The 287,408-nt window shown below is 45.9% G+C and overlaps 6 protein-coding genes across 9 annotated transcripts; 3 read left to right on the plus strand and 3 right to left on the minus strand.

Annotated features, from left to right (window-relative positions):
* Positions 1–6,026: 6,026 nt before the first annotated feature.
* Positions 6,027–141,571, plus strand: TMEFF2 (transmembrane protein with EGF like and two follistatin like domains 2). Its single transcript, XM_080399897.1, has 11 exons — positions 6,027–11,110; positions 12,449–12,558; positions 18,593–18,722; positions 21,755–21,781; positions 87,495–87,591; positions 107,871–108,019; positions 109,226–109,285; positions 132,308–132,431; positions 133,965–134,123; positions 139,832–139,918; positions 140,327–141,571. The coding sequence occupies exons 1-11, from the start codon at positions 10,930–10,932 to the stop codon at positions 140,421–140,423; spliced, it is 1,221 nt and encodes a 406-aa protein (XP_080256023.1). The 5' UTR covers positions 6,027–10,929; the 3' UTR covers positions 140,424–141,571.
* Positions 132,441–140,320, minus strand: LOC308068754 (uncharacterized protein). Its single transcript, XM_080399901.1, has 4 exons — positions 137,238–140,320; positions 136,318–136,521; positions 134,970–135,061; positions 132,441–133,840 (listed from the first exon to the last, which is right to left on the minus strand). Exons 1-4 carry the CDS (start codon positions 137,258–137,260, stop codon positions 133,548–133,550), a joined length of 612 nt encoding a protein of 203 aa, XP_080256027.1. The 5' UTR covers positions 137,261–140,320; the 3' UTR covers positions 132,441–133,547.
* Positions 141,572–141,763: 192 nt separating the features above from the next.
* Positions 141,764–221,884, minus strand: LOC308068755 (uncharacterized protein). 3 transcript variants are annotated; one of them, XR_013930118.1, is made up of 6 exons: positions 214,125–221,884; positions 174,654–174,710; positions 172,532–173,128; positions 167,753–167,799; positions 152,210–154,068; positions 141,764–149,260 (listed from the first exon to the last, which is right to left on the minus strand). XR_013930118.1 is itself a non-coding variant. In XM_080399902.1 (5 exons), exons 2-5 carry the CDS (start codon positions 199,957–199,959, stop codon positions 172,596–172,598), a joined length of 549 nt encoding a protein of 182 aa, XP_080256028.1. In that variant the 5' UTR covers positions 199,960–200,030; positions 214,125–221,884; the 3' UTR covers positions 170,417–172,595. The 3 variants fall into 3 exon arrangements, 1 of the variants encoding a protein (XP_080256028.1); XR_013930119.1 differs by having other exon boundaries at positions 172,532–174,710; XM_080399902.1 differs by lacking the exons at positions 141,764–149,260; positions 152,210–154,068; positions 167,753–167,799; positions 174,654–174,710 and adding exons at positions 192,445–192,613; positions 199,816–200,030 and having other exon boundaries at positions 170,417–172,673; positions 172,971–173,128.
* CAVIN2 (caveolae associated protein 2) lies at positions 169,958–180,402 on the plus strand. The gene is made up of 2 exons (XM_080399898.1): positions 169,958–170,408; positions 177,787–180,402. The coding sequence occupies exons 1-2, from the start codon at positions 170,016–170,018 to the stop codon at positions 178,579–178,581; spliced, it is 1,188 nt and encodes a 395-aa protein (XP_080256024.1). The 5' UTR covers positions 169,958–170,015; the 3' UTR covers positions 178,582–180,402.
* A 3,551-nt stretch (positions 221,885–225,435) lies between the features above and the next one.
* NABP1 (nucleic acid binding protein 1) lies at positions 225,436–234,687 on the minus strand. 2 transcript variants are annotated; one of them, XM_080399900.1, is made up of 6 exons: positions 234,397–234,687; positions 234,163–234,301; positions 231,147–231,218; positions 229,666–229,738; positions 229,332–229,392; positions 225,436–227,837 (listed from the first exon to the last, which is right to left on the minus strand). In XM_080399900.1, exons 1-6 carry the CDS (start codon positions 234,485–234,487, stop codon positions 227,650–227,652), a joined length of 624 nt encoding a protein of 207 aa, XP_080256026.1. In that variant the 5' UTR covers positions 234,488–234,687; the 3' UTR covers positions 225,436–227,649. The 2 variants fall into 2 exon arrangements, with proteins under 2 accessions (XP_080256026.1, XP_080256025.1); XM_080399899.1 differs by having other exon boundaries at positions 229,332–229,398; positions 234,397–234,684.
* Positions 234,688–280,015: 45,328 nt separating this feature from the next.
* TSSK6 (testis specific serine kinase 6) lies at positions 280,016–283,432 on the plus strand. Its single transcript, XM_080399903.1, has one exon. The coding sequence runs from the start codon at positions 280,528–280,530 to the stop codon at positions 281,359–281,361; it is 834 nt and encodes a 277-aa protein (XP_080256029.1). The 5' UTR covers positions 280,016–280,527; the 3' UTR covers positions 281,362–283,432.
* The last annotated feature ends 3,976 nt before the right edge of the window (positions 283,433–287,408 follow it).

Below are 287,408 nucleotides of genomic sequence, written 5' to 3' on the forward strand. Positions count from 1 at the left end.
GGTATCGTTCATCTAATAATGAGCGTGTGAGCTTTTAGCAATTACATTTTCTCCCTACTTTGCTCCCAGAAAGTGCCAGGTACCTATACAGAAAGAGATTATGAAAGTAAGTTACATTTTCTCACCAGCCTAATGAGTACAGATACATACAGAGAAAGTGTTCCCTTGGCTAATTATTTAGGCGGCAATCACTCTGCTTGTCCCTGCCATGAAACCAAGAAACAGGAGGAGTAAAATAAATATAGACTGAGGTTGCTGACCAGGAAAATATATCACAGTTGGGTGGCGTAGGCCTCAGGACATGTTATGTGGAAAAAAATGCATTTAGAGCATTGACAGAATCAAATTTAATTAAATTTTGAATAAATTTTCATGCAGAATTTCTAGTTCACACACTATGTGGCTGGCTGGCTGAATAAAGTTATGTTGTACAATTCTTCCCCCTTGCTTTTAGGAGTGATTAAATAGCTGGAAGAATTTGATTGCTTTTGCTTTTGTTATCTGTCTTTACTCAATTCACAAAATTTAGGCTTGGAATATAAATCACTGCCCAGACTGAGAATGAAATCTCCCTTCTCAGAAAGCAAAAATGGCAATTAAATGTTATCTACTGCATTCATACAGTACTAAAAATTTGTTTCAGTCCTCTGTAGAACTGCTAACTGTAAGCCTCCCTCCTGGACCCCTCCCCTTAGGGGTGTTAGTTCATATATGCTTGAGAAAATCAAATCTAAATAGACATAGCTCAACTGCTAGTTAAGGAAATCTAACTTGCTAACTACATAACTGGGACTGGCAATACTTCCTCTTGCACAGAAACAGAGGTACTGCAGAAGAATTGTCTCAGCTTTTTCCAGTCTGCTTAAACAGCCCTGAAATTTCACTTAAGATTTTAAGGGGAATTTCAAGCATGCTTTACTGAAAGAGGGATATGTTTTTTCCTTGAATTATCAAAAATAACTAAGCTAAGAACTTCGATACTTTTGGGCAGGTCTGGAGAGAAGATGCCCCAGTTTCATGCTCTCTGCCCTGTCGCCTTCTAAAAAATACGGTTTGAGTGCTTATTTTCTTCCTGGCATGTAGCAAAAGCAGCTATTACTCAATAACCAAGATGTTGTCTCAGTCCTATGAAAGCCATAGGCCTCATATCTTGAGAGCCATCTACTGGCACTTTATCTATTATCCACATATTATAGATCCACACACCCTTCTCAGTTACAGAGCTGACACATAGCAGATTTTAAATCTTCCTGCTATGATATAAAGAACTATTTAAAGCAGTCTAAGCTCATAAATCATCTGCAGGGGATCTCTTGGAGACCTTATACCGCCGGACCCCTCTGTGCCCTGCCCACAGGCACACAGCAAGGCAGTGGCTAATGCAGGACATGGGACTGCAAAGAACTTTTCATACCTGCCATGTATTTCTCCTGCACAGCGATTAATAGTTATTGCCTTGCTCCAAAGTTGTGGCACATTTTATGAAGCAAAGGAAAAACAAGCAGCGAGGCTGTATTCTGGGCAGAGCGTGCTGTTTCCATAGGAAGCAAATGCCTTTGCTGGTCATATCCTGCTGCTTCCCAGCACCCCCAGCTGGGCTTGAGACCCTCGACTAGGACTGCAGCAGGAGGAGGGTGGACACCCCACGGAGCCAGCTTGTTGTGCCAGAAGGTCACACTTCTTCCAGAAGCATGGGACCACCGGATAGCAGGGTGCGTGCTACGTCTCGAGACATGACAGGAGAGAAGGGCTGAGTGGAGCAGGATCAGCGAAGACACTGATCATTGGCAGAGGAAAAAAACAGTTGAGAGGTTGTGGAGAGGGACAGGCAATGTTGCGGGCATCACAAGTGCAAAGACATCTCGCTCACCTTCACTTTGGGCCCTCCAGTATTAGCAGATGCAGAAGCCAGTCTTATTTTCACATGTTGGGCAGTGAATACCCAGGACGCTTTCTGTTTATGCATGTCACAGACCTATGAAAAATGACTCTGTGCCACCATTTTCAGAGTAGATAGGAGTGGTATTTAGGACTGCGCTCTGCCTTTAATTCCTCTTTCCTTAAATGGAAGCTATTAAACTTTCCATCTAAGGCAGCAAGGGTCTCTTTATTATTACAGAGCTTTACTTGATGTACTTGACAAGTGTTTTTTTTTTTAAGTTACCATTTATATGTATCACTTGACATCAATGTTTTAGCTAGTGAAGCATCTTCATTTACATTTTTTACTGTTTTGAGTTGGTATGCCGTCAAATAATTTCTAAATAATAGTTACTTTTGCCTGACTGATCATAAAAAAAAATATGTTTCTATCACACACAAGCAATGACATTTTGAATAAAAAATTAATTACATGATAGGGAGTGAAATGTTTTTAGGTTTCAACAATGTTTTTCTGTATTGCTGTTTTGTTTCGTTTCAGGTAAAGTTAAATATATGCATGATAGCTTGCAAATCAGGTGGGAGAGTAGTGTGGCCTGTTAAAAATACTGTACCTGGATAATTATTGGTGCTATACATTAAATGGGAAACAATATTAGTTTTCCTTAGATCACCTCTGTGCCAGCTGTTGGTAGTCTGTTGTATACAACATCAGTATCAACAAAACATCCCTTTCAGATCCTTAGATAGAAAATGCCAAATTATCTGTTATTCAGGACCATATCTCTTCTGCACTTCTCCCTTCTCAGGTACAGAATCCGATTTCATAATACCTAAATCATGAATGTTTATGCACATGTGTGTGGGTATGTATGTGTCTGAAAAATGTGTAAAAGATTTCTTCTGATCCTTGTGAGAATCCTAGTTCTTACACAAATCCTTCAAGAGTCTTAGCATGTTTTCTGTTATACTTAATTTTCCTTGATGCCCCATTCCCAAGAACAGTCAGAAATACTCCCACAACCCTTCACTCTCTGACCTGAGACAGGCCAGATAAAGGCTGCCCATCATCAGCCTTTCACTGCTTAGTGCACGGGACCACACCACTGCTCTGGCATAGTCGCTTTGGTACGATGCCATGACAGAGTAGCTGAACTGAAGTCCACATGCATGGTGTTCGCCTGGGGCATACAAGTGTCCTTTGTCCCCAAAACCCTTGTGTGTGACAGGGAATGGTATCTTTGGGTGCATGATCTGGCACCCTCACCATGTGCTCAGTTACTGTGGCAGGGACGCTCCATCTAGATGCTCCAAGCTAGATCTCCATCCATATGCAAAAGGAAAGCATGGACAGGCTGTTATCTGTTAGAATGATTTAGCAATATATCAGGAGACATGGAGCAGGGCTTACAGATATAGGCTGGCACAAGGTGCTGAATACGAAATGATTGTTTATTGTTTCATAATGCATGAAGTAGGAGTATCAAATGATGGTAGCAGGTGCCAAGTTTAAGAAAGTTATCTTCTCACACAGTGTGTGAAGCTCATGGCCACAGGTCCTCCTGGCTGCCATATGTTTGTGTGGTTCATGGGAAATTCATGGAAAGAAAATCTACCAGGAGCTATTAACCACAGAGATGCTAGCTCTTGCTCCTGAGCAGCCCCAGCCTCCAGCTGCCTGGAAGAAGGAAACACCACTGTAACCTTCCTTTGATGTCCCACTCTTAGCTACACATCAGAGGACCCATACAAGGTATTTCAGCACAGTGTGTAGTGTCTTCCACGGGCTTTCAGCAATGCTGCCTCTCTAGTGTGAAACGGCACTCTTCCTTCGCCACATCTGTTAAACAGCTGGGCAGTACTACCTACCTATCCTTAAGGGGCTACCGAAAGCAAGCAGAAAAGGCTCACACATCTGCACATTGAGCACTACTACATCTGTCTGTGGCTGGGCCCTCTCTCCTCTGCAGACAGACGCAGTTCAGGTGTTTCTGTTGACAGCACTGCCACATGGAGACAGGAGCGGTTAAGTCAGACTGCTTGGGATTTATTCAGTTAAACTGTTCATTCCCTTTGGTGATCTGCAGGAATCATATCTAGGTAGAAGGATACCATACGGTTGGTTGGGGTGAGCTGAATGTAACTTCCGCAAGACCCACCTTCATAGAAGGTGAGCCTAAAAGTTGACTGAGAAACACCATTTGAAAATGCTGGTTTATGTCTCCAGGTTGTTTTTCATTGAAACAATTTTATTGTCTGCTATGGAAAAAAAGCAACCCCTACAATTCCAATGAGGTAGTTAGAAACACCAGTGGTGTGTTAAGGCTGCGCTCACTCTTTCACATTATAACACTTTCATGCTCTTTGTCTTGAAAACAATTCTGGGCAAAAGAGCCCAAAGATAGAGAAGGAAAATAAGAGATGGATGTTGCACTGCATTGGACAGAAGAAATAGTTTGCATCGCCAAGAAACTGATGTTACGCAGAAGTGACATCAGTGAATCGCTGCTGTGGGGTTTCTCCTCACAGGCCCCAGTTCTGCATCTCTATTCAGTGCTGCACTGGGAAGACAGCTGCAAAAACAAAGCTCGAGCATCCCCACAACAGTAAAGGTCCCTACCACCACCACCTTTTTCTGTATCCGACTCTTTGAAGAGCTGTCAAGCCACTCAATCCATTGTAGTGCAGTCTGTCCTGGGAGATGGAGGTGATTCCTACTGCTGGTAGCAAAATGTCCAGTGCTACAAAGGTGCTTGTAAAAGCAAAGCTCTTTGTAAATCAGTCATGAAATAAGACTGTTAAGTTGGCTAACCCTGGTAGTAAACCAGAGTTATGAATTTCTTCTCCCTTGAAGATGTTTTGTTGCTCTTCAGGAATAAACACTGCTGAATAACCATGACTTTATATAAATAATACGCTCCCTCCTACAAGCTGCATGAAATGTTAAAACTCCAGAATGGACTATAAACGGATGCATAAATCTTTAGGATCCATGCATTTCAATACATCTATTTAAAACTGAAGGTAAAAGTATCACAGTATTTATTCGCATTTTCCATGCCCTTTGTGCAATTTTTTCTGACATCAATTTCATGTGTGGAGCAGCACAAAATAGTGTTCCAGTATATATTGCAATACTTTGTTCTGTTTCTTGGCATGTGCCGGCACATTCAGTTGAAAGTAAAGCGTAATACAAGACAGCTTTTTTGGCATAACAGGTCACCAAAGTAGTGGAATGTTTCAGTCAAAACTCAAAGTGTGAGACACATTGCTGAAAGGCAAGTTGTCTTTCAGGAAAAGCTGAGACCTTTCTTCATCTTTATACATGAGAAGTCTTGCTCTGAAGCAGTTAATTACAATGAAAAATACAGCACGCTTTTCTCCTAACTGGCCATGAATTGTACTTGGATTACACACTAGTTCAAGTGAAGAGCGAGAGCCATATTTCTCTCACAAGTAAGGGAAAAAAAAGTCTGACAGTATGTAGATGAATATAATCTGCTTGTTGTTTATAGACCCAAAGGATCCCTCAGAGCATTAAAAATCCATGTGATATCCAAGAGTGGTATACTTTGCATTGAGATACGGGATTTAGCTGAAAGCTGTATAAAATCTGTAAAATTGCATGTAGGCAAAGAGTACCTACTGCCTGTGTGTTCAAGTGAAGCCATGTGTACTTTTCCTGAGCACATAAAAAATAGATGATCATAAAATCTGCTGGAGATTCACAAACTTCTGACAGGAACATGTGTGTAGGCTAAGGCTGCCAACTTTTGGTCAAGCCAGGCCTGAAAACACACAAATCTGAAACAGGCATTGTTCTTCTGTGGGGGGAGAGACTCCAGCTTCATACTCAGCAAGTCCATACAGGTTGTGTGTGCTTTGCTGGTTTCTGCTGGAGCAAGAAGCATCCTTTCCTTCTGGGCTGGGTCTTCTAAGTGGCAACTGGCCTCCCAAGCCTTTTCTGGTGTGCTCTTTGGAGTCAGACCTGCTCTTTTGGCAAGAACTGCCATCAGAAAGAGGTGACGCCTCCACTCTCCACTCCCTTCTTTTTAGTACTGGGTAGGACTTTATTTGGTCATTTAATCTCTTTTAAATATATTTTTTCCCCTACTTCTCCCCTCCCCCCCCCCCCCCCCCCCCCCCCCCCCCCCGAAACTAACATTGATGGTGGCATCTTGCTCATGAATGTGGTGTGGCTCTCAATAATTGTGCAGAGTGGATTTTATTTTTTTTAAATCTGTACATGTGTTTTTCATAAACCTGTTGCAATATGGTGTCAGTGGTGAGGAGGCTAACTTAAATGTCCCTTGGACATTTGTTAAGATTTGTCCTTAGCAGCTGTGGAACCTTATCCTGTACTTCTAGTGCTGACTTGAGGAAAACATTGTTCATAAATATTAGCTGGGCCATAAGAAGCCTTTTTTCATCAGTATTCCTGACCCCAGTCACCTTCCTAGGGCCTTTAGAGAGTGTCTTAGAGATAAGGATCCATGAACTCAGCTTTGTGGTCTTTGGGTAGACAGAGCAGAAAGAGAGCGGGTGTTGTGCACCTATAACTTGCATTGCTGAGGAGGTTTTGCTATACTTGTCTGTACCATTTGGCTTCTCCCAAGTTCTGGGAAACTTTTTGGAAACTGCAGGCTTCCAAGAGCAGCACAGCCAAGATATAATACAAGTGTGAATAACTAAGGTTGCATAATTTGCCGCTAGTACACCAGCTCCTAGCCAAGCACAGCAACAGAAGGCATTACTCACAGACGTGGCTACGTGGGACTGGGATCAGGTGCAGTCTGGCCCCAGGGCTCAGCTGCTGGCTACTGCTGCCCACCGCAGAACACAGCCAGGGCACCCCTGCCCTTGCTTTGAGGCTTTCAGAGCACCTGAAGCATCTCAACCAGCTGTTTTTCATCTGGGAGCTGATCTCCTCTGAGCACCGGTACATGTGACATGACCATGTGTATTGGATAAAACTATCAGCCTCAGTGATATTGAAATATCATGACCATGTGTATTGGATAGATATTCGTATCAGCTGCCTTTGAGGCCTCTCATCTGCCTATTTCTTGTAATGTAAGCGTCTTAAAACTGGCACAAGCCTCAGAAAAGCTCTACAAGTAATGGGTTTAATACTCGAGATGTAGCCTCCCCCCATCACATCCTAGAAGAGCCCTTCCAAGAATGGTTCAGATAGCTTTTCTGCTTCTCTGGTGCTGGAGCCAAACACGTAACCACAAGGAGCTATACCAATGGCTGTTGGTCTTTGGTACTTGGTTTGGACACGGAGAATGGGAAGCCAGGGCACACATGCTGTGACCTCAGTATCTCACTGAGAAGATACTGGTTGCAATTTGTATGTGACATTGGCATAATGCTGCCTGCGTGGTGGTGAACCCACCACATGGTTTACAAGGAGTAGGTTTTATGTAGCGGTGAGATGGGATGGGAACATCAGGGAGTACAAGAATGCAGGTGTCAACTAGCCTAAGTGTTGAAGTATAGCTGGGAATAATGCGTTACCAAGAGATTGTGTGTGCCGTGTTGCATTAACAGGGCAGAAGAATGTATGCTCTGGAGCCAGGAACTACATAAAAAAATGATTGTATCTCAGTCTCTACAATTCAAAAGAGATTGCTAGAGAGAGTAATGGAGAAATTGGGCTCGTGGGTCTAGCTTGGAACACTGTCAGATGTATTTTTATCATAAAAATGTTTTTATAAGTAAAGTTTTCATATCAACAAGGAAAATCTTTTTAAAGAAAATGCCAGTGGTAGTCACAGCAAAAAACGTAATACTGTGCCTTAAGCAGATTGCCCTTCAGACAGTTTCAGGTTCATAGTTCAAGCATCATGTTGTGACAATTACAGGACCTCTGATGGAGCTTCCATATTCCAAAGTCAGAAAACAAGCATAAAAATAGAGGGACTCCTTTCTCTCCCCAGGCAGTGCCTGTTGTCTGAGTGGCTGAAAATAAAGCAGGGTAAATATAAGTCAGAACCATGTGCCTGAGATTCAGTCGCTGCGGTGTTATATGGCACTCTGGGGAGAACACGGGCCGTAGCTGGGCTTCTGCTGCTGTATTTAATGATACTCTGTGAATGCCAGATACACTGGCGGTATCATCTTGGGTGTGAGTTATAGTGACAGGAAAGATAGATCAGAGAGGGTCTCGCTGCAAGACTGGGAAAAACTGTTTCATTCCCTGTATCATCTGGTTAAAATGGTGCAAAAATAAGGAGGCCAGTGGTACCTTTCTGAACTGCAGCTATGTGGAAAGAAGGGGGTTTGGTGTGGAGGAAGGGAGGAGGAGGGTGCAGGAAAAGAAAAAAAGAGAGAATGAGAATAGAAACCGTAGGCTGTGGTAATTGCAACCAGGGGAAAATGGAGCAGTGAGACCACATAGAGGAACCAGGGGAGTGGGAAGAAGAAACAAGGGGGGAGCAAGAAGAAAGGAAAAGAGCAAGCAGGACATTCCCCTGGTGAGGCTGTGCGACTGTGCTACCTAGACAGCCAGGACATTTTTCATTTTTAAGCACCTCAATGATCAGCCAAGCAGAGAGCTGAGCTTCAGCAAGCAGCAAATAATGAATATGAGAAAGAAGAAAAGAAGTTGAAAACAAAGAGGAAGAGGTGAGAGGGGAAATAGAAATAATATGATAGTAAATGGAATAACAGAATGGCACACACAAAAAAAATAAAGAGCTAAAGGGAAAGAAAAAAAAACCTTAATCTGGCACCAGGTGCTCAGCTGGCAGATGCTCTGTAAGCCCACAGAAGATGAAGGATAAGATTCTGTGCAACCACTAGCAGGCAGTAAAAATTAATATTTCCTTTCTGCTAGGTGCTGCTTAGGGCTTGATTAGTCAATAGGAAACAGTAGGCACAGGGATTTGTGTGGATCTTCATCAGAGCCTTAGCACATATTGGAATGTGCAAATTGATACCCTTTTAATTGTAGCAAAGGCTTCTGGACTGCAGGTGGGTAGATAAGGTCAATACAGATCGTGGCAGGCGGGCAGGGCCAGGGCAGGGACCAGCCGTGTAAGTATGGGGCAGAAAGGAGGCAGAAGAAAACCTGTCATGGAGTGTATGGAGAAGCCAGAAAGGAATTACAAAAGCATAAAATATTCCTCAGCTCTGGCGGACCAGGCCCTCTTTATGAAGGGATCCCAAGCAGTAGTACTGTTGTCTGGATTTGCATAGAGCCCTCAAAGTGCGGTTCCATCAAATAACGTCAGCCAGTATTTTTAAAAAGCGAGTCCTAAATCTTTACCTTAGGGGTCGCAAAGGAGGTCACGCGTTCGGGAAAAGCAAACTTCCAGCAGGGCCCCTCCTCCCACTCATTCGGGGGTCTCCAGACCCGCCCGCAGCGGCCCCCCTCAGGGCTCGCTCCTGCCCCCCCGGGGGCTGCTGCTGTCCCGCGGCGAGGGGACGGGGCAGAGGAGGGGCAGGGCGACCCCGGCCGCCTCCCCCCGCGGTCCTGCCCGCTGGGATGGGCCCGGCGGCTCCCGCCTCCCCCCGCGCTCCGGCCCGAATCACGGCGGCCGTGCCCGGGGAGCGCTTCCCTGCTGCCGTCTGCACCACCTGAGCGATGGTTCCGTTTCGGTTGGCGTCTAACGCGCCCTCGCCCCGCCAGCGCCCCGTCCCGCGGCGCACGTGCAGTGCCGGGCGGGGGGCAAGGGGTCCCGTTTACCTGGCAGCAGGTGTGTGTCGGCTCCGCTACGCCCGTGCGGCGAGCGGCTGCGGGCTCGGAGACGAGAGGAGGAGGGGGGTGAGGCCGAACAGCCCCCAGCCCTGCGGCGGGGCCAGGGCAGGGGCTGGGGCGAGCGGCTCCCAGCACCGCCTGGGGAGGCTGCGGGGGCACGCTGCTGCTGCGCTCCCGCCGCCCCGGGAGCCGGGGGGCAGCCCTCACCGTCCGTCCCGACCGCCGCCTCCGAAAACTAGAGCCCCGGAGGGGCGGAGGATCCGCGGCGAAGGGCGCAGCAGTGAGTGGCGGCTCCGCAGCCCCGTGGCAAGGCGCCGGCTGGAGGCGGAGGGAGGCTGCGGCGGGGCTTCCGCGCCCTCCGAGCGTGCGTTCGGCGTTGGGGGGCAGCGCACCCTCCCTGCCGCGGTGATGGTGCATTTTTCCTCCGGCTCCGTCGCGGGGATGGTGCTGCAGCCAGGCAAGGTGCTGTCAGCCGGCCCTAGGCAGGCTCTCCCCGCTTTCCCCACTGCGCTTGTTCCTTCCCCTGGTCACCTCGCCCGCTCCAGACCCCGCAGCTGTGCCAGTGTTTTATTTTCCTAAACGTCGCAGACGCGCGTGATTAAATACCGGTGCGAGGCCAGCAACTTCAGCAGCGCCCGGGCGTGTGTGCGCGATGGGGGGGACGGGGTCGCGTACGGGCATGCCTGCGCGCCCAGGTGAGCTAGCCCACCCGCGGCTACGCGCCGGCCGGGGGGCGAGGCGCCCACATGGGTGGGCGCGCAGGAGGGGAGCAGCCCGGCCCTCGCCCCGTCGAGGGTACCCGCAGCCGGCGGTGCAGGGCTGACGGCGGGGGTGCGGGGGTCACCGCGGGCGTGCTGCCCCCCGGCCCCCCCTCTCCTGCCCGGCCCGGCCCCGGGCGCTGCCGCGGGGCGCAGCAGCATCGCCGGCCCCGCCCGCCGGGCCCCGCATCCCGCTCGGCCAATGGGGGCGGCGCGGCGGCGGCACGTGACGCGGCGGGCCGGGACCTGCTGCTTCCCCCGCGCAGAGGGATGCGGGCGGCAGAGCGGGGCAGGCGGCGGCGGCGGCGGCTGCGCGGCGGCGGCCCCTCCGCGCCCTCCCCCCGCTCCCCGCCGCCCGGCCCCTATGGCAGCCGCTCCCCGAACCGCCGCCGCCCGCACCCCCGCACCGCCCCGCCGGGCTCCGCCGCTAGCCCCAGCAGCGTCGCGCCCGCCTTCGGCCGCCGCTCGCTGACCCGCTGCCGCCGCCGGCCGGGGCCCCGGGATGCCCAGCGGCCCCGCCGGCCGTCCCTGCCGCCCGCCGCGCCGCCCGGGGGGCACGCCGCCGGAGAGTTGAGTTAGGAAGTCATGGTGCCCTGGGAGCCCTCCCCGCCCCGGCAGTGCGGCGGCGGCGGCTGGACGCTCTGCGACTGCTGCTGCTGGCTGCTGCTGCCCGCCGTGCTGCTCGTCCTCGCCCGCCCCGACAAGCTGGCGGCCTTCCCTACCTCCTTAAGTGACTGCCAGACGCCCACCGGCTGGAACTGCTCCGGTAAGCACCGGAGCTTCCCGCGCCTGGCCCTGCCGTGCCCCGCCGGGCGCTCAAAGTTGCGCGGGCGAGCCCGGGGCAAGACAACTTGAGCGGGCGATGCCGCGTCCCGCTCGGTACGCGGGAACGGAGACGGCGAAAAGTGCCGGCCGTCGCTCCCGGCGCGGCGCCCAGCCCCCGGGCGACCCGCTGCCCCCCGCTGCCCCCCGCTCCGCGGGGCCGGGCGTGCCGGCCGCGCCCTCCGCCGGTGCGCAGCGCTGCGGGCGGCTCCGCGCTGCCGCGGGGCACCTCGGTGCGGGAGCGGGCAGCCGGGCCGCCTGCGCGCATCCTGCCGGCGGCTCCTCCCGTGCGCGCCGGGGCGAGGGCGCGGCGGGGTACGGGCACCGGGAGCCCCGCGCCCGCTCCTTGAAGTCGGGTGACCTTTAGAACGAGTTTCTCACGTAGGGCAGCAGCCGGCCCTTCCCGAAACCTAAAGTAAGCCTGGATCCGGCTGCGATAGCCGCCGAAGGGAGAGAGCCTTTTGGGGTAACGTGTGCCCCGCACGTAACGTGTTAGACCTGGGGGGGGGGGGGGGGGGCACTGGCACTGTAAGCTCTTCGTTTCAAACATGTAGCGATACGGTTAAGAGCGCTCGGATGTGTTTTTTAAAAAAATCGATGGATTTAGATCTTAATGGGTTTGGAGTCTGATAGAGCTGTTTTGTTTAATACCTTGCCGCACGTTGTTGGAGTGGGAAGTCAGCTAGCGAAATCTGAAATTCACGCTTGTATTCGTGAACTGAATCTTCAGTCAGATCTGTTGGTTTTTCCCAGAGAAAATGAAGGCAAAGAGCTAGGTTCGCTCAAGCGGCTTGTGGGGAACCTAGCACTTCTGTTAACTTAGAGGTGATCAATCTTCATTGGGATCAGGCAGACCATCACGGAAAACATACAGCCTGTTTGTCTTTATTATTGGGGGCTTTATTGCATCATGGGCTGAAGAAATCCCAATCTGGACTTTTGTCCAACAGATTTGTGATCAGATGGGGATAAGTTGATGACATTTCCACCCTAACATAAAGAAACAGCATAATTACCAGGTGACTTTTGAGGAAACGGAGTCTGTGAAATAGAAAAAAAAGTGCATGAGGCATTTGGGAATAGAAACTAAGAGAAAGACCAAGGGAGAAACAAGAGAAAAAGTGGGAAACTGAGGACAGGGAAGGACAAAAGAAAATCTGGACTGTGTCATTTCGTCAACAAGGTTATTGTGCTGCGTGCATTAAAATGCAATCATTCTGTATTGTTCCTTTTGCTAGACCAAAGCTGATATCTTTTTCCCCCCCCCCTCTTTACATTTGAGGTTATGATGACAGAGAAAATGATCTCTTTCTCTGCGACACCAATACCTGTAAATTTGATGGGGAGTGTTTAAGGATTGGAGACAGTGTGACTTGTGTCTGTCAGTTCAAGGTAAGAAGATTGATATTTCATTCTCTAATTCACTAATGAGAATACAAATCAAGGATCTCCCTTTATAACCTATCACTTGGCAATTTATTTCCCTGCGTGCAGAGAAGTTAGAGGGAAAACCTGGCAGCATGTATAAAAGCTGACAGGAGAACCAACTGGTGTCAAGAAGACACAAGTTTCTCTGGGAAAATGCAGATGCTGTGGCTTTAAATGTCCCTTTGGGTTTGCAGTTTCAGGTTGTGCATTTCTGATTTTTTGTCTCTGCCCTTTTAACAAAGATTTAGAGCCCTTTCTAAATTCATTTTTGATACAGATCATGGCTTATTGTATTCGGAGTTCTGATCTAGTTAAAGAAATGGATCTGTAATGTGCTTATGCAATATTTTCAGGAAGGGCTGCATAGTGACAATGCTCTTGCCTGTTTATCTGCCCAGCTGATCAGATTAAGGAGCAATCCCTCTGTTCCCAAATCATGAACTTCCTTTAGCTTTTATATAGTTTTAGGGGGGGTGTTACTGAGTAGTAGGGGGGTTTCCTGCTATTTCTTCTCTCTCCCTCTTCCAGCTGCATCTAAACCTCAGGCGTTCTCAAAGTCAGATGATTTCATTATGAAGGATTCCATTTAATATGTTTTAGCCAACTCACAAAACAGCTGTGCTTTACATAATGACCTGAATAAAAACGGAACAAATTAAAAGAGTTTTAAGCATGTATCAGCACGTGTTGTATGTACATTTATGCCCCTGTGGTTTCTTGCATTTTAATGTGGATTTGTGAAGTTGTGGAACTTGTAACACTGATTTGTATGTTTACAGTAGAGCAGGCCAAATAGTGCACAGTTCAAGATTGTGCACATCTGTAATGATTAAGTAGTTATTGAGCTTTGATAGACTATTTGCTTTGAAGCATGACAAGTATCGTTTATATTTCTAGAGCCAAATGTGTCTTCAGAGAAAAAAAACCCAAATGATAAATTCCTTCATTTAAAACAAAGAAGGAATTTTCTGTAATAAGAGCAAGACAGTTGTTTGCTGAAATGCTTGTGTTTCCGGTGTTGGGAGAGAATTCATATTGGCCATGGGGTTTTGTTTTTTTTATTTTGTTTCTAGTTTGCGTGCAATCAAAAATTCAATGTGAGAATGCTGTTTTGAGCATTTGCCTTGGCTCAGGATGTGCAGTGATTTAAGGGTGGGTCTGTTTTCCCTTTCTAAGAAAAATCCGTAATGCAGTGAGACATCTGTGACTTGTCCCATTGCCTGGCGGTGAGCTAGGGCAGATGTTGTGCCATGAGCACTGAACTTGGAGCAGCCACAGGACATGCTTGGGTCTTGTCTTTGGTCCTGGATTGGTGTTGCCACATGGTATAAAGCAGTGGACTCGTGGCCTAGAAGGAGCAAATTCAGACGTTGCCATCGGCAGGGAAGAAGGCATTGGGAGCACTGTTTCCCCAAGGCAGGATGCTGGTCCCTGGTGATTCACAGTAAATGAAGCCAAATGAACCTCTTTGTGCTGTGTTGTCTCCTCTTCAAGAGGTGAATACTATATATTTGCTGCGTCGAGCAGTGCTGTAGGGGGCAGTTGAAACAAATCTAAGATAATCTGAGAACTTATATATGAATATGTAAATGAAATTAAAAGTATAAGTTGGGCAGTTGTGGGCCTGATCCCACTAATAAATGGGTTGAAATCAACAGTAATCTTCGGTTTCAGCGCCCTTTGGATCAGGCCCTGTAAACGCTCAGAGCTTTTTGTCTTGATTTGAGCCCTCTGTGGAGCCGCAGGGCTGGCTGTGACCTTGGAGGGCAAATTACCTGTGGCTGATCCTGTGCCGGTGCTGCAAAGGGCGGTGCGGTGCCGGGGGCTTCTGTAGTCAAACGTGTCCACTTTGATACAGGCAGAGCTTGGGGGGATGTTAACTTCTCTTGTAACATCAGTGGATAATGTGACAAGCCAAAAAGATACGCCACCAGAGTAGAAAATTAATTTTGAGTGTGGTGTCTGAGACTGGCCAAGTAAGGCAGAGCTGGCCAAGTAATTTGTGTCATGAGTAAGGGGGGTCCTCCATCAGAATTCAGGTCCCCTGTTTCGGTGATAGCTCTCTGGGGTGATGGTTAGCGAATCAATAGCAGAGTCCTCATCACTATAACCATATTTTATGTTTTCTCCAGAATTTGCCAGGGGCTTTAACTGCAGCTTAAAAGAATAGACAAGGATGGAAAGCTAATTTTGCCTCCATACTGTTGAAAAGCCCTGGGCTGGCCAGCCTGTGTCTTGAGGGGCTGAAGTGGGGAGCAGGGCGTTTGCAGTCTTGGTTTGGGTTTTTCAAACGGGAATCACAGATGCACAGTGTCTGTCCAAGTGGAGTCAAAATTAATTTGTTTTTGCTTGAAAGGGTGGATATGATCAGAGATTCTGGAACACCTGAGTTAGGCTTCCATCCCTGGAGAGCCAGCAGGCGTGTGCTGAGAAAGGGATTCATAGTGGTTGGCTCTCTTGCCGTACTCTACTGCAAAATGATCGCCCCTTCACTACTTCCTCACAATGAGATGTGTATTGCATTGGAAAACACTCTCCTGCTCTGATCAGTCACTGCAGATCTGTCCACCGCTCAGGGCAAGCCCATACCTTGGTGTCAGCAGGGCAGGAATGCACTGGGCCAGTGCTGGCTCCAGCAGTGGGGCCGAGTGTGGGAGAAAGCACCACCGCCGCTGCCCCCCCTGCACAGAGCAAATTCGACGGGGCCACCAGAACAGCAGGCATGTGGTTGGAGACATGGCTCACTGGGGTCTGCACCCTAGTCTGCCCAAAGCCACAGGTCTGGCAGCCTGGGGTTTTTTTCCATCTTAGATTTCATGTACATATCTAAAAATACTTCAGGGTATTTCCATCAATGTTGCACACCTCTTCTCTTTGGTCACCACGAGACCTTGCATGCATGTTGAATCCTGTACGTGCCTCAGTGTTTGTGGAGCTGGAACATCACCTGGCCAGCTTGAAGCTTTGTATCATATTTCTGGAATCTATTTTCATGCTGCTTGGTTCCAGATGTAGGTGACATTTTTGGACTAGTTAAGTAGGAGGCAGTCAAACTTTTAACAGTGTTACCAAGAGAGGGAGTTACGCAAGTTATCATTTTCTTTAGAAAACAAACCTTACGCTTTCAGTGCCTAGCACTGACCCCCAGCGCTTGCAAAGCTGGTTTGTCCTTGGCTGTGATAGTGGGCACTCCGGGCTGCTAGAGGTGAGGAAGGCAGCCTTTGTATGATACTTGGCTGAATTGCATACGTATGTTTCTTGCTCTACAGCTGAATTTTATAAATGTGCATATGTAAGAGAGAAGGGGACAGTATGGCACTATGCTGCTGCTTTAGTGGGAGTTTTGACATGAGTTTCCCTGGGTGCTTGATCAACCTTTACTTGAGGGGTGGAGAATCATTCCCTCATCTACAGCTTGTTTTATTGAGCCCAAAATTGATGCCAAAAACGTGTCACTGTACTGGGGAAACTGATAGTCAACATCTAATATTGTCCAATGCCAGCAAGTATTTTGTGATGTGAAGAGCTGCGAGTACTGGATTTAGCATGGTCAAGTACAAGAGTCTGGCTCTAGTGGGTTAGGAGTAACCTGGTGACTAACATCACAACCTTCTCATCGGTGGTCGCCTTTCCTGGCTACCTTCCAGTACGGTGTCCTGGTGGCTCGTAGAGCCATCCCAGCTCAAAGCCAAGGGAGAATCCATCTGGAAGATCTCACTTCTTTTGTTCCTTGTGGCTCCTGCCTTTTCCATCTTAATACTAGTTGTCCAAAGGCAGTGGTAGGAAAAGTGGGCAGCAGGTGAAGAAACACATCCTTGACCAGCATGATTTGCAAAAGAAAAGGCTGCATCACCTGTGCTCATCACAGAGTACCCCCCACCTCTGCTGCCCAAAGCCAAGCTTGAATGTGGCAGGAGCCACGGGAGAGATGGTGAAGCTTCTGCCAGGAGAGTTAATCCTTCCTGGAGCCCTGGTGTCTCTCAAAAGTGTTTTGAAATTGCCAAGCTTTGGAATAAGCTCCAGCGTAGCTCAGAGCAGCTCTGTCACTCATTTCTGTGGATCAGGATTTCACTCTTGATGCTGCGTGCTGCTAATGTAGGGCCGTCTGGCCTTTGAGATTTGCAGCTGAGTCAGTGTAAAAGATCGTCTCTTGCTCTGGGCAAAACCAGCAGAGAGTTTGCTGCTGTGTTTCTGGGGAGCAGGATCCAGCATTGTTTCTACGTGTAACAGAGCCTGTTGAGAAACTTTGGGCCAAATTCTGCACAGATTAGATTGCTCTGGGAAAAGGTCCCATGGGTGGCAAGCAGATAATATGTCTAAAGCAAGCGTGATTTGCTCCTTCGTGCTTTAAAAAAATTGCACCATTGTGTTAATTGTCCTGGTTAAGTATTCCAGATCAGCCTCCAGCAATCGTTGAGCTTCTGGATGAAGTTGGCATTTTCTGCTTGCAACATTACTCAGATTTGGAACATAATGGTGAAAATAGCATAGAAACACTTTTTAATGAACTGTTTAAAATCTTTGCATGGAGGAGTCCTTTGTTAGAAGCGGAACGAGAGGATTTCTACTGTTGTGGCTGCTGGTTTCCTTTCTTGTTCCAAGGGAAGAGAGTGCTGGGGGTGGGCAGCAGCTTGGGAAGACAAGAAAATACAATGCACGAGGAAAATGTCATTTGATTTGGCCCAATCAAAATGTCACTCTGACCAACTATGAATAATTTCTTGGCAGCTGCTTTGTGTGGAGGCCTGCAATTAATGCAATCTATGCAATCATTTGTGTTAATCACTTCTGTAGTCATTCACGTTGAAGCATATTTGATTTTTATATCCCTGGAATTTCAGTTCTGTGTTTTACATTGTGCCTGACGAACGCACCTCAGATGCTTTGTGGCGTAGTACAGCTAAATAGGAAGTACGATTTCTTTTTAATTTTTACTTTGATTTAAACAGAGGTGAGCATTTGTAAATAATAGTTGTGATCATTCCATTTGTTATAATTAAACAATGAGGCATACCAGGAGTACAGTAATCATGAGATAATCATATCCCCAGTATAATTACCATGTACAGGGTATATCCAAGAATTTCTAAGCCTCAGAGGGTGATTATCTTATGATAACTGCACCCGGTGGGTGCCCAATTTTCAATATAAAATGGAATTATTTTTATTAAAATGAACAACAGAGGGCAAAGCTGTCTTTCAGTGGTAGAGGGAACAAAACAGGTAGTTTGCAGAGCTGAGCAGGAGTTTTGAGCCAAAAGAGGGATGCGTAGCATGAGTAACTTCAGCGCCCTTTGGTGTGCGGGCTGAGCGTGCTGCAGTGCTGCTGCTCCTGCCCGCTGGCCACCATGGGGAGAGCTTGGACCTTTGTGGAGCATCCCGGCCGGAGCTTGCCAGGAAGGGAAACAGCTCTGCAGAAAGAGGGATGGGGTTTGATCATAGGTGTCTCAGAAATAATTTCCCTCTGTCCAATCAGTTCTAATTATAGCCAAGTACTTAAACAGAGTGTTATATACGTGCACAGGCAGACACTTTGGTGTATGCAGACTGTCTGTGTAGCAGCGAGGGTGTCTATGCGGGAGGAGGGGAAAAGTGAGCCTGTTCGTTGCAATTTGTCTGTAGCCATCCAATGGAAACACATGAGCTGCTATTGCAGATGCGAGGAGCTGTTTGCCTTGCCCATCTTAGTTCCCTGGGGATGCCCCCACATCCTCCTCGCAGGGAGAGGCCTCTCTGGGCGCACTTACTGACCACTTTGCCCATTCACATTACCTTTTCCCTAACCTGATCAAGTCTGGTTTACACTTCTCTGCCTTTTGCCTTTTTTAAGAATCCCCCCTCCCTCTCCCCTAGTAGCTGTAAAGGTGAAGAGTGTCTCCCTTCCTGTGGTTTTCCCAGGGGTTTAATACTGGAAGGGGGCTGGGGGGGTTACGCAAATGGGTCCTGTGCCACCCCACTTGTGTGACTAATGCTTCTGCTCTCTGTCCCTTCCCATCAGTGTAACAATGACTACGTGCCCGTCTGCGGCTCCAACGGCGACACCTACCAGAATGAATGCTACTTGAAACAGGCTGCCTGCAAGCAGCAGAGCGAAATACTCCTGGTGTCCGAAGGATCATGTGCGACCGGTATGTATAATGCACTCCAGGCTGCCTGCAGACCTTGCCGTGCCCCTGAATAAAAGAACCTGTGGATGGCGAAAGCTATTTGAATGCCTGCTTTGAATTCATTACAGAAGAATTCTTTGCCGTCTTAGGCATGAGAAGTTGCTGCCATCCTTCCCTGTGAAGTCACTAACTTAGCACAGGCTCACCGTCTATGATACAGTATACCCTTGACACTGTTTCGAAGAGCCAGCACAGAAGTTGATTTCTTTTTTTTAATACGTATCTTGTGCTCCTGATCATCCTGTGCGCTGCGTACACTTCTGAGCTGCTACGCCTAGTAACTGGAAGCAGATTAAATGAGCAGATGTCTGATAAATGGGCATCTGGATTACCACAGACCCCTCCGTAATCTGGAGAGAGAGAACTGGAGCATTATTGCCTGCAATCCAGTTTCTTAGCTTTTTCTTTGTGCATGTAGGGCTAGATTCCCAGCTAGTATAGTTCAGCAGACCCCTGGTTGTAATGCACCCTGCCAATTTATACCAGCTAAAGATTTGGCCTGAAAGATGCTTAACAAACAAGTCTAGGCAACAGGTTTTTCTTCTGGACCTGCTGGAAGAATTCATTAAAGAGCTTATGTGAAAACTGACTGGCATTTGAGACATCTTTGCTTAACTCTGAGCATCGTGAGCTGTTTGTACCTCCGCTTTTATGAAACAGCTAGAAAGGTGAATGAGCAAAATCAGTCAAGAAAACTGAGTTGCTTATGTGCAGGAGTTCTTGATGTTTTTCTTTTGTGCTCAGTATCTGTTAGAGGTGGGCAGTGAAGTTAACTTGAAAAGAGCAGGAGGAGTAACTCTTTGTTCTTGAGAGAGTTCTTTAAACTTAAAGCAGAATTTTTTTCCTGGCTGAGGATGGAGGAGTCAATAAAAAGTGCATTAGACAAACTTTTTGCAGTGCCGCAATTTTGTGTTTTGTACACCTGAGAGAAAATAAACTCCTTTCCCTGGAAATGTTGTTCTTCTCTGAAGCTGTTACCTGACAATTTTCAAGAGGGAAAAAAACATACGCTGCAATTTTTTTGTCTATAAATTGGTATTAAGCAGAGCTCAGGCTGACAAAGCCTATTGTGGCATAGGATTTGTTCAACTTGGTGAATTCTCTCAGCGCAGCAACCGGTCTTTTTTCATTCAAACTTTTTGATTAAAGGGATAATTGTGAAGCTTTGCTACATCTTTTCTTAAACTTCATGCCTACTGGCAATGGCTGTGTTGGAAGCATTCTCTCTGAAACACATTTTGGATTTCAGAAACAGAGAAGGAAAAAAAAAAAAAAAAAGGCTTTCCTGAAGTCTTGATCGTTTGGCCTTTTTTTCTTTCTCCCAGGAGGAGGCTCCTGAGGAGGCTCCAGCAGAGAAGGGAGCAGCCATGCACCTCAGGTTTTCCCCATGGGATAGGGCTCTCTGGAGGGTGCCCAGGACCCCCCAGCAGCGACCTGGGGTGCTGAGAGGTCTGGCAGTGGGCAGCCCTCCTGGCCAGGACCAGCAGGCATCTGGCTGTTGAAGGGTAGGGGCAGGAGAGACACAAGGTTTTTTTCATGGAATCATAGAATCATTTAGGTTGGAAAAGAGCTTTGAGATCGTCAATTCCAACCGTTACCCCAGCACTACCAAGTCCATCACTAAACCATGCCACCAAGCACTGCATCTATTCAAAGTGCCAGAGAATGTGGTAGTTCATTGGGGGAGGCCGGTGGTAGCAGGCATTCGTTCCTTTCTCTGTGCTGGGGAGACCTGGCCCACCTGGAAAAGCAGTACTTCCCAGAGCCATGAGGGCATTCTAATGAAGACACCCTCCTTTCCCCAGTAGCTCATTTGGGAAAGAGCATCAGGACAGAAGATCAGATCAGGAAAATGCAGGAGATGGTCACTGGGAAACCCCCACCATTTTCTGTTCTCTTTTCCAGCCCCTTTTTGCATCTGTCCAGTCTTGCTTTGTAAATCTTTGCATCTATGCAGTCTTGCTGTGTAAATCTTCCATTTTAAGTCATTTTTGTGCCACGTTTATTGAAATAAAGGTTTTCCTTTTTTTTTTAACTTTGAGCAAGGATGGCGTGTGCAAGCCAGTTCAGGTCCACCAGACCTTGCTGTCAGTAAATTAGGTCTAACGGTTCATAGGGTAATTGGATCCCAAAGCAGCCTTTCCAAACTGTCTATTAATCTTGATGCTGATAACTGGATGACCCCTCCACTAAGGGGGAGGTTGGGATGATAACCTCCCTCCCTTCCCTGAAAAAGAAATTCCTCTTATGGATTATTTTTGGTAACCCTACATGTGTGTGCATTTCTGTGCTTTGCCTCACTTGGAAAGTTTTGTAATGAAGCTCCGGGCTTGGCAATGTCGTGATGTTGCACTTTCTAAATTTGTGACTCTCGTCATTCCAGCCAACAAAACATTGAGCAGAGGAAAAATAAATATGAAATACTCGATTTTGAAACTCAGCAACAACCTTGAGAAAAATGACATTTTAATAATTTATCTAAAGGCTTTGATTGTTATTTCCAATTTCCATTTTTTTTCCCAGTTTTTCCAATATTTTCCAATAATTCCAATGGTTTATTCCAACTAGTTAAGATCTGATGAGCTGACATTGTTTTGTAACGATAATGACATGAATTTCCAGTTGGCCTGGCCTTAAAAAAATGGGTTTAAAAAATTGTCTTTGATGGTGAGTAGTGGGCAAGTGAAGTAACTTTGCACAGCTGTTAGGAACAAAGCTTTATCAGTCTTGGTACAACAAAACAAAGTAGAGGCTGATGAGGACATTACAGCACTCCAGGGCTTAGGTTATTTTAGTCTAATATAGAGACTTTAAAGAAAAGACATGAGAAAAAGATGGTTCGAGTGAGCTACGTTCAGATTAGAACTCGATGATTTACCCAGGGATGATACCAAATGTGAGGTACACTGTAATACACTTAACAGTCTTGCTTTGCATGCTTACAGCACATACTGTAGAACATGAATATAAATTTCTTTCTGTTCTTTCTTCAGATGCTGGCTCGGGATCTGGGGACGGAGGTAAGAGTCATCTTTTAGTATCTCTGTGGTTATGTGTACACACATTGTCTTTCACAGTTTCAGATTGTAAGTGGATAGGCTTTGCAGTTTACTTGTGACATTGCATATTGTCTTTTGTTTAGCTTTTTCTCTGAAAAAAAGTGGTATTTTGCATTTTAGTCAAGCTGGAACCTAATAATGACATGCTGTTTTCTAGGGAAATTCAGAAAGCTGTGATATTTTTAATAGGACTTGGAATTATTCATAGCTTGTGCTAGGAGCTCTATCTCCATCTACTGTTACAGTTGCACTCATTTGTTTTATGTTTAGAGTAATATTTCTTTTGTTTTAAAACATGAGCCAAACCCTTGGCTCCTCCTCACTGGAGGATTCAAGCCAAATATTTTGTGGTAACGGAGAGCATTCTTTCAAAGATATGAAGAAATGTCAGAGGGAAAGAACAATGTGCTCTTATAAGAACAGCAGCAGCAAAAATGAACGTGGAAACAGTCCAAACCCTTCACTGCATACAGGGGGATACTGTAAAATGCAGGAAAACTTGCATTTCAGTTCAGGGTTGGGGATTATTTTTTTTATTATTATTTCTTAGGTGCAGTCATTTATGGGTTTGCTTGTTTAACGCTGGTTCTAGGGTTTGTGACCGGTCGGTCCTTCCTGGAAGTGTAAGTGTTGGGTCTGGGCAGTGCCCTCCCCCAGGGCAGGGAACGAACGTGACTGCTGGGAGCTACTTGCATGGTGGGGCCAGTGGGTCAGGTGGCACTGGGGGCTGGGAGGGCCAGGGCTAGCTGGGGTGGCTGTGGAAGGTTGTCTTTAACCGTTACCCTCATTTCTGCCCAAGCCCCCTCAGTGAGCTCTGGGAGCAGGGGAAGGGCAAGGTCAGCATCAGGCAGTGTTGCTGCTGGGCTCCGCAGCCTGGGGCAGCCACCGGAGCTGAGCCAGCTTTCTGCATAAGACACAGCAGGTCTGGGCTCTTACCTGGTTTTGTGGCTGGCCCTGGCTGGATTCAGGTTTTTCAAATGCAACCCTGTTGTTTGGCAAAATATCACTTAGTCCTCATGTAGTTTTGGTAACCAGTATATCAGAGAACACAATGTATAGGTAAAGTATTAGTTTTACCCATGAAGTGGCCAACAACATGAGCATATAAGGAGCTTGCAAGGGACCTAATTTTCCAATATTGAACGCAGGCTGCTTCCTGGAAATCGGGACTCTTTAATATGCTTCAAATCTGGCTTCCCAGAAACTTAAATACTGCGATTTGTTGTCAAAAGTTTTGTCCAGCTATTTCTATTTAACTCTAATGTCCTCTTAAATTGTCTTTTTAACTACTACACCAAAGAAATTCCTTATTCAGTGCTTAACTGAAATCTACAATTCAATTTATGTTTATGATAAGATTTTCACACATATGGTCAACATGTCAGTTTTCAATGAAGTTGTGCGAAATTAATCACGTACGTACCAAGGAAAACAGATAAGATCTCCCATTCGGTTTATAACTGGGGAGGTGAGGAAACAAACTTGGCTGCTTTCTACAAGTAATGAATTCCATACTCAAAAACATGGGAATTTAAAAACAGAATTTCCAAATAGTTTCATTTTTAAAAGCTAAGGCTGACGAGATATGAGCAGAACAGGACCTTGGGGACTGACTGGGCAGGTAGTAAGAAAGCAGATTTGTGAAGGAGACGGAACCAAGTTGGTGCATGTGTTTAAAGGTCTACAAAGCTGCCTTGTATTATTCAAGATTTAGTAGGCAGCTACGGCTGTTCTTAAAGTACAAAAGTATATTTATGTGCCCTAAGAAGCTAAATCCAGCCAAGTAAATGTTGTCACTACATCACTCTTTACTAGACACGGTCTTGTTGTAAAAGCTGTAATAAATTTTCGATGTCATCACAGTAAGTCTTGTAAAACCCACTCCAACAATCTTGAGTGGGATGTTTTTTTTCTGTGAGAAGCCTGAAATTTTAGACAATCTTCTGTGTTTTCTGGTTTTTATGAAAGTTTTTGTTTCTTATGCTTCTTATGTATCAGTCTTGACTAACAAACTGCTAACCAATGCAGCATCATATTTTGCAAAACTAAGCCATAGGGACCCTCCCAGCTGGCCATGCCTCTGCCTCAACCAGCAGAATGGGGCTGTCCTGGATGCCACGGCTGGTGCTGGGTCCATCTGCAGCAAGGTACCCGCTGGCAGCCCGCAGGAGCCACCGTTCTCTTGCTGATTTGCCCCTTTTCTTGTTGCTGTTGGAGTGCCAGCAGGGCACAGGCTAGCGCTACACTTCAGCACTGCTGTTTGCTCTGTGTTGCGTTTCCACACATTGTGTTTTTCACAGCTAGCAGACTTTCTGGCAAGGTTCAGTCTTGTGCAACTGTTGTGGTCGGTCTTTGGGAGGTTCCTTGCAGCCAGGGAGACCCAGATAGGGAGCCCTGTGGGACTGCTGTGGGCACAGGCAGGGTGAGTAGTGCCTCCAGGGCACGGAGTAGGAGGCTCTGGTTAAAAAGACAAAAAGTAGATGGGCTTCTACTTGAAGGCACCTATAATGGCTGATCCTTCAGTCTGAATTGCTGAGGACCGTTAGCAGTGGGAATCTCTGCCTCTCAGCACTTGTAGGTGGAAAAGGGTGTTGCTTCTTACCGGAGCCCCTCCATATTATTCCCATGGGTTCCCTTAGTGCTCTTGTGTATCGCTCTGCAAGCTGTGAGATGAGGGAACCAGCTTTTCAACAGAGTTGTATCTCGTGGTTGGATGTCTTTGGTATGATAAGATACACGTCTAATAGGAAATTAACTGAGCTTGTGAACTAGTAAAGGGCATCGTGTTTCTCCAGTCCTTGAAACACGGCAAGTTTTTTGCTTTGAGGTGGTTTCTCCGCTGACTGACACCAGTTCAGCTCTCAGTGCTGCTTCTCTCTCAAGGATGCTCCTGTCACATGAAGTTACAATTGGTTAAGTGTTCAGAAATTGCTGAAAAGAGGTTGACGCGATGGGCAGACACACACAAACACATTGTGTGTTTGTACGAACCTTGTTTTCTCAGAAAACTGGACAGAGTAGGAGCAAGGAACAACATAGCCAGAGGCCGTGTTTTGCCGGCCACGATTCCCCTCCACACATTCCTACCTGGGTTTGCAGAGAAGTCTTCTCAATTCATTATTTAGGAAGTGGGGTTTTCTGCTTTCCTGTCAGGGATGCTGGGATCAGAGAGGTCTCAGCTTCTTAGCACTTTGATGATCTTGAGGGCTTTCCAGAGGTGATTTAATCCTTCTTTATGCAGCAATAGCATGCAAAAGTCCCCTTATTTGTAAAGTGGTGGAGGAATCTTAATCTCATTTGATTACTGAGCCTTCAGTATGCACTTTGGGGATATCCAGAAAATGGGTAAGAGCAGTAGGTGTTCAAGCTTCTTACTGCAGAAGACATTTTTCCCTGTAAATGAAGACTGAAAATGCAGATCAAAAGCCGTTTCTGTGTTTTGATTGCAGAAGCTGGGAGTGTGGTGTGGAATTATTTAAAACCTCGTATCCCAGAAAGATACTAATCAATGGCAGAAAGAATGAATGTGAAAGAGTTTATACAGAGAGTAATTTAAAGAGATTCCATTCATTTTCATCTACGCCGTTCTCTAGACAACTGGGTTTTTTTAGAACCCAGTGATTCATGTTTTGGTCTTGAGCAGCTTTATAATGAATTCTTGCTCATTTCCTAGCTTTCTGCAGACAGCGACAAACTCAAGATGCAGTATTTCATTACGGCTCTTAATGTGCTAAGAGCATGTCTCCTTGGTTTCTTTTTTACACTGAACACTCCTTTCCCCTCCCTGCATTATCTGTATTTTTAGCTCTGTTGATTGGCTTGCTTTCGTAGTCCGATGGGCTGACTGTGGGTGACTGTCGCGCCAGGAGATCCCCCAGCACAGCAGTGCATAAGCACCTACGTTGAGTTACTTTCAGAGTGTCCTTCAATTTCCATTCGAGTCCTGCTGACTCCAGTGGGAATTATATGGGGCCCTTGGGTACACAGATCTTATCCTAGTTTGATTTTTACATTAATTCTTTATGACCTAGACTAAAGCAGACTGAAAAAACAAGTCATGATTCATCAATATCATCGTCACCATTTATTATTATGGTGGCATCTAGAGGTGCTAATTATAAGATTAGGACTCCAGTGTGGTCCACCCTGATACTGCGAGGCACTTCTTCACAGCGAGGGAGACAATAAAAGCTGTGAAGCAGAGGCTGCAATACCCAAGTTGGGCAAAGGCATCACACTTCAACGGCTGAATTGGGAATAACACATGCTGCTTCAGAGCCAAACCAGTGCTGCATCTTTTGAACCACGCTGTTTGTCAGCATACCCCTATGAAGTCCAGAAAGAATCAGAGATTATACTGCTCCCTAAGTTATTCCTAATTTTTTAGATAAACCTGGAAATCAACAACCTTAGAAGCCACCTTCTTCTCCCCCTCTGTCTGTGTCTCTCACTTTGTGTGTGTATTTTAAGGACGAGACTGGTTTGTTTGTTTGTTCATTCTTTCAATTTATCCCTTCAGTCTTATCCAGAAAAACTGAAGTCCTACAGCTCCTTGTAGGTGCCAGCATGTAGATTTAATGATAGATTTTGAATTCTGGTCTGCCTTTCCTGTTGGCTTAAAGATGTGTGAGTAAACACATACATATTATAAATCTGTACGAAGCAGCAGTCATCTTGAAACACCAACCCAGGGAAAATAGGGAGGGAAAAATTAACGCTTTGAAGCCTATATTATTTTTTAAGGTAAACTGTAATGCAGCACGTATATCTTTTTTTCTTTAATCAACAGGCAAATGGCACTTTGACCTAATTGCATTTGTTCTTCTCTCTGTGCTGGTTTTGTATGACTAACTTTGAATTCGGCAGCTCTGCAGCTTTTCCACTGATTTCCCTTTCTGCTTTATTACAAGGTTGATTGATGGGCAGGGCTATGCAGAACACAATGAATATTGCTGTAAACACTGTCCTAGCAATAACACTTGAGCCAAAATACACCATAAAACCTGGAGTGTGTATTGGTTTGAATGAAAGAGTGTATAAAATGCAATACTGATAAACACACACATACACACATGTTCTCAGTATATGGGAAAATACTGGGAGTGTGTTAGTTTAACCTGTGAAAGAAAGAGAATTCATATTTTGAGCTACAGATCCCGTCCTTTCTTTGCTCGGGTGTAATGGGTGATACATCCTTCTCTCATGTGAATTCCGAGTATCTGCTGACCCCACGTGCTATCATCAGCTGCAATAAGGTAATAGGAAAGCTTTTTCTGCTGTAATTTAATTTGGGAGGTGTAATTTAAAGCAGCATCAGAAGGTACAGAATCAACTATAAGCAACGTGCACTGACTGGGTAAATACCTCTGGAGGGAATGTTTAAATCTTAAATGATTGACCTGACTCTGGATGGTCAAATATACGTCTCCTTTGTTAAACAGTTTTTTACCTTGTTAACCTCAGCATGGCACTGAGCCCAAACCAATAAGCTCTTTGAAAGGCCGGGTTTATTAGCTCAGGCTCTTTGCTGTCCTAACGTGATTACACGACTTCTAGTTCAGGGCTGGCGCGCATCTGACCTATGTAAGAGTTAGATCAGGAAAAGGCAGTTAATGTCTCTTTGTGGCCTTTAAATATTAGGAGAGGATGAAGTTCCTAGGGTTTTGTTGACTAGATGAGAAGCACTTGACCATTCACAAGTACTGAAATTTTAGGCCGCTGCCGCATGCACCTTGTGTTGGGTAAGATGCATTAACGGTTTCAGAAATCCTAGGAAGGTATGGAAATGTCAGGAATACCAGCTTTCGGACTCCTCTCAGCCTCTCATTTGAGCTAAGTACTCAGCTAATCGACCCTGCCTGCCTGAGATGTTTCAGCAAATCCCCACAGCCCCTAAGAAGTTGAAGCTCTCCAGGGTTGTATGTAAAGTACCGGTACGGGAGGTAGTGGTTTTGGATTTAGTCACCTGGGTTCTGCCTCTGTTTCGCTTGCTGCTTCTGAAGTTAGAATGCAAAAATCCAATGTGAAGTAATGCATTTTATCCCTGTGCTTGCTTTGCTATGAATGGGCCAAAGTCCTGGCTGTGTCCTTAGTGTGAGGTGTGAATGCACAGGTCCCGTCAAGCAGACTATCAACACAGAGAAATACTGTGGGAAAGAGTTGACCCACAGTGAATGATCTGTGGTCCGTTTTCAGCCATTCCTGCAAAACTTAAGAAAATGAATAGAAGGTGCCGTGAAGATCCACAGACTTTTTTAGGTGGGAAGTAGGAATGTTGTCCATTTGTAGCCTCTTGCCTAAATTATACAGACTTTCATGTTTTTTAACACTTCTTGTAAGTAGTTCAGAGCTACGCAAGGAGATGGAAAGGGAGGGTGCTCACCTACATCAAAAAATACTGAGGTTGCTCTGGTTTTGCTTTAAAAGTCAAAACTGCCTGTCCACATCAAAACAGAGCAATAAAATCAAAAATATGCTGTCTAATCATGTGCAATCTGTAAATCCACAAATAACTAAGTCATCAAACCAGCAAACAAATCCTATGATACTCCAGCAAACAGATTAAAAAGGGGGGATCTAATCACAAATACTCATTTATTGGTCCATTATTGTAAACACAGCAAGAGAGAGATGTAGTGGATTACAGCTGTCTGCTACATCTCTGTAAACCTGGATTAATTTTGCTTGTGACAACTGTGGAGTCACTGGAGATTAGCTGTGATGACAGTGAGAGGCGAATCTAGCCCACCGTTTGCTTTCCTATGCAGGGAAGTCTTCCACAGGGAAGAAAAATGGTTCACAAGCTTTCAAATGGTTTTGTCATGCTTGCTGCAAACACCTTACTTCATGGGGTAAGAGCATGCGTTCAAGCACATGCTTAGTTTTTATCACGTGCTTAATTTTTATCACATGCTTAAATGCCATTGCTTTCACAGTTTTCTTTTGAATATGGGTGTCTTGCACAAGTGGGGCCTGAGGCAGTCTCGGAGTGACCAGAACTTCTTCAGATCCTTGTGCATCTCTTGGTTATATATTCTGTAGTTTAGCGATTGAAGAAGCTGATTCACTATGCGCTTGCTTTGAACGTTTTTTGGCATGACATAGGATTTTGTGAGATGCTCTCATGAGATCTTAAAAAGAACAAATGGGATGAAAACTGCCAAGTCTCTCTCAAGGTTCGTGTACTTGCTTTTCTTTAACTCTTACTACATTTCAGACCTCAGCTGCCCCTGGCAAATCTAATATATTCTGCATTGGGTGTTTTAATTCCCTTTTGTCTAAGAGGCTTTCTTTCCTTTCAGAGATTGGGAAATAAAACCAGAAAGTTTGCCTGCTGTCTTTGAAGTCAGTGGGAATTTATCTTAAGGAAGGGCATGACTGATTCCCAAACACTTAGCAAACTGGAGATTGCCACCTACTTTATGTAAATGCATATACAGGACAAGTTTGGGTGCAAGCCCAAGAATCCAGACCAATTCATAATCAAATCCAGATAAGTACAAATTTTATAGTACAGTGCTACCAGTTCTTAAGAAGTTGCCACAAGTCTTTCAGCCCAGGTTTTTGAATAGTTTTATAGAAGGTGCTTAATTTGTCAATTAAAACAAACACATAAAATGCTTTTAGTCCTCATCGCTCAGGAAAATACTTGAACAGAAGCCCAGAATGCTCAACAATAGGGAGAACTCCAAACTGCATTTTGAAAATACCATGATTCAGGAAAGAAGAGGTCAGAATTCTTCCATGATGTTTCACATGATTTTTTAATATTTTTTTTTTAATGCCTTGGACTTCTTGATCTCATTTGTTCTAGCTGCATGGGAATTAGATAATGATGGTGCCTATTTAAACCCATTAAAAAAGCAGCTACTGAAGCAGGACCCTTTTTACCTCGGCAGCCCCAAATATCTCGCAGGTAGGAGTTTAAAGAGAACTAGTTAAGGAACTTTAATGTTGGGTTTTGATAAGTCTGATAACATGGGAAAGTTCTAAAGGTCTGAAAGAATGTAGATGCATGGGTATTAAAAAGGGTAGGGGAAAAATCCAGATTATTTATAGGCCAGTCAGTCTGACTCTGAGGTAAAGCAGGATATGCAGACCCGGACCTGTTTAATAAATAAATGAGAACTAATGCTGAGCAGTATGGGCTGATGTAAATAGATTTTGTCAACTAAATGAAATGTTATTTATGAAGCTACAGGTTTTCTTGATAAAGACAACAATGTTGATGTAGCGTACGTGGATGTCAGTGAAGTATTTGGCATGCCACTACATGACACTATGATTAAGGAACAAGAATCATGCAAAATTAACATGGTACACAATTAGTGGAGTAAAAGCTGCCCTTCACAAGTTAATTGTAAGTGGATTTATTGTTGTTAGACAGCACAAGGATCAGCCTCATGCTGTTTATTTATTTGTTTGTTTTACCAGTGACTTAGGTGGGCGCATACTTTCCTCATTGATCAAGTTCTCGGCAGATGTCACTGGGGAAGTAAGAAACCCAACAGTTCACCGATGCAAAGCAACCTGATTTACTAGGTACAGTGGTGCAAGAGCAGGCCGCCTGACGTGGCCGAACGTAAAGCCATGACCCTAGAACAAAGACAGCAAACCAGAGGAGTGAGGTGGGAAGAGGGTCTTGGAAACAGTGATGCTAGGAAGAAAGCTGGAGTCTTGGCAGTTAGTGGGCATGTTGCGAGAGTCCCCTGTGAACACAAATGGGCCAAAGGGCCACCGTTATCCCGGTATATGTAAGAAGCAGGCTCCTGAGCAGGAGTAAGGATGTCAAATTGCCTTCACTTTTACTGGCCGTGGTGCCTGCAGCTCCAGTGGCACTGAGCAGCAGAGCAGAAGGCTGTGCACAGCCGAGGGCAGTGGCTGGCCAGCAAGCTTGGCCGTGAAAGCTTTGATGCCCTGAGCTTTTTCAAGGCAAAGGCAAGGGGTACGTAGGTCACCATCAGTAAATACCGGTGTGGGGAACGCAAATGAGCAGCAGGGCTCTTTATGCTGACAGGCAAAGGTCTAATGAGATGCCAGGCTAGCAATTAAAGCTAGACAAACTCAGAGTAAAGTTTAGATGCATGTTTATAAATGAAGGCAACAGCACATAGAAGTGATTAAAAGTTGTGTAGGTTTCTACGTCACTTGAGGTTTTGACACTTGGATGTCTAGATTGCTCTGCTCAGTCAAGCATCAATTTGGAAGTCAGGGGCCTCTGTCACGTGGGAGGTCAGAAAGTGCTTGGTGGACCATTAATTCCAGGTGCCATAAATTAGTTTACACATGAAATAGGCTGAGTTTAGCCTATTTTGTTAAGCAGTCTGGGAAGGGATTGATTATGTGGGTATGTTTGTTCATTTCAAAATGCACACAAGTGTTTTTCTCTCTGCCCTCTCACTTCTCATTGTGTACATTTACATATGCAGGTAATGGAAGAGATGTGGGCTTTAGCAGAAGAGGAAAACCTTATGCAAAATGCTGGGCTAATTGCTCTGTGTTTAAAAATAGGCCATCCTACACTGCATTTCCTCCTAAGACTTCTTTACGTTGTCTGGCACTGGATAACTTTGGTGGCTCCTCATCTCATCTCACTCATGAGACGCCCCTTTGGGCTTCTGTCTGCCCTGGGGTGCTGCTCTGATTCCCAGTGTAATTACTGGCCTACCCCAGCTGTTGCTTGGAGGGAGCCTTGGGGAGGAGGAGGATGGCCAGCTCTCCCTGGAGGATCTGTCCAGGAACCTTTTTCTTCCCATTTCTCCTGGTGTAAGGGGGTGAGAGCAGAGGGGGGGAACCACACCCAGAGAGCTCTGAAATTGGAACCTGTACTGATCATGATTAAATATAATTTGATTTGTATCTCTTATTACAAAGAATCCTCCCTGGCTTTGATGTATTAGTGTATGTGATGGGCTTGGGAGGTGAGCGAGAAGGTACCAGAGCAGGCGGTAATTGCTTTGGCTCATACATGTCGTCCACTAGATTCAGACAGAGAGGCATCTTCATCTTTGTTACAATAGAGCCTTGATAAACGAATAACGTATTCTTTTGTACAATGCCTGAGATTTCCATCAGAAGAGGAGGGAGCCAGTTACGTGCATCACAAGGCCAGTGCAGGATAAGTCTATGCTGTAATTCATTTAGGCAAATGTTGAAGTAAATTGATGGACTCAGGTGTGTTTAGATTAGTGGCCTTTTGAAAAATGAGTTGTCCTGTGTGTACAATTTTTCAATCTGTTTACATCTAATTAGCTGTTCAGATTGGCTAAAATTAAGCGATGTCACTTGTAACGCATTCAGAGGTGAGGATATGGTAAAATAGGCTCTTTTATAATCTCTTCAGCAAGTGGCTTGGAGCACTGGCATAATGTGAACCGAGGGTGTGTGGATGATCAGTCTGTGATGTGGAATCAAATATAATCAAGCTGCAGTCTCACAAATGTAGTGAATGTCTGTAGCGTCTCTCTTACACTGATTCACAGAGGGAGCAAGGTTTTCCATCGTCCTCTCCCACGACTCCTTTTCAGTAGATTTGCCTGGCTGTCTGGGGTATGGTGTTGGGGTGGCTGCCCCTGCACGCTGGCATCTTTACCTGTTTCGCTATTGATTCCTGTGTGCTAGATATTCCTCCCTGGAGGCAAGTCATTTGAACAGCTTGAAATCTAAAAACTGACTGCTGCAATGTCAGGTTTCTAATTCTGCAGCTCAGCTGACAGCTCTGGAAAGTCCCTATCAAAGGCAGAAAATACAACACTCTTCAGCAGACTTTGTTCTGCCACCATACGGCCCCAATTCTATTTTATTGCTCCAAAGCCTACAGGCTTTCACATGTTTCTGAACAAAAATTCTGCTATTAATATGTAAGCCTCTCAGCAATTAAGCTGTCCTTATTGCTGCATCAGTGCTTTTAGACTGTGACCGGGAAGCAGCAGCGATTTAGTTCTCATGCTTAGTTGTGGATACACATCTAAGGAGATTTTGGCGCAGGTTCTCTCAAATATTTTGAAAAGTTTTGTTAGTCTTTTCTTTCTTCCTTGGCTCTCCGAAGGCTTTTGCTAGCAATGTGCAGAGGGCTCCCCTGCCCTTGCGTAGCCCTCCCTAAGATTACGGGACTGGAGTATGTGCCATACTGTGAGCTTTCCCCCTGGCTCCTGCCTCCAGCTCCCCTCCTGCATGGCACGGCGGTGCTGTCCCCTCTCAGCTGGCCACTCGGCCCCAAAGCACGGGGTGTCACGGAGTATGGGCAGGTTCGCCTGCCCCATTTGTGTGAGGAACTTGAGTGGGGTTGTGGCCCCCCTCCTTGGTGTCCTGTCTCTCTTCCTGTGACCTGATGCGCCAGGATCGGTGGTGATGCCCCTGTGTATCTGTGCTGGATAGGGAAGCTCAGCTCAGGGCTTCAGGGGGCAGGGTCCTGCCGTTCTCTTGGGTGCCACAGAAGCAGCAGAAGGGGACCTTTAAAAGCCGGCGGGAGGGTTGTCCTGTGAAGTCTTTGCAGGCAGCATTGGAGAGGCTCAGCAGGCGACTGTAAAGTTTTGTTAGTCTTTGCTCTTGGCAAATACAGCCTGGCCAAGCTGCGCATGTGTGGGAGTCAGGCTGCGAGCTTCTACCTACACAACAGGACTGAAAAGGGCAGATGACACCTGCCCAGGCACCTTTGTCATCACACCCCCTTCTGGCCCAGCTCCCTCAGCTGCTGCCTACAGCTGCGTTCTGACCCCTTACATTTCCCGAAAGGAGCTGAAGGGTGCTCAGCAAGTTACGAGATCAAACCACGCGATCTCAGGTGCTGGGGCCACGCCAGGCTTGGCTTCATCCTTGCTGTTAGAACTCTTTCTGGTTTCCTCCTGGGGTTTCTCCCCTCCTGCCCTGCTGGTGATGACTGTCCCCTTGCTGTGGCAGTAGCAGCTTGGCCCGGCAGGGATCCCTTGTGTCAGAGGGGTCTACGCCATGGGTCCTGGAAAAATGTGCTTGGGTATTCTCCTTTGATTTTTCATTTACCATTCACATGGTAGACTCTTATCAGCTGGTATCCTGTGGGGTGCATCAGATCTGAGACCCTCGATTTCAACACTTGAGCATTCTCCTAGAGGTGAGGGTGGCAAATGCCTAAGCAGTATCTATAGGCAGCAGCAGTAATTTCTGCCGCCCCTCATCCCCGCTCCCCACCCCCCCAAAAAAAAAGCCAGCCACGAAGACTTTACATGGAGAGAAACTCTTCTCACCTCTCACCTGTAGAGTAAATCTGTATCTGAACCTCTTAGTGTTACTTATGGATTCGGGTTGGAAAGCCGCAATGTGCCCTAGATCCTCTGCTCTAAGGTACTCTTTCTGGATATCTTTAGCTGGATGACAGGTGCTTCTGGACTAAAATTTCCCTTATATTGTTCAGAAGGATTTTCTTGGATTCTTTTTTTATTTGAAAACAGTACCATGAGCCAGTTTTTGAATTGACAATAGTACATATGAAGTGAAAGATTTTGGTTTGAAGACATTCGTTCTTACTACTTGGAAACAGCAGTTTTAGCAGGCATGTGGTAGTGCTGGGCAGCCTTCAACAGGATTTTTCTATGGATTTTTTTGTGCCTGTCCATCTACCCTCTACCTGAGGGTTAAGTACCTTCTTTCCATCTCAGCTCCTGTGTGTTTGTTGGTTAAAAGAGATTCTCTCAATTTCACTGGGCAGTCGGGCAGTTGTGTTAAAGCTAAACCTGCTTTACAGAGGTCAGCTAGGTAGAGAATAATCTGCAGTTTGTCACAGTCTCAAGCCAGTGCCAGGGCAGACAAAAAAAGCACCCTACTTTGGAAGTAACGCTGAGAAAATCTATCTGTAATTTATGTATTGGAAAGAATATCTGAAGTCTTTCTAGAGCATTATAGTTATTTGAAAACAATTATAAACATAGAACACAAGAAGGTTCAAAGTTGATAAACAAATGGAAGAAACCTCTACACATAGCAGCCTGGACATTCACTGTGCTGCTTCGTATTTCCCTGTCTTCATCTTGAGGTCTTCCTGCTTCATTGCTTTTCACCTTAATTCATAGGAAGGAGAGATTTTTGCTTTGTTTAAACTAAGGAATTGGGCAGCTGCTAGGGGCAGGAAAAAGGGCAGCACAAACAGTCTTTCATCCTATTTCATAAGACATTTCAGAATTCTCTTCTTTCTTGAAGAGATTACTTGTGCAAGCTATGTAATTAGGAATATGCACCCCCACTTGTCTTAAATGATACCTGGTGGGGAGGCATATAATCTTAATTTTCTCCCCTCCCTTAAAAGCGCTGTGACTTCAGGATCGGGGCCTTGAAAAGTCATCTCTGCTGTTTCTGTGTTTAATGGCATTGTAGAGCTAACTGATGAAATGCTATTAATTTGAAGAGAGGTAGAGGGAATGGCAGATCCTGAGCAGACTCTGATCTGACAGCAGGTGAACAGCATGGGGAGCTGTCAGATTGCGCAAGTTGCTAAGGTCAGGTTAAATTAGGGCCCAGCTACTTGTACAGTGGTACTAGGTGCTAGCATATACGAGACAAGTGTCACTGTGTAAATCTCTGCAAATTCCAGCCTTAAATTAATGGCCCTGAGAAGTAATTTAACCATGTCACTTGTCAAATGGCAGTGTCTCAGAGTGGGGCAGGCGATGAAAATTCTTTGTGTTTTTTAGGACTTTGTGTCACTTTTAGTGTCATTTGGTAAGGGGTTAGACTGGTTCAGCTGGATGTCAGCTGGGCTTGTAAACAAGCTGGAAGTTCCAGCAACCCTTTGTTACCTCCAATGAAGGGGAAAAAGTGGTTATGCAGGTGCCATCATCCTGCGGAGAGAAAAGTAAGCACACTGTCATGATCACGTATGAATGTAAAGAGGAGAGGGAGAAGATGCTGCAGAGCACCCTGGCCTGGTGATCAGCCTTTGGGAAAACCGCTCAGGGATGTGTGCTGGCAAGAAATACAGCGAAGCACAGCAGGAAAAAAGAGTAGTGAGGGAGGGAAAGCTCTTCCCTCAACTCATCCCCCTTGCTACGGTTGCATTGTTATTGTCTGGAAAGACTTGGTGCCAGAGGGCTTCATAAAAGACAGTAATCCTGAAAATGGTGGAGAAGGCTATGTTCCGGAACTTCTCTTCCTTTAAGGTAAGCTGTTGCGGAAGGCTGCTGTAGCACGGCTCTCAGCAGTAGCAGCCAGTTATGCCATAAACACCATCGAGACAAATGTATTTTACCAGAGGCAACCAGCAGATGCTTTGTGTAAACCTTAGTCTGCTGCTGGCCAGATTAATTTTTTGGTATATTTTACATTGCATTGTCTTTAAACAAATACATTTAGAATACTAATCCTTTGCTAGCTTGAGTTTCTTCAAAGTGCTCAACAAAGATTCCTCTCAGTTTGAAGGAAGGGTGAAATTTTGTGCTTTTTAAGAGCTCCTGTTGTAACCACCAATTCACTATATAGTTTACAGGCATTGTAGAGGATTAAGCTACAGAGTACTCCAGAGGTGCTCTTCACTTGTCATCCTACAGCTGACAATGTCAATTGAGGGAGAAGAGTGTAGGTAAGAAATGCAAATAAGCCAAAGAGAGTGAAAACATTGCTTTCTCCCTTGGCTTGTCTTTCAAAAACAGAAGAGATAATTTCTGATCCTTTAAACCTGCCCGTAAATGAAAGCATGTCAATGGGTGTTGCAAAACATTTGGCTACTAGTGTCTCCTATGTAGAAGTCATTCTGGGTAGGAAAACCTGCGCCTCTGCTTTTATGCTCAGAATAGTAATATTGTAAAAAATTCAAGCTTTCAAGCCAACCACAGTATCCTTGTGATGAAAAGAAGAGAAAGGTCGCTGAAGCTTGTCCTTGATGAGAAACAATCCCAAGTGACGTTCGGAAAACTGAAACGGTAAACTAAGCCGTGCTCACGTGTGGCAAACACGAACAAGCTTTTCACTCATTTCAACTGCTTCTGGACAATTCTTTTCGACTAGAGCTAGTCTTCAGCTAGACTTAATTGAGAAGCTGGTCTTGCTAATGAATTTGTATGAGTTTACTGGCCCTGGCAGTTTTCACTGTAATGCACTCAGTATATTATATTAAAAATGTATATCACAACTGAAGCAGTTTTGTAAAACAAGCTTTAATGCAGCATCTGCTTATTTGTGCCTTGGGGATCTGAGACAACAGCAAACTGCTTACTGCTTGAGAAATCAGCACACCACCACGGGCGTTGCTCTGGTGTTAGAAGTCAGGGCAGCGCCTTAATCTGGATGCGGATCAAATTGTTGTGTTGATAATTAGAAGACAATAAGCCTGCATGAAATTGAACCAAGATATATTAAAATCAGGTAGTAATTTTCCTTAATGCTGACTGGAAGAAAGCCATGTCAGAAGGTAACCAGGATGCATTATTGTTTGCCATTATAAAAAGGTCCATTTAAATAGCTCTCTGTCACCTAGGGCTATTTAACCTTTTGTAGGTATGAGCATTACAAGGCAGCCTAATGCATATTTTGTTTGCGTTATTGTGCATAAATGCATGCCCACAATTTTTATGTTCTTATGTGCATATTCATCATGAATCAGACTGGGGTCAGTGTATTTCCAAATCATGTCACTGGTGATAGCCAGGAGCAGCTGTTCCCCAAGAAGGTGAAAGAAGCTTCATCCTTGAGCTACCCTAGTGGGAAATCGCTTGCTAAAACCTACCAACAAATGCTTGGTGTGTGTGCCGAGATGGGAGTGTGAATGTGAACTTGAACGGTCTTGTATAAAAAAATGTGTTTGGATGTGAGAATCAGCTGTGAATATGCCTAAATGGTGGGGTCTGGCAATGTGATAATGAGCTTAATAGTGATCCCTTTGCTGGAACGAAACCTGTCTCCCTGGATGTCCTCTTTTCCTGGGATTCTGAAAGCTAACATGAGCTCCTTGGGGATGTGAAGGACCCTTCCCACTGCTGGCCCTTATTTTGTTTGCCTCTGTCTGCTTCTTTCAGCTTCAACTCCCTCGTAAAAGGGATTGTCACTTTAGGGAAGCACTTCTGTGCTCCAGAACATTTTCTTTCCTAGCATTTCAACTTGTCTATTTCCTCCCTGTGCTTTTTGTACACTATTTTTATGCCAATAGGAGTACTGTTGCTACTTGTTAGGTGATTGACTGCAGTGCATTCCCATAACCTGGTATAACTGGCTGCGGTTTGCTGCATTTTTTAGTAACGCTTCCTTCAAAACAGATGAACTCGTATGCTTGGGTTGATCAGTAACTAAAAGGAAGAAACTAAGGCAGCATTTGAAAGCTGACGCTTGGTCTGATCATCAACCTTATGGTGAGTTTCATTAGGAAATAATCATTTGGACAAAATGGGGCAGAGCTGAATCTCAGCTGGTCCTGGGTAACTTCACAAACGTCAGCTTTTTGGTGTCTGTGCAGCTCTGACAACAGATGCGCTGCTTATTTACAGACAGATGTAACTGGAATCTCAGACCTACACCTAATTTTGCACTGCCACAATGAACAGTTTGGAAAAAAAAAAAAAAACAAACACCCGTGTGGGCACCTTAGCATTGCTCAGGCAGCAGGACAGGAGACATGTGTGGCAGAGCCTGGTGTCCCTCAGCCAAAGTAATGGAAAGAAAAGAAACTTCCCACTGACCTCTCTCCTGTTCTCAGCTCCCGAGCACCACTTCAAGTGGTGGTAGCAATACAGGGCAGAGTATTAAGAGAACGTGTCAATTCTCTTTGCATTTATGGTGTTTATTCAGCTATGAAAAACATCAGCAGAAGCCCTTGCTGAGGCTGAAGGTGGTACTGTGCTGTTCACCTAAGCAGAATAGGGAAGATTTTTTAATCCCCATCCGTGCAGAGCAGTCTGGGTGCAGGCTAATAGACAGGACCAGTGACATTGATTGGAGACTTGCAACTCGAAAGAGTGCAGCTCTAGGAGTGAATCTGGTGGTGTAGCTCTGCCTGAAACCTCAGAGCTCAAATAATCCATCTACCCAGCCACAGAGGTGCGTGGGCATTCCGTGCTCTCCCTGATCACCTCGCAGTGCAAAAGGCGGTACAAGTGATCTGGAACTTGGATCCTTGAAGCCTGATGCCCCAGGAAATGCCTCTGTTTCAGAATTGTGGGCCTCAAAATAGTTACTCAAGTGCTTACACATCATTTATCAGGTGCTTATACAACAGTTGAATTCCTGAAAATATGTTAAATGTCTTTCATCCATAATCTCTTGAAAAGAAGCTTGAGGTAGCCTCCTCGGATACAATGGCTTCTGCCATTCCTAAGGGGGTTCTGGATGCAAATAAAAACAGCGCCTTGTACCTTCTGTGTAAAGGCATTTAAGTGGCTGATCCTTTCCCTGCTTTGCTCTTTTGGAAGCTGGCTTTCTTTAGTGTAAGGGGAAAGACTGGGGCGTTTTATGGTTATTGCTCAGACCAGTAACAGAAGGAGAGAAGAGCTGTGTCAGTGTTTGTGTATGTAGCACATCATATATGGACATACACTACATAAGACTGAGTTACTTATATTAAAAAAAAAACAAAACAACAAAATAATTGGTTACTTTAATTTTAAAGCAATGGAAAGCAGGATGGTTTCTTTTTTTCTTTTTCTTTTTTTTTTTCCTTAAAGGCCTGCAGTAGGCACAGACTGTGAAAACCCACATTATTAAAATTGACAATCACAATAATGCTCTGAAATCCACAGGAAGAGGCTCTGATGATTGAAAAGCCAAGGAAATCATTAGCAGTCAAGGGCAGACAGGGATCCTAAAGGGATTCCAGCTTGTAGAGAAGAAATAATACACCAGGAAGTAACAAATGGAATTAATTGGTTCTTCAAGTAGAACAGTTACAGGAGGAAGGAGGATTATACATATGTATTATTATTTAAATAATGCGAATGAATAGAGGACTCCAGACCTACGGGTACCACACAAACACTACCGAGAGACCCTGGGCTGCTGAAATAATCTGCATTACAACTGGACAGGGAAGGAGGAGAATAAGGTACAGCAGCTCCACTTGAACTTATTTCAGCTACTGATGAATTTGTTAAAATGTTAAACCTTCGGGTTTTAAAATCCCATTTTTGAACACTGAAAAATTACATTTGTTTTTCATTTGTTTATTCACGGGTCCTTGGTTGCTCTGAAATAAGCAGCTTCAGAGTTGGAATTCTGCACGCCTGATATTTAAGTGGCAGCTTCGGTTGTATGTAATTTTCTTCTTCAGTTCTTTGTGGAGTGCTTTAGTGTCCTGTTACGCAGTGACTGTACTACAAACTAAAGTTGTCTGCATACCTGCATTTCATCCCTGGCTCTAGGCAGGAGTTCTGCCTGGGAAGTTCATAAGATTTGAGAGATGTTTGTAGTTTGGCTGTGTGCCCTTTAAGCACAGAGGTATTGGGTAAATGTAAAATGCTGTTCTAATTGTGAAGTGGAAAATCTTCAGCAAATTTTAAGTCAGAAACTTGTCATAACAGCTATGCTATTTCCATTAGAGGAAATCCCTATAGCATCTTCCAAACAGACTCCATGTGTTTCTCCTAAAAGGCATAAACCAACTTTTTGCTTTTCCCATCTCTTATAATTATCAGGGATAAAAATGTCCAGGATTTCGACAAGCCTTTCTGCTGGAGTGCAGATGTGATTCTTGGTGACTCAAACGTTTCCCGAGTGCAGATGTGATTCTTGGTGACTCAAACGTTTCCCAGAACTTAGTTACCCTCTATGTAATTATTCCAAAGAATTATCTTCCCAAAACTGGAAGAAAAAAAACATGTAATTACAACTGCAATATTAACATACTTAATGTCTGCCTAGTGTCTGAGCATCAAGTCAGAGGCTGTATTTTCAAGCAATACACACACTGTAAGCAAAATGAATTGGGCCATGCAATTTCTTGAACAAAGATGCTAAATATATAAGCTCCGCATCATTTGTGCCGTGATTGGCCATGGAACTTGAAGAGAAACTGAGGAAAGTAATGCTTCTTTCCGATTACTCTTTCTCTACCCTCGTTCTCCTTTACATATTGATCCGGCTGTTTTGTCAAGCGCAGCAATCTCGGCTCATCTCACCGTGGGCTGCCGAGGTCCTGCCCTGCGTTTCGCTGGCCTTGCTGTTTTCCCAGCCCCTTGCTGTGCGCTTGCCGTACAGCACCCCGCAGAAAGCCGCCGCTGCGGCCGCAGCTCCATCCTCTGCTGACTGTTGCGGTCAAGTGGCTCAGCACAGGGCTGGGCACGGGCCAGAAGCGCCTTGGGGGAGGGGCTGGGGGGGCAGCAGCCCGCTCTCCCCGGCAGGAGGGCGCAGGGGAGCTGGAGAGGATGGGTGAGCCTGTGTCTGCTGCTGTGCTGCATAGAGCGCTCTGCAGGCATCATGCTTGTCTGTCCCGCTGATCTCTCTTCCCTACGGAATAGCTGGCTTTATAACCGGAGCGAGTGTTGCACCCACCAGCCCCGAACTGTTGTGGAAAATGGGGAGCAGGAGGTGGCTCAAGCCAGAGGTATATGTATTAGCAACAGCGGTGGAAGAAGAGGTGGCTGTTAAAAGCCTTAGAGACACATTTTGTTTAAGGGGTTAGTTCAATAGAAACACTAGAGCCTTAGATAAAGTCGGGTTGCATAAAATGTGCATCATTTATGAGTTCTGGGTTGTTTTTTTAAAATATAGCACCTGGCTGAACTCTCTCTTTTTTTTCCGGAGAACTTTGTTTTGTGCTTTATACTTCTTAGTAGCTAATTTGACTCCATCAATTTAAAGAATGAATTTTCAGTTCGCTATGCCTGATTAAATCTTGCTGTACTTTTGTTCGCAAGGAGCTGTGAGAGCTGGAGGGAGTGGAAAGGAAGGCAGCATGTTCATATATGTGATAGAAAACGTAACGAAGCATGGTGTTACATTTATGTGACAGGACATGCTCATGTGAATCAAATGTGCTGTTTTTATGGCATGTATTAAATGTGAAATTGTAACTGGTGCTACAGCAGTGCCAGAACTCCTGCCAATGTGCCATGTAATTTTATTTTAAGAATGAAAGGTCTTGAATGAGAACCCTGTATTTCCAGTAAATTTATTCCATTTGTCTAGGGTCAGCTATGCCCATAGGTTGTTGCCCTCTTTTTGTTTGATTTTTTCCTTACACGACATTTGATTTCATCTCAGAATATGCGTAGAGAAACCTAGATGGCTTCTGCAGCTGTACAAGCACGTACAGTGCAAGGGAATGTCCCTTTTGTGTATAGTGTGCTCCACACCTTCAGCCAGTGTTGACTGAGGTCACTGGAGATGCGTTGGTGACTTTGTACACTCGTAGGTGGTGGACAGTACCCTTGGCTATGGAATAACCCCTCCCAAAAGCAGAGTGTGACTTGGGTTAGAATTCATGCCCAAAGTCATGGCACTATCTACACTGGAGACCTGAGCCAGGGTGCACTATTAACACAGTGATTAGTCCCAGAGCGTGGTAAGCAGTTTGTGGATGCCCAACTGGAGGCGTCATGAGGGGACATGTTTTGCTAGAAAAACTTGAGATTTCAGAGGAGTCAGCTCCTTCAAGTCATCTCATGCTATGCCCAGGAAAACACCTGTCTGGTTTTAAAACGTAGGCATGTCTTTGATCCTCCTTCATCAGAATGAGGTGATTAACGCCAGGGACGGACTGACACTTGAGGAAAGGAGAGTCGTGATGGCCATCAGACTCCTGCAGGTCCCCGCCAGCTGCCACCATGCGCTGCAGCGTGGGCAGGTCAGGCAGCAGAGGAGCAGCAGTGAATCACTCTTGTGGCTAATTGGGGTCTGTCGAGTCCAGGTACAGGACAGGATTGCTGGGGAAAAAAGGAGGGAATACATAGATGAGCTCAGTCAAAATAAGAGTGAAGGGGGTTTTAATATTTACCTCTTTAATGTTTCCCATCTCTCGTATGTTCACCTAGAGTTCATATTTCTAAAAATCCAATACCAAAACCCCCCACAAATATAACTCATGATTTCAGAGAAATCATACATAAGTACAATAAAAATTGTAATTGTAACTAATCCAATTAAAGGTGATTTTTAGTGACTGCAAATTAATTACAGAAATACTGGATTTAAAGAGTGGATTACTATTTGTTTTGATAAGACAAAATGCAAATACCAAGTTAGAATGTTTAGTTCACTTAGATCACACTAAGCTCAATTCTGCTGGATTTACAGAGCCATTTGTTTCTAAAACGAGGGAGAGCATAGTCCCAGCTGAACACATTGAGACAAATATCAAGCTCTTTTCCTTTCAAAGAGTGTATCTGTACGACAGGGTCAGACTTTCTTGATTTTCCTATAATGGAAATCAGATGTGATGTCTGAGGTCAGAACTTGCTGTGATACATTGGGAAGAAGTATCTCTCTGGTGGTTGTTTTTTTCTTTTTTTTTTTTTTTTTTTTTTTTAGTAGGTTTTAATCTAATTTGCAGTATAAGCTTGCTAGCTTATATGCAGGGTGCTGCTAGACAAGAGGCTTCTCTGCGCACTGTGTTCCTTTTCTCCCATTCAGTAACAGGCTGAATCATTGCTGGCTTGGGTGGTCCTGTTGTGGCCTGACCCTGCAGCTGCTAGGATGGATACATGGAGAAGTGAAGAAGCGTGTGGATGTGATCAGGCTGGGCAGCTGACAGCCCAGCAGAACCAAGGTGCGAGGCAGTGGTCGCTGGCTGTGCAGCAGCTGTGGTGGTGAGCAGCTGGGGGAAAAGGTCTTCTACTGATGCTGCAAGATGGCAAAATACGTAGGTGCATTGCATCCCTCAGCCCTAAAGCAAAGGTGGGTGCAGGATTAAGCTCTCCAGGGCTTTGCTGGGTAGTGTCTTGTGTAAAGGTGTTGGCTGGGGGGCACAAAGCAGGTACTGCAGCTCTGTTTCTGCGCCTTCCCGGTCAGAAGGAGCAAGAGGTTATCCTGCTTCCTGCAGGACCGCAGCACAGGAGAATTAAAAGGCTAGTGCTGAGGGCTGCGTGGGTGTGTGTTGAAGATGGAAGAAACACTTGTTGATAAGGTTCAGGTCTTGGGAAGTCAACAGCTCTATAAAGCCAAGAGGAGCTGAGCTCCCCCATTAGAAAACACAGGTGTCTTGAAGCTCTGATGGTGGAGTCTCCCAGTTACCAAGTACTGCACACGTAGAAATGGAGTCTTGTTCCAGAGATGTGCATAGGCATCAACCAGGTGTTTTCTTAGTGGGCATGCCATCTTCTCGCTCCACATAACTCTTCCCCTGCCTTTTTCTCCCCTCATCAAACCTGTCACTTCATTTTGACTGTCCATCTGCTTCTTACCATCCACGGGCTCCCCTGCACGTGGCTTGGACTCGCTTCATCCTCAAAGCCTTTGCAGCTCTTAGGTCAGTCTCTAATTCTGGGCTGTGCAATTGTATTAGCAGATTTTTGCAAGCAGCTAACTGTTTTGGTTGTGTTGTCGAAGGTGATTGACTAAGTAAATGGAAATGAGCTTCCTTCCCAGCAGCTCTTGCAGCAAATTAGGTATGGAACAAACCCCGGTTCCCAAGGAAGTCAGAAACTACTGAGCAACCTGTAATCAAGGTTCTCCTAATGTTGTGTTTTAAGTAGACCCATTATCATAGCAATGTCTTCCTGAAAGCATTTAGACTTCATTACCCCATTAGAGAAATTAACATATTTTAGCTGATAAGCTTCTGGCACATTCAAAAACTTGCAATAATGCTGGGTGTTGAAGCTACTCTAAAACATGCTTTCATTAAAGGGGTCTTGTGCCACGTAGGAAATATATAAATGGAAAAACCATAATTAAAATGCCACATTATCTTGTTCTAAACTTAGTGTGTCTTGAAATTTAAATATACAATGCTATCTTTAGAATTTTCCAGCAGAATTTTCCTAATTTTATTAGCATAGCAAAAAGAAACTGGGGGTTGTGTTGATTTTTTTGTGTTGGGTGCTTTTTTTTTTGGTTTTCAAATGTAACTGTAGTAACTGTCTTTTTTATTAAAGTTGGAATAAATCTTTTTAAACCAGTCACTGATTCTAAGAGGCAACTGATCATCATTGTGGTATTCAGAGCAGAGATTGCACAGGAGCAAGTCCGGAAGAAATGACAGGGAGGATCAGCAGGGTCTGTGTGGAGCCAGTGTAAGCATTGTGTCTAATTGCAAAGTCAACAGAGAAGAGCCAGTTTATGCCCATAAATACAGATGTAAGGAGGCTTTTTTTTTTTTTTTTTTTGCTTTCTGCAAAAATAGCCAAAATTCAGATTTCCAAATGCTTTCATGGTCAGTAGAGGATATAAAGCCAATTCCTGTGGTGTGGATTCACAGCAGCTCTCTCCTGCAAAGCTCCTTAATGTTGCAAGTACCTCACAGTTTCTAGCGCAGCCTTTCCATCAGTGGGAGCTCCAGTTGGGGTATCTCGCCTGAATGAAGCTGCTTATTCTCATGAGGCTTGCAGGGAATTAGTATTCTTTTAAAATCTGATCCAAAAGTTGTGGGAGCCGTGCAGAGAGTGTGGGAAAGAGAAAATAAAAAAGTTATCGTGCTTAACAGTGATGGAAATGCCGTGTGATCTCTGGAGGGCAAATGCAACTATAGGAGAGCAGAAAGATTTTTGTATTTGTGGGTACCTGTGGTATTTGTGGTGTAGGGCTGCCCCGCTCGGTTCCAAATCGAATTCAGTGCCTTGATATTATGGAGTTTTGAAAGCTCAAGCTGCAGCCCATCCAGAGAACACTGCGTGGGCCCCCGGGGTAAAAGGGAAGGCATCCAAGGAGAGGTGATCAATACAGTGACTTGATTAGCAAAAGGGTGATGCAGAGCGTAAGGCTGCATCATTGGACAACTTCTGATTGTAATTACTGTCACCTCTTCCAGGTCATTTCATGCAAAGGGAGAGACTTCACAAATTTTGCCTTTTGAAATATTCTGGGAGTGTTTAAAATAAATAAAAAAAAGGCAAAACAATCAAAAAACCACCACCCCACCCTCATTCCTGCTTCATGCGCAGAAATCTTTGACTCATTATCTTTTGCACATTTCCATAAGTTAGCTATCATTCTGCTTTTTAAGGGGGACTGCAACAGACACCGGGAAGCATGCAAAGACGGTCCTGTCCGCATGGCGCACTGAGAAATCTTACAGATGTGGGTGGAGGTTTGAGTGCTCACACTACTTCATGGATCCTGGATAATTGGCTGCCTTATTAGTCAATACATGACCTTCTGTATGCTTTGAAAAAATTATACTTTGATCGATTGTAGCCATGTTGTATATTTTTGTTTGTTTGTTTCTGCTGGTAGGGAACCCCCCAGAAGCATGGTCAGAGACGATCTAGATGCCGTTACCTGGGCGCAGCTTTCTGATATATTGGCTGAGCTAAATGCAAAAGGAGCAAGTTCCCATTCATCAGACTGAGCTTCAAAAGCATAGCAGGGAGAGAGGGTTGTCTCTGTACTAACGATCTAATACACACTGTTTGTATCAAAACTGTCACAGCAAGGACACTGGTGGGAGTAAGAATGCAGTCAACTCAAAGCTGTGCTTCTGGCATTATCTGGCACGTTTGCAAAATACATCCTCAAAAATGTAATTATGCTGAATTCACAGAGGTCTTGCGAAAAATGTGTCAAGTTGGATGTTTATTCTGATGGTAAATGAACTCTGACATGCCTCTCTGTGTTGAAATATGATCGTGCGTGGGTGTGTAATGATATGTGTGCATACACACATAGGTATCTCTGCACGTTGGATACAGACAGAATGTGTATGTCAGTGTCTGGGTGCATATTTATGTATCTGCTCTCTCACAGATGCAGCAAAGTGGTGATTAGATGCCAAGGATGGTAAATTTTCACAATAACTTTGTCAGGCCAATCTGTAATTATCTGATCCCATATCTTACATAAGAGTTACCATGTGGCTTAGGCCTAAATCCTGCCTTCCTCCTGTGCTCCGAGAAGTCGGTAAATTCTGTAGTTCAAGGAGTTCAAGTGAGGTTTTGAGGTCATGGGACCCGCCACTGGGTTATCTGCAGCGGGCGGGCAGGTGGGTGGCAAGGTGTCTTCTGCCAGTGCTGCGCTGGGCAGGGGACAGCCTGGGGACCTGCTCCCGGGCTGGAGCACAGACCCAGGTACAGGTAGCATGGGCACCAGGGAGTGCTTCCAAATGCTGCCTTTAGCCTTGCCGTGCTTGACTTTTTAGCACAGCGTTTGACTTACTTGGTCTCTGCTAAATTTATAGACGTGGTTATGCCAGGGAACTCTGCTCCAAAAACGCTTACGGGCTGCGCAGAGAAGACAAGCAAGCGGGCAAGGAAAAAGTAGTAGCTCTCCTTCCGTTTTACTGCTAAAGAACTGAGATGCAAGAGATTAATGGATGTGCCCAAGGTCATATTGGAAATCTGCAGCAGAGCCAGGCACTGAATCCAGATACTCTGCATCCCAGCTCAGTGCTGTAGCCATATTTTTTTTTCCGCTAGTATTTAAAAGAAATACTGTTCCTGGAGAGTGAAACAAATCAGAAAAATAAGCTGCTAGTGTGCGAATGAGAAAAGGTCATTTGTCCTGTTCCATCACTTTGGTGTCCAAAAATCTAATTACTTCTGGAATTACCTCAATGGCTTTCAGTCAGTGCCTGTCTGTCTTAGGTCATTCTGCACACCTCACCTTGTCAGTTTAAGATGCTTTCTAAAGATTTTTTTTTCCCCCTCTTAATTAAAAAATAATGCTCCTGGCCAAATCTTCTGCACGTGTTTTTCAAACCTATGCATGAGGCTGAATACTGGTAGAACCAAGCACTTGTACTGACATCTGATGATTGCTGTGTAAGAAGCGAGGCGCTTTTACCCATAATATACCACAGCTTTCCAGAGATTGGAGATGACTTATAAATTACACCATGGAACTTCTTCACCTGCAATTGAAGAGTAATTGCCGTGGTGCTGGGAGGTGCGGGCCATTTAATAACACAGGATTTCTACACTGTGCACTCCCTCACAGCACATTTGAAAATCGGGAACGACTCTACATCAGCTTGTTTTAAAAGAATGTGTTTTGGTTCTGTTATTCCCTTGCAGCTTCAGAATCTTTAAGGGTGCATTCATATTTTCAGGGGGTTTTCTCTGCAGTTAGAGTTGGGCAGGACTCCGCGGCCGCCCCCAGTCCTTCCCCCACCACTCCACGAAATCACTTGTGTGTTTTCTTGGTTCCTGCACCATAGGCCTCCACAAGACCCGCAGGTATCATACATCTTACAACAGAACCATGACAATAAGCGGTTCTCCGTGTATGGCAGGTTATGCTAGCAGCTGACCTGGAAGAAATAGAAAATCAAAAAGAATGTGCTCATTCTCAGTGAATAGCACTTTCAGCCTGAAAGATAGTTGGGATCATTCCCCAGGAGGTCTTCCCCCCTCATCTTTGTAACTCTTCCAATTTGTTTGTATGCTGACCCAGATTCTGGATGACTGATTTTGGGTAGGACCATGAGTTATCAGGAGAGGCTTTTCCTGGCTTGGCTCCTTGGCTCCTGACTCACGCTGATCTCTGCATGAACGCTTACCTAGGATGGTTAGCTGTTCTAACGCCAGAGACACTGGGATTTCATGGAAGGACTGATTATTAAACTGAACAGCGTAATTCTTCCCGCTATAGCTCATAAATCTCAAACCACTTTCTGCCTTGCCAGTTGTTAATGCCAAGCAAGAGCTTCAGAGGTCCTCCAGCAGCGGGCACACCGCTGGCCCGTGGCTAGCCGAGGTGGGCTCGCCTTCCTGCTCTCGGAGGGTCAGTGCGCTGGGGCCCAGCAACTCCGGTCGGGGGCACAGACCACATTCCGCAAGACACCCAGGTACAGAGAAGAATAAGTCTTTGCCCCCAGAATTTTACAATCTAAGTAGGCCAAATCTCAGTTAATGGCTTGAAAATAATTTTTGCAAAGCTATAATTAGGTTAGATTGTACCTTACCCTCCTTTCTTTCCCCCTTTGATGAATGGAGTCAGTGACCTCAAAGCTCTGCTAGACTCCATCCCTTTGTTTCTATTATTAACAATGTTTACTTTGTATTTTCCTTAGTGTTGAAAAGGACAAAAGATTATTTTTTTTTGTTCCCCTTAGATGCAATTTGTACGATACTCTATTTATTTAGCATTAAATGACAATAACCATGCCCATTCTAGGCCCTTTTGAAACTAATGAATCTTCCTCAAATTCTACATGCAATAATGAACTCACTTGGGCAGCAGAGAAAACAGAAGAGTAAAACTGCCTCGTTTCACAGTTTTCCCAAAAATGTACCCTGTTTTTCTCCTGTCCGCTTCCTCTTCTCTCTGCCTTCTCTGGTTTGCAGAGCCGCTTCCCTCACTCTTTGCGCAGTCTGCTGAACCTGGTTAGTGTATTGCAAACTGATCTTTACCTAAGAGCATAATGGCAAATTTAACCCAGAATAAGCTTAAAGCGGCTTCTGAAAGAAGAGAGCAAGACACTTTTTCAGCTACACCTTACAGCATTTGTTCAGTCGGGGACATAGAGCAATAAATTCATCAAAGGAAAAGGTTTGGCTGTTTTCTCAGACTTTTTGCTTGTTTGGTGTTAGGAAATCAGCTTTCATCAAAGATCTTAAAAGCAGTGGACAAGCCAGTTCAGTGGAGGTTAAGCAGAAAGGAGTGGCAGGTAAAGTCCAGCAATTCTGTACCAGCTTCTGTTGGTGTGAGAGGTCAGAGATCTTTATTGCTCTTATTGTAGAGGAGAGCACCATGGGCTGGGTTTTATAAAACAGTGCCCAGCTCACCTGAGCAAAGTAAACACAAAAAAACCCGTCAGCCAGTGAAAAAAGAGATCCACTCTTCACAGAACTCTGCAAAGAGTGCCAGACACCAGTTGGCAACCCAATGGGAGCAACGGTGAAATGCTAAAAATGTTGAGGATGGAAGATGTAAGTCAAGGAATATGGCAGTGCTCTGTTGAGGTGCTCTTATTTGTTGGCAGTTCTGTACCAGATCTACATCAAGTCCCAAACTAGCAAGTCCCAAATTGAATAAAGCTGTGTTACTCTTCATTTGTTTTTTCATGTCAGCAGCTAATTCAAGTTACTGTTGACCAGAGGTCCTTTCATAGTCACCTGGCAACTTCTACTGCATCACATAAATAATCCTCACAAAGATGTGCAGAGGTGAAGGACCTTTTACTGGTTTCAGACTCAAAGTGTATTTTGAAAGAATAAATGGAATGATTTTGCGGCATTTGGAATACCACAGTACCACACTTCAGTCTGCGCATCCTTGGGTGAGTTTAAAATTGTCCTTGCATTAAGCATAGTTAATGGGTCTCTTTAACGTGCCTGTAACAGTCTGCTGCCGTACATACAAAGGATCACGCTTTTCCCCCAACAGGACAAGAGCAACAATACCAGTTTTGAAACTTCTGGACTGATCCGTCAGCTTAGTCCTTTACTCAGCATGACCTTTATTATCCCATATCTCATTAGAGCCAGAGATTAGCGATTTGTCTTCTGAAAGATCAAAATCATCATTTTTAGATGCTGTTTCATATCTGTATATTTATATCATACTCTTTTCCTTGGCATTTTGGTATATGGTATGAAACATTGGGTTTTAGCTCTAACAATTCTGAGAGGGGAAGAGCGAAACACTAGTAAAATGTCAGCATTATTACGGCTTAAAGAAGAACATTACAGTGTTAGCAGTCGGAGTGTATGTCTTCTTGTGATGAAGTTAAGTTCCTCTATGAGAAGAGTACAGTTATTTTCATTTTACAGATAAGCAATTGAGATACAGATAAGTATAATAGTATTCCTGAGATTGCAGAAGGAGCTTTGAGAGAGCCAGTTCACCCCTCATAAATCTGACCCTGACTAAATGAGCTAATGGAGGATAAAGATTTATGCAAGAATAGAAAAAGTGGAAATGAGTGGATGTGTGTAGGAAAACATCCATAACAGCCCCAGACTGGTGCTTTCAGAAGCATCGCTCTTTATACCTAGTACTTGGTTTCTAAGGATTTCCTGCAGGGGAGTAGAAAATGTTTTTGTGCATTAATCCTCTTCCTGGATCAAAATCATGTAGTAATAATTACTACTGGATTTTGATCATCATAAACACAGGTGTGTATGTACATTTTCACATAGGCATAGTGGCAGAATTATATTTTGCCTGTTGAAGGGATGGTGTGTCGTTAACTAAAAATCACGCAGAATCACAGCTCCTTACCTGCTTCTCCCTTGATAACGTGTCATTTTCGATACAATACTCGTGCAAAGGAGATGAGGTGTTAAGATCCCCACCTCCTTTGCTCTTCGCAGGGCAAAGGGAAGCAGTTGCATTTTCCAGTTGCCTCTAAATGTAGGTGCCTGCAGGGGCAGCTTAGCCTCTGCGGTTACCCCTGCGCTCACTGGTGAGCAGGTCCCTTTGCCATGCTGGACCCTCCTGGCCAGAGCAAGCGTTGCCCTCCCCTTCCCTGTGCAGAAAGACGTAATTCAGGGTGGGCAGAAGGGGTAGTTTGTCCTACATTGGTCTCCCGTATGGATGGTGTGGGGCAAGTTTTGACCTTCTTGGCGCTGTTGTGAGGAGGTCCATGTGGAGAAGATGCTCAGGGACTTGGTGATATGATGGGATGATACCCATGGGATATGATGGGCAGGGCAATATGCATCGACATGGGTTAAAGTCAATTTACTGTATCTGTCGGTGGTACCCAGGGAAATTAAATATAAGTGCAATAGCTGGAACATACCTATTTGTATGGTGCCTGGCACAACAGAGCCACGGACTGTCCTCAAAACACAGCAAGAACCTCCCACATCACCACTGGCCCTCATGCCTGGGGAGGGCATGTTCCAGCCTTTTTAGTAGTGAAGTATCAGCCTGTAAATCAGGTTAACCAATATTGGATTGTGTATGCAGCGGTTCTCTTTTTCTTGCAACTGATCATAACCAAAGCTGGACAGAAAATAATGTGGTTCATATATTAAGTACGGCATTTTATGAGTGTTCAACACAGTAATTGTTGTAGAGGGGTAATATTTAGGCCAAGTGGTAAACCTAAAGGCTGACAGGAAAGACCTTTTTTTCTTTTTAGAAGTTGTATTTTTTTAACAAGAACCAAACTTTGTGTTATTTGTTGAGCAAAATGCATGAAAGTTTATTAAGCAAAATAAATAAAGGAAAATCAGAATAATTAATCACACAACTACAAAAGGAGGAATGAAACATCTTGGCAAATTGCATTTGCAGCACAGTAAAATGTGTACTGTGTCTACATAAATACTAAATCAGCATTTTTGTAGCAATACTGTGTGAAGCCACAAACTAGATATGTGTAAATATTGCGAAGTATGGATATATTTGAATATAAGATGGTAAATACACTAAACCAAAGTCCAAAATTAGGCAATCACTTCCTAATAATTATTTGTAAACATCCTGTTAATCTTAGAACTCTATTTGATGTTTTTATACTCTGTTCAGTGATGATACATTGCATGTAAGGCAGCATTGAAATAATCATTAGTTTGGAAGTTTCTCTTGTTAGCAGGATACCGAGAAGATAAATGATGAATTGTGGTTTCCTGATTCCATCTTTTCATTGCTCCCCATAGGCCTCGTTCTGTCTCCTCTTGATTTATGCCAGCATCAGAGCATGATTTCGGTCTGACTGGTCTAGTCTGAGTACAGGCTCATTTTTGGGTCCGCATCGGGGAAATGAAACCGTTTGGGAGCTGGGGTCTGAGAAAACCCCCGTCTCAACATGCTGGTTTTCCCTTCCGTGGCTCAGAGACTGGCTGTCTCCAGAGGCCCGCTCCGGAGATCATTAAAAGCATTGGGGGTGCTGATATTGGCTTAATGGGCTCAGGCATAGGTATATATTGTCAAGAGAGCGGTAAATAAGTGCTTTGGGAAGATGGCTTCTTTCCCAACTGTGCATAGCAAGGGGTGGCACTTGCTGCCAAGTTTTGAGGTTTCATCGTGGGCTCTGTGGTATTTTGAATTTATACACAAGCTTAGGATCCTCTACAATGCGATTTAGTGAAGATCTGAGCTTTCTTTGATGGTTTTTAAGGAGATGCTCTTGCCCCTCTGTTGTAGAAAGCAAGCTGGCAATGCAGTCTGGAAACCCAGGGGGGAAAAGGTGGGCCTTAGATTTATTATTTTTGATGAAAGACGTTTTTTAAGCTGGTCTCGCAGGTCCTGGGTCCTCCCTCATCAGTCTTGAATTCTTGTCCTTGTTCACTGAACCTTTGCTCTGCAGTCACGCTGTTTTGCTTTCTCACTCCTCTTAACAGTGCTGGGTATTAACGTATTTTATCCTGTGTTCAGCTGGTTTACGGTCATCCAAGGTAAGTACAAAGAGTGGAAACACAGAAAGGTCCGGATGAAGCCTGTGGCTAAAATGGGGAAAAGTAGCTGTGGAAAGGCAGCTTCAGGGATTCACTCCAAACATCCATCTCAACAGAAATGTTTTAATTGCAGATCGGAACCTGGACACAGATGTCCTCTTTCTTTCAGTCTGAACCTTGATAAAGTGCTTTGACATGAATGCATTTTGGGAAATAAACAGCAGGTTCCCAGCACAAGGCAGTTGATCCAGCACTGCCCGTGTAGTGGAGGAGCTGCTTATCGCTCACGGCCTCTGCCAGTGCTTTGACTGAGAGAGTACAAAGATGTTGAAGAGCCAAAGGAGGGTCTGGAACCTGAACAGGAACTCGCTCCAAGTAGCAGAAGGCATCTCATCAGGCGGAGCTGAGCACTGAGCATGCATGGGGTTAGCTCCACTTGCCTTTCCCCTTGAACAGTTACGTAATAAGTATTAGGGAAGATAACTTTGCTTGGCAGAACACAGTTTATGGAAAATGAACTCATTACTCATGATGATTTAGATGCCACAGAGATTATGATGTTAAGGCTCTTGTTTTAAAGGGTTGTAGACTTTCTACAGAGATCACAAGGAACATCTTGCTTTGGGATTTAACATTTATTCATTCAGTTCATCAAGTACTGGTATGCACATAGTACTTTGTTGCAGGCATCACAGTGCTGATAGTAGCCCGAGGTTATGAACAAGGGATCTCTAGACAGTATAGAAAAGGTTGGCCTTGCGTAGTTCCAACCCAGTCGTCATGTAATATTTCCTTAGATCTGACTTGCACGTTTTGTACTTTGAACAAATACATGCAGTGCTTTTGCTCACCTCCCCTGCTTTGTGTTTATAAAGGGCTTTATCAATTGATTCTCGAAGCAGCTGTGAAATGGGTGATTTTTCTTTCCAGTGAGTTTCAGCCATACTGGGTCTGTGATAAAATTACCAGAGCCCGTCTGTTCTGAACGCTGAAGTGATCAAAATGAACATGCTACTAATTTTAGCAGCAGTCTTTGAGTTAAAATTATTAAACACCTTCCGTTCCTTAACACATTAACCCAGCCTGGATTTCATTATTGCAGAGATCGTACAGTAACGAGAGCAGGGTTTTGGCTGAGTTCATAATGTCAGAATTTCACTGGCCCCATTTGGCGGAGGGGAGGGGGCATGACAAATACAGTGTAATGTTATCAAAATCAATATCCATTGATTTCAGCAAGGAATAATATTTTCATGTGCGTTTTCTTCTCTCTTGCACTGTCTTTTTTTTTTTTCCCCCCATCTTGCAAGATTCTATAGCAGGTTTTAAAACCTCACAGAAATGCTATAAATTTTTCCAGAGGAGTGAAAAGTTTTCTGTAATTCAAACTGAAAAGTTGAGTGTCATGGGAGTTCCTGCGGGTGGATCTTCCATCAGGAAAGAAGTTGGTCAAGATCACCCTTCCTAGATCTCTTCCGATGAGAGCCAGCTGAGCAGCTGCGTGCAGAGGTGGCAGGGACAAAATGGCTCATTGATCCCAGTTCTTGCCACTTCCTGATACATGTCCTCTCTCCCCACTCCCACAACATCCCATGATCACCATTGCAGTTCTTCTCAACCTCTCTCTTAGGTCAAACAAGTCTCAGGTAATTTCTCTATTTCCCCTTATCTCCATAGTCAGTTAGATTCAGAAACTGGGATTCCTTGAGCATGAGAGCTCAACACAGCACTCCAATAACAGTATTTATCGCGCTTTCTCTGGATGGTGAAAATGTGTCATCCCGAAAATCCTAAGATTTTGTCACCTTTCTCACAGTGGCATCCCAGCCAGATGTCTCCTGGGCTGCCCATCACTGCCCAGTTACCCCTTGTGGTGTTGCTGTATCCTCAATGTTTCTCATGACTAGGGAGTTGTGGTCATTGCTGCTGCCGCCTGAATTTGACTCTGAAGTCTGGATACTCAGATGTCACTGAAAGTTACTCAGTAGTGGAAGTAACTTTCCTCTGGACATCATGGGGAGGTTTTGCGCCCAGATACCGTACAGCAAATTTGTTAGTGTGCATCTGCCACTTTGGCTGGTGGCAAGTTGTTCTCCTGCGTCACTCATCTCCAAGGAGGGGATGAATGCAGGTCAGGCATAGGGTCACGCATGGGGGTCTCCTAATTTTGTCAGATACTTCGCGATAGATAGCATGAACAGTGAGCTGTGCTTTGACATGTGCTGTGGCTGTTGCTCATAGAAGCTTTTTCAGCATTTTGCTGAGTTGAGGTAGAAAGATGGAGATGATGTTGGTTTTTCTAGTCGAGAAACAGATGATAGTTGATGAGCTGGATGGCACCAGGCTTGTTCTCCATTAATGCTCTTTGTAACTGTACTGCACGGTGCCAGCGTCTGCTGTATGCAATGTGTTTTCATTTGTGCTAAGCTGTCTGTTTTTTCTCTCAGAACTCAGCTCTCTATATATTCACAGTAACTATTATCCTAAAAATCTTCATGAAAGGTTATTGCAGTTGTAAGTTAATTTGATGAAACGGCACTCTTAATGCAATTATTCCTGATAACGGTGATCATAGGAATGAAGGAGATACATGTTGAAAAAATGTATTATAAAACTGGTAAAAGCAATATTGCTCGCATTGTTGCTTAACAGCATTCAATTGCTTTCCGTTGCCTGTTACATTGAAATCAATGGCCTTGTTCACCATCATCTTTTTTTCTTTTTGTGTAAATACTATCTATGTTAATGAATATTATGTTTGAGCATATCCAAACTGGTTTGTCTTGGAGACTATGAGTAACAGTTTATTTATAACCTCATCAGAAGCAGATCAACATCCAGGCCAAGCTTTTTTTCTCTTCCTTTATGAAGAGAACGGAGTATATTTCATACGGTCATATTTATGTTGCTAGAATAGAAACCGTGTAGTGCTGGGAAGCTCATAGCCCTGGATTATTTGCCGTGTCACTAATGTTTTCAGCAGTACTGCAAGCTAACCCTTTAGAAATCAGTCAATGCTTTTACTAAATGGTAACATTTAATTTTTGAGTGCTTTTACAAAATCCACACAGTTGATGAAAGCAGATTAAAGGAGCATGAAATTAGTGGGGCTTACATCTCTTTATGGTTTGTGAGCTGAACTATTATTGGTCTCCAGACCTGATTCTGAATCCCAATAAACGAAGGCCAAAGTTTCTTATATTTAGATTTTCTAAATAAAAGAGCTTTTAAATTACCTTCTTCACACCAGATGAGCACCAAATCTCTTGCACATTTGTGTATGAAATTACCCTCTGTCCTTTTCTTTAAGCTGTAACAAAAAAAAAGAGGAAAATGTTGAATGAACTAACACTTTGGCATGACATTTAAGGGCCAATAGTGATTACTAGGGCCTAGGGGGAAGCGTTCCCTGGGGCCACATTACTGCCTTGATGTCTAATGATGGGCTGGCGCTGACTGCATTTGGAAATCAAATAATGCATCAGACTGTTAAACTCCCATTAAAACTGTGGTGTCTAATACGTCTGTGGATCGGAGCTTGCCTTACTATATAAATCCCAGTTCAGAGTTAAAGAAGAAATGCTCTGTAGGAGCACCTAGAAAAGATCTGTGCTCCTTTACTGATCCAGATTACTATACTGTACGACTATTTTATTATTTATTATGATAATATCCATATTGCATTAAATTCCTTCTGGCTGAAAAAAAAGACCCAGAGAGTTCAAATTCTTAAAGCAGAAAGGTGAGTAAGTGGAGACTGTCATTGCAGAAGTGCTGCAGGGTGCAAGCAAAGGTGTAAAAATTGTTCGTGCTCACACCCTAATGTAGTAACTTCCTTTTGACTGCATTGCTGATTTTATTTCTCTTTTCAAGTATGATTCTCATCAGAAAACGATGTTCAGGAGGGGTGCGGTGAAGGTCTATTGATTTTATAGGTCTGTGAAAGCAACAAAGCAACGGGTGTATGGGTTTGTAATGTTTGTAAGAGCCAAAGAGATGGGAAGGATGAGGGATGGACACCAGGTAACCAGGAAAGTGCCAGGGGTTCAAATGCATGGCAGGACTGGGGGGAAAGCATCGTGCTGCTGAAGGAGGGGTAATGTAAAAGCAGTATTGTACCCTGGAAAAAGGGAGGGCTGCTCAAAACACTGCTTTGAGAACGTTTTCACTGTCAGAGTCTTGTTTGTGTTTGCAACATTAGAGGGCTAGGCTGTAAGGGCTGCGTGGAAAGTAATGAAATCTCAGATAAGGTAGGCTCCTTCTGGGAGCAAGAAATGATGGGTGGGGAAGATCCCCACTGCATGGCGCAATTAGCAGGAACTCCAAAAAAGTTCTGCTCAGTGGTGGGTTTAGGCAGGTGGTTTCTTTCCTCCTGGGGAAGCGGGAGGTCTCTGGGATTTATTCCATTTGCTAGAATATTCTTCTCCTAAAGTTGGTGTCTGAAGAACTGTTTACCAGACTGACAGCTCTTTTTTGCCTGGTCTTCATGTGTATGGAAGCTCTGCTGACATTTTGGCACGCCACTGTCACTTGATACACAAGCATGTACGGTGTGCATACTTCACCCTCTTCAAATGACTGTTCAGAGGTGTGAGGGGAAAGGGCCACATTAATTCCAACCACATGTCTGAAAGGAAATGCAGTGACAAAAATATTTTGCTTGCTATGAGATTTAAAACTTGTGCCTCCAATACCACTTCAGGGTTTAGATCTTCTGCTTTCATGCCAAAATTAAAAAAAAGAGAGAGAGTGTGTGTTTCTGATGCAATCAGAAGCAGAACGATCTGTGATTCCTGGAAAGCTCAGCTAAGCAAGCTTTCCACAAACATGAGAGAGTATTGCTTAGAAAAAAAAGAGGAAAAAGGAACAACTTTTTCCAGATGTGAAGTTACACTTACACTTTGACTTTTGTTATTGTTTTCATTTTTCAAAAATTTTCCAGTGGCTTGATCACAAAAAAAATCTGGTTTTAAGTTTGAGGCTCTTAATGAACACGAATTCTCAGACACTCCCAGATAGTGTTAGCTTTTGAATATAAAGACCTTTATTCTTCTGCCTTGTTGTAGTTACAGTTCTGTAATGATTATCTTTTAAGAGAATAAATACTTTTTCATCTGCATTGTCTGTAGAGATACACAAGTGCGAGTCCTACTGGCATCACCACACTAAAAAACTGTAGCACAGACCTGGGTCCCAGATATTTCTAATATAAGAAATATGCCAACTGAACTGCTGCTTATGGCTGTTTACTTCATCTTAGCACAGCAGTAGGATAAATATGTTGTAATGACAGGGGGTGTCATTAAGAAGAAACCCTGAAAACATCAGTTATTTGCAATGGCCCCCTTGTAAAATGTATGGTTAGAGTCACCTAAAGAAGAAAATTAGTTTGAGTTCCTGCACAAAAAAGAATCTGAAAGTTTTCATTTAAAGCAGAAACTTCTGCACTGAAAGCCACATTTTTGTTAAAAAGAAATTATTCTTATTGGAGAAACATGTTAAATTTTCAGTCAAATTTACTTTCTCATACTTTTGTTGTTCATCCATCTATCCGTCGATCTATTCATCAAGCACATTAGCTGTGTCTACGCTGCCTTTGGTTGCTGCGTTCAGGTTGGGGTTTGAGTATAGAGAGCCAGATGTCTGGAGACAGCTGTCAGTGCTGCCTTTAATGGGCAAAGCCCGAGCGTGATCCATTCCATCTCCCAGGCCTAAAACTGTCTTTGTGGAGAGCTGGAGGGTGAACCAGCAAAGAAGACAAGCAATCTGCACAGCAGAGAGTTTCACCTGAAGCCTTTTCTGTGTTCCTTTTTTATGTGCTGGGTTATTGCTGAGTTATTGCACTCATACCAAGGTACATAAACATTGTGGGGTTGTGGGGTTGTTTTTTTTCCCTTCTCCAAATGCACAGCTGTAAAACCCTCCTTGCTGGGAGAACAGGCAGTCCTGACAACTACATTTTCTTCAATCTCTTTTTGTTTCTGTTTGGTGCCTCTAGCTCAGAAATATTTCAGTCATCAAAGGTTTGATCCAGACTCAGAGAATATGCACATCCCTCTGTTTTCAGCAGGAACTTAAATTCATGAACCATTTTTGATTAGTATTAACATCAGGTTTTAGGTTTTCCGTTTGGATGACAGAAGAGACCTTTGAATATAGCTTGGCTGCATTGCCTGCATACTTAAACACCTTCACATATTTCAAGACTGTGAGCAAAATGAGCTGTGTGCCCACAGTGGTACTTTTGAGGTGGGAGACTCAGAGGATGGCCAAGAAGTGACGTCTAAAGAGATCTCACGAAACACAGGGCAGCGTGATATTATGCAAAATCACAATGAAATAAATCTGAATGAATCCTTTTAATGAAATAAACATCAGAGTATTAGGACCAGAAGATAGCTTTTTCATCTACAGGAAACAAATTTCCAGATGAAAAATTCTTGACAGACACTCACAAATGTATGCTCGCTTAGAGCTAACATAAGAGCAAAGATCACATTTAGCATTTCACCTGTAAACAATTAAACAGTGACAACTCAAAAAGCCATCTACCAATGACATTAAAATGTGCCAAAACCCCAAAATTTCTGGCAAACTTAATACGAATCTCAGTCCCGTGAAGCTCTCATTAAGACTGCAAGTTTAATGTTGGCACCAAGAAAAAGTAACAGTTGGCAAATAGTGGTATAATGTCCTAAGTGTTAAAAAGAACAGTGAAACTATTGTATGGTGTAGATCCTGTAGGCTAGGTGCTTGGTTCATTGGTGGCAGTTGAGATCTTCATGGCTGGCAGAGGAGCACTCTGATTTATTCTACCTGAGAAATTGCCCCAACTTCTCCAAGCCTGATTTATTTTGCTTTTGTTTGGGTTAGAATACTAGATTTTATGAGGCGAGGCTACCACGGGCTACTGTGATTTCTTTATCTAATATCCTGCATAAGAAAAGCGTAAACCAAAACTTTATAAAAGGTCAGGCATAATACCTCACTTACCTCATCAGATCAACACTCAACGAAGGGACATGAGACAAGGATCTGTGCCAGTGCTGTTCTGTGGATGGTAAACTGTTGTAATCTGGTACGTGAGGGCCAAAGCACACAGAGATCAGCATGAAAACACCTGTTGGCTTTGGTGGGTCATGCCGTTTGTTTCTAAGGCTTAACTGTCACATATGGGGTTTATATCTGGTAGCAAAGAATCTTGTATATGTTCGCCAGCAAGTTAATAGCTGATGGTTTGGTCTGCGTGAGTAATACTCAAGATCTGAATGGAAGATTATAAAGCCCTTTGGGATTTCTAGTTTTTCCATTTCTCTTTTTTAAAGTACCATTTGTTATCAAATTTAAATTCTGCATTTTATTTGTAATGATTTATCTAGCAAATAATTGAAAACACAGGTCACCACTTGTCGGAATGAATGGCCTAGAAGTCCATTTAAAAGAAATGGATTGGCCAAAATAAATCCAAAGGCATGCGTGGCAAAATAGAAATTGTTGGTGATTTATTTGTCGGTTTTTCAGCTGAAGATTTGATGTGGGATACAGGGATGTGTTCTCTAATAATAAGTATTAGTATTATCTCTGATTGGATGGATTAATAACGAATAGGTTGCCAGAGTCCCTTTATTACTTAAGTAACCTGTGTAACTATTCCTACTGTGTTTCATAGCAGTCCGATGTGGTAATTGTGTATTTAGTCTTAGATCCTTCTATTGCATAGTCCAAGAATGTGCGTATTGCAGGTTACCACAAAGTTCATGGTACATGTTATATTTTAAAGTATTGAAGGATGCTACTAAGCTGAATTTGTCTCAGGTCCGTGTAGCTCCTTTTGTGGAAGGTACTACGTTTATGGTGCTCGTAACTTTGAAGTCAGTCTTGAAGAAGGTGTATCGAACTTTCTAGACTCAGTATCAGTGATGGGATTATGCGTGTGATCTTTCTTGTGATTCTGTAGAGTTGGACCTAGTGACTCATCTGATCCCTTCCAAACCCATTTTTCTAAAAGGAGCACATTTCTGAGGTGGTGGGAATGGTGATCGGGGATTTTCTCACTGGACCTAGTATCAGGCCATTGTTATTAAATGGTTGTAAAGGCCACTGTAAGGGGAGAGGTGCTGACTTTCAGACACAACATCATTAACTTATGGTCGTTAGAAAAATCCCACGATACTTTTTGAAAAAGTAGAGTAGTTAACCTTGGTGGCTTGGCCAGATTCCAGCTTTTGTAATTGCATCCTGCCTAACTAAAATTGCATTGCACGCATTCAATTGGATGGGGTATTCTTCACCTTTACCCTGAGCTGCTGAGTAGTTCTGTTCAATATTTTCTATATTTCAACCCAGAAATGTCTTCATTCAGCATTATTTGTTTTGAATGATAGTTCATAAAGTGCTTTGAAATCTTCCCGGCTGAAAGTTGCTGTCTACTATAAATGTAAAATTTCTTTGTTGCCAGCTGTAAAATCATACAGGATTTGACATCAAAAGATCTATGCCTTGCACCATTATGATTTGGCTTGAAGGGCTCCTGAAAACCTCGGTACAGCGTGCATTAAACAAAGCCATTTTCTGCAAGGATGCCAGAGAGCGAGTGCGTATCTCCCAAAGCCAAGCAACTAACATAATCTACCTATGGATCAATAGTATGCCCTTCAGGGACACTGATACTCTGAGGCAGTCAGGGAATTAGCTACGTGGTGTGCAAATACTGTGCTGGTAATGGTGGTGTTAGCTTTATGGGACCGTGGCTACGCTCGAAATGCTGCGAGAGGTTAAAATGCATCACCGTGGTACAATACCGGCTTGTCTGAAACGTAACTTTTGTAGTCAGCCAAGGGAAGTCTTCGCTTGTTTGCACTGAAACCTGTCAGGGGAGTTTGGAGTGGACTGTGGTCTAAATATAGCAGTGATTGTTTTCTAAGCAAATCTTATATTTTTTTGACAGAAGTCTTCCATCCATGCATCAAAGCAAGTGCACTTCAAGGGGCTTTATCTGTGTAGATAAGGCTATGTGATACAGGAATTAGGAAAGGAATAAAGCTGGAATTAGTGCTAAATCCACAGTAATATTCTGCTGTGAAATACTTCGACCTGCGGTTCTTTTCAAGTTGTACTGTGTGCGCTGTGAGCCAGCCGTATGTGCTTGTAATGAAACATTAAGGAAAGTTTCAGGCACCCGAAGGAGAAAATCACCTGTTTATTGTTCTCCTAGTAAAACCTACCGCAAGAGTCAAAACCTGCCCGTGTCCCCAGAAAACAAAGAATTCAAGGGTGAATGTGAAAGAGGAAATAAAAGATCTGCCTAGGGAGAGGGGTAGTAAAGACAAAGCTTTGTGCTTTGCCCAAGTGTAAATTCAGGATTCTTTTCCCTTCAGATAATTCTCTGTACTTCTTGATTTTTTTCTTGTGGGATGCAGGCAGACTGCGCCAGCACAAGCAATGCTACTCTTGGGATGGCTTTTGCTGGCATCTGTGGCTTGATCCAAAGCTGACCAAAGGCAGTGCGGTGCTCCCTGTGGACTTCAGGGAGTTTGAGAGTAGAAAGCTCAAGTGCTCCAACAGCGTCTTTATTCTGCCAGTCTCTACAGAGAGAAGATGCTTAAAAATGCCTTTCATCCAAAAAGTCTGAAAGTTTTCAGTCTTTCATATATACATACAGGGGAAGTTTTCTTCCCTTTTTCTACCGCGAGCCTGTGGCCCCTCTTCATGGGCACGTAACCTGGTCAGTGTTTGATGTGTCCCAGTGGTGTATCTTTCTGTAGGACTTATGTGGAGGCCAGCAGACCTGCTGCCTGCGGAAGGGGTGCAGGCTTTTTCCAGGCAGTACTGTCTCCTGTCTTACAAAGCATTACCACTTAACAGGCAGTATCATATTATTTGATACACAACTTATAAATGTCTTTAGAGGACTGTCGGGTGTAACAATCATGGCCCAAGGAGCAATGAAAATGATGGGTTTGCGGTGAATGTGGGGCTAATCAGGGACCCTTGGCACAGAGGGTGTTTTGGAGTGCCTTGCCCTGGCAGGGTGATGGGCAGAGGTGACAGCCTGCCTGCAGCCTCCATTGCAGGGGTTTTCAGGAGAAGGGAGACCTTCTCCCATCCATCATGCTGCTTTCTGGTGAGACTGGAGCATGCAGGGACAGGAGAAAACATCGGCGGTTTATAAAACAGCCAACCTGTTCAGTCCCCTGGCAGCACAACTGCAAATCTGATTGCAGATCGTGTGCCGATACACACAGTGGCAGCCAGGTTTTAGCCACATGCAGCCAAGCCCCCTTCCTGAACGCGATGACTTTCCTTCCCTACCCAAGGAAACATGGTACCACTCTTCTTCATTTCTACAAATGCTTCAAGTTGAGCCTACAAGGCTTGTTTACTCAACTACGTGCCTAGATTTGTGAAGATAGGTGCTGAAGTCTGTGAAATGAATTATAGACAGAGGTGGTTTGTGTTGTTGATTTTTTTAAAATACCATAATTAACTCTTGTTCTTGGCCCTCTTAATAAGCACTTGTATTCAGAGCATACAAAACTGCTACCCAGACAGTGTTGCTACCGTAGGCCTGGGTGTATTTGCTGTAAATTTATAAAATTGCTGGCAGTATTCTGGATTGCCTTAGAAATGCAGAAGTCGTAGAAATACGATCTGTATAGTTGAATTTAGTAAGCTGGTAGTTTTAACAGCTGAAGGTATATGGTCTTATTTAGGTGGGCAAGGCACAAATCTTGGTGTAGCCAGGGTAGTTCCTCCACAACCTGATGATGGAGATTCTGGTATTCTGTGTCCTTTTATACTGTGTTTTCTGAGTGCTCTGGCAGTATAGGCCAATTTTCTAGTTGTCTACACACCCACCTATTTTTCTCAGGTATTCTCCAACTGCAGCCGTGAAGATGTTTGCGTTAGGCCTTATAGAACATGCCACTCTCCTGAAAAGAGCTCTTCTACCTCTAATGAAGTCATGCGGTGTTGCCATAGTAATTTCTTCTTACCTGTGTGTGAAACATCTACCCTGTTTCATGACCGCAAGCCCTGTCTTCTACAAAGCCTTCTGCCCCACGCTGGGGTGCTGATCTTCAAGAGGAATGCTGGCCGGCAGGGAGAGCGTTAGCCTGGACTTCTGCAAATTTGAGTTCGGGGTCTGTTGCAATAGAAAGCTAGGAGCCAAAAAGGCAACGAAGAGCCAGTGAGACACTGAATAGCCATCAAAACCATCCTCTGTCACTTTCCACTGCCTTCAGCATCCAGCAACTGCTGTTCTTCTGTGCAAAGCCACCAGGTTCCTCTAGCTCAGGGCTCACAATGGCTAACGTGTGCGTGGCACTAGGTGTTTCCCTGATGCTGTTGCCGAGTGCTCTGGCATTCAACAGCTTTGAGAGCAGATAACATGCAAATGAGAATGTGGTAGCTACGGTTTGGTTACCATAGTCGTCCTGCCAGAGCAGATGTCCTTGGGCTGAAGGGACACCTGCCGTGTCACCCCTTCAGCGGTTCAGCTCTTTGGTGTGGGTCCATGGCACTTAGCCCTGGCGTGATAATAGTGGGATCTGCTTCCACGTATCAACAGGTGACATCTTTATTTCTCTTTTGAGCTTTTCTAGCAGATTCTTCATCTGGTATCAGACGGGTTACCTTCAAAGCTTGCAAATGGCTGCCTAGTCCTAGGAGCAGTAATTTCAGCACCTAAAATCCCATACCCAATTAGGGCATGGAGATGGGTGCTAGAGTACAGGGAGAAGAAAAATAGATTAGCAGTAGCATGAAAGCATTATCTGCACTCCTTAGCCTGTTCCGTGAAGGCAGGGTACAAAACTGCGGTAAATAACAAGTTATGGTTTAACTCCAGCTGGCAACTGGGTAGATAGAGCCACCCACTCGCTCCCCCCGTCCCCCAGCTGTGGCAGGGGAATCAGGAAAAAGGTAAAACTCATGGGTTGAGATAAGAACAATTTAATAATTTAAATAAAGTAAAATCATCGTCATCATAATAATTGTAATGCAAAGGGGGAAAAGACAGGAATAAAACCCAAAAGGAAAAAACCCCAACAACCGATGCACAACGCAGTCACTCACCACCTGCTGAGCAGTGCCTGCCCAGTCCCTGAGTAGCGATCAGCACCCCTGGCCAGCTCCCACCAGTTTATATACTGGGCATGATGTTCTATGGTATGTAGTAGCCCTTTGGCCAGGTCGGGTCAGCTGCCCTGGCTCTGCTCCCTCCCGGCTTCTTGTGCCCCTCCTCGCTGGCAGGGCCTGAGAAACTGAAAAGTCTTTTGACTTAGCATAAACATTACTTATCAACAACTAAGCACATCACTGTGTTATCAACGTTACTCTTACACTAAATCCAAACCACAGCGTTCTGCCAGCTATTGAGAAGAAAAATTAACTGTATCCCAACTGAAACCGGGACATAGGTGTACTTAAGAGGTCTTCAAAGAGATGCGTTCTGAGAATTCAGTGGAAGCAGTGGTTCACTTCTTCCCGTCTACCTCCAAAGTAAGAGTCAATAGTTATGTTTAAAATTTGTGGAAGCAATTAAGGCAGAAGCCGTGGTGTCACGAGGCCTGTTCAGGATTGCAGGGTTGGTTTATGGGCTTGCTGGAGAGCGTGAGCAGGCAGGGGTGCTGGTGACTGCTCAGCCGGAGCAGCACAGAAAGGGAGAATATCATAAAATCATAGAATCCCATCAAGAGGGTCCAGCCTTTTGCACAGTGTGCACCAGTGAACGGTGCACTGAAACATTATATAGGTGCTGGGGAATGTCTGCTGGCGTGAGGCCAGCTGCAAAAGATAAATAAAAAATGGAACGACGTGACCAAAGACTCTCTGGGAATAAATCACTGAACTCCCGTCAAGCCTCTGGGATCTCAAGCTAAACTAGTGCAAAGAACGAGTGTGGATAGGCTGCAGGAAACTGAGCATCTCCTAGAAGGACCTGTATCGTTTTTTCCATTTGCTAATGATACCTTCGATGTGATTTAGATCTCAGCTGGTTGAACTATTTAGATCCATCCATGTGGTTACTGGTAGCAAGAGGGAAGAATAGCTCGCAAGGACATGGCGTTTATGGCCTGGCAAGGATTTTTGCAGCAGATTATAGCATTTTTCAACTGCTTAATGTCCTTGTTGGCTTTGAAAGGTTTCTGAACCAAGTATTAGAGAAGGGAATGTAAAGCAGGTGCACTGTTTTACCTTGGCAATGGGGAAAGAGCATAAATGATACAGGATGGCATTTCCTCAGATGCTTAGGTTTGTCACTGTTGTAGAAGGACTGGAAATACTCAAAGCTAAAGTTAAAGTAATAGGCTACTGCGTAAGTAGTAATATATTTCAGCATCAGATCCTGTATTTGAACAGGGATTGGTTCAGAGCAAGAATAACCTGTTCCAGACCTGTCAGAGAGGCAGTGATGCTCGGTAGGTGTAGAGGGTGCTGTACAAAATGGGGAAAAGCTAGGAAGCTATGCCATAGGCACCCCTCACGCAAAGCTGAGATGAAGCTTTCTGATACTGTATAACTTCTGTTAATCTGTTTACTTTGTAAATAAAAAGTAACCATTAAAAAACCATATGCTTCCAGAGGGAAAATAGATGCTCTGTAAAGGTTAATATCCAGAATCAAGTCTAAGTATGGACTTCTGTTTGTAAATGGCAAGTATAAAATAAGTAAGAAAAAAATGTAGAAGCTGATAGAAATCATAATGGTGGGGGGTTTTATTATTTTTTTCCCACTTGTTCTAATGACAGTGTGGTAGAATAGCTTCATGGACATTTTTCCCTTGATCGGATGCAAACCCAAGAGTAAAACAGAATCCACTTAAGTAGCATATGCATATGTGTCTTATAGGTCGCATACTGCAGGGGGTATTTTAGCAAACCTGACCACAAGACCCTAGACACTACTTCCGATAGCAGAGAGTGTCTAATGCACGCTGTTCTTGAGGGTAATTACCAGGAAATGCAGAGGCATCAATCATGCTTGATGCATTGAGCAATTATATTTTATCCCCTGAAAAGTCTTTTTCTGTACAAGGGATGCAAAGTAGGGGAATTTCATTTTAGCATAGAAATACTGTTAGGAAAACAGCAGCATTAACGAAGCAGAAAGGCACAGTGTAAGACCATGGAGCTGCTCAGATGTTAGGGAGATGCTTCCCATAAAATAAATCCCGCTTTAGAAATATGAACTAAGAAAGAAAAATGGCTGAGGGAATTTGCAAGTTGGGGACAGGTCTTTGAGAACAACCATCTGGCACACACAGACCCTGCTGACGCTGATCCAGGCAGGAAGGTGGGATGTCATGAAAACAGGCTGATTTAAGAGTGATAAATACCAGGTTCTTTGAGGGACAAGAAAATCACGTTTCATGCTCTGCTACAGGGTTTTTAATACACTTGTGGGGACTTGGAGCTCCTTGTCGGCTTGGCTCCTGGAGGTGTCCCATCGTGTTGGCAGTTGCGTTGCCTGTTTTGCAGCCAGCACAACCACCAACCGGTGGGTTACTGGAGATTTCTGTTCCTCTAAAGCATCTTTCTTGGAACCAGCACAACCCATGGCTGTGTTTTCCCTGCTTGCTTTGTTAGCTCTTTGATTAAACTACCTGTGATAGTAAGGCTAGAAGAGATGATTCCTGTTGTCATTAATAAAGCAGTAACATGGAGCTAGGCAGAACATCTGGTAGATGCTGGTTGGGTGGTGCAGCTGGATCCTCTCAGATGGCCTCCTGCTGCCCACCAGCCCTCTCCCAAATTCTGCAGCCGGCCGTGGCGTGCTATGGATACTCTCACCAAAATGTTGGAGGCAGAGGAAGAGTTCTGCTCTCCCGAAAAGCAAGGCCATACGCAAATTTCATACATCCACAGGTCTCTTAGAAACGGGCCGTCAGCTCTGGTTTGGGTGGTTGAGATTTTGTGGCTTGTCCAGATCTCAGGCAGCAATGCAAAAACCTGTGCTGTCCTCAAACTTCTCCCCCGTGGGTGTTCAGACTAAAAAGAAAGTTGAAAGCATAAATCAAACCTGGTAATGGTTTCTGTTTTGTTTGGCCAACGTGATCGGAAAGGCGGTGCTGCCTGGGGCTGGGAACTAAGCCTGATGGCAGGTGGTGGGGGCTTGCTCCCACCGTGACAGAGAGGCAGGCAGAGCCAGCACTCAGAGCTTTTTATTTGAAATCCCTGAAAAAAAGAAGTGATGCAGACACCAAGTTTTGTTAAGCTGAAAGAAGTCTTATCAGTTGGTGGGTTGGACTAGCCACCTCTGTCTGCAGAACCGCAGCTCAGGGGGCTGCCGGGGGCACAAGCAGGGACAGGCTCACCCCTGAGAAAGGGGCTGACACGGTCCCTTGCGTCTCAGAGCAAAGCCTGAACAAACCGAGTCTGTTCAGTGTGATCCTCTTGTGAATTTTTACTATCTGCATCTCAAACAGTGCTATTTAACCAACATTTTTTATTCTTTTTATTTTTTTCTTGCATTTTCTTCTTTTGAAGTTTGTCTTTCTGAGGTTTGTGACGATGGGGTATCCTGAAAGGTTCAGTCAGGTGAGGCTGGGGGGGCTTGTGTAGCCCTTCCTGATGAAAAATGGTTGAGGGGACTCACAACTCCCACAGTGAGAACTCATTGCAAGTACGTCTGCAGAGCAATACAGGTGCTAAGAAATTAGGCAGGCACAGAGCCCGCGTGAGTGCTGTTAAGTGAAGAGTCATCCCAGGGGGCCGTATAAAGTAACAGCTGTATAAACCAGAGCGCACATGCCGCACAACATCCCAGCCTGGGTTTGCTCTTCACCCCATCAGTCCATTCACATGATTCTACTTGCACCCAATGTGGAAAAGCGGCATTAAAAAGAAAGTTTGGAAAATAAAGCAGGCAAATAATCAGGCTACAGAGATGTGTCTGGGGTTTTTTTTAAGTGTATTCACAAGTTAATTCAGGTAGGAAATTATTCTGACAGGTAGAGAGTAAAGTTTACTCCCGTGGGCTATTTGTGCTTTATTTAGGGTTTAAATGAAGCGCAAAAGCTCATGAAAGACACAAAATCCTTCAACGTGGAAGACAACCCTCTGGAAGTGAAATACAGCTAATCCAACGCCACCTTGCCCCACAACATTTGCAATTGCTGCCCAAGCGGGTCGGCAACCCCAGCCCTTGATGCGCCAGTGGACCAGGCTCAGAAAGCCAGTTTCTCCAGTGCCTCCCTCCACATGCAAATGGTCTCTTTTAAGCTCGCCTGTGCATGCTTCAGGGGTGCTGGGCTCCCAGGGAGGATAAACGCCCCTTGGAGACACAACCACACGTTGCTGTCGACAGGGATGTAAGCAGAGGCAGGCACCCAACCTAAACTGGGACAGCCCCGGACTGCTGGTAGCTGGCAGAGAGCTTTTTAATGTGTATTTTCCCCTGAATGAGTAGTCTTCTGTTCTTCCTACGGTTAAAACACGGACACGAGCTATGCACCTTGCACTTACATTTTAATGTGGAAATATTATTGCAGAGTCTGAGGTAATTACCCAGTTGTTCCTTTTACTGCGTGTAATTACAATAAAATACTACGGGGATAGTTTATGGCAACTCGGTGTAAAAATAAGGTACATGAAAGCAGTGGTTAGGCTAGGTGATGTTTACAATTCTTCCACTCTGAACAGGCTTTTGTAGAGAAATGTACCCATGTCCACCGTATGCTAATTAACTTTTCCCAAGAAATTTTCATGGTGAACACCCAGAGCTTGGTCTCAGCCTGTTAGGAAGCAGCTCTGCTCTGCTGAAGTCAAGTAGGCATCCACCTGAGAGGAGCTGAAGGGTGACTTCCCCTCGGTGCTGTACGTCAGAGGCCACCGCATGTCTTATGTCCTCGACCACCACATGTGGATGGGATTTCTCCCAGGGGTTTTCCTGAAGCCAAATTTACAGTGTTATGAGCAAGAACAACATAGCATCATCTATTGCAAATACCTAATATGTGATAATGTTGAAACTGTTCCCCACCATACTGGGCCATCTCCTTTTTTTCTGTCTCTGTGTATGTAAACATGGGGTTGTACTCCTTAGCAACGTTTACATTGCTTGGTTGTGCTTACAGGGCCTGGCTGTCTTCCATATGATTATTTTATTTTTATTTTTTTGTCCAGATCCCCTCTGCCCATGTTTGAGGGGAAGACACAAGGGGTTTGGTCTCTGCTGAAATAGCATCCGTACCATCTGTATGTGTTCTGTACGTATTCATACATACGGATTTATTGCATTGGGGTGGGTTCAGGTGGCTTACCTGATGCTTAACTGCCATTTCAGGGACTAGGCTTTCTTGCTTCTTACCTCTGAGCTGTATCTACTCAACCAAACGTAAAGGGTTTAATGTGATTGTTAGCAGAGGTAATGGAGAGAGTCCCATTGATTAGAACAGGACCTGAATCAGACCCTTCATTTTTCCCCAGCTGTCACATGGGACACATTTATTATGATGGCCTTTTTTTTTTTTTTTTCCCCTCTCATTAGAGTTCACTGCAGACGTTTTTTCCATCATTATCTAAGAATTTTTGGAAGGAAAATTTGCATTTTAAAAAGAGCCTGCCTTGCTGCAATTTATTCAGCTCACCGTTTCCTGACTCCAGCTGTGCCCTCTTGCTCTAATAGGGTTAAAGAGGTTGAGCTCCCCCAACGCACTAAGTAGGGAAAAAATCTCAAGGTGATCAGGAGCCGTGCATGTAATATTCTTAACTGTTCTGTGCGTCATTAAAATGTTCATGCATTTCATGCACTTCTGGCTAAAAATTGCCCATTCAGCTTTAACAGCTAATTACAAGAGTGACCAGGCATTCATGTGGCCCATGCGTGCTTATTGGATATGACAGATGGATACGTCCGGACCTCTGATTCATCATTTCATATTTCCTTTCTGAAAGGCTCTGCTATCAATGTGCAAATAAACTGTAATTCTGCCCCGGGCCCAACTGCTCACAAAGGAAAAAGGAGGGGACAGAGCGCACCCGTGTAGCGTGGGTGCTAGCTGCGAACACCGGAGACTGGGGAACCTCTGAAGACCAGCTTGGCTGTAAAAGGGCTGCTCGCTCCTTGGAAACGGGAACGGAGGGGACAGATTTTGTGCTGTGCCTCCGGCAGATGCGGCACAGAGAGCACAGCTCCAGGGGCTGCAGAACAAAGGTGGCGGCGAGCCCTCTGCGCCACGTGACTCCGGGCTCTCGCACGGGCCGCTGAGGCTCCTGACACACATTCGGGCAGTGCAGGCTGCGCTGGTTGGAAGCAGGGCTGCCGGGGCCGCCCGGCCTTGCTGTCCGCAGATAGGGAGCTGGCACGAGGAGCTTCGTTCCCTCCACCACCTTCTGCCCTTCGCATCGGGGGCGCAGCCGCCGCAGGGCCCGTGGTGGGTAGCATCGGTTTGGCGTGAGGGTGGGGGGCTGCTGGGCAGGACCCCGGCCCGGGCAGGAGGGGTCCCCCTGCGTGAGCGATAGCGCTGGAAACCCATTGCCGGCTGCTCTGGGACAGGCAGTACGTTACCGGTGTTCCTGTACCAACGTAGGTTTTGCAACCCATGTAACAGAACACTTTAAAATGTTTTCCCGTTAAAGAGATCTATGCCGTTTCTCTGAAAGGTGTTTTACTGTAATGGAACAAAAACTTGGTCAACTGGAACAGGTATTTTCAAACCACTGTGTCTAAAAAAAGACACTTCTCTCCTGAGAGAGGGAGAAGATGCGGTTGGCTCCCCTGCCTCTTCAGGATCAGAAGAAGAGTTGAAGTCTTGTCCACAAGTTCCTAGATGTAACCAAATCCTCCAAATCTACAGGAGCCAGGAACTTTTAGAGATTATGCAAAAATACGTACTGGCCTCATACACGGGCAGACATCACACCCCCAGCTGACGTAAGGACATTTTAATTACATTACCAAAAACTGCCCCTTGATTTCAATCGGAGTTTGTACAAGTAAAGGCTGAGCCATGCATAGTATGGAGACCAGTTGTTGCCTAACCTGCAGAAAAGTGACGATATAGTCGGAGACATACAGTTCTGGAAGTGGCTTCTCATCCATCCTTCTCAGTTCTGATGGGAACAACTATAGTTAGATGGTCCCTTGCAGAGATGTACGTGGAGTGGTCTCAGAAGCCACTTCTGAGCACACCAGCTTCATTCTGCTGTGCCCCGTTCCAGCACATGGTAATACTTAGAGGTTGGGGGTGAAAAAAAAACCCCTAATATCTAACTTAAATCTTCCTTGCTGTAAATTATATCAATTATTTCTTGTCTCAGAAACAGTGCAAGTGGAGAACAATTCATTATCCTTCTTTTTATAGCAGCCTTTTTAACGTTCCTTTCTATATCAGACAACTAGTCTCTTTTCAGTCTTCTCTGGAGTAAAAATTTTCCATTCCCCTAAGCTCACCTCGGAAGTTGTGTTTTCTGAATCATGTCATACTTGCAGCTCTCCCTTGCACTCTGTGAAGGTGGCTGCCCCTTCTTAAATGCTCTGCTGGAGCATTTCTCTACATGAAACCAGAGCAGTATCACGCAGAGTGGGATAAGAATGTCTTACAAACACGTCAAAACGGGATGGGGTGGGGCATAAATAGGCATCAGACTAGCCAAAACGCTGATTTATTTTTTCAAGCCCAGAATAAAATTGGGATTGAGGTTTCTTCTGCATTACACATTTTTTTTCTGCCAGTTGTCCTGTTTTGACCTTTCCTGTCCCCAGGAGGTATGTACTGACAACTTCTATTGTATTAAAACAATCTGGTCCTAGTTAATCAGTGAGCAAGGCTCTCAGTCTGTACTAGGCTACATGTCTGCATTTCCTCCTCTAAATCGTTCATGCTTTTTCTGTTTTGATGTTCAGCCACTTCATTAATAAAACGTCTGAGAAAATTGCTTACCCTCTCTGTCAAAGGATAGTGTCCTGCATGTTCCATATCTTGTAGGTCTGCGTTTCCCCTAAATAAGCGTTCTTACTCTGGCTTGGATTTCAATTTAAAAAAGCATTAACCCAATATTTACTCAGCGTTGGCAGCAGTAGACCATTCATAGGATTTTATGTCCTGAGGGTATATAGCTTGTTCCCTTCATTGTTCATTAAAAACAAATACGATTTGCACCCTTTGTCTATTCCCTTTAAAAAACCTCCACCCTTTTACTCTGCCCACCAGCGAACATTTCATTATTTATTGTTTAATTGCTGTTTCATACTTGGCATAAAAGATGTAAAATAGGATGTGAGTACCAGAGGAATAATTATTAGTGGGGAACAGAAGAAAAAGACCCCAGACATCAGTGGTTGTGGAAATGCTGTTTCTCACTTGGCGGCATTTGGTATCATTAGCCATGATAGCAAACCCTCTCAGCTGGCATGGTGAACCCTCGCACCATGAAGCACTTGTAATCGTTCCTCTGTGGCGCTGCACCACAGAGAGACACCATTTTCTAACTCGTTTCTATTGTTTTGAAATGAGATCTACAGTCTGTGGATGCGACCTCTTGAAAGGAGCTCCGTGCTTGATCGTCCTCGTCGTATTTAACTGGGGTTTATAGTGTCCACTTGAGTCTACTGACACAGTGGGTGAGAAAATAGAGAATTAATCTTCTATCACATTCCCTTCTGTAGAGAAATTTCCTAATTAAACATTGCAGAAAATTACTTGAAAAGTAGCAGGAGGAGGAAAAAAAAAATCCTCCCTCTATTGTGGGCATGGGCAATATTAATTGAAAAATTGTAATTTATTCATGCAAAGCTTCTAACTGCACCTCATGTCTGCAGTGATTTTCCTAATGTGGAGCTAGCTTTGCTCCCAACAAGGACTTGTGTTAGGAAACTAGAAGGACATACTATAATTACTGTTTTGCTTCTGGTTGGTTTGCTTTGGCTTTTCTGTTCGTATTTATCTGTGTTTCCAAATTTGAGAAAAATCCCTTGATAATTGTCTCTTCTCTAAGATCTTCTCACTGTGGCAGTTGTCTCACACACTGAGACTTTTCCATTTTAATATTCTGGTCTATTGGCCGCTAAAAGCACAGATAAGATAACGAGAAATGAAAGTCCCCTTTTTTAAGCATTTTTGTTTTAAAATGACAACTTTAAATGTATTACTCTATTTAGAAAGAAAAATCTGAGTGGATGGCGTGATGGGTAATGATATGTAAATGACCATTCATGCATGAAAATCAGGGCCACAGTTGAATGTATTAAGCAATGACTGATATAATGATTATTTTGGATTTTGCATCTGAAGAGGGGGGATTGCAATATCAAGTGAATTGCATATTTAAAGAAAACATGCGTGTGTGTGGAATAAAGAATGTTTTCGACATTTTTGTGTTAAGTATCCTAGCGTTGTGCGGTTTGGACTTAAATAAGGTCAATATGTTGGGTTTATGCTTTTCATATTATCTCTGGCTCTCGCTTTGGCAGATCCTCCCTGTCCCTGTTTGTGCAGCATGCCATCGAAGTGCCAAGTTTGTAATGTCAACTCTCTTCAGCTCCCTGTAATGCTTTTATCTACAGAAAGCTGCCTACCGCTCACGTGGGGGGAGAGCTCAGGGAAAGCCAGTTGCTCACATTTGAAAAATATGTAAAAATTCATCATCGCTTGCGATCCTTGTGTCGCTGTCATGCTTACACATGCTTCCCACGCTAGCAGGGTGGTGTGGGAAGGTTAATGCTGGAGGTCTCCTGGAGCAGGGAGCTGGCAGCCCCCATCGTGGGTTGACACTGGTCCCCATCTCCGCGCATCACAGATGTGCCCAGGGTCCTCGCTTAGCCGGCAGTTTCTCTTTCAAGGGTGGGGGTGGCTGCTCTGGGGCTTGGGGCCGTGGCTTTGGGGTCACAGGTTGGGAAGGGGGTGGGCAGCACGCAGGCACCGATGCTCCGTACGGCTGCTCCTTCATCCCCCAGCCCACACGCTGGTGCTGCTCCTGCTGCTATAGACAGGGAAACGGGACCATAACGGGGGCTCAGAGTGCACCTGGTATTCACTCATCGCTGTAAATTTGTAGAACTTGTACCTATGAGTGTAGACATATTCTGAGTAGTGCCGCCAAAGTGCAAGCTGTAGGTACTTTCTTCTGGTTACCAGGGGTGGCAGGCAGCGGGAAGGCTGTCTGAGGCTGGCCCAGAAAAATGAGGAAAGTGTCTCTGGGGATCCTCGTCCGGGAGGTGACAGCAGAACTCACTGCTTTGCTCTCTAGCCAGCGCTCTGCGGCCGTTCTGCTTTTAAGGTGCCACTTGCATTGGGAGACTGGTAGTCAAGACTGAAATAAGGAAAGGATGTGGTATCGCTAGATAGTTGAGACAGTGATGTTTTCTTGTCTCATCTCATCTTGTATTACGAACTTTAAAGAAAAAAGAGAATTCCATTTTGGAATAGGAGAAAAATAAGCTTCTGTTACACAGTATCTACATTAATGGATTCCTTCTGTCAAAGGCAGAAAATAGCTGTGTTACTAAAGATAATTAATGCATCTGGAGTTTGGAGAACATTATGCTAAATGTCCATGATACATTCTCTGTCCCCTTCGGCAGTAGCATATGATCAATTTTGCTGCTCTGTCCTTACCTAATTATTGCTGTCGCTAATGAAGGGAAGTAGAGAAAAACATGTCTTAGTAGGTTAATAAGCCATCCAGAAAATTATATTAGCCTGATCAGTCCTTAATGATTATGGTTTCTCATAATATTAGATCACCTGAAAGGTGTTTTTCATAGGAGATAGGAGGGGAAGTAGGTATCATTTTGCAGCCATTCTTCCAGGTGTGCTCAGTTGGCGTTTGGAGAGAAAAGCAGTCAGACTTTGGCTAGCCAGTTTTGACTGCTCTTGCAAACATTGATTCACTTAGTGGAGCTGGGTTTTTTTTATCATTCAAGCATCTGGAAGGGCAGCAAGTATGGGAGATTTTCGATCTTCCCTCCTTCCACAAACATTTGTGGCATTGGCTTTCACCTGGGCTGACGGCGTGCGTGTTCTGTGTGGCTTTTCCTGAGTTTTTGTGAATAAGCTGGCAGTCTCAGATCAGTCTGAGCAGCTTCCAACTGGCGTTTTCTCCCTTCCTCTCTCCATGATGATACACCTTCATTTGCAATCTCGTATCTGGTTTAGCATCTGTTAGGATTTCTTTCATTTGTTTATTTGTTTGTCTCGTTGATGCTTCTTTAAGCACTCGTGTATGCCAGTACTGCAGCGTACTCAGAAGGTGTTTATTTTGATGAAAGCATTTCTCTTAGAGCATGGCCAAGGCATTAAAATGAAAAGCAGAGGGGAATGATCCTCAAACATCAGACTTTTTTTTTTTTTTTTAATTTAAAGATTTTTCCCAAATTAGCCTGAATCACAATCCTCCCTTTTAATTTGTTAATTACACTTCTGCAATGGTAATGCAATCAGTGAATATAGCTAAAGTGTTTGTGTGTGGGAATCAATATTAATGAAAAAGAGCATATTTGCAAAGTGTGGGATGTATCAGCTGTTTGCTTTGCATCCGCCTGCCAGTGTAAGGCTCCTCTAAACCGGACCCACCGGAGCAATGCAGGGAAGCGCAGTTGCGGGAGGAGAAGGGGGAAAGTCTCTCCAGGTCATTCACTCCCTGTAGTCCTTCCTACATTTTCCATACTCAAGGGACGGGACGGAGCGGGGTGCACAGCTGTTCGGGCAGGAGGGGTCCACATTTTGGGCAGCACAGCCCTCCAAGAGCTCAAGCTCAGCAGCTGCGGCACCTTGGCCAAAGCAGAAAGTAGAGATTTTCGCAGCCTGCCTGCCCTCAATGACTTCGCAGGTGACAAAACTCTAAGCGAGCTCATAAAGGTTAATCACAACTAAGTGAGAATGAAATCTGGCATTTTCCTGCTGGGCTTCCAATTTTCTGTATATGCAGTGTATTGAAGCTAAGTGAGATTAAATGTTTAAACCTTTCGTGCCATATGGCTCCCCCTATATCATAAACACATCTGTAAAATTATATTCAAAAGGGCAACATCGTTCTGGTGTAAATGGATTCAGATCCACGCTTCTCCTCTGCTCACATCAAGGCTGAGTTTTGATGTGTTGTACTCAACCTGTTTGTCCTCTTAGTGGAGGTCTGGGAGGTTTTTCCCTACACAGTCATGTAAATTTTAGTTGACAGCAGAAAAACAGATCCCCAGTTTATCCACAGACCTAGCCCGTGGAGGCTCCTTCTCCTAAATCTTTGCCACCCTTCCAGGAGTGACTGCTACTCCTGCACTGCCTTGCCTTTCTCCTTAGGCTGCCAGTATTCGTTACGGGTTTTGTGCTGTGGGCACGACTATTCCACTGCATAAACCAAGGAGTACAATCAGCCAGTAACGGTGCTACTCATGCAGTGCCTGAGCCTGCCCACTAATAATGGAAATGAAAACAAAAACCATGGTTTGACTGATTTTTTTTTTCCTATTTGTCCCAAAAGGTCATCTTACTGCTGAACATGTTCATGCAGTTAACTGACACAGTATGTTTTCTTGTTTGTTGAGGAACAGGGTTATAGAAAAGATAGAATCTATGTTACATAAACGTGCATCTTCTTCTGCAGGACTTAGAAACTTTGCAGTTGCCCTCGTCTTGGCTTCTAACAAGTTTCTTAGGTGCCTGCACTCCTGCACACCCTGAGCTACAGCAGAGGCTGAAGGACTGCCTAGCTAGCTACGGGCTTGGGAAGGCAGAAAGACCTTTACACGTGTCAGGAGAGATGTTTTTACAGCTAGCTCTGAGCTGGATTTCTCTTTTTTTTTTTTTTATTGTTAAATAGAAATTCTCACAGAGAAAGCAAACGCAGGGATGAGCCCTGGTTTTACAGGTTTAGAGGATCAGCTCAGCAGTGACAATTGCAGATCAGGGAGTGCTGCTGCGGAAATATTAAATTCTTTTGGGACAAGAGCTGGGAAGGGGGATTGGGGATTGCCCTTTGCATGCAAGCTGACCGCTGAGCTAGTGGAGGAAGAGGCAGATAAGGAACCATCTGTCGTGGTTTAAAAACTGCATAGGTGTGGTGCTTAGGGGCATGGTTCGGCAGTGGGCTTGGCAGTGCTGGGTTGACAGCTGGACTTCATGGTCTTAAAGGTCTTTTCCAACTTACGTGATTCTGTGACTCTGTGGCTCCCAACCACAAGGGTACTGCCTGGCTGAGCATGGCTTGTGACCACCAGTTTTGGCACCTGACTGAGCTCCCTGCTTCGGAGAGCCTGTTTCAGAGCATGGCACTTGCCTTCTCCACTTCTGAGCTCCGGGGTAGCTCCTGTGCTCAGTCACGTGCATGTAACCTGTGTTAGCACCCCAGAAATAAACAGAAAGGAGTATAACATGGAAGAAAAGCAGACTGGGAGAAGAAAACTGCCATGCTCTTCTTAAATTCAGTGAAAGGTAGACCCAAGTCATTTTTACAGTAGAGTCACTTTACACCACCCTGAATATGTAAATGGGACATAAAGTAAATTGGACTTTCACTCGCTCTGACACTCCTTTCCGTTGCCAGAGTGATTTACAGAAGCCTTAGTGGAAATTAGAACCGGGACCAGTGTCTGTGGTCTGCGTTCTAGGATTTAAAACCAGTCATTTCCCAAGATAATTGTGGTGCAGTCAAGACTAGGTGCAGCTTCCTAAAATTGGTTAATACCCAGATTTGGGTTTCTTCAGTGGCTTAAATGGAGTGGCATATTATCTCCTCTATAGTCTGCCTAAAAGATAGATTTGATGTCTGCAAGCAAAGACATGAAATTGCTATAGGCTTCCACTCTTATAGCCTGCCACCTATTTGATTTATGCGATAAGTGATCTCAGATGACCCTCCAAGGCACTGAACCATTAGAGAGTTATGTTGCACAGCGATAAGAAATCTTCAGAGATACCTAAATCTTCTTTTACCACTGGGAGTTTCATCTGTTCCGGAATAAAGAACATTTTTATGTATGATGTTGCTATCTTGCTAGCAATACTAATATTCAAAAGGATACACAGACTTAAATCAATAGCAAAGTGACAAAGACCTTAAAACTGAAGTAGTCACCAAGTGGATGCTAGACAGCTCTTTTAGGTTTTATCTTTGTTCCTTTCATTCTGTTTCTTGAAAGATGAGCAGCTGTAAGGGTTCACATTCAAGCCTTCTGTTAATCTTTCCACCAGGTAGGAAGCTGGCAAAAGCATCCTTTCAGCACAGAAAGCCCTGGAAAGTCCCATCGCCCATTTGGGAGTTCCTTCTTGCAGGCTTTGTGAAACCCTGGGTTGGATCCTTCCTTATTTTTTCCAATGAATTTCTTTAAATTCAGTGATCCAGGTTCGTCTCTGTCTAAACTGAATAGAAGTGCTTAGAGCCTCAGGTGGGATGCGAATTCTTGACAGAGGTCAGGGTAATTTCTGTGGCTTACATCCAGCTGTAGCCTCTTCCCCTGCAGAGGAAGGCACTGCTGATTCATACTCCTCCAGCTGAAGTTATGTCTAATGCAGTATTTGCTTGATAGAATTTGCTGTAAGTGCAGTCTTACAGCATGCGTACAGTCCATATGTTCTGTCCGTCAGATTATCTTTGTGTCTTGTGTTCCGTGCATCAAGCGTAAGGTACCCGGCAGTAAGCTACTGTTTCAGGCAGCATGGGATGCAGCTTCTGCCCAGACATACGGGAGGAAGAGGAGGGGCCAGAACCAGTCCCTGCTTGTCAGCAGAGCACGAAGATGCTGGGGCTCTTTGCAGGTCCGCAGGGAGTGGGTGTTTGGCAGTTCACAGAAGGGATGAAGAGGGTTTTGAGACTTGCCTGCTCCCCTCCCTTCTGGCATGGATGGAGAGCCAAGCCAGCCGCAGGTGGCTCACACTTGACTTTCCTTCTGAGGAACCTTTGACGGCCGTTTTTTCTGACAAGTAAGAAGAGCGCTGCGGTATCAGGTACTTTCCTGGACTGCAGCTTCCCATCTCCCTTGACACAGCGCTGAGGTTTAATGATCTGTGTGGCCAGGCAAGTCAACCTGAGGGAAGAATCTGACATCATCTTTTTCTGTTTCTCCTTGATCCTGAGAAATCTTTTGGTCCTTGCAATTAGGACTACAGTAATTTCATTCCGGGCTCTTTAATAATGGCCTTGATTGGTGACTCGTCGCATTGCATCCATCCAGCTGTGGGCATGTCCACTTGGATGTTTTGTTTATGCTGTTGTGCATATTGAAATACATGACAGCAGGGAGTGATGCCACAAAAGCTTTGGCAGCATCACAGGCATTTTTTTACAACAAGCTGTATCTATTCCTTGAAAATTCTCCTGCAAGGAAGTGATTTCTCTTTAAAATTAAATTAATGCAAGGCAGAGATGAATAGTCCCCATGTGCTATTTGGCTTTTTACTCAAAGCTGTTTATGAGGGGAGGCTCTTGGCAAAATTAAATGAGCCTCCTCTTCCTCAAACTGGCAAATACTGTCAGTGCTGGTCATCGTACACCTTCATAAATCTGCAGTGTTGGCATCCCACATACACCAGGCAAACATCAAATTTTGTAGGGGACCACGCAAGGGTGCAATAATCACAGCTGTTTCGTGTCAGCATTCAGAAAGCTTACAATAGGGTTTTATTCAATGAGCCATTCCTTTTGAAATGCCATTAGAGATACTTGCTAGGAGAAACTGGCCTCGACTAATCATATTTAATTTTTTATCAAATGCACTGTGGGAGCAGCGGGGATGTGCACGAGACAGAAACTAGCAAATGGTGTTTATTTAGAACAAATAAACTTTGAGTAAGAATTGAATCTGTTTCCTCTTAGCCACAGTTGTACAAGCCACAGGCAAGTCCCGACAGAGGTCTGTAGGGGCTCATCTCCTGATTTCAGACCCGGATGCACTTGGAGACCTCCAGTTGTGCCTGCCAGAAGGAGAGAACTGCAATCAGATAGATGCAGAGGAGCAGTTCTGCTCCGGTGAAACCATTCCCGTCCCATCCACTTTTAGCCACAATAAATGAGGTTCAGGAGGTGTGAAGGCTACCTACCCATCTCACCTCCAAGCCCCCGGACTGGATGATAGCTGGAAGTGGCTTCTGATGTTCCTAAGACATTGAGCTGAGTGAATTGAGAGGCACGTGGCTTTGCATGGGCCCATGTCTCTCCCCACAGCAGCAGCACCTCGTCCGCAAGGCTGCCGGAGCTGCTCCGTGCCGGGATAACTGCCACTGAGAAATCGGGGGAGGAGGGAAAGGAAAGAAGGTAAAAGAGAATGGGAAGGCAGGAAGGAAGACAGGAGTTAGAAGATAAAGATGGAACTAGAGAGAGGTGCTTAGCAATAAGGTGAAGAAAATTTTATACTAGTATTTACTGAACTCAGGGCACTTCCCAGGCACTGTTTTACTGCACTAATCAGACCGTATGAGGGCAGAATCAGGGCCCTCGGTACAAAGTGCGGGTGAGCTCAGCACGGGGCCTTGCACGAGAGGTCTTTCAGAAGTGCTTCTTTCCTTTCCAACAGAAACTCAGCATTGCCCAGAAAAAATCATTAATCAGCCCTACAAAAATAATTTGTTTTTAAAAATCATAAACTTGATGGTTTCTGATATTTATTATGCTCACAAGCTTTTTCTCCACAGCTCTAAGGCTTAGACATACCTTTCAAAACAAATATACGTATAAACTGCACTCCTTACACATTGAGATAGTCCACCAGCTGTGATTTTAAGAGAAAATATAACCTGAGAGTCACAGTAGAAGTCTGAGAGCTGGAAAACACTGCAAATTGAGTCTGACTGGCATCAAAGCAGTGCCAGGCTGTATCTACGTGGTCTTTAGCAAGAAGATAAGAGCACATTTTATCAGCAATCTGAGCTGGCTGGATACATCTTGTTCCTCCCTGAAAAGCCTGTTAGGTATTTGCATCGAGCTGAACTCGTCCCGTTAACCTTTTCCAGCACGTGGCTGAGAATGGCAACGTGGAGGTACCCAAGATGGGACCTGAAGCGATACAAAGGCTGGGAGAGGTGGGCTGGTTTCCAGGGCAGCCAGCTCAGGTATGGCACATCCCTGGCCCTGCTTAAATAGCTTTCCCATCGCTAGCGGAGAGGTGGCTTCAAGGACTGACCCTTGGCGCTATGGAGAAACCCATCAAAGGCCCGTTGGCACAAAGGAGAGTGTGTCGGGTCTCCTTAAGTAGTTCTGAGTCGGGTGCTGAGCAGGATAGACATTGCTTTCTTGTGCCATAAGTAATTTCCCCAGCGTGTTTGTGGGTGCGAAAGAGCAAATTTGTATTTATTGAGATGGAGCCGGACGGCAGGAGTAAAGCAGAATAAGGCCTGTCAGAGTTTGGATTTATTACCGATACGGTAGGCCGTTTTCTTTTTCATTTTGACTGTAATGCCATTCTGAGCCTCTGCCAGACTTCGAGAGCAGAGTCATTCGTGAGTCGACCCCCTGCTTCGCACCCATCATTTTTCTCACTTTGCAGGTTTTGACTGAGCTAATGCTTTCAGGAAAAAAGACTTATTGATCAGAGTGAAGTTGCTTGCAGCATCTGGCCTGTTACTGGTCAAGATTGTGAGGTGTTTTTAGCCATTTGGTAGAGGTGCAGGTAGTGTTTGTTCTAACACTTTATTAATTCTGCTGGCTTCTCTGTCCTGGTTTCTCAAAGCTTTCTCACTTCGTCCACTCGTCTTGTCACCTGCCCAGGGCACCCGTGTTAGGACTGAAGCATGTGACAGGATCACCTCAGCTGCTCTGGAAAGCGTTCTTCTCCTCCTCCTCCTCCACGTTTTAATTCGCATAATGTCTTTCACTCCAAAATATTAAAATGGCCATCAACCCTCATCTCAACGTGATTTTTGTTATTACCTAGCTTTTATAGCTAAAAACAAGTGGATATCCTGGTAGGGTGAGCTAGAGCAAGCTTTGTTTGAAGGTCTTCTTTCAACAATAGCAAAGATGTCCCACCATGAGGACTGAAGTCAGAATCAGGGATTGCAATGAACACGTCTGATCCCATCAAAGGAAGACTATGTAATACGAAAGACAATCATAGCAATTCCTTATAGTGATATTTCTGTATGTTCAGGTATACGGTGGTGATGTTTTATACTGTTCCTTTGTTGTGTTCTCCACTATAGTTACAATATATTGGATAAGGATTATTCTAATAGTGTTAGTAGTCCTGCAAAGCCACGTGGAAAGTGAACTGAGACTCTCTTGAGTTTGCCCTGTTGCCTTCAGAGGTGCATTAGCAAAGAGATATTGAGATCTTTGTGTTTAGCAAGTGTTGCCACCTAATTGTCTCTCACCTTCCTGGCTTCCCTTTCCACTTCCATTTACTCCTCACAGTATGGTGGACCCTCAGGCAAGATATGTGCGTGTCCCTTGTGCCACTTAGGAAATAGGTGACACTTTGAATATCAGATCAAGACTGTGAGCTGCTGTGCATACTCCTAACCATCCCACTGGAGCTGCTTTTCTGGAAGTTACAAAGAGTTGTTTTCCATCCTGCTTTTGACACTTGTTGAGCAACTTGGGAAGACTTGGAGCGAGGGCTATTCAGAAGCTTGAGCACAGTTTTTGATGTCCATTTGTTAAAACAGCTAAACCACCAGTCATCAACTCCTAGTAGAGCATGAGCCTGGGAAGCTGTGTGGATAAAGTCACGGCATGATCTGTTGGGGCTGTGGCACCTACAGAGGACTCTTGACTCAAAGAGATGGAATTGCAAAGAGAAAGTAGAGGTGTCTATGGTGGGGGGACAGTTTGGGACTTGTAGTTTTCTCCTGATGTTACAGGAGATAAGCACAGAGCCAGACCAATCTATCAATGATACTTTGTCTGTTTTTTCAGCTATGTAAACAAAGTAAAATGTCTCAAAAAAGGTTTTTTTCTTGTGGGATTTGCAGGCAGTACTGATATTCTCGAAATCGCATCTAATCTGAGTGCAGTGAGAATGCCAGAAAAGGGCCAAATGATTAAAACAGGAGCTGTTGTGGTTACCACAGTTCATTGACTCTAAATTGTGTGTAGTGCCTTCCCAGCTAAAGAATTTATATTGCTTAGCAGATTGAGGTAGTCTCTGAAGTGACTTTCAGATAATGTTAGTGACCTTCTAACCCATGTTAGCACATTTTCTTGAACTCTGGAAGTTGCTAATCTTGCTAATACAAATAGGAACTTGCAGCTTAACATTTCTCAGTTGCGTGAGTAAGAAGCAGTGGGCTTCAGCGATTAGCCTCCCTGGAGCCCTGCTATGTTCCTACAGGATCTTGGTGTTAAACCTCAACAGCTGCTAATATGAGAACTCTGTAATGTGCGTGAGCAAAAGAGGATCGTACTCCTCTTATTTTTAGAAGTGGAATCCAGAAATTAGATTATTATTGCTAGCAGGATTTTTTTTTTAGTTGGGATATGAAAGCAAGTGCAAACCAACAAGTGCAGCGAGGAAGTAAAAGGAAGAAGAGTCACCTTAGAAAATGAGCATCCACTGGTCCTCGAGCTATAAAGCAGCAGGAAATGTTGGGAAAATAACTCCTTCTAAGATGTCCAGATTTATCAAAGCACTTACATGCATAGTGTGGAGAATACAAGCCCCTGTGTGTGTCAGTCCTGAGTGTGGGTGCACATGCCAGTGTGTATGTTTGTGTTGGGAGACAAAAAACACTTTTAGGAAATGCAAAGAATAGTATTATCTGTGGTTACTGAAAACAGGAAAAAAAGATAAACGGCTGTCTTTTTAAATCAAAACTGCTGCATGCTTGGTCATTGGACAATGACAAGGTGCACATTGACTATGGAATGCTCAGTGCAGAGCTTCTTCAGAAAAGTATGAAGGAGTGACCTATTATTTTCTAGTAGAAAGTAAGAATTGCATTGTGCTGTAGTGTGGATGTTATTCTCTAAATCAGTTACTTCTCTTCAGCATGCGCAATCTTTCAAATGCCTTCCTTTAACGACTTAAGTAGCTATTTTGCTCAGTTTGTGATGCAGAACAGTGTGAAGTCCCTGGTTCAACCACACCTGCTGGACGGTTACAAAGGGAAACATTCCAGGGAGGGATACAAAATAGGGCATATGTTTTTAATTAAAAGGAAATAGAAAGGAAGTGATTTGCAGAATAACAAAATAAAGAAATTATAGCTCTTGTCCATAAAGAATATATTCTCAACCTGCTGAACTGAAGCAGTTGGTCATATTCCTGATAGGTGAGGAATGCTCAGCTGTCATAAGAAGTCTTCTGCCCATAGGTCCCATTGTCCTTTGCATGCAGTCATTCATTACATGTTCTGTCTAATAGCTTCAGCACTGGAAATCCCCTGCCAAAACTGGCTGTCAAAGTTACCTCCTCTGTAAGAGAGATTTCTATATTTAAAATGTAAATGAAACTTAGTGAAAAACGCAGGCCTGGGTGCAGCTGCAGGGCAGCGGGGAGGAGGTGTACAGCAGCATGAGCCTCCCGGTGCTGTTGGGTCAGGATCACACAGGCGACACAGAGATGCTAATGGCATGAGAACATGGCACTTGGACACCTTGTCCACACTCTTACATTGGCTCTTACAAAATATGAGCTGACACGGTTCCTTAATCATTTAAGGAACCAGAAACCCCACAGCTCAGACCCTCCCTACAAAGCCTGACAATGCAGCAGAACAAAAACCCAGTGTATCTTTTCCGAGATTCCACTTTGGGAGTTTTGACATGAACTTTATGGATATAAAGGTGAGCAAACTTGTACAGATAGGGCAAAAGCCTCTTTTTTTTCCTTTTAGGATAATCAGAATGCTCATCATAGGTGAAGGTTTTCAGTTTGATATAGTCTAAATTCAAGCATGACTGATAAGAAATTGTCACAGCATAGCTCATAACTAAACATACCAACACTTTCTTTGTCTATATTAAGCCTCAGGAAAAAAACTTCTTAGACAAACCATCTACTTTAGGTATTTCTGTGGTCTGTATCGCTGTAGTGTATCAGCATATCACCATCTTTTAATATACTTGTTTACATATTCTGTGTTGGCAGACAGTGGTATTTTCCCCATTTTACACTGAGGAGAACATGACAGAGGGCTTGTCCAGAGTAAGAGAGCATTTCTATTGAAAAACAAGTATTGGGGTCACACTTGCTCTTCGATGGGCTAAAGCCCTTTGTCCTCCAGCAGCTCTGTGAAAGCTTGGGACTCTTGTATTTTCTTGAGTAAATAACAAAAGCAGCCTACCCAAGGTCACTGCAACACGACAGCCTGCAGTAACAACCCGCTTAACACCTGGGTTAACAGTCTCATGCCGTGGATGTACAACATCAGGCAGGTGATTTGACCCATCAGTGTCACTGGGGCTACCAACACACTTCAGCGCATCCACCAGCTTTGGTAGGTTGGATCCAAATGTGCGGTAAGCCGGCACCGCAGTGTTGACACCAAGTGAAAGAGAGGAATGAAAGGATGGCACTGCAGAGGCTGCTTCTGCAGACAACAACATCAGTCAAAGCTGACTGGTACTTAAAGTCTGGGTTGTTTTAATTATTCTCTAACTGGCAGAAGGATATCGTGAGGTACAGTGTCTTGCTAGAAAGCAGCGTCTTTCGAAAGATATCAAAAGGTGCTTATATACTTTAATGCAAACAGATTATGTTTCTTTTGGATCTTGTAACAAACCCTCTTCTTGGTGCCTGCCTTAGTGGTCTCTCTCCCTGTCAGTTGTCAGCCATCAATATTTTTTAGCAGTCCTCTTCCACCCGTATTTTTATTTTCCCTGGTCCCTTCACATTTTTGACTTAAGAGCCAGGTGCAAACCTTTCACAATTGCAGACATTGGTGTTGACTTCCCTGGCTTTCAAATTCAACCTGTGCTGGAGATCGTCCCCTCCTCTGGACAGCACTAAATCTTTCCTTCCAGAGATAACTAGTCCTTGGGGCTCATGGCTGTGCTTCTGAAGAGAAAAATGTTTTGCCTTTGGAACGGACTAGATTGCACCACACAGCAGGTAATTTCAAAACGTTTTCGAGGGAAGCATCCCCTTGGGTCCATCTCGAGGCCCTTCAGCGGTAAAGGACACCAGGCAGCACGTGATGCTATCGATACACCTCCGCTACTGTCCCTGGGAGCAAAGCAGTGAGGCTTGGCGGTGACACAGCGTTCCCGGGTGCAGCTCGAAGGGGTCAGGGTTAAGTGGAAAAGGAAGAGGAAGGGTCTTTCTCCACTTTCCTTTTTAACTCCACAAGTCAGGGAATTTATCACAGACCAACGTGGAAGTCTCTGTGTTGGCTCCGTTCAGAAACACTGTTGGCCACCCGTCGGCTTTGTGAGCAACACACTAAGCTGATGCAGTGCATAGATTTTTCTAGAGAGAAGTGCTTTGCTACAGTGCTGTCTTTACTAATGTATATTCTTTTGCTTTCCATCAAACAGTCAATGAAGGCTCAGGTGAAACCAATCAAAAAGAGACATCGACCTGTGACATTTGCCAGTTTGGGGCAGAGTGTGACGAAGATGCAGAGGATGTTTGGTACAGTAATTTGGTCTACTCTTCTGTTTTAATGAATGTTAGAATATTTAAAGGTACTGTGGTTTAGAAAGCATTACGAATATTAGATATTCAAATTTCTGCACCCAGAGATTCATTGTACAGTGATTGAGGTGGTTGTTACTCCGAAAAAATGTATAAAACAGTCTGGTTAATAATTTTGGAACATGCACAATTTAGACAAAATCTAGAAACACAGTTATCCGTTTTGTTGCTGTTATAACTTATGTCATTCCATCTGGGGTTTTACAGCATTATACTTTGGTAAAAATAGAATTGGGAAAAACAATTGACCTAAAGCTTTTCAGGTTAAAAAGTATCATTAGTATTATCATCATGTTAATTCTTATCTGGCATTAGAAATGCTGGGAAATCTGTCTCGCTTTTTCCTAGTTGCTGAAGTTGAAGACCTCACCCTCAAATGCTTGAAATAATTAGAGTGTACATTTAGATGTTTTCTCGGTGGAAGCTGTTTTACTGTTTGTTTTTTTTAAAGAGGTATCAAATTCATTCAAGGTTTTTTTATTATTTTAAATCTTAACTACATAAGCTGAAGGGAAATAATTCTATCTACTCACTTCTTTTTTTTTTCCTTTCATTTTGCCTAGAAACTATGCAAACATACATTAAACCAACTTTAAACTAATTATTTCATTGTGATTTTGGAGCAGCCAATAGATCAAAAAAGCCGCTATTCACAGAGCTGTACTTCTAATGCTGCCTTAACACCAAGCCTTGTTTTTCTATCTAAGTAATTAATACTACGGTAGAGAGACAACAAAATAACCATGCAAATGTTAGAGCTGTTCCTGGCTGCTGCTGCTGAAGCTGTGAGCTGGTGGCCAGTGAAGGATGGAGGCAGAGACTGGGCAGTGAGGTGTCGGTAAAGCAGTGTTGCCCAAACTGTAACTTGGACAGTAGGCTTAGAGCAGAGAGGAGTCAACGAATGAACGGTGAACATGATAACTCGGCCCAGTGTTGGGCAGCTGACCTCACCCTGCACTGTTGGTCAGGCGTGGAATAATGAACATTTCTGCTGTTCAGTGAAGAAGCTTAGGAATATGGTCACAGCCATCCATTTGGGCTCATTTTGGTTTTTTCTTGCCAGGCTTTCAATAATCTCCAGTTCTAATCTTTAAGAAACACCAAGTAAACAAACCACAGCAGCTTGGCTCTGGCTGCCATCGTGGAAAGGGATTGTGGTGCTGAAAAACAGGAGCAAGGTGCAATGAGAGTTGTGTGGAAGAAATTGCTTAATGTTGATTGCTTAAGAAAATTACCCCAGGTATCAGGATTTTCATTGTCTCCTTGACTGGTTGTCCTTGAGAGTTTTGGTGGTGCAGTGTAGAAGGAAAACCATGGTAAAATTAATATATCAAAATTCACAGTCTAGTGCTCGTGTTTTCATAATTAAGTGCACTTCGAAATTGGAAGGCAGGAGAAGAGAGGGGCAAGGAATAAAATTAGCTACAAGATAACATTATTAATCATAAGCACTGAGTAGCAGTGTTTATTTTTTTCCAGAAATAGCTTGGTAAAATAAGCTGATCCAACTTACCCCAGTAATGTTCCCACTGCAGCTTTTGCGTTATCTAATTCCTCCCCTTTGAAACAACTTGGCTTATACGGAGCAGTGTAATGACTGCAGGAGCTGAAGTTCTCAACCTTTATTGACAGGCAGTCTTTCTGCAGGGCAAGATGCTTCTGGGATGGGAAGCAGGGAAGGGCATTTACTGGGAAGATGCTGCCAGACAAACTGTTAAAAGGCAGGAAAGCAGATTTCCAACCAGAAGTACAAAGACCATGTAAAGCCTGTTAAAGGTCTGCTTTGAAGTAAACAACTTCATATGCCGTAACAGAGCCCTGTTTTCCTGTCTCTGCCCCCTGATTAGTCTTGGATAAACGTCTTTCTAAAAAATGAGCCTTCTGGGGTTAGCTCTTTGTTATTCTTATTTCTAGAATAAAAGCGGACTATGTACGGAGGTCCTAGATCCCCCTTTCAAATGTGCGTTAATTGAATTTCCATGTTTGGCACCAGCTAGACATATTCCTCCACTCCCCCTGCCAAGATGTGTTGTGTGGAAAACGTCCTTAGATTAAGTGGGAAAAGAAATCTCCGTTCGTTATTTGATCACTGGTTTTATGCGGATCAGATTTCAGATGTAAGCAGGGCTCCGTCAGCTACCTCACCTGACTGATGAGGTTTGTGAAATCCAAATGGGGTCAGCGGTTCCCGGTGGCCCCGGGACCTGTTGTTAGGGGATGATGAGCCCAGCACTGGCAGCATCCCCCATCAATCAGGAACGATTTGAGGGTGCAGGGTCAGCTGCCTGACCCGTTCCAGGTGACAGGGATGCAGGCTGGTAGCAGAGCCAGACCGCAGAGAGCTGGAGATGTGAGGCTGGCTCTTCGCCTAATATTGCTAGGGTGCCAGAGTAGATCAGAGAAGAGAGCACAGGTGTGATAGCAGATGTGGTTGGGCTGCTGATGATTTAAAGTGACAATTAACATTATTCTACATTGCCACAGTCTGTTATTTTGCAGTCCCTTGTCTCTGATTTAACTCTTTATTTTTTCTTTTTTCTTTTTTCTTTTTTCTTTTTTTTTTTTGGTTATTCATTGCCAGTTGTCAGTCAGCTAAATTGTGCTATTCTACTGTGCCACCACTATTTTTAAATCTTTTTATTTGTGTAAAACCAATCTGTTAATGGCTAGACTCCTGGGATTCTGATAGGGGGTTTGGCACATAGAAGACTACTCGAAGGCGTAAGAGGTGTGTGAACGTTTTCTGGAAAGTACAGAGAAAAGGTGGAAAAGAACCCACCGTAATAACAGGTTTTGTACGGCATGGTAAAGCACACGTGTACTATTATCTTATTCTACAGCCTAATATCATGAGAGTGAATGCAATTTGGCATTCCATTAGTGATTCTCTTTCTCTAGGTTAAAAACAAAGACTGTTCAGTTGAAAGTCTTTAACATCTTGCTACTTTAGTATGTGAAAGCTTCTTGTCACTAAGAGGATCGTGTATTACTGGCATTATTCCCACCTTTAATGCATTTTGCACCAGTGGGCTTCATGAATATTTAAAGCAGGGCAGTGGCTATGCTCTTTAGCACTGGATTGCAATCTATTGGTAAATCAGACATTTAGTGTTGCTTACTTGGGGTTTTATTTCTGAGCTGGCTAAGGAATAATTGATTTTGTAAGACAGGGCTACTCAACGTAACACCCCGAGAGATATTCTTAAAAGGAAATGAAGAATGAAGCATAACATTCTGAACCATGGTGTATTTCTAAGATCTTCCAAAAAACATCTATGAAATACTCACCAAATGGAGTGCCCACTCATCTGCTAAAGTGGCTTAGTGTCAGCACATAACCACATCAGAAACCTGGATTCCAGTATTAATCTCCTCCTTATGGGCCACTGAGGAAATAAGAGCACTCTGTACACTGGACAAGCCATGGTTTGGAGAGATACTGGGCAGCTATTTCAGGGGTCCGCAATGCGTCCAAGTAAGTGGAAGGAGATAAATAATAGGAAGAAGCCCTCTGTTGAGTCTCCTGTTGGAAGACACCAATAGACAGGACAGGAGTATTTTCTTAAAACAAGATTAAAGCCTGCAAACCTCTGACTTGTAGAGTTAATCAAAATCACAATGATGAATTGGGGTTAAATATGCATGCTTTTCCTTTGAATTTCAATATCAGCAGGTCAGCCAGCAGCAGTCTCAAAGTGCAGCATTGCCCGCAATAAGATGCAGTTTGCTAGCTGTAAGACAGGCATGCAGAGATGTACGATGTGCTCAGATGAGAGTGCTTTCCCTGCAGCCGGGTAGTGTCCGAGGAGGTGAGGAGGCCATCTCCACAGATTGCTCCTCTTCCTTCCCCTTCCTCCCTCCTGGAGGTTGCAGGTAGAAGAGAGAGGCAGCAATATCCCTGCCAAGCGCTGCCTGACCTTGAAATGGGCCTTGCACCAGCGATAAAAAGGGACGTAAATACTCCTGCTGCTTCCTGCAGCTCGGTCCCACACACCCCAAGGATTCCTCCTTGGCTGACCATAGGCGTTTGTGCTCTGCTCTAGGCACCATACTCATGGTAGGCAATTTTCCTCCCCCACCATGACCCTGGCCCGTGCTGGAGAGGCCTTTTCCATTTCTCACAAGTAGGCGAGGATCCCACTGGGCAGGGTCAGTTCAGGAGAAGATGCTGAAGCCATTCCACAGGGACACTGTGTCCCTGAGGACCCAAAGCTGGCGGCTTGGAGGAAGGCATCCAGGCCTGAATGAAGGGCTTGGCAGTTTCGGTGTCTAGGTCAGCGGGTGAAGGAGGGAGCGCGGCCGCAGGCGTGCTGTGCGGCTGGGTGGTACTCCCAAGTGACGTGGTGACATTGCAGCATAAATTCCAGCAGGTCCCTTGTGTCCTGTGCTTCTGGCCACGTGGCTCGGACACCCAACTCCACTTACCCACAGCAGACAGGCAGACAGATGGACACACACACACAAAACATATTAAGAAGATGTACTATTTCAGTCCTTTGTTTCATATTTCAGTGCTAATCACTGATACATATATATAGTTTGGGTAAATGCTCCTATAAGGCAACACATGAGGGTGGTGAAACTGCATTCTCATGCAAATAAGGAGCACTGTACATGGGAGATATTTGTGCAAATCATGCAGCTGCCATCTGCAGCGACCTCTCCAATCGATATTGCTCTAGCAATCAATATTTATCTTTATTATAGTATAGAAGGAAAGCATATAAAAGAAACTAATGATTTTGCCAGCTTCTCAATCCACACAGCAATTAGGTCAGTCAGCTTTGGGTCCTTTCACTGTTCCATCAGTTGCTCTCAACCAGAGCATCTGCAAACAAGATGCTGTGCTACTATAAAGTACTAAAAGGTAGTTTGAAAGCTCACATACATTACATGGGTATTGGCTGCTTCATGTTCAGCAGTGTGTGTAATAACTATGTGTGACCTACTTGTTCCAGATGCAGAAACAACGAGCTGCTTTAACATCTGCAATGCCCCATGCATTACACAGTACATATATTGCCAGTTGCTGCTGCTTTCCTTTCTCTTTCAGAGAAAAAGTAGATCTTTTTTCATGGCTATGTGTAAGACTTAAACATATTCGTTGCACTTGTGGTTCAAACAAACACAGAAATGGAATCAAATCATTAAAAATATGCAATCCTGCAAAGACTTAAATTTCTGCTCAACTTGAGATCATACCTAAGGCATGAAGTAAAGCTGCTGCTGCATAAATCTTCATGTGGATCTTAGTAGTCATGTCTAATAACAGTCCAGGCAAGGGTGTACAGAGGAAAGTAAAGGCGCTGCAGCGTGCAATCTCTGCATTGCACAGCAAGAGACGACCAAGCAGTTTACACCCTCTTACAGCCGTGTCACTTATCTTAGGCCCAGCGTAGTAACAGAGCTACCTCCAGTGCCTGCCCAGAAATTAGCCTAATTCTGGCTCTGTTAACTGTTAATGTTTCATTTGGTGCATGTTCTCTGATTTAAAAGATTTTGAAATAAAAAGCAAGCAGCTGACTTCCAGTGTAACTGTTGCGACACCATGTTGAGATAACTGTAGAAATATGGTGCAGTGGGCTAAGAGGCAGTGATGCTGTAAAAATGTAGCCTAAGCAACTGGAAATTGGTCAATGAAGGATTCGCAGTGAAAGACAAAACAGGGATTTTAGAAAAAGTAAGATGACACCTACTTGTCTATATGTTTTATTTTCATTATGAACCCTGTGCTGTGAAAGGGCCAGGTCAGTGGCTTTTCTGGGAGATGGGCCAGCCAGATCTGCTCTCTGGGACAGGAGAGTTGAATAGAGAACCCAACCATGTTCCTTCGTTTGGGCTGTGGAAAGAAATGCCATGTGAACTGGTACAAAAGTGGAAAAACTAGCGAAACACAAAACTGTAGCATGAATTGCTGTCCACAGCGCAAAGGACAAAGTTGCAGCAGTTCCAGCTGAGGTGAAAGCTTCAGGCTTACTAGCAGCTAGTGTCTAGCCATCATGTTAAGAGTCAGAAAATGAGGTCCCCAGGTGAGCATTGCATAAATGCCACAGTTCCTATCAAGTTTCTCGATGGCAAGCTACTGAGATATTGTAGGACTCTTTCAGCGGGCAGTTTCAACTTAAAGCTAGCCCAGGTGAGAAAGTGACTTTGTGCCCAACCATAGCCAGAGAAAGATCCCCACCATCTTCTAAAAGACCTTAAATCAAGCCAAAAAGATGTGGGTTTCCTCTTTCTTAGCAATGAGTCTGCTGAAAGAGCAAGGGAAGATATGGGAAGAAGTTAGCTTTATCTTCAGGGGAAGCTTCTCTAAGAGCAGCTTATGGTCCAGTCCTCCAGGGTAGGAGGCAGGAATGAGCGCCTTGTACTTTTAAACTGAATGTGCTACTAGTGGCTGGGCTAGAACAATGGAAAAACGATGGCTTGTTTGGCCATCTGGCGAAATAGTTTTACTCTGCATACCTTTTTTGGGGGGGTTTAGTTAAAAACAGCCATTTTTCCCAGGCAGATAAGTTTCACAAAATCACCTTACCATCTTTTCATCCTTCATCCTGTGCCAAAAAGCCTATTTAATTTTGAAGTGAGAGTGATTCCCAACTCCCTTAGGGTGATGGTTTGGAGAATTTGACCTTTCCATCCGTTGACTCAACGCAGTCCTTCAGAGGCTTATGTTCATTTGACAAAGTTCTGCCTTTCCAGATTCTCAGGATTTATTTTCTTAATAACATTCTTAACAAAAAAACAAAACAAAACAAAAAAAAAAAACAAAAAAAACCAAACAAACAAAAAAAACCCCAACCAACTGGTTTTAACGTAAGCCGAGATTGTCTGGAGTTACTTATACTTCATAGTGTTTTATTACCAATACACTTTGGAACACTCTGGTAAATAATTCAGCTTACACAAAGAAATTGGCTATATTTTCTCTATACATCGAGGAAGTCTGTCATGTAGACTATATATCAGGGCTCTAAATGTTCTCAGATAAATGCAAACCCACATTGTGTTCCATCTGTACTACTCACCCAAGCAGGTCTTTTAGGGACCCTTTACAACACATCCATCTCATCCAAAAACTAGAATCCCTAACATTTGACTTTGTAATAAAAAAGATGTTTTTTATCTTTTGCAGTTACAGCAAAACTCGCTCTGTGTCCAGGGGATAATACCCTGCACAGTCATAAAGCTTATAGATTATTTTTTTTTCCTTGTGCTCCTCTTTTCAGATGCTGATCCAAACTTGGGTTTCAGTGTCAGCTTATGGAAGTCAATGAAAGTTATTCCACTGACTTCACTGAAACAAAAGTTCTTTCCCGGTATCATAACCGTGGAATAACTTCTCGGTAGCCAGTGGAGCCTTTCACTGGCAGAAGCGAGAACAGACTGCTTGAGCGTAAATGCACAGTTGTTCACAGAGTGCAAGGGAATAACTTGGAAATTGTGATGATAAAAGCAGAATTTGGCTTACTGACTGCTCCTATTGCTTCAGAGGACATATTGATTTGCAGAAAGCCAAAAATAACTTCTGAGATTTTGGAGGGGTTTCTTGTCTTATCATGGTGCCATGCTCCTGTCGGAGCAAGATACAAATTCTTCTGAAATTTAAGGGGAGGAAGGCTTGTGAGACATGTAGAACTGCCATTTGTCTTCATAATTATTAGTTTGACAATGTTAGAGTTGAAAAAAGGAAAAAGCTGCAATAGCTTTAAAAGTATGGCTCAAAATAGCCAGATTTTCCTGTTAGGTTTCCATGGCAAAGATGCTATCGTTCAGCATGTGGTGTGCGGACAGGAGGCATGGCATAGAGGGATGGGTGCTCGTGGCAGAGGAGGCTGGAGGGCTGGACTGGGAAAGGACAGAGGACTGTGGAAGCATGGAGAAAACCTAAAGCTGACTTGCAGCTAGTCCATTTTGCTGTTTGCTGGAGAGCGAGGAGGAGCCGCAGTGACTGCCCACGTGCAGGGGCTCGGGGAGGGTTTGGGGGATGCTACCTGAAGGCAGCAGGGAGGTCCTCCTCACCTGCCTGGGAGGCTGAAGCGGCACAGCCAGCACGGAGCGGGTGAATTAAACATTTATACTGCAGGGACAGCTGGAGGGTGTGTGGGGTAGCGGCTCAACTGCATCGAGGTGGTGTGGCTGTGGGCTGTGTCCACGCCAATCTGCACGTGTCACAAGGGCGCACGTGTGTGGCTGGGCATTGAGTGCAACAGCCACAGCACCCCTCTCTCTGTTTTCAGGAAGTGCCTATATACAACATATACGCGTGACAGCATAGCAGAGAGCAACCATTTTATCTGCCCAGCTTAACAGGGGAGCAAATGAACCCAGGGTTGTGGTTTTTTTACTCTTCTGCCACTATCTGAGACGGCGGTTTTCAGTCCTAGGTAGGAAAAGGTAGCAGCCTTCTGAGCGCACGCCTTGATTTGCATTTGACAGAATGGTTTTGGCAGGCTGTTTTGTGTTCTTGCTGTAGTACAGAGTGTTGGGAAGATCATGCCTGGCTCCTGCCGCTTTGTGGGAGGCACACAAAAGGATCCCTTTGGGCTCTGCAAGGGCAGAGCTGTGCGCGGGCGCTGCGAGGCGAAGCCACCGCTCGGTTGTGTAACCCCATGGCTGGGAGAGCTTTGGCTGTAAAAGTGCACGTAGGGGATGATATGATAATGCACATCAGATATTAATGTGCATTGACACATAATCGTCTGCGTACGTCGGGGCGTTACAGCATGAGTGAGCAAGTGCAGGGACCTTGGAGAGCAGTGCACTTTTTGCACCATTTTTTACTGGTTTTCTTTTCCCCTTTTTTGTTATTTAAAAATAAGCTTTCCTCCCTCCCTGGCCCCCCATTTAGCCAAAGTCATACCCTAGTAGTAAACTGAGTGGTGCCTTCATGACGGCCTATTTAGTCGCAATAAAAAGCCGATTGGCCTAATGCGCAATCAAGAAAGGAGTGACATTTATTGCTTCAGTTTTATGATGCTGTGAACTGAGCAAGATTTGGAGCCTTACAGTGCCTTCAGGGGGCAGGAGATCACCAGCAATGAATTGTATTTATACCTTTTCCAATTTCCTACTAGCATTTTAGCAATAAATAGACTGTGTTGTTATTGAGTTTTATGTAAGTATGTTTACGAAAGCAGGAATACAACTTTGTAGCTCAGAATTACATGTGTTGGCTAAATAGATCAGCAGAGAGAATAACTATGTAAAGCACTGGGAAAGCACTTTCCAATTTATTATCAAATGTCTTAATAGAATGCTTCATCTCTTTCATCCCACTTTATGTTAACTATTAAATTAAAACTGCATCCACTGCAGAAGGTCGGAGGCTCCTTCACACACCCATGTTGGAACATCAAGGCCACGATTTGTTCACACATCTAAGCCATTAAAAATACATCCCATGCATTAAATATGAGCCTGAGGAAAACTCAATAGGAGCTGACGTGCAGGGCTGACCTCGGCTCGCGCAGCCCCTGCGGGGTGGCAGGTGTCCCTTCCCCACAGCATCCATCTCCTGCCCTTCTCCTTTCCCACGTGCAAGTCGCAGCTAAAAGCCTGCATGAGATGTGCCCAGACGTACAGGCTTAATTGCTGTCTCTCAGCCCGCCCGTGTTGTAACGCAGCTCTCCCACGCAGAGGAGCACAGGTGCCCCAGGGATGCCCGTGCTTGTGGCGCATCCCTTTCAGGAGCTGCAGGTGGATTCCACTGCTCTCTGTCCCAGACCTGAAGAAGGTTGCTTTCGTCTCGTTAGGTTGTGGGCAAGGACGCGTCCTTGAGATGGCACATTTCATTTGTTCGTTGGTCTTCATTTTTCTGGCAGCAGTACTTTTCCTTGGGGCTTGCTCCCAAAAGCAGCCAGCCACTGTGATCATCATGAGACAGCAAAAGAAGGGGCAGCATCCCCAGCCAGTAATAATGCCTGGCCTGATACGGCAGCTCTAACCTACAGAGCTGAGCGCTCTGAGGAAAGAGAGGGTTACTGCTGCTCCCTCCGTCTTGCACATGCAGCCATTTGCTTGGGCCCATCTATGGGCCGAGATCTTCTTTCATCACAGTGTGGGATTACATTGAACCATAGACTCATTTAGGTTGGAAAAGACTTTTCAGATCATAGAGTCCAACCATTAACCCAGGGCTACCAAGGCCACCACTAAACCGTGTCCCTAAGCACTGCATCTATGTGGGTTTTCAATACATCCAGGGATGGTGACTCCACCACCGCCCTAGGCAGCCTGTTCCAGTGCTTCACCACGCTTTCGGTGAAGGCATTTTACCGAATACTCAATCTAAACCTCCCCTGGCACAACTTGAGGCCATTTACTTGTCCTGCCACTTGTTACCTGGGAGAAGAGACCAACCCCAACCTGTCTGCAGCCTCCTGTCAGGCAGCTGCAGGGAGCGATAATGACACGAGGTTATCGTGCCTTATTTCTGTCTGTGCAGAAGGTGCAAACGGTGCCTGAAGGAAAGCCTGGAAGTATCCTCCTAAAATTTCATTACATACCTTGACTGGCTTTTGGTTTGCAGTGTAAGTCATCTTCCCACGCAGGGTGGCCTGGAGTGCAGAGCCGGTCCGGGTGGTGCTGCCTCAGGCAGCGGGAGGCACACGTGTTTGAGGGTGCAGAGCAGTTCGTGGTGAGAGGCAGTCTGATTCTGCGCATGTGGATGGAGTCTTTACAAGAAGGAATTATTTTACTATGGGGGTTTTTCTCACTAGTTGCAGGAAGGTCACTCCTAAGCCTTGCCTTCCCCACCGGCAGTGGGTGGCTCACGTGCTGCATGGGATGGGGCTTGCAGCACGCTGGTCTCTGCTAGCCTGAAGGCTACCAGCCCCTGCTCTCACTGATAAGTCAGAGTCCACTTTGTGCTTTCAGGAGTAGCCGCTAGTGCGGTTAACAAAACCCAGAAATTTGCCATGGGTCCCGGCTGGTGCCTCATTTCTTCCTCAACAGACCAAGCCGTCCTGCATCCATGCCAGGACCTGCAGCTAGATGCTATCCCATGCTTCCCGCCAGACATTGCAATATTCCTGCTGGCTGTTCCAGGTGGAACACTGGGATTAGTGGGAACAATTCTCATTATTCTGCTGGCTTCAAGATAGAAGCAAACAATATCAGCAGACTGAGGCACACAATACAACATTTGCGAAGGACAGCCTCAAATGTTTACAGAGGGAGAGAAACAGTCATCAAAGCTTTGTTTTAACAGAGACCATAGAGACATGAAGGACAGTGAGTGTAGGCAAACCATAAAAAGGCATTTATTTTATTCTATGTGCTTTAAATAAACTTCACACGTTAGATACCTGCAGACGTTTGATTTGGCATGTGAACAGAATTAGAATTTTCTTCTCTAGTCACACAGCTAGCATGAGGATTTTTCAATCACTCTTCAAGCCCAGTCATCAGCCTTGTAATTCTCTCATTTCTCTGTTTGAGTTTAAAGCATCCAGTCTAGCAAAGAGTGCTTTACACAACTTAGTTCCTCTTAAATAGGAATGGTATTTTAAAAAAAAATAAAATGAGACATTTATTTTGCCCTAAAGGTGTTAGCATACAATTCAATGTACTGTTGAGGGCACTAGAGGCATCGGGAACCCAGGTGAAGGTCATATTATAATTGGCGCTTTGAATTGTAAGAAGGAAGCAAAGGTGAAGTTTGTGATGATTTTTGTCAAAAACTTAGTAAAGCAAGTTGCGGGGTGGGGGGTGGGGGAACGCAAGGAGAATTAAGAATCAAGTTGCAGTGTCTTGCACAGCAGATTAAAGCAGTTTCCGTGAGCAGCAGTCTCCAGGATGAAACCTTGAAAGCTGGTGGAGCATGGGACCAGCTCCGGGAAGAAGGCAGTGCCCCAGCAGCTCTCCCCATGCTGTGAGGTGAAGTGCCTCCAGGAGCGGTCCACAGAACCGTTTTGAAACAACCTCTGTGAGCTGCCATAACAAATGTGCTTTGAAAAATCCATATGCGTTTTTAAGCATTGCCAGTCACTCCCTGCTATTAAGCAGCAGCAGCAGCAGCATGGCAGCTGCACGGCCATCGCCTGAGCACCCGACTCTGCGCTCCAGGTAGGCTCCCAGAGTATGTTGCATTTGGTATGCAAGGAAGGACATCAATAAATATATTCACCACTTCAGTGCATTTTAGCTTGACATATGTCCAGTAAAAAATATCTTGGTCTCTTGCAGTCATAAACAAAATTTTTTTTTAAAATCACCTGATTATTCAGTGCTTCCTTCTCTTATGATGCTTTGGGGTCTTTCAAATCATTTTCATTATGCACTACATAATAATAAAAATCTCTAAGCAGTATGCTGATAATTCCATGCATGGTCTCTGTGATTCCTAATTGTTTGAATAACAGGATGCTGTTGAAATGCCATGCAGAAACATTGCGTCACCCTGAGGGAATCAAGCTTTTCTCCTTTTACTCCTGGTGAAGATAAACATTTGAACAGCTGAAATAGGTAAAATATCCCAGGGAAGCCACTGAAAAGTAGATGCGCTAAAGCCCTTAGTGCAGAAGCTGAGCTGCAAAGGACAAAAAATAAAAATAAATTAGATAAATAAATAACATTGAATGGAAGGCACTCAAAATAAGCTGTGCTTTTTCTTCTTTTGTGATCTTAAAGCAGAAAAGAAGAAGTAGCAGGGCCCGGGAAAGAAATATCGCATGCTATTTTTGTGCTGCCATTATAAAATATGTATTGTTTATTGTTCTGCACTGCAGCTAAAGTTTTGCATCAGCTTCAAAAATACAGCAAAGTTTGGTTTGAAGGAGACACGCAGTGTCTCTATTCTTTAAGCCTCTTAATGATGTTCTTAAAAGTGCGGTGATAGGATTTCAATCTCCTGGCAAGCACAGGCAGGTTGTAACAGATGATTCATAGAAAGTGTAAAATATTGTGTGCCTGAGTGCATTAGCAATATATTTTATATATGCTATTTTATATATATGTAAGTCTGTGTACCTGATGTTCAGCTGTATGTGAAACCAGGCGAGGATGCCAGGCAGTTTTACCTCCCGGCTGGAGGCATCATCAGGTGCCACCCTCCTGGGCTGTGCTCCGCGTGCTGCAGAGACCACTGCGAGGGCACCTGCGCTTGGCCCAGCTACCAGAAGGTACCTTGACTCTGTATTGAGGGTACCAGGACTTTATGCTGCAACTTACCTCTCGGTAAACTGAGTGTAGTAGTACCAGGTCATTGCTGCTATAGGGCTGTCTGAGGTTATTGTAAAGCTTAATGGTGCACTGGTAAACGGGCGGAGGGCCGGAGGAAGAAGCTGGTATTTCTGTGGTCTTTTCAAGACTGATGTCAACACGGAGGTGCGTTTGATTCCCCTGGAACAATCCCATGTAGGTGCCGGGGAGGAGGGCGCAGCTTTGAGGATGACTGATGTGGCGCTGAGGCGGGTAGCAGAGGTAACCTCTGGCTGCTCCCCGCTAAAGGGGTATCGCAGGCAGTGTGTTTTAACAAGGCACGATGCCTCAGCACACAGGCGGTCGGAACGGGCTAGCTGAGCTCCCAGAGGCTGGGTCTGCCCAGCCTGGTTAACCTTGCCAGTCCCTGCTTAGAGCTAGTTCAGCTATCTCTGCGTGGTGTTGTGTTGAGACATATTAAACATACCCAAAGCTGCCTGGGTAAATGAGTGCTCCCACCAGCCTCCTGACACGCGGCTGAACCATGGTACAATGTGTGTTCGAATGTTGAGGCGTAATGTTAAGCCTGGCTTCATTTCAACTTGCCTGCTGGTAATGTCAACAAAGATGCCCTGTGTACCAGAAAGAAAAACCTTGCAGGAATCCAAATGATAGAGAAGGCATTTGGGACTGATTGCCAAGCTCTTTATGCAGGCATATACTGCCAGGTTTGCTTTAAATGAGTGTTTAATGTCCTACTCGGAGGGGCAGGGGGCTTGGGGAGGACTGTACTGACAACCAACCAGAAATTTCAGTTGCTGCTCGCTGTTTTCTGGTCAAAGGAAGATAAGAAATGTCTCTGGTGGAAATATCATAAACGTACAACAACCATGTTTTTATTTATACACTGGTTTATGGCAAAGGGAAGGCTTTGAGCTTTTTTATACTGCAAAATGCTGTTGTTTTTTTCCTTTCTTTTTTTCTTTTTGCCTGGAGAAAATATACGACATTTAAAATGATTGCAGAATGGAACATCACTTTCCCTGTAAAGTAGTGCTCGCTGAGACATGGTGGGATCTCACACTTGACCAAATTAGCATATGTGCTCAAATATCAGAGCTCTGACTAGTAAAAATAACACTATATTTGCATTTTCACATTTTTAGCTCTCGCTTCCCTGTCTGTTTGGTTTTATGCCTTTTTTCTTGACTGACAATTCTCTTTGTGGCAGATTTATTGCTGTTCTGCTGTTTGGACCCTGTAATCAACGAGACACTTGGCTGAAGACGTTAGTCATTTCATTAAGTACTTTTTTGCAGATCTCTCAGACACAATTTTCTGTTGCTCTGCTTCCAAAAAGCAAATGACCCATGGCCAGCAAAGTCTGAATATGAATCTTTAATAAACAGAGGTAGTACCAACAATGCTCTCAGGTTTCCAAACTGCAGAGAGCTAATTAAAAGATGTTGAATAGGGAAGAACTGCCACTGCCATCTCGCTCTGACAAAAATGTGCCTGCATCTGTTCCCAGTAAAACCGCTCTTTTAGAAGCATTGTCTCATTTATCCTCCTTCCTTCCCATCAGAGCTACGTATGAAACCTTCCTCATGCTATGTGCAGATACTGCATAGTGCTTTCTTTAAAATTATTATTCAGTAATACTTTGCTGAAAAGGGAGACTGAATAGTTGTCTTAGGATTAAAGATAAAGTGTGGAGTGGGGCTCTTTTTATCATCACTGTGTCACTAATGATTATACTTTATTCATGAACTAAGGAAATATAATTATAGCATTCCCCAACACTTCATGGGCAAAGCACCAGTCTCTCGTTTTATTGAGACGCTGCCTTAAAACGCAGTTCCTTCCTCCAGGGACAGCACTTCATAGCCATGAATCCTCTCTTCAGTGGTGTGCTCTCTGCAGGCAAAGGTACTCTCTGTGCCCAGAAAATAATACCATACGTTATTTGCAGAAAAGTGGGGCGTTAGGAGCCTGTGCACTCACCAGTGTAGTTGCCTGTGCCTGGTTTATTGACCCCATCAATCTTTACAGAGGCTGATGCAACAGAAAGCCAAGTTGGCTGCTCCAGTGTGGCCGAGCAACCCGGTGCAGCACATTGCCATCGCTGCTGGGACACAGACCCCTCTGAGCTCTGGGCAGCGGTTTTCCTGGTCAAGATCTGTGCAAGAAATCACTGCTGGTCTACCCTGTGCTCTTCTCTCATTTCCCTGGGAAGGGGAGAAGTACGCTGCGCAGGTGAAATAATGACAACACAAAGGCACACGTGCTCCCTTGTGCTGTTTAGTATATTTACGGCAGTTACTGCCTTGACAGAAGCTCAAAGGCCGAAGCGCAGCGACTTGCACCCCGCAAGTCAGCAGAGAGGCACAAGGAGGTGCCTGTCAGCATCTTACCTGCCTCGGGCTCGGTTCAGCTCTGCCAGCCCTCCCACAGGCAGCCTCGTGGGCTTCTCCAGCATGTTAGCTGCGAGCTGCCCCTCCGTCTGCAGAGACCTTCCAGTTGTGCCTGAACATGATGTTCTCACAAGAGGGTCTGGCAAAGTCACCAAGCAGTGCTGCAGGATGCCCCTGGGGGAGTTAGCCCCAAATCCCCTGAGGAGGTGCCCAGGTATGCCCGTCAGACAGTCTTTTTAGTTTGTTTTGATTTTTCTTGCTTTTCTGATCACCAGCATAACTAAGTGGGTTGCTGGCTGCTCAGCTCCTCCAAGATTTTCATCATATGAAATGAAATGGAATAAAATAAACCATATAAAAGTAGTGGAATTCATCAGAGACTGTCATAATGACCTGAAAGAATAGACATAAGAAAGTGAGCCTTGTTTAATGATTGTTTATAGTGACAGCCCAAATTTTAATCAATTAACATATGAGCCCATTACTTGAAAGATGTGATGGGCCTGTGGGACAGCATTCAGTATTTCTTCCTTTCCCAAGGGAGCTGCAGGGTATCGGCTGGCATCTTGGAAGCACTTTTTCCTCACAGATGCTTTTAAAGCTGCTTTTCTGACTGCAGAAGGCATAGTTAAGCCTTACACATGTATTTGGTGTATGCTCTTGGGTACAGTTTCACCCTGTGACCCCCCTAGGAGACCTCATTGACCCTCTCACAGCTTCTTGAGCCCAAGGAAAGCTCAGTCAGCCTTTATATTGCCAAGCTTTCTATAGTGCTGCGCTTAGGAACACAGAAACCAAATAGATTTATTGATAGAACTATAATCAGAAGCCATAGCCAGGATGATAAAATGGTCAAATGATCAAATTACTTAAAATTAGAGGCGTATTGAAGTGTCTTGGGGACCGGGAAGCTGCAGGCACGTGGCAGTGGATGCATGCCGCCAGCCCCGTGCAGGCAAGGGGACCTGCGGGGAGCCCCGGGCCAGGACAGCCAGCACCCAAAAGAGATGAGGCCGCTCCGGCTGCGTCACCTGTGGGAGAGCGAGAAGATGACAGGGCAGAGCCTGGCCTTGGCCAAATTTGCAGGTTGAGTGTGAGGAGAAGCACCAGGGCTGGATGCTAGCCAGGAGCAGGACGGGATTTCTGGGCCTGACACGTGTTGGGGCGAGGACCTCCTTGGGGCAGGGCATTCCTGCGTCCCGCAGGATCTGAACTCTGGACACTGGGACGCCCACCTAAGGTGCGCCCTGGGGGCCAAGCGGGAATGTCACGGTTTGGTTCTGCTTGTTTAGTGGGAGGCAGCCACACTTCTGCATTTTGTAATGCTTCGGGAAGTGAAGGCAGCGTTACCTATGGCTACAGGATTTCATTCGATCAAATGCATTAAGTGCTGTTCACGTTGTATTTATTACATTGCCAGTGGATCCCGCTTAAGGATGATGTATGCTCTGTGACCGCAGGTGCCTGGGCATGCACATTTGGAGCAAATGCCCCACCTCTTTGTCAGTTATTTACTCTTCTGGAATTTGGGGGCATGGTTGAAATGGCAGACTGCTTGTTCCTCTAGTTTGAAAAAATGTGTTTGAATATACTGTCATTTTTCCTGATAAGATGAGCGCTATAAATTAAACAGAGTCAGCAACCCAGGCACATTAATCTTCCTGATGCAATCCTACCTTTAGCATTTCCTGACGTATATTTGATGTTGACTTAATTGTGCAGCCTTAAAGTAGGATTTGAGTATATAAGTGCAAAAGCAGTAAGAAACTGCAGATGCAAGCTAGAAGCCGCCCGCTGAAAGCTGTGCAAGGGGTGGATGACACACAGATCCTTGCTGCAAGGGGATTGGGGTGACAGGTTTCTTGTAGTGTTTTTTCACCGCCCTCTAGTCAGCCCCAAAAATAGGTTTCACACAGGAGATCCTGCAAGATAGCGTCATCCCGAGGTTGTCCCTTTCTTCTGTCCCTCCCCCATGAGCAACCTGACGGTGGCACAAGTTGCACATGGTCCGTGGTGCTCATGTGGTGCGGCCTCTTAGTGCAGCATGCAGCTACGGAGCCCTTGCTTGGAGAGAAAGGCTGGTCTCGCAGTGAAGATTTTAGAATGGAGTTGAGAAAAACCTTGGTTCTCTTCTTACTTTTACTGGAAGAGGTTAGAAAAGTCGTTTTGGAACTTTGTTTTTTGGAAGGTATCGAAGGATGCAAATAAATGCCTAAGGGGCTCTGAAATGGCCTTTGAAATCAATGGGAGATCAGTCTCTGAGATTTCAAAAATCCCACACAAAGTGTTTGCATGCATCTTTAAGCATCTAAACACCTTTAAAAATATGTCTCTTAAGTGCCTAACTCCTAGCACAGGTTCCTACGTCCCCTAGGCTTTTTTGAAATTGCATCCAGTATTGCTTAGATTTCCCCTAAAGAGCACCCTTTTGTTTTAGTTTTCTCATTGACTTAATTTTCTCTTGACTCAAGACATAATATATATTAACCTACACTCATTTTTTGTAGCAAAATGTAGGGAAGCGAAGCTGTTTCTGAGCTGGTTTATTACAAAAAAGGAGCATATGGCTGATTGTGTCCCATCTGAAATGCAAATGGTGGAGCTACGTGGAAAGAATCACTATTACTTGAGCAGTAAATGTTTCCTAATGTTTCCTAATGAAGTGAGTTTGACTAAGGTGGGAAGCTGGAAACGACTGTGGGAAGAAATGGCGATGGTTAATATCTCGGTGGAGCAGAACATTCTTATTCCGCTGATAAGGAGGTTCTTAGGAAATGGACTGGATTTTTTTCTTATATTCCATATGTTCATCAGTGTGGGGAAATGGTTACGCAGGGAGTAGACTCTTTTCTTCCCCTAGTTATGAAATGTAATTTAATTTATAACCACAGCTTTTCACTGTTGGTCTCTTTTTGAGCTGAAGTTTTCTGTACTTTCTGAACGTTTGGGGGAAATAGACCTACCCAATGTAAAGGAGAAGGCAAGCACCGGTTCCACTGATTTTCATCGCCCTGGGCATGTTTGAAGAGGCGAGAGGCCAGAGGGGGTGATGGAGGAATCCCACCCCCGCTGTCTGATTTCCTATGCTTCCTCTTTCTGCCAGAGGTTTCTCTTGCATATATCCCTCTGCATTTCCAGTGGTTGAAGGTGTCCAGATGTCTGCTGTGAATGGGATGTGAACTGACTTTTAAACGCTTTCTTAGATCAAGCAGTGAGGCTAGAGGCTGACATTTCCATTACTTAACTTTCCAAAGGGAAAGCTGTGGAGTCGGCGCCGTGAGGTTCAGCACAACCAGTGGGCTGGAGATAGAGCATCGGTCGCATTCCTTTGCCTTAAATGTCAGAAGGAGCCGAGAAGAGTTTAGATAGCAGCATGTGCACAATTACGTGCTCAGAAGAGCTGAAGCAGCTGCCAGGTTAGACCTCTGGCTTTGTCCCTGAGCAGGAGCACATCGGTGTTAATGCAGGCGTTGCTGAAGCTGAGCTGTCTGTTCTACGGCGCAGTCGGGGGACAGCAGATTAGCATGCCTTTCCCTTGCCGATGCCCAAGGGTGTCTGACATCGCTAATGATAATGAAATAGGAGAAACCTGAAGAAAAAAGGCAGCAGCCTGCTGTTGATGGAAGTAATTAGGTTTCTCCATCTTATGAGCAATGCTGAGGCTTGCTGGGATCAGGGCATACCCACGTTAGTGTGTTAGTTCAGCTCCAGACCAGACTTTTGAAGTGAATGCCCCCACTGAGCTTTGGTTCACATCTTGTGGCAGCCCAGATGCTCAGGAGTTTGGTCGTTGTGGCTCTGGAGATGCCCCTAAGCTCCCTGAGGACAGGGCTACCACTGCCTTGCCTGCACTTGCCCGCACTTTGCTCACAGCTGTGGGGGCCACCCCCTGCACAGAGCGTGTCCCCAGGCTGGGAGTGGGCGCTGACCTTCCTGGGTGACACCTGAGGAAGGCGTTTTGGTTGTCGAGTTACTCAAATGCTTCAGAAAGGGCTTGTGCACAAAGTCTCTGCTAAGAACAGCATTCCCCTGGCTTTGTTACAGAGCAGCCTCGCTGCGTCCCGTGCGGGAGCTGGGGAGATCCCACCAGCCCCGGGCACAAAGAGGGGACAGCCACATCCCTGCTGCCAATCGCCGTCTGGGCAGGTGGTTTTATCCCAGTGGGGTGATGTGAGGCTCTAGTATCACATCTTTTATTAGGACCAGAATGCCTCTAAGTAATTATTATCAGAATTAAATCATAGTATAAACCCACATTTATACCGTGTTGCATACGATGGGCAGCACCTCAACAGAGGGGCATTTTGTGGCTTCTTTAATTGCAAGAGGGTGCAGAAGCTTGAATTATCTGCCTATCTGCTTGGGCGTTCTTTGGTTTACAAGAAATTACAAGTGGTAATGCTGTGGCATAGTTTTCCACATATAACACTTTTTTTGCCTTTCCTTCTGCTTGCTTTTCTGTGTCTCTTGCCTCTCCTTGCATTTCATTTACATCCAGAAATACAAATGACCTCTTGACATAACTTTCCACTTTCATTCTGTCAATTTGCATTGCGCAGTCAGGAAAATACACACACTTTTATTTCTGAGATATATTTATGATGTCATGAAGAAGCTTTCTTATATTAGCCTCTTCTTTTTTCTCTTTCTTTATCTTTTCAGGTGTGTGTGCAACATTGACTGTTCTCAAACCAACTTCAATCCTCTTTGTGCTTCCGATGGGAAATCTTATGATAATGCATGTCAAATCAAAGAGGCATCATGCCAGAAACAGGAGAAAATTGAAGTCATGTCTTTGGGTCGATGTCAAGGTAACTCTCACAACAAAACTCATTTCAAAGAATGTTTTCAATTTTTGTTCAGGGAAAAAAAAAAAAAAAAAAAAAGAGAGAGAACCAAGGCTGGCTTCTTATTTGGCACTTCTTACATTTCCATTAGACTCTCACAGTCTATACTGTAGAGCACAGGCTGTGGGAGGGGGCAGAGCTCCCTGCAGCACAGGTGCCAAGCCAGGCATGAGGAGCGGTGTGCGTAACCCTTCCCACACCCTGCCCGCAGCAGCAGGGGACTCTCCAGCCCCACAGGGCTTTCAAAAGCAGGCGCCTGGATTTTGCCCAGAGCAGCTTGCCCAGAGCCCTGTCCTCCGGAAAGGAGTCGGAGCAGGACAGCAGGAGAGCCCCGCAGGTACATTTTGCCACCCAGAATGGATGGATCCTGTGTTGCTCCCTTAACTGGAGCAGCAGGGAGCAATCTCAGGAGGCCAAAGGCTGCTTCCAAGCACAGGGCTGGTGTTGGTTTCTCATGAGACCTGCGCGGCACCCATGGGTGCCAGAGGTGCCCGGAAGGAAATTTTGCCAACAGCAGCTCAGAGAAGCTCTCCGTGTTTCTCCACGAATGCCAGCTTCTCTGTGCCCAGCTGCTCATGGGCTGCTGCATCATCTGTAACCCTTGAGTTGACTTCGAAAACTCTGTTTTGTTCTAAAATAAAAATGAAGGAAATTTGCCTTTAAATAGCTCCTGTAAATAAAGTGTCTCCTGGGGCTCAGATTCTTAATAGCTTTTTTCCCCCTTGGCTTCTGACCTATAAATCCTCAGTACATCTATGTACAAGACCATACTATACAGGTGTATTAAACACGTTCTAGTTTATTCCTGTATCTTTAAAGTTAACCACCCTATGTTGCAGTTCATTTCAGGGTACATACTAAAACTCCCCAATTACTTGAAATAGAGCAGAAATGACAGCTCCTGCTTCATACTGATATATTTATCCCAGCTGCAATCTGTTATCACATATTGTTAGAAAAAAATGTGTTTTCTTAATGGAAGATGTTTCATGTTTGATTCCAAAAAGCCGGATCCTCCTGTTTTCACCTGGCAGCCCAGGGGAGCCTTGCAGCCAGCAGCGATGCTGTGCATGCAAGCGAAGCTGGGTTTGCCTGGGCAGTGGTGACTGGGGCATAGGCTGTATCAAGGACAGGCTCCCCAAGCAATTCAACGTATTTCTTTCCACACAGATAATACTACAACAACTATAAAATCGGAAGATGGGCATTACGCAAGAACAGATTATGCAGGTACGGTTCCTATGCTGTGAGGTTCGTAATTCGCGGGAGCTGTGTAAGTCTCTTCTCTCCTCCCTTTGCTAAGGTGAGGTGTCCTCATCTTCCAGTGGGTTTTTTTGGTTTAAGAAATCACTGTCTTCATGTTACTCTTCCTTTTGCCAGAAACTCTTTTTCTTCTTAATAAATGGGCTGCTTCCATTTTTGTCAATGTACAGATGTTCCGGCCATAAAATACCTGTTCTGACAGTGGCCATAACATTTATAAGCTATTTGCCAGAAATAACAGACATTATTGAAAATTATTGAATTGGTGTGCTGGATTGTGCATATCTTTGTCACGATATACAGGTTTAAGAAAGTGAAAATCCAGAATATCCACAGCATAGCACAGCTGTGATACCAGGAAACGTTGCCACAATAGAAAATATTACCTGTCGGTGTTTAACTATGAAGTTAATAAGGTTCTTAAAATGTTTGGGGTTTTTTAAGTGATAAATGGTTTTAATTTATTTAGAAGCTACAATAAAATATAATGGCTGAATAGCCTTATTTGGCATTTGAAATTAAAAACATGTAAATACTAGTGAGTCTTGGGAGATATTTTTTATACCCTTTGCCTGGGAGGTTTGATTTAGAAATTGAATGTGTGTGTGCGCGCGCACGTGCATGCAAATTTTCACAGCTCGCACTGAGAATTCAAACCTTTGGGAAGGTATTTGTGAAAATGGGTCAGGTGGTGCATTCATTGCTTAAGTTTGTGATCTTTTTGTGGTTTGAAAGTATTCTGAGAGAGAAGGTGCAGGTTACTGGGTTTAGCTGAGCAGCTTGCTGCGTGGCTTACATGAAATCCAGCTGATGGTTTCACAGGTCTTAACATGTCTTACCCGGAGAGCCCTCTGGCAGCCGTTAACTCAGCTGGTCATCCCTTGTGAGGGCCCTTTGTGCATGACGTCCCTGAGTTATTAGGGTACCCAGCCGCTGGAAATGATTGTTCTGTTCCTACTTAAAAATGGTGTGTGATGATTAAAACATAGAGCTATGAATAAATGATGCCTCGGTGAGGCAGAGGAGTGCTAGGTGTTGGGGGTGGCTGCAGCACGAAGCGGAGAAGGTGGAAATGTCTACGGAAGGTAAATGCTGAAATTAATTTCCAAAAGATCACAGGTGAGCCACAGTCCAAGTATCTCCTACTGCCAAGGAGCCCTTCCACAGGCGAAGGGAGGGTCACGCAGAGAGAGTGTTCAGTGTCTTTCCCCCAAACCCTCGATTACTCTGCTTTTTTCTGCGAGGCAGCGGCCGGTTTTCTTAAAAGGCTGGAATGGCTGAGGTTGTATCCTGTGATGGGCAGGAGACATGGCCAAGTAAGCCAAAATTATTTAAGGCAGAAATAAGGGCAAGTAATATTGTTGTATTAAATCCTTCATCTTCCTTCCTGGAGAACTGAGGAGAGCACTGCATGCCCAAGTCAAGATGAAGGCCTGCAGCCCCTTGTTAAATGTTGTGCAACCTGTCCTACTCTGTCTGCTGCTGCCTGGTGGTTTAGCTTTAGGACGGCAGCGACCTACATCACCTAGAGAGGAGACAGCACATTTAAGCACAAAGCAACTGAGCTGTAGCAAAAAGGGAGGAGGTGCAGGCTGAGGATTAGGGAGGAGGAGGATGACAAAAGATAGCCAAGTCGTGGGTGATGGAGGAAGAGGCACACAGAAGGCACCTTCAGCTCAAGTGGGCAGGAGGAAGAGAACAGCTTTGGCTTAGGAGAGAGATGATATTTTAGCCCACGCTTGAGAGGAAAGATAGCGGCTAGAAGAAAACTGATTGCAGCAAAACATTGTCAGGAGTTGGGCACCAAGCAGGGAAGTCAGGAGGAAACTGGGTTACTGGGCAGGGAGGAGGGCAGAGCTACGACACAGAGGAGTGGGTCTGTAGTGGAGATGGTGTCTGAGTGCCAAGAGGTCAGGAGTGTGGGAAGAGATGGTCCAGTGAGAGGTGATGGGGGTCTGTGGAACAGAGAGAAGGCACCTCACTCCCCCAGAGCTGTGGGGAGGGATGGAGACATCCTGAATCAGCACTGAGATCCAGCAGGTACCACTTCGGCACAGACAGGCACCATCACTGTGCCTTAGCAAGCGGCTCCTCGAGGCTTCTGGTATGGCTCAGTCCCCACTGGGCTTCTTGAGGGCAGCGACTGTGTCCCCTGGATGGATCTCATCAGGTACTGTCCATTGATTTAACCTGAACCACAGTCGCTTGTGCCAGCTGATGTCTTCTTTTTGTACACCTATTATTCTTGCTTAAATTTTTCATGTTTACATACGGTGACTGCAGGTAGGGTGAAAGTTGCAAGTTCATGCAGGGCAATCCATGTGCCTCCAGTGTCCCCAAATGTTTGCAGCATAACCCTGCTGGGAGACCCCAGGGGAAATAGACAGCTGTTATTCAAAAGCAGCAACAACTCCAGCCTTTCGGAAATAGCTGGTGAAAAGGAAGACAGCAGTATAAAACGGAGGCTCCACGAACATTCAGGCTTCAGCGTTTGCCAGGCAGGAAGCTCCATGCCATCCTCCTGTTCTTTCAAGTGCAGAAACATTTGATGATGTCTATTATAAGAATGTGGTATGTGCTACTTTTTTCCCACTTTTGTATCTCCTCAGAAGGGAAATTCTGCCCTGGCCATGGGGAGCTTTGTGTGAAAAAGCCGCAGTTCCTCAGCCATTGTGCCTCTGAAGCAATTTCCCCGAGCCTGCGCCCTTCCAGAGAATACCTTTGTTCTCTGCCATTTAATGGCACTAAAAATCACCGAGACCATGAGCACTACACGCTTTTAAAACATTGACTCATATGGACTCACTTTCCTAGGGGAGAAAATAGCAGTGGGCATAATTGATGTTGTCAATTATGCTAATGCAGCAGTGCCAAATGCTCTTTGCAGAGATTGTGGTAGCTGAGTGGTGTGGGTTTTTCCATAAACACCCCCGCATGCTCAACGTGGGGTCCCAGGAAGGCAGCAGCTTTGCGAACAACCACAAGTCCCAACACCCAGCTGATTTTTTTCATATTGAACTATTCAAACTGTCTGTTCAATCAGTGTCTTTGCTCCCTCCTGTTCTTTCAGGCACATCGGTACTTGCAAATAACGCACAAATCTGTTTGCAAAAGCGAGAGTACTTGTTCCTTTAGAGCATAAATCTTCACATTTTTTGCATCACCTTGGCTTTTTAAGGGCTCTTAATTTATACAGGCAAGACTTACTCTAGTATTGGAAATTCCTAATGTCAGAGACATCCGAAAAGCAGCATCCCCTTTTTCAGCACAGCAAACGTGGGGAGAGTGAGCCATAGGTGGCTCTTCTGTGGCAGTGCCCGCCGCGCCGGGCTCACCAACCTGCTCTTGCCGTGGCTGCGAGTGCAGTACGCGTCAGCACAGCGTCCGCACACGGGCCTGTTTGTGTCTCTCTTTGCACGATTCTGGCCTCTTTCCATTTTCTGAAACCTTAAAGTATTTGTTGGGGGTGGGGGGGGTGGGGGAGGGGATTTTCACTCTTTCCAACAAATGGCAGTTTGTTGGTGTTGGTCAGGTTTGTGAAATAAGATTTGGGTTTCGTCAATGAATCGGTGGGATTTTTCTCTCAAATCCAATAGAAACACACTTTATCTTGTGATTTCTATGAAAGAGCATTTCTAAACATTCTAAGTGTAATGTGTGTTTTGGAAAGTAGTGTCTGAGCTGAAAGTCCTGCGATTGATGTTTTCTTGAATTTTCCCATTATAGGAGTAAAGAAGTTGGCGGGTTTGGTGGCATTTTTGCATTCAGGGTCTAGGCAATCGAGGAGTTTTCATCTTGTTTATTCATTTACCTATTTATTTTTATTCTTCTATATTTATATTCCCTTCTTAAGATCTGGATATTAGCAATTATTCTCCTAACTGATTTTATCCTCTCTCATTATCAAATTACAAAGATTTTTTTCCAAGCCATTTTGAGCACTATAAAGAGTAAGTCAGTATGGATGAGCCATATTTCAATGTTATATATTCATGAAAATTGTCAGCGAAGACAATGACAAATTTGGTAGACCTACTCAATAATATCATCTTCCGGGCCAGACAGACCTCCCTATATGAGCATTGATTAGATCAAGTCTCAGCGGTTGAACACCAGCAGCGCGGCAAAGCTGATGGGAAGGGAAGAAGGCATTTCAGCCCCGATAGTCTCCTTTGGTGAAAAAAGCACACCCAGAAATGGTCAGTTTGAGGTGTATTTTGGGGTTGCTCGATGGTGGTAAACTCCCCTTTGGCAAGTGGTGCCTTCTGTGGTCTTGGCTAGCTCAGGGACTCTCTTGCAGGCGGTGCCATGGCCCCTCTTGCTGATGCTGTTGCCGTGCCCGGGAAGCGCTAACAAGCACAAAATGCTGCGTGTCTGCTCATGGCTGTTCTCTTCCCTGCTCTACCCCCTGGTTTCCCATGGGATTTCAAATCTACGTGACAGCCTTGGATCTTGTTCAGACTGCTTTCTGGCACTGGGACCTTCCTGGCACTGCCGGAGGTGCTCGGGCGAGTAATCCGGCAGATGGCTGTGTTGCCCAAGCAAACTGAACACTCCACCAAAAAGGGCAAAATCCATCTGTGTCAACACATCATCTTCCCTCGGCTGGGCCGGGGCCGTGGGATGAAGGCCACAGGAGCCATCGCAGATTCCCCACGCCAAGGATAAAGAAGGGTCTTGGACTCTTCAAAGAGTCTCTTCAAAAGTCCAAGAGTCTTGGCCTCCAAAATACATACAATATACAATGTAACATTCATGTTTGACAAAAGGCAACTATACTAAAACTTTACCAAAACCCGACACTTTGCATCGCTAACTTCCAATTCCTTTGCACGGGAGAGCAAGCTGTGCCTCCCGAGGAGAACTGGCAGCAATGCACCAGCCCAGCTCATGAGCAGCGCTGGGGTGCGGTGCCTCCCTTTCTTCACAGGCTCGATCCAGAGCCCGCCGAACGCAGTCACAGTCATCTTCGTTGTCTGGAACAGGCCTGGAGAGTGGTCAGGAGCCAGAACAGCAGTCCTGGATTGCTATCGAGTGACTGTTTTAAATTTTTTTCCCACGCTAGGAATAAAGTATGAGAACTTCAGACTAGATTCCTTCTCCAGATTGTAACGTTTTTCAAGTAGGTTAAGTTTTGAGTGTAAACCGCTTGACATTGTCCCTTTAAATTAAATTTTGTGTCTACTACCATGTCAGCCCTTTCCTAACCTGGTGCAGAGTAATAAAGCCCCAGAGCTTAGCAATGGGATATAAACTGCCATGCAGTTTTTCTCTGCCTTTGTGAACCAGGCTTTCCTTTCTTCTTAATGGAATTAGCAAGTGAGACATAGACCTGAGCACCACGCATCCATCACAGCTAGAGAAACCATTTCTCATCTGCAGCTTTGTAAAAACGCTGGGGAAATTGCATCCTTGCATATGCAGATTTGCTTGGCTTTCAGTTCCGCAGGCTTCAAGTCAGAGGTTGTCACACTAAACAAATAGATTATTTAGGAAGCGTTCCTGCTTTTCCATCAAATCACTTAAAAATTGAAAAAAATCCACATTTTAATATTTTGACCAGCTGTGTGGCAGCATGAATGCTGTCTAGCTGTGGGGTCCGCCTGCGCTCACACGCATCAGCACACACACTCCTGGTGTTGGGGAGTGCAAGAATAATACAATTCCTACATTCCTTAAAAAATGTGAGACTTTTAAATGTTGCTACAATTGTTAGTTGCATTTACAAGTGCGAGGTTTTATGGGGCATTAATGCAATTTTATAGCAGTGGGCACTGCAGCAGCCTAGGCTACCCCAAGTGTTTTTTCTTCTATAGAACATTCTCAAATTTACCTTTAGATCCTGCTTGGCTCCATCTTACTGAAATCTATGTAATTTTTTTGGAATAGGAGATGGAAACACTGTTGTAGGGTTCATAGAACAGCCTCACAAACAAGTCCCATACCAGGAAAGAAGCTGCAGCACTCTGGAGTGCCGCGCCACTTACTCCTGACAGTCTCTTCCTGAGCAACATGCAAAATCGAAACAGGCTTATGGAGATTTTAAAAATAAGCAATAGGGAGAGAGAAATATTGTTCATTTAATCTGCCAGCCTCAAGAGAATACCTCACTTTTTATGAGAGGTCTCCTTTAACTTTGAATCGCATATGCTAAGGTTGGTAAAACATGCCTTGGTTTTTTGGATTTCTGTTTTTTTTTGTGGTTTTATAATGAGAGAAATTCTTTTCATTACTTACAATTTCCCAGTGTCATGCTCATGGAACCTGTAATTGTCAGCATTAAAACTTAAATTAGGTCTCCGGTGAACTGCTAGGCGTCGCTTTACCTAGGCTGATGTAGCTGAAGGAAAAAGAGCATTTCCATTTGTGTTTTTAAAGCTTAGCCCTCAAATTAGTCACTAATGAATGGAATCAAAAGTTGCAGAATTCATTTGTGCTTTCTTCCCCTAATAAACAAATCCTTTTTTGGATTAATGTTGTGAGTGAACGTTATCAAGAAAGCTATTTGATCTGCGCAGAAGCTCGGTAGCCTGAAAATTCAGTATGTCCAGGCTAAGAATTTGATCCGTAGGAAATAAACAGGAAAAGCAAGTACCGACTTGCCACACCGATACTGGGTTGAGATAAGATTTAGGGTGAGAGTGGGGGTTGTAATGCGAGTATATTTTCCCATCTGGGAATTCCATCAGAACTGTGCAAAATTCATAAAGCTCACTCCAAATACTGACTCCCACTTCTTTCGCTTCCCCAAGACTCTGTACCTTACTGGTTTTTTTTTCCCCTTATACTATCATGTAAGCAGCCTTCTGTAACATTTTGTTCTGTTAAAGGTTATGGATCAAAACAGAAATTGGCTGTGCAATAGAGATGAGCAGACCCGAGTTCATGTAGGCATTTCTACAGATCCTTCTGTTTGTGTCCCAGTCCATAAACACATCATGTATCATTTACATATGTTTTGTCTTGTTTGGAGCATAGAAGCCCATTTTCCTGAGCAAACCTGAGTGTTCAGTACCCACTGGGTTTTTTGTCCTCTACTTGGTACCTGTGTTTTGATCGGAAGCATGAGTAAGTTCCAAGGGAGGTAGAGCGTGCAGGGAAAAAAAGGCTTTTTCCTGCTTGCGTATAAAAATGCGATCCCTAAACCTCGATCCAACTTGAATAGTGCCTGCTTTCTCAGTTGTCTTTAAGCAGATGCCTTCTTTCTAAAAGGACCTGTAAAGGCAGGGGACACCCAGACGAAATGAATGCAGGAAGGCCCCTTGGGAAAACACTTTTGTGCTTTGCAGTCGTGCTAGTTGTTATGCTCTAGTGAAAGCCACTTCCAGAATTTGTTTTCCCAACCTTTGCTTTCAGAAGTTTATGGAAATGAAGACCCAGCAGCGTGGCCTACAACCACTGTTCAGAAAACCAGGTCGGGAAAAAACATGCAGCCTGGTTCTTCTGTAGGACCAACGACAGCGTGTAGGGATGGCCTGAGACGTGCTGTGACGCAGAGCAGTGGCACACGTGGCTCTTGCGATGCTCCGCCGCGGTGGCTGGGGTTCACCGTGCCAGCTGCGGTGCTCGCTTAGGTATTGGTGTGTAACTCCTCGCACTTCATCTGCATGCCAGAAAACTGGTAGATACCAGCTGTCTTTGGCCTTCCGACACCTTGGTGAAGGCATTTCCCTCTTGACAGTATCTTCTTTCCCTTCTCTAACCCCCTGCCTGCCCTACAAGAAAGGAAAGTAAAAAAAAGTATTTGAGACAAGCCTCTGTCGATCTTCCCCAAGGGAAAGGCTGGGAAAATTAATCTTGTTGTCTGGATTTGGGGAGGAATTTTGCTCACCCTTGGTTCCACCCATCCTCTGGGCTCCAGGCACTTTGATTAGTTGTCCTTGAAGGATGCTGTTTGAGGTGGTGGTGCACAGCAGCTGTTTGCCATCCACAGTGCTAGTTTGAATTAGTTAATGGATATTAAGGAGTACCACAGTGTATTTTTATGCCTAGCAGCATTATTTTAGGCTTAGTTTCTGTAAATCTGCTGTTAGGAATTACAGAGCCTTCCCAAGGATTTGAGAGTTAAAGTTATAATCAGATGCTAAAATATCTGTTTTCAGGAAACATCAACATTTAAACATTTGTGTTTGATCTAGTCTGAAATGTAAAAAAAAAAAAAAAAAAAAAAAAATTGAAATATTCATAGAACTGAATTTCTTCAGATTTTTGTTTCATGGGATGTTTTGGCATTCTTCATGAAATGTTAGATATTGAAATACTATGAGATGAAAGCATATGACAGTTGCAATAAATAAGTTGTATAGTAAGGAAAGTTGCTACTTAGAACTGCCTGAAACATCATCTTTTCTAGAAGAAGTATCATCATGTCAAATTACAATACAAACACAAGATAATTTGATCATTTAGACACATGAAATGGTAACCTGAACCTTAAGATAACAAAGGCTTTACCTAGGCTCAGGGAGTGTGAATGCGTCTGGTAGAGTGAAAAGAAATGCGGTTGGGGGAGAAAAGGAGCTGGTGTGTCTATTTTTAATAGACCTTTAGAATTAGACTACATGGAGACAAGTAGCAATTTCTGCCTCTTTTAATAGATGTGAGTAAAGAAAATAAAGACAGACAAATATCTTGCCACATGGGTTTCACTTTGCTGATGGTTCCACTTCTTTTCATTGACTACATCTGCTAAAACCCATACTTGTTCGAGCAATGCAACATAACTATTCTTTTTTGATTTCCTAACGTTTAGTGTATGAGACACTGAAACCACTAGTGACAGAAATTTGTTAAGAGAAATGGAAAAGCTTGGTAGGAAGTAGGAATTCTGTGGGAGATGCAGCGTTTTGAGTATCAGCTATACCTTCTGCCGTACTCCCGTCCACAAAAGCATTTCCCTGCGCTGGGGCACCCTGCGGCACGCACCCGTGCCACCAGCAAGGGAGGCACTCATAGTAGCGCGGGTTTGAAAAGCAGCGCTTACCTGCTTAGCAAGGGGACTTCTTACACACTCGGGCTGTCACTTTACCATGGACCCATCCGTGTTAAGTTAGTGTGAAGCTCTCTTCCTGGAAATGCAACAGCTCTAAATGAAATGCGCTATTACGGAACCGGTGGCAGCGCATTTCAGCATGTTATCGGCACTGAATCGAAATGCACTTTGCCTACTGCTATCCCCAGCCTTAGCCATTTTAGACAGCGTTACATAATGGCAAAATATTTTCCAGGAGAAAAAGGAAAAAAAAATTATAACCCTCCCTATGGTTTTAATCTCCCTCTTTTATTCTGTCTGTGGTTTAAAGCTGTGTCAGGTGTACATCAAAAACACCCCCTCCCCAGGGTATTTCATTTACAATTTCATTTCATAATGGAAGCGTACTTCCATCTAGCTAGGATGGGAAAGGATTAAAAAAAAAAGCGCTGTTCTAAAATCAAGTAGCAGAAGTCTAGCCTGTCTTTGTGCTCTGCAAATGAAGTAGCCATGGAAGGGCCTGTTATTAGTCTGTAATATCAAAACTGATAAACTATTAGTGTTTTGTCAGGCATGATACATGCTAAACATTTTCCTCTGCAGATTGCCTCAACAAGAGCTGTGACTGTTTTTAGACACATCTGGCACTGCAGATTTTTTTCCATCCTGCATTTCAGTGATTTAAAGGGCCTTGGCTGGGCAGAAGGATGTCAGCTGTTTCATTTAAAATACTGTTATAAGAGTGAATAAGATTTAAAGAGGCAGTGGGTGAAATTCAGGCCTTCCCGAAGCTAGTGGGAGAATGGCCATCGAGTTTAATGGCTCTGTGATTTCTTTATACATCTTTTTCGTCCATTTTTATTCTTATTAAATTTTCCATTTCCCAAAATTGCCCTTTCTTTTCCATTCAGCTTCTCCCACTTTGAATATTAGTTCAAAGATAGTGCTAAGATAAAATACTAAACCCTTTATTTACACAAAGGCCATCTCTACAGCTCACTTCTGTGGCTCTTCTAGAAGACAATAATAACAGGTGCGGGGGTATAAAAATAGTAAATGCAGGTGTTCATTTATAAAAAAGATGTCCTTAATAGACTTTCCTGGCTGTGCTTCAAAATGGGCTGCGTGACCACTGATGAATTTCAGGACCTCTGTGGTGCAGGGAAGCTGTTCTGCTCTTTAGGGCAAGCTCTGCACTCGCGCTGTGTCCCGTCACGCCAAAATACATCAACGTGTATAGGCAGGGGGAGCCGTGGGGGCTGAAGAGAAGGGTCTGAGGGAGGTGGACATCGCAAGGCAACCAGAGCCTATCTGCAGCTGGCTTAGTGCAGGAAGCAGAGTCTGAACTGGGTCTATGGAGAAGTCACTTCAAGGACATTGTGCTTCTGGAAGAGTTTGCGGTCATCAGCCACGGAGAGGTGGGGGCTCCATAACCGTGTCTTCAGGGCAACATGCACCCTGGAGGGGTCTCTTTCAGCTTCTGAGGCTACTGGTAGGCACAGAGTATGTTCTGCAGCATTGGGTGGTCTCCTCTCTGCATCTCAGAGACCAGTTGTAGCCTGATAGACCTTTGGCATTGAGTAATAGACAATAAGTTTAAATTTGTACGGCGAGATTGAACCCTTTTGTTGCAAAACCAAGAACATGCAAAGGTGTCGGCTTGATCCTGCCATCGCAGAGCTTCACAACAGGTGGGAACCAAAGTGTATCTTCAGTAAATCAGGTAAAAGAATGTAGCAGGTTTTGCTGCAGTGGCATTTGATACTGTTTTACCATTTTCTCCTATGCTTAAAACTGGGAATAGTAAGGGATCTCTTCCCATCTTCAGGCATGGGAAGGGAAACATACTGAACTTCTGATTACTAAGTAGGAATTTCTAACATACGCTCTGCTAAAAACTGATCCTCTGAGCAGCCACAAAATATTTTACCAATAGAGCTTGGCAGATACAGAAAGCAAAGCTGTAGGCTGTGTGGACCCATTGCCATCGCAGTTTTACAATGCAGGACTCAGAGGAGACAGGTGAGTAAAAATAGAGGCAAACTAAGCAGGATTCATCCCTCAGCAAGTGCAGTGCTTTGCTTTGTACAGAGGAGTGACCACAGTTTTGCAACATGGCAATAAGATGTTTCTGAACAGAATAAAACTTCTCTGAATAGACCAAACAAAAGCAGTGACAAGCATGGCTGAAACCATGCTTTTAGCCAACGGCAGGCATATTTCTGAATAGTCACGGGCCATTCAGGGTCATAGTCTGGCAACTAAAATAACCGAGATATGCACAAGGGATTTGCCAGGCACGTGATGCAGGAAGCATTCAAAAATACCACATATAGGAGGTAGTATTTTTATTTCAGTCTCCTATTTTCTTACACTTCCTGCAAATTCTGCAGCTCTTTCTTCAGTTTCCTGGATGAAATCTCTCAGGCAGCATGTTTTTACAAGCACAGATGCTACCTTGGAAAAAAAGAAAGGAGGGAAGGGAGCCAAATGGGTGTCACACTTCAGCTTGGCAGCACCTTACCAACATGCGCCCCCACTAAAGAAAGGGGAAAAAAAAGACTGCTTTTAGTAATCAAACCTGAATATAAAATTAGTGCAAAACTAGGGCTGTAAAACCTTCAGGTTGTCAAAAGGACTGAAGGAAATGCCTTCTGGCTGAAATGACGTCCCTGACCTACATGCCCACGCTGTCACGTACCTGGGTAACCTTTCCATCTCCGTGCCTTCCATCAAACCCCTCTGACAGTTTTGCCATTCATACTTGATTTCAGTTGTAATTTTTTGAGTTTGTTTGAAGTGTGCAACCAAAAAGTAAATTTTCCTAGCATCACGCTGGCAGGACTAAATATAAGTCGGAGACCTTTTCAAATACTGCTTCTTGCCATCCATTGATCTCCACAGAAAACAATCCATTCAGAGCTGGATTTCCTATTGGAAATTAGGGGACAGCTTGGTAATTGGATTAGGGTGCGCTTGTATTTGCAGTGGTTTCTCAAAATGAAACTCCAGTTTTGTTTCATTGATCGCCTGCCCAATCTTTCTGCCAGTAAAAGCCACTCACATAGCTGAAGAGACAGGGCGAGGATTGATGGAAAATTCAGTTTTGTTACATAAGATGTGTGTGCTCCTTTGATATGACCAGGTAGGTACAGGTAAGTGCATCTCCATTGAAACATGCGTTGTTCATGCACAGTTACATTGCTTAAAAAGCATTTTTTATCAACGTAGTCCTTAAAAATTGGAAGAGCCGCTAGCTGCATCAGTACTTAAATTCCTGCCAGCCACCTGTGTAGGTGCCAAAGAGAAAATAACTTCAGGACACTGGGATTGCGTGTGTGAACTGGAGACCTTTGGAGGCTCTGTTATTGGAGGGACTGGAGAGGAGAGGAAAAAACTGCACTTGACTTTTACCTTTCCAGAGATGGGTTGGAAGTTCTAAATCGAATTTACAGGTGTACTCCCTCCCAGAAACACGCCAGGCTCAATCATGTAGGAAGCACCAATTAGCCTGGAGGCAACTGCAAGGACTTAGGACACTACAACGCCCTGTTTTGCTAGTCCTTCAGAACAAATCTGCACCAGAACTGTTGTTCATAACTCTTAGCCTATCTAGCATTTTCTTCCATCAGAACATATACATATTTTATTCCGTTGCATTTATGAAAGATATGCTTAGACAGTTTAATCCCCGTACAGCCTTTCAGAGCTGTACAGTAGTTGCAGCTGGTCACAGCCTGCCCTAGCGTGAGCCACGTTGCTGGCCAGCCACGCCAAGAGCACTTGCACCCCATTTCTCCCATTTCATCATCCCCATGGAGGAAAAGGCATGTCCTAGGTGGGCAGAGCTGCACTAGCAAGCTGAAGCACAGCCCTCCCCGAGCCCCCTCCCCGCGCACCCGCGCCGGGGAGATGGGAGACATTGTTCATCATGCGACTGTCCCCCGGGGCGGCACCAGCGAAACGATCTTGCTCCCTCTACACATCAATATTCTTGACACCCGTCTTAAAACTTAGGTCATGCATATCCATCTACTCTTCGAAAAGTGTCACAAGGGTACAAATATCCCTTTGCTATTTTTAGGGCCGTATCAAAAGTATTTATCGGCTTTCTGGCACCTCATCCCATTTGTCATATTTGATGCTATCTGCCACTTGGCAGGGGAGGAGGATGAAGTCCTTTAGAAACGCAGTGGCAGATGGGTGAAACTCCATAAGCCAAGACTGCAGTGATGGTGACTCCCAGGGGTTGTTGTGCCTTTTGTCGCCGTCAGGAAGCACCTGTCACGGTCCCCCGACAGCAGGCGGAGCAGGGCCTCGAGGGAGCAGCTCATCCTCACCTTGGCATTTGCCCACCCACGGGGTAGCGGGGATGGGGAGGAGGTCCGCTCGCAGCCGTGGCGCAGGGCTGAGCTGGGAGAGAGGAGGACAGCTGATGTCTGGTGCTCCGCCATCCGCTCTGCCTGCCATTAGCACTCCCACACCGCCGGGTGATACCCAAAGACCGCTTCCTTCAGCGCACACCCATGCCTGCGCATCCCAGCACCAACAGGCACGAGGACAGGGCTCAATCTGTGTATCATACATAATTCATACTATTCATGCTCGGTGGTATGGGAGAGGTGTTGAGATTCGTGTTTTTCCACACATGCGTTGCCAACGGGAAACTCTTGCAGCTCCTCTGTAGCACGTACCTCGAGGCTCCGCACTGGGCAGCGCTTCAATGCACAGGTAGCGTGTTCGGCCACCTTGTGTCACAAAATTGGACTGTTCTAGCACTGGTGGGTTTTAGAAGGCAATGTATTCAGGTTGAAACTTTGCCCACATACCATCTGCTTCAGCCTTATCTTCCTTGAACGAGAAAGCTGAATATATAATGTCCACTTGGCTCCCCCGGCGTTACGTAAGTTTGTGGTTTTGTGTTAGGTTTGCAGTTTGGGAGCTCCTCGGGAGTGCTTGCAGCAAGCTCCTGCTCGTGTTTTCAAGTGAAAGATCAGTGACAAAAATCAATACCATCCTCATAGCTATAATGAATGCGACCCACAGCCTTTTTTCCGATGACCACAAGCTTCCATCATATGTCTGAGGCCTATTTGCAAATATTGATTTGTATTGCAGATTATCTGTAGCCATTTCATATGCAATCTTAAGGTCTTGCAGTTTTGCTCTCTGCGCTCGGTTTGGTATCAAAGGTAAAACTATAAATCAAAAGATTTGCCCATAGACGCTATTGATAGCCAAGGTTGCCAAGTTATGAAAATGAGATGTTTCAGGGGGTTTTAAGCTTCTTAAGGAGGATGGTTCTCAGAAAGCTCCAGCTGAGTGAAAGCATGGCTTTGGAATCGCAGCAGAATCTGTTTACTCGAAGTGGGGGAAAAAAGTGGAACCTTCATATGCAAATGTATGGCATTTGGAAATGTCATATAGCCGCATCTACATATAAATAAGCTGCTTTCCGAGTGCTGCACTAGCAAGGCTGCTTTGATAGAGAAATTGCATAGTAGCACGCAAAGCAGAAACAGCAGGACACCACTTGGCCAAGTTCGGGGAGGTCTATTCCTTAATCGCCACTTAACTAAGTTAACTAATGTTGCTGCGTGTTAGGCCGGGAAGGGTTGTGGATAGCTGCTGTTTGCTTTTGCTGCTGGGGAGACACATGTGTCTGTACATGCCGCATGGGGCTGTGTGATGGGGACCACGGTCTGGCTCCTGTCCCAGAAGACAGCGCTGAACACAGATGCTCCCTGTGCCAGCATCCCTCCCAGCCACCCTCTGCCTCGTTCCATAGATCTGTGCCTCTTTGGTCTGAAGGAGACACGATTTGGTCATATAAAGAAGCACCTTCTGCTGCTAACATCCACGTACTGGGATGGTATTTCCATCTCTCTTTAATCTGGTATTAAGAGTAAATTGCAGCTCTCAGGCATACTTTTTCAGAGGGGAGGACAGAGAGAGGAGCCTTGGGCTGGATCCCGCTGTCCATTTTTGACCCCCTCCAGCATTGGCACTGATGAGTAACTGGAGGAGAGGCGGATGGGAGGGAAAGCAAGCCATCAGCCAAGCCACTGGGAGGAATTTCTCGCAGAGCAGTGACACCCGCTCGGCTCGTGCCGTGCCGCGTGTGATGGATACAGCATTCACGCCTCTACCTTCAGGCGTGCAGCCTAATTGGAGGGAACCTCACCAGTCTCTAAACTGACACCGACTTTTTTTCAACACAGAATTACAATAATATTAAGGTTAACTCATCCTCTGAGGGCTTTGTCGTGGGCTGCCTAAGGACATCATACACAAGGAGAAAAATTGCTACTTTATTCCTTGACATGGCTGGTTTCTGAAGGGGGAGGAGGCTGCTCCCACGGGGCCGGCAGCATCTCTCTTAGACATGGGAATCCGAGTGAAGGGAACGTTAGTGGCATGCCAAAAACAAAGAGTAGCTGAGTTAGCACACAGAGGGATTTAATCTATTCTAGGAATGGGGTTAACACAGATTTATTCAATCCTGGCACAAAAGAAGGAAGCACAGACTCTAAGGGCCCCTTTACCCGGGGCTTTGATAAATCCACAATACAGCCCTGCATCATTACATCGCATCCGTAACAACGACTGCAGGCCCGGGGACCAGCCGTCGCTGCGGCACTCTTAAGGAGCTCCATCAGTGTAGTTTATCCACAAAACTATTGAGATGGCTTGGTGACAGCTCACACAGAGGCGACTTGGGGACCTGAGGACCCGTCCCATCTACCTGACTGGGAGGTGGGCAGGTGCCATTCACACGCAGCCATGGACCACTCCAGGAAGCTGCTGAGGGAAGAGGTCAGTGTGTCACCTCTTGATGTCCTCAAATGAAGTGTGGAGGTGCTTATGCAGCATCTGCTTTTAACAGCAGCGACACTGCTTTTGTTTTGGTGGCCTCGGTAGGGGTGATGGGTGAAACGGGAGAGAGAGCAGAGGAGGTCAGGCAAGGTGAGACAACAGCCTGCCTTAGCTCCCTGAATGGAACGGTCACCCGAAGGAGGAGCTGTGTCTGCTGAGAGCCCCTGTACGCTGAGAACGTGCTGGTTTGGAGCAACGCATTAGCCCATACAGCAGGGTTTTTTCTTTTCTTGGCTAATATTGCTGGGTCCCTGTTCAGCCACGCGAGCAATGCTTGCTAGCATGCGCTTTTCTCACTGTGCCGTTCTGGGGTTGTGTTGCACCTTGTAGCAACTTGGGTAGCACCTACTCGTGTGTGTAGGAGCCTGGGCTGCTAGAGGTCTACACCATCACTAGGATAAGGCACCTGTGGCGAGCCACTGAACACAGGTGGAGTATGGCCACTGAAAGAACAAATGAGAGTTTAAAAAAAATGTTGTGTTTAGTTTTGAGTAGTTAAATGGTCTTGTTCTGTGCAGGAAAATGATTAACAAGTTGCCTAATTTCAAACAGTCTTCTCAAATAAGGAAGATATATTCACAGAAGTTTTAGATAAAAGTGCTTCTCTGTTTCAAAAGTTCAGAGATAGCTTTAACATATATAGCATAGCCCGCATATACATGCTGACAAGCTGAAAGTATTTTGTTCTCCGTTTGAACATCTGGGGATTATTAGTGTCTTAATTCATTGGTTTCTATTATTAATTATGGCAGCAGGCTGAATAATTACGATACATTGCTTGCAAAAGACAGAGCACAATATTTTTTTTTCCAAGTGCACTAGGACATCTTGCCATCATCTCAAACATAAAAAGCACTAGATTATTTTTAAAAAGGAAAGTGGATGTTATCTTATTCCAGGGAACTCATTTGCATAGGGACATTTAAAATTAATAAATTACTGTGTTGAGCAGGCCTATTTTGTGCCTGAGAAAAGAACTGAATGCAATTTAATTCACAAAGTCCCATTTCTTTTTTTTTTTTCCTCTCGGTAAAATAGCTAATACAGGGAGGGTATTTTTTTGTGCCGTTTATGTAGAAAGACTCGCTGGAAGTTTGTACGTGAAGTGGCTGCAGGATGAATTTAGGTTAGGGCTGCAGCACCGTGGTGCCAGACGTTTTCAGCTGACATTTGGTGTCTCACTTTCCACGAGCTCTCGGGGCGAGGGGGCTGGCGCGCTCCCCCAGAGCAGCAGCAAGCGCTTCCTTCGGAATTTTCGCTCCAACGCCCACCCAGTGATTTTCAGGCAACTTGCTTGCCACGCGTTTTCTTCGTTGTAAAGAGAAATTCTATATTCTTAAGATCCGAGAGCAAGGTTTGAAAGGTTTTAGAGGAAGGGAACCTAATCAAGACAATTAGGAGGTGAGACCCGAGCAGCTGTTAACGGCGAGGGCGGCTGTGCCGGTGCACGGCGGCTCTCCCAAGGGCAGGGTGTCTGGAGCTGTCGAGCAAAGACTCAGCAGAAATCTCTTTTCTCTCACCAGAGCTGGGTCTGAGCTGGGATTTGTCACCACGGTTATTCATTACAAGTAGGTAGGACTCCTGCTTAAGGACCTCCTCCTGCTAAGCTGCTGTGGGACCTCAGTTCCTCTTAGATGCTTGTAAAGAGGAGGGAAAGTACCAGCAAACCTGCTAAAGCAAGTCTGTGCTTTCAGAGGGAGCAACACCGTTACTACCCCGTTCCTCCTGACTTTGCAGAGGGACCTTCGACCTGTTCCTGCAAACGTTCCTGGGCTGAGGAAGCTCTCTTTTACCCAAAAAGAGCAGCGAAGACTGCAGATGAGTAATGTCACCCGTCCTTAGGCTCAGCCACACGATTCAGATTCCCCCCTGGTCAGTACCGAAACTCTCCCACAGAACTCAGGGCACCCTCTGCCTTTGCTCCACAGGTTGATACTCTCTGGACCTTTATTTTGATTTCAAATAAGAACTGCCCACCGAGTCTCTGTGGTGCAGAGCAGAAGAGTCTTGTTAAGTTCCCAACGCTATGCTCTGCGGCGTCTCTTTGGGAAAGCTGCCAAGGAGTTGGGGGGGACACCTGCCACGAGGGCAACCCCTTTGAGAAAGTTAAGGATGTACATTTGACCCAAGAATCCCTTTCCTCCTTTACAAATCCTCTGATAATGTGATGTGTAAGGAGTTACTACCTCAATATCAGCGAGAGCTTTCGGCAGCAAATTTGACTGACCTCAGCGGTATTAAAAGATTAAATTATTACGTAAGTCAATTCTCCTTAACCACTGTTGCCAATGAGATAGGTGTCAAAATAGCTTCTGCTGCACATCATTCACCACTTCATCCCTTACTTGGTGAAATATAGGGGAGGGGGTGTATATATGTGTATATATATATGTATTTTTAGGACCTCCCTTGGTCCAGTGATGACTGCACACTAGGTATTAACACTGTACATGAGCCAGTATTTTTTCATATGGGCATAACCTCTCAGTTATTATTTCTATAAGCTCCAACGTGACACACTGTCCAACAAGTGAAAATGCCAACATGAGAACTTACAGGCTGTGGCCCTCTACGTTGCTTGCTTGAAATCACCAAGGAGTTCTCACTGATTCAAACATAAAGAATAACGGAATTACCAGCCCGGCAGAACTGATCGTTAAGTGCCTGGCAGTCAATTTTTGGATGTAAGAAACCTTTTTTTGCTTAGATTTGTTATCTAATATCTCCAAAGTGTATTGCGGGAACTTATGTCTGGAAGGAATTTGCTGGGCACTCCAGGCAGTACTTCATATAATCCTCATCAAGGGCACTACCAGATCTATCCGTGTGTCAGTGGCACGACTCCACGCGTTCGGTTGTGTGGCAGAAGCTGCACGCTTGCTCAGCTGGGGGCTGGGCATGGGGGGCTGCCCAGGGAAGGGGCTGGCTGCTGCCTTGTGTTCATTGCTTGCATGGTCCTGCAACTGGGCAGACCGTGTCAGCTCTTGAATTTCAGCCTTCGCTGAAATATGTGCTTGAGAATCCTACTCGTGCACATTCAGCTGCCAAAAACGGAAAGAAAGGCACATAGCTAAACCAGAAATGAAAATAAAAAGAATACAAAATATGTTTGAAATAATTCTTCTGCTCCTTAATAGAGGACAGGAACAGCCATAGATGTTAAGGCAAGATTTAGGCAAGATAGCTTTAAATAGTGTCTTTAACATTTCGGAAGGTAGTCCATCAGGAAAAGAAAGATCACTGAGTGGGTGGCCAGGCACCCTGGATAACTTTTCAGGATCCAATTCATCCCAGCAAAATAGCTCATCGTCTCGGCATCTCCCTGCCATCCACAGAAGGGCTGGAGAACAAGTGTTCAACTGGGAGACTCTTCTCGTAAGCAAGATGATAAGCTGTTTCAGTCTACACAAAGTAGCATCTGGCCTCAATGCATTTAAAAATAATCTGTTTTGACTAGTGTAGCTTATATGATAGGCTATCATGTCATGTTCTGGCACTAACAAAAGATGTGAATATGAAATGTCATGTTAGGCTAAAGATGCAAAAAGTGTTGCAGAAATGCAAAAAATGTTGGCTTTGTCAAAGTGGCGTTTTCTATCAGAGAAATGCTTCAAAGAAGAAGCTTTCTGAATTCAGTTGATCTGGAGGGTGAGGGTGTATTTCTTTTTAAAATAAAAAGGAGAAGCATTTTGAGAAATGTGCCAGGAATTACATTTGTCCAGAGATAGGAGAGACTGACCTAGTCAGTCCAGTTTTTATCTTCAGGCTTTACAGCTTCTGTCTCAAATTCTAACCATCATAAAAAGGTAAAATCTGGTTTTTCGGGTGCAAATAAAACTCACCCATAGTTGCCAATGACAATGCAGCAAGTCTAATGTTTGAAGAGGAGCTACTGAATTCAGGGTTACTGAAACCTGCCTAACTGTGAATTTGGTCTGGGTCGTTGCTGTATGAATACTGCTCTGCTGTGCTTGGGAAAAAGTGGGTAAATTTGTATTTCAGCTTTGTTCTCTGTATGTGTGAGCTTGGTGTGGTAGAGGGGCTCCTTAGGTTAGTGGTACCGTAACCTAGTTAGCGTGGATTGCCTCTAGCGCAGAATTTATAAGTAATCCAAAATTATAATAAAGGGGGAGGAGTCTTAATTTATTTTGTTTAGGTTTAATATTTTAAAATTTGTACAGTTCCTATTTGATTCGTAATTTGAACCTGTTTTTTATTCATATCCTCTCTTTTTAGAGATGATTTGTAGTTCTTGTTCCATAGTGTTGTAAACCCTGTGATGCATTCGTGAGGGTTAGTTTCTCGTCGACGGCTGGATTACTGAGAAGCGCTCAGATCCTTCAGAGATGTGAGCAGCCAGTTTTAACACGAAGGAGCTTTTAAAGCATGTCTCGGTGGTCGGGGTCTCTGTTTTGGATCTGAAAAGGTGTTTTGTGTAATGAGGAAAATAACCTGTTTTGAGGCAGGGAAGGCCTTTGGATTAATCCAAAATGTGCTGGAAGAAGGGAACTTCTTAGTCTGAACTGAGTGATGCTTTTATTGTTGTCTATCTTTTGAACATCTGAAATGGCAAGTCAAACTAAATACCAGGGGGTTTTCCCCCTCTCTGCCTTTATGTTCAATCCCTAAGTCTTTTAGAAGAGTCATCAGTCGAAATGAGGGACTGCAGGCAATTCATGTCTGGGTTTTGTGGTGCCTTCCTAGCCAGATGACAAGTCTTCCCCTATGAAGTGTTTATCCTGTGAAGTGCTAGCAAAGCTTGGGCCAGCTCATTTTTGATTCAGTAAAGGCTTTTCCGTCATGAAATTACACCTAGAGGTGTAATTACAAGTTCTGCAGGAACCTAGATTTACTTTAAAGCATACTACAGACATTTTTAAAGTAAACACGGTTTCTACCCACATGATTGCAGAAGGAGGAAAAATCATTCCTCTTTTTACCAGCCCTACAGTTTACACGCAGTGAGAGCATCTGCCAGTCTGGGACAGGTCCCAGTTCCCCTTTCAAGTCCTAGCACATTACTCTGTCCTGGAAGTAACAATTTCTCTCTCACACACACGCACGCACGCACGCACACGCGGAACAGTCTCCTGTTCTTCAGAAAGGAATCAAACTTCCTTTGGATGGTGGAAGATTTGAAGGAAATGGCATAATATTCTCCACAAGAGAAAAAATGTTTATTAATAAGGATCGTGTATTAATAAGGATCCTGTATTTCTTGCTGCAGTTTCCTGGGCAGAAATATATTTGAGTATGGACCATAGCAGAGGTCCAGCACACCCAGAAATTGTCGGGCATGGTGCATAGATGATCATTTTGTGGGTACGGAGTCCAGCAAGTCCCAAGCACAACTGGACCTGTGTGTGTGCACTGGGCAAGTCCATTGATAGCTGACACACATAATACACGTTTTTTCTGATCTGGGAAGATTTTCTGGGGGAAAAAAGGAACATAGATGAAGTCCTGGTAGGATGATAACTCTCTGCGTAAGTATCTCACATGCTGGTAGCCACTGCCTCACCTAGAGGGTTGATAGGTCGCCAAAAATGTTTAGCACCAGACAAAATGGACCTTCTGCTCCCATCTCTTTCCAGTAGCAGAAATTCCTGGGCCAGCTCTCGAAGGCGGTTATACTGTGCCTACAGCACATCTCCTGTCAACCCGTCCTGCCTGTGCCATCCCAGAGGCGTCACTGCACTGTGATGCCCGCTTCTGCGCCGCGTTGTCGTTCACAGCCTTCACAGCAGCCTCGCGCAGACACCCCAATGTGAGCAGGGAGCCAGGAGCGGCTGTGCATTTAGAAAAGATAAAGCAATGGTCCATAGTGCAGGGCTCCTGAAGGTCCTAATGATAAAAGAGAAGTTCATGCTGTCTGCGGGGCTGTAGAGGTTGCCCTGTCATTCTCATTTGCTGGGAGCTTGTCCTCGCCTGGTTTAATGTAAGGGCGATATAACGAACTTCAGTAGCACAAGTTGTTAAGAGACTCGTAAAAGTCTCCTTGGACAACAATGACAGGAAAGAAATTCATTATGAAAATCTGGATCTTGGATCTGCCGCACACACTTTTCCCAAAGGTGGGATAATACCTGCGCACACCTACTGCCGGCAGGGCTGGCTGGGAGGCAGAACACAACATGCAGTTGTTTCCTGACACTCGGGGACTCCTCTCGGAAGGTGCAAATGCTTCAGCATATTTGTGTGCAAACGACATTTCCTCAGACATCTACCATGAGAGGTTTTTTCTTCTGCTTTTAATTAGGTGTGGCTAGATTTTACTACCACAGAAAAGGGATTTTTACCATTTGAGATATCGTAAGTATCAGTTACATGGAAGAATTTGCCAAAATTACCTACAGTAATTATCACCTCGGTGGCCTACAAAGTTCATGTGAGTTTATTGCAAGTAACACCCTGCACTCCAGCCCGTGGTGTAGATGTTGAGCACACGCTTGTTTGAAAACCAAATGAAACCTCCATTTTCCTGGCTGCCTGGAGGGAAAAGTTTTGCAGGATTTGCAGTCTCGGTGGCTATGTGACAGCTGCAGAAGTAGGCACAGAAAGCCAGACTCGTTTAGCAGTGCCCGGGCTGTGGGATGGGGAGGAGGCCAGCAGGCTCTGCGGCATGGGGCGTGCAGCACTGGTGAGAAATGTCAGCTCTGGACTCCTGTTCCTCCACTTCAGCCATAAAATTATCTTTCCAAATATGTTGTATTGAATGACCAAATATATTGTAATGGTATGTTACATGCAAACGTCCAGAGCCTTGCTCCTAGCTTTGCCTGGGTGCGAGGAGGCAGTCTGTAGAGGATAACAGAAATGAGCAGGCGTTTTTCATGTGCTCGTCTGGTTTTGAATATTTTTGGGTTTGAATACTCAAATTATTTTTCCTGCTGTCTCATTTGCTGTAACTTGACAGTTACCAGGAGTTAGACAGCCAGTAGAATGACAGAACACCTTGCAAAGCTTTGTACCTACAGCAGCCCACCTGTTTGAAGGTGCAAACCCTCGCTCTTGCTTCCTGTAAACAACATCTTTCACATCTTGTTCTTCTGATTTTCCTTTCTTTCATACGCTGAGTTCTTTCCATCGTTTCACCTTATCGTGCGTTGTCAGGTTAATGTTCCCTTCACCTGTGTTCACAGAGAATGCGAATAAACTGGAAGAAAGTGCGAGAGGGATCTACATCCCTTGTCCAGAGCATTACAATGGCTTCTGCATGCATGGCAAGTGTGAGCACTCCACTAACATGCTGGAACCATCTTGCAGGTAATCCTTCTCCTCCCAAGGCTACATGCATGAAAATACTGACTTACAAAAACGCTTGATCTAGATAAACTATGGAAAATAACGGTAACCGTGGCCCTTTGTGCTACAAAACCCGTTAGATGGAAATTATTCAACAAAGTCCCCATTTCATGTGGCAAAAGCGTATTGAGTTATGCACAATGTTAATTGATTGTAAAACCGTTTTGTAACCTTCAGTTATATTTAGATATATTTTAAAAAGCACTTCAGCCGGTGCTCAGGCAGCTGCTAGGTAGCCTCCTCAGCCTGAAGGAGAGGAGGGCCACCAGGGGTATGGCCCTGCTGTGGCAGGAGCGATGCTCGTGGGGCAGGGAGCTGGGGTGAAGGTGGCTCCTTCATGCCAGGGCTTTGGAGGAGGTTGGGGCAGGGAGGAAGGGTAACACTGAAAGGACGTGTTTCTGCAGCGAGTGCCTCCCTGCAGGGGTGGAGATATTACTTCCAAAGTCCGACCAGCAGCCTGGTGGCAAGGAAAGGGACTATTACACATGAAGCACTGTTTTCCTGGGACACTGGCCCGGAAGAGCAAAGATACGGACCAGACTTATCCCCCAGGGCAGACCCTCAAGCCAGCTTCTCCCAGCTCCCACAAACAGGCAGGGCACATTTTGCTCTTTGCAGCTGCTGCGTTTTAGGTTCTCCATTCAGCTGGAAATGTCCTTTTCTCAAGCTGCTGGCAGCTCTGGGAGGGCAGGAGAGGAGAAGGGTGGGTGCTCAAGGCTTAACCCGCCAGCGTTAGCACAGCACTAACACTTCTGAGAGGAGCCCAGGCAATCAGGCTCCGTCTCTTATGGTTGCTGCTGCCGTTGACCTGGATTTTTGCATCTTCTTGCTTGGGCTTTTTAGGGGAAACAGGGCAAGAGCTGAAATGGGAAAACCACTGTTTGTTCCCCAAAATCACAGAGGGGAGATGTCAGGCTGCAGGATGGGAACTGGTGAGCAGTGCAGCAGGCAGCATTGGCGTGGATGGTTGCAGCATCAACAGAGGGGTTTTTTATAGCAACCAGACAAAATGTAAATGATGTATCCACTTGCAGGAACATCTAATCACATTTCATACGGAGCATGGATGATTGCTTATCACCTCCTTAGGGGTAATCTGCATAAGGAGCCACAACTAGATGGCTTTTCACCCTCCCCCACCTCTCCAAAGAAAGGGAGAAATCTAAAAGATGTTGTGCAAGGAACTAAATGGATTCTCATCACAACGTGCAAGTAGCTCCACTTGATGCTAGATAAGTCCCAGTCCCCTGGGCACCTCCTGGCACCATCGCAGTGTCGTTCACTCTCACAGACCTCGGTGATGCTGAGGATCTGAAGTCTTCCCTCTGAGAGGTCTGGGAGACTCTGGTACTCACTATGGGGGGCCCATCCTGCAAAAAAAGCACATAAGCTTATACTCTGACACTGATATATTATTTTTTTTTCTGATATAATTTTTTTGCAGCATTCTTTGAAAGCAGCAGATATAACCAGAACAAATATATTTTGTTTCAGATGTGATGCCGGCTATACTGGACAACACTGTGAAAAAAAGGACTACAGCGTTTTATATGTGGTTCCAGGTCCAGTACGATTTCAGTATGTCTTAATAGCGGCTGTGATTGGAACCATCCAGATTGCTATCATCTGTGTTGTAGTCCTCTGTATTACAAGGTCAGTATCTCTGGTACTTTGCAATAGAAAAAGAAAAGACTTTTGTTTTTCCTACTTTGTGCGCTGATTATACAGATTTCTGCAGTGACACCACTGATAACAAATGCTGTTTAATTCACCAACAAACAGAAGATATCGCCTGGGCCAGCCAGCCAGTGCTGCTTCATTATTATGACTGAATTTTTACTTCCATCTTAATCAAACTTAGGTAGCAACGGTGCCTACAGCAAATGAAGTTTCCTATTTTGTATTCAGATGCTTGGACAAATATTGTTCATATAAATAAGGGGAATATAAATACAGCAGCTGGATCAACACTTAATAAAACTAATCATATCTCCATCTGGTTTCCTCAAGGGCCCATTCCCTTAGTCATAATCAGGCAAAGCATACAAACTTTGAAGCCTGTTTGCAATCCCATTGATTAAATGATTTCATTAGGCTCGTGTATATGTTCAAAGGTACCGCACATGTTTAAGGTCTTCACTAGGTGGTGGCATGCCAAGCCATATAGGTTTTATTTATTTTTTCTTAAATGAGGAGGAAAGAGTAGCAACTTTCACTGTTTTCCAAGAGTAGCTGGAAATGACAGCCCCAGGGTAGTTCAGAGTGAGATGGGCAAATGCAGTAAATGGGTAAATCCCCTTCCCCTACTACACGTGCTGCTCTGCTTTCCCACTGAACTGCCTCTAGGAGGGCTGGGGGTAAGTTCTGAACTTCAGGCATCTTCAGGCTTCTCTCAGAAATCACAAGCTTAAATTAATTCAGCTAGCAACATAGAGAAATCACTCTTTTAAAAATAATTTTATTTTTAAAATACAAAAAAATAAAAGCCAGGTATCGTACCTCTGTAGAAGATAAAATCTTTATTATATTCCAGTCCCTGTGTTGCAGTCCCTACCCAGCTGGAAGCTGGAAGACAAGTGTAGCATTTGTTCCTGGAAAAAAAAAAAAAAAGAAAAAAAAAGTCACAAATCCTTCTCTGGCCTAAAGGAATAAAGCAAAACCATCTGATGAAAGGCAGATGCTTTTTTGGCCAAGCTGAGTCATCACAGAATCATTTAGGTTTTAAAGACCTTTAAGATCATCGGGTCCAGGACTCGTTAATGCAGCACTGCCCAGCCCACCGCTGAGCCATGTCCCTAAGTGCCACGTCTACATGGGTTTTGGACACCTCCGGGGATGGCGACCCCACCACCCCCCGGGCAGCCTGTCCCAGGGCTTCACCGCCCTTTCGGTGGAGAAATGTTCCCTCACACCCAACCTAAACCTCCCCTGGTGCTACCTGGGGCCTTTTCCCCTTGTCCTGCTGCTCGTTCCCTGGGAGAAGGGACCGACCCCCCCTGCCCACAGCCCCTGTCAGGCAGCTGCAGGGAGCGATCAGGGCCCCCCCCGAGCTGCCTCCTCTCCAGGCTGAGCCCCCCCCAGTGCCCTTTGGGGCTCCTCACTCAATGGCAAATGCCTAATGAGGCAGTAGATTAGGCTGGTATTCACAGAAATAATTCAAAGAGCCAAAAATGTAGGGTGTAGTAAGAAAGAGAAGATGGTGTAGTAACTGATAACGGAACAAATGTTCTGTATCATCTTGTCGAGTGACTTTACTTTTGTCACCTTGATGCAGTCCCTCAGAGTACTTCGGAGAACGAAGGCAGTGTGCTGAGTGATCTGGTACTGTCATGCAAATCACCCATCGCACTGTTTTCATACGTGGATGGTACCCTTTCCCGCACACTTTGTAACCAAGTTAATTTATGGTCTTTTGACTTTTTTCTGTAATGCACGTAATTACTGCGGAGCATCCTCCATCCCGGCATAATGATTCAAGATACATTTGCAAAAGTGTACTCCTAAGTGGCCTAAGAGAAATCCACATGACAAGAGAGCATTGTGGCAGCATGTGCATAAGTAATTGAGTTTTTGAAGTCAGCTGCTTTGGAGAACCTGACTGTACTGGTTTGAACTCCACATCCTATTGCTAAAACTGCCCCGCCAGGTTCCTGGGAGAAAGAAGGGAAACTTTACTTGCTCAGAGGCCACTGCAGCCAAATTCTTTGCTGCTCATTTCAGTGCAGCTTCACCTAATTCATTTATCAAAGGAGTTGAGTGCAGTGTCCAAACCCTGCAATGGAGCCACATGAGGCTGCTGTTGCAAATCTTTTAGCTACCGTTACTGTTGTTGCTCTTAAAATCATACCTGTACAGTGGTGCAGGTCGATGGGGTGTCTTCCATTGCTGGAAGGCTCTGAGCAATTCCCGGGCGCTTGTAGGGCCGCTGTTGCACAGACACTTTAATCTGAATAAATGAGCTGTGCTGCTGGCAGGGGTGGTCTGCCCTCGGCCCTTCCCCGGCTCCCGGGCACTGGGTCCTGCCAGTGCTCTTGTGCCACCGTTAGCATCCCTGTAGGCACACGACGAACCCGGTCAGGGGATGGATTCAGCTGAAAACTCAGCCGACAAAACTGGTGGTTTGGTTGTAAGCAGCTCGATTCCTTGATGGAGTTGGCCACCTGGCTACTCATTGCTGGTGCCAGCAATGGGAATAAGTGGCTGGGGTGCAGGCGTAGGGGACCGGAGGCCAAGAGGTACGGAGAGAAGGGAGTGGAGCAGTAAGGCACAGCCCCTGAACCCAAGGGCTTTTAGCTTAGAGGTAAGGCGCAAGAGAAGCAATGATAAAAGCAGGATGGTAAATAATATAGGTATGGCCTAGTGTCATAATGATTCTCAGCAGTTTTCTTTACAGCTTTGCATTTTTTGTGCTCCCCTAATGTTTAGTCACAGCAGCTTATTTATGTGAAGAAATAACTTGATTAAAAATGAATGCGTAATGTGTTTTACCTGCTATGAATCACATTGTGAGTAACTCAAGCTTGCAAGCAAGCTTCAATGGAGGGAGGGCAGGCAGCCTGTGCTCCGTACCTAGTTTACATTGGTATAACTGCTGTGTTCATAAATGAATGCATCCCACACACAGAGCACTACAAAGAGTGTTTGATTAAGGAGTTAAGGACCAAGGAAAAGTTGTCACTCGATTTTAGCAGATGATTAAGTCTAAAAAGCTGGTTAAATGCCAACGCCCCTCTTAGGAAACCCAGATGTACTTCAGACACAACCTACCTGCAGGTGCAGCAGCATTGCATTCAGGCGGTCCTGCTGTCAGTACTTGGACCCCGGGCCTTCCCAAGCTTCCATCAGTTGGTAGCGGGGTGTACGATGTGGTTAAAACATGGGCATTTTTGGTTAAAAGATGCTTTTTCATCATCTTAATTGGAGTAATCTCTACATTTTAATTTATTTCTCTCGACCTTGGACTAAGTGACTGCATAGATACTGTCAATGTCAGTTTGGGGAAAGCGCCGGTGAGGTGCTCATCTCCCTGCTTCCAGCTGGAGCAGTCGGTATCCACTGTTCTCCAGGAATGCACGTCTGCATCCCCTGGGATTGCTGACCATCCTGGTCAGCCCCCAGCCACCTGGTACCTCCACGTTTCTTACAAAACCAGCCTTGTTGTGCCCACTGTGGTGCCTGGCTCCCCAGCCCTGCTTCACATGGCTGAGCGCGGGGGCAAAGCGGGGCTGCACCTTCTGGTGTAAATCCTCATCCCCTGGGAGTCGGGGGAAGCCCAGCAGCCTGGCCATACCGCCTGGCTGCCAGCAGGATTTAGCAGGGCTGTCTCTCAGCATGTCAAGGTGTCGGTGCCGTCTCCCGTGGAGCGCTGCGAGGTCCTGCTGTGCCGTCTCCGGCTGAATGGGCAGGAGGGGCCGCTTGGGGACAGTCGGGGCCGGGATGCTGTCAGCGTGCCCATGACATGCGGCTCAGTGAATCAGCCCTGTGTTTGCTAACAACAGCTCCCTGACTCACTCAGAAAGTTTGACCGCCTTTTTAGGAAGGTGCAGTGAATGATGAGTTTGTCATGAAATCGCAAATCAGCCAAAGTCTGCGTTAGTTTCATAATGAAAGCTCTTCTGTGACCTCCGCGAGCGCTGGAGACGCAGGCTTATTTTTCCTGGAGTAACGATAGCAGCCTACTTTACTGCTTCCAAGAAAGGAACGAGGCAAAATATAGCGCACAGCCATACAGTTTCTCATGAGGGGGTGGTCCTGTTGGCTTAAAAGTGAGGCAAGTCAGGACAATCTGACCCATATTTTGCTAGACTCTTACGTAATTGTATTTCAGCATTTTGAAATGCTCCATAAGTCCTTGTGCTCTTGTTCAGCCTTTCAGCCGGCGCTGCAAAACTATAGCATCACTCTCATTCAACAGGAGGGGAAAAAGTGGCCTTTTTGATTTTAAGGAGTCCGTATAAATTTGTTTTACTCTATTTTGCTGTTAGTTACTTGACACAGAGCTGAAGACAAGTGCTTTGAGCTCTCGCTGCACTGAGGGGGTGGGCTCTCCCCGGTGCCTGACACATGGCCTTTCACAAGGTGCAGCCGAAAGCCTTCCTGGAACAGAAAAGCGAGTTAGGCCAGTACAAAGGGAACCTTCTGCCGTGTCAGTATGTTCTGGAGTATCGGGGGGCTTTCTGCCATGCCACTCCAAGAAGGCATTTCAGTCTTTCTTCTGTAGCTGCCCACTACGGGGGGGGGGGGGGGGGGGGGTGGGGCAGGACAAGATGCACCCAGGCTAGAAACTTGCCCTGAGCTTCAGCTGAAGAAAGAGGACTAACGCATGGCCGAACTGCAGCTAGCTTGTTCCTCCTCCTGTGCAAAATGGTAACTAGATTACGCTGGGTAAAGGACCATTTTTATTGCTGGTTGTTTTTCTGTAGCTCACCATTTTCCTACAGGTACCACAAACGCAAAAAGCGCCAGCATCTTTAGTGGGTGTTGGTCATGCTGCTGTGGTTCTGCTTGCCTGAGAGTTTCTCCCGTAACCCCCCTGGCTTTCGGCTGCCTAGAACCTCCTGTGGCCTCCAGCTGGGGCTAAACGGCTCCACGCTTTCTGTCTCAGGGTGCCTTTCCATGGGAGGAAACCAGAAACGTACTATTACCTTTCCATTAGGGGGAAATGCTTGTAGCATCCCCCTAGCTGACGCTGCTGCAAGTAAAAGGCTGAAACATTCCCCTGCTGAGGAGCACCATGAGGTCCTGAGGCAAAAGAGATTTCCTTTCACAGCCGTTCAAAGGAAGAAAAAAACAAATTTTTGGTCTTTTCAGTGCAATTGCTTTTCACCCCAAGCCAAGCCGCTGCGTGAGGAGCGTAGCACAGTGCAGGCACCCGTAGTAGCTACTCGCTAATGAGCTGAGTGCGGAGCATTTCCATGGAGACTCGTAGGGATTGCGGACGCTTAGCTCCTCGGAAAGAGAGGCCCCATGTCCGCTTTGTAAATACTTCACAGACCTGGGACGCTGAGCAGGTGAGCAGGAGACCATCCTAAATCTTCCACCGAAAAAAAAATGCGTTATTTAATGAGGAGAGATGCGGTGTAGCTGGGGCTGTCACCACGCAGCAGAGTCACCACTGCTCACCAGTAAGGAGCGGGAATCTTATGTTTTCCTTTGCCATGTTTTTGTTTACAACATGTTTTGTGGGCTTTGTGGGGGATTGTTGGGGGTTGCCATTAGCCAGCCCATTTCATGTCATCGAAGAGGAAACACGCTGAGGGCCGGAGGATGCCTGTCTCGCCCTCGCGTCCCCTGCTGCCCACACCACCACTTGAGCAGCCGCCTTGTTAAGAGCTGTGTATTCTCACAACTCTCTTTTCCAGGAAATGTCCCAGGAGCAACAGAATCCACAGACAGAAGCAAAACACAGGGCACTACAGTTCAGACAACACAACAAGAGCATCGACAAGGTTAATTTAAAGAGCGCATGTTTCCACAATGGCAAAACTAACTGCAGAGAGCTTGGACTACAAAATACAGTATTATAGACAAAAGATTAAGACAAGATCTACACATGTTGCCTTGCATTTGTGGTAATCTACACCAATGAGAACATGTACTACAGCTATATTTGATTATGTATGGATATATTTGAAATAGTATACATTGTCTTGATGTTTTTCTGTAATGTAAATAAACTATTTATATCACACAATATAGTTTTTTCTTTTTCATGTATTTGTTATATATAATAAATACTCAGTGATGAGAAAAAAATTGCCTTTCTTAAATTTGCTGTATCTCATAGCTGTGTATAGTCTTGGGATATTGTATGTGGACACTAACAAATCTCTTCTTTTTTTTTTTTCTTTTTCCAGTTCTAGTGGCAATTTTGAGTCTACTGAACTCAGTAGTAGGGTTTTGAGTTGGTCCAAGATCAGCGACAATTATGGATGTGGGAAAGGTGAAGAATAATTTAACCTACATTGAGGAGGGATAAAATATTTCAGATCCGGAGTCAACTACATTTCATCAGCCTTCTTCTCCCATACCATCTATCTTTACTCTCCCATAGCTTAGGAAGTCTTTGCCTTCTAAATTAAATCCTAACTGAAGGGGAAATGGAAATTCTCAGTAACGGTGATGAGAGTGTCGGGGGTAATGTTTCGATTTGGGAGGGAATTAGGTGTCTGTCAAGGTGAACCCTACGAGAACACTTTGCAGAATCTCCAACTATGGTCAGTGGAGTGCGTGAAAATTGCTTCTTACTGTTGATTGAAAATCATTAGGTTAAAAAAGTTAATAACATAATAACAGCTGAAATGCCAGCACCATTTGTACCTCACGAACATGCTGATATAATTTATTTTTTCAAAGAGAAGGTGAAAACCACTCAGAAAGTACCTTATGAATAACTTTATGGGTGACCCTACTCCATTAAATGTAATGAACTCCAATGTCAGCTATACCTCAGGAAAATAAGGGCATGGGTTTTGTCACAGCCACATGATGGACAAGATGCAAAGTTATTTCCATGGCAGCTGAAACTCTCCAAAACACATTCTTTCGAGAAGGTAATATTACTCTAGTTTGTGCTATGAATTTTTAAGACGACAGAGTGAGACTGAAGGGCAGAGTGTGGTAACTTCACTCCTGCTAGATAACATCCACTCCACTAATTGACTCCCGGACTCCTAGTCACACTGAATAACATAACCGAACAAAAAAAAAAAAAAACCTTGTAACGGTATTCGTTGCGCTGCTCCTTTCCAAAGAGACCTTGCCTAGGCAGAAAGTACCCATGACAAGAGTCAGGAGTATTTCTCGCTGTCACTGCCACGTAAGAAATTGTGTTTGGGTCAGAATCAGATCTGGGGTTACCTGGGATGATGTCTCATGAGTGTGTTTCCATTTCCTGCTTCAGCATCGCTCTGATCGCCCACAGCAGTCACCGCCAGTCCCACCGGTGACGGTCCACCCGGTCTGGCCTTCAGGCATGGGTGAAGTGATACTTCTGCTCTAACATGGCTTTTAGTCTCCCCCCCCACCTCCCGCCCCCCCCAGCCTGCTTTAAAGTGAATCCATTGCATGATGTTCACACGGTCTCAGTTTTTGTCTTGTTCTGGGTTTCTTGGCTTTTTAAAGGTAATAAAAGGCGATTGGCAAGAGATGCTTTCAGGCACCTGGTCTGTGCTGATTGATGGGAACGGGAGTGCGGTGCTTTCGCAGGCAGCGGGGCAGCTGATGGCACGGGGCAGCTCTGCTGGGACCATCGGCTTCCCAGAGTGGTTGGCTGGGGTGAGGCAGGGGGAGAGGGGGCTCCTCAGCCCAAGCTCCAGCTCTCCACTCCTTGAAGCTCCTGTTCAGGTTAGAAGGATGATGGCGCAGCGTAGGAGTGCGCAGCACGAGCAGCCGGCATCCCAGCCCGCTGGACCACAGAGACATTTCCATTCTCAAACCCACCGTCAAATCCTCCTCGTCGTCCCCATCCTTGCTGGTGTGTCTCCCACGCACAGGCTTGGCACAGGTGGCACCATGGAGGGAGCCCAGGCACGACAGCGCTGAGCTGTGCAGGTTTGGTGCTCCAAGATCCCATCTAAGGAGACTTTGCAAGCTCTGTTAATTAAACAGATCCCTAAGTGGCATTCTAGCACCCCGCTTACATCCCTCCATCAGCTAAACCCGGTGCAGCGATGGCAGCGAATGCCTCCGAGGAGCGTGGCAGTGTGAGGACGAGGCTCAGGCTGGGGGTGGCGAAGGTGGCTCTGCATCCCCCGGCCGCACTTTGTGCTTTCGGAGTGACATGGCAGAGTCGTAACAAGCATCGAAGCTGCAGATTTTGAGCCGAATCCAAATGTCAGTCCCCCCCACCGGGACTATCAGATCTGGATTGCTTATTTCAGTCACATTAGATACAAAAATCAAACATTAACACATACGCGCCGCCATGTAGTTATAGCAGTAAACCTAATGGCAAAAAGGCAAGGCTTGGCCTGGCCTCAGAGCATATAGCATCGCTTAGAAGTGAAGGCAGGAGTCCGGCATATGCTCTCTAAACTTCCCAAAGTGAGTCACCTTGCTTTTATGGTGCAACACCACGTCTAATCCCTAAAGAGCCCGCCTTTGCGAGGTGGTGTTTGTTGCCAGCTGCAGCCCCAGCAGCAGTGTCTCACAGCCTTCACGCCTCCGAAAACCAGAGTTTTACGCACGTGCTGCAGAGCAGCGGGCAGAGAGGGGAAGGGACCATGGTTATAATGCACAGAGGGCAGGTCCCGCCGAGTGTCAGACCTCTTTGGGCCTTTCAAACTTAAGCTTCAACATGCTGGTGTGGGCACCCGCTCTGAAAATTATAGTGTCTGGGGGTTGTGCCTACAGGAATGGAGTTTTCTGCAGAAAATACTTGCAGAACTTGTATGTGCAACAGCAAATTTGGAGGTGTGGATTTGGGGTTGCTTTTTCCTTTTCTGAAGGGATTGGAAAGTGCATTTGTTAGAGCCATATGCTGGCCAGAACTTAAGATGTGAAAATATTTGTGCAGGTTAACATTACCCAGCGAAGGGAGGTGGTCTGGGCACATGAGGGCCTGGTCGGGAAAGCCATGGCCATGAGGCTAGTGCCACGTGGGAGGCAGAGCCCAGCTCCCTCCAGAGTCACGTGGAAGATGCTGATGTGTTGCTGTTTGTCCACTTCTCCATGCACTCTTACACCACCACAGCAAAGCCCCTCGCAATGCTGATGGGGATGAGCTTGTTCCTTACCTGAGGGGGGGGTGGTGGGGATAATAATTCATTTATTTTGGCTGTTTCATGGGCTTTTTTTTGCCATGGCACTGTGATTTCTGTAAAAAACCTCAAATACCAGCACACACTGAATTACTAACTACAAAAGATGTAGATGTACAAAACCACTTGCAAGACCAGTGATACCACACTTGGGGCAATTGCTTAGGGGCAACACCCCCTGCTCGCGCCCTGATGTCCCAACAGCTGTGGGCTCTTGCCAGCCTGGCTGTTGTTTTACTGAGGCCAAACCACTTGGTAAAACCAGGTACAACCAGGACTGCTGGCACACCTTTCCCCAAGGCTTTTCTTCTCAGCCTGTAACATTTTTGGAGCAAGAAGCCATGTGCTTATTTTGTACGTGATGCATTTAACACAACAGCAGCCTGACCTCAGTCCTCAAAATAAACCCTGGCACACGCTGAGTGCTGGTGAGCAGAGCTCACCCTCCCTGTCCAGCCTGGGATGTTGGACGATGTTCAACCCCTCGGTGCCTTTGGATGCAGGCAGACAAGCCCGCTGAGAAGTCCCAGCCCACAGAGAAGTCAGTGGCAGGTGTAGCTGCCGTGCAGCCTGAGTGCAGTGGGTGGGTGACACACAACTCTCGCCTCCTCCCACCCCAAAAGCTGCATTACAGGACAGGGAGAGCTTCCACGCTTTGCCATTGTGATGCCTTTCCTTAAAATAAAGCTGGATCAGATGTTCATTACCATTCCCTTTCATCCAAGGATGGTAAGACATGATTTACAGAATATTGTCATTGCAAAAATATTATAATTAATAAAGGAAGGCTGGACATCCTATTCTAGCTGCTGCTCCCCCCCTTCACTTGCCTCTGCACGCTGAGGAGCCGCAAGTACCACAAATGCGAAGACTCTGGGGTGGTTTTTCCTCGCTGCTGTAGCTGCCAGGGTCTCACCTTGCCGCCGGGCAGCACTAGGTGGGCTCAGCGCTGCCGAAGTGTCCCGGGTGCCAGTGGAGCGGGGTGCGTGCTGAAGGCAGGGCGCCTGTCCCTCTGTCCCACGCGCAGGTCAACCGAGGGGGCGGGTGGACGTGAGCCGAAGGTGGGTGCCGTGTATCGCTTCCTCCTATTTTCCAGAAGCAGCTCTCAGAAAGCCTCATCTTCAAAGAGCTCTCTAAAGCTTCTTTGAAAACAAAATGATTAAAGGCTATCTTCCCTCTCATCCAACATCAGACGCATCTCGCGCCGCATCCTTGCTTTCACCCCTTATTATGCATGCAGCTTTTCCGCAGCTCCCCGTTTTGCGTCGAGATGGAAGTTACAACCCCGAATTAAAAGCAAAGTTCATTACTGCACATCAAAGTAGACACTGCGCCTGGGCCAGGCCTGCCCTTTCTTTTATTTATAGGTATGTGGCGTGGCCATGGGGGCTGGCTGCAAGGTGTTTGCAGATGTCAACCCGCACAGCTCGGGAAGGCAAGCTGGAGGCAGGAATGCCCCCGTCTGCTGGTGCTGGCAGGGTTCCCCCCTCACAATAACCAGTAATCCCAATGGGACTTCAAGCTAGATGGAGATGCGCTGAGCCATTACAATGAGGTCTTTAGAGCCACTTTATTATTAATAATAATATTTTATCTATAGTTCTGCTCTGGATGGGCCAAAACCCAGCAGACTGAGCCAGTTAAATTTGCTCTGTTTGACACAGGAGCCAAAAATTTCGGGTTTTGCTCTGCACGCGGGCAGCAGCTGGGACACTGCACCCTGCCAATGCCACCAAAGCCACCTCTGCTGGCACCCGCGGGCAGGAACAGCCAGCTCCTACCCCAGCCAGCCTTTAGGCTGGTGCTCTGCCTTCAAATGTTTCCATATTAGGTGGGCTTAATTTATTTTAGTTTCAGTTTAATTAACAGTTTTGTCACAGCAGGAGGGCTGTTGAAAACAAAGATGCATTTTGAAAAAAAAAAAAAAAAAGCAGGATTTTTGTCAAATTCTCCTTTTTTTTGCCGTATTGAATGCAAGCCACAAAGCAGTAAAATATTCCGCAGTCTCACACAGCAGCCGCCAAGCTGCATAATAAAAAAGCATGTGAGGAAGCTGCTCTATAATGCTAACTAGGCAGCACCAGCCACAGCTTTGTAAATAAAATGTTGAGACCCCTTTTGCTCAGCTAGAGCAGCCCCCCAGGTAGGAGCCTTGATGTCCATCCCTCTCCCAGTTTCCCAGGGCCATGGGAGCCCACAGGGCTGTTCCTTACGGGGGCGAGGGGGACAGGAGTGGGGTGTCATCCCACCAGTGACCAAAGTCCACAGATGCAGAGTGACCCCGGCCACTGCCATCCTCCGGCTCGCTCTGCAGCGGCCACCATGCCTTCACCTGTCACCGCCCCAATGTGGAATAAAAACGATGGGAAGGTGAAAAACGTTAAGAAAATGTAGTAACGCCTCATAAATGTGCCATGAGAGAAGCTTTAAAAGGGGCTTGCTTTACATCAGGTCACTCGGAAATGAAATGTAATTATTCAGGATAAAAAATCCAGCTTCTAAATGCAAATGCAGGCGATGGACCATCACCCCGACGGGGAAGAGGTGCTGCGGCAGGTTGGTCGGTGAGCAGCTTTCAGCAGAGCAGGGACGAGCCGAGAGGTGAGGAAGAGCTGTTTAATGTGACCTGAATTAGCAGCTATAGATAGTGCTTCCTGCATGTTTTACATTTTCAAATAAAAAGGATCTTCTTGTTTAATGGTTAATAAAAATGATTAGTGCTCCCAGGGCATGGATTCTGACAGATGCAGACTGTGCTGGAGGGACCAGCTACAAGACACAAGAGAAGATGAAACTGATTTTTTTATTATTATTTTTTTTCCTGTGGAGTACATCTCTGCCAGCATTTGCAAGTTAATTTGTAATATAATTATACGTTGCTTTTGTCACAGAAGCACAGCACGTGTGACGGGCCAGCGGCCCACCGCTGCCACCGGCAGCCTGTAACAGCCCAGCAAACACTTCAGCAGTGAAAAGCCAACAGCTAAGAGGTTGTGGGTGTGTATACGTTTATATGTATGGATTTCCATGTGCATGTGTACACATATATGTATTTATATACACATGTACACAGATGGATATACACACATTTGTGTTATATATACATATACTCATATACACACATGTATATACATATCTATAGATACACATATATTTTTAAAAAGTAATTTTATATATATATTTTTATATATATATATATATATATATATATATGTATTTCCGTGATGGATACTGCTCTGGGGAGCAAGCTGACTGCCTTGGAGCACGTGCTGCTGTAAAGCCACGCAGCTCTGCCCTGCCCAGCAGCAGCACCCAGCAGCAGCACCCTCCGAACCCAGACGAAACCTGCCACGCCAGCCTCTGGGCACCTCTACAACCTCACTCTGACAGCTGGGTTGACTTTCCTTTTTTTATTCTTTCTTACTTTCACGTCATGCCATGTAGAGGATTATGGTCAGTAATAGTTTTCTAAGAAATAAAGTCTCTGAAAGTAATTGTTAGGAACAAGCAGCAATAGCACATGCTGGCTGAGTGGTTGCCATAGTGCAGGAGCACAATTCGAGATTTAATATCATTACTAATGATATTTACTTGGCCTGCAGGAGAGAGTGAGACTTGTGCTCCCTAAATGTCATTTGACTGCTAATATGTCAGCAAGCGCACCCAGCCCAGTGCTGGGAAAAGACCTGGTGTGGCCTGGGGCACTGCTGCCCGCAGGAAGGCAATGCTGCTGCTGCTGCTGCTGCTGCTGCTGCTGCTGCGGTCCCCCTCCCCAGGCTCTGCCTGCCTGCCCGCCACCCTGAAGAGCCCACATTTGTCAGGTATCCAGGCCCCCAAAGAGCCCCCACACATGTAACCACAGCGCCAGAGCTCAGCTCCTCACTGGCACCCATGGGCAGCGCCGCCCAGCACGCAAAACAAGCCCCAGCCTCCTCTTTACCTTCTTTTTTCTTCTTTTATTTATCTTCTTTGGCTGTGACACAGACTGCGAGTTCAGGCTTCCTCTCCTGTTGGGCTTCTCCATGGGAGGGGGAGACATATTGCGCTGCAGTAAAGTGAGCCATTTAGTTTATTAAATGCTGTTAAGGGTGCCCTGAGGTCTCTGCACATGTGGGACCATCAAGGCGGAATCGTTATTATTATGGTTCTTATTAGTCATAGTCATTTTCCCAGCGATACATCTCACATCCAGATGTCTTCCCATCGATCTCTTAAATTTTGCGATGCCAACACAAAACTTTATGAAGACAGACTAGTCCAAGCCCCAGTTCACACGGTACAGGAGTAGAACCTTTGTGCAAAAATAAATATATATTTTTTTTTAAAATTAAAAGACAAACGAAAGAAAGGGTCATAGTTGGCAAAAAATGAATTGCACAGTGCATAAAAGAGACAACAGAGAAGATAACATTTTAGTTTAAGTGTTCCATCATTATTAATTCATTTGGTGCTCTTTATGATAATACCAATCATTTGGAATTCATTTGGTGTTTATGTGGATGTCATCTCGACTCCTGCAGAAATTCCAAAGTAATTCAGCATTAATGTGCTATTAAATATTGTTGCCAGCCACTACCTTCATTACCTCACCAGCACAGGCTAATCTTTCTTCTCTCATTCTCTAAATTCAAATTCCGCTGTTTATTTTGCTTTTATCTTTATTAGGGTTTTAAAATGTAATGCTTCTATTTAAAAATTCTCCTTATGCTACATGAGTGTTGTCTTTTCTTGACAGCATCAAAACTAAATAAAGGAGGGGGATTAATGGTGATTTTTCATTTTTGTTACTGGCATTTGACTGCAAAACAACCAAAGAGGTTTCAGTTTATCATTTACAAGAGCGAAGTTACCGAGCTGGTATTTATGTTCACAGCAGATAACACCGAACCAAATCTGTATGAAATATCATCTGCACCATGTGGAGCTCTTTCTCTTTGGGCACAGTAGATGCCCCCGAGTCAGACAGGGAAGGGATGCGGCTGCCCCGGCCATCCCAGGGACACAGGGTCCCCAGGAGGCACCAAAGGGGACGAGCTGCTGATGATGACCCTTTTCTGGACTCACCCCATCAGTGGAGCATCTGTCTGCTTCCAGCTGGGGAACAGTTGCTACAGTAATGGATATGCTGGGTCCAAACCCTGGCAAAAGAAGAAAAAAGGCTGCACTAGCACGTAACATTAAAAAAAAAAGGAAAAAAAACCCTAGGAGATTAAATGCAAAAACCTTGCATTAAATGAGCATTAATTAGGTTTTATAGTCAGGGACTCAAAGATTAGAAAATACCAGATTGCTGGAAGTCTGGAAATAAATAAAAATTAAAAAAGAAAGAGAATACAAAGGCTGGGGTCAGTTCCTCACTGTGCCTGTCTCGTCGTGCAGCCCCCTAATTACCCCATCACGTACTATTTTTCCCCTGGACACCTGCTTCTTTTGAACCACAGGACAACGGCGTACGGGGCAGAGTGAAGTCTGGGCTTGGTGACTCTCAGCCTGGCACCTGTAGTGCCTGACCACCAACCAAGTGACACTTTTAATGCTACTTCTTAGCAAATGTTTGAAGTGACAGACCACCACAGACCCACAGATATGTGAGCAAAGATTCCGGAGTGGCTATTATTCAGCACTCTGTAGCCCTGAGAAAGCAGAGAATACAAGAGAAAGCTCACCGTCAATCACTTTAAACACATTTTTCATGGAAAAAAGGGATGAAGTCCCCCAGGTGACCAAAGACGGGTTGGTCGGGTCCCTACAGCAGGGTCAGCTTGGTACCCGGGCAGCACGGGTGGGACAGGGGAAACAGCATGGGCTGCTCACACCGGCTGGCACTGAACACCCGCGGCCGGCAGCAGGGAAGGAGCCAGCACCCACCTGGCTCCTGGTCATGGAGGAGGGAGATGCCACCCCCATCCCCTGGCACCGCCGGGTCCCGGCCAGGGCTGCGCACCCTCTGCCGCTGGCGCCGACCACAGAGCACAGCTTTACATGGAGAATAAAGCCCATCGCAGAGGAATTTTCCACTTAATCAAAATCCTGCAAAGAATATGAATGCTTATAGGTTAAAGGAACCTGGCAGCTCTTACTTGTCTGTCATGTCTTTAAGGATTGCCATTAAGTCATAAACGTGACAAAGATTAAAGAGTTTATTAATGTTATTAGAGAGTTGAGATAAAATGCTATGCCTTGCAGGGTCTCTCTCCCTCTCTCACTATTTAATGAAAACATTTTCATCACTTTCTGAATCTATTATACCAAATATTCATTTCAGGAGTCCTAAGATGATTTTATTTTAATTAGAAAAGATGTAGCAACCACCTGAAAGTAATACAGTTGAAATACCTTGCCAGGTTCCCCTTCTCCCAGCTGCCGGCAGATGACCATTTCTCCAGCCGTACCGCCGCGACGGAGCAAGCCCAGGGTGACCAAAAGCGCACAGGGAAGTTTTGCAGCATGGCAGGAGCATCACGCCTGTCCCCCCCGGAGCCCCTGAGAGCCAGCAGCACGCAGCCCCAGCCTTCAGAGGGCTCCGTGCATCTCCAAAAGCCACCGCCTTGGCCAAGGTACAGTGGGTGGTGAGAGTCGCTGCGTGCACAGGTGGGGGCGGGGAGCGAGCGAAGGGTGGGAGCAGCTTCTGCAGGCACAGGAGGCAAAGTGAAGTCCTTACCAGTGGAAAAAAAGCAAGAGAAGGAAAAAAAGCTTAAAAAAAAAGTAAAAGAAGAAGGGATATTTGTGATGGCCTGTGAAAGGAGCATCATCCTCTGCAAACCTATGGCAACTGCGCAGAAAAACAGAAGAAAATAAGCAGCCCAAGTCCGTCCTTGGTGTGGCTGCTTTGATTTCGGTGGGCTTTACATTGCGGCTGAGTTTTAATCCATGTTGAAAGCAGATCCAGTCTTTGATGGTAAAGACTGAAAATCAGCCACTTTCAAGCGGTGCGGGCGGACAGTTACATTTTTCTGGGTGCGCCTTCCCTTCCAGCTCAAGACTTCTTAACTGTATTTGCAATGCAAGCAGCTCGCAGACGGCCTTTTTTTCAAGCTCTCCAAGTAACCCGATTTAATTTGTTAATTTATTCTGTAACCTGATTTACTGTTAATTTATTTTTGTGAGTAAGATATCCCAGCTTTAAGTTCCAATTAATTAAAGGGGAGGGCTTAATGTTTTTGCTACGCAATATCTTCATGCTACATTGTATTCCTTTTTAACACCGCACCGAAGCGCTTCCGAAGTTTATTGCCACTAACTAATATAAATCCATACATCTGCAAATTAATTTCATGCACACAAAAGATTACTCTTTGCAAATGTACCTTTAAGAGGGGAATATTGGCTATAGCAATCATCACTTGTTGCTTAGCAACAGCCATAGCATCACTTATGGCAGGTTTATCCTAAACAGCAATGTAAAACCCCGGAATGTGGCTAGCCACCCCAAGTCATCCATCCCTGCCGAAGCTGCTCAGACCTGGGCTAACACAGCCCAACTTTGCTCATTTTATTTTCATTTTTCGGAGCAGTGTCTGATTTTAGGGATCTTAAAAAACAGTAAAATAATTCTCACCCGTTAAACTAATTTTAAGCAGCAATTCAAAGCTCGGTGCCCCATTCTGACCATGATGGCAATGCCGATGCGAGTCAGTGTGAGCATGACCGCCTGCTCAGGTTGTGGCTATGCTTCTGCTGGCTCAGCATCTTGCACCAAAGACTTGTAAAAAATTTACACATAGTTTGTTGCAATCAACTCAAGATTAGAAGAGGGAAATCAGATTATATTAAGACCACCCTGAGGGTATCCTGGGGCTGTTCTAGTCTTCCTGAAGCCCAGGGAAGCTCCTACAGCCAGAAGCTGTCAGCTCGCATCTCTAGGCTTGCGACTCACTGGCACCACAAGAAACGACCTTTGTGACGGCGCATCCATCCCCGCACCCGGCCGCATCGCTGTGCCCCCCCAGCACCTCCCCTCGGCACACTGCCTGCCAAGCAGCTCGCGCACGGCGCTCCCGCCTGCCCTTTGCCAACCATGGGTGCCAGGCAGCTGCTCCCTTTGGCCAAAAAAGTGGCAAGTAAATATTCTAACAGCATCCATTAGCCCTGCCTTTGATGGCCTGTGGAGAAGGGCCTGCAGGCTCGGGCCTGGGGTTTTAAAGCCGTTATGCTGTGTCTGTAGGCATGGTTAATTCACAAAAGATGAATGCAGGGTTTGCAATCAAGGAAAAATTAGCATCTCAGCCAGCAGAGAGGGTGAACACCCGAGCCAGCCAGCACTGCCAGCAACCTTGATTCTGTTTTTGGCAAACACAATGGTAATGAGATAAACTGAAATACCAGGCAACAGGGCTGCTCTTTGAAGTAATTATCCTCCAGGGCAACAAGGAACAAGATGAAAAGGTTTTTAGAGACATGGTGTGGATGCATAGGGAACATTATTTGCATTCCTGAAGTCAGGCCTCCGTTTGCAAGGCTCAGGTGTGCCGAAGCCAAACAGCCGGAGACAGGACAGGAAAGCCCCGGCAGCGGGTGCAGCTGCAAGACAACACAGCAAGAAGAGGAGCCATGCAAGGAGCAGCACTGCCCCAGCAATGCCAGTGTTAACCCTTTATTGCTCCTGAGAAACTCCCGTTGGGGTGGCCATGCCATACCCAGCGTACAAGGCTTCATTGCAAATATTTAACTTTCAGAAATACGTACCCATGTAAGGGGCAGAGCAGCAGACAAGGCAAGGCAAAGGATGGAATAACACCCTGTCAGATCTCCTAGTTGAGAACTACAGGTGAGTAGTGTCTGGGATTTCATCCAGCCAGCTCTGCAATGCCATGCACACATGAGAAGAAGGAAAAGGCAAGGCAACGGTGACACATGGCGCAACAGGCTCCCTTGGGTCGCTTGTGACTAACGGGGTAAGCTGCTGGCATTTGACTACAGGGATACTTGACTTTAACCTAAATTTGAGGTCTTAAAATTATTTTCAAAGTAACAACATACCAGCTGGCATCATAGATCCCACACATGTCAGTGCCGTGACAAGCAGGTTGAAGTTGCCTCAGCAGCGGACCGCCCCACACTCCTCAAGCATCTCCCCAGGCCCCGTCAGAGGGGACAAGCTGGGTGGGATGCAGGACATGTCCCACTGCTCCTGGCTCCCACCACAGACAGCAGCGCTTGTCCCGATGCTCTTCCGATACTTAAGAGTCAAAATCTTTTCTGAAAAAAAAAAAGGCTGAACAGGTGAAAGCTATAATTTTTTTGCCAACATTCCAGAGGAGGCAGAGACAACTGGCAATTCCTGCTGAACCTTAGAAGCTTTTCCTTCACCCACCTGCAGCAGACTTATTTTTAATTTATTTATTTTTAATGGAAATTAATTATTTACTTTATTGTGAATAGAAAGGCCATGAAAAGACGTGAGGACTGAGGGACAGTGGGGATGCACCCACCGGTGGGGATGGCAGCTGGGCAGCTGCAGCAGGGACACACACGGAGGTGGCAGGACCAGGAGCAGTGTGGTGGGACGAGGGAGAGGGACACGCAGCCCTGGCCATGCGATGCTGCAGCTTTCCCAGTGCCAGCCCTTCCTCCTGCCCCTGCCACCATGGGGCTTCTGCTGAAGGAGCTGCAGGCAGAGCACCAGAGAGAGAAGCCCGGATGCGCTTCTCCAAATCCCTCAAAAAAATACAGCTTTTAAAGGACAATGATGCTGCAGGAACACCTCCTGCCACAAGTCCGTGGCTCCCACCCAGGCTGGATCCCGGCAAATGGTGATTTCAGAAGAAAAGCTCCATTCTAGGCAAAATCCCACGTTTCCTTCTGCACAGCAAATAGTCCCTGTTAGTGCAGAGCCAACCAAGGCAAAAATGTTTATTACAAAGGAGAATTATAAAAGAGGAGTGCCCAAATCCAGAACAAAATGTAAAATGGGAAACAAATGTAAAAAGCTCTATAAAAGTTTTAATGGATCCTTTCAGATGTGGAGTGGCATTTTAATGTGATGTTTTAAATTATTTCTTTTTTTCTTTCTTTCTTTTTTTTTTTTTTTTTTTTCTTTTTAGCTTTTAGGCAGACCATTAATCTGAGGGGCTTTTTCTGCCTGCCTCAAAGCAGGCACCTACCAGCTGGCTGCTAGGGGTCAAAACGCAGGTGGGGTTGAAAAAGTCAGGGTGCTGGGTTTTGCAGCAGGGGGAACCCCAGCCCGGGAGGACGGTCACCCAAACGCCACGCACCCAGCGAGGCCCAGCAGCACAGGAGCCCACGGGAGCTTTGCAGCCGGTTTGAGAGGGAGCAGCACACGGAGGGGGGTTGCTGTGGCAGGACACCCAGCTGGCACAAAATGGAACGCGTACATCTCCTGCACGTGCATACGCGCAGGCAGTCCTAGCTAGAAGCTTCTCCCAAGACTTACTTTTCTGATGCCAAGGACCTACTTTCAGGATTTGCCTCCAGCCTACACATTTCCAACACCTTAAAAGTCTGTGTGCTTAAATATCTTTGGCCTATTGCTGACCTTTCCAAATCCTGGGCACAGCCATTTCTTCTTGCTGATGCAGATGCAGGAAATTCTTAACTAAATCCTAACTGAAAGCCAGAAAAGCAGATAAGCAGGCTAATCCCCCAGCCCGTCAGACCCCAGGCTCCCTCGGACGGCGGGTCAACTCCCTGCTCTGCAGACCAGCTCAGCAGTTTGCTCACCCCAGTCTTGACTGTATCGGCATGTGCTTCACAGCTGGAGAGGAGAGCATCCCCACTTTTCAAAGAGGAAAATATTTTGCTGCTGTTCATTCACTTGCGGACATCTGCGGTGCACAAAGCCCATCTCTCGCTCCCTTCACAAAGGACCTTGCAGAACTCTACGGGAAATATATTTGAAGAAAAACACATGGTCCAGGTGGTGGGTTTTATGTGTATTTCTTAGGGGTTTGGCTACATAAAGCCCTCTCCTCCTCAAAAATAATTGATGCTACTCAGCCAGGAATAACAATGCCTTTTAGTGATATGTCTATGTTAGTTAATAAGAGCAAATAGTTTCAAATGAAGTAGCACTTGATATGCAAAAAGTATCAATTTGATGCCTTCAGAGACTCTGTTCTGGTTAAAAGGAAAGAAAAAAAGAGGGGGGAAATGGAATTTTATCTAGAATACTGTACTATCCCTTTCATCTGGATTTGGTCTGCTTTCTCAAGGAGAGGTCTGGAAAACTAGTACGGGGGGAAAATGAAATCCCAGCTACTCACTCATTAATGAAACAGCAACAAACTCATTAAGAGCAGCGATTGCTGCCGAGGATGCCCTGGTTGCACCAGCTGCTCTGCGCAGCAGAGCCCTGCCGGGAGCCCCAATTAGGCTGATGGAGCTCGCCGGGGCGGCGGGGGGCCAGCCTGCCCTGGCAATTTAGAGGAGCTGGGCTCATGCGGGACTGTCACAATGACAGAGAGCCCACCTATATTAAAAACAACACTAGCGGTCGTCACAAAAGCTGCTGCGGAAGAAACCTGCAAAGAAGAAAAGCATGGACAGGAGGGTGAGCATGCTCACTGCTTCTCTGCGGTGCTTCTTCATAACTCACTGACCCCTGCCCCTTCCTCCATGGAAGGCTGGAGGTCACCAAATCCCCCCTTTTCCCCTTATTTCACATCTGTTCTGCTCCCGAGCAATTCTCCCTGAGCCTGCAGGCAGCAATAAAATCACAGGTAGCATGAAGACAGTGAGAAAACAATGAAGTTAGTTGAAAATAACCTCAATAAATTAAACCCCTTGGATGTTAGTTTTGTCCCCTTGCCTTTCAGACTCGCATAGGATCACTTTTACCAAGTCTGCTTGTCACCACGAGACCCCCGCAGTCTCTGCAAACACCAGCAATACCTTGGTTTCCCTGTGCTGCACTTGCTGGAGCCCAGCTCCAACCTGAAGGACAGCCTGGCACAAGCTCAAAAGACAAGTGGGCAACCTTTCAGTTTGGAGTCATCTACAGCCCATATACGAGAAGCTGCCAAGCCTTGTCCTGCTGGCAGTGGAAGCCTGAAGGTCAAAACCCATGTTTAAGAGTGAATAAATCATTTCAGAAGAGGCTGAGTGATGTTTAGGAGGTGCTTCTCAGAGAGCTGCATGGGGCTGGGGCCGTGCCTGCAGGACAGGCCTGACACCTTGAAGCTGGGAGAAAGGCAATCCTCAGAGGACAGTAATACAACATATATAGCTCTGTTGTTTCAACAGTATTCTTTTTTTAAATGCATGTGCTCTTCCGAATGGTACATAAAAGCCTGGGTACTTTTTGGGACCACTGTCATTTCTCTCCCAGGGAACCGAACCTCTTCATCCCGGCACATGTCACCTGCTGAGGCAGTCACAGCTGCTGTGCCAGAGGCTACACAAAAAACACGGGAACCCCCCAAACCAGGGCATGCCAAAGGTCCAGGCAGCCTTCCAACTGAGTCACCAGCAGAAGGTAAGAATGTTGGGTCCCTCACCAGGGCTCCCCTGAGGAGCACGTACTGCTGCTGGCTTCTAGCAGTCACCCGCACACTTCTTCCATCACTACTGGGTCAACACTGGGAAAAGGCAGCCTGTGGACTTTGGGGTGGATAGATGCTGCAGCGAACAGCCCACTGCTGCTTTGAGCAGTAACACCACGAAGTGCAGGGACCTTGTCTTCCTCCTCTCTTTCTCCTGTGTCCTCCTGACTTCCGTTCACCTGTAACCAGGGATTCACTAGAGCAGGCACTTCCCCCTCCTGCTCCTGCTGCTCCTGCCAACAGTTCTTTTGCTTCTCCCTGTCTAATTAGTTTGAATTTCAGACTCAAGGTTTTCCCTAAAGCCCTTTCCAATCCTCCCAGTTCTTCTCCTTGTACACCTCCATCCCATCCTACATCAAGGACAACTGTAAAGTCACTGGAAGTATGTCTTCACAAATGTTGGTGCATGCTTGTTCAGTATTAAAATTGGTCTATATTAATGTTGCCATAATTAGTACTTGAATAAAGTAAGCAAAAAAACAGAGTACTAAGAAATATACTAAACTGTCGCAAAAACAGGAGTTCAGCAGCACAGCTGAAGTACTTCCAACCCTCTCCTATCAAAAATAGAAAGACTGTGAAGGAACCTCTTGACCATGTCCTCATCTCACCCTGGTGAGAGCTCCAGGGGCTAGAAGGTTGGTGGAGCTCAGTTGCTTAACACACCAGATTCTGAGAATATTAAAGGTCGTTTCAATGGATGCAGGATGTTTTGCATATCACCTATTGCATAGGCGCCTTACGTTACATTGCCAGAGCTTCACCAATGTTCATCCGTAGCAGTGAAAACAGTATTGCCTCCCCGTGAGGTATTAGGATCTGCAAAGCCCCGATAAGTGCTAGATGTGGTCCTCTCACTGGCTTGACCTGCCTTTCCACATCACCATACCTTTGGATGCCCTATGTACTTATTTAGTATTTCTAGATGAGATTATTTTTTTCCTGGTGCATATTAACATTCTCTGATGACAAAACATGTTAATCATAGCATGGTGGAGTAACAATACCAACATTACACAACACTATCCTCCTGTAAACTAAGACATACCATCCTGTACTAAATCTCTGGTCCCATCAGAAGAGTCTCAAACATGGATTATCCCCACCCCTGTACCACTTTCTGTAGCCATTCCCTAAAGGAAGCAGCAGAGAGACACCCGCCAGCTGAGCAGCAGTCACAAAGGGAAAATACCCCACGCCAGAAGCTCTTTCCTGAGGGCAAGCTGCCACAACGCGCCAGCCATCAGCCAGGGTTTGGTGGCTTGCCCCTAACTCAGTACCGTTCACAACTACACCACACCACTGCTCCTAGCACAAAGAAAATAAAATTACTGTAGGGCGAGGACTTGTAAAAGAAGAACATATCAAGGCCCCTAATGTTGCTGGACATACCCAGCAGAATTTGGGGACAGTGAATAAACTTCAATGACAACTAAGACTGACCTGGTCAACTGGTGAAGGCATGCTGAATTTGATTAATACATTTATTGAGAAAACAAAACCCTGCATCCAGAAATAAATACTCTCAAAAAGGTTTTGACATTTTCTAAAGCTTCATTTTTTTACCTTGGCTTTCCCTAGAAGGGCACACACAACAGATTGTAGATGTCCATCCTTCCCTGGGTAGTCTCCCTTCGTAACCAAAGGAGAAATTTCTTTAAAATGCTCTTAAAAATAGGTTCTGAAAAGCATCTGCAGATGACCACCATCCTCCACAAAGGAAATGTCAAGGGACGCCAGCTAGCTTTTCTAGACGCTCCGCACTGGTGACAGTGAAACCTCCCCCCCCACTGTGTTTGGAAATTCCCACGCATTTCACTGCACCTGGAAGCACTGCCGAAAGGTGTTGCTTGCCCTTTAAAAAGCAAAAACCTTTCAAACCTAAAAGATAATTACACGGATTTCACATGAAGCGACACCTGTAATATGCTTTTAGAGATGTACAAGATGACATACAAAAATACTGAGATCAGAAACTGAGTAATCCTAAAAAGCCATTTTTACAGGAGAGACGGAGGAATGAGGGAGACAGGGACAGATAACCATGGTCTGAGTAATATCAGAGAGAAAGTACTAGAAGGTGCAGAATTAACCTTTTCCTAATTAATTACGAGTTGTAAGGCAGAGGAAATCAGCCAGTTGAGAGCAATTTCAGTGAGACAGGGATTTCAACACTTGAAACACTTTGGCTGTCCTTTAAAAGCAGAAGGAGAGGAAGGGAAGCGGCTGCTGTCAGGAGAGGGGGGTGAGCTGGAGCTGCGATACCGCCCCAGCACGCCAGCCACAGCCACGGCCGAGCCCGCCAGCTCCGGAAGGACCACGCTCCGAATGACGGCGGGGAAGATTTCATTACAGGATGTAAGCCCGCAAGATAACGATCAGTAAATGCATTCTAAACAGGGTTATTCGAAAGGCAATCAAATTTTTGCAACAGGAAAATTATTCAGGAAGTTGGATTCCAGGAGACTTCTTTAACCTCCTCCGACCCGATATTTCTTATGCTCCTACATTCAGCTCTTAATTCTTCAAATATTACCATATTTAGTAACTGGAGAAGATGGGAAAATATTTGCTGAAGGCGTTCAGTGGAGAAAATTTGATTATTTTCTTTTTAGTCTGGATCTTAACTCCTCAAACCACCCAACAACTCACCACAAACCTCCTGCATCATCCCTATGGCAAATACCTTGAGTGCAACTTGGCCAGCAGCTTTTCTTTTTAATTTTAAACTTTCTTTAAACCACTTCATATTTATTAATACCCACACTCTTACATCTCAAGATGGAGAGCTCTCATGGATACAGGATTCTCATAAATGCAGATATAGCAAATGACATAGAGAAGATTCAGTTGAAGAGCAACACTGCTCCGTCTGCCTGATCCTCTTGAACCCCTTTAAAGCCGCAGAAGGTGCAGACCTGCTGTCTGGACCACTAAATGTGGAATCTGGGAAAATATACAGCTTTAAAACATGCTGCTTCTTCAGATTGTGCTACCTTGAATGATGTGCTGCTGCACTACACATAACTGTAGACTGCTGTGACAATAAACAGGGGGGAAATGTTTATCAGCATTTAAAAAAAAAAAAAAAAAAAAAAAAAAAAGAGAAGGTGAGAGGATAGAAACTGTGTTTTAATGCAGAGTTTAGCTTGTTTTTTTATCCATACAGTTCCCATTCATCTGGGGGTTGTCCAAGAGCAAAAGATATTCTTCTGAGTCCCTTCAATGATATTTTGCATCACAAGTCAGCTAAAGAACCCAGTAATTCTGTTCATAATAGGTTTTGGAGTTACATGTACCTAACTTACAATAGCCAGCTTTTTTGTTTTCTTTGCAGGAGGGTTAAAAGCTAAATAGCATCAAGAATAACACTGCAGTATCTCTCTTGCCTTAACCCACTTGGGGTACCCTCCGACGCCTAGAGCTCATTCAGAAACAAACAGACAAGCCAACCCACCGCAGCACTGTAAAACACTACACTGCACAACAGTTGCTATGATGCCTAGTGCTAAGAAACATAGTGGAGCTGTTAGCAAAGCTCTGAAGTTGGGCAAACGTGTTGAGCAGTCAGGAATCAGAAATATTTAATTCTTTTAAATGTACTGCTTTTTAGGACACACCTTACTGAAGCACAATGCCAATTGAATGCTTTTTTTTTTTCTCTGGCCCTATAGATTTCATAAAAGGGAGATTACCTGCAGAAAAAAAAAAAAAACAAATCCTGATGCTTCATTTCTTCAATCACAACTTTTCCCTTCCATGGTCTTCCTTGATCCTGTTCAGTAAAGGAGTTGTGGCTACTGCTCCTGGAAAGCAACAAAGAAGCTGGGAAGCAAGATTTTGTGGACAAAGCAAGCTAGAGGAAAAAGCCCTTCCCAGATGGCAGATCAGTTTTCTCAAGCCCTCTTTCAGCAATTGGCAATGCTGTCAGAAGATTCAGAGAGGAAAATGCTTTGGTTTGTTTTTTTTCTTGGAGAGTTGATGTCCCCTTAACAATAGGACTGACTGCACAACCAAAAAGTCCTTGGCTGAGGAAAACTCTAAGCTAGCTGAGATGCCCATGTACTCCTCCTGTGCCCTAAATGCCCAAGCTCCCCTCGTCCTCCCCTCCTAAGCGATGAAGAGCAGAAGAGATGAATCTCCATTCACAGGGGAAGCCGTGAGACCGGGGGACCTGCTTACAGCTGGCATCGCACAGCCAGGGACAGGTACAGTTGCCACTGATTTATATGCCACTAATGAGAAATTTTTGCAACATAATTCAAGCAGCACTGCATGGGTATGAAATCAGGGCGAAAGCCAGTTGAAAAGCAATGGCATAGCAGCTGGTTCGTTTGAAGGACTAATTATGGGATGGAGTCTCACACATCTGGGTCATCGCTGCACATCCATCTCAGTTGCATACTAGCGACAAGGTCATTACTCTTTGATAGTTCCTTGGTGACAGACACAAAATGACTCTGCAGGTCCAGACCACTTTGTAGTGCACCGGTCTCCTCCTTAGAGTACCCCGCATGACAGGGGCTAATTGATCTTTGCATTGGCAGCATGAGCAGAGATCTTGGGGCTGATCTGCTTGGGAATGACATCCAGATTTGATGCACTGCAAGAGGCCAGCCTGGAAGAAGGCTATCCCACCAGCTCCCCGGCCACACCACTTCTGCAGCCATCAAGACAACTGAAAATCCTTCCACGATCTTGTTCAAACACGTGCAACATGGCAAAACAAAATGGGCTTTGGCAAAGGATCCTTATTGGCAGAGCGCACCCAGTGCAGCTGCTTCACCACTTTCTCCATCTTTATCTGGCTGCAACCCTGAGTTGCGCTTACTGTCTGAGAGATCCAAAAAAAGCCTGGCAACACAGCCTGGAGAACTGCGGACAGAGTCAGGCCCTAGTAGTTAAAGATCCATGGCCTAAAAGGGAAGTAAAATCTTTGTAGGGAAAGACATGCACCCACTTCACAGCTGCAGCAGCCCCTCTGCATCTGGAGTAAGCAATGGGAAACTCTCAGATGGCGGCCGGAGGAGGTACACGGCACGGGGGCAAGCTACAGGCTGCTGCAGGGCACAAGCCAGCGGTCATCTGAAACACTGAACAGCACCATGAGTTCAGTTCTGCAGCCAATGCATGTAAATAACTCCTGGTGAACTGTGCTCGGGTTAAAAACCAAGTTCACCCTGCTCATGGCTTTGATTTGAATGTGGGTTCACCAACTGTAACCTAGAACGTGTCAGCAAGAGAGAGGGTCTGAAATCCTCAGTGCTCGCTGCATAAACAAACTAATTTGCAGCCTGACATTTTAGCTGTGTCCTATGTAGATGTTTTTCTGCTTATTCAATACCCTGAATCAAAACACTTCATAGCTGTGCAATAATAAATAAGGTATTAATACTAGGCACCACAGGTGCTCGGTCCCTGATTTAACCTTCTTTTTTTCTTCTAACCCCAACCGGGGCTCTGAAAAATATGTAACTTCTTTTATAACTAACTTAGTGTTTTCAATCACTGGAAATAATTACTATCATGAACAGACAGCAGCATGCACAGGGCATATATAAGACAGCAAGGGGAGAGTGCAGGAAAGAGAGAGAGAGAACAAGAGAGAAGATAAGATACTGTCAAATACTCAAGATACTTCCAGCCTAGATTTCTGTTTTTCATGTACGAGAACAAACAGTTTTCAAAATATTCCTCTGTGAAGACGAAGTAACTCTGGGGGTCCAGAACGCACTCCTACTTTTTGGATGCTCTCTGCCCCTGGCTGTCCCGGGAGGCTGAGACACTGGCTTCTCCCTCAGGCTCTGCCAGGTCACACCAGATGCAGTTTTCATGACAAAATGAAAATTTCATGGCTGGTCAAGGTTTAAGTCCTAGTTTGGTTTTTTAATCATTTGATTTCATCAGTTCCTCCTCTACCCAGCTCACACAACTTACCATATGTTGGGGGGGGGGGGGGGGTGGGGGGGGGGGGGGGGGTGTTCTTTCCCTTTTCTTTCACTATCTTATCACAGACACGCTAGTGGTGACCTGAGGATAAAAAGGATAGAGAAAAATCAAGGGTGCTGCAGTGGGCAAATGCTACCGCTGAGGCCAGCTGGCCCCTGACAGATCTCGCTCGACTATTTCTGACATAGTTATAGTGCTCAGCCCCACGAACCTCACCTTGACCAGGTACTCAGAAAAGAGCTCTGGGATGCACACCCAGAGTCTGCTGTTCCTTCGTCCTTTTCATGCCATCTTGTCCCATCACGGCTGTTCATCAGAAACAGTAACTCAGGTTGACAATATTCCTACTAAAGACAGGAGCTATTGAATTATCTAAGGACAAAGCTAAATGCTAGCTTTTAAAGGATAACTGATCTACTAAAAGCAAGTATTGTTTTGGACATGCCATGTCATATTTATCATGCTTGGCTTCGCATTGCACTGTTATTGCCTGCGATGTCATTTGAACAACATGAAGTCGCATGGCACAACATGACAGATGCCTCAGCAGTGAGGGAAAGACACTCTCTAGATTCCAGGTCCATTATAGCTCATCCCCAATAAAAGATTCAAGGGATACGAACGACAGTGTGTCTGCAGACCGTAAGTGACTCGAGTCTCCCCAGTTATCTGCAGAAAACAGATCTCCTCGGTTCACCTGCTTTTCACATAATTGACGTTCTATTTGCGTCCATTAAACGTGATTTCATCATCATCTTCTAACAACCAACCTGATTACAAAGTAGGAAAAGCCTTTCTTTCAGATTTTTGCCCATAACAGTCCTGAGGAATGTGCTGGGTAGAGACAGACTCCCTTTTAGCACAATACTGATCTTAATCCCTGATTTACCAGTAGAAAATCTCCCCTCCTTCAGGAAAAGGCATCACCTCAAGCAACACAAGAACACTCTGCCAGTCTTCAGAGGAGTAGACTGTCCTCGTCCTTTCCAATGAGATTTGCTCTCTTAAATGTTCCTTGAGAAACTTCAAAAGACAATAAATCATTGAGAATGGATTGTAATAAAAAGTATCCTAGAAGAAAATGCATCCATGTGTATTCAACTCTGAATTATTAAAAGCTTTCTAATTTTTACTCTCTTTTAGTGGCAGAGGAAAGGGAAAGCAGACAGGTTATCTCTGCCTTTCACTGAAAATTACCTCCTCTTTTTCCAGAAATATCCAAAAATGGAAGGGAAAAGTAGCTCCATTTCCATAGATAGTTTCTGATCTGAAATTCAGAAAAAAACCCAGCATTTTCTTCCAAAGAACCTGGCACTTTTAGAGGAAATTTAAAACATCGGTGAGCATTTTAATCACCTTCCTAAAAGCCCGTTTTCCAGTTGGAAAGGGCTTTCACCAAGAACAACAATAAAACCCTCCCTCAGGCTCCAATTCCCCAGTCCCCATGACCTTGTAGCTCCTCACACCCATCACAAAGGCTCGGCCACGGGAGCAGGTTGTGAGGATGAAGCTGGTTCTCTGCTTCAAAAGCAGAGCTAGTTCCCTGTAGGTACTCACGGCCCAACCTGCAGATCCTGCCATTTTTCATGGCCTTTTAATATCACCTCCACATCTTTTTTTTATTCCAATATTAATGGACTCGCTTATCCTGCTCTGTGCCCCACATATTCGCTAGATGAATACAATAAATTGGCAAGTCCGGTCTGACTGGCCATATGCTGTTCAATTTGTATCCGCTGGTGTCCTGACCTCGCTTTTGTCCGAGCTGCTAAAAAGTCCAACCGAGTGGCTGAAATATTCTCCTTTATCTGAAGCTAAGGAAACTATTCTTTCCCCTTTCACAAAACTTAAATTGCTTTTCAAAGAAAAAAAAAAAAAAGAAAAAAAGAAAAAAAAAAAAAGTGGTTTTTTATTTTGCTCCTCAAATGTCTGAGGAAATACACAGAAAATGCCTGGCACATATGGTATTTTTATGTGGCTTATTTTTTTAACTTGTCTACAAGTCTGCACAGAATCATTACTATTTGGCACGCAGCAAAAGGAGGTCTCCTGTGCATAACATGATTTAGCCTGGCCGATAAAGTGGAAGTGGATTTCTACATTGCATATTAAGTTCTACCGGATACCATTTGCACAAGAGAGTAAAATTGCAGTTTCATGTTCTTCTATGATGATACATTTCCCGTCAGACAGCCTCATCTCTCTCTTCCTCCAAATATTAAAATTTCTCCCAGCAGCGACTCCACATTTCCCCCCCTCACTCCCATCTTGCCTCGCCGAAGGCTGTTACTCTTGTTTGCAGGGAGTTGCCAGCCAGAAGCCGGGCCCTGGGGTCCCCTCCCGGGGGAGCGGGGTGGGTGGCCGTGGGGACAAGCAGAGCCCTGGCAGGGAGGGTGCAGCACCCCAGGGCCGCTGCAGCAGGAGCGTGGAGCTTCACCAGACAGGGCCTCTCTCCACCTCTCCGAGGCTCACGCTGCCGGTGCACCGGGGACACTCCTGCTGCATCCTCCCACTCCAGCTGCCTTTTCCCCAACCTCCCCCACTGCCGGCAGAAGTCCCAGGCTGCCCAGATCCCAATCCACCTTGCACACAGGTGGTGGGGTTCCACTTGCTCACCTTGCACTAAGCATTCTGCATACCCGCCACGCGGCGTGCGGCCTCCCACGTTGTGTCCGGTGCCCCGGGAGCTGCCAAGCAGTGAGGGTCCTGCTCCCCAGCGCGCAGCCCACCACGGCATGGCACAGTGGAGATCGTGGCGCCTTCCCAAAACACAATGGCTACAGCTGGCGGGGCTGGGCACGCTCTGTGCTGGGTAACGAGTCGGCGGGATGGCCGAGCCCACAGCGGTGGGGAATGGAGTTACCTCTGCTGGTGCCAGGCACTCATGGTGTCCCCCAGGGCTCCGTGCTGGGGCCGGTTCTGCTTGATATCTTTACAGGCAGGATGGACGAGGGGATGGCGGGCCCCTCAGTCTGGGGCTGGCACCCAGCCAGGGGCTCTACAGGGGCAGGGGGCAGGCCGGGCCCAGGGCCCGAGGCCACCGTGTGAGGGTCCCCAGGGCTCAGCGCCGGGCCCTGCCCGCGGGTCACACCAGCCCCAGGCAGCGCCGCAGGCCGGGGCACAGCGGCTGGGCAGGGCCGGGGGGAAAGGGCCCGGGGGGGCGGCTGGGGCCGGCTGGGCAGAGCCCCCAGCCTGCCCGGGTGGCCGAGGCGGCCAGCAGCGCCCTGGCCGGTGTCCGGAGCGGCGTGGCCGGCAGGGCCGGGGCAGGGACCGTGCCCTGCGCTGGGCACCGGGGCGGCCGCCCCTCGAGCCCCGGGGCAGCTTCGGGCCCCTCACGGCAGGGGGGACGCGGAGGGGCTGGAGCGTGTCCGGAGCTGGGCTGGGGGCTGGGGAAGGGGCTGGGGCACAAGGCTGATGGGGGGCGGCGGGGGGCACAGGGGGCTGTAGGCAGGGGGGGTCGGTCCCTTCTCCCAGGGAACAAGCGACAGGACAAGGGGCCACGGGCCCAAACTGCAGCACAAGAAGTTCCATCTGAACGTGAGGCAGAACTTCTTTCCCTGGAGGGTGGCAGAGCCCTGGCACAGCTGCCCGGAGAGGCTGGGGGGTCTCCTTCCCTGCAGACATTCACATCCCACCTGGACGTGACTCTGTGCGACCTGCTCTGGGTGACGCTGCTTTGGCAGGGGAGGGACCAGATGGGCTCCAGAGGTACCTTTGACCCCGACCAGTCTGACATTCTGTGATCTGTGCCACTAGAAAGACCAGTCTGTGGCCAAGGTGGGAAATGGCTTCCCATCAGCACTCTGAGCCTCACTGCCCAGGAACACAAAACCCACTCCATCACCGTGCACGCTGAACCAACCAGCCAGTCTGGCCTCTTCTTCCCCAGAAGCTTTTGGTCGGCTTCATACAACCCTGGATGAAAGGCAGAGGCTCCAGTGGCATGACAAATGTCACTGCAATAGAAGGAGCAGACTGATGGGAGGGAAATGTTACGGTGACCCAGGAGCAGCCCTCAGAGAAACCCTCTGGCAAGAGGTAACCAAGTTTCATGTCCTCAGCCACTCGCTGGGTGCAGACGCTGCTGGTCCTGGTGCTAGTCGATGCAGCATCACTTCTTCCCAGCCCGTGTGTATTCGTGAGGCGCCCACTCTCGCTTGCTGGGCTCCCCTCCCATGGCTGCCACAGCTCCTCTCATTAACCAGCCCTTCACCCACCTGCCTTCACCGAGCTTGATTGCTTCACGCCACACCTTTAAAGTCAGTGGGAGCTTGGACTGAAATTCAATAAGCTGAGGATGACCTGTACGGTCCCTGCCGTTCTTCCTTTCCCTATTAATTCCCCTCTCCTTCTTTTCCCATCATATTGTTTTACCAATTACTCCATGCCTAATAAATTACCACTAATGCTGCAGCATCAAACATTTATTATCCTGAGCACCACGTGACTAATGAGTGAGTTAACCTCCAATTTCTGTCCGTGTAATTCACGCATTGATTTTACATGAAAAGAACTCTTGACTTACATTGGATGACCCTGATAAATTTAATCTCTTTAATGCTGCTTCTTTCTAAATAAATGTAAAATGTTTTCCTCTAGAAAGTTTCTCACCAGTAAAACTTGCATTGCAACTTGGCAAAAAACCTCCTCTATTACTCTGCCGAATAAATCAATAAAACTAAAAGAAAAACCTAAACCTGCATAAAAAGCCTCCGATTCCTCCAAGCGCTGGCAGCTCAGCCAGCCTGACAGCGCAGTTACAAACGTGACAGGTAATCAGAGCTGACAGCTGGTGTCAAAACCCGCAGCTGGAATTTAGCGGCAGGCTGGGATAGGTACGAGTTTGGGGCTCTCTTATTCCTGGTCTCATCACCCCTCCTTTCCCCCATGGCATCACCTCAGGGCCTGTGACCGGAGTGGCAAGGCTGGGCAGGGAGCACAGGGGCAACACAGCACCTCCCAAGCCAGGGGGACCCCGAGAACCCTCTCGCGTGGGTGGCAATGGGCCTTGCAGCTACATCAGCGCCGCCGCCCCTGGCTTTGCTTTACTCTGTCAGAGGGCTAACAGGGAAACCGTGCTTCGGATTCTGTGCTGGCTACCATGGGGTGCTGCAGCTTTTCCCTAGGATGCACACAAGGCTGGGAGTTTTACACAGTCAAAACCTTGCAGAACCTTTGCAGAAGGCTCACGACAGGAGTTAGGGGAGTGACGGCACACCTATCTTCTCTGTCATGCATACGTACCAGGGACAGTGGAACATTGACACAGAAAGGCTCTGGCAGACAGGCTGCAAAGTGCAAACCAGCAAGGGGCTGGAAAGCCAGCTTGTCCAGCAGCCGGGACTACAGCCAGGCCATAGAAAACCAAAGAAAAATTAATTTTGAAAAGAAAAAAAAAAGGTGGGGGGAGAAATTTTACTACAGGAAAGGTACGTAGCTGAGTATGGCCAGGGTTGCTCCTTCCATGGGGAAAGAGAGAGAGAGGAAGAAGGACTGGAGTAGAAACAGAGACAGGGAGGAGAGCTGGGCTTGCAGCTCCTCTGGCTTTGCAAGGGAGAAGGCTGCTGGGAGAGCAAAAGCCTTGAGCAGTGTTGCTGGGAGCAGTGGCCTCCCTCCATCCCTCCCCTCCACCACCGGCATCTCACACCTCTGCTGCAGGAGAGGCTGGCAGCAGCCTGGGCCACCTCTGCTAGAAACTGCCACCAGTTTAGACTCCTGCCCTTCTCCCACGGTGCGCGAGACCCCACCAGAGCAAGGTGAGCAAAAATGCCTCCTCCTCGCCCAGGCTCTTGAGGTCCCGGCCAAAAAGAAGGGAGAAAGCAAGGAAGTGAGCGAGGCAGGAGCAGGGCCAACAGCAGCCATCCTTCGGAAACACACATGGCTCAGGAAGGGCGGATCAGGTAGTGTGCTGAGGAGCACCAGTGGAAGGAAACAGAAGGGATTTGTTTAGGTTGTTCCTTTAAAATATGTCCACTCCCCTCTGAGCCTGCATATTTCACAGTCTCAGCATACTTTCCTTGTTGACAACTCTGGCAGACTCGGTAATTTTTTTTTCCTAAGTGAACTCACTCACCAAAGCATTTTTCAGGCTCCCACAACTGAAGGAATAGAAGCTGCAGCCTGAAAAAAAGCAAGGAACAAAACCAGTCACACCACAGAACTTTCAGGGGCTCAAACATGCAGTGCTTGAAATGGCTAATTCATGTGCGTTATTCTGAAGTCATTAGTTTCTATTCCTTTTCACGGTAAAATAATTAAAATACTTTGTTTTCTGCATACAAAAAAAAAGGGCGGGGGGGGGGGGGGATGAGGATCACAGCCATTTAGACTCCAAGTAGGTGTTTTTAATCTACAGGATGCAGGAAAATTGTGGAAGAATTCTATACACCCAAGTATTCAACAGTAACGCATTTCCACTACCTGAGTATTAGAATTTTATATGCCCAGGTATTAGAAACATCCGCGTTGCAGCGAGAAGTCCTGTTACCAGGCAAACATCAAGAACAGAAGATAAAAAGAAATCTACTGTGCTGGAGAATGTCAGTATATGGATGAGCAACCCAAGTCTGTGCAACTTTGTAATATTTTCCCTGACGATAACAGCTTTGGCTCAGACCTGGGAACAGTTATGTATTATTCTAAATAAACAGCTTGGTATTTCTCCATGCCAAGCAGCTCCGTTTGGTGCTTCGCAAAAGCTTGAAAACACTGTCCCGCTGCCACCACCCCCAGTGCATTGCTATTCCCCCAAAACAGCCCTTCTAGCCCTACGATTTTTTATAAAAAAAAAAATGTCCCGGAGAATCCAGTCTGAGCAACCAGAGCGCCCAGTTAATTGCCACATCACGGGCAGTGAATCGCATCTCCTGGTGCTCCCTCCATCCATCCAGCGGCCCAGGCAATATCGGCCTCAGCCTTCTTCCTTTGAAATAATAAGATAAGAATGAGAAGAATGGAATGGAATAATCATCATCCAAAATATTATTAAAAATAACAATGATAAAAATAATGATGAGGAGGAAGAGGGAGAGTTTAAATACTTACTTTTAAAGACCAGTCTGATGTTGCATGGGGCACTCGCTCGGTGGAAGGACTGCTGGGAGATTTGATTCACCACGTGTGAATATATTTACATATGCTAATTATGATGGTAATTCCTGTACATAATTATCAAGATATTAATAATATATAAGCACAACTATACCAATATTATATTTTTATATTTGCTATGTTGTGTTAATATTAATATATGATTTTAATGATGATAATAGAATTTATTCTAGCAATAACTTAATTTTCTAAAATGTTTTGTTATTATATTTGCTATAGCATATTAACGTTATTATATGATTTTAATAATAGTCATTGTATTGATTCTAGTAATAATTGTTCATTATTATTATATTTACTATGGCATATTAACAACGTACGCTTTTAATACAAATTACATTTATTCTAGTAATAATTTAATTTATATATATTTTTGTTATTATATTTGCTATGGCATATTATTATATTAATAATTATGATGATTCTAGTAATAATTACATTTTTAAATTTTTGTTATATTTGTTATGGCATATTACTATTAATATACCTATATTATTTTAATAATTATGTTGATTCTAGTAATAATTGAATTTCTAAAATCTTCGTTATTCTTATATTTGCTATATCATATTAATATTAATATATCATTTTAATAATAACTACATTGGTTCTAGTAATATCTTTTAAGAACTTACTATATTTGCTATAGCACATTAGTATTAAGATATTTTTAAATAACAACCATATTGATACTCGTAATAACTTTTTATTATTATATTTAATAATATAGTGTTAATACTAATATACGATTATTACATATATAAAAATTAACTTTAGAATTTTTTGTTATTATTAGATTTGCTGCGGCATGTGGATATTAATATATCATTGAAATGATTATTATAGTAGCAGCATCTTAATTGGTAAACAATTTTTTTGTTATCAGCCAAACTCCCGACTGGAGCCGCCCCCCCCCGCCGTGCCCTGCCCCTCCCCCCCCGCCGCCATTCGGCGGTATCTCCTGCCATCTACTGATGCTGCCGCGGCTGCTGCCTCTCGCCACGCGTGGGGCGCGGGTCCCCCCCTCTCTCGCCCCACACGGGGGGGCTACGGGATGGGGGGAGCCACCGGGAGCCCGGCCCCGGTCCCGGCCCGCCCCGGGCGGCCTGGCCGCCCGGGGCGGGCCGGGACCGGGGCCGGGCTCTGCCCGAAACCTCCCCGGGGGAGGGCGAAGGCGCAGCCCTTAAGAGCGGCGGCGGCATCCAGCGCCCCATCCCTGCGCGGCCATGGGGGAGGCGGTGGGAGGCAGCGCGGTACCCCCGCTGCCGCCGTCGGAGGCGGTGGGGGGGCAGGTGAATGCCCTGACCGTCCTGGCCTTACTGGAGAAACTGGTCTCGATGTTGGAAGCGGTGGAAGGGCAACAACGGCAGATGGAACAGAGGCAGCGGGGTTTGGAAGGGGCTGTGCGGGGTATTCAGGGAGACCTAGGGAAATTGTGCCGCAGTCACGGGGCGACCGGGGAAGCGGTGGAGAAGCTGCTGGAGAAGTCGCGGAAGGTGTGCGCCCATACCCGTGCCGTGCGGGAGCGGCTGGAGAGGCAATGCGACCAGGTGCGACGCCTGGAGCAGCATCACGCCCAGCTGCTCCGGCGGGACCGCTTCAAGGTGCTCATCTTCCAGGTGAGAGGCTCTGCGGCCACCCCTGCGCCCCACATCCCTGCATCCCGGCCCCACGAGCTCACTCCTGAACTGGAGGGAAGAGCCCTTTTCTGCTCACTCCTAGCAAACTTGGGGAAAGAGCTGTCTTTGTGCGAACTTGGCAAACTTGGGAGAAAAACCTTCTTTTCATCTTGAAAAACTTGGGGAAGGAGCAATCTTTTGCTAACTCCTAGCACACCTGGGGGGAAAGCCCTCTTCAATTCTTAGCAAATTCAGGAGAAACGCCCGCTTTTACTCTTCGGAAACTTGCAGGGGAAATCCTGTTTTGCTAACTCCTAGCAAACCTGAGGAAAGTTAAGCAGTCTTGTTTGCCAACTCTCTCGGCAAACAAACGTGGGGGGAAAGTTCTTTATCTTTTTGTGAGCTCCTAGCAAACAAGGGTCAAGAGCCTTTTGTTTTTGCTAACTTTTAGCAGACTTTGGGAAAAAGCCCCCTTTAACTCATGGCAAACTTGGAGAAAGAGCTGTTGTTTACTGTTAGTGAATCTGAGGAAGGAGCCCTTGTTTTGCTCTTGACAAACTTGGGCAAAGTGCTGCCTTTTCTTCTCAGCAAACTTGGGAAAGAGCCGTCTTTTACTCATTCTCAGCATACACGGGGAGAAGAGCTGTTCTGTTGTGGATGTTTTTTGGTTTGTGGTGTTTTGTTTTGTTTTTTTAAGCAAACTTGAAGAAAGGGCCCTTTTTTTTTTTTTTTTTTAAAGCAAACTCAGAAAACTTGAGAAAAGAGCCCATTTTGCTAAATCATAGCAGTGCCCCTAGAAACTGCCATCCCATCTGCCCTCAGAAGCAGGAGAGAGACAGCACTGCAGCTCCCTGTCCGCTCAGGCTCACTCCGCCCCGCTTTGCTCCTCAGGCTCTTCTGGCCCATTCAGGGATGAGCTAAAAATGCAGCTAAAAACTCTGCTTCCTGGGAGTCCATCCAGTGATACCAGCAGTTTGCATATTTTCCCCTTTTTAAGCAATGGGCTGGATAGAACACTGCGTGAGCTTTAACTAAACACAGGACATGACTTTCACATCTTTAAAATTAAAAAAAAACAAACAGACCTCCACAACACCCTGGGGGAAGGAAGGAGGGAGAGCAAACGTGAGGCTGGAGTAAGCCGCAGCTCAGGCACATCACCAGCTCCTCATGCTAAGCTTGTCGGCCGAGTCACTAATTCTGCTCCTTGGGTTGTTGGGTGTTTTCTTTCAATTTAAACAAAGCCAAAACAACAGAGCAGTATTAGATTTTAAAAGCTGGCAGGCCTGGGTAGTACACAGGCACTTCCCCCAGAAAGGAAGCTCCCACCTCCCTGCTTATTGTTCTCCCAAATTACAGTCCAGGCTTGTCAAGCCAGAAGAGGAGGAGCTGCAGCCTGTACGAGCACAGTGGTTTCCACCACAGAAGGAATGTGGAAATTATTCCAGGGACTGGGTAAATTAAAAGACACATGTTCTCTGCAGTTCTGCAAGTAATTTAAGATCCATTACTGCAAGTCAAAAGACTGCCATCTCCCAGGCCCCGTTAGCTAATGACTGGCTCCCCCCTCCAGGTTCAGACCTAGACCCTGAAGGTTTCCCATAGGGAGGGCACACCAGCATGGCCTGGGGGAGGTAATCTTGTGGCATTTCCGATACCTCCAAGCACGAGAATTAAGGCCTTGCCATTGCAACTACAGCACCTTCCTCCACAGAACTCAAATTTTAGCATTTTAACATGACATAATGCAGAAAGAAAAGACTAAAACACATGTGTGTGTGTGTGTGTGTGTGTGCAGGGCACTCCGTGTTACCTTGGCTAGGGATCTCCGTTGCTGCTGGCCCGCAGCGGTGATTTGCAGGGACCGGGTGAAAGTAATGGTAAAACTCGCCAAGAAGGTTTGAAGGGTGAAGCAGTATCCCAACAGGGGAGAGCTAGCTTTGCTTGTGTCCTGACACTACGTAGCATCTCTGCAAAGCTAAGGCCTCTCTAAACCTCCAAGTCTTTCCTTAATACCAGATCCTAAAGTGCATAAACCCAAAGCAAACGACACAGGTCTGTGTCCCAGAACGATGGCTAAATAACACCCACTGCTTCTCCACCACCCACCACTGGGCTGGTACCTTTGAACAGCAGGTCTGTTCTTCATTGCTTTTACAAGGATTTAGTTGACTCAGTTCCCACCTCTCACTGGAAAATATGTTGCCGTGGCAGGGGGAGATGAACATAACCGATCCCAAGCCAATGCAGATCAGGAGCACAAGCCTTTGAAAAGAAATACTGCAGTTAAATTCAGTAAAAATATTCATCTGTCCGCCGGGAGTTGCTCCTGGCACTGGTCTGCTGCTAACAGGCAGTGTGGCTGTTTGGAAAACCAGGACAGCCAGCAGCGATTCCCGGGGCGTAGGAGGGTGGCCGGGGTGGGCAGCACCCAGGGCTTTCTCCCGCAGAGCCTGGGAGGAGCTGGGATTTTCCACCGAGGAAGCAGCCGCACCCAGAGGGATAGTGGGTGCTTACTGGGCTGTGCCCAGTGCCTGCTGCTGGCCTGGGCAGGTGCCTTACCTGCGTGCCCACCTCCTTGAAATCGCCCCGTGGGGTCTTCTTACAAGCTGGAGGTGGGATGACCTGGTAGTCAGCAGGGCCACCACCTTGCTGGCATAATTGCACAGAAGGAAAAGCAGAAGGGCTGGCTGCGTTTCTGTCCTGCCCCAAGCAGGAATCTATGGAAAAACAATTGCAGGAAGGAGAAGTTATACTGACGTCAGATTTCTGTAAAAACAAAAGGGAAAACTGGATGTCTGAGGCTTCTCTTCAGCTGGGGTATTCTTTTTTTTCCACTGGAAAAAAAAAAAAAATCCCAAACTTCACACAGCATGTTTCTTGTTAAGACTTGCTTTTCCAGCTTAGGAAGACAGCTCGGCATGAAAATAAAAATACACGTTTGCGAGTTGGTTCTGCGTTCACTGTATACTTCAAACTCCCTGATACTTGATGGGAGCACTGAGCATAGCCAAAACACATGACTGAGCTTCAGCTCTGCATTTTTTGAAACCGTGCTGCTGCCCACCAGCATCAGCTTTCCCTCAGCGTACACGCTGAGAATGAACTACGTTTAGAAAAGTTCATCTATTTACATATTTTCCATTAAAATGCTCTTAGTTTTCTCTCCCTAGACTGTCTGCATATATTTCTTTAATTGGTGACATATTTTCAGGGAGCTCCATTCCAAGCATTTGAGGATGCAAAAGTTATTACAAATGCCACAAGTGACACAGCAATTCAGCAGAACACTAAAGTGACTGTTTTAAAAATCCTTGTTAAGCTTTGGCATTGTTCCCCTCTGTTTTGTTCTCATCACATGATCAGCTTTTTGGTTCTGGTTTGGTGGGGGTTTTGTTTGCTTTTTTAGCTGCAAAAGCAAGATGCGAGATAAAAAAAGGCTCGTGTTTAATTTTTTTTTTTTTTTAATTAAATGTCATGTTTATTAGCGAATAGGAGAGATAAGTCAAAATTACAGCTTGGGGTCAAGTACACTGATATTCAAGTCCCTTCCAGATGCTGCTCTTGGTTTTCATGCTGAAACGAAGCAAGAGGAGGGCACAGGAAATTTGCCATTTGATTGTACCTTGTTGTTTGGGTCGCTCCAATCATCTTTTGAAAAACTCAAAAATGAACAAGTGAGGGAAACAGAAGAATTACAGGCCATTAATGCTATTATCTAACTACTAAATTTCCCAGTGGAGCTTTGCAGGGAGAATACTCTTATATCGACTAATGACAAAAATTCCTCTCGAGGCTCCTAGGACTTGACCCAGCTGTGGTTTGGGCGGCTGGGGGACGGTGCAGCCAATGCCTCAGCCTACACAGGACCAGGACGTGCAGATGGGCAGCTAGCAACCTCCTCCTCCCCACCCTCCTCCCTCCCTGCGGCAGCATCCCGGGCTGCAGAGCATGCATGCGTTTGTCCAAAGGAAAATAGGTGGAGCTATAGCTGTTTTTAGAAGGATTTGTCATCTTTCAATAAATTTCGTGCTGCAAAACAAGTTTTAGACTAGTAATCATTTAGGCATATAACAGCATCTACAAAGTAGAGAGGAGCCTGGACTGCTGTCAGCATGGGAAAATGCCATCTCCCCTTCTTGAAGGCCATGGCCTCGTACATCCAATTAACAGAACCCAAACCAAAGCACACTGATTTCTCTTTTGTAGCATCAGAGATCCAGCACTTCTGAGTAAATTAGTTACCTGTTCACTCCAGCTGTCCAGTTTTGTAGTACACCATTAAGGATCTTATCTTCCTTTCTGGTAAAAGATAGAGATGAGATTATAACCTATAGGAAGTTCCCGAGAACGGCTGATCAAGGCCACAGGGAAGGCACTGATTTTAACTTTGCAAGTATTGTATTAGCAAGAGTTGTTTTACACGGGGAACTTGCACTATTCTATTCATCTCCTATGTGGAAAACTAAAATTCAGAGGAGCTAACTACCTGCAGTCAAGCTCATCTGAGAAAATACAAAGCGCTGTTGTTGAACTCGGATGTGAAAAATAAAAAGATGTCTTGCTTTCTCAGAATTTTAGATTAGATCAAGAAGAAAAGATCAAAGTTCTACTTTTTTTGGCATGGAAAATAGTTGTGCAGTTTGTAACAGTTGGCATTTCTCAGTGTATTGTTCTAGTCTTCCTAAATGAAGTACCAGGCTGCTTGAAAAATGTATCAAAACAAAATATAGCTGTCATATAAACCTGTTAGACCAAAAAGTTACCAATAGCCCACTTACAACATGTTATCAGTAACTGTATTTGAAATGGAAACGTCTGTTCCACCACAGAGCGTTCCTGCTATACCACCACCCTATTTCCAAAGCATCTTTACTTAATTTATTTTCATTTGCATTTTAATTGTTCCTGTGATATTAAGGTCTTTTAGAAACGTGAGATAGGAAAGCAGGTCATTCCCATTTTACAAGCGGAGTAATAGATGCCCAGAGGCTGATGTTTTCCCGGGCCACGCAGGAAGCTTAGATGGAGAGGTGATTTCTTGAATGCCAGTACTGTCCGACAGCCACCTAGGATCTGCTTTTAATTGAATCATCAGCTCATTGTGTAGTGTCTTTTTGTTTGGTTTGTTTTCTCCATAGATACGGATAGTTTGACAGTCTCCTTTCTACTCAGTCACTAACTTGATAAAAATTACAAATTAAAATCTGTGTCCACATTCCTCTAGGGCCTGCACGCGGTACTTTAGTTTAACGTGAAGACTGTAGACAGCTAAACTGACCTTGAGAAGAGCCACACAGGCCCACCTCTGGCTCAGGCCGCACCGTGATCAATCTCATACGGCACCACCTTCCCAGATTCGATACTTTAAAAGTTACAACCCGTCTTCACTCATTAAAATCAGAGTTTTCTACGCCATTCAGGCACTTTCACCTGAACGTTCAGATGTACACGATTACCTAGGTTTGGAAAGAACGCACAAGATACGTGAATTATGCTTTATACTGAGCTCTCACACTCTGGGGAATTGTTTAAACACTGCACCCACTCATGTAATCCACATTTCATTAACTGCAGTGTAGAGAAAATATAAATATTTGTACTGCAGTTACAGCTGCCTTCACTTAAAGCTGGTGCAGGCTGTCTTTGTTTTGTTATCTTGGTCACTGTTGCCGATAGCTGCAACAACATTATAGGTGTCGGGAGAAGAGCGCTGGCTTTATTAGCTTTCATCTGTGCCAGCGTATCTGACTGAAGCCGCTGGGCCAGAAAGGTGTGTGGAAACCATACAAGGAAAGCAGATACCAACTGCCAAAACCCCATCCCTTTTTTTGATGCTTTTCATTTTTATATCCTTGAGGTGTATTCATCAACACGCATGAATCCCAGCACATACGATTATATACTGCGTCTATATGGTATAAAATGATTCTGTTTGCCCATGTGCATATTCCTGAGTACCAGAAGCACTATGAGGTAGTCAGGACTATTTTGATTTTAAAAACAACTATGTACAACATCCTTATACAGCCTTGACAGCAAATTTAACCCAAGCCACTGTTCTCTCCAGTGATCACAATTGCATGCTCAGTCCTGAAATAATGAGCGTGAACTTTGAAGTGCATGTGGCCTTTTTTCCCCTCAACTGTACACTCCAGCCCGCTGGGACAGATCTGAGACTATTACAGCCATTTCACTCAGCACTTACCACCTTCTGTATCTAAAGATAAGTCAGGGCCGGGGGGGGGGGGGGGGGGGGGGGGGAGAAAATCCATATGACCAAGTGATGTTGCATGCACTCTGTCTGAAAGTGATAAAAAAGGTAATGAAAAGAGACTATGCAGATCTAAGGCGTAACAATCCTGAAAGAAAAAGGGAGTGTGCGAGGAGCCTCACTTGCTTTGCATGGGCAGATGCCTGCAAAACCCACCGCAGAACAGAGTGTTTATTGTGCTGCCTCTGAACTCTCGGGGTTGCAGAGCTTCTGCACTCGGCAGTCACAGAGGTCCTTCATTACAAGTTGCAGCATCTGCCTTTGTTCAGCGTGTTGTTTTCAGATACCTGCTTTCTTTCTATGCCCTTTCTTGGTTTGGTTTCTAAAAAGCAGTAATTTTCCTGTTACTTAGAAATGACTACTAGTGTTTTCTAGGTGGTTTTGCGTGCCATAAACTCTTGTTTTTCAAGGAGCCGTCCTGTCCATATTTTTCATATTCACCAATTTACCAACCAAATTTATTAACTTTTTCTGTAAACAGCTGTAAAATAGCACACACTCTATGCATCGTGGACTGCATGGTTTCTCAGTATCAGCAATCCATTTTTAACAGCAACATACTTTTTTCTAAAAATCCAGTGAAAGCCCTAACTGAATTTTGACATCCAAGATACCTCTCAAATGCAACTAACACCTCTGCAGAGATATTTCCAGTCTTTGGCTTGAGAAACTGAAATCTTGGGCCGGGGGGTGGGGAGGGGGGGTATATGACTTCTGTAGGACTAGGCAGGGGTCTGTAGCACAACCCCTTTAGCCACCACACGATCCCTTCTCCCCAGGGATAGGTGTACAACTACACAGCTAAACTCTTATTGCAAGAGTGTCTAATTTAAATGACAAAGAACAGGATTTCCATTCTGTATACATTCCAAGTCCCTCCAAAAGAGAAATCTTACAGCTGACAGCTCATTAGTCTTAAACTTTACCAGATAATGGTTCAGTGGGCTTTGAGTGGCTTGTTACTGGTTAAATATACTGAAACAACAAGAAGCGTTCAGCATTCTTCATCTCACTGAGGGGAGGGGGGAAGCACAGGGTTTGTGCTTTGTTTATTAAATTTGTGCCGTGTGAACTATGAAACTCAAATATTGTCAATTCTTTCAGGAGGAAAATGAGATCCCTGCCAGTGTTTTTGCAAAAGAGCCTATTCCCAGCATTACAGAAGGAAAAGAGGAGCTTGTGGATGAGAACAAAACACTGGAAGAAACCTTGCACACAGTGGAGTTGTGTTCAGATGATGAAATGTTTCATGAGGAAGATGATGTGGATGACAGTGCAGAGGAGAAAACAGAGGAATCAAGAGCTGAGAAAATTAAAAGATCCAGCCTCAAGAAGGTGGACAGCCTCAAGAAAGCATTTTCCCGCCAAAACATCGAGAAGAAGATGAACAAGATCAGCACAAAGATTGTCTCACCTGAACGGCGAGAAAAGATCAAGAAATCGCTTACTGTACATCATCAGAAATCCTCTTCTTCAAAGAGTTCAGCTTTCAAAGTATCTCCCATCGCGTTCAATGTGAAGAAAGCCCGTGAAGGAGAAAGCCCCGCTGAAGCTGAGGACAGACCGACAGAAACTACAAGCAACGACCAAGCTGAAAACGAGGATGAAATGTCATTCGCCGACATGCACTCCGATATGACACCTACCACCTCCCTGGCTGAGGAGGGCAAAGCAGTAGCCGATTCTCTAGAGAAGGAAGGCAGAATGGGAGGGAATGCCAGGATGGACAACAACATTGAGCTGTCCATTGTTGAAGATGATGAAGAGTATGGGGTGCCTCTAGAAGTTTCTAGCCAGAAACTGTACGATGAAAGAAACAACCCAGTCGGCGGGGAAACGGAACAATCTGATGAAGAAACGACCCAAGCAGCTGTCCTGCAGATAGACCACACAGCGTAATCAACCCGAGCCTTCCTTCGCCTTCCCGATGCACAGTTTTACTTAGGCGAGTAACTGGTTTCTGCTACACAGCCAGTCGTAGTAATTCAGCTTCTTCCATCCTTTTCTCTGCAGTGGTAATTTATTGCATCGTGTTGGAATGCAGAGTGAACGAGGTCAATGACACAGGCTGCAGCATGCTCCGTTTTAGGCCAAGTCACCAGTGTTTATGAATTTAGAGATGCTGTCAGCTGGCGTAAAAGACTATCAGGAAACGAGCATGTCTACTAGGAGCAAGCTGGTCAGCTGGCTTCCTCGTAGTAAGGTCAAAGGAACGCATGGAGAGTAGTCAAAACCCAGACTTTTTTGTTCTGCTTTCTTCTCTCAGTATTTCACAGCACTGTGAGTAGTTTTGTATGTAAATGTAGAAATACCAACGAGAACATTTGATTCGGGTTTCCTTGCTATGCTCCGTGAATACCAACAGCCTCAGTAACCGCGCAGTCACGTATGGTCGGTTTGGGGCTTTGCTCCACGATGCTGTATGACTAAAAGAGCAGAGGAAAAGTTGGCTTCATCCATTTCAGTCAGGGAAGGATTTTTGCCAGTAGTCTCTCGCCATTCGCTTAGAAGAAATGACTGTGTTTAGGTGGAAATGAAAAAATGTTTTCTAATCTACCGGAGTTATGGAAGTACGTTAGTGACAAGCATGAATGTATGATCAGTTACTGTACCTTTAAGGGATGAGAAATGGAGAAGAAGAAAAAAAAATAGAAACACAGGAGGAATTTGATAGGAACATGGAGATTGTCTGAAGAAAGTATGAGATGCTATGAAATGTAATTTAAAAAAAAAAGGAAAAATAAAACCCCAAAATATTAAATCTATATTCCCAGCTTAAAGTATATATACTTAGATAACACTAATTAATTTTTAGTCTCTATAGCAATATACTATCAAACTTTGCACCTGGCACAACTTTGTATCTCAGAGTATTTTGAAAATAGCATAATTTATCTTTTTACAAGTATTTCATATATAGAGCTATATCTACACAGAATTTAGATAACTACAGGGATGTAAGGACAATTTTTTCAAAAAAAGTTAAATACTCTTTTAAGCACGTCTAAAAGGGAACAAAGTGTTACGGATTGAACTTCATAGCAGGGATGAGTTTACGTAAGGATGACTCGGCAAAGCCACAGGATTTGATTCTCTGCTAATAACTTTCATCAAAGCCACCTACCTACTCTCAAAATTACCAGTCTGTGATTTTTCAGAATTAATTGAAACTGAGAGGTTACGGGGTAGTTTGTTCACTATGAATGTTCATTCTTGTCACTTAACAAAGTTAAGGGGGAAGGGAGGAAAGGGAAGCATAATGCCCACAACAGTTACCTTACATCCTTGTTTGCTTATGCAGTGGATTATTTTTTTATATATATATAAAAATATATATAAAATTCTACTGATACTTAACATTGCACTAAAAGGTTGCTTCCTTCAACTTGTATTTAGTACCACAAATTACAGGGGAAATAAAAACTACAAAAAACAAAAATATCATTATGATATGATTAACAGGTATTACTCCACAGGGGTAATATCTGTTACCAGTAAATCACACTGGAAGTTAGTTGGTAAGAGCTTAGTGTAGGCGAGTACTATCAAGAGTTAAGCTCTTAAGTGTGTGGTATCATACAGGTGATACTGTCTGTAAGAAAAATCATGGCATAACTCGTGCAGCTATATTTTTATTTTGTATTAACTACAATGGATTTCAATCATTTTTACTTGTAACTAACTACAAAAATGACAAATAAAAGCATAACATAAAGCACAGCCACGTCAGTCTTTGGGAGAAGCAGCCTGAGAGGTTGGCAAAGATGAAATTTAAAGGTCAAGCATTTATTACTAAAGTTCACGTCCCTATTGTACCTATACCATTTTCTTTCTCATCCTCTGCTGTTATTTAGCAACGTGAACAGCAGTGCTTTGCTTTCCAAACACTTGTCAGATCTCTAGCCCATCCAAATGTAGTCAGGCACTTTCCAAAATCTGCTAGCTCCATCTGCATTTTTTATTGGACTGCAGCACACTTCTAATACTTTAAATAGTCCTTAAAGCATATTTATATTGAAGTGTATACTCTGTTTATGCACACAGATAAACTCACGTCTTCTAGAGTGCCACATAGTCTTTAGCAGGCTTAATTTTACTGACAGTCCAAAGAATGCACGTTTAACCTTTATGTAACAGCTGTCAACTTCCCACAGCCACCCAGCGCTAACCAGGAACCCCAGCATCATGTTTACATTTCCCTTTCAGATATGCCTGGTTTGTTTGTCCTGCTAAGCTTTAATGCAAACAATACCCCTGGCCACGCTTTATACAGTTTTAGAGATGCTGAAACGAATCCCATGCGCAGTGTGTTAAGAGCATTACAATGCCATCCAGTAAAACCATTGGAAATGCGGATACCGAGCATCTGTGAGAATTAATTCAAATACCCACTTCAGGATACGTTACGCACACAGCCATCAGTTGCAGGACTAGAATTAAATGTTTTCTCCATCATGATCACACATTTACAAGGATGAGCAGGCCTGTAATCCTAACATAAGGAACCATGCTTTGCAAGAGAGAAAAATGTTTGCTCAACTCATGAATGTCTGATTTGGTGCTGTCCTATAAACCAGAGGAAGAAGCAAGCTCAGGATCCTGAGATGTCCCCAGGCTCTTTCTTCCCCTCTCCTCCTATTCTGGAGTCTTGACTGAAAACATTAGTCTGCAAAACTTACTGTTTTGGGGAGGAGACAGACTGAAGCACCAGCAGCACTGTATTCTTTCAAGTATCTGAAGTATGTGCCTGGATCTTGTCAGGCTGGCAGATGTCACACATACGCATGGGTATTCCATGCTTGTGCTGACAGGTTTGTCTACATAATTACTTTTTGAAAAAACTGCTTGTTTACCCTTCCTGACACAGTAACACGGGTACGGCGCCTGCCTGTGAGCTCCGCTCGTACCATTATTACTTGGAAGACCTGACCTGTTAGCTGCTGCATGGATTCAGAGTCTGACCTCCACTGAAATCAGTGGGAGCGTTGCACAAAGAAAGAGGGTGTGATGAAGTCCTTACGGTATAAATATTTAAACTAGCAGCACTCAGCAGCTGCTGATACTTCCATTTTCAATGCCAGAAATCCAGCTGACATTTCTGTCCCCTTTTAGGGGAAAGGGCAAAGAGCATCCTGTTGACCCCCACGCGCTAATCCATGAGCCAGGTCCTCCATGAAAAGGCACAGATAGGGGCTTTCTGGACCATTTCACTGTCAAATAAGAGAGTGCAGTGAAAGCCCTCAGACGGGCCTGACTGAAACATGTTTGACAATTAAAGAGACAGAAGAAAGGAAGAAGAAAAGGATCAGAAGGTAAAAATATACCTGTATGCCTTTTACACCGATGCAATGAAACCCATTTGTCGTTACAGGCTGTAATGCCACACAGTTACACAACTGATGCCTGATAGTCACACACTTCAAAACAAAAAACAAAACAAACAAAAAAAAAAAAAAAAAGAAAAAAAAAAAGAAAAAAAAAGGGGTAAACTCAGAAGAATTAGTGAAGCAATGGCAATTTGCTAGAGGGCAAACTGCTCGCCAAGGGACCAGTCCAACCCTGAATGTCAATGGAAAGCCTTCAGCTGGCTCAGACAACTCTCTGAGCCATACAATGTGTTTGGGCCACACGTACAACGCCTGTGACCGTCAGTAAGAGCTGCACGCGTAGATACAGGACATGAGATCCGTGTATCTCCCCAATCCAATCTGCTTAGCTCATCAACAGAATAAAAAGTTTTACTGCCATCAGCATGGCAGATGCAACAGTGTGGCAGAAAGGAAAGCTATAGCCTGCTTTGCAGGGTGCATTGTGAGCAAAATTTCAAGCAAAGTTCTGACCGCAGGGTCTTTGCTATCGGTAACTGCAAACAACGGAGCAAGCGTAGCTCCAACTCCTGAAAATAAAGTCACGTACGCAGGTAGACGAGTTTTACTGTGACCCACTAAGACACACATGCTCGCTCTGGGTGTCAAGAGAACGCTGGCAAGTAGTCTTCCTGCATGCAAAGAAGGTTGCCCAGTGGAGCAAAGCAAGCACGCAGCTGTTTGGCCCCAGTCCTGGTTAGGGTTTTGCCTAGGCAACTAAACAACTGGCAGGAAACAACTGCCAGAGCAGCCCGGAGGGTGCTGACTCAGCACATAAGTATCCGCCGCTCTGACTCACGGCCCTTACTTTCCCAAATAAATGGAAAAAGGCTGATAGCCACTTTCCACCACTTTAAACTGCCCGTTTGCCAGGGTCTTGTTTCAGAATCTGCATTTGAACCAGCATCAACCCCAGGCTGAGCCTAAGTGCCTGCATAAAGAAATTTTAATCAGCATACTTGCAGCTGTCGGTGGCGGCTGATCTTTATGCCCTCCTTTTGATCAAAATGCCTTTTTTCTCTTCCTCTCACTCCGCCAAGTCATTTGCAGGAGTCTGAAGTGCACACATTCAAATAAGGAACTCACTCTAACTGCATGTTGAGAACTGATAATCAATGTCATCTTTAATTTTTCTTACATGGTTATCCCCTTTAATGGAGTGTGCGGTGGTAACTGAGAATAAATCCGCTTTGGGTTAAGCTAGAGATTGTTATTTATTTTTCTTTCAGATCAGAGATTAATATTGCTGTATGACCGTTGGCACTAACCTCTTTTTCCATAGCAACACTAAAGAGAACATAAACTATGAGTCATAATTTCTCTCTGGAGGACTTTTTTGTAATTATGATCATTCCACAGTTCCTAAAATATGTTAGCTGATATATAGCTCTGGTATAACAGCTTTGATTTTCCTTCGTTTGAACACACAGGCAGAAAGAAGAGACTTCCATTATTTTCCCTTTCTCAGACTGAGCTAAACACTACACAAAGTACCATACATTCATTATTCATTATAACTGTGCAGCTTCTAAAAACTCCACAGCAATCTTTTCCCTATAAAGGTGGAACAGATTTCCTCACTTTCAGTAACCTTAAATGATACTGACCTTCTGGAAGAAAACTCGTGTCCTTTCTACCATGGTTAGTAAATTGGGGTCTGACAGCTCGAATTGATCCAAACTGGAAGCCGTGTTATACTGGGTGGCAGCAAGGCTGGACACTAGCATTGCTCCTCTGCCAGTCGATAGCTTTAAACTCTCCAACACCTCCTCTCCCACGGAACGCAGCTGCAATACACAGCCCAGGTTTAGTAATAAACATGGTTCTCTTTACTACCTTCAGTACTGGCCTTGGAACAACTTGTCCATACAGCTTCTTGGAATATCTTAACAGATGATCACACCAGATCATCACAAGAGATTGTAAGACTTTTTTGTGGGTGCAACTGCCTCCTATGTTCCCCTTACTCGACAGTCTGCTGTGTGCTAGTGCAAAGCAGTCAGAAAACCTATAGCACCTGTTGCAGGAGAAGAATTAGGAAAAACAATGAGCAAGCCCAAGGGGACATGCACTCAGTCAACAGTCAAAACCCAAAACGGAGAGACAGAGCAAGCTCTGCAATGGGATCCCCAACAGCTAAACCAAATGCCGATTGCACTGACGAAGGATGCATGGCTCGCTATCACCTTGCCAGGATGAAGCAGCAGCGCGCACAGGCTCAGGCTTGTGCAGGCACACAACGAAACACCAGAACACCAATTAACATAGTATCAATCGCTCCACACTCCTCCCTAAAGGTTTGGAGGGAAAAAAACCCCAAACGTTCAAAGTCCTGAACACAGGGAGGACATTGTAACAGGCAGGTCATTGTAACGCCCTATGCCATTAACTCTGGCGAGGAGAGTCTGGCTCTGCCTGCTTTACTCCTCCCATCAGGCTTAAGCCGCGCAGAAGTACGGGTGAGGTGAACTGTGCTAGAGACCGAAAATGTGCAAGACAGTGTTAGGAACAAATCGCACACAGGGGATGTCTGCACTGCACACCATGTACACATACCTCATTTAGATCAAGTACCAGGCACAGCCTAACTACAGAAACACAACACTCCATTCAAGCAAATTTATCTTATTTCTCAGCTACTTAGCTCCTGATGTCCCACGCTATTCATTTAAAGCAAGCTTCACCATCTTTTCAGTACACTGCCAACTACAGTTATATATGCCCTTATATTACTTGTTCCTTCTGACATGCCTGTAGGCAAATAAGCCCCGTGAGGGTGACAACATGAGCTGCATTAACCAGCTGCCTGGTCCCTGCATCATTACAGCTTAACACAGGGCTGTGAGAGACATGGAAAAGGGGACAGTAAGAACGTCTGACTAGCGGTAAACAAATTATGAACACACAGAAGTTGTCTGCGTTTGCAGTCGATCGTCACTTCCACACTACCACAGTGAAAGCTATACTCACTATGTGACTTCTTTTCAATAACCTTCATTTTCCTACAAGGTTTACTATTTTACTGTTGATGATTGCTGGAGATTGAAAGTCAGTGAGCAGGTTACGATTGAAAACATTAAGAGGTGATATGTCATGAAAGACCTGTGACCCATGTAATTAGGTCCTATGTAAATTTGAGAAGAAAGGGGTTTCTGTTTGCATGTCCAGGTGTCAGCTCTTTGGAAGAATGACTTTATCCTCCACGTGCCACTGCACACCTCTTCAAATGAAAGGCAAGCCTGCAGTACATCGAAGCCTGTGTTTCTGGGTTAGGTTTAACAGCATGGAGATCTCAATTAAAGCAAGATCGTATTATGCAGTAGCACTAAAATACTATGTATGACATACATACGTAATATATATGACACCCAGTTTAAAATAAGGTGAGAACCTGGAAAAGTTTTCATGGATTTTGGAGCAGTTGTAAATTCTTTCACTAAAAAAAGAAGTAAGACTGACAGGATCCAGTCCTAAAAATCAATCCATCTGATATTTTTGTTTGATCAGTTCCCATTCCTTCTTAATGATACAATAGTTGACATCCAGCTGGGAACGGAGGGAGGCATTAAGACAGGAAGAAGTGTGTGGGAGGAGAAAACAAATAGGAAAATGTGGGTAACAACCGAAACAGTGGGATGTGCATAAGAGAGAGAAAGTGTGAGGGAAGGAGTCAGTGGGAAGGATGAGGAACTGAAGGAAGGAGCTGAAAGGCTGCTGAGAAAGAAACACCGGCAAAGTGCCAGGGCAGAGACAAAGTCCTCAAAGCAAAGGATGGGACAGAACCCAACAGGCACCAACAAAACAGGGAAAACAAAGAAAAACAAGAGTCAGTAAGGTCTAGGGTTCAAAAGGATGGAAATGAGAGCAGGGAATCGGAAAGACTGTGGGATAGCTGCCATATAAAAGACAGTAACAGTGAGGAAAGAGCACAATATTTAATATATCGTGTCCCTACCTACCAGTCAGCATTGCAGAGGCAGTGCCCTGGATTTAGGTCTAGAAGTGACTTTTACTGTGCAATGTTGTCAATACCTTTTGGTTTGCTTGTGTTATTTTTGTTTTGAGGGAGAAAAGTTAGTCAGGAGTAGGCAAAAGCAGTATCTTATTCACACACATCAGAACAGCTCAGCCTGATCCTGCAGAAGCCCATGCTGGGATCAGCCCCTTCCCAGGTCTGCTGCACAAGCTCGCACAAGACCATGCATATGCCATGTCGACTTGCTTCCAAAAATGCTTGTGGGGAGGCGGGGGCTAGCAGGAGAGAGAACAAATGCTGGTAACAGCAGGATGGGGTCTCCGCTTGTCCAGACATTTAGCTAATCCCCCACTGAGTACAGACCTTCTGCAGACGTGGGGCAGGCAGGGTGTGCAAGAAACACTGAGGAATGCACCTCCAGCAGCTGGATTTCCCTGCCAGATCACTGAATCCTAACGGTTTGCTGGAACAGAGCCAAAAGGATTTCTTTGCTATTGCAAATGGGGTTTTGGGAAAGCAAACCCAGCTCTCCTCCTCCACCGAGCCTCACCCCCTTGCTTTGCCAAGTCTGCTATATTAAGATACTAGGCAGCCATGCTGGCTGGGCCATTTCTCCTTCGTGCTTGGCCTCCCGTGGGAGTTGCTCCATTCTCACATATCTGCTGAGAAACAGCTTGTTCTTTCTGGCTTTCCTCAATTTCTTTTTTTAGTGGTGCCTTTCTGCCACTTCGCACAGCAGAGGCCAGGTTCTGTTCTGATGCCAGCATGGACCTGCTGAATCCCCTTCCCACCATGCAGCCCCCAGATCAGGAGCAGCTTTCTCCTGCTCCACTCCTAACATCTTCTAGGTTATTTCCTGACCGTTTCTTGTGCTTTTCCAGAAGCTATCCAGTTTGCTGTATAATTCTCTCCTAAAATGAAAGGCATTACTATGAATTTTTGTTAATGGCTCATAGGATACAGGGGGTTTTGTACCTGCCGTCCCTGGATCATTTTCTACACGGAAGAGGGAAACTGAAAAAATGATGACGAGCTTTGGAGCCAATGGAAGGCAAACCTGGACTAGGATGCTTTAAAAGGGAAATGTCTCCTTGCCTACTTGTTTACTGCTGTCATACTTCAGTGCCTGAAAAGAAAGTCTCCTTCTGTAGAGAGGAAGGGAGAAATGTATTACTGAGAGAAAAAAAAAAAAAAGACAGTGGAAACTCAGGAGTTGTATGGATTCTTTGTCATACAACTTTACAGTGACACATATGTATCTCATACATGTGCATATATACATGCTACACCTATATATACACACATGTGTGACACACATGTATCTCCGTATGCATACTTGTATATCCATCTGTACTATTTAGCACAAGAATTAACGTGCTACGCCCTAAAAAAACATATTTGGCATCCATTAATCCATCTCACTAATTTTGAAGACACCTGCACATCTATAACTCATTCTATAAACTCATACAAAGTCCCTGAAAAGTTATCCTCCTGACTTTTCTTATAGTGCCTATACTATCACAGTATTCAGCATCTACTCTGAAAAACTAAAGAAATGCAGGCGATCCTTTTTTTGCATCCTGTGACAGTAGTCCAAATCTAAGCCAGCAGTAGGAGACTAAGAAAATCCAAATGTGTTTAGAGAAAATCAGGGACAAAAGAACTTGACTTGGTGGTTCTTGATCATATGTAAGAGTTACTCAAGCTGCAGCTCTAATAGGAGCAATTTTGTATTAGAGTGTTTCATTTTATAAGGATTTCACAAAATCACTTTGCAAATCTTTCACACACAGTTTTGCACAATATTTTTCAGGCAGAGGCAATGTCCACACGGACAGACGCAAGCTCGCTCTGCCCACGCTTCAAGCCAACTGGAAGACATGTTAAATGTCAGATGTTGCCCCAAGCTAATATGCCACGTCTCTTCTTAGCTCAAATGGGGCACTGCACTAACTACATCCATATGATGCCTGGTCAGCTCAAAACACAGACAGGGTGAGATCATCTCTGCCTGTACAATAATGATAGGCAACATAGCCAGAGAGTTTTGCCTGCACAAACAAGGCAGTTGCAAGGGGTATTACTCCACTGCTGCTCCGTTAATGCCTAACCTACCCCAAGTAATAGAACAAAATAGATCTCCAGATTATAGTTAAAATATATACACACACACACACACGTCTGGTAAATATTTTACTTGTAGCAAGTGCTGAGTAATCATTTTTTTCTCCAACTCAGAACTCATCTGATTTGCTTGTTATAGTAGAAAGCATGGCAAAACCTCCTCTTTGATGCCACTGGAGCAATCTGAAAGATTATTTTTGGCTCTATAAATCTTAATCATCACACTACAATACAGTGCTTGGTGTCTGCTCACATTTTCTTTGTACAAGGCTCCAATAAGTGAGTAAAGAAGGGATCAGCTAAGCTCTTCAGTGGCTTTCTTCTGGTCAAAATCCTCTGGGAATGTGGCATGAAAAATTGCCTGTGGACTCAGCAGCAAGGCGTGTGCCTGCCCTTCCATGATACAGGGGCCCATCCACTGGGGCCCTGGGCAAAGGTCACTAGCAGATTCATTGCCAGCAGCAGTTCTGCCATCCAGATGACCACAGGGACTCGAGGTGGAAGAAGTGCCAAGATGCTTACAGAGAATAATTACTTTGTGTAGATAATGACAAGGCTTTAGCCTACTTCCATATCGCCACTGTGATGGAGACATTTTATTTGTTAAGATTATATATTATTCAGTGAGCTCTGCCATCTTTCTCCAAATATTATTTTCACTCAACAATGTAGCTGGCCAAACACTGCAAAAAAGCAGTCGCTGAAAAAATTATTTGTCAGGAAATAGGGTTTCCTTTCCTCCACCTAATGCATTCCAGCAAGTTCCAGCTACATTGCTCCCTCCCAGCATTTAACTTGACAAAGCATGTAGTGAGCCTGGCAAGAACGTGAAGATGTCAAATGTTCATGATTATCAGCATTAACAGTTGTTATTGTTCTTATAGCAATAGTTAAAGCTTGCCCTTAGTAAGAAATGTTCTTTTTTTCCCCGACTAATAGAAATTTCTTGTGCACAATAATCCTCTTTACATAGCATTGTGATATTTTCAGATTTTCATGTTCACCTTTAAAGCTACATGAATACTGCCTGGTGAGGAAAAGCCTGCTACATTCAATACATATTAGAGCTTCATTCTTAACTGGATTTAGTACAGTGACCATTTGTTGTTGTTCCTTTCCCAAGCTGCTGCCTTCTAAGTCTCTTGCTTGTTTTCCATCCATATTTCGCTACCATTACCACCATGATTTGCATTATCAGATCGGTTTTCACTAGGCTTCTAGTAATATATGTTAAACTTTGCAGCCACCTCACTATACTACTTTATTTTTTTTTTTTGTGGTAGCAATAGGGGAGGTGGGGTCCTGACATTCATCGGCAATGGCATTCTGGAATCATTTGTTGTGTCATCCATTTATTCCGACCATACAGTAAAACTCCTTATGTCGCTGCTTGCCTTCAAATCTGAGTTTGTACCTAAGGTACTCAAAAGTGCCATTTTCAGAAACACAATCATCAATGGTTAAACTGAGAGGTAAGTATGGGGAGCTTAATTCTACCCCTGTATAGGGGGATGCAGTTTTGGAATGAACGCGCTGAAGCCAGTGGAGCTGTGGAAGCTCTGCCTATTCTGTGTAGCAGAAAAGATGATCGTGGACCAGACTCCCCGGCACAGCTAGGCTGGAATTACAGAATTCTTGTTTGTAGGAATACAGAAGCCCTATTTGGGCTTCTTCAAAAAACAGTCTCTTTACTACCTTCAAGACTAAAAGCCTGACCTGAGAGTGAATCGACTGATTCAAATCAACTTCAGCATGCTTTGCATCCGATTAAAATCAAGATCCCCTTCTTTGCTGTAACTTCCCCAAATACTTTCACTACGAAAACTAGCTTTTAAGAGAACTTTCTCTGAGCACAGATTGAATACACATCTGCAAGACATTTCTTTGGATTCAAGGTAAAGTACTGAGATACTATTCTGAGGAGTATGATACACAATATCTTAATTCTCACTCAAACAGTTCCTGTTTATCTTCATGGAGGACTAACTCAAATATTAGCTTTTGGATTTGATAAGGGACACATTAAACAAACACTGATGCCTGTATCATAAAAAAGCTGGCACTCAGCCAGGTAAGTGGAGCACAGCTTACAAGTTAAGTATTACTATATTCAGGCTTTGCTTGCAGTGGTATTTTCTTCTACAGCCTGCATTTTTTCAGTAGTGCATAAGCATATCTAATAGAGTAGCTTACAGAGAGATTTCAATCACCCCCTAGCACAGGACAGATGAGACATTTCTTACGCCAGCTCAGCTGCATGCAGTACTCCCCTCCCTTCCAAGAACTCCAGTAAGGACTTCAGGTCTGAGACATCATCTTGTTACTCCATTATCACACAGTGATGAAAGAAACAACACTTTAATTGTTTTCTATCTGTGAGATAATGAATTACTCCTCACTCTAAAACAGAGAAGCAGCAAAAGAAAGGAACAAGAATACTTATTTCCTTTTCCAGACAACAATTAAAACACTTGTCAGAAAATGTGACAATTGGTAAAAAGCAATGTAAAATTTAGTAATAACTTGACACTTTGAATATTGCAAAAGCTCTCACCTAATACTCTCAACTAATCAGCCTTACTAAAGCTGACTGGTTCCTTGAAATTAACAGTGCTTCCTGTGGACTACACTGCTTCTCAGCTTGAATTAGACAAGCAAAAAAACCCCAGTACTTTCCAAAGAAATTTTGAAGTAGGCCTACAGTAACTTCCAAGCAGCTTCTTTTGATTTAAAAAAAAAAAAAACACAAAAAAACCACAACCAACCAAACATAACAACACAACAAAATCAGCCAGTAAAATAAAATAGAAAAAGAGACGTAAGAAAAGGTCACACTTAAAGAGAAAATGGTGACAGTGTCCACAGGCATTTACCAACTTCCTTACCACACAAATGTTCAAACACACTCTTAATAGATCTTCCAGCAGATAGCAAATGTTTCACCCCTTGAAGATGATTCCTACATCTTCTCAAACCTGTGTTTTACCTTGATTTTTTCTGATACCACAAGCATAGGCTAAAACTGCCAGAATTTGCCACTGAAACATGCCACCTGAATGCAGTAACGCTTTCAGAGCTCAGCTTACAAGCTCCTCTTCCCAGGACTCTGCCTTCTGCTGCTCGTATCCTGAAGTAAAATGCTGAAAGGAGTTGTATTGCTCATGTTGGCCATAAATACCAACCGCTCTGTCACTCATTTAGAAACTAATGTATTTTTCCATAAAACTTGAGAAAAATATCAAACTTCAGCCCATCCCTGTGGAACCATCCCCTTTCATCCCAGTCCCACTCATAATCAATTCCCTGCACAAGGGGGCTCTGAACCATGACTGTGGTTCTCAGATAGTACCACAAGAAAGAGTAAATAGTGCAAACAACAGGTTCCCCCCTCCCCCGAGAGGATTGCATCCAGGCACTTGTCTCGCACCGATAAGCGAGCATCCAGACAATCAGAGGCGCAGACAGCATTGCTCTCAGAATAGTTCCTGTTTCCCTGAGTCTCATGAGAGGTGGAGGAAAAGATTACCCTCTCAAGGGCCACTGCTACACACACTTTCCTGAGCCCTGGCCCACCTCCGGCCCTCATTGCTCAGCCTGCCCTGCTCTTCAAACAATTCAAACGAGAAAATGCCAGAATCAGAAACAGCACAGCTCACTTGTGCACTATTCGCCGTAGATTTAGTGTCCTCTCTAACCAGCCCCCAGATCCATCAGTATTGGTTGTACCTGAACACTGCCATCTACGCAGGGAGCATGGCTGGAATGGGTGACTGCTGATGAAGATCACCTCTCAGGGAAAAGCAGCACCCTCTTTCAGAAAAACTAGTGCTAGCTTAGAGCCTAAAGAAGCCAGAAAGAAAGAATGAGTACTGCCTTTTCCTCAGGCAGGCAACTATCCTTTAGAAAGCTATTTCCAAAGGTTTAGGACAAACTGTGATACCTTCCAGGTGAAATAAAGCTCTGAGCATCCTCAGCAGATCTTGTTCCACACACAGGTAAATAAGCTTCCCACAGCTGAAGCAGCATGACACCCAGGTTTTGGTTCCCATCTAGTAGAATCACCCAGGAAGCAAGATTTATTTTACTTGAGGGTACAGAAGGTCTGTTCCCACAGGAGAGCTTCGCTTCCTGCATCGGGAAAACTAAATAGGTTGATTATGTCTGCTACAGCCTCATAAATCCACGTCAGCTGTTGCCTCAGGGAGAGCCATTGCTCCTCTGGGTGATTTTCTCCCCCACTTAGAAAAGATGAACAGCTGGTTACGTATATCACAGCTCCGGCAAAACACTTACCCATAGCCTTATGCCAATGATAAGTAAGGAAGCAGGTTTCTGCCATTGAGACCACAGGAAAGCAGGAGGCAAAACAGAAGCAGCTTGTTTCCTTTTGCAGCAGCTTTATCAGGTCAGAAGACAAAATGGTAATCAGAATGGGCTTTGGTAGATGGCTTTCCAAATGCAGCTAGGGGCAAACCAAAGAAACCAAATTTTAAACTTCCTTATGAACATCAAAGTAATTATAATTTGCACGCACAATAAAATAACCTTCTATACTATAAAACTGCATGAGCCTAGATAAAACAGATTTCTGCACTGAACATAGAGGGCTGCTGCAGAGAGGGAGAGACTGTGCCTCATGAAGATGAACTTCCCGTGCAGTCACACGAGGCTCCACTGCCAGGGCCGTGTTGTGGGCCAGCACTGCGTCTCAGGACAAACAGCACCAATGGCTGTGATGCTGCAGACTTTAGCCTACACACAGCACAGCACACCCTGTAACCCACCCCGATGCGGCCGCAGGGGCAGCCTCTATACTGCCTGCACGCAGGCAGCGGCAACCTGGGCAGTGCAGCCAGTCACTGGCTGTGTTCAGTCATCTGGACCCCACGTCATCCAGTGCAGCTTCTAACTCCAGGGTTTTGTCTTCAGAGTCAGCCTTAGCTTTAGGGAGCCCAGGCTCAGCCCTCACGATACAGACATACAGGCAAAAATACCAATCACCATGAGCAGGTTTAGTAAAACCAGGTCATTACAAAGCTCCAGGAACTACACAGCTCTGGTTTTCTCCAACAATACACATAGGTCCGCTGATACCAACGTCAGCTCACACCCACTGAAAATCAAGTGTAAAATAAATTAGGGCAACACTGGTATCTAATAACTCAGTGCTTATAAGAATTTTTTAAGACATGCAGTTTTGCACGCATATGGCAAGTCTGCAAGGACCATTAAAGTTCCTTTATACTGGGGCAGAAGTACTATCACACGAGTTCTCAGTCTGTTTTTCCTTTCATAGCTGGACGTGTCAAACAGACCACAACCAGCAGATAAGAAATGCCTACAAAATCAAAGTGCAGATTAGAGAGGCAGCAACAGCAGCTGAGAGAACCATCTACCACAGCTGTGAGACAGATCAAGGGAGCTGAGAAAAGCTAAGTGCAGTTTCAAACTTTACATGACATTCAATCTATTACATAAATAAATAAGGCATTACAAGGCTGTGAAAACACTGATTTTCTTTCCTGCTTGTTAGCCATGGACTCTGTGACATCAGTTGTGGCTAGGGCTAGCGCTGCCGCTCATGATGCTGAAAGGCATGAAGGTAGAGTAAAAATAAATTATCCTCTTCCCTCGGCTTAGAGTGAAATTTTAATGCATCAGTGTTTGTGAGGATGTATACGTCTGTTTTCCAGCAAACTGTCACAGCAATATTAAAACACAGAACTATTAATATGGGAGTGCTCGGTGATTCAAAGACATGTCTGACATGTAAATCTTTCCCTCTAATACATGCATTCCCTCGAACTAAGAAAAGCACAACTACAGCAGAGTTTGCATATCTAGGAACACATTTAGGTCATGCAGTGTCAATGTAAGGAATGCACTAAACAATGCGTGCACAAGGCCTGCAGTATTTTCCAGTGCTTTAGAATTACAAGTCAGGTCTCATCAGGGACACTGGCCAAACACTTTGTGTGAATAAAGCTATGCAATATGAAAGCAGTCCCTAGTAGAGAAACACAAGAAAGGTCATGAGATCATGAATTTCGCCAACTCAGACAACACGGGGCTCTGCTCAGGCAGCCCTGGCCCGCACTGGTGAGCACCTGAAGGATCTCCCACCAGATCAGCATTTATGGGTGCTCTGTGGGCTTCAGACAAGCAAAACCACTATATCTATGGGAAAACAAAAGCCAAGCATCTGCTGTCTGGGATCATGTGGGCAGATAAAAGCAATACCAGCTAGGGAAACTTAATTCCCCTTAATAAAGTATTGCTTGTTAAACCAATTGATTTGTGTTTGCAAGTGAGGAAAATTAGCTTATTAGGCACCAGGTAGTTTGGTTTAATTTTCCTGAATTTCCAGGTAGGAACTCCAACCAGCATTTAAGTAGCAATCCCTCTCAATTTGAGCTCAGTTCATGCAGTTGCATGCCAGCCAGATTCCAGCAGAGGCATATCACATCTATAACAACGAGAATATCACCGGTCAGCCAATGCCCTGTAACACCAACTGATACCGAAGAATCTTACAACAGCCATTGAGATATCTTAGCTGCTCCCCAGAAGGCAGGCCATAGAGCCTAGCTATTTCATCTTAGCTTTGTCGTAGTTAGAGACAAGAGCACCCTGAATACACGTGGCAGACATTAGACTATGCAGTTTCTGATTTTAGTGTCCGAACGGATATGTAAATAAAAAACAACTTTAAAACTTCCTCTTCTTCACCATTGTAGTCCTTTGGTCTACAACAATCCTACCATATGAAATTCACCATTTGCAAAACACATCTTTCTTCTTGCTGTGAGAACAGTAACTCGAAGTGAAAATATCAAGCGAATGCAACTGTGTCCCTGATGTCAAAACAGGAACAGAATCTGAATAAACAAATAAAATTTACATGTCATTTGCCCTTCCCCGCAAAAGACTGGTATGATGCACTGAGGTCCATAATGCTCCTTACAGCATAGCTCCTCCTGTATGCCTTGAAGCACTGGACTTTCAAGGACTGTATTTTTCCCCACTGACAATAAGCCAAATAATACGGGTTGGAATGAAATTGCCAAAGGTAACAAAAACCATTGTTGCAGCTTCAAACATCCACTCCATTTCCTGCTCCATCTCAATACTAAGACACATTTATTCTGCGATGATGAAACTACTACAATGCACACACAGTACAGGAGCTAAGAAAAACATCTAGGGTGTTATTAAGTGTCAGTAGAAAATCTTACAGCACTTAAAGTATCCAGTTATTTTTACCTGGGGTTCTGGTGATTAACAAGCTGTGAATGTCAGATCCATCTAACTCATCCTGAAAGTACAGGAGAGGGAACCAAGCAACAGGTCCTTAGCACCACTTACTGAAACAATACAAAAGTAAGAATTATTATTATTGCTAGTTCCACTATTGCACTTCAATTCAACTGAAAATCCGCCCTCTGATAGCACAAAGGTGAGTCAAGTGCCTCAGGAGATGAAACAACTAGCATTACTCTCCAGCTTAGCTTATATTATACCTTGCAAGAATAAACTATTAGAAATCAACGTTCTTTGTATTCCTCACATATGCAGGTGCTTTTAATTCATAGCTCTGCCTTCCCCTCCCCTCCCCATGAAAGAGTCGGAGGGTTATGAATATCAATTAAGACAAGAATATGGTACAAAATGCTTAACGTGCCTCACTATGTACTATCGATGGACTGCACGCCCGCACGGCAAAGCATCGGGCCAAAGCAGGAGACAGCATCTGCTTCAGGAAAAGCCATGTAGTCAGGAATTACCTTTCAGCGGAAAATGTTTAACCAGATGGGAATGTTATTTATATGTGATGCTTCCCATTAGCGGCGACTAACATTCGTGGTATGAAGTCTATTCTTATTACAGCACTAGAGTTATGCTACGCTTTTAATAATTAGTGGTACTATTTTATTTTTTTTTCCCCTTCCCCAGCCCCTGCTTTCAAGTCACCTATGCCAGAACCACTGAACTATTACGGTCTGGTGACCTGCTCAGCACGAAGCAAGGCAGCAGCCAGCAGATAAGCAAGGGAAGAGAGGCAGTCACAGGGACTGGAATTCGTCACTGTGTTATGATTCACCACTAATTTATGTGGGATGCTGCAGAACGCAGGCAAAATCCAAGGGCGCACTGAATTCACCCTCTGCATTTTCTTTTCAGCTCCTAGGTGGGGCTCGGTGCACAGGATTTCCCCTTCCTCTACCATTACAGATTTTCAAGGTCGCTTACCCGGCAGGGACCGCGGGTTGGAAATGCCCGGAGAAAAGCCACGTTGCACCCCAGCTCCGGGCAGGTGGGCGCTACGCCCCCAGGGCGGCTCAGGCCACCAATGCCTCAGGGCAGCAAATTTTTGCACCTGTAAAATTTAGCGTGAGTCAATATACGCTCATATAAAGGCTATAATTCCCTTTCACAGAACTTGCGCTTGAGATTACAGTACGTCCAGCACACGCATGTTGCCTAAGGACAGTATTCCTTGCAGGTCCTGCAGCACCGACTCCCGGTGCAGCCATTCCGCAGGCAAACAGCAGCGGGCTCCCATGGCTGGAAGAGCCCGGCCTGGCCCCACAGGCTGCTGCTGGCCCAGCTCCGGAGCCCACTCACCGCCCTCGCCCCCCCTCGGGGCACACAGCCCGGGAGAAGCGCAGCCCCCTCCGGCACAAGCTCCCCGCCGAGGCGTCGAGGCCATCCATAGCGGGTGGCCCACGGGCTGCTTACCCACGGGGGAAACGGGGCTCTGACAGCCCGCGGGCCAAACCCGCCCCGCCCGCACCCCCCACCGGCGTGAGGGCGAGCCCCGCCCCGCCCCGGCCTCCGCCGCCTCCGGGCCCCGCCGGGCCGCGCCGCCGGCCGCTCCCCCGCAGGCGGTCACAGCCCGCGGGCAGGGGGCAGCGCCGCGGCCGCAGCACTGCGGCGCCCCCTGGCGCCTCGCCGCCGGCCTGCGCCCGCCCGCGCGCCCCTCCGCGCTCCCTCGGGCCGTGAGGGCGCGGTGAAGCCGCTGCGGGAAGCGGCGAGGGTCTCCTCCGGCCTCCCGCTGCCCCGGGGCGGGGGGGGCTCCCGCCAAGGCCTGCCGGGTGCTCTCTGCGTCCCCCCCGGCAATGGGAGCCCACACAGGGCCCCTCCACGCCACCAGGCAGCTCGCTGCCGCGGCCCGAGCCCTCCCCGGCGAAGGCTGCCCTGCAGGCTGGGGAGCGGCCGGGGTGGGTAACATGGCTGCCTTCCGCCCCACATCACCTGCCTCAGACCTCGCTGCGTCTCGCAGGCCGTGGGGCGAAAGCCTGCCTTACCGTGGGGAGCGCTGGCAGCAAAAAGGGCTAAAGCCAACCAGCGCTCTGGCAGCGGTTCTCCGGCGGCTTCCCGTCCTGTTCCCCTCATTAAATCTCCTTTTAATACAGCCCTGCTGAGACAGCAGCTTTCAGAGTTGGTGTGTTTCCTGGCTGCGTTTCAAGCCCTGGTTGAAAGCAATTAAAACTGCTAGCGTGGTGCTGCGCTCCCGAGGTCCCGGGCCTTGTTTAGGTCGAGGCTGGCAGGGTACGGCAGGAGCGTGTCCACTCAGCACGTTCATCCCTTGGGTTTGTGGCCAGGCAGCCTGCTCAGGACGGCGTTACACCGAAGGAACAGAGAGAAACGGACTCACCTACGTGCTGACTGGCATGAGAACGTATTCTTCTGTCTTAGCTGTGCTCATCCAAATCCCATAGGGCTCAGAGGAAAAGGAATGTAGGAAGGAAAATCCCTTCTGCACATTCCCTACACCTTGGCCTGTCCACCAATTGTTTGTCCCTGACATAATGCCATCAGATAGCAGGCCAGGACACAACTTGCATGAGCCTCCATGATCGTCTTGCGCTCCCCTTCTTTTTAAAAAAGGAACAGTGACACATTACTTTGCCTTCAGCAAGGATTTCTTTGCAGATATAATCATTAAAAAGAAAAGGAAACACAACCTAGAGTGCAGAAGATACTCTGTCCTCAGAGAGCAGTATCAGTGGTTCACTGTCAAATTGAAAGGATATTTTCCATGATGATCTGTCCTGAGTGACTTGAACACTTTCATAAATAATTGGGATGATGGAAAAGAACATGCTTACTAATTCTGCAGATGACAAAAGCTTTAAGGAATTTTGAAGACAGAGCTGGGATGAACATGATCTTGGCAAATCAGAACAGTCTTCAAAAATGTCTTAAAAATGTAACCCAGATCATAATCTAGTGAAGAAAAATGTGGTGGCCTACACTTGGCCAGGATAAGCATCTGTATGGAAAAGGGACGGGCAAGGCAGTGGCGCAGAAATGCTTCTGGAATGTTTGTAAGGAATCATAAAATTAATGTGTCAAAGTTATGCTGCTGCAAAAAGACTTACATCATAAAATGCAATATCTATAAGAAATACCCATGGAGTAACAGTAACAGCAAACCCAGCAGTCCTTAGATGTTGGCTGAAATACTACATTTAGAAAGCTACAGGTCAACTGGAGGGAGCCAAGAGTGTCAAAGGAACAGAAAATATGACATGACGCATTTGCCAAAATTCTTTCAACGTTCCTGAGCACAAAGAGGAGAAGATTGAAGGAAAACATAAGTAGCTATTAGGTACACGGAGGATTTCCAAAACTATGAAGGAATCACCTAGGTACCATCTCCCTAAATGAAGGGGGAAAAGTGATGACCTAAGATGTCAGCAAAGAGAGTTAGAGTGAACACCAGAAGGGATGAGGCGATGCTTTTTAGCAGTAGCCACCCACAAAGCACCAGCGAGATTGCTCAGGGAGGCTGAGGAGTCTCCATCATCAGATCCTAGTGAGAGCAGGATGAACAAACCCCTGCCAGGAATTAGATACCTGTAGCTGGACGAGGTGGTAGGACTAGACCTTTTGCAGCACTGAGCCTCCAGGTGTGTTCACTGGCAAGGGTGGGAGCTAGGATGCTGCCGAGTCAGCCTATCCCCAGGTCACCATCAAGATTTTTGCTACCCTCAGGCTGCAGGAGCAGAAACACCCAGTGAGTTTTCAGAGGCTGACCAGTCCTCATAAACAACACTGCTTAAAATACCTCCCTTCCTCCATGGGCTATAAATAGTCTCTGCATATGAAATGCAAAACTGGAGTTAAGTCTCTGACTGGACACAGGAAATAAGAAATTACACACTCTGACTTGAAGGGTTTATGTGAATCCAGTCAAAACTTTCTGAAGTGGATGCCTTGGATCAGGCCATTAAGTCCCTACACAGAAGCCTAAATCAGTGGCCTCATTTTCAAACACACACTGAGCACTCAGCAGCTCCTGTAGAGTCTGAGAGGAGCTGGTGATTGCTTGTCACATCTGAGAACTCGTGCCACTTTGGCTCTGAAATGTGGACCTGAAAGCAATTTTCTATGCAATTTTTCACAGTCCTAATCCTGGTGTTTTGTGAACACTTTCCCTAGTTGTTGTTGGGTTTTTTTTCCCCTAAGCCATTATTTTCTTTGTAATGTAAAAATAAATATTTCACATTAAAGCAACTCCAAAGCTCCAACTTTGGAAATCTTCAATGGGTGCAGAACTTCAGGCTGAGAACTACAGCACACCAAAGATTTTACCATATCAAACACAGTTTGCACTCCCACATCCCCTCCTGCATTCATAATTATGTTCTGACTCACATTATAATCACATTCGGGTCCCAGTCCTGCTTTGGAAATTTCATGGCTGCAGGCAGGGACATATCTTCCAATGCACAGCACCCATCTTCGGTTAAGCCATATGCAATCATTATTGCCGCAGCCATGAAACTGGTTCTTCGCCATTTGAATGTACCAGTTACCTCATCTGGACTTCTGGCTGCAAAAGCCATATGGTGCAGAATCTTCAACACCCTCTTTATCAAAAACATGAGAAACAGGAATACAGTTCTAGCATTAAGTGGAGAGATTTTGTTACTGTCACTCTCAAAGAAGTTACAATGCTGGGGTTTTTTGGAGCTTAGCAATAGAACAAGTATGCTGTATCTGTAGGGGGGGTGGACAAGAACTCATGGTTACCTACAATTATAGCAGAAGAGGAAAACAAATTTTACCCTCAAACTCTTGAATATTTTAAACAAAATGCATCAAACACATGATTTTGGGTGAGCTTTGAACAGAAATTCCCAACTTTCCCCAGAATTCAACCTCAACAAAATGTAAGAACATGCTTCAGGGATTTTACCAGGAGGATGCACAGCCAATAGCAGATGCTTGCAACAATAATTAAAGCTCGGAAACAGGAGAAAAGGATCCACTAAAAATCTTATCCTATTACTAAGGAGCATATGTCATATGTGGTGGGATTACTTTCACCTACCTTCAGACATCGACAAGGCAGGCTTCTCCATGGGACATAGTCACCCTTGGCTGGCACCACAGCCAGAGAAATGAGCACGTGGTATCAAATGAAATCAGCTTACCCAGGGTAGCAGCACTTGCACAGCAGGGAAAGGAAGAGCCCCTGCTTGCTTTAATAACTGCTTTTCCTTGCATTATTAGTTGGCTTTCTTTAGTCTATTGCATTTATCTTAAGTGGTTGCATGTATTTCAGTGCTGCAATTCATACATCTCAAAGTTTGTTCTCCTTTACCCTTCCTTTATTCCTCTTCACAAATCTTACAAACAGTTAAGAGATTTATGGGGAACTACACGTGTCCCAGAGAATATGAACCCTTACCTGACCTAAGCTGCTTAGATTTCAGCCATCTTAACTGAAGTACCAGTTAATTACTAATGCATTTACAGTATTTTAAAGAGTTATTTCTTAAGAAAGCTTTATTTCATGTGTAATGATGCTGCCTTCTCATTTCCCCACCTAGAAATCAAAATATCCCAGTGATATCCTTGAACTATGCTGAAACTGGAAACATAGCCAATGAGTGAGTACCTGCTGAGTTCACCTGGGTCAAATGCAAACATCAGCAGCTTTCCTTATTCCAGTAATTTTCTCTTCATCACTATTAAAATATGACATTTTTCTTATCTTCACATTAAAAATCCTACCTGCCAATGAAAAAAAATCCCACCTTCCACTTCCATCAAGTAAGTCACCCTGACACGCAGCAGCTATAAATTTGGAAGCCATGTCCCACTCTCACATGTGACACCTCCAGTTTCTCAGAAGAAAGTCAATCTAACATCACCCTGCAGTCCCAGCTGCTTAATCAGAGTGACTAGGAGATGGCATCCCCGTGCCTGCATGAGACAGATGGAGAAAGCCACGTGCCACCATCACGAGGGCCATGCGAGGTGGTGTGTTTCCACGCATCTGCTCAAGCCATCCTGCGTGCCGCTGACACAGCTCGCCTCTGCAGCATCTGAGAAAGCAACACCCGCAGAGCCAGCCAGCAATTCCCCAGTCCTATCCCTCTCAATAAATCTTATTACCTTCTGAAAGCAAATCAGCAACTGAAAAAAAATCAGCAACTGAAGCAACATCAACAGGCATGTGAAGTAGCCGCAGAGCTGAGGATGCAACCATTCTGCAGGAGACTGACAATGTTAACGTTATTTTGAGGTAGAATTATACGCATTTCAAGAATTGACTTTGCATGCTTCATCTCCTACCAAGGAAGCTTTTGTTATTGTGAATTCTTTTGTCTGAAGTTATAACTATTTGGGTACAAAGTAAAACTGGCTGTGGGCTTCTCTTCATAAGAATTTGGTCGTGTTTCAGGGCGAGTAAACAAACCCTAAATGATATCTATTAGCTACTCCAGCCAGAGGTGTTCAGAACAACATAGGGAACACAGGAGTTTACAACTCTTCATTAAGTGATAAGACAAGACATTTGTGTTTAGCCTTAAAAGCAAGTACTAAACACTGAGCACAATCATCAAGGGGTTGTTTTGGGCAGCAGAGTCGGGCTTGTGGGCAGCTCCTGGCCTGGCGGCCACTGGTGTCGGGCATCACTGGTCGGGGCAGGCACCGCACAGACCTCTTGAATATCCGCTGTCAGCCACAGGAGGGCAAAGCGAGCCCAGCCAAACTGCAGAAACCACAGGAAGGCAGCCAGACCACGGCAGGATCACACGCGGTGAAGGGGAGAAGGTGTAAGGACCAGCTAAAGGAAATACAGAATATTTCCAGACGTCCTCCAGACCAAAGGGGTTTTTCCACTGCTCATTAGCAGCCGGAGCCAGCTCAGGAAGGAGCGGCAGACGGCGCAGGGGGGAGCAGCCTGCCAGGGCTGCTGGTCACCGGCAAAGGGTCTCCCAGGGACCAAACTGGCTTTGTGCAAGCCGAGTCCCAACCGGCAGCTTTCCGAGCACCAGAAAATCAGGCCCCGAAACCTCGAGAGCTGTTGAGCATTTTGCCAATCAGAGCGCCAAGCCCTCATTTCAGAGTAAACTTATTTGTCCATCGCAGACACTGCAGCTATTCATAATTCCCCCTCAATCAAAAACAATTTTGTGATTTGAAAGAATACTCGTTTTTCATAAATGCTGGCATCTCCCCAGCAATCAGTGAACTCCCTGGCAGCCGGCCAGACACATCCACTGGTGGCAGCAGTAATTCCTTCTCATTATAATGTTTATATGTGCATAAATCTGAGCCAGGTGAATTCACAATATGCAGTAGAATGACAAATGTATCACATACAGCGAAGGGTCGAGAAGGTGACTCTGGAGATTTTTCATCACTGGATGACAGCATGATCCAAATACAGAGTTCTCAAGGTTTGCGAGTTCCCAAGTGCATTGCCAACTTTCTGCTAGGCCACAGCCTTTTACTTTGTCCACAGATTTGCTTTAGTTTGCATTAAACAGAGAATAAAAGTAACATGTATACAATTTTTTTTGTAACTCGATTCAATGGCTTTTTAACTTAAATACTCAAGAAAGATTTTTTTAAAGGAAATCTTGGGTTTTTTCCTTAGAAAGATAAGGCAGATCTTTTCCAGCTTCACTGCAGGACCTGTGGGAAATAAAGGGTGCCTATTTTATGTATTTTTCATCCTAGCTTAGAGCTGTTACATACAGGGTGTTTTTTTTCCCCACTTGGACACATTCTCTTTTCTCACTATCAAAAAATCAAGTCTGGAGGGGAGACCCAACAGAGCACAAAGGATGCTCAAGACTTTAATTTATTTGGTGTGCATTCACATCATCCAAAGGATAAATTACTTTGATACACACATTGTAGACATGACCAGGAAAAGACAAAAGGCTGCCTCCACCTTCACTGGTAGCAAGGGATCTTTAACCAATGTACGCTCTCAAAGCGCACGTATTGACAGCCATGTTCAAAACAGCTTGGCTAAAAATCCACTAGTCTAAGAAAAAAAACAGTATTTCCAATGTAGAAGAAGAAACAAAAAGACTTTTCACAACTATCCTTTCCACCCTTAGATATATTCCAAAGAAGCAAAACCAGGGGAAAACATTCTTTCAGGTGCCACCCTAAAAATAAAAGCCAGCTGTGAATAGTTGCCAACAGCACACCAAAATTATCACCCTGGTTTCCTCCAAAGAAATCGTGACCTCTAAAGTGAAAAAGCCTTAAAATGGAGGGTTATGTATCTTTGTCTTGTTTTCAAGCTCGGTGTGTCACCCTGTTGAGCACCCTCGTGCTTTCAGGCCTATTTCATTTAATGAAAGCACTCTGATCACAAGACTGGGAGCTTGAGTCCTAAGGAAAATACTGCCTATCACAAGACTCCCTAGTAAAAGAACAGGAGTGAACTGTGAAGTGCAGAGGTCTTTAAACATAGAGGCTGTGTTTCATATCTGTGCCATTTGCCTGTTTGTGCAGGAAGCTCATGTCTGGTTTCTTCCCTTGGGTAGCAGGCAGTTGAGCTTTCCATCTGAGAACTGAATTAGCAATTTCCAGGTGTATTTCAAAAGGAATTTGAAAGATCCTCTGCTTGTCTGCAGGTATTTCAATCCCATCACTCAGGCAGGAACTGAACAGCTGCTACATTAAAGGGAAAGCCCACGCATCAGAAGCGGAAAAGAGGAAGATGTTACAAGCAGACCTGAGCAAAAGGCAGCTTATGATTAAGTCATGAGAATGTAATTAGGGGTGCAAGAGCACTGGAATACCCTAGCAGATACTTTCTTTGAGGCCTCCACCTTGGGAAGGCAAGAGACTCAGCTGTACATGCGTGCCGGATCTATGTCAGCTCTTCTTTGTCACAGATCCCTGCTAACTTCCAGGGTTTCTAGAAGGAGACAGGCTAAAGTAGGACCTTGTGAAGGAAATTGATGCCACCACGCTTGTCAAATTAAATCTGAAGAACAGTTAAGTAATAGGGAAGACTGACTTTTACAGCACTTGGGGAAAAGGTACTGAGCCTGCGGTAGCCTGTCCTGATGCATTTGGGTCTGCTATTAAATTGCCCCAGTTACATCTTCCCAGGCGAGGATTTTTAGCTCACAGCTGCAGTGGGGCTGCAGACAGGCAGGAGAAACGTGATGCACCGGATTGCTTAAGGCAGGAATGAGATGAAGGGATAAGGCAGCAACTGAAGGACAAGGGAAGTGCTGCTAGACTGTGGGATGCAGGAACAAGCACACAGGCAGAAGGAAAGAGCATTGTTTCCAAAAGAAGGGAGGGAGAGGAATGGCAGAGCCAGAGATAACAGGAGCCAGCAGGGGAAGGAGCTCAGGGCAGACAGAAGCAGGGGGATGCTGCCTTTGAAAAGTTCAAGTGACAAAGAGATACTGGGAGTTAGCAAATACAGGAAGAGAGGGGGAAGTCAGCACCTCTCTCTATGAGGCTGTTCTGAGGAAGGTCAAGGTCTGTAGGTCTGTTCCTTGCATTTAGGGGAGGGGCACGGATAAGACATATATTTTTAAAGCCTTGAGCTGCTTTGAGTTCTTTTGAGTTAGCTCTGGTTGAGTTAAATCACTATTTGCATATAATTAAGTTTTGCTGCTACGTGGTCCTATTTGCCATTTTGAGTCTAATTAATCATTAAGGCACCTGGAGCCTTTGTACCAATGTTTGAGAAATCTCATATATATTTTTATATGTTTGCTTTCATTTGTGTCTTTGTTGAAAACAGGCTTGCTAGCCAGGAACAGAGCTGACACCCCCCCTAACGCTGCATGTTTATAACTTTTGAACCTTGACCATCAGGGATCTTTACAAGCATTTCTTGTGTGCACTTTGAAGTTAAACTCTACTCAGAATATCTTTCACTGCAGCAACTGATCTATTTGGTGTAGAAATAGGTTTTTAAAACCTAAATATACACGAAGGGTGTGAGGAAGGGAGTAAAAAAACTTTGCTGTCTGTATGTGCTTAACCAGGGAGCTCATGTTAGGTGCCTTCTTGGCCAGTCATAGCCAGCGAGATGGGCCTCCCTGGAGGCGGATTCAGGATCATCAGGATCAGCTGACTGAACATTTAGGACAGCAAACAGACCCTGGGGAATGGCAGAGCTTAGGGGACTGATCCCAGCTTAGAAAACCTGGGGCTACAGGTTCGGTTCTGCCCATTTTTACAGGGAGCAAAACGTAGTATCTGCCAAAACCAGGTGTTCCCAAGGGGCTGGGATTCAGACAGTATGAGGCAGAGGAGGAGGAGGAGGTGTCTCAAACCCAGCTGGACTCAGCCCAGCAGGGACCTCACAATGCCTCTCCCAAACTTTGGGCAAGTAATGAAATATTTTGAACAAACTTGCCTTGGTCATCTGGCCAGCCAACAGGAATTAAAAGGGTAAAATTCCTAACAGAAAGGCCTGTGAAAATCAAAACTCACAATAAAACCCTCAGTTCTTCCTGAGTGAATCAGACAGAGGAAATGAAGCACATTTCTGTCTAACACTTATTTACTAGAGCTGCACTTTGCATTTTTGCCATTACCATTAAAGTAATGGCTTTGATTGACAGGAGCTCATTTTTAATTAGCCAGATCAACCAAGGCACAACATCAGCATTTCTGAAAGCATCTGAAAAAGCAGCCTACTTCTGCAAGAAAAGCTTATTTCCATTTGAAGATTAAAGGTTCTAGACAGCGGCAATATGTTTCTATCTGCCATTTCAAAAGGAAGACTTGAAAACATCAGGCTGTACCACATGAGAGATTAAAAGATACAGGGAGATAACTCGCAACCAGTCCTGCTTCTCATAGGTCTTTCTTCCTTAATCCTGTCCAGCAACAGCCTTGAACAACAACAATATAACCACATTAATCAAGGATTATTAGCAAGAGATCTTAATGCAGCGTTTTCACCCATCCAGCTCAGAGGTGCTCCGCATTTCACTGGAGAGTGCCATCATTCCTGAATTCATCAACAAAAGAATCACACGCTGTTAAGGGAAGCGACCCAAGCCGCTTGGTGGAGTGGGTGGTGTGGTGGGCCAGAGCAGGACCTGCCCACCTGGCAGGGAAGCTGGGGCTGATGGCAAGGTCTGCTCTTCGGCTGCAGTGACTTCAACAGCAGCAGGAAAAAGCTGTTGCCCCATTCAAAACTGCACTGTGCCACGAGAGGCAGCCAGGAAGGGGAGGGAGAGAATGAGCAACAGATACCAGAGCATGATCTGCCTTAACTTTGCTCTTACATCCTATCTGGCAAAGGCCTTGATTAATCCACAAATGTAGCAAAGCAACAACGTGGTAGAAAAGCTGCCTAAACCCTGTTATCTCCCCTACTCCTATCACCAGTAGCACTCTTGCTGTTTGAGACATTTTTAACCAAGCAACGTTTTCCTGAAGCATACTGCTTTTCCAGAAAACCTTTCAGCTTGGAGATACACTGCTTTCAGTTCAAGCTGCTTGGGAAAGCAGGCAGGGAGGCTGGACAGGGTGCAGGCAGGCACACGCATACACCGTGGGTTTTGCAGGTCAGTGCCACAGTGCCCAGGGGGGATCTGAGTCTCCCAGTAGTTGCACCTAATGCCCTTGCACATCAGGACAAGCAGAAGGAAAATGTGCGCTGCACTGAGAACACACCCACTATTTTTACACCTGAAGCGGATGTTTCCATTTTGATGAAAATGGTCCAAAAGAATTATTTGGGTTTTTTTCAATGTGAAACAGACACAGTTAAGAACCTTGAAAGCCACAGCAAAGGGAAATCATCATTCCCTGGACAGCTGTGAGCGGGATGACTCCCAGCTACAGGGCATGGAATTAAACCCTTTTAGAAAAACATTCCTGCAGCCAGACTGCACCACTTACAATTCTCTCTCCTTGACTTCATAGTCTCCTTAACATTGAACACCAGACGGCCCGAGCGTTAATTTCTTCTGCTGTTGGGTGGACCTGCAAACAGCTATCCATAGGGATCTATTCTGAAGAAGCTGAACCAAATACTTCCATATAATAAATTTAGACTCCACAACCCCACAGTTAACCACTGGAAACACTGGGACACATCTCTGGCAACGGACATCGTGATGGCCTCATGCTCCTGCAAGCCACTAACTCTGCCCCTCCGATTTATACCAGATTTCCCAGACCTGCAACACAACTATTTGCAAACCTTACAGGACACATTTACAGTCTGATCAGCAAACTATGCAATTGCACGTTCAGTGTGCAAGGACCTGTTAGACACCTGACTTTGTTAGATCCTCTTTTTTCTATATTTTGAGCAGTCATAGCTGCTTTAGCTGACACCAGGGGCTTTGTCGCTTCTGCTCAGCATCAGCAAGGTTTTCACTTTCCATCAAAACCCCTTAATGCTATGCAGAACGTGGAGACAGTCTAATTGCTGTGCCGTCCTCCCTGCTGCAGCCTTTTTCCTCCAGGAGCTCCGTTTCAGCTAGCGTGGCTCACCCCTCTCAGCTGCCGCAGCCAGGCCGTGCGGCGGGGCTGGGGGAGCCCCTGGCAGCAGACCCGGGGCTCCCACCGAGCCGGTCATTACCCTTGGGAGTCCACCACTGTCTGCCCCGTCCCTCTGCTGCAAGACCTGTCTAAATGCCATCTACCAGGCACAACTCCAAGCACCTATGGAAGTAACGTACACCACCTCTGCTGTTTGGGTACTGCCCAGACCGTTGAGAGTGCTTATATTTAAGATTCAGCTTTTACTTACGGCTGGCACAGTGTTTAGCTTTTACTTCTCTGATCCCACTATTAGCCTAACATGCATGCTGCAAGCTTTCAAAAAACCACTCCGGCTACCCAGAAACTGCAGCAAACTTGCACCACCTATCGACACGACACAGCGCAGGCGTTGGTGTAGGGCCAGAAACCCAACACAAAACAAAGCAGCCGTGCTCCTTCGTATGGAAAATCACCGTTGTACTTCCAGCACCCTACGTTACAATATGCCTCAAAAAAACAGTGCTTGATCTCACCAGCTGTTTGGCAGACGCCAGGGTGCACCTGACCTGACTGTATCTTCTGCCCTCCTACATGTCCAGCTATCCCAGCAAGGTGGACGAGCCTGGAGAACCCAGGGTAGCCAAGGTGTGCTGCTGCCCCTTCGTCAGCGACTGTGCGTTGCAGAGGACGTCTTGTGCCTCCTCACCTCTGGCTCAGGTACCTCTGGATTCCTTGTCACAAAGAGCCCTGGCAAAAGAGAACTTCCTCTGCTTGAAATTAACTTTCTTCCTCCTACCTATGTGTTTCAAGGACTCAAAGACAATGTCTTCTCCAATTTAACTTATTCTTACCATATAGGAAACTCTCAGCTTATCCCTACCCCACCATCCCTGCAGCGAAGGGATGCCCATCCCTTGTGCAGGTTGCATACATCCCTGGCAGCTCTGCACCGCTGAGCCTTCTCTGCACACTTCACAGCAGGCACTCAGACATCGGTATCATCAGAAATAACATAAAATAACATAAAACTCTCTCCCAGCATCATCTATCCTCCGTGTGCAGCAGAAAGCTATGGTTACTTTGGGAGGCCTTCCCAGGTGACTACTTTAAATACCAGTTGCAGCTGTGAGCTCTGAATAGGATGGAGAGTCAAGCACAATGCCTACCAGCGACCAAAGGATGCTATTTCTTCCTCACCTTTGGCCACCACTCACTGCCCTCAGGCCATGGTCTCTGCAGAGGAGGCATCTCTGTGATCCTGAGGACACGGCAGCCTCTCAAAAGTACAGAGCTGGTGTGACCCAGATGAATATCAGCCCTGCCTCACACATGGCCGCTGGGAAGCTTTGCTTTTGCTTTTCCCCTGGAGTGGGAAAGGAGATGTCAAATGTCCTTTAGAGCGAGAGCTCAAAAGGAATACGGGGTTTCTGGCTAGGCTCTTCCCAGACAATTTAGCTGCTATTCAGCATGCCCCACATTTTGACCACAGAAGTAGCGTATTAATTCCACTGTAATGCACTGAGCTTCCTGCTGTGGGTATTGTGGATTTGCCTCATATTATAACAATTTTAACTTGCAGGCTTAAGCATTATCAGCACACACTATGCTTCTGCTCCTTCAAAGCTGTGTACTCACTGGGGAAAGCTGGTTCTATTCCCTTTTTCCCTGTTCTGCCTAGCCCATGCTCCACTTTCTACCTGCTCTGAATTTTTTTCCAAGAATCAAATCAAGGCAATGGTGTCAGCGTTTTCAGACTAGGTCCAGATGCCTGTGACCCTCGGGGATTCATTTCATTTTGTTCATAAAAGGAACACAGGGGAATGTGCCACTGCATGAACACTCAGGATTTGTACGGCACCTCCCTGTTCCTTGTAATGAATCTGTTTCTCAGACACACACACTAAGTCACATCAGTTCCACTGAAGATAACAAAATAGAGGCAATCCCCACCAGGTGAGAATTTGCCCAACAACAATAAAACGCACGATGCAGAGTGCAAAGACAAGCTGCTGTTTTCTCCTCGTGGTGGTGACCACCGCTCTCCATCTCCTGCAGTAAAACAGGATTTTCCTTCGGCCCCTGCCAGGACTGATCCCTCTCTCCCCCCCTACTCCCTGCAGCACGGGTCTGCTTTGATCTCCTTGCCTACAAACCCTTTTGGCTCCCGAGTCTTTTCTGACCTCATTAATGCTATACAGAAATACACATAGTTGGCAGAGGCTAAACACGTATGTGGGCATCGCTGCCCTCAGCTCAGCCCCTGGGTTCGCAGCAGGCAGGACCAGGCTTGAAACCTCTGGCTCAGAACGAGAAAGCTCTGGCCACAAGTACCACATCTGGAGCCAGCCCAGAAGTGATGGGGGAGGGGAAAGGCTGGACAACTCTTTTGTCCAAGCCCTGTACGTCTCTGAGTGCCACGAGACATACACAGCAAACCTCGGAGGCAACCAGAGAGGGGCCCCGCTGGGTTCAGAGGTGCGACATGATGGTGCTGTTTCAGAATGCTTCGGTGGCTTCAGCTGAGCTGCCTGAAGCTCAGAAATTCTGCTTTTTAGGCCATTTCAACTCTTAGCAATTAGGTGAAGCTTCCTTCCCTAATTGAAATAACACACAAGTCCTTCCAGGGCAATCAGCAGCTGGGAAAAAAACATTGATTTGGGAAAATTTGGGAGCTTGGGATTTCAAAGTTTAACTTCAAATTTTATTAAGGTGTAAAACTGCATCATACGTACCAACTAGAAGCCAGTTTGCTGGAGAAAGGCAAAAGTACTATTCAGTTGTACTCAGGGCGACATCCACTAATGACCTTTAATATAACAGAGGCTATTTCGGTGTTTATGTTATGTTGATGCATCACGTGCAACTACAATACAAGGGATTCAAAATGTGCAAACTACTTTTTCTAGCAGTTTTCAAAGACAGAGGGAGAAGCCCACTTTCACAACAGAGCTTGCTCAAATAAATGAATAAATAAAACGCTATTTCAACCTTACTGGCCTGATTTACTATGATAGGAATCTATCAAATCTTTGTGAGAGCTCAAGCAGCTTTACTTGTATGTTGTAACGCTTACACCCAGGGTACATTACTCAGTACTTGGAAGAGAAATTGGTGGCATCCAGAGACCAATTTATTTCTTTTTGCAAAGAATTCAGCTTCATACCAGCTTTGATGCTCAGTTTTACATAGTGCAGCATCTGCCAAATGACAGCAATCTCCAAGCACAGGTAAGAAACCCATGCCAAGAAAACACAGCAGTTATTTCTTCAACAGTTTTTAACAAACATGTCTTAGCTTTCCAACTTACCTATTAATATTATACAGTCCATTACTCTGCATGAGCTCTACAACTTGAAAGGTCTGTCAGATTTGAGATATTTTAATCCATTTTCTTCCAACTCTCTTTTTGACATTTTGAAAAAAATACATTGGTGTCTTTCTTCATATATTATATATTAGTAGTTAATTGTGGAATAACCTACTGTAGCCTAGAAAATATTATTATTGTTGACTGTTTCCCCAAATGTTCCTTGCCCAGGACACTCCTTTGGCTGTGATAAAGCAAGCACCAAAGAACTGCAGTGATCCAGAAAGTGCTTGCCAACTCACATGAGGGCCAGATTCTCATCTTTATTATAATATTATTTCTTTCCAAACTTATGTGTGAGACTAGTCTTTTGATATTCAGTAACCTGTTTACGGGAAATGACTTTACACAAAACATCAAATGAGTTGACAGCAAATTGAATTAAAAATATGATTTTTTAAAATGCTCATGAAATTCATATTGCTTTAAATATAAATTAGCAACAGTGCCAGAAGGGATGAATGTATTTCACTACTTGACTGCAGATAATTTAAATGTACAGTTTTACCTATGTTCCCTGTATTCATTGTACTTTCCTATGAAAGGGTGGAGGAGCCTTCTTAGCTGCTTTGCTGCCTGGTCCCACACATTCCTGGGAATGTCAGGAGGCAAAGGGGTGCAAGGAGAAGCCTTTGGACAGGCACACTGCCATACCAGTGCCAGACCAAACCTGACTATCCTGAAACCTCAGGATCTCAAAAGAAAACCGCCAACTGCACAAGATTAGGGGTATCATTTTGCTTTCCCAGCCAGCTCATCACCTTGGTATCGAGAACATCAACTGCACTACTGAACAGGCACGTATGCAAATTAAAAATGAAACTACATCCTTATATCCTCTGATCAACATTCACCCTATAGTATTTTCCACTCAAAGCAGTATCATGCACGCTGGTCAAATTCCAAATCTAATAATTACATTCTTCCAACATAAATTCTTCCCACAGTTTTAAACAGAGTCAATATTCTTTATTTTCTGCCCATAAGTACTCAGTGCTTTTAAAGATTTGCTGCCTGCTACCCCCAAAGTGAAGCTGAAGTGATACATGCAAATTATTTTGAAAGGCCTCTATGCTGCCAAGAGGAAATACACTCAACTTCAGAATCTTACCATCATTAATAAATTCATACAGGAAATAATAACAACACACATTTGATGGTTCACGCTACTCTGATAGTCGCCTTAATAATCATATTCTCACAGATGAACAGGCTTGCATAGAATTATATCCAAAATTTCACTTAATGTTTGAACTCAACCTCTTATATGAGAAATAAACTTCCCCTTTGCTTCCTTACTTTCCCACGCACACAACCAAATGCTTCTGGACCTCCTGTTTTTGCAGTGGAAGCAAACCATGAGGCAAGCCAGCGTGATCAACCAAGGAGCAACCTGACTGATCTCCACAGCCAGACCCCCTGCGCTTGGGACAGAGTCCTCGAAATCCCAGTACCCGCGCAGCCACGTGCTACCTACACATCGGCTCTTGTTTCACCCTAACTACAAAGTATTTAAAGACGTGGTAAAGTGCCACAGATGTGTAAAGTTTAAGAGTGCTTCAACATAGAGTGACAACTAAAATAAACCTCTCTGCATAAAATAAGCTCTGTGTATTTTTCTGCCCTCTATCAAATTACAGCATCTTCAAATTATGTTAGGAGAAGCCCTGTCTAAAATGCGAGTTGCTGTATTTCATCAGCTATCAGAGATGACTCGGGATTACGAGTACTGAAATAAAATGAACATCCTGTTCCAGTTCCTTTTAACTGAATTCTCTCCCTCAAACAGCATCAACAAGTGACTCGGTACAATGTCATAACAAACAGTACTTTTGCTGCAGCAACGTACTTGGCAAACAGCAACTCTCACAAATAAATCAGTCACATTTTACTGTTGCTGCTAATCAAAAGATCTTCATTTTATCTTGGGGAGGGGAGTATAATAAAGGCAAGTAAACAATGTTATTTCTGTAATAATTGGGAAAACTATTCATCTGCATTTAGATGAACCAATAAATGATGTTTAGGCCTAAATCTGGCTTCAAGTTGGTGACACCAGTGTTCTAGTGAGAGTGTATCACTGACAGCGATGCTATAGAGAGAGCGTATCACTCTCTGATCTCACTGAGCCTAGCAAAAAGGACATCCTTCTCTCTTTCAGATTTTGGTTGAAGTAGCCCAAGTGCTAATGCCAGCCAGGGGAGGGATAAAACGGTTTATGGCACAGCAGCACCAGCCTGCTCTAGATCAGAACAACTGTGCAATGAATTAACATCATTTGGGGGCTGCTCACAAGCTGCACCTGTACCCTATTCTAGGGGGGGTTTAACACACTAGATAAATACGGTGCATCTCCTCTAGGTGCTGAGGTTCCAAGCAGTGAATTTATTGCCACATCTCTGCACTACAAGTTTCTTACATTCGGGAATCCTAGCAAAATGCTCAAAGCCTCTTCACACGTAGCACCCTTTACTCCTGAGCAGTCAAGCAAGTTACCACATATTACATTTTGCATCATATTTGGGAAAAAAAAAAGAAGACAAAACGCAACCCATATCACTTCAACATCCAGTTCTTCGTAAATAATTCTGGATGAAAGGACACGCCATTTGGAGAATCCATTCATTTCCATCAAACAAAAATCTCATTAAAAATAAGCTCCTTCTCACCTGTAGCTAACTCAATAATTAGGTGTAGCTACATTAATTAGCTATAATCCAGAGATTACATGGGATAATAGCATGGTCTAATAAGGAAAAATGATGTTCAGCTTTTGAACATGTGGGTTTGTGGCAATTTCTTTAGAGGGGAGCTTGCTTTATAAGAACTAAGGACACAAGATTGCAATTTTAATTCTTACCTGTGAGAAGTGAATGTGAAAACAGTTCTTAGAAGCCCAGGAAACCAACCTTGCTGTTTCTTTAGCCACTCTTTTCCAAACATCGGGTAGTCATTTTGAAGCTTGGGTTTGCACTGAGTAGCGGGAGCCCCGGCAGCCCTCGCTCAGCGAGGAGAGCAGCTCCAGCCCCTGGGGGAGTGCGGGGCACTGCTGACGCAGGGTTTTAATAGCCCACAGGTGAGACACGGGCAGCCGGCACTGTATGGCAGATCATGGTCAGAGGGTTCATTTTCCCGTCAGGAGTGCTGCAAGCAAGGTGGCAGAGCCGTGACTGGATCAGCAGAAGTGAAGGTTTTCTTTCTTGTTGCAAACCAGGAGAATCAAAAAAATTAGCTTGTGTCCTTAACAACCTTCCCTATGACCCCTCACACACCACCACCACCCCTCCCCGATCACTTCAGCTGCCCACTTGCCTACCAATTCATCCTCCTGATCTGCACATTGGGGTTAGCCTAGTCATATACACAAAAATCAAGCAATACGCAAAACCTCCCATTATTTAACACCTTGTTTCACCCTGACAAACAAAAGCAACATCTGTACTGCTTCCCCATGTGACCTGCCAGTTTTCTGCTAGATTTTTCAGCATCAGAGTTTCACCACATGAGACAGACTGCACAGCGGTCTCCCTCAAAAATTAAACAGGCACCAGGGCGTTGGATTTCACCACAAAACAAACATTGAAGTGCTAGCAATGAAAAGCCAGCACAGAATTTTGCGAGTGTGATGCCATGTTTGAAGGTTTTAGTGGATAGAGTTGCTTTTGTTGTTGCAAGTTGTGACCTATCCTACGTGCCAGCGGAAAGCAGATTCCCCCCTTAGTTCCCCCAGATTTGCAACACATTTCTTTCTTACATCTAAAATCATGTGGTGGTGGTTCAGGCATTCCCATGGATAAGCACTCAGCTTTCAGCCCTCTCTTTTCAGCTTAAGAAACAAGGTTGTAGTCTCCCAAATAGTTTTACAGTGACTTCATATTTAACTCGCAGCCCAGCAGGTCAGCATACTTTTGATCATCTTTAATACGCTTACTCACGCGGTGCAGATATGACCATATCAAAGCAAAGGCATACTTGCAGAATGCCTTCTTTAGATCACATAGAAGTGAGTTATTTTGTCTCAAAAGAATTATTCATTCAAAGCCTAACAAACTTCATGCTGCGGAACTATCCACAGAAACATGATAAACATACACCAAGTGATTTGAAAACACTTACCCTACAATGACGCTACCGAAGTTAGGTGTCATCTTAAGCAATTGTAGAAAGGCAGATGCTTGGAAACAAATGTGGTTTTATCCTGTAAAACTAAACATTTTTCCGCGGAAGAGAAAGACACACTGGTTTTAATTTAGATCTGTTTTGAAAAGGACACAGCTGTTGCTCATTCACTTACCCCACTGCTGCTGTAGTCTCCAACAGCCTCTTAGTGCAAATTCAGGCTGTCTTGGGATATCCAGATTTTGCCCAGGACCCTTGAATGGGAACCCCGTGAAGTGGGCTTCATGCCACCGGGGCAGTTAGCACGCTGGGATGCCGCTGTCTCACTCGAGACTCCCACATCAAATGCAGAGTCCGACTTTTTGATAGTTTGGAGGTTTCAACCTGTCCTAGAGCAGTAGTTGAGGTCCTAAATGCTGCCATCAGCCCGAAGTGCTGCTCCTGAGCACTCACCCATCTGCCCACCCCCGGGAGAGCCTGGGAACGGCTCCCTGCTCTGCTGAAGAGTCCTGTTTTAATGGGTTTCTTCAACAGTTCCTTCTGTCACTGCTGAGTAGATTAAAAAAAAAAAATCAAACTGAGATTAATGACAGTAATAACGAAAAGCTGACCTGCCGGCAGTTAAGCCAGACATCTTGCTTTCTGAAGGAGCCTGTCCTGCAGGTGCAAGGGACAGTTCTGGTGTTGTAGTTCTTCCCATTGAGTTACTCTTCACCCATTTACACATGTGCAGTTTGCTTTATTTTATAAATCACTGCCTCAAAACAAGACCAAACACCACAAACCGCTCTTATTTTCCATTTACAAGACTCAGTGTTTCTGCAGAGAGCAGAAAAATATTTATTTTGGTGGTAGAGGGAGAGCAGACTTCATTTTCTCCAGTACTAGTCACTCTGGTCCTTGCATACAGAGATACAAATCTCGATTCTAGAAATAACCAGGAGAGACAAAACTTACGCACTCTACATTTAATGTAATTATTTTATAGCGCAGTTTAGTAAAACATCCCTTTTAAAATAGGTTGAGCTAGCCTGGAGTTAAAACAAGAGACCGACATCCCAACTTCCCAGCAGAGTCCGGTCCCCTGGGCACGGTGAGGAGGAAGGACAGCAGGCAACCCAACCCGCTGCCTCCTCCACCCCAGCTGCACACTGCCTTTGCTCCACAGGGCCTTGGCCACGATACGTACCATGAGAACATCCAAGAACCCCCTAAATATCCAGCAGCAGAGCACTATCTCGCCTTCTGGAGAGCAAACAGCCACTGGCATGAGCCACAGGTCCAGCAGCTGCTCCATCGCCTCCCTCCAGCATCGGTGTAGCCATAGGCACTTCCAAACCCAGCCAGCCTGGCGAGACAGACCCTGGGCTTTGGTACTTGGAAACACTGTAGTCTTAGTTTAAGCAGGTATTTTCTCATTTGTTCAGCTCCCTTCCCCTCATCTTGGCACCTCATTGAAACGGGCTTTACTAGGCACTTACAGAGCAGAGCTGTAAAGAAACCAGATGGTTAATTTAAAAGCACGCCGCCCTCACAGCATTCCCCTCTGGGAATTTCTTGAAGTACACAAAAAAAAAAAATATTAAGTTGTATCACTTTTTCTACTACATCATTAGTTTTATTTCCAAATCCATATTCTGAGGGGGAAAACAAGTTTTGATATCCCTTCTGCATTCAGCTACAAACTTTGCAGGGGCCAAGGGGGCTACTACGTTACAAAAAGAAACATAAAGGCAGAGTTACAGTCCCACTTGCAATCCAAAGCCACTAAGATGCTACTGTCCCTGCCAAGAGTACATTTTGCCCCTAAAATAGTTGCTGCTGCAGGCCAGCGTTAGCCCAGATGGACCACACAGCAATAGAGGAGATCTCACATAGACCTGTACCAGTCTCAGCTGCAGCGCCCTGGAAGGGACAGCGACCGATGGTGCCAAGAAGCTTCCATGGAGCTGGCAAGAGATGGGCTGAGGATGGGGCAAGGTGCCGAGCCTGCGACGCCGATACAGGGCAGAAGGAGTGGAGAGAAGGTCCTGAAAGCCCTTGGAGATGGCAGGGGCAGCAGCTGAACTGCTGGAGCTGCAAGAGTTCGGACGAGCCACAAAGCAAGGCTGGAGGCAAAGGAAGGCAACAATCACCTATGAGCCTACCTGAGCTGAAGACATGGGAGCAAGAAGAATGCGGAGGAAGGATGGGACATATTTCCCCGTGGGAACGATGCATATGTAAACACAGAGCTATCTCAGTGACCCCCTTTCAGTAGGATCAGGTACTGTTTAGACAGTCTGAACAGCAAATCCTTTTAAGGGCACGAAGCCAACCGACAAACCATTATCCAACCCTTGTCTCCAGAAACTACCCATTAAAAGGGTACTCCACAGCTGTCACTCAGCATCCCGTGCCCCATCTCCCAGTGCAAGGCACGATGGTGACATTCGAAAGAAATCCAGCTCCACACAGCACCGACCCACCAGATGTCAGAGCTACTCCAGCAAGTCTGCGGAATATTTACAAAGCAGTTTGCTAAATTATACAAAGGGAATAATTTGCAATGTAGTGGTGTGTTTGCATTCTGAATATCTGATTTCCTGTTCGACAAATAACCTAAACACTCCCAACCAAATGAAATGTAGACAAGACTTAAAATGTTTGAAGAAAAGCACTCATCCAGAAAATTAAGGTCAACACGGAACAGATGGTGCCTCTGAAAAATGTGGCTTCAACATTTATCTTTATGTAAAATAAAAATCTTTTAAAAACCTCCGGCTGTTTGGTGACAGTCCTACTTGAAATATTGAATCTCGCACTCCATGGATAATAAAGAAGCACTAAAAAATTATTTCAAAATACTAAATCTAAATAAAGTTCTCTCAGCTACTGTGCAATAAGATTTTTGTGGGCATGTAAATACATATCAATAAAAGATAGATTCAATCGCTTCTGTAACCACTATAAATATTGAAAGTGCTCTCCTCATTTCCATAAATATGACCCACGACTCCCAAGTGAAAAGCTTTTTCATTTGCAGCAGCTAGGAAAAAAATGATCCTTTCTTCTTTATCAAAGTCCTTTGAAAGGCTGAATTTGAAGCCCAGCACACAGGGAGTTGTGAACAACTTGTTACAAAGATGCATGAAATGCCTTCTCCAGCCTCGGAGGATTTGATCAATGGCATTGCAGGCGGATCTCTGTTACCCTGGAGGGCAGGCAATGTCACCCCGACCTGGCTCTAACTGGGCAGGCCTGCAAATGGCTTTGGTCATACAGAAATGAGCTGGAACAAGCAGAAATAATAAGAGACAGACCTGTCAAACACCCAATAAGTAGTGACACATTAGAAGCAAATCAGAATTGTGATAAAGCAGCTGAATATTGGCATAAGCAGCCGCGCAAGTGATGACACGGCAAGGTGAGCACCAGGGAGGGGAAGGCTCAGCAGGACAGCAGGTGAAGAGAGGGTAGTCAGAGAAAACACAGAGCTGCACACCAGGATCTTTCAAGTTCACCTGCAACTTGACAAAAATCAAACCCAAAGTCCGCACACTGTGAACCAAACATTTTTGGAGGAAGAAGAAACATCTGCAGTACCTAAAAATACAATCCCAAGAAGACCTCCTCTCACGCGTCCCTGGCAGAGCACCCTGATGACAGGGGGCCCTCTGCCAGGCTCGTAGGTCACATCAACTGCAGCCTCAAGTTGCACCAGGGGAGGTTTAGATCAGGTATTAGGAAACATTTCTTCACTGAAAGGGTGATCAAGCATGGGAACAGGCTGCCCAGGGAGGTGGTGACATCACCATCCCTGTAGGTGTTTAAAAAATGTGTAGATGCGGTGCTTAGGGACATGGTTCAGTGGTGGCCTTGGCAATGCTGCATTAATGGTTGGACCTGATGATCTTAAAGGTCTTTTCCAACCTGAATGATTCTATGATCACAGGCTACACCCATCACCCAAATTGCTGCACATACCACCTGAGTCCCTGAAGTTAATTCCTAAGGGGCCACCTCAACACCTGGACCAACAACAACGCCAGTGGTAACAACTACAGCTCACCAGCTGTGGACATCAAAGCAGCCATGGGCAGAGGAGGAGCTATCTACTCATACCACCACACCCCCACACACCCCCTAGAAAAATCAGAATTAGTACAGTGAAAATAGATTCCTGAAGCCTGTCCACAAAAACATCAGGTCATTGCAGATCTACTACCACTTTTTGTTTGACAGTCACTAGACATCCAATAAAACAACCGTCATCAATGGTTCTCTTTCTTCCAACGTAGCTTCCAGCTGTTTGCATCTACTAGAAAGACCCAGATTTTTGTGACTCACTCACGCCTTCAGCTACAACACTGATGAAGTTGCAAAGAAAGCTTCTGCAAATCCACTTTGCTAAGAAAGCTACCAGGAGCTTATTGCAGCAATTTTCCCGAGCTGACATGCCCTTCTTACTGGCTTCCTGGTACTGACTTACGGATGTTTTGGGTCCCGCTTCCTCTAGAAATTACGTCTGATTCCCAGCACCACTGGGGAAAAGAAGCTCAGCAAGAACGTTTAGACTCACTGTCCCTAGCAACGGGCTCCGCCACCAGTAAAGCAGAGCCAAAATGAAACTAGGTTGCGCGTACCAGGGAAAGGCTTTCAAGACTGGCTTTTGCACAGGGGTCTCCGGCTTCAAGGTCGTCCCAAACCACATCACAAACAGCTCTGATAAGCAACAGCACAACTACAGCTCACCAGAGTCTTACAACTAGTAGAAGGCAGATCAAGTTCTCTCTCTCTCCCCCTACCTAGAGTTTTTTTAAACTTAGATCTTTCCTTTTTCTGTTAACAGAAGGTTGTGTTGATTTTGTCAGTCCTCTTGCATAGCCAAGTGCTGCTGCTGCACATCAAAATGTCTATCTGCATCAGGCTTCAACCACTATTTCTAAAAATAAAGTAAGTTGTATTAATTTGTTCCCCCAGCATCTGGTGCTTAAAATTATTTCTTGGCAACTTCTGTTCTTGGCTTTTAAACATTTTTCATATTCAGCTTAAGTCTGACAGCACTATTGGTTATCCTTCTCTGCCTCGCTAATAATTTGGTTGATGGCATGCAGGTGGGTTTCTCATAATTAAAAAACCCATTTGCAAAGTTTGCATTAGGTGATCGGAAAAAATAGAGCACTCCACTCAAAGGTTAAATATAAGTAGGCTGCAGAGCTCCATGAAAATAGTGCATAATTTAGGGATAAAAATAGTTTTGCTTTATTCAAGCTAGGCTGGATAGGTAGATTTTTTTACTGCAATCAGCCTAAACCTCATGTCTCCAAGTTACATGCTCAAGTTGATTACAGAAAATTAAATTTAGTATTAATCAACCTAGGAAGGAGGAAATTACAAAAATTAAGCTAATGCATAAATCATAGAAAATAATGGTGGAAATGGCTACAAGAGATCATTTAATGCATCTTCATGCTTGTTCCACACCAGAATCAACACATCCCCCTCCCCAAGCCGCTCCTGACAGGTATTTGTCCAATTGTTTTAAAAATTTAACAACACCACAGGTCCCAGAAGCCACCAGGCACAGTCCTCCAGGGCTCCACCAGCCCCTCTGCCACAGACCTCTCCCCAGCACCCTCCAGCCCCCCGGATTTGGGGTACCCCCACCCCCCCACTGAGAACGCGCAGCAGGACCCAACCGAACCAAACGCACCAGCTCTGACAGGTCTGTTGCCAATGGCTGCACTTCCCACCTGGCAGGATGGGTTTTTTTCCTTTTCTTCAGCAATAAATAACCCCAAGGTTCACCGGCAGGTCCTGCACAGACGGCTGTGCACGGCACGCAGCCGGTGCTGCCACGGCCAGAGCCACAGCCTTTCCACCATGCAGTCAGGCACCGGTAACTGGCACGGGGGTGGAAGGGACAGCCTCGCCCCACCTGCTTTGGGGCACACAGGCACCCACAGACCCCACACAAGGAACTGGCACCACAAGAGCCCGAGCCGTGCAACCACAGCACAAAGCACTCCTTGAGGCAGCACTGGCAGGCAGTTCCCAAGGAAGTGGCAGCCTCTCCCAGTCACACCAGCAAGCTCTCCATGACTGGTGGGTTGTTTCCAGTTTTGGGCACAGAACTACAGCCCTTGGCATCTCTGGAAAAAGAGCAAACCCGACCACCTAACTATAAAGAATTTGAGCTTAGGAGTATATATGCTTAAACTTGAGGTAGAAAGAAACATCTGCGCATTGGCTGTGGCTTCCAGCTTTTCCACAGCATTCAGCATCTTCATAAATTATGAATTTAGCACCCAATAGATCTGCTCTACCACCTTAATCTGGTTTTACAGATGAGAATCTACCACCTGCACAGGACTTGATCCAAATCATGCTTCAAGTCAGTGGGATCTCCCGGCTGTCCCAACAGGCACACAGCAGAGCTGGGCAGGCGTGCTTGCAAATCTCCCAGATAGCTGTCCAGTACTTTGCAAGACCATTTCACCCTCTGGCTATGAACCTGAAGAAAGCACAAAACTGCACGCCTGGGGAGTCTCAGTCAGTGATGTAGTAAGCCAATGTTGTCTTTTATATGCCAGTTTGACACGTAGCAGCTACTCAGCCCTGCAGTGACTGCACTCCTCTGCAGAGCCGATACGGTCCCATTTACACTTGTCTAATTAGGAAACGTTTAGCTCTGAAGGTACATTTACAGTACAAAGACTTCCTTTTCTGAGCTACATCCTGATGCTTTACTCCTTTCCCTAATCTTGCTCCCTAGGAAATGTACAAATCCGGACAGTCTTTAACAGAAGGGGCTGTGGGAATACAGTTTTAGATGAAGCTCTTATAACTGCATTGCTTTCTTCCTCAGAAAAAAACATTAGCAATTTAAAGAAATTAAAAGCTAAAGGAAGTCCTGAAGTATTCCCCTTAGTTACTTCCAAACTTTTTTCCTAATCTCTTTGAGCTACATCCTCTGAATTTTAGTCAACAGCTTGTTTAGGATTATTTTTTTTCCATTCCAATTTACAAGATGCTGTGTGTGTTTATAGATATTATGTATACACACACACAAATGTCCATCACAGAATAAATCAAAAAGCATAATCCTTGTAAAGAGGCATAACAACTTCAAATTCTCTGGAATCGAGAATAAAGGAATTAGTAGCATGATTAAGGCTGAAGTCAGAAAGTGCATCTCTGAATGAATTCCTGAAGGACTTTGCTGAAAACATCAGTCTCAGTTTTCAGGCAATTCCCCCTGGTTTGGTACGTGTCTTCCAGTGGGAACACAAGGGCTTTTTGTTTATTTGTTTTAATTGAAGCCACGTCCCCATGAGCAGTTCCCCCTGCAGCCAGCTCCAGTCCCCCCACTTACGCAGCAGCAAACAAAAGCACACCAGAGGAGAGGCTGCTGAATCAGCCCGGCACAGCCCTGCGAGGTCTGGGTGCTTCCACGGGTGGGAGCAACCCTCTCCCCCCACACCAACCAGAGCCAGCACTGGGGACTCCGAGCAGCAGCCAAGCCACCGTGGCAGGCAGAGCCCCCCGAGCTCCCCGGCCACAGCGCCCGGAGCCCCTGCAGACGTGCGGGGCTGGGGGTGCTCAGCCTGAAGAGCAGGGTCCGCGGAGACCTCCGCGCCTTCCAGGGCCTAAAAGGGCCAACAAGACAGCTGGAGAGGGGCTTTTTACAAGGGCACGTAGCAGTAGGACAAGGGGTAATGGTTTTAAGCTGAAAGAGGGTAGATTTAGGTTAAATATCAGGAAGAACTTCTTCCCCATGAGGGCGTGAGGCGCTGGCACAGGCTGCCCGGAGCAGCTGTGGTTGCCCCGGCCCTGGGAGGGCTCCAGTCCAGGTGGGCCGGGGTGGGAGCACCCTGCTCTAGCGGAAGGTGGCCCTGCCCAGGGCAGGGGGTTGGGACTAGATGTCTCTGAGGTCCCTTCCAACTCAAACCGTGCTATGCCTCTGAGATGGCCGAGCAAACACAGCAGCCTGAAGCAGGAGCCTTGCAGAGCCCAGCACCTCCAGCACCCATGCACTGCCCTGGACCAGCTACAGACCCCAAGCCCAAGCCCCTCACTCCACCTACAGCATGGAGGGGTTGGGGTTGCTGGAGAGCCCACCCTTGGGGGTGCTCCGGGCCACCCCAAGCAGGGTGCCCAGCATCCCTACACTCCCCAGCAGCAAGGGCCAAGCTCACCCCACACATCAAATGACAGGGGCAGCGTCTGGCTAAGACACAGCAATCCATGGCTCTACCGGAATCGTCAACAGAGCATCATCAGACCAGCAACAGGGAGCCACAGCCCTGCCACCTCCCCAGCACCATGCACTGGTGCTAAACTAAGGGGAAATCCCTCAAATGGGCCAGCTCTAGCTCCAGAGCTGGCTGCTAGCGAGCACTGCGGCGAGAAAGCTGGGCACCTCCCCAGATCCCCCTCAGAAGCACTGCCAGAGACCACACTCGGCTCTGCAAATAACTGCTCGGCTCAAGGGTTAAAAATAAACAGCACATCTGAAAGGGCAAATCTATAGGCACAGGAGAGAAGCAGGGGAACAACCTGGCAGCTGAGAATGCACGGGCCATGACACAGCCCAGGAAACTTCCTCAGAAACACTCAAAACCTCATTGTTTTTACCAATTCCTAGTCCTAACAGAGCACTTAAGAAGCTGCTGATGAAAATTGCTTTGTAGAACAGGAAAGGATCCTTTGTTTGGGGGGTATGGACACAAGTGGCAGAGGATGACCATAGCACAGCCAGGTCATTACCAAAACACAAGCAGTTACGCCTGTGAAAAATGCGAAGTCCCAAAGGGCTAGAAGAAACAGCATTTGTCTAGTAAACAATCCCGTGTTGAGAGAAATCCAGGACATGGCTGACATTTCTGCAGTGCTGCTAAGGGTGTCATCTGTGCAGACTGCACCGATGTAGAAACACGGTTTCATCACAAGCAGCACTAGCTGCAGATCTCCTTACCAGAATCCACGTGATGCTGAGGGACAGCATTACTGGAGCACACAGGACTGCAACCTCCCAGGTTCAAGTTAAGGCTAAAGCTAACGGAGTTGTGAAAGCAAATTCTATCTGGCATGCCTTGGCCCAGCATTTATGTTTGTTCTTACGGCACCTCCCCATTTCCACTGTGGACATAGGGTGCATGACTACCGCGCATCCACGGTTAAGAGAGTATTTCATGATACAGGACTGCTTTTCCACTTTTGGGACCAAGGTGAAAGATTCACGCTGAGGACTGGCAGCAGGAACACCCGGAGGACTGCAGCAGAGGTACAGCGACACTTGCCGCTGCCACACTGCTGCAGCCTGCCACCAGCCCTTTGAGATGAGCTCATGGGGCAAGGAGAACGGGGCTGCCGGTGACTGGGGTGTACCAGGGTGCTCAGATGCAGTTTGGCACCGCACAGTTTGTGTCTGGACACCTCAACGCCTTCCAGAGGGCTGGGTTTGGTTCTCCCCGCCTTGGCAATCTGTACTAATCTAGCATGAGACTACCCTAGCTGCAAGCCTTACCTTTATCTCAGTAAGACATCTGTACAGAGACTCCCCAGTGACCTAACCGCTGGGCACCTATGAACTGCCTGGTTGTGTCAGAGTAATGCGTGACAACTGCTTGTTTACACTGAGAAATGCACCACCTCTGTCTCTCTGTACACCGAGGTGGTACGATCCAAACAGATGTAAGGCAGGCTTCCAGATTCCTCTGCAAGCTGAGAACTTGCCATCTTGACACTGATACCTCTGAGGTAGTCAGAGGTATTGTCTTAGGTTCACTGGAAGATCAGAAGACCTTGAAAAATTACTATCGTTAAATTTACTTTAAGTCCACGCGACTTTTCAGGGCACAGATTTCCCCTGCAAAGAAGTAAAAATTCATTAATAAACCAAAATAGTTTCACATCGGAAACGGGGAGGCAGGAATGCTACTAACCTTGAACATGAAGGAAGACCAGCCTCTTGCTTCTTTCCTCTCAACTGCAAACCAGTCATCCACTTGACAGCAAGTTTTTAATCTTACGCCACTTACGAGCAGTAATCATCTCACTTATTTGGAATTTGTGAACAAGCATTCAGTTTATTAGCTTCATAAAAGCTCAAATGCATAGAGCTACAAACATCAGGCACCTCAGCACACACCAACACAGGATTCTCCCCCTATTTCAACCTTCTTTATGCTGTAGACAAGACCACCAGGATTTGAGATCCGTGGTGGAGACACCCCAATGAACATTAAGTCCCCCCCACACCATCACTTCACTTGCTACCTTTACAGCTACTACCGGAAAGCATGTCTCACACCATACTTACATCTCATTTACCTCTGGAACATGCCATATATACACTTGACAGGTTTGGAAGTCCTCTTGGCTTCCTTCTCACAAGTATATCAAGTGTCTTAATGCAGCACAGCATTAAGAGGTTGTCCATGCATCTAGACTATACATGACTTATTTAAATAGGTAAGCAATTTAAAGTCCCTGAGCTACACATCGCCACCTTACACCATTTCCCCAGAAGTCACAGCACGCTTTCTGGTCCACCCATTAGCACTGTTCTTCCATAACAGCACCCATGGGTGATGTCACAAGGTGTGCCGCTCTCTTCTGTCCAAGACAAGTTTTCCTAGTTCTGTCTGGAAGCAGGTACCAAGACAGCACTTGACCCAGACTGGAGGCAAATAGCCCTCGGGTGTCTGGGCACACGCACACAGGGCTTTGTAAACCTCCCTTCAGAAGTCTGTTGTTACTGCTGCTTGCATTTAAAAGGAAGTTCAGCATTCCAGACTAAGCAAGGAACTTCTGCCACTTAGAAGCAATTTTCAACAAGTCCTCATGATAGAGTACCAAAAGCAGAAGTATCAAATGTAAATAACTTGTAAACATTAGTGACACAGTAGTAAATTCAATTAACATGAACAACCACAGAAACAACTCACAATTTAGAAAGAGCCTTTTGTCATGAAGTCTTTATGGCTTGACAGAAAGAAAGTTAGATTTGTTTTTGAAATGGTTAGTGCAATTTTTTATTTGAGAGGTCAGCTATAAGAGAAGTTAAACAGATGAATCCAGTATGACACCTCAGCTTCCGAGTTGTTTTTGAACCTGATCTGAAATATGGCACTGGACCCTTACCTAGAGTCAAGGCATTTGTGATCTTGGAAATCAAACCACAGCTATCTTCCCCCAGGAGATGGTGGTGGTGGTGTTCTTGAAGGGATAATACCTATTTCATGTGACACAGAGGAAGGGAAGCTTAGCAGCTTAACAGCATCAGAAGTGCAGCTGTGCGCTTGGCCAGTACCTCTGCAATCCACACATATAGCTTCATCTAATACATAATTCATTTGGAAAAGTGAATCAAGGAAGGAGAAATAGGCAGCCTCATTGAAGGGATGGGTAATGCAGCATTTGAAAATAGTTCTTTCCTGGAAACTGAGACTCCTGCAAAGTAACCTTGGGCTTTTAAATGAGTGGCTACAAACAGCATATTCCCCAATATTGTCTGAATTTAGAGTCTCCTCTCCTGCTATGTCATGCACAGCAAGAACAAATATCCAAGCTTCTATCAAAAGCAAGAAAAAAAAAAAAAATCAGTGTCTTGTCACTTTCCTTGACAGTGATAATGGTGTTCATAGAGAATTTTTGAGCAGCGCACACCTTTCTGGAATCAGAAGTCAAGGTACAAGACACTCACTATGTCTTCCACTTTCATCCAAGCTATCCATTCTCTGATTCAGGAAACACCACTAGTTGCTGGCACCACCATTTCCTTATACTTATTGCTTTTGCAAGCTATATTCATTCCAAGGACACCTAGTTCACTAAAGCATCTTTGCTCTTCCCGCTCATTTCCCTTCCAATACGAAGAACTCCCATTAACCCTAATGGAAGCCAACATATGCACGCACAGGACATAATAGACCTGTTAAGGCTATATGGCTGACCAACAGAAACAAAAAATACAGACATGTAACTGAAATTTTCTTCCATTTAGCAAAGGGCACCGAGTTTTAAATGAGACTCTTCAACCCGTTACCCTTACTTTCTTACATCCACCTTCTCCCCCTACCCCCTTAACGTATGGGGAAGACTCACTGTGCTTCCCTAAGCAAAACAAGAAATGGATCACATTGTTTGCTCCATAGACCAAAAGGTAAAAAAAAACAGCAAAGGACAAACTGGTTCACAGTTAACTATAAATAAAAGTGCAATAAGTGTTCAAGTAGAGTTTAGAGTTTAAGCAAGCTGTACAACCACATTTGGCATAGTCATCTTTTAAAGGCTCTGCGTGGGTCCCTCCCATTACTGACAGCAGGGAGAACAGGCTGAACACTGTTAGCTGGGGCTGGATTTACAGGTCCTCGTCCATTGCCTCTCCCACTACCTGCATAACTGTGGCCATGATTATACGTAAATGGAAATCCACTTGATTCAGGTCCAGTTTGTAAACCATTTCCTAAAAAGACAGGAAAAAAGGTTATCACGAGCTCCATGGACTGAAATCACTGCTCCCTTACATACGTTTAGCAAGAGGGAACGCATGGAGTTTACAGCAAACCCTGAACACCAGCAGCCACTCTGGCACCACAAGACCCCAAACCACAGCTTGCCTTTTCCCCTGCTCCCAAGTTAACCCCACTCCATTCCTACACTTCACTCTCTAAAGAGGGGTCAGAGTTGCGTGCCGATTCTTTCCCCAGGACAAAGACTGGAATCTCATGGAACTAAACTGGTGCTTTCAGAAACATGCGCTGGCTTGTAGGTCACACACACACACCAAGATTTTCTAGAGACAGCAGGGCAGAAGTCAAGGAGAAATCAGCAAAAGAGCAGCAGGCTACACAGAGCTCCTTGCATCATTCCCCACTACCACGTAAACAGAAACAGAAAGCTGTCTTGTGAAGTCCAGCCACAGAAGCAACTCAGCTAGCATCAAGTTCTTATGAACTTGAGCCTCATAAGCATCACTGTTCACATTTTACTGGTAGAAAGAGAGGCAGAATGATGACAGGAAGGAAGAGACAAAATTAAATCATTGCATTTAAAGACCATGAAGCAGGAAGAGACAAAAAAAGACATTTGAGAAGATATGCACAATCTCAGTGAAAGCAGCTGTCCACCACCCAAAGCAACACCACCAAGGAAGTACCTACACACTGAAAGCCTCACCCTGGCACTGAGGGAAGACTGGCCCAAAAGCACTGCCCTTCTTTGTTCAGAATAATTGATTTTCAAGGGAACAGAAAGGTCTCGTAAGAGAAGCGAAAGAAAAGAAATTAAAATCATGGTGTTAAAGAGGAAGCAGCCAGTCACTGAAGTGACAGAGAGCTTTTGAACAGCAAATTACAGAATCAGTTTGCTGCCATCCACCAGCAGGGCTCAGCTATACAATGCCAGGTATCATGTAGGCAGGCCATAACTAAGGCTCCCTCTCAGCTCACACCCAGTCGAGTCCTTGAAGCATCTTCTTATTTAAGCTTCATTGTTTAAATACATCACAAAATGATCCAGCCAGGTCAAATATTGGAATTCAGATTACCACCACTTCTATTTTAGAAAGCTAACCTGGCAAGACAGCCGTGGTTACTGGCAAGACTAACAGAAGTAATCTTTAAAGCTAAGGTCTCAGGTGGTTTCAAAAACAGGATTTCAAGTGCTGCAAAAACTCTACAAGTATCACATCAGTTTAGGAGGAAAAAAGAAGTCCCTTTATGTGATACAGGCACCTTGAATATTCTAATGTCTCCCTCTTCTAGGAAAGAAATCTTGAAACCATTATTCAGGAAGTGTTCACATTTCTGTGCTTGCAGGTTCATGCCCCAGTCTAAAAGACTTTTTAGACCATAGTACACTGTTGCCCCAGAACAAAGAATCCTTAGCAAGATAAATTTCTTTCTACCCCTGTTACATGTTTCTCATCCTTTCATTTCTACAAAACAAAAAAACTTACCCAGTGGCCCGAAAGTACAAGAACCCATATTACTTGATGCAGAACTATTATTCTGTTCACCCTGTACCTTCGGAGAAATTTAAATGAAACAAAAAACAAGGATCAGAGAAAATTCACATTTTTACAGAAAACCGCTGATTTCCCACCCCCACCCCCCCATGTTCTTAAAGTCATTCCACAGCAAATTTATTTGCTACTCTAATTATTGGCTCATTTTTATCTATATATCACTTCAAGTCCACTTTTCCAGAAGAGTCACATCTGATCACTGCCTAACGTGAAGTGTTCAGAACAAGGAGCACTATGACAGAAGCCTCAGACACGTTTAACATACCAGTTTGTTCTGCCCAGTGTGTTCCAAGTTAGGCTCACTGAAGTTTGGCACTTCTGAGTACACCATGCAGAACCTGGGGAGAAATTAAGATTATGAGGAAGTTCTAAAAGCTGTTTAACAGACTTCTCAACTCCACAGCTCAAAGAGCATATGTCTTTGACATACCCCATCACCTAGAAGTAACTTATCCAGACCCCAAAGTTCAGAGAGCATTCATAGGTATTAAAAGGCTCTTTGATCCCTTTACAGCTTGCGGTGAACCTGTCGCATCTTCCTGGCAAGGGTGTTTCAGTCAAGCAGAGGCAAGTACATATTTACTCTAAAGGGTAAAATGGCCTAAAGAAAACAAAAGGTGATGAAAGGGCTCCCTCTGCCTCTCTTCCAGCTGTGCAATCTTGTCCAACGCCCACTCACAAGGTCACCTGAGGCACAGAGTCACCCAGCCTGCTCCCAGACTGGACTGCTTTAGCTCTCTAGGGACAGCTTGAATACTCCTACACGCTCCCAAGTTACGGAGTGCCCTATTAACATCACAGCATCCAAAACAGGGAATGAAACTCAAAGCATCTTTTTCCATTCAAAGGGACTATGGGAGGAAAAGGCCCCACCAACTCACCACATGGAAACGATGGCAGAGGGGAAGAAAGATCTGAATGATTAAGCAGCTTGGTTAAGCAGAAGCAGAGCTCCCAACCCAGGTGAGGGCTCACCTCAATCCAGCCTGCTGGAGAGTACGCCAACACTTTTGAGGCGGTGGCTTTACACCGAAAAAACCCAAATCTACAGGTCATCCCTCACAAACTCCAGCTGGACACTGGGCATTTCTGAACTACCCAAGAAAAGAGGTGGCCACCCCAGAACCCCACTTTCCTGATGACTGCAAGGCCTCCCACAGCATTTGTGCAACAGCGGAAGTGCTCTTCTGGTCAGAAAACGTTGCTGTTTTTCCTGTTGCATGTCAAGTATGTTACTTATGTTTGTTCTTAGTCGGGAGTCGCCACTGCTTCAGTTTGTGGGAAGGTTAAAGAAGGTTAATGAGGCTTCCTTCTGTTTATATATGATTCACTGGAGTTACCTTTGTCTTCCTTCTTTGCGCTGCCTCTCTCTCAAACATGATACATACACAGGGCTTCCACCAAAATAAACTGAGTTTATTTAGTCAATCAAGCTGAGGCCTAGGTAAGCAATGCAGATTAAATCTCTTGTCATTTAAACTCTTCCTCCTTAAGTAAAACCCAGACCTGTGCCAGTGTTGGAGGCTGTTTTTCCTCAACATACCTGGAATCCAGAGAGGGTCTGAGCTCATTAACACAACAGCATGTGTAAACACACATCACAGTTGTCTGTACTGTACCTACCCATGACCAATCAACAGTTTTTTGCTGCCCTAGCTTCCATTTACTAAGAGCCACCATGTCTCATACTTACCATGATGCTCTGCTGAGGACATAACACTGCAACTATGAACACTCAATACTTACTCCCCAATTTTATGCAGCTCGCCTCCTCGTCCTGTGTAAAGTGTCAGGCATCCTTTCCACAGAGATGCATACCTGGCCAAAGGAAGAAGCAAAGCAGTCTCTTAGCAAATAAGAAATACCACTGTTGAAAAAAAGTAGAAGCATGCTTTCTTCTAAGAGTTAGTAAGTATCAGCATGAAAGGACTGAAGAAATTCCCAGGGACCCCAACTTCACCACACTAAAAGTTCCCCACATTTTGCTTCTAGCAAAAGGTACTGGAAGCTCAGCTGACTCCTTTGGCAATTCCAGGAAAGCAGCCAATCATTTTGAGATTGGATGCTCTTCCCTTGGCTGGAGCAACCCTTATGACTGGTCCTGCAGAGGACAGGCATTTTGCCGAAAGCAGTATCTGTGTTACCATTCAGTGACAATTCTCAGTGCAGGAGCCAGGAAGAATTACCTTTGTTCACTGCATAATACAGATACTGCTATTGAATGTGTAAAATAGGAAGCGCTCGCTGTTTTAGTATAGGTCCTTACCAGATTTTCTTTTTTAAAGGCACGAGTTTGATCATCGTGTTCCAATTGACATAGAAATGCAGTGAAATAATTTTCTGACGGCGGAAACATTCACTTACAAGACAGCACGAGTGCACTCCAGTCTTTATAGTGGCACTTGACTTCAAGCATTGGGATTCGGGTTATGCAAAACTTTCTGCATAATTGCTTCTTTCAGTGAGGGGCATCATGTATGTGAAAAAAATAATGAAAATACAGTCCAGAAACCCGGGTGCAGTGCAAGAGTTAACAGGAATATGGGTGTCTTCTAGCAAAGGAACAGGGAGCCCCAGCAACTGCACTCTCAGGAGTCACCGATAACCTAAGACAAGTCACCACTTCCTTATGCTCCAGGTCTATCTCTGGAACATAGATAACAAACCTTCCTCTTGCCCTTTACTTTATCTGCTGAGCCTGGGAGCCATCCAGCCACACACAGTGCCTCAAACAGAGGCACCGGGGAGGAGTTCGGTTGGCAGAACAGGACCATCGTGCCAATGCAAAGATAACCTTCCCCGCACTTCAGCACAAGCAGTACAGCACAGTATCTACAGCTTGGGTACCCATCTCAGCAGCGCTCCATCCAGAAGCAGGATTAACGCACTTCGTAACACCACCTTTTAAAGTATGCTTTAACTCCATGCTTAACCTTTAATAACCAGCTAGTGGGACACTCTTGTAGCAGAGCACAAAGGACAAGAGCTACGAAATGATAAATGTAAGTCAAACAAATTTCCTGGGACAAGACCCAGCAAATCATGCGACTGATAACCTCCAGCACAAAGTTATTCCACGTATGCAAGCCTTTGTTTTTGTCTCGGAAAGAGCCAGCCAAGAAAGCACTAAACTCCAGAACTAACATCCCGCCAATGACAAAAATCAGCAAGTGTCTGCTTTAGCAAAGGAATGCATCTACAGCTTGAAATTCAGCAAAAAACATGCTTATATGTGGGGCCTAGCCAAGCCTTTCTGCTATTAACAGCGAGCACCCTGCACTGAAGTCAGAGTAGCCTACAGAGCTGCAACTTACCTGCCTTGCACTGGCAACATCACACACCCAAACTAATCCTGTCTAAGTATAAAATGGTGTTTTGAGAACCTCATATGCCAGCATAAGGGCATTTCTCTTAATGTGAGAGCCAACCAGAATGTCTTTAGCTTTTGCCATTTCACTCACTAAGCAGTCCTAAGTGAGCATGCGATTCACACAAATGAGGGCGTGACTTAGCCACCCACCAGGAACAGCAATGAGAGCTCATAAATTTAATTTACACTAGCCAAACTGACTTTTGGACATGAAGGGATGCAGTGACCCCTCCCATCTGTTGCACTGAAACACCAGAGCAACTACAGCCAGCTAGTCAGAGCAGAGCACAGTAACGCCGCTGAACAGTATCGCTATTAATTTGTTTCAATGTCATCTGTGCACAGGGCTTTGTAGTGGCCCAGAGCTGTTCAGTTCCACCCAGCGCAGCGTTCCACATGCTCTCCACGCAAGCAGGCTTCCCCAGAACCACCCCTGCCGACGAGACAGCTCATTTCGTGTAAAAGGACATTTGCATAGGAGGAAGCAGCTGTAGTTTTGGTGGCAAGGGTGAGCCCATTTCACACCAAAACCAAGAATTACACTCAAACGAGCAACTTAAGACCAGCTCAGTCAGCAGCACCGCCCGGTCACCTTTTACCTACTTCTTCATAAGAAGAAATTAAAAGGACCTTATACACCATCTCTTGGAGCGCTGTGGGCCAGTGTAATGGATTTCTAAGTATAACTGAAATGGCATGAAGAACTCAAATGAAAGTGACTATTGTTTTGCTACTGACAAGTTAAGTGACATGGAAGAGGATTTTCAAACTGAATCTAGTCCCTTTCTCACTTAATAAACATGTTTAGGTGTGTGTGTTTTTTTTTTTAATTAAACCACCTCTGAGATAAATCAATTGCACCTAACCAAGCTAACTTGCTCTGCAGCGAAGCCCTTGCATGAATTTTCAGAGTGAAGCTGACAAGGTTCTCCTCCTCTGCCCATCACTTCTGTTAAACCCACTGCAACGAAAAGCAACTTTTTCTGCACCAGACACATTAATCATCCCCTTCTTTCATTAAGGAGCTGCCTGCTAGAGTAAAGAACTGGCTGTAAAAATAACATGCTTGATTTACAGACCAGGACAGTCTGTTGCATTCGCCCCCCACACAACCCTCCCCCCAAAAGAAGTCTTTCCTAAGGAGCTGTTGTTTTTTTTTTTAAAAAAAAAAAGCCAGGTCTCTTAACACCACCTCCTCATTAAAAATACAAGCCCCTCCTAGCCACGCTGCTGCTGCTAGGCGTGCTGGGGGGGGGAAGGGGGGGAGGCGGTTTTAGTGTGGCAGTGACCTGCGGGTGCCGCCGCGCCGGGGCCAGCCGTGCTCCCCGCGCCCCCGCCCGCCGCCACGGGGCCCCCGGGCAGCGGGAGGGGCGGGCCCGGCCCCATACGCACCCTTTGGTCAGGCGGATGATGTCCCCCGGCTGGATGAGGCCGCCGATCTCGTCCCACACGGAGATGGTGATGCTGCCCGTCTTGTCCGCCACCTTGCAGGACCTCACCTCGTGCCCGTCCTTGGTCTTGGTGACTCGCCCTGCGGGGAGAAGCGCGGCTCAGGGGGAGCACGGGACGGCCCCTGCGTGACACGCGTGGGCGGCCCGGGGGTGGGGCGTGCCGGACGCCACTTACCGATCTCCAGCACAATAAAGATGACATTTAAGTTTTTCAGTCCGGGTTTTATGTCTTTTATGAGGAAGTACGTATCGCTCGCCGCGCTCATGCTGCGGCCGGCTAGGGGGGCAGGACTGGCGGGGCGGGCCAAGCCCGCATCCCGCGGGGGAGCGGCGGCAGCGCAGGGCCGGGCAGGGGGGCACCGGCAACCCTCACAGGGGACGGGGACACAAGCACCGAGGGGCTGCGCGGTGACTGTGCGGCACGCCCGACCCCCACCGCCCCCCTCTCCCAACCAACGCAGACCCCACCGCCCTCCCGCTCCCGCCGGCACTGAGGAGCACATGTGCGCTGCGCTCCGCTTTATAGCGACCGGGCGGGCCCACCCCGGGCGCCGGGCGGGGGGGGGGAGGGTGCTGAATGGAACCGTCCGGGGCACGCGGAGCGCCGGGAGTGGGCAAAAGGCGGGCGCGAATAGGCGCGGCGCGCTGATTGGGCTGTGCCGCCGCCATCTTGCTCTTCTCAGGGCGCTGGCGGATCGGGACCGGTCCCCGTGCTGGGCGCGGTGCCTCAGCTCCCTCAGTCACTCGCTTTCCCCCCCTCAGAAAAACAGCCCCGAGCGCGGCAGGGGGGCAGAGGAGAGTTAGGGAACGATTTGCCGCCTTTACGCGTCATTTTAGGACCCAGTTGTAACGCCGAGAGGGGTCTTGTCACAGAGAATTTTTTTTTCCCCGGAGAGCTGTCTCCTAGCAGTTCGGGCTCCTTCGCTGAGGAAAAAAAATACACTTTTAGGAGGAGGAGGCATCCATTGGGATGTCGGCTGGAGGGTGAAGTCTGATTTGGTCTCCAGCAGGCAGAAACCGCCGTTGCCTGGGCGGGAGGGCGGTGGTGCTGCATAGCACCTCAGGGCTTTGGAGGGCTGCACCACGGCCTCACGCTCCTGGCACCAAAATGTGCAGTAGATGGAAAGCCTAGGGGTAGGTATGCAGTACCAAGCTTTGAAGGTTTCCGTGCCAATGATGTGAGCCTAAATCCTGCTGAGAACTAAAAAGGCTGTCAAAGCGCACTGAACTCTTGACAGGACCTTCCTGTGGGGAGATGTTAGTGTCTGAGCGAGGCTACAGGCAGGGTCAGGCATGAGGGGAGGGGAGTTTCTCCGAGGGGAAAGCCATCAAAGTGGTGGACCAGCCACAAGCCGCATCAGCCTTCTGACATCCTTGGCTGGCAGGTCCTCAGGAAACTGCTGCCTGGCAGAGAACAGCCCAAAGACATGCAGATGGTTCTGTAATTCAGCTCTCTCCCTTAGGAAAGGTAGCAGAGCAGTATATGTGCACTTTGTTCCTCCTTTTGAGAGCCAGACTTGGCTAGCTGGGGTTTCCTGTGCTATTTCTGTAAGCAGAAATCCATAGATGACAGTTGTGAAATGCTTGGCTATGCATTCCGCCACACTGGAGCTCTGCTCCAACAAATGTTGTGCAATGTTTATCTGTAGGCAGTGGAGCAGCCCTGCTGGGTGAAACTCATTAATAAAATGGGTGGTCAGAATAAAATGTGCTGTTTGTAGGAATCTGAGAGGAAGGCAGCCTGAGCCACAAGAGAATTTACTTAAAGCCCCCAAGAGCTTAATCCACTTCTGTCCCAAATCCTTGTTGGTGCAGATGGCGGGGATGACAGACTCCCTTGGTGGCTTCTCTCCAGACTAGCTCTATAACTTTAATCTGGTAATGTTGAAACCTTTAGGGTGATCAACTGTACATGAATGGCTTTAATTTAGTCACCTGGGGAAGAGTTCAAACTCCAGGAATGACAATGTCCCTGGCAAAGGTTGGACAAAAACACTTTTATCCATAGAACTGGTAGAATTTTTCCGTACAGATGTTTTGGGGTTTTTCTGCCATCCCCTCTACCTTTTGTCTGGTCCATCAATTTAGAGTCCTTGGGAAAGAATAATTTTTTATCCTGTGTTTTCAGCCCCAAGCACAGTAGCACCCTGTGCCTGGATCATTCACCAGGCTCAATTAAAACAAAACATGATTCTCAGTACTACAGTGTCTGGGACAGAGCAGCCAAAGGCCGTATGCTGCTCTGCCTAGTGGAGAGCAACCCCATGGAAAATCTCCAGTCCCAGCTCTTGCATTCTGACTTACTAGGAGAGAAAAAAGGAGAAAGTGGATCATACAGCAAATCTCATTGGAGATTTGAGGACAATCCTTCCTTTAGCCAGAAAAAGCAGTTAACAAAAAAAGAATCCTCACCTCTTAGGCAGAGAGGAAGTCACGAGGGTGATTAGCTCAAAAGAAGAAAACACTAAGAACCGCTTCACCGCAGATGTGCTTCTAGTGATGTGTCACTATTAAGATAGTTTCAAGTGAACATCTGTCCTGGAAGGCAGGTGTCGGCGCTGCAGCTGGAAGAGGTGCAAAGGATCTGGGCTACTGAGCCGCCTTGCCGCTGTAGCCAGTGTATTTGCAAACATGCAGATGGACTACCTTTGCGCCAGTGTGTGTGACCGCTTCTCTGCAACACGTTACGCCCAGGCCACCTGGTGCTCATCGGCTAGCATGGAGCCACCAGGCCTGCAGCAGGGAGTGCAGGGACCAACAGTGAGCCCAGAAGGAGATGGATGTATTTTATGCTAAGGTTAAGCTTAGAGCTGGTAGGACGAGGTTTAAACTAGAAGTGACAACACAGCGGGGTCCAAGCAATCTAGGAGAGTTCAAGAGTACACTGACACCAACTCCCTAGCACAGGTGATCAGGGAGCTAGTAAGGAAGACCTCATACTTACAAACAAGGAACAACTGGTTGGAGACATGAAGGCGGGGTCAACGTTGGTGCAGTGGCCATGAGATGGTGGAGTTCAGGATGATAAGAGGGGACAGTTAAGGCAAAAGGCAGGACTACAACTCTGATTTTGAAGAGCAGACTTTGGCCTCTTCAGAGAGCTGCTTGTGATACAGTCGTGGAGAGCATAGGGGTCCTCTGAGCCGGCTTTCAGAGATCACCTCCTCCAGGCTCACGGAAGGTCCATCCCAACAAGCAGGAGATGAAGCACAGGCAGCAGGAGGGAGGCAAACTCTTTTCAGTAGTGCTCAATGACAGCGTAAGAGGCACAAACTGAAACACATCAGATTCCATCTGAACGTAGTAAATTTTATTTACTCTGTGAGGGTGCTGAAAAACTGGAGTAGGTTGCCCAGAGAGGCTGTGGAGTCTCCCTCCATGGAGGCATTCAAAACCCAACTGGACACTGTCCTTGGCAACTTGCTTTAGCTCACCCGGCTTGACGGAGGTTGGACTAGATGATCACAAGAGGTCCCAGACAACTTCATTGATTCTGTGAAATATTTCCTATCTGTCTTCTCAAATGCAAAAAGAGACATGGAGCTTCAGAAAGCTCGACACGTGGAGTAGGAAGGCAAGGTCACAGACTCCCTCTGTATCCATAAGGGGTTGGGACTGTGCTGGGAAGACAGAGCTGATCATCTTTGTTGTTTCTGCAGAGATACGCGTTCCTTCCAGATTTGTTTTAAGACAGTGTTTACAGTATCTGTTCCGCCACTGATGAACAATTTTGCTCTGTTTGTTTCACAAAGAGACACTTAAAATCTTGCTCATATTTTTTTAATCGTCATTCCAGTTGCCAGCCCCTGAGAGTGCCCTTAGTATTATCCAGCAGTGATTGAACGATTCCTATTTACTGTGAAGGTGACCTGCAAAGCAAACCATTTTTTTTCTCCCTTGCTTCTTTAAAATGTATAAAGAAATCAGAATTATTATTAATTTATTTTGTTTTTCTAGCATCTTCTTTCCTCCTCCTTTTTTAACCTCAGAACCATAAGGCTATCAAGTCTCTGCTGTGGGTGATGGAAGCACCAACTTTCTGACCTCCTTGCTGGAGGTGTAGTGAGTCTTCCGCAAACAGGAGGAGCACAGAGTGGGCTTTGATGCAGGTGTTATCTTCAGCCACAAGAACTTCCAAAAGACTCGCAAATACCCTGTAACAATGCATAAGCCTAAAAAAAAGTCTGGAAGCTGCAACAGCAGTATGCAGTGGAAAGACAGAAGAGAGATGCATTGTCAGTATCAAGGGTTCCTGGTCTTAAAAAAATGTTAATGAGCACTGACTGCATGAGTGGGTCACATTGAGAGGCAGCACCAACACTTTGCTTATGCAGTTCACAGGAGCGACAGGGAGCATGTCAAATAAACTGTGACTGCAGCCAAAGCAGGAGCCTTTCCACCACTGAGGGAGCTGAATGTCTGTGTGCCACTCAGTGTCTTACCACAGAAGCCAAATTTAGCCCTCAATGAATGTCTACAGCAAGGGTTCCACTGACAAAGTTAAATCTGTTTCCAAGCTCGTTTGCTTGCTGCAGAGCATTTTTCTTCTGTATGGGAGATGCAAGTGTTTATAGGCCAAGACTCAAATGGAGGTTTCAGTCCAAAGCAAAATCAGGGTTGAGTTGTTAAAAGAGTTCTCAGCAGTCGTAAGCCTGGCAGAAGTCCCAGGGCTGGGATTCCACCCTCCGGCTGTAATGGAGTTACGCCAGCAGAGACATTGGTCCAAACTCCCCTTTTTCTGTCAGTTGCTCAGTATTCAGTGCTAAAGAAGTCCCAGAGTAGATCTTCCCGCAAGAAATCTGCCAGTAAGAGCAAGAGCTGATATTTAATATTTTATTATACAGAGATTAAAAATGTACAGAAGCCTGCAAACACCACCTTTAACCAAGCCTAATCAGGCCATTACCATACATCTGACAAGCTCCTAAATTAAGCTACAGGTTTGGTCAGCTGTGTTTTAGTGTTAATGACACCTCAGCTCCCTGATGACACTTCAGTGCCCATTTAACGAGCTGGCAGCCAGCCTGGCATTCTGGAGACCCCAGAAAACAGTGGTTTGGTGCCTTCAGCATCTCTTGAGGACACCATATGTGGCCATCAGGGTCAGGATTTCACTCAGGAAATATGAATGACCCCAGGGAAAGCCACAGAGGCCTGAGAGGAACTTCAGCAAGAAGTCAGTGGGAAAGATGCAGTGGGGAATCCCCACTCTGTTGGGGTCCTGCTCCTGACTCAGGGACACAGATCCGAGCTGCCTGTTGCCCCCCACCCCACCTCAGGGCAGTGTACCTGCAAGTTGCCTGAAGCAGGAAGGACTGCCAGGTGCCCCACGCCAGGATTCCAGGCAGCTTTGTGCCTACCTAGCTGTTAGCTAAGAAAGCCAACTGAGTACCAGGGCACTGTAATGTACCACAGAAAAAAACCTCAAACGCTAAGTAAACGTTCTGAATTCACAGCATTCTCTCCAAAAGGAGCCACCTGTGCGTCCTGCAGCACTGACATAGCCTTTTCTTCCTGGGCTCCATGCATTGTAGCAGATTTTTTTCACCTGAGAACCCAGTCCTGCAAGGTGTTTCTGAAAGTTCTTTACTTCCCTCTTTTGATTAATCCTGTGCACACCAGTAGGATGATTTACATGAAATCCCTGATGTGGGGCAATTCTAGGGCAACTTTCCTGCTCAGCTGTGAATTTGGGCTTGGACCAGAGGAATCTGGATCTAAATTTGCCCTGTACAGATGGAGAGCATAGCAGCTGGTGCCTCCTCATGTTTTCCATCAGAGATCCAAAGGACTATGCACAATAAACCTCAAAGATTTGTGGGCATAAAGCCCACTAACACTCACAGTTGCTGTTTCTGGGGTCTCCAGCGAGTGCTGTAGCAAACCCCAGACCTCACAACCTTGCTTCTTCATCTGAGGGATCTTTACTTAAAAGGTTTAACAAGTGCAGATGGGGGGGGGGGGGGGATTAGCACTGTCCCACTGTAGCTATGCCAGAATAACCCCCACTCTGTCACAATCTCCTAAACCGGTTCAGTAACTGCTGTTTACATAGGGAAAATAGATACCAGCTTTACACCAACAAAACCTGCAGTGATCCCTTAAACTAGCCCTGCTGCAATCTTTGGTTGGCTGATACAAGAGGCAAATGCTTCAAGTCACAGAAGAAAGCAGTCCCCGTGGGGCACAGAGCTCTGCCTTTCCCCTCAGTGGGCTGACTAACTTGCTTCATTCACATGGCTCAGCGCAGGGCTGTGAGCACTAGGGAGGTGTCTGATGTGGCTCAGAAACCCTTAAAATACCAGCAAGGCAAGCCCTTTCCTATTGGTTTTACCCAGGGGAGGCAACATTTCAAAAACACTTTGCAAGTGCCTTCTCCTTTTGCCAGCCCTGTCTCTGCCAGGGGTGATTCCTGTAGGCTAGCCCACCGGTTTGTCCCATGACGCCCCCAGGGCTGTAACAGACCCCCTTAGAGAAGAGGATCTCTTAACTGTTCCCACCCCAGAAAGGGTTTTGCTTCTGACTTCTCCAGTGCCTGGGGGAAATATGCAGACATACCACATCACCCTGTCTGCCGGCTGCCTGGCTCTGCAGAGGCTAATGGGCTGGAAGTTCAGCGTTGGTTTTGCATCATCTAATGCTGACCTTCAAAAGAAAAACAGAGGATTTATGTCCAGGAAAGGAGGCTTTGAAAATTTAATTTGGTTTGGATTTATTTTTTTTGTAATGGGGATTTGCATTTCTTTTCGATGTTTGGTGTTTGGTGGTTTTTTTGTTTTTGTTGTTTTTGGTTTTGGTGTTGTTTTTTTTTTTTTGGGGGGGGGAGGTGTTTTTTTTTTCTGTAGCAGTGTCTGCTTTTTCCTGAAAGTTTGTTGGTGGTCTTAACAAGATGGACTTCTACCTTTCTCAAATCTTAATAAGCAACAGGGCGTGTTAAAAGATGGAAAAACAGGCGATCCCACAGGTCTGTTCCCTAGGCAGAGGAACCACATTTTGTTCGCACTGTCACAGAGCTGGTAGTCACCACCCCTGCTCCCTGACCTCCCTGCAGCGCTCCATGTGTGACCGCTGCATTCCTGTTAGGCAGACACACAGTGTGCCTGCCGTTTCGCTAACAAGCCAGAAGCGGCTGCAACACCTGGTGGAGAAAAGGGAGGTGCGGTGCTGGGATGAGTAACTGTGGGAATATTAGCCCTACCCTCCATGCTGTGCGAACAGCGCGGCCGTGCTGCCAGTGATGTGGCTTATAGCTGGCAGGCACAGGGCACAGAGCAAGCTCGTATCTGCAGAAGAGCATGTAGACACAGTCTCAGTTGTTTAGTTCTGTGTTAACAGTGAAAAACAAATCCTAAGTGGACTAAACAAATCTCATTGTGGCAAAGTGCTTCATAAATTACTAATTCAGCCTCCGGCAGACTAATAGGGAATCAAGCTGTTTACCTCAAAGTATGACACATTTTTCTTCCTTGCCTTCTCCCTGTGGCACCTGTAGATAGATTCTGATGTGCAAAGCTTTGTGTCAGTGACTAATGAGTACCTAACAGTTGCTGCAGATTTCCATAGGCTGCATATTATCGCTGCCCTTTACGATATCAGGACAGGACCTAAGGACCATCCACCCGGGCCCAAAAGGGCCAGCAGATGAAAAAACATTCTTTCCAAACATCAAACCCCCAGTGCAGCACATTTCCAGTGCTACTGGCAATGAGAAGAGGTTTTGTGCCCCAGCTTTTCCATTTCCACTTCCATTTTCTGACCATATATAACATCAACATTCCTGTCCAGATAGGAAGACAAAGGAAATTATTCCTTCTGAAAGTCACCAATGAATTTTGAAATCAAATGGGTACTCTGAGTGGTCCTTTGTGATGAGCACCTCTGGGAAGGCACTGTTTGAAACCAAGTTGTAGTTTGGGATATTTTTAAACAAAAAAAAAAAACAAAAAACAACAACAGAAAAAAAAAGCCTAACTCCTTGTGGTAACATGTTTCTAGGAACCATTTTATGGCAGCCTGTGTTGTCACCTGGTGTTGTGTTAGGGTATGGGGAGAATGGAAAAATAAATGGAGGACAGGGAAAGCTTCCTAGGGCTTCCCAGGTTTTGGATGACAGACAGGTAGGAACAAATGTACCCAGATATTCCTGAATAATCCAGGCAGAGCAGCTCAGAATAGGACCATCCAATTTGGGAGTTACTCTGAATAGGTGTTGCACTTTGAATTCAGACACAGCTGAAAGGCATACCTCAGGAGGGCAACACAGGCGAGCTGCTCGGGCATTGCACAAACAGGGACTGAGCAGTCCAGCTCCTTATGATCCCACAGCAGCTCCGGGGCCCAAAAGCTGTGCAACAGGCTCTCAGGTTACCGGCCTCACGAGTCATCTGCCCCAGACCAGCTGGGTGATCATTCCCTCCTGGCATTTTACACCTACCAGCAGGTTAACCTTTAGAGGCCTGATTTAGTCCTCAGGAGCTCTGCAGAGAAGGCAGTGCCAGTGGAAGGCAGCACCTAGTCAAAGGGGATTTTACCCAGGCTTAAAAAAACCCAAACCTCATCCGTATCAGATGTCTCAGTGAATGCAGCGTCACTTTAGGAAAGAGTGGCATCATTCCTCACTAGCACTGCTGGAGAAATGGTAATCCCAAGGCATGAGATACCTTCGCTGCTCTTATTTGAAGGGGTTTACCAATTGTCTGCATTTCTGCTACCATAAAACTTGTTCTACTATAAAATAACTATAGTCTCTGTTCTGCTGGTCTCCTTGACCAATAAAAGGCTTTAATAACAGTAAAATATCAGATACTGTCTTCACATTGTGTACCAAGGCATTCTATTCCCTTCCTATTACTTTTGTATATATATAAAGGACAGTTAAAATTTGGTTATTGCATGGACTGAATTTTTCTGTGTTTTTAACCGTGAAGACACCAGTGATGCCAATATACATCTACCTGTTGAGGTTACATTTGAAGATTATTTCTAAGAGGCTTATCTTTGCTGCAGGGTAGTATTAGATAATACTTAATAAAATATATTTTCTGCAAAAGGGTAATTAATTATTGGAATTAAGCTTAACAAGCAAATGAAAATAAAAAGTGTTACATAGCTGGAGGACCAAAATTTCCTCTAGGTTGTTCAGTTTGCAGTTGCATTATCTACTAATGCCATAGGTTCATTAAATTCTCCGGGCAAGCCAGACAATACCAAAATCGTACAAGAAAACTATTTTGTATTACAGATATTCCAAGCTTCTTTTATAATTTATAAAGAAATACAAGAGTATCAGTCCAACTGTTTTATGTAAGTCATCTTTACTGTATGTGGATGTTGACCTCCACCTGATACAATCCGGAGGGTTGTGTCTGGCATCTTGAACTCCAGGAGGAGCCAATCCTTAGAAATTCCACCCAGCCATTGCAGAAAAAATACCCTTAGCGTTTGCTCTGGAGGCTGAATGCGACGGCAAGAAAAATCTGGATGACCTTACTTCAAATTTGAAACTTGGTCCTTTTTTTCTCTCACATCTCTGGAACGATTAGACTAACTGTGGAGAGCAAGCAGTGTCAATGACAACAGAGAAAAAAGGGGTGTTCCTAAAGTGGCAGCCACCTGGAGGCAGCTCATAAAAGACTCCAGATGATGGCTGAGTAGCAGAGCTTTTGCTGGGCCGGTGACCGTGAGCCTAGAGCATGGGTCTTGCTGTGTTGATTTACTTCATATGATGAAGGCTCTAGTGTAATTGAAGTCTTTCATCTGTTGGGCTTGTTTGTACCCTGGTCTTTAGTGTGAAAGATTAAAGCCAGTACACATTTATTACCAAAGTTTTCTCTTCCTCCTTCTACAGCAGTGTTTTAGCTTCTGCTGCATTCTTTGATTTTTCCTGTGCAAAGAGGGACTTTTTCCAATAAATTACACTGCAGGTTTGTTAAACTGCTGTTTCATACACTGGTAAAATATTGTGAGCTAAACTAAAATAAAATCCTAGAAGAACAACCCACTTGCAATACTGATGAAATGAATAAATTCTATACCTGTCTGGCATTCTTCCATTGGATAGAACCCAGACACGGTACATTAATTTAACCTCTTGAAATGATTGTAAATTAATGGATATTGTATTCGGTTAACAGATGAGGAGATATTATGGAAAGTGGGTAGCTACTCAGTTTGGGACTTGCATCTCTATCTCCCCAGTTGTATTGCAATGTCTGCTATTTCTTTCCAAAGGAAGCAAACAGCAAACTATCAAAATGATCTCACCACTGACATAAGCAGTAGTACTTCATTCTCTGATGAAAAGTATTTCCCTGCGATATCCTTAGCACATTTTACAGGCGTGGGTAAAGTTACTCTGCCTCTCCCTCCCACGTGGGCTCACACACAGAGAGTCCAACTGAGAAGGTACTTTCTGGGACGTATCTGTGTGCCCAGAAGATCTTCTGTTTTGTCCAGTAGCTTACTGCCCATAGGATCATTAGGAGGCTTATCATCCACTCGTCATTTCGTCATCCGTCTCTTATGACTGAGCTTCAGCTGCTGTGATGCAGAACTGAAAGACATGAGCACCTCAATAACAGGGTTCAGTAACCCCAAGTAAGTTAGATCCTGCTCATCATCAGATGCTACATGAAAGAAGGCGCATAATGATGTGCATCATGAATATTTTTTTATAGGTTTTCCATATTCAAGCTTATTTTTATCTCGTGTTACAAGAGTTTTTAAAATGTTTGTATAAGCTGGGCTTTAACCAGATGTTAATTTCAGAAGCTTGATGGCACCTTTCTGGTTTTGAAAGCTAGAAAGCCAGCCAACCTATAGTGGAACTATAGCGAAACTGCAACATTCACATTATATGAAGAAAAGTCTTCATGACATTCGCCAGCCTAGCAACCAAGGTGAAATCATGGCCAGTCCAGCATAACAGAGAGGTATGCGTCTCATCATCCCTGCCCATCTGCAACGCACAGGGGCCATCACCTAATACCAAGAAGACATTGCAGAGATGGAGGGGTTTGTTTAGCTTGACAGAAACCCTCTCAGCGCAGCCCCTGCCATGGCTGCCACTCCCAGAGAATGCCACTGAATTCCCAGCACCGGGTGGAGCCACTCCTGCCGTTCCCCTCAGCCTTCTCTGAAGCCTGCAGAGCAAGGGAGCTCCCTCCTCTGATGGCCCTTCTGCAAACCTGCAGAGCCACGGTGTTGTTTCTCTCCCTGCTGTTTATTTTTCCAAAATGTGCCAACACGACCGGGTTTCTTTTCCAACCAGATAAGAAGAAATGGTTTTTCCTACCAGGTAGTGTTCACTTCCCTAGAGTTAGGAACTGTGACATTTATGTACATTCATCCCAATCAATACTGCTATATTTCTGAACAGGAATATCAGTACATCCTGAAGAAGATTAAAAAACCCCAAACAATAAACCAACCAACCGCTATTGGATAAGCCATTCCAGGTTCTCTCTCTATTAAAATTTTTATTCTTCACCTCCCCATTCACTGAATTTGGTGGTCACTACCCCAGAGAACACACTTGTCAACTCTGCAGCCTTCCTTAATCAGCCAGTATTAGAGCAACACATAATTAGCAATAAGTATTGTCTATTTTCAGCCAAATGATGCACCAGGGGAGGGTGCAGAGAGCTCACGTGGAGCATATGTCATACGGCCACATCAACCATCACTCCCCTCATCCAAGTAGCACGAGGTGTAACAGTGGCAGGAACCCCATCGCTAAAGGCACATCAAGCAGCTGAAGTCAGCGGTGGTGGGTCCTGCAAAACACTTGCTTTCTTTAATGTCAAGACCTAAGAGTGGGAAATACTAATTTTTACCAAAGTGTGAGTAAAGATATGGCAAAACAGTTTCAGGTCCGTGGAATTCAATCACACTGCTTCATTTTTTCAAATGAAATAAAAAAAACCAGTTAGTTTTGGTTCAGCTTGGCATTAACAGGTATCTACCCAAGCTGCCAGAGTACTTCATAGGTATTACAATTTAATTATTTCATGTGCCCATTCTCTTACATAGACCATGTTCCCCCATTCGGTTTTCCATCCTGCTGTCCCCTCTTCAGCAGTGACGGGGCCTCATGTGGTTTCCCTGGCCAGGACGCAGCACAGGGGATGCTGCCCTGTTGGCGACCAGGGTCATGGAGGAGAACTGAGAACATGGGGCATCCAAGCTGCGGATCCCACGGGCACTGCCATGGCTCAGGCAGGGAGCTTCTCTGGCTGGCTGACCTGGCAAACACAGCTTCAGCATTTCAGACTCACGATCTTTTTCAGCAAGGAAAATGACTGTCATTGTCCCTTCCCTGGGGGAAGATAAGTGTCAAAGCACCAGAGCTCTCCATGGGACAAAATTAGTTGTTATCAGCTCTCCTGCCACAAGCGCAGAGCCGCTCAGCCCTGCCTGGAGGTCAGCACACGCCCTGCCAGCAGCCAAAGGGAACGGGCATCAGCAGTCACTGGGAAAGCGGGGTAAAAACAGAAACCCAAAACACAATCTGACACTGAATGCCAGAACACCATCAGTGAAGCTTCAGCGGGCTTCCTTTTCAAGACTGACAATTTTGCATGAATGCCACCAGACTGCGCGCAGCAGCGCAGTCCCTCCTGGGACTGCCTCCCCGCCACTACACACAGCTGTGCTAGGAGGCCCAGAACGCACCCGAAGCCAGCACCCAAAGGGTTAATTCTGCTCAAGGAAGTATCACTTATTTGAAGACTCTGTCACTAGACACCAAATACTTTCCAGGGCTGGTAATTAAACCAATTTGGACATCCAACAGGCAGTTCTCTTGCCAAGGTGCAGCAGCTCCTGGCAGACAGCCCTCCCAGCTCTCCTGCATCCCGCCGTTGCCATGGTAGCACAGAAGATGTGCACCTTAGGGCTTATTAGGCTCCAAGAAGCATTTCCCATGTGAATCAGGCTGCACAATCACAGGCACAGAACTGTTAAACCATCATGGTATGCAAATTAGCAATGGCCACAATTACACAAAACTTGAAAAGCTGGAAGAGCGCTCCTCATCTTTGCAGTTGGCTGTCCCTGTTTAGGGCTTTATCTTTTGGCTTCCAAAACACTCCAATAAGCAGTGTCTGCTGTGTGGGGACATCAGGTAAACAGACAAAGGCGCTCTCCTCCCTTTCCACTCTGTTACAGTAATTCCTTTCATATTTACACCCCATCCAGTGTTTATTCTGAAGTCAGAAAGGAAATCCATCTGCTGTGCCTGTGCTAGGAACCCCATGGAATTGCCAGCAGGAAATGTAAACTCCAGCATGACCTCCTGGGTCTATAAAGCCCATTGCCCTGGATCACGCTCTGCTGTTTTAGTTTTTTAGAATTCCACAGATGCCAAAAGTAGTCTTAGTTTACATTAAATACAGGCAGGTCAAAGACACTCCACTGAAGCCAAGAGCACCACTTATATGAGTAGGGCCTACTCACAGGAAAAGGATTACTGGTAGAAATAGGGATTAAAAGACTGAAGTTGCTGGACTGTGAGTGTCTTTTTTGCTGTGTCAGACCTTGACTATGTAAACGGATCACTGGAGCTGAAAGAATCCCAGGATGACGTTGCCTGGAGATCACAGCCCCACCTACATTCCCCCAAGGTTAGACTTGGGGCTTTTGAAGTTTCTGCCATTTTGGAAGACACCCAAGCCTAATTACAGCGGGGACTGGGTGCTGCCAAAAGCACAGAAGCTGCTGAAAACGTCTTCATACTCTTAATACTGCAAAAGTGGCTCAGCAAAGCTGGGCAGTTGCTCCAGGCTCTGGCTCCCAGCAGAGCGGTGTACGAAGGAGTAAGGCAGTGGCAGGCTGTGACGAAGCACCCGTGGCAGTCACCCTTTCAGGGCTGTCACAACACACTGCACCAGAACAGAGCATGCACTGTTCTGTGCCTACCAGAGCTGGCTGGCATGAGGGCCTCCCAAAGCATGCAAGGGGTGCAACCTTTGGCAAGGTTGGTTTAGGATGACCCAGTGTGTTAATTTGAGATGTTTGCAGCAGAGGGGGGACCCTGCAATGTTGACTCATGTCACACAGCCACTACTTTGGGCTAATGACTTGCCTACAGCCTGGGATGCTGCCCTGCCTCCCACTTGTTAGCTGTGGCACGGAGAAGGGACTTGAGAGCGTGAGACAAAGTGGTGCTGGTCTCTCTCTCCTACTTTGAACTAAAATAAAGGCACCCTTTTACAATGCACCCACCACCAGTAAAGTCAGAAGTCTTCTGTGATGCCTCGTAGTGGTGGACACCACAGCACTGAGGTCTTTGCAGGATGGGGGCTAACTCTGGTTAGAACTTCCCTACGCATGTCACCTTGGTGCCAGCTTCTCTCTGACCGTACACAATGCACACCTCCTAGGGAGCGTGGCTTGCAGCTTGGTACAAACCGCCGTGCTGACAAGAGCAGCAGTCTCAAAGGGGTGGGTAGGAGCAACGAGGAGAACACCAACACAGGGACAAAGCAGAGAGCCTTTCCCTAGCAGCCTCCAGTAGCAGCAGTGTTTCAAACCCCCACGCATGTGCAAGCTGATATTTCAATGCCTTCAGGTTGCTATGGACAACCAAAGATTTCTAAACTCTCTTACGAAGCAGAGCTCTGTCACACTATACACAGCAACAACGCTTGGCGTTTTTATTACCAAGAGCTCTGTGTCAGAAGGTAAAAAACATTGTCATTGCTTTGCAACTGGGGATGCTGACGGTATGATCACTCGTAGGTAAAAATGATCCCTCAGGCAAACCCCACCCATTTAAATGCTCTAGTACCTGAAATGACCCACTCAAACATGCAGCCCCTTCAGATAAGCCACACAACATCTGGGGCTGAAGCACAGGCGAACCTTACAGAAACAAGTCACTGGCGTAAGAAGAGGCTGTAGAAAATTACAGGGGGATTACTGGGAAGAAAGGTCCCTGGAGTGAAGTTTCCCCATACATGTAAACTGAGCTGCAGCAAAACCGCACATTTATTTACAAAGCAGCCTGCTGATTACACGGCTGCTGAGTGGCCTTTCCAAGGACAAGGACGTACATAGAGCTGTGAAGAGAAGGCCAGGGACAGGGATGCAGACCCTTAACACCTCCCATCCAGCCATCTGACATCTACCATGTGCAGCTCATCCTCATCTCACACAGCTTCAGAAACCTGAATATTAAAAAAAAACCATACCCACAAGTTCTTTCTTTGGCGCTATCTCATGAACATTAACATGGCATTGTTATTGCTGTGCCTTCTGCATGCAGGGAGTGCTGTTACCTGCATTTCAGACGGGAAACGAGGTAGAGCAAAATGAAGTGACCTACCCAGCGTCATGCAAGAGGTCCATGGCGGAGCTGTGGCAGACGTAGGTCTCCAGAGTCTGCTGACAGTGTTGCAGTCTCTATCAGGACCAAGACAACTGTGACATTTAGTAGTGTTACTCCTATTTTAAGGTGGTGGAAAATGCCTGTACGGTCTGCAGAGTTACAGAAACTCACCCCCTGCAACCTGTTGCCTTAAGGATAGAAATACACTTTCATTTGCTCTAAAATGAAAACTATGATAGCAAACAATGCAGGATAGTTAATGAGATTACAGTCTCTGAACCATTCTTTGGCTTGGCATGGAGGAAATGTCAAGGAAGAAGATCTAGGAGTAGATTTTGCTTATCCTTTTCCATCTATACTCAATGCATGTCCTCCTGTCGTTCAGCAGATCTGCAAAATGCCACCTAATTTATCTTCCCACCAACACAGGCACAGAGAGCACACCTCCGTGATTAATGGAGTTTTATACCCGAGGAGTTGGCTACACCGTAGCAGACAATGAGAAATTTGATTACCTCTAATACAGTATTGACACAAATGTCAATGCTGTAAGGCAAGCAATATTGTTTTGAATCAAGGATCCCTTTCATCATTATTATTTTTGTTTGCTTCTTCCATTTTAATAAGCTGTTGCTCTGTGTATTACCCAAATACTCCCGACTAAGACTGTCTGGGGACAATTTAGTTTTTATGTAACAATTAAGTAGGAGGTACCTTTAACCAAAAGGTGTTCACATAGCCCTATTATTATTTAAACACGCAATACTCCAGCCAAAAATTCCGGTCAGCTGATGCCTTTACCACACTGATAACTAATGGTTGTTTTATCAAAGTCAAATACAGCAGGAAGTGGCAGTAATGGCTTTGCTTTGTCCCTGGAGAATTGCGCCGATCAAATCACTCAAATCTTGACCAGTCACAAATGAAATTAAACTTGGTGATCGCATGACTCAGGGAACGAGAGGGAGTCTGATCTGCAGGTGGGGATTGTCCTTTGCAAAGGGCCCACTACAACATGGACAGGAGGCTTCAGCCAGCCAAGGCGTGCGCTCCCGCGGCCACCCCTTCGCTTGGCAAGGGTGTCACAGGGCTACTCTGCTGGGTTGTCTGGTGGGAGCAGCAGCTCGGTGAGGGGCTGAAGGGCTTTGCACTCATATGCCATTCCTGGTTCTGGACTTCCTTGGCCAGGCTGCCCATTTCAGACTGCAGTGCCTGACCTGGCCCTTACCTCCTGCTGCGCTCCCCACACTCATCCCTTCCTCCCTGCTGTGAAGGTCTAGAGGTCTCCCTCCCATGAAGGACGATGGTTTTGGCAGTGATCCCTGTCTACCTTTTCATGAGTGAATCTCTGTATCAGCTCAAACTGATACAGAAAAAAAATTATCACAGGATTGGAGCGCTTTCATTGAAATGGTATTTCTCCTGCTGTTACTAGTTTGCTTACTGTTACGCCTGAAAATCGGGAGCGCCTTAGCTGAAAACAAAGCATGCCAGTAATGGAAAGCTGAACTGTTTGAACAAGCGGGTGAATTGCTCGTGCTGCAGGTATCAACCTGGTCAAAACGACCATCCTTTTTTTCTTCTTTGGACATGATGGCCTCTGACTTGTTTCGTCTAATAAACATGTTACACCTTCTGGTCAGCAGTTACTTAGGTGGCCATTTCTTCCTCAAGACCTAGATGTTCTCACAAACCGGTGTTATCCTGGATTTATTATTTACTGGTGACAGCAGATTTAAAAGCCAAAATGAAGGAACTGAGTCGCGAACTAGAACAATTTGGTACTACTTCAAGCTTGGGAGAGAATCAATTCTATAAATAAAGGAATACAGCCCAATAAACTAGATAGAAAAAGACTTACTTTGAGTCTGCCCAGGTGCTCTCCAGCCATGAGAAGTCAAGAGGACAGCTCTGCTCTTTAGCACCTCCTAAGCACTACATGACTGTATTCCGACTCCCACGTTAAAAGATGACAAAGATCACTACCCAAATAGTTGGTCATTAGTGTAATCTATCAAATAACCAGAGAGATGAGCTACAATTACACCAGTGAATATAAAAATTGCATGGAAATGCCAGCCTTTTCACGCTGCAGGCTATGAAACAGCCGACAGCTGTGACAAGGAAAAACATTCCCTTCCCCATCACTGGAGATGTTAAAAACCGAGTTTGACAAACACCTGCCTGGTGAAGGTAAAGCCAGTCATGGCCTGGGGGGAAGGGGGAGCCTAGATGACTTTGAAAATGTTATCCAAGCCCTGTTTGCTACAGTCATGCATGTGCAACACCTCACAACTGCAGTACTGACTGTTCAGAAGTCGGTGTCTGCTGACAGATGAGATCACGGTTACTACAGTAACCACAGTGATTTTCTTTTTTAAGGGATAGACAGAGGAGGTTTTTCCCTTCAAACTGCAAGTATGCTCAGCTCACATGCTTTAAACACCTGCCGCTGCCAGGCTCTACAAACCAGCCCTGAAACGAAGAGTGGCAGCAGCGTTTGGTCCACGCGTGGGCAGTGGTGGCACCCCCCAGGACCCATGTCTGACATCGCAGGGCTACCACAGAGCTTAAAAAAAAACAACAAAAAAACTCTCCACAAATCTCTTCCAGATGCAATGTTCAAGTTTAAAAGACTGCAAATGAAACCCTAACTGAAATAGCTACAGAAAAGGAGAACAGTAATAACCACGGAATTTAGGGTTCTCATTGGTAGGCCAGGAGCAAGCTTGGTGTGGGACTGGAAATTGCCGTGCACCCTGTAAATAAAATACATGGACTGCCCTCTACAGTGTATCATTAGACTGCGCTTAGTTGGCACGTTCCTAAGTCGCTAGGACTATTTCAAAATTCAAGTTGTACATTTAATTTATCCTCCCACTTACCCATACCACTTGACTCTGAGTGTGAAAGCCTGTTCTGCCACATTTCTCTTTCTTTACTTCAGCCATTTCTCCATTGCTTTACCTTTACTTTCCCTAACAAAGAAATAAATGTTATTTTTCCTTCGGTAATCTCCTAACTTCCCCCTCTATTGGTACTTATATTGCTGATAGGGATGTTCTCTGATGCTTCTAATCCTCCAGTCCTTATTCAGGGAGTCATTACCTGGGAAAAACTTCCTTTGAGCGATCACACTTGGCCTAAAATTGAACTGATGGAGCCTTTATTCACCCCAGATGGAGCATGATGAGCATTGCATGCTGACCAATAAGCGCAAAGGCTTTCTAAACTGGTCCTCACGTGTGCGAGTGGGACTTCACACCTCCCACCACAGCACTGATCAACTGCAGAGATTGTCCTAAGCCTGTTTCTAATGCTGTGTACGTCTGATGTTTCGTATGAATTTATTGATGCCTAGCTTCATGCCTTGTATTCCATTTTCATTGCTTTATGTAAAACTCCGGGTTTTTCCCTCTCTATGAAAATCTTCCACTGGGATCTGCTTCTCTGTAGTGGGCACTTTTAACAGGATCACAAACTCCTTTTCCTCAACACATGGTTTCCCATCCTGTTATATTTATGTCTCTGCGTGACTTTCTCTGCCAGCACATTTGTTGAGAAAAAAACCAGCCCTTGGGGGCAGATATTTCTTACATTTTCTTCATCCCTAAAATAATTGTACCTGCTTATTAAAAACCTCACTGACAGTATGATACAATAACCTTTGTGATTTATTTATCTTTCAGCAAGCTTTAAAGAGAGCTACTGCCTCTTCCCCAACTTTGTACTGTATAGCCCATCAAATGCAGCTCTGTGCTCTGATGTTTGTAACATACTACAACAAGAAATTGGTCTTTGAATTACATTTATTCTACCCTTATCTAGTTGATTTACTGGTTCCTCAAATATTTGCTTCCTTTTACTACCTTAATTGAACATTCCTCCTGCCTATATTTTATTTCTCCACTGTTCTGCACAGAACAACACTCTCCTAACAGCACTTTCATGCTGTCTTCCCCATTCTCTCTGTACATCACCACACCTATTTTTTTCCATCGCTTCAGTTTTTTATAAAGCCAACTAAAAGATTTCAAGGGCATTAAAACCATCTGGGCTCCATGATGCTTTTTTTTTTTTTTTTTTTTTTTGTTCCCCACAAGGAAGGTCTGCCTTCTGAAGGCACAAGCAAAACAGTTACAGGAGGTATCAGCATCCTTAAGGAACCTTCTTAAGGTCCCTTGCCCTTGTCTTCTGTATGCCCAGTATTTTTCTGATAACTTGGCGCGCAAGGCAAAGGACCTATTAGTTGCTTGTGTCTTCTGGTGGATATGTCTTGAAACATGGCCAAAAACCTTACCAGTTTTTGGTCTGTTCCTGCTGTTCTAGCTTGGAGTAACTCAACTGTAATCAACATTCACTGGTGTAAGGGAGATCAGCATCTGGCCCACAACCTGCCCAAAGCAATGTTTGGTACACCCAAAATCAAGAAGTTTAGCCTTCCAGTGGTGTCACCGAAGTATTCGTGGGTCCCCTTGTATGGGGTATGACAGACATACTGACTGATGACATTGCTGCATAGGGTTCAATGCAAAGCAGCTCCTTCACTCTATGCCTTGCTAATGAGAGGCGATATTGTAGTGAATTTATTCCTTGACCAACGCAGTGCACTGATCCTGGCATTCCTCCACATCTGTCTGAACCAGCCTCAGGGGGCACCAGTACTTTTTTAGAAGAGGCTGCTGAATTCAAACCTCTGCCCTGTGGAGGAAGCTCTCAGCTTTGTGCTGAGGCTCCCACAGAGACCAGCTTGGAAAGTGGGGAGAGTCCCCGGCAGGCTGGAACAGCAGAGACGTGGTTTTTCCAAACAAACAATGAAGCTTTGCTAGCTCATCCTCACTGTCAGGTGGATCTGTACCTATGAATAAAAAGCAGATGAAAAGATTTACATATTTAATCTGTTTGGTTGTGTTGTGGTTTGTTTGTTTGTTTGTTTGTTTTTTTAAATCAGGTAACTGGAGTGTGGGAACTCTTACCACAGACTAACAACCCAAAATTGTAAGCGAGCAGTAGCAACTGCTTGGATTGAAACAAAAAATAAAGGTAACAGGTTCTTCCACAAAAATACCAAACAGAAAAGGCAATTCTTAAATATATTAGAGAAGAGGCAGGCATGTCACAGGGCTGGTACAACTCAACAGCAAGAACTTCACTTGATGCTCTCTCCTGCACCATACCAACCTCTTTGATAAGTGGTACTTAGTGGCTTGCTTGGTTTAACTCTTCCCAGTTTTCCTGTCTTTGAATGTCCCCTGTTTACCCTTAAAAGAGAAAATGGACATGGAGCACCTGCTTATCTCCTCACAACATTGCAGAGCGTGGCATGGCATGTGGTGGCACTCCTTATTCTATTCTAGTACATTACAAAGTTTCCCAGGGCTACTAACAAATCTGTAGCCCAATTTTGAAACCTCCTTTTAAAAAAATAATAATAATAAAAAAACAATCATCCAGTTAGAAGGGAGTTTAGCCCTGGAGAGCAAAAGAAAAGTTTGTCCTTTCCTGCTCTGTGCTGAAACAGAGCTGTATCTTGTCTTTTCTCTTTTTAATTTGATCCAAAGAGGGCAACTAATAATGACCACAAATAGGGAGGCTTTGCCTGAAGTTGCTAATAATATTCTATCACCTTATCTTTAAATTATTTTTCATGGATTATAACGTTTATAATTATGAATCCCCCCAGTGTCATTTTATCTAGTACAGTAACATAATCAAAATCATCCTGCTCTAAACTCTCTCTAGCAAATCCTCTTTTTACAGCCCTTGTTCAACGTCCTCCCTCATTTTCATTTTTTTGCTGCTGCTTATTATACTGAAGCCTGGCATCTGTAAATTGAACTGCAGCGTTAACCATTTTTTCAACACAGACCGTACCTATTCTTTCTGGATGTTAATGCTGTAAGTGTATTTCAAAACACTGGGCTGCCTGCAGTGAAATGCCTTGCATTCCCATTGTGTTACTGTAAATGCCATTATTACAAAGAAATGATTGACTTTGTTTAACGCACTGTTCAAATAGTCTGCAGAGATGTCTGCAGTGCCAGTGTTGTTCCTGTGCTTTAATTATAATTTTAATCAACGACAATCTTCCATTTGTTTGTGCTATAAGCTAATGATTTTTTTTCTATCACAGAGCACGGGAACAAAGTCTTAGTATTAATAATTTTTATTATTAAGTAGATGTGCACTTCACTCCTGCTCACTTACTCCGCTAGATACCCAGTTTCCAAAGCTGCTCCTAAAATCCCACAATACATCTAATTTCTTCTGCACATAACTGGGACATCTGATGACTCATTTAGATTTGGACTTGCATCAGCGGAGAGTCACAGCACAGGGTTAGTACAGGTCTATACCTTCGGGGCAGCGGAACCACCCAGTACACCCACAGCCAGGGTCCCACAGCTCTGGGCACCTCTCACACCCTTGTCCTTGCCCTGCGCTACATCAGATGTCCTTCACAGCTTGTGGCAGAGTATACCCTTTTATCTCAGGTCTTCAGATTCCCAGGAGAGGCAATAACAGTGGGAATAATAAGAATATAATAAGAATGAGGAACCCACCTCCTGTGCTTTTACCACTCCTCCGTTACTATCAGAGGCAGATAGAGCTCGGAGAACTTGCTCTGCTCTGCCACCTGGACACACTGTAGTCACATAACATGGCACCAGACCTGAGACAGTAACTCCGGATGAGCAGCGGATCCTACTTGTTTGGGACAAAGCACTCAACTAACAGCACTGCACCTCTTCCATCACGCAGCAAGCTCATCTTAGGCTGCAGCAGAGTTCATGAGACTTGGTTGCCAAGGAGCAACGCGTTGCTCAGTTTCTGAGGTCACTTCAACCCCACCAAAAGCTCTGCCAGGAGCTGGAAGCACTCTCATCCTGAAAGCAGCGCAGGAGGCATCTTACCCAGGGGCTTGCAGAAGGGAGGGGACCTACCTCATTAATCAAGTGTAGCCTAGTATAAGGTTATGGCTTTAGTTCTCAATTGATGTCTAGGCATGCAAGGGGAAACACTGAAGCCTTATTAGCAACTACCTTCTGTGAAGCAGAAGCCCCTGTAGCAGCCTGCTGTATATACTTAGAAGCCACTGAACCATGGAACGTCAAAAACAACAGAAAACACTTGTTTTGTAGGATTTACTGTATTAGTTTCTCAGAAGGAGATTCACCGTGTGTTTTGACAAAAAACTGTCTTTACCTGAAAATAAATATCAGGATCCAATTGATAGACCCCATTCTATCGCAGGCTTAGGGGAGCAGGTAGGCAGCCGCTGAAGGTTCACTGCAAAGGCACGTTACAGTAATCTGCAGCAGCTCTAGCCTGACATTTGTGGGCTAAATGTTCAAAGTGCCTGTACACATGTGCACAAACACAAACAGGTATGTGTTCCTCTGCAATTTGGAAAAAAACATTCAGGTAGATTAAAAACCAGCGTAGTAAAAACCTGCCTCAAGTCCGAATATAAAAAATCTGGGAAAGGACTTGAAACTCAGGCTGGGCTGACCAAGCCTTCAGCCTCACACAGCCTTAACTCTAGCAGGGATCTGAAGGACTCACAAGCCCTTTGCCACATCTCCCCTCCGATGCAGCAGGCTACCAGGCAGGCTGCAGCTTGGCAAGAGAAAGCATGAAGGAAACCACTACTGATTTTAGAAAGCGATACCAGGGCTGCAAAACCTGGCCCCCACCGTCTGCTTGGTTGCTTGGCCACCTGTGAGAAGTACCAGCTCACCTGCCCCTGTTCATCTGAGAAGTCAGAGGGGAAAAAAAGCCCTCTCTGCCTAACATACATCTTTGATTTAGAGGGAGAAAAGAATGACTTAATGTCTTTAAAAAGACCCAGCAATCTTCATCACTCTTCTTGGGATGCCTGCACACACTAGAGAGCCTGCAGGTTGGCCTCAGCAGCAAGCAAAGAAATATTACTTAGAAAAAAATTAAAGAGAGGCTCAAGCTGTGATGCTGGATTTGCCTTTTAAAAAATCCCTCAGCATGGCAGGTATTTGGATATTGGTCGTTCCTGTGCACACCTGGAAACGCAACAAATCTGCGTTACTTTTCTGCTTCTGTAATTCCAGCGAGCAGGTGTTAGACATGCTGCGAGGTCATTTGGTATTCTGTTTTTCTGCTTCTAGCTGGCTTGTGTATTTACGTTTCTTACCTGTGCATGAAGGGTTTTTCATTTCCCAGGGGGCTGCAGGCAGCTGCCTGTGCAGGGCCGGACCTGCTGAGCCTGCCTGGTACTGGGGAGGAAAGAAGGGACTTGCCTGTCAGGAGCCCATTTCGAGCAGAGAAAGTGTCCCAAAGTGGATTCACATGAAGGTTTTTCACCGGCTGCAGTAGGTGCTAGAGTTTTCCCACGATGGATTTAATCTTCCTGTATGAGCTGTGCCAAAATGCTATGCTGTCAAATGTATCAAAAATAACATAAACATCACAGCAGCTGTAAAGCACAAAAAGGGGGAATCAGAACAAGGGGAGAGGGGCCTCTCTGAATTAAGTGAAGAACTATCATTTGTCTTCCCATCAAGCTTGTTTGGTCAGTAGCTCATGTATTTTACATTTGATAGCAAACATGGTAGTCATTTCCACAACAGCCATATCACAGACATAAATACACCAAGTCGAATACACTCACCAGAGGTAGGTACACTCACCAAACAGCTACAAGGCGAGCATTAAACTAGGGCTAAACCTGTCTGACATCAGGACGTGGAGAGCAGGCACCACAGTGACCTGAAAAAAGCAGAAGCTGCAGGGTGGGTGGGTAAGATCTTGGTGCCACCAAAACCTGGCGGGAGGTTGTAGTGGACCTCCTTAGCCAGCAGCTGGCCAGGCTTTCTGATCTCTGCCCTGCTCCTCTGCCCGGAGGGGCTGAGCTGGCTCCCTTCTGCAGCAATGGAAATGCAACCTGCTGATGAAAACAGGGCTGGGTGGCTTCCCGGCAGCCGGAGTGCAGTCTGGGGCACCCATTGCCCCTCTCACGTTACCCAGGACTAGCCCAGAGCTCACGGGGAGCCTGCCAGGCAGCAGAAACAGGTCTTGAAAGCCAGGAGCCCCCTGTGGGGGCTCGGCACGGGCTGCCTCGCTGCCCGCCGGCAGTGCATCTCAGCCGGGGGACAGCAGTGGCAGGAGATGCAGCCAGCGCTCCGGGCTGCGCACCTGGGGCAGCGCGCAGCACTCTATCACGGCTTGTCGCAGCTCGTGCCGTGCTGCTGCACAGCTGTGTTGCAGCATATGCCTATACTCAGTTCTGCATTATGCAGGGTTTTACGCGTCTATTCAGTTCTGCTTTACCCCCACGCAAGTCTCCTACTGGAACGGCTCCCTGGAGCACTACGCAGAGGTGGCTGCCACCAAGCCAGTTCCTCAGTACGTCTGCGGTGGTTTTGCATGCCGAGGAGCAGCCCCACCAGCCTCGGCCAAGGGCCTCCTTCACAACTTTCTTGCTAAAGTCTGCCTGGAGCAAAGATCGGCCCTGCTGGAGCGGGTGGCTTCAGACTCCCTTAGTAGCTCTTTCTAACCAAGCTTTCCTGGGAGAGGCTGTTCTCCCGCATTCCTTCCAAGTGATAGCAAAGCTGAATCAGATGTGACTTACAGCGATGACTATTAGCTTCCTAACAGCCCTACTGTTCTTTCTAAAGGCCACCCCAAACAACCATCTCCTTTTTTAGGAAGAGCAATTAGCACCTAAACTACTAACCATACCCTGACTGCTATGGGTGCCAGAGCTGTGTGCTCATGGGCTCCCATTTCACGCTGCCTATCCAGACAGATGAAATCGTTCTTGCTGCACAGTCACATTCCCCTATCGTTCTCAATTAGTTTGACTTCACTCCGATATTGGCAGAGAACAGCCCATGCTTCTCGACTGCTACTAGGGCCGGAGCAGAAAGATGCTGATCTGATCTAGAACAACCACTGTGCCGGTCTTCTGCATTGCGCTGCCTTTGTTTCCTGCAGAGGCTGTGCTTTTGCATTAAATACTGTCTTCCTTTTAATGTTGCTTAGCTGGGTTTAGCTCTGTGTAAAATGATAACTGCCTTAAAAATAATTTTACAAAAAGCAGCAGCAGCCAATGCTTAGAAGTGATACCTCACCTTCCTCTTTTCTCCTCAGTAAGACATGAATTAAAAGCCAACTCAGGCACACATAAAGGGCTCAAATCATTTTCCCGGTGGAGAGAGGAGAAGATGCTCACCTGGAACCAGTGCAGCACATGGTTTTTGTGGGGATGGAGCAGAGCACCGCTCAAGTATTGCTTTCTGTGCTTTGCCTGTGCCAGCCCAACAGCACCAAAACATCACCCTCTACTTTTGCGGTGGCTGTCAGCCGAGTTGACGATGGTGATAAGCTCCTGCTGCTGCTGCCGAAGCCACTTATTGCTCACTCGAGTGAGAGGCATCACAGGACCTCATTTACCAGTGGGTAAGGTGCATCAGGAGCCCCACTCTGTTCCCGCGCACTTCAGGGAGTAGCTCAGACTCAAGTCCCTGAGCCCTGTCTTTCACATAGGAGTGTTCACAGCCTCGGGAAAGAAGAAACCAGTAAGAAATATTACGCTTTAGAACTTGAATAGGGTTCAGCTGGCTGAAGACAAGCTTCAGAGCCTGCTCCAAAGTCTGTGAAGCTGGTGGTAACGCAGAGACTCCCCATGACTTCAGAGGGATGAAGTCCCAAGGGAAGAGCGAGTCGGTAGCTGACCTGCTTGGCTCGCAGCGCTGGCTGAGAAAGGGAGCTGTAGCACAAATCTCTTTGGTGCCTCAAGTTTCAAGCAAGTCCCCCGACACTGCAGATGCTACAGCAAAGATGAACATGAGGTCCGGGTCTCCCAGGGTTTTTTTGTTGTTTTGCTGAAAGCTGCTGTTACGGGGAGGGGAGCCTCCTCTGCTGATCTGATTTTGCCAAGTGTTTGTGCTTCAGAGTCACTTCATTTAGTTAACAAACAAATTACAAACTCATACAGAATCTTGGCATTTCAGAGCATCCCCCTGCTCATCTATACTCTCCTTGCTAATATTTGCCCATTCCCTTCCCTCTATCCCCAGCCACTCCAATGCTATCAAACCTTCCTCGTCAGACTCTTTTCTTCGACTTTAGGCTGACAAGCAGCATCCTTTGTTGTTCCCCCCTGCAGAATACCAGGATATAAGGGACAAACCACAGCGCTGATACAAATATCAAATTAGCAACAACAAACAGGAGCAGAACCCTTCACACAGGAGTTTCCACAGAAAAGAACAGGGACAAAACAACACGATGTGTTTCTTACTTGCACCAACACACACACACACACACACCGGCTTTGTTAGCAGCCTTATTTTTACAGTCCTCAACCAAGGAACTGAAGCCCCCGAGCACGCTGGTGATTTGTGCTGAGGGCAGAGAACAGCAAAGCAGGAGATCACACACCATTGAGACACTGAGGACAGGCAGAGTAAGCACTTTTGCCATCCAAAGTCTAACAGTTATCTATGTGAAGGGGCTCTCCTTCACTGCTGGGCTGGGCTGGGATGGGTACACACAGCCTGGTTTGCTCAGCTGGTGTGCGGTATGGTTGTCCCTTCATGCCCTAACACCTTGTTCTGCACAAGCACTGAGCTGTGCCTTCAAAATACACATGGTAGAGGTAGGAAAAACGGTGTAAATTAACCCATTTCTTTTAAAAAGCCAAACAAAACTCTCATTAAAAAAAAAAAAAAAAACCACAAAAAACCCTGTTCACAGATTATTATACATGATAGTAACATGATTTGTTACTTTTTAAGTAGGAGTTTGAAGAAGGTTGTCAGCTTACGATTATCCTTTATTAAAATCCTGTAGGTCAATATGGGAATCACTACCCTTTATTGAACAGATAAATTATACATACCCACAAAAATTCATCAGAAACAAAAAGTCAAGGGCTTGTTTCTCCAACTCTCCCAAGATCTTTGAGCATACTGTGTAATACACAGTATATGTGGTTTCCATTATGGAAAAAATGGTTTGTTGACTGTGGCAGGCTGTAATTAGGCTATGATATAAAGCAGGGCCAGTGTAACACTCCGTGTTCGTACACCGTGCATCACAATGGGACCTCAGCCTGGGTTGCCTGTTTCTTGTGCCTGCTGTAATAACCATCATTAACAACAAGAGTGGAGTGGATAGAAAAGCTCGTTTCTTTGCATATAGTATACAAAGTCAGCCTATGAGTTCCATAAAAAGAAAGTGATGTTACACTGACCCATACTAAACATGAATGGAACTAACGAATGAGCTTCTCTCCAACACTGTATTTGATCAGTGAAATCTAAAAGCATCACAAACAATTCAACCTGGATAAACGGCAGACCTCTGTATAAATAAAATTGGTTTTGAAGATGTTCCATCACAAGGCTTCTAGTACTTTCAGAAACCAGGTAGAGCATGTTTTTTCTAGGGTTTAGAATTAAACACAGTTCCATAAATCTGTAAGCTAGTTGAGCTTGCAAAAATGCAAGTTCGTTTTTATTTTACCTCAACTGGTTTCTACTTTAATGCTGGACTGGCCTCAAATCCCTGAAAGCATTGAAGATACAATCAGCTGCTCTATCTGAGGAAGGCCAGGGACACTTCTAGATGGTGGAGGTTGCAAGAGACTGCTGCCAAACTATCTAAAGGACAGAGTAGTATAGCAGGTACAACGGGAATGGGAAGAAAAAAAATAAAAATAATCAGAGATGCTGTGTAGGAATAGAAAGAGGGACAATGTTGGATCACAGGAGAGCTCATAGAAAAAAAACCCCAAAGATGAGTAGACTCGTGAAAGATCTTGACATTGAAAAGAAGCGTTCCTTGGTCATGCAGGATTTCAAAGAGAGGAGAAGTTACAAGGTCACTGCAGGAAGCTCAACGTAGCTGTGTGTTCTCTGGATTGGAGGGAGGTTTTGTGCATACTAGGATGCAAGAGGAAAAGAGGCTGCAGCAGCCAGCACAGGAGATGTTGAAAGAGATCTTTAGGTGGAAGGAAAGAAAAGAAACATGGTGTTATCTGAGCAGAGCTGTTCTGATCTCTTCTGAAGAACCGGTGAGGAAGCTGGCAAGGAAAGGACACTGCTGGGCTTGTCGCAGTGGCCACACCAGTGAATAGCCCCCAGTGACAGAGAGCCACTTGTCACCAGGGTGAAAGCTTTGGAAGGTCACGGAACCACAGCCTGGCTGGTGGGAAGGTGTGGATAACTGGCTAGCTGAAAAGGGTCACATAGACATAGTCCAGCTGGCTGGAGAAAAATGCACATCGCTCTCAGCTTATCTGAAGTAAAGCAAAATACACTGTCTTTGGCTGTTCTTGTTACACAGTAACAGGAAGATTTCGGTGGGAAAAGAATGTTGCAGATGGGAACAGAAAACTACAGAAGAGAAACTAGGGGCGGGCTTGATATTTAGGCAACTAACCAATAATGAGCTTAACTTTTGTAATATGTATGAGCTAATTATAGCAAGGCATAAAAGGTGACTGTAAGGTACAATAAACGAAGTCTGCTGATCACTCATATTGAGTGACTGTGTCTTCCCTCCGTCGCAACAGGAAGGGACCTCCCAGACCATGTAGTCCCAACCCCCTGCCCTGGGCAGGGCCACCAGCCACGGGAGCAGGTTGCTCCCAGCCCCGGCCCACCTGGCCGTGAACCCCCCCAGGGCCGGGGCAGCCACCACTGCTCGGGGCAGCCTGCCCCAGCGCCTCACGCCCTCACCGGGAAGTTTCCCATCTCTGGCTTTCTTTGCTTTTACTTTGTGAGCAGCTCCCATTCAGATGCTGTGATAAAGCAGGTTTCTCATTTGCATTTTCCAAAATGGGCTGACGTTTTGTTTGCTTTTATTTAAAATTCTTTCCTATGACCTTGGCTGGAGAAAGCCCACAAATTACTTCTGCTATTTGACTTGACTGCTCAGAGGAAGCAGAGGGAGGAGCATTTCAGCCGTTCTCAGCCCGCGCACGTCAGCAGCAGCTGCCCGGTGTCTCCCAGGTTTCAGCTTCAAGAACTCAGCCTTCCCAGCAAGCCAGTTGGATAAGAAAAAACACAGTATAGATAGGAAATAGAACATCGCGTGTGTCTAATTACTGTTCCTCTGCTGCCCTAACAATTAAGAGCAATACAAAACGATCTGTGGGCTGTCACCCTTGCACCCTGACTCTGTGTGTATTCTGAAGGGTTGATTTCACACTCAGGGGGGCACACGGCACACGAGAAAACAAAGACCCCTATTTTTTCCAAAGCAGCAACTGATTGTGAAAGCCCTTGCAGCAGTTTGTTACAGCCTGTGTCACTGAAAATGCTGCCAAACATTCAAAAGAGACAAGCAAAGATCTGAAAGACCTGCAGAAAATAAAGCCAATCATCAGGGCTGGGATTTTCCAAGGGAAATTAAGTGGGACAACCTTACTGAAAAGCGGACCTAAAACGCTGTTAATATTGCTGTCTTGCTGTGAGCAAATTAACTTTTGTGTGACTTAGAATAGACCTGACAACTCCATATGTGATCTGAAATAGTTTCGTAGAATGCCAGACTCTTTCATTCGCATCCATTAAGAAGGTTTTCTGCCTTCTGCAGCCTAACCACAGGCAAGGGGCAACGCTAATGAGGGAGGGGCTGAGCGAGGGGCTGAGGCTCCCAAGCACAGACGTCAGGTGTGAAAAAGCAAGGCTGGGTGTCACGGATGCAGTGCTTCATAGGAGGATGTACAAGATATATTTTCTATTGAAAACCCTACCCTCTTTGTTCAAGGAAGTCTAAGTGGTTTCACCTCTCTGTTGCAAACAATTCACTTCCTCCTCCTCCTCCTCCTCCTCGCAGGAGGAAGCTGCGGGGATTTTAGGCAGAACGTTAACCCCAGAGAGAGGCCACCTCTGAAATACACCTACATGCACGAGTCACTCACGGCTGCCTCAGAAACACCGGTTTTCTGGCTGACCTATTTCTGGCTTCGGCAAAGGAGAAGAAGAAAAACAACCCACCACTGATTTTGCAAGTAGTTGTTCTGTGGAATAAACCAGACAAAACCTGGTGTTTATTTTGCTTCCTGGGGATCTGTCAGAGAGGTCAGTGGAGAAGTTACAGAGATTTAGAACACGACATAAAGAGAACTTGCTTTCAGTTCAAGAGGTTGATACTTCCTAAAGCTACCCACCTGCCCCAGATTTCCCCTTCCTGCAAGAGTTTGATAGAAAAATAAATCTTATAAAGGCCAAACCCCGTGAATTACAAAGTGCCTTTGATTCCCCAGAGGAGGGGTTTAGAGGAGGCTCTCAAAGACTGACGATAAGTGATAACCCTCTGTGCAGGCTCCCAGCATGAAAGATGGCCACAAGCATCCTCGAGCATCCTCTCTCAGTGGCACTGTCTTCCTCCTTTCACAACCCCTGCCCTTGCCTCCGCTCAGCTCGCTCCCACTCCTGCTGCCACACAGCAACGAGCCCTACCTTAGCCCACCCTGAAGCAGCCGGGGTGTCCTCTCCTGGAAAGCTGCTCTGTGCTAACCAGTTAGAGAAAAGCTGCTCCCGAGCCCCTGGATGGGCAACTGAGCTGATCTCTCCTGCAGCAACCATGGCTTTGCCCCGCTGGAGGCTCCGTGGAGGCAGAAATGCTGGGCTGGAAGCAGATGGGTACCTCTGGCCCCTGCAGACCCTCCGTGCCACACCAGTGCTGGGTGCAGGGCTCCAGGGAGGCACCGGCACAAAGGGGCTGGCTGGGGCAGGCAGAGGGGAGCAGACATCATTTCTGCCAGGTTTCAAAGGCTCTGACTTTTAATACTTGGTTTTGTGAAGGGTGGAGGCAGAAAAGCAGAGGTTGTTTGTAAGATGTAGTTTCCCAGACAGGTGCAGCGCTGCTGGGGATTACATTTACCTCAGGTGTAAGTCATTAGGCTTAGCAAATGGAAACACTGAGGGTCTTGTGCATTAACCGAGAATCACGGCACTGGCTGCAGTCATCTTAGAAAGAAGAAAACAAGTGACATCTGCCCACGCAGAGCAAAGTCAAATGGGAAGCAGGAGACAAAACCATGACAACACCCAGCAGCTAATTTATGGGTTTTTTATCAGGACAAGATGAATGCAAGAGCAGCCAGGCTGGGTGAGAGGAGAGGTCTTTCCAGTGCTCTTCCCTGTCCCTGGCAGTAGCCACCGTGTGGAGACTGGGAAAGCGTGCAGCAAAACTTCCCCAGAAGATTTTATCTGAGGGTTTGAGGAGCTGACGCCTCCCTCTGAGCCTATAAGCAGAGGGCTGGAAATGCCAACGTGCTGACTCAAGTCTTGTGCTGGGAAGCATGGAAGTAAAATGCCCTTTGAGGCCAATCCGAGAGGAAAAGCTGAGGTTTAGGACTACAACGAAGCCTTGTGCAGTGGCCCTGTGGCAAGGAGGCATGCAGAAGAGGCAGGCACCAGGGCAAGTGCAATCATTGCCCAGCCCATGCTTTGCTCAGCAAGTGTCCCGGCCACAGCTGATGCAGCTGAGTGCGTGTCTCGGGGGGTAGGTGCAGGAGAGGGGCTCGCAGGACACCCTGCTCCTATTCCTGTGTCTGCCTCAGGAAGCCAAGCCCAGCCACCGTGACCTCCCCACGGTTAACACAAGAAAGCTCAAACGGAGCAGGAAAAAGTTGATCAATTTGTGGTGAAAAAGAGGCACGTCACTCACACAAGAAAAAACATGATGGGACAATCAGTTGTCGTTAATGAAGCCCTGGATAAAAGAGATGAGGAAGCAGAACAGCATGCTCTCACCTGGCTCCTGCAATTACACAGCCAGAAATATTAAGCATAATTAGGCAGAGACACCTATTTCTGGAGGTAGGAAAATGCAGCGGAGTGCCTAAAGTCAGCTCCTCTAAGAGAGCGGGGAGAGGGGCTCCGGAGAGCAAGCGCACTGCCTGGGAGGCACTCGCGATGGCTTGCCACGCTCTCCTCGTGGCCCCCAGGGAGGACGTCTTGCATCCAGGGGGCACAGCGATGCAGGAGAATCCACAAGCTTTGGCAGCAGAATTATTGAAGATTTCATAACCCAGGGCCTTTTCCCATGCCTGGGGGGAAAATGCTTGCTCAGCACCTAGCAATCAAGCCTGCCAGCCGGACCTGTCAGGTATGTTTGGTATTCGGAGAGGTGAGGAGGGAGTTCAGAGGGGCTGCAGAAACAGCAGTTTCTCCCTAGCCAGAGGCTGTGTCTGCCAGTGAGATGATGAAAGAACATCCAAGCTGAAAACAAAGGCGGCTAGGTGGGAAATTCCCGCCCCCCCCCCCCCCCCCCCCCCCGTTGTAAGTGTAAAGAGCCTTTTCCTAGTAGGAAAAGGCAGGGAAAGGAGATACAAAAAAGTTCTCATCACCTCCTAAGCAGACTTTTTCTCAGCAATTCAGACCCAGAAACTCCCCTTCAAATATTCCCTCTCGGAAACTGGAGCTGTAAAGCCTGCAAAGGAATTACGCATCTCACCTAGGAATGCAAGGAACCTGTGGAGCGGGATGCTGGGAGGCAAGAGAGACCGCCCAGGCCATCTGTGCCATCACCAGGTGCCTCCCTGTCCTAAAGCTGCCTGTGAAGAACCCACCCGGCACGAGGCAGATCTGAGTAGAGGCTTCTGCACACAGCGAATGGAGATATCCCAAGGATCAGCATCCCTGACCGTCCTGTATCCTCTTACACCTGCTTCTCTTAGGAGAAGCCTACCTCTGCCATGGCATTTTCCTCCTCAAAGAACTACCTCTCCTTAGATCAGCACTGGCATTATAGTGCTGTGAAATACGGGACGTATCTGAAGGGTCCCCTCTGCTCCATGTTGGTTCTGAGTGCTGAGGACCGAGCGCGGCATTCTCTGCCTGCTGGGGCCAGATCCGTCACCTGCGGCTGGATCCCGGCTGTCAGTCCCAGGGGGTGCAGTGCTGCTCCACCCGCCCCCCCCCCCCCCCCCCCCGACCAAACCTTTCAGGAAGGTCTTGGTCGCTGGTGGTGTCTGCTTACTCACTGGCCCTCAGGGGCTTTCTGAGCTGATGTCAAACCAAATTCTCATATATATGTCACGCAGGAAATTAATCTGACCGCATCAGTGATTTAGTTTGGTCATTGCTGCCATGCAACAAACATGGGAAGCTGCTTGAGGAAGGGGTAGATGACCAAGATTTGAAGCATCTCGGGATTGGTACTGCCATATATCCTTTGTGACCGGCCAGCCTGTCCTGGCACACGCCTGCATCTACTGGCTGCGGGTGCAAGCTGGATAAAAAGACACTGGAAAGACAGATGAGGGTCATTTTGACAGAGGCTTGGTTTAGGCCTTACTGCTTCCTTTTGCTGCCACCGTTTCTAGTCTGACCCACCAAAAAATGGACTATTGAAGACAATAAATGTACCACAGCCAAGCAGGGTATGGAACTGGGAAGGCAGAGGGACGAACATTTGATTATGGTGGAATCAGAGAGATGTGGCCCTGCAAATATTCCTGCACAAAACCTGCTCCTGCAAGAGTGAAAATCAGTATTTGCAGAAAACTCCTATGCTCTACATACATCACAAGCACATTGTGCTGGTCCTTTTCGTGGACCTTTTCCCCCACTCTCCCAAACACCCTTGTGCTTACTGTAGGGTGCAGTCTGAGGCTGATGAGTAGTTGAAGTCTGGCCCTCTCTTGGGTCTTCATACCATAGCGGCCAGCATGAGTCAGCTACCACAGGGCAATCCAAATCCCAGTCTGGATGGAGAAGGAGTCACAAGGGTCATTAGGACTGCTGCCTCCAGGTCATCCTGGGGCCTGGACACCCGTGCTGGCTCAGCCCTATACCACGGAGAAGTGTGGGATCACCACAGTCATGGCCCAGATGTACAAGTTATGCATGGGGTAGTAATTCACTTCACACTTACATGGGTGAAATCAAACACAGGGGTGCCTGGGGACCCTTCATGCTGTGGGTGTAAGTCACCCCACATACTACCCCTTCCACGTCCTCAGATGTTTCTCACCCCCCTATTCCTGTGCCCTTGTGCCTCCCTACAACATCATCACTCAACCAAGTCTTACCCAGCGACTAAGACAACCCATTTCTCAGATTGTGCCATTCCCATGTAGGGCAGAAGGACCCTACAGACTGTTTCATGTCTGCATCCTATGGCAAAAACCTATCTGAGAAGTGATAAGATGAGAAAGTTCTTATCAGTTGTTTCCGTGACTGCAGATACCGCCTGCCCAGCACTGTGGTTGCTTTTCCTTTAGAGCTCACAAAGGCTCTAAAGCTATTTTTTTTTCCCCTTGGGAATGAAAATAAATCACTCTGATCAGTTGCTTTTCTTGAGGTGCTACAAAACAAACTACAGTGGAAATGTTATCACTGGTAACAGATTTGGCCTGCAGGACCGTGTGTTCATTTAGATTTTAACATTTAAAAATAGTTTCCTGTGGCACCATGTAAATACAAGGTATGGCCAGCACAAGCAGATACAAATTGTGTGAAGTTATATTACTTGAAGTTACTTATTTCTGCATTTGACAGCTACTGATGAAACCCTGCCTCATTACTCCTCCGTGCATTCAGGACACCAAAGCGACTGAGAGAAGGAAGGGCAAGCAAGAGACATCACTATCTTAATGATTACACCCATGCCTCTATCACACCTACCCGCCATCCAAATATCTGGGAGGAATAAAACATTTACTATCTTGACAAACCAGTTGCTCCTGATTCAAGCACTGCCAGAATACATCAGTCCCTAAGAGCCCAGAGATGCCACCACTGCGATCCCGCTTACCATGCTGCTGTCCCAACCTGCTGACACAGGCTTGATGGGACAGCAAAATGGGGTCTGAATTCATTCTTTTCTTAAAAAAACCCAAAACACAACCAACCAAAAAAGTTCACTTTTTTCTCTGGAAGCTGTGAACTAGAAGGGGGAACCTGCAAATATTTTGTGTCATCCTCAAAAAAAAAAAAAAAATTAATACACCTGCTCAGCTGTATAAATAAGCTAATAATAAACTGGGGAGGAGAGGGAGGAGATGCACTAGAGAGGCTCATGTCTGCTCAAAATTCAAAGCTTGGGGCAGAGAGCCTGCCTACCGGAGCAGAGGCACCCTGAACAGCAGCCGGCCTCCCTGCCTTGCTTTCCACGTGCTGTGGCAGCGGCCGGCGGGATGGGGCCAGTGCTGCAGGAGCAGGTCCTGCTCCCACTCACCCCAGTCCCTGTGCCTGGCACCACTGCCCGCATGGCACCGGCGGGGCTCTGCTAGTCGCACGCTTGCTCGGCTTGCGGGCTGGCAAAACCGGAGCAGATTTAAGCCATATCCCTAGTAGAAGCTATCGTTCCTCCAGATGCCACGTCCTTGCCCTGTAAGGCTATCACAGCTTCTCAAATAATAGGTTTTTCTCCTCTTCCCTCGTCTAGCGAAACAATGCTTTCCTAAAATACAGATACTTTCCTAAAATAGTCAGCTTTAGCCTTGCCTGACACAAAACAGCTCTGGCCATGCAGTTAAACCTTGCTGGACTTGCAACAAACTGAGAGCTGGATCCAGCAAGTAGCAATCAAACAACTTGCCCCCTTAAAACAGAGCCACTAAATAGCAAAATGAAAGCAGCCGATGCTGTTAGAGAGGCTGAGGACAAGCGAGAACCAAGGAAACAAAGACAGCACAGCAGAGATGCTGTGCCCTACCTCGTGAGAGCCTAGAAAGCAAAGCAGGGAGCTGGAGAGGCCAAGAGTTGTCTTTGCAAGGAAAAAGCCTTCAGCACACAAAGCAAGGTGCGCTCAGAAATACAGGGATTTCTCCCTGTGCCCAGCCTGATCAAAGGGCAAAGGCGTGCCTGATCACGGAAAAGAGGAGAGCTATTCTAGCAATTCCCAACAGCACCTAGTTGGCTTGTGTTCCTCACACCATGATTTTCTTGCCCATGCTCTGTCTCCCCAACTGATGGTGCTGCCTGGTATAGCTGGATGACGTCCAGGGGCTGCTGCCTTGTAACAGCATCATTATCTTTAGGGAGATAATGGTACGAGAAGAAGGAAGGGGAGAAGCAGCAACATGAAAGACTGACAGTCAGAGCTCAGAACACATTTTCAGGCCTGGCATTTAGGAAAACTCTATCTGTGATGTGAAGTAAACTGGATCTAGAAATAGAAAAAGAGAAGATACGGAAGCCCGCATCATCAATCTTTGAGACTAGCTTTTCAGAGAAACTAGCTTTTGGGGTCATGGACTTATCTGCCAGGTGGCACATCTTTTTCAACTGAATCCTTACCACAGATGGGCTTTTAGCTGAATTTGTTAAAAAAAAAACCCAACAAAACAAAACAAAAAGAAAAAACAAAACGAAACCCCAAAACCACACATGCAGTCTCTTACGTGTACGTGCAGGAAGAACTGTCAGAGGCTTGTCACTTCATCTCTTCTCTAAAATAGAAGTTCTTTTGTAGCCCTACAAGGAATCATGGTAACAATAGGTCTATCTTACAACAAAAGTTTCTGTTAGTTTGCCTGTTTTTTGGTCTGTCTTACAACAATAGTGTCTTTTAGTTTGTTTGCCTTTTTTGTGTGTATTTTACTTAGTTGTTTTGTGAATCAGAGCGGCTACCGAAAAACAGGGGAAGGGTTTGGTCTGAAGTATCCTACATTCAGAGCAGCAATGGCAATGGTAGGGCATCAAGAGCCCGATCACCGGTTGTCCTGGTTTTGGCTGGGATAGAGTTAATTTTCTTCTCGGCAGCTGACACAATGCGGCGTTTTGGATTTAGTTTGAAAATAGTATTGGTAACACACTGATCATTTTAATTATTGCTAAGTAATGTTTATATTAAGTCAAGGACACTTCAGTTTCTCAGGCCCTGCCAGCGAGGAGGGGCACAAGAAGCCAGGAGGGAGCAGAGCCAGGGCAGCTGACCCGAACTATCAAAGGGCTACTCCATGCCATAGAACATCATGCCCAGTATGTAAACTGGGGGGAGCTGGCCAGGGGATGCTGATCGCTGCTCAGGGACTGAGCAGGCACTGCTCAGCAGGTGGTGAGCGACTGCGTCGTGCATCACGGTTTTTTTCCCTTTTGGGTTTTATTCCTCTCTCTCCTTTTCATTACAATTGCTGTTATTTTATATTTTATTTCAATATTAAATTGTTCTTATCTCAGCCCACAAGCATTACCTTTTCCCCCAGTTCTTCTCCCCATCTCATGGGGGCAGTGAGCGAGCGGCTGCATGGTACCTAGGTGCCAGCTGGGGTTAAACCCCAACAGCTGTGATATACTCGTGGTTCCATATAGGATCATCCCAAATACTTGCTGGAAGCTGCTTTTTTATTCACATTCTGTTTCTTTTTAGCATTTGACAAAAGACAGTACTGCAAAAACTAAAGGTGAAGAGAGAGCGGTCACACTCCTGGCCTCCAGGCTGTCCCCGCAGTCGGCAGGGAATCGCTGTACCTACCCGCTCCTTAGTTAATGCCTCAGTCATTCTTCACACTCCTTTGCAGGAGACGCCAGGGCTTTGAGACAGGTCTGCCAGCAGGTGCACCGGGACTCAAGCACACTGTGAAGGAATACAAACACCAACTAATTAGGTCTATTGTTAAAACAATTTGTTTCTTGCTGGGGCTGAGTCATCTGAAAGTGTTTAAAGGAGAGGTTTCATTTCTGAGGGCAGACTGCCATCTGCACTCGGGAGCTCCTCACCCTCCTCACTCCTCTTTAGATTTAAAGTACAGATCGGCAGCAGAGAAATAATAATAAAGTAAATATCCAAGGCCAAAACTCTGAACTCTTCCTTAGAAAGAGCAGCGTTGGGTGAGATAATCCATGATTTAGCTAGGCGGCATGAGCTCCTAGAATAAACAGCAGCAACGAGATCTGCAGCACACAGCTCATAAAGGTTTATTTCCAAGGAGCACCTGCCCCCAAGAGGGCACTGTGATATTAGAGATATTTCATGGCTTGTGAGCACGGGCCCCCGAGCAGCAGGGCGCGGGATGCCCATCGCTCCGGCCCGGCTGGCCTGCCTCGCTCCGCAGCCGTAAGTCGAGGGGAACACCTGGTTCCTGCTTTCGACGGATTTATTTCCCTTTTAGGGGAACAGGCAGGCAGGAAAGCAGCAAAGAGCTCAGTTTTCTGGAAAGCAAAGCAATAAATAGCATGCAAGGTCTTCTGCTAGTGGTGTGAGCAGATCCGTCCCACTGCCCGCCCAGACCGCCCGTCCTTTTGTCTCTGCATGTGATGAGCCTCCGTTTGCTTTGGCCGTTTTCCTCTCAGTGTCACGGCTAGTTTCTTGCTTGGTTTCTCAGGCAATTACTTCAGACCCCACAAAAGCCTGTCCCCTTAGATGTTGGATGGGGCCTATTCAGCAAACAGACCTTTGGACTCTGTTAGCTGCCTCCAGCCTTGCTCCCAAAGGGCCTGCCCACCTTCTGCTTCAATACACACGTACCTGCACTAACTACCTGCTCCAAGGTTACCTCCTCCTGCCACTTAGAATCTGTCTTTGCTGTCTTTCAAATCTCAGCCTAAACTGTCTTGACAGCTCTGAGGCTTTTTGGCCTGCATGCCTAGCCTGACCTCTCCTTCAGCTCCAGCCCTGCCAGGCTCCATATGGGACTGGCTTGTCCAGGGCCAACCAGACCCGTGGGAGAAGCCATCTCAGTCATTAGCTGATCACCTTCAGGAAGTGTTTTAGCGCACGGCTCTAGAGCAGCTCCTGAAATCAGCCTCTGACAATGTCTATACCATCTAAAGGCATTTAAACATCTGCTCCACAGCCGTAACACTTTGCCATCAACTTGCTTTCCAACTCCATGTACCATAGGTTGTCGTATCCTAATTACAGGCCAAATTCTGCAGTCCTTAATTAGCCACAAATTAGTTGCAATAGGTGCCAGACAACTAAATTGCTTTCTGAATACATAATGCTCCGCGATGAGGTTCTCCACAGGCAGGTGAGTAAATCAGTGTAAGGAATAAATTTAACTATCTTTCGCTTGGGATAGTTAACCACAAAACACTTACCTGCTCTTCTAAGTTAATTATATTTGGATTTAGCAAACGTAACTTGGTGTGGTAAGAAAAGCTTCTCATTTCCCAACTTTTCCTTTGAGCCTCATCGCCACCCAATTCCAACTCCATTCCCACTAACCCAAGAGGCACTTGCTGCAGCTTTTGAAATCCCTGCCTTGCTCAAAGCCTCACGCAAAGCCCTCTCCCTCCCGTCTGACAGCCGACCATGGCGAAACGCCGGCTGGCTCTGCCTGGGAACAGAGGCAGCAGGCACACAAATGCAGTAAGCAAGTCAAGGGGCCGTGGTAGGCGTTTCATCTCTCAGCTACGCAAAGAGATATGTTGATGTGGAGCAACAAGGAGAGCAGAGGAACATCCCCTGGTCTCAGGAGATGCACAGCACGGAGCCGCAGGTCCTTCCTCACCGGCTGCCCCGTGCCAGGGGAGTATCTCAGCAGCTTGCTGGGCTCTTTCCCTGGCCTCAAGGAGCGGCAGGAAGAGCAAGCTGAGGCACTTCGCTCAACCCAGCAGCCTGTCAACACCGCACAGCCCTTCCCTTTGGCTCGCGAGGAGGTTTGGAGGATGTCCCGGGGAAGCGCGCAGGAATCAGCCACTTGGAAGACCAAGCCAAACGTCTGCAGCATGGGCCAAGGAAGAAAAAGCTTCCCAGCTTTTGGAAGAGAGGTGGTGGGCAGGAGCCATCTGAATGAAGACATTATGGAGAGTAACAACTCTGGCCAGGAAAGGGGGGTGGCGAGCTGCCGAGCTGAGTCCCCGCTGTGCCCCAGCTCTCCCCAGCCATGCCTCCCCCTGCGGCTCAGCAGGCGTGCCAGCACCAAAAAGGCAAGCTTGCTTCCCTGCACAGCCGCTTTTCCTTAGCCCTGGCACGCCAGGCACAACGAGGATGGAGGCAGGAGATGTCACTCTTCCTCCTCCCTCTTTCCAAAAGAGTTTTGGTGCAAAGCCTCTCAGTGGCAGACCGCCTGCCAAGGCCTGCTTAGCCCCTTTTGTCTCCCACTCCACTCTAGTTTATTGCCTTCAGGTTTGAGTTTCTTGGCAGGTGCAGCCTGGCGATGCCAGCTGCAGAATCATCTTTGCAGACCAGCCTATTAGCCCTTTCCATCCTTCATCGCCTTTGGCACCTACTGAGGCACTCACAGGCTGTTCCAAGAGGTGCTGGTATGGCCAATTGCCTTTTATACGTTCTCTCCCATGGCTTACAAGCCCATTTTGTGTCCCTCATGTGGTTTAAATTCTCATTTACGTGAAGAGATGTTTCTGGCACACAAGGCATGCTGGCCTCAGGTTTCTCTTTGGTGTCTGAACAACCTCGGTTGATCAAATGAACCTCCACAGAGCTTTCTGGTCTGTGTTCCTCTCATCCTGCTGAATCTCTAGGAGACCTCTGGGAGCCCCATAACCAGCTTCACCAGTTTATTCTGTTTGAGCAAGAGGCTAAGGGCAAGATCTGGTGGCAAACAGCTGCAACGATCACAGCTGCTTCTGAACACCAGGAGCGTGAGGTCCCGGATCTCCTTATCTGCAGAAGGGATAAAACCCCCAAGATCACAAGAGTAGTTTAAACCAACACCAACCCTTGAAACACAAAAGAAAGAAAGAGAAGAAGAAAAATCAGCACATCACCAAGCACAGCTTTCTGACTACGTGTGGCTTTGCCTTTCCCCATTGCCAATGCTGCTGTTGCCACCGGTGAGGAGCCATGAGACCATGGCCAAACCCAGGCTGCAGCTGCACGCACGCATGCTGAGCTTTCCTCAAATGTTCAGAGACAAGCCTTTGCGACTGCTTTTGTACCTTTGACTTTCCAGGTCAGTTTAACAGCAGTGCCTAAAATAACCTCGCAGACAGCTTGATTTTGCAGGAAGGGATCTGGGGCAATGACAGCAGTTCCGCTCCTGAGGCCGCTTGGATTCACATGCTTTTCAAGGGATCTGCCCCATTTTTCCAGCCGCACAGCTACTACACAGGCCAGCAATCAATTACCTTTAAAGAGCTCACTGAATGGGTACTTGGCAAGTAAGGGGCAAATAACATCACCAGAAAAACGGGAGTACTTGCCAATAGTGTCATTTTCTTTCCTGGCTCTGCCCTACCCCACAAGTGACTGTACCTGTTACAAGTGAGCTTCCCCTTGGCTTGTTCCCTCCGGTACTAACACCTACAGCGTGGCATAGCTCCCTGAGACTACAGAAGAGTCCTTGTCTGCAAAATTTTCACCAGCCTTCAGCACCTGCAGCATCCAGATGGATGGAAAACAGTGCTACAAGCAGCGGGTTCCTTTCCAGGCCAGCGCTCTCTCTGAAAGTAAAACAACCATATAAAAAAAGAAATCATAAATCAAATGCAGGATAAAACATGGAAAGCTTTTGTTTCAAGAGTTTTCTTTAGCCATCGCTGTCAGGAAGAGTCTTGGTAACTTCAGTATCTGCTAGGAAAAGTTGTGGTTACCCTTCACGCTATCTACAACTAGGTAGTCAAGCAGAAATATTACTGTTAGTTATTTCTACTTCTCATGCAGCTGTTGCACACATTCACAGGGTGCTAAGTAATAAGGTCTGGCCATAGACTGGCCACAAAGTGGGGAACTGAGGGATTACTTGCCTGGTCTTGAAAGTTACAACTCCTGGGCAAAAATATTCCTGCTTGTATAGAAACAGAGGTATTTAGAGAAATCTCGAGGGCTCTGTGCAAGTACAGAGGTTGTTCTACACATTGTAACTTACAGCTTCATGGCATAAGGTATAAAACTATGGTTTGTTTTGGCTTCTGGAACATTGGCATTAGCAGGAGTTATATTTTGGTACGCTCGTGCCGGTGGGACCCACATTACACTCAGTGGCGTTCGCTCACACGTGAAATCCTTGCCCCAGGGGTCTCAGTCTGCCACCAGATCAATGACAGGCACGCCGAGCCCCCGTGGCCGCTCTGCCCTGTCTGCCCCGAGCCAGCAGGGCTCCCCGCAGCCCTGCCCTGATGGATCAGGTCTCAGAATGCGGGATTTTGGGGGCGATGGGGTCGCAGGGGAGAGGGAGAAGTTCCCAAAGCGCACAGGCTCTAATGGCCCTCCTGTTAGCTCAGTTGTCTGCAGCGCTGTGTGACCGCCGGTATCTCAGTCCAGTGATTGCACCCACGTGCCACCGCACGGAGGCTCAGCAGGAGGGCAGCCACCCAGAAAGGCACCACACAGACAGGTTTGGTTAACCCCTATGTCCAGAGGGCAGACTGGTGATGTCCCAGCTACCAACCACCGCGCAGCCAGGATTTTCCAGCAAGAGAAGACCTAATTATTAGTGAAAAAACCTACGGGATGACACAGAAAGTAAAAAAAAAAAAATCCTTCTCTGTTACACCTCACGACTTATTTTTCTCCGAGCAAAGGTAGAGTATATGGTGTGTTCTATATGTGGTGCAGAAGGTTGGAGACCTTCAGCTGCATTAGCTTCTCAGCAAGGCTGAGCTGCCCCCAGGGGACACGGTACTGTGCAATTGCGTTGCACCCAGGACCCAGGCGAGGTTAACTGGGAGCTCCTCCTGGTTCTGGTGTGAGGTGTTGCCCAGCACAGCCTGGTCTCTGGTGAGCAGTCCAGCCCTGGGCAAGGCAGGGCTCACCCTGGCTGAACTCACCCGGAGCAGTTCGTTAGCTTATGCTGACTGTGAAACAGGGGAGTTTGCTTCTGGGGCACCTGGCAGCTCCCTGGTGTCCCTGTACCACACCGCAGTGAATTTCAGGAGCTGCCCACCCCCTTGGCAGAGGAACTAACCGTGTGTCAGGCTGATGCACGACCATGCCACCAGCACTGGAAAATGTCCCCATAATGAAAACCCTGACGGTGAGCTCCAGTAACTCATACCTCTGCAAACCCGCTCCTCCTGCTCACCTACCAGATTTAACAAACCAGTAATCGACGCCTGGTTTCTAATTACTCTCATTTACAAAAGCCATGGAACAGGTCAGTTCTAAAACACAGTTTTGATGCAAAAAAACGCACCAGAAAGCTCAGAAGCCTTTATATAAACGGATGGTAACTGCGTACCCTGCTAAAGTGTATTGGTGTGACCTAAATATTTATACCACGGGTAGCAGTACTTGCGGTGGAGGGACGGAAAGCACAGGAGGTTTTTTCGTGCATTTTTATACCAATAACTGTTGAGCCAGCAGCTAACAAGGCAAAAATCTGTTTCTCAGAGATCTAAGCACAGCACAAAAAGCTGAGCTCAGATATTTTTCCTCCTCCTCTGCCTGACAGCGTCCTGCCCAACCGAAACCTCTCATTCATGCCTTTTGCTGTCTGCCTTTGGAGTCCTCTGCTGCAGTCCCAGGCCGTGCTGCGAGCTGGGGGTCGGGAGCACAGAGATGCACAGTAACCGTGTCTGCAGCCCTGGCAGCCGAGCCAGCTCACAGAAGTTTAGCCTTGGAGCATACGAGACAAGGAGTGTTTGCTAGGATAGCTGCTCCGTCCCTCTTTTCCCCAGGGCTTTCTTCCCTGTCTCCTTCCAGGCACCGCTGAAGCCCTTCAGCCCCAAGGATGCTCCCGCAGCATCTAGCTGCACAGTGCTTTTTCTGGGCTGAGGGGAGGGCTTACCGAGCCTGGAACTGTCCGCCTCAGCCAAACTGGCTGAAAACCTCCCAAAAGCAGCAAGCTCTCCCCCGGCAGACGGAGAGCCCCCAGCAATGCGGGACTCCACAACATTACTTCCTCACCAGTGCAACGTGGTTCATAGCTGCTGCTTCGGTTTTTCCTCTCTGGTTTGGACATCACCTCTTCTGGTTATGTTATTATAGGGGGCTTTAAATTCCTGTAAATTAGGATTTTACCTATAGGCTTTGGGAACACCTCTATAACATGAAATCCTGTTCCTGTTTTAAAAGATATACAGAGCACAGCCATGCCCCTATAGATAGCACACACCCCTGTCTGCCGGAGCATGTCCGGACAGTGTTTTCGAGAGGTGCTCCGGCAGTCAGCAGGGAAGGGATGCCTGCTTTAAGCATCTTCCCTTGTAAAAATGCCCACATCGGTTCAGTTATGTTCAGCCCCCTCAAAGTCGCCAGCTCCTGTGAAAAGTCCAGCTGCTGAAGTCACTGTGGTTATGACTCACAGGCTAAACAGAAGTGCCAGGAAACCACATGTATGCAGCAAAATGGGCTGCATCTGGCCCACTGATTGCTAGGAGGGATTTTTTTTTTGTTTTGTTTAAGTAACAGCAGTTTCAGTATGGGAACTTCTGGAAATAGCTTCTTTCTGATCCGTTTCAGAAGTAAGAAATCTGGGAGCATTTATGTGATGGCCCAAAGAGAAAGAGAGCGTCGATGGGCCACCTCTGTGTGCGTGTGGGACTCCCTCCGCGCACGGTCCATGCAGGCATCAGCCCCAGGCAATGTCTTGGCCATCAAACGGGGCCTCCACTCTCCTCGGAGGAGGTAAGGGTGGACTGAGAACGTTCCTCAGTGACCAGCATAGAATCATAGAATAGCTGGGGTCAGAAGGGACCTTTAAATGTGACCTCGTCCAACCTCCCTGCAATAAGTCTTCAACTAGATGAGGTTGCTCAGAGCCCCATCCAACCTGACTGTGGGTGGTTCCAGGCAGGGCAGCCTCTGCGCAGGAGCAAATCCTCCATCACGTAACGTACGTGCCGCCTGCCTGGCCTTTTGACAGCAGCCCTGATGGTACGTACCTGATGGAACATACCTGATGGCTCACACCTGGCAGCCGTGCTTCCACGGCACATTGAATTCCCATCCTTCCAACTGGCCTGTAGAAATAGCATCTGGAGTGGGAAAAGTGGTTTGGTTGTGACCCACAGCTTCTACAGCAGATAAAACTGGACATGATGACTATGTTCCTCGCCGCTAGGAGTCAGGGCAAAGCACTCCCACAGCACATATAGACCCATGTTTGCGTTTTTTCATTAAATTAATTTCCTAAAGTAACTTCAGAACACTGACAAGATGGACTCACGAGAATGATTTTCTTCTCTCTTCAGTTGAGTGTTATTCCTGTTTAGAACCGATTTGCAAAATGAAATGTGAATTCAGAAATTAAAAACAGCATTTGGGTTGGTTCATAGGAAGATGGACATTTTGTGGTCCTAGGCTCCTTTGTGCAGCTGGAAAGGAAATGTGGGCTCCACAGGGAGGACAGGATCCGCGAGCAGCTTGAAAAGCCAGCACAAACCAGAAATGACTGCTTGTGAGAGCCAAGGATGCAGCACCTGCAGGAAGGAGCCGGCGCTGGCCTGAGATGCAGCACACAATGGGAGGGATGCTTTGCTCTGGGAGCGGACGTTGTGACCCAGCCCAACTGCCCTCTGCTCCTGCCCTGTGCTTAATTCAACTGTCACCTTATGGCCACTAAAACTGACTAAAAGCATTTAAATGTAAATTACAGAAGCTCTCCGAAGGACCTCTGGTCTCACTTCTTCTCTGTGAGTCTCCAGAATAACCTAGCCTACCTAGCAAAGCCTACCTAGCAAAACAGCTCCCTGCACCATCACGATAATAAAGTAAATATTTACAGTCAGCCCAGGTGGTTTGCAGTTAGGGAGAGTAGAAAGCACGCCTTTGCACCACTCCATGCAGTTCTGATTTTAATATTACCAATACCTGGCAGAAAGCGGGTATAGGTCCCCAAAGTGTTCCTCATCCCAGAAAGCTGACATTTAAACTCTCATCCTCCAAAAAGCTCCACTTTGAAAACTTAAATGAGGAGGCAGAAAAGGTAAAAACTCTAGAATATCCACCCATGGGAGTTCTCTGGCATGTGCCTGGGCCACCCATGGGCAGAGGGGACCCACCAGACACCCTTGTCATCTCACAAAGGCATTGCCATGCAACACTCCACACCATCACAATAGCTGGGTGAGCCCTGGAGCCCAGGGAGGCACCACGGGGGAGAACAGCGGCCACGCACCATTAACGCTTTCTGATCCTGGAGCAAAACACCCGCTTCGATTAAGCCCATCGGGATCACACATCATGCCAAAAACCGACGGAGGAAAGAAGCTACTTTGTGAGTTGGGCTACAGTCTGGGTCACACATTAGGAGAGGGCAGCTTCTCCAAGGTGAAAGCAGCCACCTCCAACAAACATAAGGGCCCGCTAGCCATCAAGGTGGTGGACCGGCAACGAGCACCCCCAGCCTTCATGTACAAGTTTCTGCCTCGGGAGCTCTCCATCCTGCGCAAGATCCGGCACCCCAACATCGTGCGCACCTTCGATGTTATCGAGATCAGCAATGGGAAGCTCTACATCGTGATGGAGGCAGCAGCCAGTGACCTGCTGCAGCTGGTGCAGGAGCTGGGGAGGCTGCCCTGCGTCCCCAAGGCCCGGGACATCTTTGCACAGGTTGTGTCGGCCATGCGCTACCTGCACAGCCGCAACTTGGTGCACCGGGATCTCAAGTGTGAGAACGTGCTGCTCACCGCCGAGGGCCAACGGGCCAAACTCACCGGCTTTGGTTTTAGCAAGGAGGCCAACAGCTACCCAGACCTGAGCACCACGTTCTGCGGGTCACCAGCCTACGCTTCCCCGGAGGTGCTGATGAGCATCCCCTACGATGCCAAGAAGTACGACATGTGGAGCCTGGGGGTGATGCTCTATGTGATGGTGACTGGCTGCCTGCCCTTTGACCATACCCACATCTGCCGCATGTCCCAGCAGCAGAAGAAAGGGGTGCAGTACCCAGAGGGGCTGCCCCCGCTGCCGGAGCCCTGCCGAGCCCTCATCACCAAGCTGCTCCAGTTCAACCCAGCCTCCCGGCCTGGCGTGGAGCAGGTGGCCAAGAACAGCTGGCTGAAGAGGGACACCTGAATGGGGAAGCCCTCCCCGGAGAGCCCAGGAGAGCAGTAACACTTCAGTGTAATCAATGCTGCGCTGGAAAAACCTTTTGGTGTTTTATTGATTATTTTGAGCCCTGGGACACCTGTATGTGGGAGCTGATTGAACTTTGAGCACCAACAAGACCGTGTGCTCTCAGAAGTTGGTCAGATCCCTCCACGCAGGGGATACGCGAGCCTGCTGAGCCCTGGGTTTCAAGGCACAATGACCATGCTGAGTCAGTGGTAAGAGCAAAGCGTGGGGCTGCTTACACCAGAGCGGCTGCCTGGCCGCAGGGGGGACCTGCACCCCCCATCAAGCAGGTCAGGGCTCTCCTGAGGAGCTGGCATGGCCAGGGCAGCGTGGCAAGGTGCAATGTGCAGCAACGCTGTCCTTTAGGTTGCCTGGTCCCTAGCACATGGAATGAGCACTGTAACTCCAGCACAGTTACCCCTCTCTGCTGCCCCTCTCCATCAGCCACCGTATGCACAGGGCTGCAGGAGGAAAGCCATCCTCAATGCAACTCTTGGCTTGTCCTTGTTTGCCACCAAACTGTGTTCCAGCTGGTGGGAGGGGAGAAGCAGTAGATACTAAATCACTACTGCAGAGCAAACATCACATTTTTTGTACCCCACTGTTTAGATCTTGCAGTGATATTCACAGCAGGATCTTTGCAGGCAACTGGACGGTGTCACCGAGCCAAAAGTTTTGGTGTGGGTTTGAGATCCACACCTCACGTTCAACTACATCTTTCAGATTTTGATGCTTACCAACATCTGAATTCTCTTCCAAAAAATATTTGATGAGAAAGACATGCCACTGGCCATGGAGAACCTGCAATGGGAAAGAGATAACAAGATATAAAGGAGAACGGCTTTGCTAACACCTCTAGTTTCAACACAGAAAGTTATCAATTATTCTTAATGCAACCCCCAAAATCCTCTGCAGGTCCCTACTGGCAAATCCCATTTTCAAAGGGTTAATCAAAGGTAGGAACTGACATCTGAAACATGCCTTCATTTCAAATCCCCTTTAAACAACCTCCAGTCTAGCGTCCACCGAACCTGCAGCCGAACCGGACCTCCAGCTGGGTGCCCTGCCAGCCTGTGGCACGGGCGCCACGTGAGCCAACACAGCACGGGGCTGGCAGCGGCTCCCGCAGCCCGGCTACCTCGTACATGAGCAAACCAGTGCACATGGTCCTGCTGGAGAAAGAAGGAAACATCTTTGGCAAAGCAAACATTTTGGGTCTATTAAAAGCAGCAGTTTAAGTAGAACAAGATGTGGCAGCACAGCCAGCCCAAGGCTTTTCAGCATGTGGGCTACAGTGGATTTTGCCACCCCCAGACTGAAGATTTATTTTGTTCTTTTCCTTGTAGCTGCAAAATGAAACCTCATAGCAATAGCAAAGTCCAAAGCATACAGACTAAAGGACAGGAGGGATGACTTGGGGTTCTCCATGGCTGGGGAAGCAGGCTTGGGAAGGGTCAGGAGGATGCCGGGTGTGGAAAAGGAGAGAAGTCGTAAGGATGTAGGAAATGAGGAGGTTGGCTGTCAGGGTAGTGAGGTTTTCAGCAAGGCTCAGCTCCCCATTTCCTACTCGCCTTCCAACCACCCTGTCAGCCTCATTCCTCTCCAAATCCACCCCCTTCCTTTGGGAGGGCTCTCCAGCCCATGCCACAGGGTATCCAGGTACCTTTGCATCAACATCCCCTGCCTCACTCCAGCCCTTGCTCACATCCAAGTACCTCCCCACAACCTGGAAGCACAAACCTGATGCCAGACCTGGTGCTACCACACTGCCTCTCCTTTTGCCTTCTTTTAATTTTCTTTTGTTAAAGACAAAGCTAGTATTAAATGAGTCGTTCTAAAGCCCAGATGCTATTAATCTCCCCTCAGCACCACGTTCTAACAATTGCATCGGTTGAGGACATGAATTGGGCCACAAAACTAATGTTTTGCAAGGACATACCCCCTCGAGCAGTGTATTGGGTTTGCCTGGCAAGGGTTTGGTAGCCGGGGGGCTGCAGGGGGGCTTCTGTGAGAAGGTACCAGAAGCTGCCCCCGGGCCACCGGCTCCAAGAGGGACCCGCCGCTGGCCAGGGCCGAGCCCATCGGTGACAGCAGCAGCACCGCTGGGGTCCCGGATTGTGGAAGGGGGGAAACTGCCCCAGTGCAGCGGGATCGAGGAGGGGGAACTGTGAGAGGAGCAGCCCTGCAGCCCCCAGGCCGGGGCAGGGGGAGGCAGGAGGGGCTCCCGGCGCGGAGCAGGGGTTCCCGGCAGCCCGAGGGGAAGCCCACGGCCAGGCAGGCTGTGCCCCCAGCCCATGGAGCTGGGGGGGAGCAGACCCCCACCCGCAGCCCAGGAGGCCCCCGGCGGGGCAGGGCAGGGTGTGAGGAAGGGGCAGCAGGGACAGCGGGTGATGGACTGACCACAGCCCCGTGCCCCGACCCCGCGGCGGGGGGAGAAACCGGGAGTGACGCTGAGCCTGGGAACAGGGGACAGGTGGGGGGAACGTGTACTAAGATCTGGGTTTATTATCCAATTACCCGACTCTGCTTCGATTGGCAACACATTAAGGTAATTTCCCCAAGTCGAGTGGTTTTTGCCCATGTGGGTAACTGGTGAGTGATCTCCCTGTCCTGGGTAACTGGTGAGCGATCTCCCTGTCCTGGGTAACTGGTGAGTGATCTCCCTGTCCTGACCCTGACCACGAGCCTTTCCTTGTATTTTCTCCCCCTGCCCAGCTGAAGAGGGCACCCACCCAGGGTCAGCCCACCACAAGTGGCTTAGGCAAGCAGCCAGGGTACAAGTGGCAAGTGATTTGAACGAGCCACGGGGCTCAGAAGGCTGCCCCGCAGCCCTCGCCTTCACCACGCAGGTGGCCATCACAGAATCACAGAAGAGCTGGGGTCGCAAGGGACCTCCAGAGATCATCTAGTGCAACCCCCTCTGCAGTGAGCAGGGATGTCTTCCACATCACACAGCACTAATGATCTCCAAGCAGTCGCAAGAAAATAGTCCAAGTATAATTATGCAGATTAAAAATAAAAATTGCAATTAAAGACTCCAAACCAATTCTTACCTAATTTGCACCAATGGGAAATCAGGTTTGCAGGAGAGCAGAACCAGGGGCGGTGAGCAGGCTGGGGAGGAGGCTGCTCGGCTGCGCTCTGCAGGCATCCCTCCCCTCCTCGCTCTGCGCCAGAGGGACTCCCGAGGGGTCTGTGTGTGCTAAGCCCAGCTCTTCCCTGGCCTTACTTCCTCCTCAGGAAGGCAGAAATACTTTTTAATCTTCCTGGGACGTGCACAGTCGATGGCAGTGCCCCGGCGCTGCTGTCTGGCAGACAAGCCCTGCTATCCTGGCCATCAATCACAATGCCCTGCATTTATGGGAGAGCCCTTGAACTTTGAACGAGCACCCGTGGGAGGCATAAACATCCACGCAGGGTCATCAATATCCTGATCAGTCCCACCGGCGTCACTCTGCAATGTGACTCCGTCCTCCTCAGGCTGCTTGTAGCATACTGGTGTGGCATGATCTGCAAGTGAAGGGTCCTGTCTAACACCAGAATAAATAACTTTCTGTGGGGGAGCCGATCACCATGCAGCATAGGCGATACACAACGCATATATTCTATTTAATCTTTCTTCAAGGACAAGAAGAGAAACACGCAGAGACGGTGCGCGGCAGCTCGGCGGTGTGCCACCATCCTGCTGGCTTGCTGCGTGGGCTGAGCACGACCCCGAGCACGGTCCTGTCGTCATGCCCCATGTCACCCGACAGGCTCACCGGGAAGTCTTCCACGTTTTCAGATGCGTCTTGAAATCAGTTTGAGGGACTCTGAGAAGGATACTCAGCAGAATAGAGTGTTTAGTATTTTCCTGAGATATTTTCTAAGCATCTTGAAGCAATTTTACCCCATTTAATCTGAGAAAAGAGTTAATAATTTCAAAGACATCTTCCAGACTTTTAGTATAGCTTTCCTCTCACTGCTCTTTTGTCCAGATTCAGCATCACCTCGCCTGAACCACAGTCTTTATTTCAGGCTAATGAAAGGAAGCGAGATAATTCACTGCATGTTGACATTAAAGCTCCCTTTTCAGCTAAGCAAAATTTGCTTTCAAGGGTTTGGGTCATAGCTGATGTGTGTGATAAGCTTTAGGACTCAGCTATTTAAAAGCCTACATGTCCCAAAGCTCTGGCGGATAAGTATATTCGCGAATGGTGGGAAACCACGGCTGGGTAACCGAACACCTGACGTATTCCTGCAGGAGCCGCGGGGCCGGCGCTGGCAGGGCTGGGTGCGAGGTGTACCCCAGCGCCCTGCCTCGCGGGGAAGGCAAAGCTTTCAACAGGCAATTCAGCAAATCAAGATACCTCACTCTGCTTGAATACTTGAACCTCGCCGTAATTGCAGCCTTTAGTGCTTAGCAGCCTTTGATCCAGCTGCCCAGCGTCCTCCCCTCTCTTTTCAGACCCCACGCTGCACCAGGTGATGGATCTCCGCGCTTTTGTGTGCCTCTGAAACCTTCTTCAGTGTAAGATCTCCTCCTCTTTTCATAGTCCATCGCTCTGTGGGTCTCTGCATTTGTCAGTTGGAAGAGATAGGGAGGGAGAAAGGGGGCAAACATTTCCCTGTCTTGAGCCATTTGATTGTATTAAGCATCATCATCATCATAACGATGATAAAAAAAGTTATGAGGTTCTTGCCAAAGGACAGGATCCAGAGGCTCTTTGTGCACATAATTTTCGTTGCAGACAAGAAGCTTTCTGTGAGTAATATTTTCATTTTCACAGCACTGAGCAAACATTAATCCTCGCACTAGCACCAAGGGGTAAATATTATTCTCCCCACGTTACAGCAAGCGGACTAAGTGGCTTACCTCAGGCCAGGAGGGTTTCATTTTACATGACAGTTCAAAACTTCCCTGGCCTCCAGTCTACCGGTCAGATCATGGCTTTTGTCTTGAAGTGATAATAAATTCAACAAGATTTGATGGGCTGGAAAGACATGTGAATTCCCTCTTCCAAAACTGCTTCCAAATCAATCTCATTTTATCTCATGAATGAATGAAAGGAAATGTACTACAGAAGCAGATGGCTGAGCTTCTCTTCCAGGCTCTGAATAAGGAATCCAAATTTCTTAACCACATTTAACACCCCTGTTCAACACTCCGGGCAGCACCGGCACCACGGGGTGTAAGGTGAGCCCAGGCTGCCCGGAGACCTCCACCCCTCGGGGGTCTCAAGGCTGGCCGGACAAAGCCCCAGGCAGCCGGGTCTGACCTCATGGCTGGAGCCTGGAGCAGGACACCAGACTGGCGACCTCCCAGGTCCCCTACCACCCCAGTTACCCTGTGCTCCCACAAAACCAGAATTCTGCTATGAGGTGATGGCCATTCCTTCTCTCACAGGTACCCAGACTTCATGATTTTGACTGCAAGGGTGATCAATAACTATTTTCTAGAGCTGTGAGCACGTGGGACGGCAAGCCATGCCTGCCTCTGCCAATTACATTTTGGTTATTATTGATGTCTCTTACAGGTGACAACACAACATCAGGACCTAAAAAGACCGAGCACGGGTAGGAGCATGGTTGTTAGGTGTTTCCCTGTGAAGCTAAAGAGCTGCAGAAGGGTGGGTGGGACGTCTGTTCTCCTTCCTTCCTTCTCATGTTATTAACAGCCACGGCAGCCACCGACAGATTCCTTGAAGGACTTAGGTGGTGTTTTTTCTTCCTCTCAGCTGACAGATGTTCATTATATTCAGGCAGCACCTAAATGTCACAGGAACCCTGTTGGAAGAGGTCCTGTGTACAGATGTTGTTATCGATCATCCCTGCCTCGGAAGAACTCACCTCTTAGATGAGAGGCTGGCCACAGGAGAGGACCTTCCCTTGGACCACGCAATCCGTAGGTGGCCTCACAAAGAACAGACAGTAGGACACCATGGTGATCCCTGTGCCTCGTGCATCACCTAGCATCGGAGAAGCGTGTCTGGGCAGCGCAGCTCACAGTGTGCTTTACAATACAGGTG

The sequence above is a fragment of the Falco punctatus genome (assembly GCF_963210335.1).
Source record: "Falco punctatus genome assembly, chromosome: 8".
Lineage (NCBI taxonomy): Eukaryota > Metazoa > Chordata > Aves > Falconiformes > Falconidae > Falco > Falco punctatus.

What these genes read in the sequence shown, in the direction of transcription:
- NABP1 (XM_080399899.1), bottom strand. Translation starts at nt 234,487, where the DNA reads ATGAGCGCGGCGAGCGATACGTACTTCCTCATAAAAGACATAAAACCC. An exon ending in GAGCTGCATAAAATTGGGGA is followed by an intron (nt 229,739 to 231,146) that starts GTAAGTATTGAG and finishes ATTTCTCCCCAG; the next exon opens with GTTCTGCATGGTGTACTCAG. An exon ending in ACACTGGGCAGAACAAACTG is followed by an intron (nt 229,399 to 229,665) that starts GTATGTTAAACG and finishes ATTTCTCCGAAG; the next exon opens with GTACAGGGTGAACAGAATAA.
- LOC308068755 (XM_080399902.1), bottom strand. Translation starts at nt 199,959, where the DNA reads ATGGCGAAGAACCAGTTTCATGGCTGCGGCAATAATGATTGCATATGG. An exon ending in TCATTGGCATAAGGCTATGG is followed by an intron (nt 173,129 to 192,444) that starts GTAAGTGTTTTG and finishes GTTTTTCCATAG; the next exon opens with ATTCCTGCTTGGGGCAGGAC. An exon ending in TCAAGGAGGTGGGCACGCAG is followed by an intron (nt 172,674 to 172,970) that starts GTAAGGCACCTG and finishes TTCTTTTCAAAG; the next exon opens with GCTTGTGCTCCTGATCTGCA.
- CAVIN2 (XM_080399898.1), top strand. Translation starts at nt 170,016, where the DNA reads ATGGGGGAGGCGGTGGGAGGCAGCGCGGTACCCCCGCTGCCGCCGTCG. An exon ending in TCAAGGTGCTCATCTTCCAG is followed by an intron (nt 170,409 to 177,786) that starts GTGAGAGGCTCT and finishes CAATTCTTTCAG; the next exon opens with GAGGAAAATGAGATCCCTGC.
- TSSK6 (XM_080399903.1), top strand. Translation starts at nt 280,528, where the DNA reads ATGCCAAAAACCGACGGAGGAAAGAAGCTACTTTGTGAGTTGGGCTAC.
- TMEFF2 (XM_080399897.1), top strand. Translation starts at nt 10,930, where the DNA reads ATGGTGCCCTGGGAGCCCTCCCCGCCCCGGCAGTGCGGCGGCGGCGGC. An exon ending in CACCGGCTGGAACTGCTCCG is followed by an intron (nt 11,111 to 12,448) that starts GTAAGCACCGGA and finishes TTTACATTTGAG; the next exon opens with GTTATGATGACAGAGAAAAT. An exon ending in GAAGATGCAGAGGATGTTTG is followed by an intron (nt 87,592 to 107,870) that starts GTACAGTAATTT and finishes TTATCTTTTCAG; the next exon opens with GTGTGTGTGCAACATTGACT.
- LOC308068754 (XM_080399901.1), bottom strand. Translation starts at nt 137,260, where the DNA reads ATGCAATGCTGCTGCACCTGCAG. An exon ending in CGACCTGCACCACTGTACAG is followed by an intron (nt 135,062 to 136,317) that starts GTATGATTTTAA and finishes TTTTTTTTCCAG; the next exon opens with GAACAAATGCTACACTTGTC. An exon ending in AGATTTTATCTTCTACAGAG is followed by an intron (nt 133,841 to 134,969) that starts GTACGATACCTG and finishes CTTTTTTTGCAG; the next exon opens with GATGGGCCCCCCATAGTGAG.